We start from the raw sequence: 288,358 nt of genomic DNA, 5'->3' as shown, positions 1-288,358 counted from the left end.
GTTGGAGGCGGTTCCGCGTCCTGTCAGTGACACTTCCTCCAGAGTGTCACTCTCAGACTAACCTTCCTACTCTCTCAGCCTGACTCCTCCCGCCTTGGAGAGTTCAGGTCTTCGGAAGGAATCTGTGTAGTACTCCTTACTACACTGAGGCCTAGTCCTCTAAGTATTACTGTTACACCAAACACTACACTCCACTCAGGTGAACAGAGGTTAGCTGGTATATCCAATTAGCGGTGATACTGCAGATCACTTATAATCTGGTATATTTCTGTATTCCCGGTGATACTGCAGATCACCGGTAATCAGATCCTCTCTGTGCTTCACCGATCGTTACACAATGAAGGGGGGGGGGGGGGGGGGTGAGCAGGTTCAAGCTAATTATAATAGGAGAGTTTTAAATGCATAAAATCACAATGCTTTAGAATCTATATGATACAGGTTGAATTTATAATATACAAAATACTGTATCTTCCATTTGTTTACAAGCTGCTGCAGAGAAAGTAATTGACTTTGTGATTTCTTAGCACAATCAACACAAAAAAGAAGATATTTGAATTAAAAATGCATATAATACTTTATAATAACTACGGTACTCATTTCTAAAAACAGTAATCTCTCCAAAATATACATATCTATCTTTCACACACCGCATACACACATCACCACCATACTATTCACTTCATACATAAGAAAAACTGACCCCGCCCCAAGCTTGTACCACCTCCCTTGTGTAGAGATGGGAAGTTCAGATCTTTTCAATGATCCGGATGATTCGAATCGGATCATTGAAAAGATCCGGATCTTTGATCCGAATCTCGGATCATTTTACTAGGGAAGCATTCAGGGGTGAAATGACTAGCAGGACAGGAGAAGGGGAGGGGGATGGACACACAGAGAAGAGGAGAAGATGTACAGAGGGCAGGGAGTGGACAGAGAAGGGAGGAGGGACGAGCAGAGAGCAGAAATGTTTGTTTGCACACAATACCCACATGCTGCAATCATATACTTTACATATATTTCACCTATATGTTCATCTGTATGCTTTGAATGTAAAGTAGCACAGTGAAACAAAGCATTCCCCAAAGCATTCCCAGAAGTGAAGTGCAGCTGTTTAGAGCAGTGCAGGAGGATCATATTGCCCTGCAATCACAGTGCCTGCCCTGTCCTAGCCCAGCACGCTGCCTGTAACGTTACTGAGCTGAGCCAAAAGTTTCCAATGTGTTCACTGTGCACAACTACGGAACAGACAGCCTATAATGAGCAACACATGATAGCCAGTATGTGTGCTCTACACATATCTGGCAGTGGCACCCATGTCCCCTCTGTCTCATCTACCTGTCCCTGCAAGGCTGGCTCCCCTCCAACAGAGCGATCCATCTCTGCTCTGCTTCCAGGACCCCGCTGCCCGCTGAGAGGGGGCGTGTCACTCATGGCCCCGCCCCTTTTGCGATCCGAATCACTCATTTTGATGATTCGGATGATTTGACTCTCAAAAGAGATTCGGCTCAAATATCCAAATCGTTCATGATCCGGACAACACTACCCTTGTGTGCCGAACTAAACCCTCAATGAGCAATCTGCTAAGCTCAGATGATGACCAGGTGGTTGAAGTCCACTGGAGAACACAGTTCCTCTGGGGATAATTGCTACAAAATGAATGCAAAGGGTCATACAAAAAGTCTTGCAACATAATCTAATGCTGGACCCAATTGCAGTCCAATATCTGTATAAATCCATTCCAGTCCACTGTTGTGTGCGGTATCTTGGTGTATACAGAGTCTATAGGCAAGTGAAACCCACCATTGGTGGTCCCGCACTAGTCTCTCTTACTGCCCAGTGCTAGAGACACTCTCACTGTGCCACATGTAGCCTCATCCATTACACTGACAAGCCCACCATGTATCCCATTGTATCAACAAGCCATGCGCATATATGTTGCATAAAACTGGTTTGAAAGTTCATCACATTGAAGAGATCTCAACCATCGATATACGAAGTCAGACACAGATTATCAAGATGGTTGCTCAGTGCAGCCGGGTAGGCCAGGTGGCCAGCTTTGTAGTGGGGTGGGTCTGCAGGCAGCCAACTAGTTTTGCTGACCCTCTGGCGTCATTCAGCGATTTCTTGCCTGCATCCACAACCCCATGCCCATAGCTCCCAACTGTCCCTCTTTTGGAGGAGCTGTCCGTCTTTGGGAGCCCTGTCCCACTGTCCCTATTTCCTCCTCATGTGTCCCTCTTTCAGGACTTTGTCCCTCTTTCTATGTAAATATATATATTTCTCAACTAAAAAATGTTTGATTGACTCTAAACTTTATTCCCGTCCTTTAAATTGATATATTACTAATTTTAAAATGTTAATATGAACGAAAAGGAATCAGTATAGAAAAGACCAGTGTGGTTTAAATTATAAAACTACACATGAAATCTTTATGGTATGCGTTACTAGAGGTGTGACGGGGGCGTGATAAAGGGGGGGTGTCAGGGCCTTGTAAGTGTTCCTCTTTCTCATCTCAAAAAGTTGGGAGGTACGCCCATGCCCTGGTAACACTAGAGATAGTAATTGAGCTGCTAATACTTGTGACACACATACCTATTTAATGCAGATTGAATGCAGCTTGGAATACAGCCAATCAAATGCACTTCCTGCTGTCTCTGGTTGGCCAAGTTTCAAGCTGTCTATGAACAACAATACATTTACCTGTAAATCAGAATTATTTTCATCTTATTTACATTAACTACTTCCCTACCACAGGTTATTTTCCTTTATTTAAAAACCACAGCAATTTTCACACATCACACTCCTCCCATTCATTCACCAATAATGTTATTACTACTTATCACATCAACATTATCTATATATTGTTTTTTTGTTGGACAAACTGGCTGGATGATTACTTGCAGCTTGGTCCCCAGCTTTGTCAGTTTATCTCTTCTCCTTTCCTTGCTATACGTCTTGTTGTTTCTGCAGACAGTTTAGGACTAAGTGAATTGCTCTAGTGTTTTTTCTATTTGTCCATTTAGTTTAATAACCCTTCATTAAGGGATTCGACTCAAACAGCTCATGCACCATATCATATTATGCAATATTTCTTATCAGCGATGATTGGAATGATTGCTACTTGTCTTTGTGAGGATCCGCTCGGCTGCCTGCGCAGGCAGGCAGCTTTTTGACCACTGTTCAGGTCTGCATTCTGCAGGTCTCTGGAAGAGAGACCTTTTGTCAGTTTTGCAGCTTGCTGCTGAGGAATTTGCATACGTTTGTCATGCAGATTGCCTAGCCACATCTTTTGTAGGCTTGCTCTATAAATACCATGTGATATCACAGACCTGGGCTGGTCATAAGGGTTAGTCCTGTGAAACACTCCTGGAGTGTCAGCCTTGCTCATTGTTTAAAGATTAGCTTAGAGTTATTCTTGGGACTGCACTAGGCAGGTTCCCTAGTGCAGTTAGGATTGCATATCTGTTTATTTGTCTGTTACGATTGTCCTGTCCCAGCGGTGGTCGGTCGGTTGGTGCTAACCGGAACAGCGGTTGTTACTGGTAGCTCCTTCTAATCTGTCTTGCCTGGATCGCACTCGCCTGGCGCCAGTGCTGTGGATCCGTCTGATCTCCATCTCTCTTGCTGTACTTGGATCGCACCTGCTCTGGCGGAATGAGCAGTGGATCCAGCTCGCTCTGTTTCTATACTTGGATCGCACTCGCTCTGGCGGAAAGAGCAGTGGATCGTATCTCTCACTTATTCCTGTTTTCGTGTATCTGTCTTGTCTGCTACGAACGCTTGCTGGAGGCTCGGTGAGGTAACCGTTAAGCAAGCGCTCGCGTCCTCTGTTTCATGTTTGTCTGTCGGTGGTTAGTTAGGCGTGCTTGTCTCTGTTGTGCTTAACACGCGGAGACCGCGCATAAACGCGTGCACTGTTGCGAATGAGTGCGGTGTTCGCGTTTAGTTAGCGTTTGTTATTTTCCTTATCTTCTCATTGTATGATTTGCTGTGCCTTTGCTACTCTCGTGCTTTGCCTTGCTGTAGCCTTGTGTCACCTCTGGCTATCGCCTCTCTCGCGATTGCATTCCTACTTCATATCTGCTGTGGTATGTGCACTGTTGCGGGTTGGCGACTAGATTGGGGCACATACATACATTCTGTCTCTGTGCTCATTCTCTTCCGCAATCGCGTCTCTTGCGATTGCGTTCTCACTTGGTTTCTTCTGTTGTGTGTCCACCGTCGCAGGTTGGCGGCTAGATTGGTGGACATACATACATTCCTCATCTGTGCTTATTCGGTCTTGTGTCGCTTTTAGCAATCGCCATCTCTGGCGATTGCCTTCTCACGTTATCTTCATGGTTGTGTGTTCATCGTCGCAGGGTGGCGACTAGATTGGTGGACACACATACCCTCTGTCGCTTTGATCTCTCTCTTTCAGGGCTATCTTGTCCTGCGTTTCTTCCCTTCATACAATTCCTGTCTGGCGTCTGTGGCAGGGCAGAGGAGCTGTTCCTCTGCACTCCACAGCTCCACCTGTCGACAGGAATTTCCCTCTACAGGTGCATTGCACCTTTTGCTGGGTTCCCTCTAATTATACGCTTGTGGAGGATTTCTGCAGTGTCAGCGCACGTCTTGTGCGCTGATCACGGAGAGAATTCCACAATCGTTACAGTCTTCCAACAGAAGCAAGTGTCAAAATGTCCATTTAGTGTGACATTATTGAAATTAGTTATCTATTTCATAATCACAATGCAATGATCTTTAATTGAGCATAAACTGGTGTGTAGTGCAGACAATATTTGAGACAGATACCAGTCTTTAAATCTGCAGGCAACATAGTGGGTTGTACCCTTAACATAGTACACTTTAGTGGCTGGATAGTGTAATGGTTAAGGGCTCTGCCACTGACACAGGAGACCTGGGTTCGAATCTTGGCTCTGCCTGTTCAGTAAGCCAGCACCTATTCAGTAGGAGACCTTAGACAAGTCTCCCTAACACTGCTACTGCCTATAGAGAGCGTCCTAGTGGCTGCAGCTCTGCCGCTTTGAGTCCGCCAGGAGTAAAGCGCGATATAAATGTTCTGTGTTTGTTGTTGGTTTGTTGTTTAGAGACTGCAATTCTAGAACATTCTGTACTTTAATAAATGTATGAATACAGGGAAGAAGCAGGGAGAAGCCATTTAAACTGTACACACAGTAATCCGCTGCTGGATTGGCCAAGACACAAAGTCTGGGAACTTGGCCTGGAGTTATTAAACTTTGTTCCTGTATTTACAACTTACACTTATTATGGTTTTTGTTATTTGTGGTGATGGTCACCTGTTTGTGTTTTTGAGCACCGATTGACTGCAGGAATTGCATGAACTGAATGATTTGTGCATAGGAGCCCAGACTGAAATCTCATTACCATTACTGTAAGCACCAAGTTTTTTTTTTTTACCAGCATACTGTTACCTATTGTGGAGTAGGATATATCTGGCTGCAGCATAACTATCTATACATTACCTGGATTAGGAGCACTTGTATTGTTCTTTTGTGAATTCTATTTACTCCTCTGCAATAATGTATGACAGCACTAGATGTCACTAAAGCGACAAAGAAAATATATAGGAGCAAAAAAAGTGAAAACGTTCAGTGTTTTTACAAATTACATAACAACCACATTAAAAAAAAAAAAAAAAGTAGACAGAAAATAAAATATCCAAAGCTTATTTGACAGTTTATGCTTACAATGAATATTTAAAATGTGATAAATAAGCAGCTAGTCCTGCTCTTCTGAGGAGCTACAAGTACATAGCTACTCGGAATTGAAATTTAAAGTGACTCTGAGCTCAGAGTAAAAATAAAATTTGAACTTACCCGGGGCTTTCTCCATCCCAGCCCTGGTCGGGACGTCCCACGCCGGCCTCCTGGCTCTTCTCCCGGCGGCTGTCCGCATAGTGCGGACAGGCCGGTCCCCCGGGCAACACTGGCGAGTATCGGGCCTTCTCCTTCCGTATACGTCACGAATGACATCACACAACGGCCGCCGTGCGTCATGACGGCGGCCGGCGTGACAGCACGGCGCATGCGCGGTTTAATCGCACATGCGCCGTGCTGTCACGCCGGCCGCCGTCATGACGCGCGGCGGCCGGCGTGTGACGTCATTCGTGACGTATACGGAAGGAGAAGGCCCGACACTCGCCAGTGTCGCCCGGGGGACCGGCCTGTCCGCGCTATGCGGACAGCCGCCGAGAGAAGAGCCAGGAGGCCGGTGTGGGACGTCCCGACCAGGGCTGGGATGGAGAAAGCCCCGGGTAAGTTCAAATTTTATTTTTACTCTGAGCTCGGAGTCCCTTTAAATGATACAGCTGTGACTGCGGGAGATGGGGGAGTTAACTTACTTATGTGTCCTATACATCCCATTCGCATCGCAAGTCGCGTTCTATGACACCCCCAGCTTCGTCCTTCAAGGAGGAAGGAGGAAGTGTGGGAGTGACATGGAATGCGGTGTGTGATGCGAATGGGACACATGGGTACGTTAATTTCCCCATCTCCCTCGGTCACAGCTGTATCATTTAGATTCCGAGTAGCTATTTACTCATAGCTACTCGAAAGAGCAGCACTATAAGCAGCACATATAGGGCCTGATCCATTCCACGTTCTCTCCTAAGTTTTCTCTTAGGAGATATTTTCACATTGTATCAGTAATGTGTCTTTTAAGCCACCAGCAAGCAATAAAAAACTCAGAATAATTTTGACTGCACTTTTCACCTACTTTTTTGGTACTTTTTCAATTGCAGAGTGCTGATAACTTATTTAAAAAAAAAAAAGATGTAAAATTATTACTTAGGAGAAAAAGTGAATTGGATCGGGCGCATCATCTCATACATTCCAAAACTCTCTTTAAATAGACTGTGTATTTAAAAAAAAGTTCCCGCTGGGGGGTACTCAACTCGGGAGGGGGAAGCCTCTGGATCTTCTCAAAGCTTCCCCCTTCCTCCTCCATCCCACGGTGGTCTTGCTCTGGCCCACGGAATGCACAGCCAACAATTTGCCAGGCTGTGCAATATTTACCTTTCCCTGTTCCGGCGGGTGGTGCTGTTGTGGCTCTCGGCTCGGAAATAGGCAGAAATAGCCAATCTCAGTGGGGTCCGCTCTACTGCGCAGGAGACTTGCGCCTGTGCAATAGAGCGGACCCCGACTGGGATCAGCTATTTCTGCCTATTTCCAAGCCGAATGCCGCCACTGCGCCTGCGCTGGAGCCTGAAAGGTAAATGTTTACATTCCCGCTGTTCGGGGAGCTCTATCGCTGCCGCCGTGGGACGGAGGAGGACGGGGGAAGCCTCGATGGGATCCAGAGGCATCCCCCTCCCGAGGTGAGTACCCCCCAGGGACATTTTTTTAGATACAGATCTTCTTTAAAGGACACCTGAAGTGAAAAGATGTGAAGGCTGCCATACTGATTTATTTTTCAACAATACCAGTTGCCTGGCTATCCTGCTGATTTTCAAGCATTAGAAGTGCTGAATCACACACCTGAAACAAGCATGGGGCCAATCCAGTTAAACAACTGATCTGCACGCTTGTTCAGGGTCTATGACTAAAAGCATTGCTTGAAAGGAAATACATATGACAGCGTCAGCCTCCATATCCCTCCCAGGTGTCCTTTAAACTGGATACATTGTAAACTGTTTCAGGAGTGCAAAAAAATAAATAAAATAAATAATAATAATAATAATAACAACACAAACACAACTAGTTTTGTTCAATTTCCCCTCAATTCAGTACAGCGGCTTTTTTTCAGCCAAATAGGATTCAAAATTCTGGACTTGGCAAATTTTTAATTTCACTAAATAATTTGATTGGGGGGGGGGAGGGGGTGTTAGTTGGGGGCTTGACAATGACGTGATGCAGTTGATGCTTGTAGACTAGATCAAGTCGTTACTGATGTGTATTACTGTAGCAACTGTGGCACTAGTTGAGCACTGCGAGTAGCACTAATAGTGTGACTCGCAGTACTGCAGACGGAAGTAAGGGTAATATTGCCATGCACTATGTGTGCACGGCATTATTACCGCTGTGTAAGAGGGCCATTTGCGCACTGGGGTTCGGCTACAACATGCACCACAATAGACCAACCCTAAGGCCATGGTGCACTTGCTGCTTTATTTGGGCACTGGGACTCGACTGGCTAGTGGTGGCAGGGAGTGGTTAGTGCTGTGGGGTTTGGCTATCAGTAGTCAAACTCTGGACATTGGCGGCAGCGAGCAGGGTGGGGGGTGGGGGCTTCCGATATCAGTGTTGGGCTCCTTTATGTACAGGGTTAGTGTTGGGGGATAGGTTGGAGCAGAAAAGGATAAAGATGAAATGGGGCCCTAGGCAAGATGGCAGTTTTTGCCCACCACTGATGATCACCTGTTTTTTTTTAAGATTTGGTGGGGGCCAGCATCCACCAGGCCCCCAGACTCTCTCCAGGCTCTAGGCAGCTGCCTAGGCCTGCCCTGTGGGTGATCCGACTCTGGGTTAGAAGTAGGTTAGAGTTGATAGGGAGAAGAGGTTAGTGTTAGGCCGGTTCCACACTGCATATTGGTGGTAGCGGTGCAGTCCAGGGACTGCAACGTCAAAAACAGGCCTTCGGCGATTACCATGTAATCCCCGTCTGTCAGCAGGCTATACAGGAAGTGAGGCTCTTTAGCGCTCAGTTCTGCTGGCCGAATCGATGATGCATGCAGGAGGGTATTGACAAAATATGTTTATGTTCGATGCATAAAACTTGCGGCGGTCATTTAAAATCGTGCGCGTGGCCATAGACTTACATGACTTCCAGTCTGCCACAGGAGTTGCATGGTAACATAGGTATGTGATCCCGTTACATAGAGTACTTCCGGCACAGCGCACAGCATGCAATGTGAACTACCCCATAGACTTGCATTGCCCTTGCGTTCGGCTGCGGCATTTTGCACTGCCCCAGTGTGAAAGACTCTTAAGACTTTACTAGGGGAGTTAGTATTGGACATAGAATATCAATAAAAGCAGGGAACACCAAGAGCCCCAATAGTGTAATTCGTACTGGACAAGGTGGCAATAAGTTTGTATTGCTAAATACTCATAAGTCAGGGTCACCAGCAGGCAACCACTGTAAAGGCAGGTGGGGAGATTGTCCTGACCCCACTCAGGATTAAGAAGTCGCTCTCTGTAGACAGAGAGAAAGGGTAGCAACCCTCCACCAAGGGTGGACTCAAAATTGTATACAATGAACAGAGGCGCCAAAAGTATAAGATTAGATTAAATGAGCTTAAAAACCAACTTAAATGGCAAAATTGAAGGAGGGAGTGGTGGTCTTACCTCCCTCAAGCAGACACGACAACGACTGCGATTCAGACAGTCAAACACATTTATTAGGAACTCCAAAAAGAAATGCAACGCGTTTCGCAGGTTCAACCCTGCTTCATCAGGCAATTCAAATTAAGGCGCTTAATTTGAATCCTTGTGCAGATTGTTTGATACTCCTCCCTATATTGCCTGATGAAGCAGGGTTGAACCTGCGAAACGCGTTGCATTTCTTTTTTGAGTTCCTAATAAATGTGTTTGACTGTCTGAATCGCAGTCGTTGTCGTTTTGGCGCCTCTGTTCATTGTATACAATAGAATATCAATACTTCAATATTACCGATATTCTAATCAATCAGCATCATCTGATCATCATCCAGCACCCGAAATAGGACGAGGCAACTTCATTGGATGGGCTTTATAACAGTGCCCGTACATGGTACAATATTTTCATCCAATCTTACCATTTCTATGTAATATAAGGGAACTGCCTAAATTATCCTTTCAATATATTCACTTAATTTACCCTATACTACATAGAAATGGTAAGATTAGATGAAAAAAATTGTACCTTGTATGGGCATTATTAGAAATTTAGCAGGGGTTTGACCAAACTGACCTACTACCCAAAACATGTCATTACATTTAGTATCACTGCTTACTAAGAAAATAACCACTGTCATAGCCTTGAGCTTTGTAAAGACTCTCCCTTAGAAGTGGAGAATGAGACTGTGGCTGTTTATGGAGCAGCCTTGGTAAGGAAGGTTTAATCTGTGGAATTTGGGAAATTAGCAGCATATAGCGTCAGGGATGGTCGTAGTCAGCCAACTTCGCTACGCTGGAAATACGCGTAGTTTTACGCAATTACGCTTCGCCAAACTATGGCTTTGAAAACAAATATTCGCTTCGTATGCATTTCGTAGAATACGCGTTAAAATACGCAATTACGCGTAGTTGGAAGCGTAGTGTATGCGGATACTTATGCCAGTATGCAGAAAATTGTACGCATTAATTTCTTAATAAATGCATAAACTGGGAACCCTTCTATGCGTACATTCCCCTTTCCAATGCGTAAATTTGTATGCATACAATCGCATGCGGAAAATTAGACGCGAGTAACGCATTCGTAGTTCACTACGCCAATACATAAGTTAAATACGCATAGTGGGCGTAAGCTACGCGTAGCGGTACTTCGCTACGCGTAAATTCGTAAGCGTAGGTTTGAAACTTCGCCTATGAACTACGATGCGTAGATGCGAACTACGATGCGTAAATTCGCACTGGCGTAGTTTCTGCTCATCCCTGTATAGCGTGCCATTTCTGTCAGTCAGGGACAGGGCTGAAATGGCTAAGTAATGAGGAGTATCAAAATAATATGGTCCATTTTGAAAAGTGCTGTTAACTGTGATTGGTGATTATTAATACATATCATGTATAAGCAAACTCAACTGCATTATAGCTACAAAATCAAATCTCATCCTTGTCTCCAACAACTCATTAATCAGAATGTTCTCAGAGTGATCTTTTCAATATGCACATGTCTTTAATACTAAATCTAACCAGAAAGCAGGGCCAGGCCGAGGCAGAGGCAAGAGAGGCTCCAGCCTCAGGGAGCAGTGTAGGAAGGGACGCACAACTCACTCAGCTATTATTCCCCTATTGTGTTTGAAGCAGAGATAAATAAGAAAAGGGGATACATGGCAGTAACTGCAAGACAGATAACTACAGATGGTGTTGGGGGCCTTGGGGCACCTCTTAGTCTAATAGCAATCGGTGTGTGACAGCTGGGGTGGGAGGGATGGACACTTTGGTGTCTCAGCCTCTGGTGCCGGAGGACCTTGTCCCGGTTCTGGCAGAAAGGGGTGAGTGAGACATGTGTGCGCTTTTTTGACACACTGGAGTGCTGTAAAGCGGATATCCAGCCAAAAAAATAGATTTCTGTGGTCCTCCTGTAATTACCTAAGGTGTCTTTTCCCCTAAAGCTGTCTTCAAAGCCCCTGAATCAGCCACCTTCCGGTGCATAGGCCCACCCCCGAAGAAAACCATTAGGTTTTCTTTATTGACTAGAGACAGAGAAAACGGAATGTTAGTTTTCTTCAGTGGCGGGCCTATGCATTGACCGGAAGCTGGCTGATTCAGGGGCTTTAGGGACCACTCCGGGGGATGGGGGTGTAAAGACTCTGCAGGTACGGTAATTATAACTTTCCCTAATGCTGGGAGTACACAATAAGTTTTTTCGGCAGTTTTACTGACCAATTGATTTTCCGATCAATTCCCCGAATGATCTTCTGATCGTTCTTCTAATTGATTTCCATTCACTTCTGTGAGAAAATTAATCAGAAAACGATCCAAATCGTAATGGACCTGTGGGAAATGATCTATCGAGCCATCTATCTGCCACAAAAAACTCATGGTGTATTTCCAGCATTACAGGAGGACTGCTGAAATCTATGTTTTTGGCTAGATATCCTTTAATTTCTTCACTCCACACATGGCATACATCTAAAAAGGGCACCTAGTAAAATGAGCATGAGGAAATGCTGATAGTAAAATGTCAATAATTTTACTGATATTCTACTATCCCGCTCCCCAATAGTAGAATATTGGTATACATCAAATTTCTACTATCCCCCACTGTAACCTAATTCTGACACTTATGGTGGCCACTAATGGTCCAATTTCTAGCGAAAAATTGTTCGAGCGATCAGAAATTCTGATCGGAAGAAAAATCGTTCACTACACCATCAACGAACCAATCTTTGCTTCCTATCTATCACAACCAATCAAAAAAATCCAAATTTTATTTTGACAAAAATCCAGTCGGACGATTTTTAAAAAAATAATCGTTCATAATCGATTGTGCCCATCAACTGAGATTATTTTCATCCAATCAGATCAGATTTTCTGATCTCTCTAACGATTTTTCGCTAGAAATTGGACTGTTAGTGGCCACCTTTACTCTCTACCATCTATGCCTAAAGGTGACCACTAATGATCCAATCTTTTTCATCCAATTTTACCAAATCTATGTAGTATAGGGTAAATTGAGTGAATACATTGAATGGATAATTTAAGCAGTCCCTTATATTACATAGAAATAGTAAGATGAAAAAGATTGGATCATTAGTAGCCACCATAAATGTGGCCACTAATGGCCCAATTTCTAGTAAAAAATTGTTTGAGCGATCAGAAATTCTGATCGGAAGAAAAATCGTTCACTAAACCATCAACAAACTAATCTTTCCTTCCTATCTATCACAATCAATCAAAAAAATCCAGATTTTAGTTTGACAAAAATCCAGTCGGATGATTTTTTTTTAATAATCGTTCATAATCGATTGTGCCCATCAACTGAGATTATTTTCAACCAATCAAATCAGAATTTCAGATTGCGCTAACGATTTTTCGTTAGAAATTGGACTGTTAGTGGCCACCTTTTACCTAACTTACTCCCACCTACTACTAACACTAAAGGTGGCCACTAACGATCCAATTTCTAGCGAAAAATCGTTCGAGCTATTAGAAATTCTGATCGGATTGGTTGTAAATAATCTCGGTTGATGGGCACAGTTGATTCTGAATGATTATAAAAATAGTCATCCGATTTGATTTTTGTTGAACTAAAATTTGGATTTTCTTGTTGGTTGTGATAGATAAGAAGCAAAGATTGGTTCGTTGATGGTGTAGTGAATGATTTTTCTTCCGATCCGAATTTCTGATCGCTCAAACGATTTTTCGCTATAAATTGGACGGTTAGTGGCCACCTCTAGGCCCCATCTACACTTAATTAGTTGGTACGTTTTTTTTTCTTCTCCATAGCAGTGCATTATGAAAAATCTTTCAGCTAAAACGCATGTAGTGTGAACTGAGCCATTGGAAAACATGGACATTACTTCGAAAATCAGTTGTCCTTTCAGTTATAACTGAGAGCAACTGATTAAGTTTAAATGGGGCCTAACCCTCCCTCTATATATGTCTAATTCTAACACCCCCCCCCCCATCCATACCCAAGGGGCTATAAAGATGCAATTTACCTGGGCAGCTGTAAATCCAATAAGTACAGTGGCTTAATTGGCTGTAAAACTGCTGATTACACCCAAATTCCCAGGTGTAGCTTTTACCGGTTTTGCCCACACGGTCCCTTCTGCTCCCAAATAATCTACCTAATCTAGGGCCACATTCACTAAACTTCAGAAAGATTGCAGTGCGCAGATAGTACACGGCAATTTTACTGTCACATAAACTATATAGTGCTATGAAAGTAGCATGGTGTGCATTATCCAGGTAATACGGGCTGTGCTAATTGCGAAGCATATGGTAGGTAGTCTGCATAAGTAATGGTAAAATTGCCAAGCCCTGCCTGCGCACAGCAATCTTACTGTAGTCAAGTAAATTTGGCCCCTAGTCACAGGAAGCAGGAAGCTGAGAAGACCAGATGAGATCCTGGTATGCAAGGAGCAATGGTAAGATTAAATGACAGCCCGCTCCGCTGCACACTTCACTCTGCAGGCGGGGGGGGGCACACATTGGGGGCACATTATTAGGAAGGGAGGGAGAAATGTAATGGCGGTCATCCATCCCGCATACCGCATCCCCGGGGCTGGTGCCTAGATCAGTTCTTTCCCCCTCTCTGCCCAGCTGGCTGGGACACAAGGGATAGCGGGAGGGCCCCCCCAAATCGGGACAGTCCCGCAGGTTTCGGCAAAGTTGGGGGATATGTTCACACTCCACTCGGGACTCTGCATAGGGAAGGAGGAAGGGAGGCACTAGAGGAGCAGAGGGAGCCAACTTTCATCATCAGGCGCCTGTAGGCACGTGTCGTATGGTAAATCCAGCCCTGTATGCAAGGTAATGTTTTACGCATCTTAGTACAGTGCATCAAGTGTTTATCCATATGCGTTATACTTAACGTGAGTTAAGGGACGTGAGTCTCACGTTTGTGGCTGCTGCTGCTGCTGCTACAGCTAAAACAGAAAGGACCGGCACCGCTGTCTTGTATCAAAGCTCTTTTAATAGCACCAAAGTGGCAGCAGTACTGCCACTTTGGTGCTATTAAAAGAGCTTTGATACAAGACAGCGGTGCCGGTCCTTTCTGTTTTATCTGGACTGCACTTCCCAGGAGGCACTGGGGAGAGACCTTGGGCACGCTGCATACTCTTTTTTGGAAACGGTGCTCCCTCTCTTTTGTTTATGAGCTGCTGCTACAGCCGCAGGGATGCAAGATTCACGTCCCTGCACTTAGCAATGGTGACAGGGGGGATTGGTGGCAGGGGACAGAAGTCCCCTGAGACAATCCATGCATGTACAGCGAGAATGATCACTGTTTTTGTTAAAAAACAGTGATCACTCTCAGATGTAAGGGTGATTGTGCTGCCACGCTCCCTCCCACTCGCTTGCTCCCGACATTGATCATTAGATTAATGAATGGGAACTTCATTTCCATTCATTCATCTCCCCTCAGCCAGGTCCCAGTGATCGCCAAAGCCACGCATTACAGCCTATTTGCGTACTTAGAGTACACTAATGGAAAATAATGCATGAGGACATCTTGTGGCCAGATAGTAAAATTACACCTTTATACATTAGGGACTGATTTTTTTTTTAACATGTATGTCAAGAGAGTATATTATTGTTAAATTATGGGCTTGTAAATAGTGATGGACGTAAAACTGAAAAAATGCACCTTTATTTCCCAAAAATGTATTGTTACCATACATTGTACTAGTGATATAATTTCAAGGTTACAATAACGGGGACAAATGGGCAAATAAAATGTGTGGCTTTTATCCACAATAGAACATTTTATTTTAAAACTATAATCAGGGCCAGATTTGTATTTTTTACCGCCCAAGGCCACTGTAACCAGCCCCCCCCCCTTTGGTATAGGTAGCAAGATGACCCCTCCCCTTCCCTCTAGTATAGGTAGCCTGATGACCCCCCCAGTATAGGTAGTCAGATGACCCCTGCACCTTTCCCTCTAGTAGAGGTAGCCTGATGACCCCCCCCCCCAGTATAGGTGGCCTGACGACCCCCCCCCCAGTATAGGTAGCCAGATGACCCCTCCACCTTTTCCTCTAGTATAGGTAGCCTGATGACCCCCCTCCCCCAGTATAGGTAGCCAGATGACCCCTCCATCTTTCCCTCCAATATAGGTAGCCAGATGATTCCCTTAATCCCTCCCCCCCCCTTCAGTATAGGTAGCCAGCTCACCTTCACACTGCAGCAGCCATCAGTGTCACTTATTTCTTCACTCGTCTCCAGTGTAGAAGATTCCTTTTCCTTTCCGTCTCCAATGCTGCCTAAGTTCATAGCTACCGGCCACAATGCAAACGTGCACAGAGAGCAAGGTAGTCGCTGCACAGATGGCTAGAGATGGCCCGAACGGTTCGCCGGTGAACGGTTCCCGGCGAACTTCCGTGGTTCGCGATCGCGCAAACCTGGAACTTTTTCCAGAACTTCGGTTCGCCTCCATAGTGCATCATGAGGGTCAACTTTGACCCTCTACATCACAGTCAGCAGGCACATTGTAGCCAATTAGGCTACACTCCCTCCTGGAGCCCCACCCCTCCTTATAAAAGGCAGGCAGCGTCAGGCAGTGGACTCACTCACTTACTGTGCCTGCAGTAATTAGTGAAGGGATAGCTGCTGCAGACTTTTATAGGGAAAGCTTAGTTAGGCTCTTGTAGGCTTGTTAGCTTGTTCCGGGCTGATTGTTATTGCTAAAAAAGCACCCCCCTCAATAGCTCTTTTGAGAGCTAATCTTGTTCTTGTGATCTATTTTTTTGTGGCCCACTTGCATTATATACAGCCCTGTCAGTCAGTGTCACTGCGCCTGTCTGTGTGTGACAGGTGCACATGTAATACCCATCACTGCATATACCCACTACCTGTTGTGTTCACTTCAGTGCACCCACCTACCTACGTGAGCTCACGCAGCGTCACTGTGCCTATCCGGTACCTTTCTGTGTGTGACAGGTGCACATGTAATACCCATCCCTGCATATACCTACTACCTGTTGTTCACTTCAGTGCATCCACCTACCTACGTGAGCGCATGCAGTGTCACTGTGCCTATCTGGTACCTGTTTTGTGTGTGACAGGTGCACATGTAATACCCATCCCTGCATATACCTACTACCTGTTGTTCACTTCAGTGCACTCACCTACCTACGTGAGCGCACGCAGTGTGATATACCACTCGTGCATACCTGTTAACTGCACCTCTGTGACTGACTGCACATTGTATTAGTCAAGTCAGTGCATACCTTTCACTTCATCCCCCCCCCCCAATATGGACAAAACAAAAGCAGAGGCAGGCCACCTGGCAGGTCTGTTCGAGGTCGCGCTGTGGTGATTTCGTGTGGCCTGCGACTATATTACAGTGTTCAGAAGAAGGCACGTGCTATCGACCCCCAATATTGTCAGGACGTAGTTCATTATTTAACACAGAACACCTCATCTTTCTCAGCTTCTGCACGGAAGCGTGACATATCTTCCTCCTCCTGCTCTGATTCTGGCACCCTACTTAACCCTCAGTCGGCCGCCACCACCAAAGTGCCATCAGCGGTGTAGAATTTTTTTTGTGTGTCTGCCTCAGATGGGAGCAATGCCATCTGTACTCTCTGCCACCAAAAATTGAGCCGTGGAAAGACCAAGACCCGCGTAGGGACAACTACCTTACGAAGGCACATGATTACAAAGCACAAACTGCAATAGGATGACCACCTGAGGTAAAGCAGCACACAAAAATAAAATCCACACACCGCAGTGGAAGATATGCAATTATTTCTCAAAAAAGGCGATACCTAAACTGTACCGTGATGTTTAAAGGCAAGTGGTGTCATCTCTGGCACACAGTGTTGGGTCAAGGGACCATCTGACCTCGTGGTCTGCAAAGCACGGTAAGGCCTGCCCGAAGACTAAGTCAGTCCCCACACACAGCATCTCTGCCTACACGCCGTGTGACTGCCTGCCCCAAGACTAAGTCGCTCCCCACACAGCATTTCTGCCTGCATGCCGCTTGACCGCCTTCTCCACCACCACCAACAGGGTCCAGGACTCCAGGCGGATTCCTGAATTTTTAAGGCCGCTGTTAGCAGCAGCCGCTATAATAATTTTTCTGGTGCATGTACACGCCTGCCTAATTTTTCTGGCTGCACTGCGGCTGCAACAACAAAACAAAAGGCATGTACATGTGCCAATTCCCCTTCGTGATCATTACCTTGCCGCGGTGAAGGGGCTTGCATATCAGCTGGACAGTCACTGTTCTGTCATTCAGCTACCTCAGCCCGGTGAGCATATGGGATTGAAAACCGCCATGACTGGCACTCTGGCCCTGGTGTGCACCAGTCCAGCACGGCCGTCACTACACAAACACAAAGAGCTGTTTGCGGTGCGTTACACGGTGCGTTTGGTGTGTCAGTGTGAAGCAGTACTCTAATTACACTCCCTGATTAATGTATACACATGCAAGATGTTTTAAAGCACTTTAGTCCTGCAATTTAGCATTCAGTGTGATTTCAGCCCTTAAAACGCTGCTTTGTGTCAAATCCAGATTTTTTTCCCTGGGACTTTTGGCGTCTATCCCACTCCGCCATTCCCCCCTTCAGTTGTTAGACTCCTTGAAACATCGTTTCCATCACTTTTGTGGCCAGCATAAAGTTTTCTAGTTTTCCAAGTTCGCCTCCCCATTGAAGTCCATTGCAGTTCAAGAAAGTTCGATCCAAGCTTTCGTGGGAGGTTCGCGAACCAAAAATCGGAGGTTCGGGCCATATCTACAGATGGCTAGCAGCAGAATACTGCTCTCAGGCACTCACCTGATCTCGCTGCATTGCAACATTTGCAAGACTGCAAATGCTGCATTAGTTTAGCTTGCTGCTTTGGTGCCCTTGCTCCTGTGGAGCTCTAGACCGTGGCCTAGGTGGCTTTGACCTAAATCCGGCCCTGACTATAATGGCCGAAAACTGAGAAATAATGACATTTTTTCATTGTTTTCTTATTATTCCTAGTGAAATACATTTAGAATAAAATAAAACTTAGCATAATGTACCACCTAAAGAAAGCCTAATTGGTGGCCAAAAAATCAAGGTATAGATCATTTTGTTGTGATAAGTAATTATAAAGTTATTGGGGAATGAATGGGATAAGCGCTGAAATGTGAAAATGTCTCTCGTCCATAAGGTGAAAACAACCTGTGGGCTGAAGTGGTTAAATGCAGTGTAGTGAATACATGCCATAGTATGGGAGAGTGCTGGAGGGTTGTGGGGCAGTATTGAGGAAGCAGTGGAGGGAAGCAGTAGTGTTTTGGTTGGTGTAAGTCTGAGTAGGGGGACAGCAATGAAGGATCTACAGTGAAAAGTTTACAGTGGTAGGTTTGTAGTTTTCCATTTACAAACATCTCATGCAGCATTTCTTATAAGCAATGGTTAGCAGGATTGCAACACAACATCTGGCAGGAGAAGCACGTGTATAAATTTCCATTTCCTGGGTAACGCATCACTCTTTGAAGCTGCAGGCAATGTCGTAGGTTTTACCTTTAACATACCGCACTTTAAATATTGGAAATATAGGACATTCTGTACCTTAAAGACTGTGAATATAGGGATTAAGCAGGGAGGAACCAATTAATTAAGCTGTATATGGTACACAGTAATTCCGCTGCAGAATTGGGCAATAAAGCGCAATAGGAACGTTCACTAGAGTTCATTACGGACAGCAGGAATTGGTAAACAAATATCATTAAGATCATTTAGTCTTGATCAGAAATCAGATTTTATTAATGGGACTCCGAGCACCTCTCATAGGCATGCCTTTAAAACTCCGACCAGTACTGCAAAGTACTTAAAGATGTATACCTTTCTGCAGCTTGTGCTCTCCTTTTTCATTTGATGAATCACCGTTCTACACCAAATAGTTTTTGTTCGATTTCAATTTAAAAATCTTGGCTAAGTTATAACTTTCGGGTCACCCCTATCTTTTTTGTTAGAGAAGTGTATCACTGAATGAAGCAGGAAGAGGAAGTGACACGCACGGCCATTGCAAGAGGCTCCTCCAGAGGGGTCATAGCATGACTTTGTTGGAAGTCGTCTGGCTTAAAGGCATGCCCATGAGAGGTGCTCGGAGTCCCTTTAAGAAGGTATAAAATAAAATTCTATGTAAAGCTCCCTGTTGTCTGTACATGTGGGGCTGCCACCAAAAGTTTCTGGGTACCATAAAAGGTAAACTTAGAGCCCCTTCCCCTTCACACAGAAAAAAATATAGTTCTGAAGGTAGTTCTTAATGACTTTGACTGTATATTTGGAGTCGTGGTCCTGCTGCAGAATAAATGTGGGGCTAATCATACGCCTCCCTGATGGTATTGCATAATGGATAAGTATCTGCCTGTGCTTCTCAGCATTGAGAATACCGTTAATCCTGACCAAATCCCCAATCCAGACCCAAACATTCAAGGAACCTCCACCATGTTTCACTGTTGCCTGCACACACTCATTATTGTGCTGCTCTCCATCAGCCCTTCAACGTACAAACTGCCTTCTGCTACAGCCAAATATTTAAAATTTTGAGTCATCAGCCCACAGCATCTGCTTTTATTTTTCTGCACCCCAGTTCCTATGTTTTCCTGCATACTTGAGGTACTTGGCTTTGTTTCCATGTTGGAACTAGTATAGCTTTTTGGCTGCAACTCTTCCATGAAGACCACTTCTGACCAGACTTCTCCAGAGAGTAGATGGGTCTACCTGGGCCCCACTGGTTTCTGACATTTCTGAGCTGATGGCACTGCTGGACATCTTCCGATTTCAAAGGGTAATAAGCTTGATGTGTCTTTCATCTGCTGTACTAAGTTTCCTTGACTGACCACTGCTTCTACGATCCTCAACATTGCCTGTGTCTTCTTTAAAAGAGCTTGAACAGCTCATCTTAAAACCCCAGTCTGCTTTGAAGTCTTTGTCTGGAACAGACCTTGCTCATGCAATATTAATTTGATTTTTATTTCAACTTTTGTTAGCTAACTTTGCATTTTTTAAATTGATAACAATAAACAATCATTTTTTATATTTCGGAAAACATTCTTTGTTTACAGTATTTTTTCACACCTGCCTGAAACTTTTGCACAGTATGGGTTTGATTCACTAAACTGTGATAAATCATAGCACGGCCGCGCTAGCGTTTTTGCGCACGCAATCGCAAATTTTCACGCGCAATTGCGAATTGAAAATGTGCAATTGCGCGCGAAAATGCTAGCGTGGCCGTGCTATGATTTATCACAGTTTAGTGAATCAAGCTCCATATGTGTGCATGTGCATATAGTGGCAGGGTTCTCTCACCCTTTTGTGTCTTGGAATTTGTTATACATTTTATTCATCATGCTACTTTTTTTTCACTGTAATTACCAATTCTGTATTTTGTACTAATTCTGTATTTTGTATATCGGTGTACACCATTGTCTGTATTATTATGTACTCCATGTTTGTTTCTTACTTTGTACAGCACCACGGAATATGTTGGCACTTTTTAAATCAATTTATAAATCATATATATATATATATATATATATATATATATATATATATATATATATATATATATATATATATATATATATATATATATATATATATACTCTGTAAATCAATATCTATATCTATATATATATATATATATATATATATATATACAGTATATTTGCAAAATATCAAAATATATCTATCTATCTATCTATCTATATAGATATATCTATCTATATCTATCTATATATATATCTATCTACTGTATATCTATATCTATCTATATCTATATCTATCTATATCCATCTCTATATATATCTATATATATCTATATATATCCACAGTGGGATGCAAAAGTTTGGGCAACCTTGTTAACCTTCATGATTTTCCTGTATAAATCGTTGGTTGTTACGATAAAAAATGTCAGTTAAATATATCATATAGGAGACACACACAGTGATGTTTGAGAAGTGAAATGAAGTTTATTGGATTTAAAGAAAGTGTGCACTAATTGTTTAAACCAAATTGGGCAGGTGCATACATTTGGCCACTGTTGTCATTTTATTGATTCCAAAACCCTTAGAACTAATTATTGGAACTCAAATTGGCTTGGTAAGCGCAGCGACCCCTGGACTACATACACAGGTTAATCCAATTATGAGAAAGAGTATTTAAGTGGGTCAATTGTAAGTTTCCCTCCTCTTTTAATTTTCTCTGAAAAGTAGCAACATGGGAGTCTCAAAACAACTCTCAAATGACCTGAAGACAAAGATTGTTCAGCATCATGATTTAGGGGAAGGATACAGAAAGCTGTCTCAGAGATTTCAGCTGTCTGTTTCCACAGTTAGGAACATATTGAGAAAATGGAAGACCACAGGCTCAGTTCAAGTTAAGGATCAAAGTGGCAGACCAAGAAAAATCTCGGATAGACAGAAGTGACGAATGGTGAACCAGCACCCAAAGACCTACAACATCATCTTGCTGCAGATGGAGTCACTGTGCATCATTCAACCACTCGGCGCACTTTACACAAGGAGATGCTGTATGCGAGAGTAATGCATAGGAAGCCTTTTCTCTGCCCACAGCACAAACAGAGCTGCTTGAGGTATGCTAAAGCTCATTTGGACAAGTCAGCTTCATTTTGGAATAAGATGCTGTGGACTGATGAACCTAAAATTGAGTTATTAGGGCACAACAAGGGGTGTTATGCATGGAGGAAAAACAACACAGCATTGCTAGAAAAACACCTGCTACCTAGTGTTGGGCGAACACCTAGATGTTCGGGTTCACGAACGTTCGCCGAACATCGCCGCGATGTTCGGGTGTTCGCGCCGAACTCCGAACATAATGGAAGTCAATGGGGACCCGAACTTTTGTGCTTTGTAAAGCTTCCTTACATGCTACATACCCCAAATTTACAGGGTATGTGCACATTGGGAGTGGGTACAAAAGGAAAAAAAAATTAGCAAAAAGAGCTTATAGTTTTTGAGAAAATCGATTTTAAAGTTTCAAAGGGAAAACTGTCTTTTAAATGCGGGAAATGTCTGTTTTCTTTGCACAGGTAACATGCTTTTTGTCGGCAAGCAGTCATAAATGTAATACATATAAGAGGTTCCAGGAAAAGGGACCGGTAACGCTAACCCAGCAGCAGCACACGTGATGGAACAGGAGGAGGGTGGCGCAGGAGGAGAAGGCCACGCTTTGAGACACAACAACCCAGGCCTTGCATGAGGACAAGAAGCGTGCGGATAGCAATTTGCATTTTGTCGCCATGCAGTCATAAATGTAATACAGATGAGAGGTTCAATAAACAGGGACCGGAAACGCTAACCCATCACAGATGTTCATTGTTCATGTTACTTGGTTGGGGTCCGGGAGTGTTGCATAGTCGTTTCCAATCTATGTTCCCCCTAAGGGTCCCTACAATGCTAGAAAATTTGCCACTGCTGAGCAATTGCCCTTTGAAAAGATGTGAGATTTTGGAAAGTAAAATAGGGAGGCAATGAAAGCCTATGGGGGATTTTACCAATTTTGGACCCCTGTAACTCTGGTTTGCAGAGATGTAGGGACCCCATCTTTGGAATCCAAGTCTAACAATATGTCTTCTACCTGCATGAGACATTTCGTGAAATTCAGACGTTGCTAACGGCCATGGCTGAGATTTATGTACGTCAGCATCACTACCATTGAAATTGCCCAAATAAACAGGTTTTTGTGACCCTAGGCTATGACCTCTTCGGCCTAGGGGCCCGAAACTCACCAGTCATGTTCCCCCTAAGGGCCCCTACAATGCTAGAAAATTTGCCACTGCTGAGCAACTGCCCTTTGAAAAGATGTGCGATTTTGGAAAGTGAAATAGGGAGGCAATAAAAACCTATGGGGGATTTTACCAATTTTGTACCCCTGTAACTCTGGTTTGCAGAGATGTAGGGACCCCATCTTTGGAATCCAAGTCCAACAATATCTCTTCTACCTGCATGAGACATTTCGTGAAATTCAGACGTTGCTAACGGCCATGGCTGAGATTTATGTACGTCAGCATCACTACCATTGAAATTGCCCAAATAAACAGGTTTTTGTGACCCTAGGCTATGACCTCTTCGGCCTAGGACTGCATTGAACGTGACCCACGCATTGTGCGCATTCTGGACAACACCAATTACTGGGTTTATACCCTTCTGGATCCACGGTACAAACACAATGTTCCAAAACTGCTTGAAGAAAGTGTCAGACAGGTCAAAATGGAAGAATACCAGCAGGCCCTTGTGGAGACTTTAGAGAGGAGATTGACATCCTCCCCCTCCTCTAGCCAGTTGTACGCCGACAGACTGACTTCTGCAAACCCAGGACGACCAGGAGGGCAGCAAACAACACAAGCCACAGCTAGTGCCCAAAAGGGAATGGTATCGGCAGTGTCCTTGGAGTGGGAAAATTTTCTGACACCCATGCAGCAGCACACAGAACAGCAAGCGTGCAGATCCACCTCCAACACCGATCGCCTGGAGAAGATGGTCAAGGACTACATGTCAGATGGCATAGCTGTGTTGAACAATCCATCTGCACCCTTCAACTATTGGGTATCGAAGCTAGACACCTGGCACAAACTGGCAATGTACGCAATAGAGGTGCTGGCTTGCCCGGCAGCCAGCGTTATGTCGGAACGCTGTTTCAGTGCTGCCGGAGGCATTGTCACAGATCGGCGTATCCGCCTCTCCACAGAAAATGCAGACCGTCTGACTCAAATTAAAATGAATCAATCCTGGATTGGAAACGACTACGCAACACTCCCGGACCCCAACCAAGTAACATGAACAATGAACATCTGTGATGGGTTAGCGTTTCCGGTCCCTGTTTATTGAACCTCTCATCTGTATTACATTTATGACTGCATGGCGACAAAATGCAAATTGCTATCCGCATGCTTCTTGTCCTCATGCAAGGCCTGGGTTGTTGTGTCTCAAAGCGTGGCCTTCTCCTCCTGCGCCGCCCTCCTCCTGTTCCATCACGTGTGCTGCTGCTGGGTTAGCGTTACCGGTCCCTTTTCCTGGAACCTCTCATCTGTATTACATTTATGACTGCATGCCGACAAAATGCAAATTGCTATCCGCACGCTTTTTGTCCTCATGCAAGGCCTGGGTTGTTGTGTCTCAAAGCGTGGCCTTCTCCTCCTGCGCCGCCCTCCTCCTGTTCCATCACGTGTGCTGCTGCTGGGTTAGCGTTACCGGTCCCTTTTCCTGGAACCTCTTATATGTATTACATTTATGACTGCTTGCCGACAAAAAGCATGTTACCTGTGCAAAGAAAACAGACATTTCCCGCATTTAAAAGACAGTTTTCCCTTTGAAACTTTAAAATCGATTTTCTCAAAAACTATAAGCTCTTTTTGCTAAAAATTTTTTCCCTCTTGTACCCACTCCCAAGGTGCACATACCCTGTAAATTTGGGGTATGTAGCATGTAAGGAAGCTTTACAAAGCACAAAAGTTCGGGTCCCCATTGACTTCCATTATGTTCGCTGTTTGGCTCGAACACCCGAACATCGCGGCCATGTTCAGCCCGAACCCGAACATCTAGATGTTCGCCCAACACTACACGTGACCCGTTCGGCCAATCACAGCGCTAGCCGAACGTTCGGGTAACGTTCGGCCATGCGCTCTTAGTTCGGCCGAACACCATCAGGTGTTCGGCCGAACTCGAACATCACCCGAACAGGGTGATGTTCTGCAGAACCCGAACAGTGGCGAACACTGTTCGCCCAACACTACTGCTACCTACGGAAAAATATGGTGGGGGTCTCATCATGTTGTGGGGCTGTGTGGCCAGTGCAAGGACTGGGAATTTTGTCAAAGTTGAGGAACGCATGGATTCCACTCAGTATCAGCAGATTCTGGAGACCAATGTCTAGGAATCAGTGACAAAGCAGAAGCTGTGCCGGGGCTAGATCTTTCAACAAGACAACAACCCTAAACACTGCTCAAAATCCACTAAGGCATTCATGGAGAGGAACAAGTACAACATTCTGGAATGGCCATCTTAGTCCCCAGAGATAAATATAATTGAAAATCGGTGGTGTGAGTTAAAGAGGGCTGTCCATGCTCGGAAGCCATCAAACCGGAATTAACTAGAGATGTTTTGTAAAGAGGAATGGTCCGAAATACCTTCAACCAGAATCCAGACTCTCATTGGTACCTACAGAAAGAGTTTAGAGGCTGTAATTTTTGCAAAAGGAGGATCTACTAATTATTTCTTTTTTGTGGTGCCCAAATTTATGCACCTGCCTAATTTTGTTTAAACAATTATTGCGCACTTTCTGTAAATCCAATAAACTTCATTTTACTTCTTAAATATCACTGTGTGTGTCTCTTATATGATATATTTAACTGACATTTTTTATCATAACAACCAACAATTTATACAGGAAAATCATGACATTAACAAGGTTGCCCAAACTTTGGCATCCCACTGTATATACAGTGGGTTGCAAAAGTATTCGGCCCCCTTGCCGGTTTCCACATTTTGTCATATTACTGCCACAAACATGAATCAATTTTATTGGAATTCCACATGAAAGACCAACACAAAGTGGTGTACACATGAGAAGTGGAACGAAAATCATACATGATTCCAAACATTTTTTACAAATAAATAACTGCAAAGTGGTGTGTGCATAATTATTTGGCCCCCTTTGATCTGAGTGCAGTCAGTTGCCTATAGGCATTGCCTGATGAGTGCTAATGACTAAATAGAGTGCACCTGTGTGCAATCTAATGTCAGTACAAATACAGCTGCTCTGTGAGGGCCTCAGAGGTTGTCTAAGAGAATATTGGGAGCAACAACACCATAAAGTCCAAAGAACACACAAGACAGGTCAGGGATCAAGTTATTCAGAATCAGAATCAGAATCAGAATCAGAATCGTTTATTTCGCCAAGTACAACGGGGGTTGTACCCGGAATTGTTTTTGGCTCATACAGGGTCGGTGATGGTACAACACATACATGCGATCCTACAACATACAATCAGGTACAGTAAGTACAAAGTAAGCATTACCTATATATACATACAGCACATAACTATAGTGAAGGACGCGTGGGGAAGTCTGGAATGCTATGTGAGGGGAGCAGCCTGCCGACTACCGACGGCGCTCGCACAGCTCCGTAGCAATTCCAGATGCCCTGCAGTGTGTCCTGGAAAGGAGTGGATAGAGAAAGAGAGAGAGAGAGAGAGAGAGAGAGAGAGAGAGAGAGAGAGAGAGAGAGAGAGAGGATAGCTAAGAGAGTAAAAGGAAGAAAGAGAGAGAGAGATAAAATAATGCAAGAGGAGACAGAGGCAGAGAGTCCCATTAGGGCTGCAGGTTGAAGCACCAGGGTACAGTCCGATAACCCGTCCGAGACCATGTGCTCCCAGACGAACTGAGGGTATCCCTGAGGGGGAGACCGCGCTTAAGCAAAAGCCCTTGTTGCTGTCCAGTCTGATGTTGGCAGGGCCAGAGGGGGCCCCGTGCTCCTTGGAGCAGAAAGTACACCGTATGGAGATCCAGGCCTGCTGTGTAGGCTGGTCTGAGTGGCCTAGTTGTGGAGAACACAGGGTACTCCAGGGCTGTACTGTGCTGCTGGTGACTGCAGGGCTCGGTGGTGGGGAGCAGGGCCTGGCTTGTGTGGAGCAGGAGGGTGATCGGGGTGAGCGGAGGCGCACATACCCCAAAGTGGTGGAGCAGCCGCGGCCCTGATTTTCAGTGGTCATGAGGGAGCAGGGGAGAGCGGTGGTACACATACCCCTCGTCGATGGAGCTGCCTGCCTTTGTCTGTGATGGCATCTCCGGGCAGCGGCGGTGTAGTGGCTCTGGGCAGCGGCGTGTGGATCAGGCAGCTTCCGGGTCTCGGATCGTGGCAGGGGAGCCGCATGTCCGGCGACTTTTTACCCTGGCAGCGGAGTTGTAGCTGGCTGCAGCAGTGTGGGATACGCAGTCTCTGGGTCGGAGCGGCTGCATTTCTGGACGGGCGTCTGGTTGCCCCGGCAGCAGAGCTGTGATCCACATGGAATCCACCGCGGGTCTCTGTCCCTCCCATCGTGGCCATCTGGAAGCGATGTGGCAGCCATAGAGATGGCTCCTCTTGTGCGGTGAGTGGGGCTGGTTTGCGGAGAGTCGGGCAGTGATGGAGGTGCCGTGAGCACAAGGGTCCGAACAGCTGATCAGCTGTCGGCAAACAGCCCGCATCTGAACCTGGCGCCCCGGGACAGCAGAGGTCTCAGTGTGTCTCCCTATGCCTTCTCCTGTGTCCCCGCATCCTCCCCTGCAGATCAGGGGGGACTAGGGAGAGAAGGGAGATAGAAAAGAGGAGAAGAGGCCGGAGCCCTGTGGCCGTGGCTACCGGTGCGGCGCCATCTTGGTGTATTGAGAAATTTAAAGCAGGCTTAGGCTACAAAAATATTTCCAAAGCCTTGAACATCCCACGGAGCACTGTTCAAGCGATCATTCAGAAATGGAAGGAGTATGGCACAACTGTAAACCTACCAAGACAAGGCCATCCACCTAAACTCACAGGCTGAACAAGGATAGCGCTGATCAGAAATGCAGTCAAGAGGCCCATGGTGACTCTAGACGAGCTGCAGAGATATACAGCTCAGGTGGCAGACTCTATCCATAGGACAACTATTAGTCATGCACTGCACAAAGTTGGCCTTTATGGAAGAGCGGCAAGAAGTAAGGCATTGTTAACAGAAAGCATAAGAAGTCCCGTTTGCAGTTTGCCACAAGCCATGTGGGGACACAGCAACCATGTGGAAGAAGATGCTCTGGTCAGGTGAGACCAAAATGGAATTTTTTGGCCAAAATGCAAAACGCTATGTGTGGCGGAAAACTAACACTGCACATCACTCTGAACACACCATCCCCACTGTCAAATATGGTGGTGGCAGGCAGCATCATGCTCGGGGGGTGCATCTCTTCAGCAGGGACAGGGAAGCTGGTTAGAGTTGATGGGAAGATGAATGGAGCCAAATACAGGGAAGACTTGGAAGAAAACCTCTTGGAGACTGCAAAAGACTTGAGACTATGGCGGAGGTTCTCCTTCCAGCAGGACAATGACCCTAAACATAAAGACAGGGCAACAATGGAATGGTTTAAAACAAAACATATCTATGTGTTAGAATGGCCCTGTCAAAGTCCAGAACTAAATCCAATCGATAATCTGTGGCAAGATTAGTGTTGGGCGAACAGTGTTCGCCACTGTTCGGGTTCTGCAGAACATCACCCTGTTCGGGTGATGTTCGAGTTCGGCCGAACACCTGATGGTGCTCGGCCAAACTGTTCGGCCATATGGCCGAACTAAGAGCGCATGGCCGAACGTTCCCCGAACGTTCGGCTAGCGCTGTGATTGGCCGAACGGGTCACGTGGTTCGGACCCGAACGCGCTCTGATTGGCCGAACGGTCACGTGGTTCGGGTAAATAAATACCCGAACCATCTCCGCCATTTCTCTGTGGGTTTAGCTTTGGGTAGGCGGGCAGGGTAGTTCGCTCTCCAGCCACGCTAGCCAGGCTCCCCCCCAGTCATTGTGTGTCGCTGCTGGGAACAGTAGTACACCGCTTGCTCAGCCACACTATATATAGCATTGTTTACTGCCACTGTGTACCTCGCTCAGCCACACTATATATAGCATTGTTTACTGCCACTCTGTGTACACGGCTCAGCCAGACTATATAGCATTGTGTGTACTGCCACTGTGTACCTCGCTCAGCCAGACTATATAGCATTGTTTACTGCCACTCTGTGTACACCGCTCAGCCAGACTATATAGCATTGTGTGTACTGCCACTGTGTACCTCGCTCAGCCAGACTATATAGCATTGTTTACTGCCACTCTGTGTACACCGCTCAGCCAGACTATATAGCATTGTTTACTGCCACTCTGTGTACACAGCTCAGCCAGACTATATAGCATTGTGTGTACTGCCACTCTGTGTACACCGCTCAGCCAGACTATATAGCATTGTGTGTGTACTGCCACTCTGTGTACACCGCTCAGCCAGACTATATAGCATTGTTTACTGCCACTCTGTGTACACCGCTCAGCCAGACTATATAGCATTGTTTACTGCCACTCTGTGTACACGGCTCAGCCACACTATATAGCATTGTTTACTGCCACTCTGTGTACACCGCTCAGCCAGACTATATAGCATTGTGTGTACTGCCACTCTGTGTACACCGCTCAGCCAGACTATATAGCATTGTGTGTACTGCCACTCTGTGTACACCGCTCAGCCAGACTATATAGCATTGTTTGTCCGGTCCCTGTTTATTGAACCTCTCATCTGTATTACATTTATGACTGCATAGCGGCAAAAAGCATTGCTGCTATATCCGCACGCTTTTTGTCCTCATGCAAGGCCTGGGTTGTTGTGTCTCAAAAAGCATGGCCTTCTCCTCCTGTGCCTGCTCCTGTTCCATCACGTGTGCTGCTGCTGCTGGGTTAGCGTTGCCGGTCCCTGTTTATGGAACCTCTTATCTTTATTACATTTATGACTGCATGGCGGTACAAAGCATGCTATCCGCACGCTTTTTGTCCTCATGCAAGGCCTGAGTTGTTGTGTCTCACAAAGCGTGGCCTTCTCCTCCTGCGCCTGCTCCTGTTCCATCACATCTGCTGCTGCTGGGTTAGCGTTGCCGCGTGGTCCCTGTTTATTGAACCACTTATCTTTATTACATTTATGACTGCATGGCGGTACAAAGCATGCTATCCGCACGCTTCTTGTCCTCATGCAAGGCCTGGGTTGTTGTGTCTCACAAAGCGTGGCCTTCTCCTCCTGCGCCTCCTCCTGTTCCATCACGTCTGCTGCTGCTGGGTTAGCGTTGCCGCGTGGTCCCTGTTTATTGAACCACTTATCTTTATTACATTTATGACTGCATGGCGGTACAAAGCATGCTATCCGCGCGCTTCTTGTCCTCATGCAAGGCCTGGGTTGTTGTGTCTCAAAGCGTGGCCTTCTCCTCCTGCGCCTCCTCCTGTTCCATCACGTGTGCTGCTGCTGGTGCTGGGTTAGCGTTACCGGTCCCTTTTCCTGGAACCTCTTCTCTGTATTACATTTATGACTGCATGGCGATAAAAAGCATGTTACCTGTGCAAAGAAACATGACATTTTCCACATTTAAAAGACAGTTTTTCCTTTGAAACTTTACAATCAATTTTCTCAAAAACTATAAGCTCTTTTTCAAATATTTTTTTTCCTCTTGTACCCACTCCCAAGGTGCACATACCCTGCAAATTTGGTGTATGTAGCATGTAAGGAAGCTTTACAAAGCACGAAAGTTCGGGTCTCCATTGACTTCCATTATGTTCGGAGTTCGGCGCGAACACCCGAACATCGCGGCGATGTTCGGCGAACGTTCGCGAACCCGAACATCTAGGTGTTCGCCCAACACTAGGCAAGATCTGAAAACTGCTGTTCACAAACGCTGTCCATCTAATCTGACTGAGCTGGAGCTGTTTTGCAAAGAAGAATGGGCAAGGATTTCAGTCTCTAGATGTGCAAAGCTGGTAGAGACATACCCTAAAAGACTGGTAGCTGTAATTGCAGTAAAAGGTGGTTCTACAAAGTATTGACTCAGGGGGCCGAATAATTACGCACACCCCACTTTGCAGTTATTTATTTGTAAAAAAAATGTTTGGAATGTGTCAAGAACCGGCCCGCGGCACGCCTGCGTATACGGTTCCCGACTGCGGGTTTGACCAGATTAAGCGGGGAACAGCCTTATTTAAGCTACAAACAAGGCTGGAACCCCTCAAAACACCTCTCACTGCCACCACTAGCGTTGCTAGACACTTCCACTCTGCTGTCGAGTCCTCAGCGCGCACTCCGCGTTTTCGTATTTGGGTCAGCTTTGCGCTTAGGCCAAATACGGGAACGCCACGCACCCACACACACACACAGTTGCAATCTTACACTGTCGTGAAGCAAAGACCCACTAACAGTCGTTCCGAACGATACTGTTAGCTACTCGCACTGGCGTTGTTCGTACGTTGGGTCAGCTGCGCGCTTAGGCCAACGTATGACAAACGCCCCCACACACAATGCAATTACAATTTCCTACGGTAGTGTTGCTCAAGCGTACAATTAGGCATGAACTTATACACGGTTACACTTCAGTCTCTTCTAGGCTATGAGTGTTAGTTTAGTACGGCAGAAGTCAAACTTATTAAATAATAATTTAATATTTCAGAAAAAACATAGAACAGTGCCGAACTGAATATATACAAAAAGATTACAAAAAAACAAAGTAAAAATAGTTACAAGATAAAATGTACAAAGATAACACACAAAGCGATTTTGCTTACCAAAATAAACGGGAAATAAACGTACCAGCGTATCGATCTGGTGTTGTTGCGGGCGGTACGCACTTCTGGTCAGGAACCAGGTTAGTTCTAGCCGTGTGAGCTACCTCCAAGAACTACAAGTTGTGGCTATCCTAGCTGCGGTTTTATACTATGAAATACGCCTGGAGGCTGTAAGCCTGTGTGGACGGGGGGAAGCTAGATTTAATAACATCCTCAGACATAATTTGATTTCCCAGAGATCTGACATCCACATGTGAACAGTGTCCTATACAACAAAAGACTTTGTTAACCTCCAATCTCCCCAGGTTACAGGTGACAATTGATTAAGGCTTTCACATTGCAGCAGGATGTCCTGTGTGATCTGCTTCAAAGCAACTGTCTGATTAAGTGTTTCCTAATTACCTGTTTTCTGGCTGTCCAGAGGAACTGTATGCTAATGTCCCAGCCCCCTGCTTCCAGAGAGATTCAATGCAAATGTAGTACAGCCAGATAACCATCCCTTCAAAGCAGAATACACATGTGAGATATAGCAGACAGAAAATGACAGAGATATGTTCCTGTATTTCCTAATATCATCAGCACCTCAATATATTCCTGACACGCCCCCTCTTCCAGACGGCGCCGGCAGATGATTCTAACGAATCGTCCTGCCAAAGCCGACACTGACGGCCGGGCCTGGGGGGGTAACTCCTTAGCTCCAAGCTACAGGAATGGAAAAGTTGGTCAGGTTGCTGCAATGTGTCGTTGCCCTTGGCAACCTGACGTAACCAACCAGGGGAATGCGAGTCAGTGACAACCGTGAATTTGCGACCATAGAGACAGTGCTGCAGCTGGGGGAGGGTTCCAACCGTCGCTACACGCACTTCCTCTAAAGTGGCAGGAGCTATCTCTCGGTCCCTTTGGGGAACGATTATCTGCCGGTCTGCCTCCTCCACTTCGGACAGCTCAGAGGGAATAACTCCCCAGGACCCTCTCAGCCCGCCCCTCCCAGCTGGTGACCTGCTGGCTAGCCCCCTGAGCTCTTCCAGGCTGCTGTCCAATCGAACAGCCCCAGAGAGCTCAGTGCTGCCTGTCACACATTCCAGGAAGGCTGCAGACGGAGAGGCTCCTGGGCCCTCCGGGCCAGGTTCCGGATTGGATGTGGCTGACCCAGCAACATTTGCCACTTCGGTGGACAGTCCCTGTGCTGTAGACCCACTAGCGCTGCGGGTTACCACTGCAGCTGAGGGAGCGTCCACATTATCTGTATCATTACACACATTGCTACTCAGCACTTTACAAGTAGCCTCAACAGTTCCTGCATCGATCACCTCGATAGTCCGTGTGTCATGAATGACATCATCAGTTTCTGCATTCTCCATATCAACATGTCCCACTCCAGGCCTAGGCACTGGAGAATCACTAGGGCTGGCTCCTAGCACACAGTCCATAGCCCCTGGGGCCTCACCAGCACTCCCCACTTGCACTGCGTTATCAAATAGTACCTTGCAAGAGTCCTGAACTTCTGCTGGGGATGCAGGCTCCACGGGGGTTGGATTAGGCTCATACCGGGCTACTAACCGTCCCAGGTCAGTACCCAGCAAAACGTTGGTGGGGATTTTGTCAGTTACCCCAACTTCTTTCAGTCCACTGCCGGCCCCCCAATCCAGGTGGACCAAGGCGGTGGGTATGGCTGGGGTGACACCCCCAATTCCTCTGACAGCAATCATTTTCCCAGGTATGTACTGCTCTGGGTTCACAAGCTGGGGATGTATGAGAGTCACTTCTGCTCCAGTGTCTCTCAGCCCAGTGGCAACTGTACCCCCAACCGTGACAAGCTGCAGATTCTCTGCATAGCCAGTAGCATTCCTGGTAGCACACAAAGCCGTTGGGACTTCACTGGGGTTTGAGGCCTCACTGGATTTTGGGGCCTCCCTCTTCCTCTCTGGGCAAGTCGTGCTGATATGACCCACCCTGTCACATACAAAGCATTTCCGAGTGTCAGGTTGCTTGAATCCAGGAGACAGCGGTGCTTGCCTCCTCTGGGTGCTGGGTGAAACAGGTTTAGCAATCTGTTCTCCTCTCCAGCTGGGCGTAGTAGTCCTCCGGGACTCAGGTGCTCTATGGGCGGTGTAGGAATCGGCCATTTCCGCAGCCTCATCCACTGTCTTTGGTTCTCGATCCAGCACAAACAGCCGGACCTCAACAGGACAGGTGTGGAGGAACTGGTCTTTTATCATCAGTTCCTGCAGGGCATCTAAAGTTTCCACTGACAGTCCTTTTACCCACTGCTGGAAGGCAGTGCGCAGGTTGCAAGCATGATCCAGGTAGCTGTCATTAGGACCTCGCTGCACTGTCCTGAAACGTTTGCGATACACTTCTGGCGTGAGGTGGTATCGCGCAATAATGGCTTTCTTAATTGCCTCAAAGTCTGTTTCTTCCTCCTGGGGGAGACTCACAAACGCCTCCAGGGCCTTGCCTCTCAGCCCTGGTGTGAGGTATCTTGCCCACTGCTCACGGGGCACCCCATACTGCCGACAAGTCCTTTCAAACCCCTGTAGGAAAGTGTCTATGTCAGAGTCCTTGTCCATAGCGGGGAACTTATCCAGGGGGATTCTGTGGACTCGCTCACCTTCGCGTTCTGCGGGTCCAGCAGACCGGTTCTGCTGCTGAAGTTTAGCCAGCTCCAGCTGGTGTTGCCGTTCAGCTCTTCCCTCCTCTGCCCGGAGTCTGTCCCTCTCGGCCTGGAGTCGCTGGGCAGCTTGTTCCCTCTCTGCTTGTCGTATTTCCCTCTCTGCTTGCCGATGTTCCAGAATCAGCTTTAGGCGCAGTTCGGGCTCAGCCGAACCTAGTAGCTGTAGGTCGGCTTCCAGAGATGTCATCTCCGTGTTAGGTGGATCATCCAGGACATCGTCTCCACTCGCATCCTGTGGCGGGAGCGATTCCTCCTCTGGCGTGTCGTGAGCTGCACCTGCTGACGTTGAAGCACGGGCTCGTTCTGCCTCATCATGCTCCTCGAGCGCACGAACTAACTGCTCCTTAGTCTGGCCGCTCACCGTCTCGATGCCTTTGTGCTCACACAGGTTGAGTAGTATCTCTTTGTTTTGCCTTGCATAGCTGGATGCTTTCTGAGCCATCGTGTTGCACAAAATAAAAAGAAAAAAAAAAAAGGGGGGGAGGGAAAGCAAACACCAAGTGTGTATCTTTGAACAAAAAAAAAACGTATATAGATTCTGCACTGAGTAGACTTCTGTAGGCTAGTTGCTTCTAGCAAGCTTCCAGCCTTTAGTACTCAGAATAGCGAGCTAAACTGCGTACTAATGTACTAAACGATCCCACCACTGCCACCAATTATGTCAAGAACCGGCCCGCGGCACGCCTGCGTATACGGTTCCCGACTGCGGGTTTGACCAGATTAAGCGGGGAACAGCCTTATTTAAGCTACAAACAAGGCTGGAACCCCTCAAAACACCTCTCACTGCCACCACTAGCGTTGCTAGACACTTCCACTCTGCTGTCGAGTCCTCAGCGCGCACTCCGCGTTTTCGTATTTGGGTCAGCTTTGCGCTTAGGCCAAATACGGGAACGCCACGCACCCACACACACACACAGTTGCAATCTTACACTGTCGTGAAGCAAAGACCCACTAACAGTCGTTCCGAACGATACTGTTAGCTACTCGCACTGGCGTTGTTCGTACGTTGGGTCAGCTGCGCGCTTAGGCCAACGTATGACAAACGCCCCCACACACAATGCAATTACAATTTCCTACGGTAGTGTTGCTCAAGCGTACAATTAGGCATGAACTTATACACGGTTACACTTCAGTCTCTTCTAGGCTATGAGTGTTAGTTTAGTACGGCAGAAGTCAAACTTATTAAATAATAATTTAATATTTCAGAAAAAACATAGAACAGTGCCGAACTGAATATATACAAAAAGATTACAAAAAAACAAAGTAAAAATAGTTACAAGATAAAATGTACAAAGATAACACACAAAGCGATTTTGCTTACCAAAATAAACGGGAAATAAACGTACCAGCGTATCGATCTGGTGTTGTTGCGGGCGGTACGCACTTCTGGTCAGGAACCAGGTTAGTTCTAGCCGTGTGAGCTACCTCCAAGAACTACAAGTTGTGGCTATCCTAGCTGCGGTTTTATACTATGAAATACGCCTGGAGGCTGTAAGCCTGTGTGGACGGGGGGAAGCTAGATTTAATAACATCCTCAGACATAATTTGATTTCCCAGAGATCTGACATCCACATGTGAACAGTGTCCTATACAACAAAAGACTTTGTTAACCTCCAATCTCCCCAGGTTACAGGTGACAATTGATTAAGGCTTTCACATTGCAGCAGGATGTCCTGTGTGATCTGCTTCAAAGCAACTGTCTGATTAAGTGTTTCCTAATTACCTGTTTTCTGGCTGTCCAGAGGAACTGTATGCTAATGTCCCAGCCCCCTGCTTCCAGAGAGATTCAATGCAAATGTAGTACAGCCAGATAACCATCCCTTCAAAGCAGAATACACATGTGAGATATAGCAGACAGAAAATGACAGAGATATGTTCCTGTATTTCCTAATATCATCAGCACCTCAATATATTCCTGACAGAATGATGTATGATTTTCGATCCACTTCTCACATGTACACCACTTTTTTTGTTGGTCTTTCATGTGGAATTCCAATAAAATTGATGCATGTTTGTGGCAGTAATGTGACAAAATGTGGAAAACTTCAAGGGGGCCTAATACTTTTGCAAGCCACTGTATATATATATATATATATATATATATATATATATATATATATATATATATATATATATATATATATATATATATATATATATATATATATATATATATATATATATATATATACACACACTTTGTTAAGTGCTGCAGAAGATGTTAGTGCTATATAAATACCCATATATTCCGGCGTATAAGACGACCCCCCAACTTTTCCAGTTAAAATATAGAGTTTGGGATATACTCGCCATATAAGACTACCCCTCTTCCAACGCACACCAAATTGAAAATCATATACTGGTGCTGTGTATGAACAGATACTGGTGCTGTACTGTATGCGTTACCCAGTATATATATCAGTATATAGTCAATTGACTTGTTGCATTGGTCAACTCTCCTTAAGCAGTTTGGTCAGCTCTCCTTGTCTACCTGTTTATAAGAGCGGTATGGGAGAATAGATTGCGCTCCCTCAGCAGGGAGATCTGAGAGGCGGTAACAGGATAGGGCGTATCACCTTGCATCAAATGACACCCGGCGTATAAGAAGACCCCCAACTTTTCAGAAGTTAAAAAGTAGTCTTATATGCAGGAATATACAGTACTTAATCTTGGTAGTGCTATGAATTTATCTATGGTGGCTGCTGTATATGGTTTCATTCATTCATTCATTCATTTCATTTTGGTGGAACCCCTCTCTAATTTTAAATTGTTTTTAAATATGTTTACGGTTGGGGTATGCACTATGGAGTTCTGCTCTGTACAATTCTCAGTGCAGCCTCAGCAGGATAGATTCTTTTGTTATAATCTGTATATTGTAAGTTTGTCTATCTAGCTAACAAGGGTGGGCAGTGCGGTCCCTATAATGTTAGTTGCTTAAACCTGAATGCAAACAACAATACTGATAGCGTGTGCAGCTTCTGGTGCAGATAATGCTGGTCCCCGTGTGGCTGGCTCAGCTGGCAGAGCACGTGGAGCAGCAAGAGACAAGCTCGCTGGCACTCGTTTGCTTCATGCTAAGGCTAGGTCAGTGAGCGTAAGAACTCTCCTGCCAAGAACCATAATGGTGTGAAGTCAGCAGAAAGCCTCTTCATGTGTATTTATAAGCGTGTGTTGTGTGCACATAGTACCCCTTTGTCTATTTAGATAAATGCATGTACTGCAGCCAAAGATAATTTGTTTGTACCAAGATGTTTATCAGACTGTCAGGAAAATGGAAAAAGCGATTCATCTGAATTTTAAGGGTTCATTCACACTCGGCACTTTGCCCGCAATCCCGTTTGGCTCCGCAATCAGCACGAGTTGCGCTCGTGATTCGCTTTCAATAGAACGGAAATCACAGAGATATCATCCCCAAAACGCTGCATGCAGCAGGTTTGCGATTGATTGAAATCGCAATCGCCGCAGTGTGAATGTATCCATAGGGATACATTGTAGCAGCGCTTTGCTGATCGCCGGTTGGTCAGCAAATCGCTGAAGAATGGCCCCATAGAGAACCAGCCCTAAGGCTCTTCAGGTGTCCTTCTAATAACAAACTTTCCAGACTGGTCTTCCCTTCACATGTTTTTTAGTTAAGATCTGGCTTAGCATTAGAGGATGCAGAGGTTGCACTGGGGCACCTGGACCAGGGGAGCCCATTAGGGGCCGTCCTTCATCCGTCTTATAAGTATTTAATTGGTGCTATGCTGGTAATGAACACCTCTATACATGCATTTAATTGTAGTAATACTTAACTTTACGCCACTGATCAGGGGTGTCCAAACATTTCAGGCCAAGGGCCATATCATCATTCTTGAAGATGCTAGAAGGCCAAACTAGCAAAATTAACTACTTAGTGCACCATATGTAAAAGAGAGAACCGAGAGCCCAATATGGTGTAGTAAGTACTGAGGAATCCCCCTCCACCAGGGGTGGATATGAAATATAACGTAGTGAAGAACAGAGGCGCCAAAAGGATAAAATCAACTATTAAAAAGTTTAAAAAATGCTTAGGAGGCAGTGGTGGACTTACCTCCTCAAGCAGACACAAGAAGCTGTGCATTCAAAACAAGTTAATTTTATTGGTACACTCCAAGGGGATATTCGCAACGTGTTTCGCAGGCCTAGACCCGCTTCATCAGGCAATAGATTGTTGAAGTACACAACAGCATTCGGTCAGGGTAATGCAGTATAATCACGCCCTGGGAAACTTCATTTGCAGTCCCAGGGCTGTGAAAGTTAGTCAATGGGAGCAGGCAGCTGCCGCTTGCTCCTGCATGTGCAGTGGCGTGCGCTGCCGTTATCGCCAGTTACCGGGGACATGAATGAATGGGAACGCAGTTCCCATTCATAAATCCGAGGCCCCGAGTCAATGAACGCCTTATGTACGTGAATCGGAAATAAGTCAATCCTTATGTACGTGAATCGGAAATAATGACTGTTGACATCTTGTGGCCGAATAGTAAAACTACATCACAACATATTTTATTTAAGAAAAATACCTACACTTATAATTAAAGTTAACTATTTCTCTCCCACACTCCCCCATAGTACCCAAACATTTTCAAGAACAATTTTATTAAAAAAATACATAAATAGTTGCTTAGGGACTGAACTTTTTTAATATTTATGTCAAGGAGGTATATAACTGTTTTTTAATTTGTGGGCTTGTAAATAGTGATGGACGCAAAACTGAAAAAATGCACCTTTATTTCCAAATAAAATACTGGCGCCATACATTGTACTAGGGAAAAATTTTAAACGTTGCAATAACCGGGACAAACTGCCAAATAAAATGTGTGGGTTTTATCAACAGTAGGACATTTTATTTTAACACTATAATGGCCTAAAACTGAGAAATAATATTTTTTTTCCATTTTTTCTTATTATTCAAATTAAAATGTGTTTAGAATAAAATAATTCTTAGCATAATGTACCTCCTAAAGAAAGCCTAATTGGTGGCAAAATAAACAAGATATAGATCATGTCGTTGTGATTAGTTGTGTTTAAGTTATTGGTGAAAGAATGGGAGGAGCACTGACAGATGAAAATTGCTCTAGTCCTAAAGGGGAAAAACCCCTCAGTGGTCAAGTGGTTAAACACAATGGCTATCATTCATAAACTTGCTGGTGGTAAGGAGAACCCGTGCGGGAGAATACCGCCGTCGGTAGTTTAGCCTTCTGGGTGGTCATTCATAAAAATTGTGCCTGGTGCGATAGCAGTGCGGAGGTTTTCTGGAGAATGGTGTCGGTAGGCGGGCGGTAGGCATGCGGAAACAGAAAAGCTGCCCGATTCCCTCCGTGCGCTGCTCTCTCTTCTGCTGCTTGGAAGGTCCGTCCCATTCACTTACAAGGACTCCGCAAGCTTCCCGCTACATCCAGGGGATCGGTAATCCCCTTCCGCATACCGCTATGCGGAAATATTTATGAATGCACATTCTGCTACTTTTTCTGGATAACTGCGTATCAACACCGCACAAGGTGGTAAGTTATCACTCTGCACGGGAATGTCAGCTCCGCATGCGGAAAGAGCCTTTATGAATTGACATTTTGCAATGTGGTCGGTAAAGTCAGCGGTATTAAGCATTTCCGCATGCGGGAATGCTTTATGAATGATAGCCAATGTTGTTTTATATGTTGATTAAACTGAGATATGCCAGTGACATTTTGTCAAATAAAACATTTCCATGGAAAATTATCCATATAACGTGTGCAGTTAGCAATGTGGCAGCTGCTAATCAGTGGCTGTTTCTGCTGCAGTCATAGTGGCAGCTGCTAATCAGTGGCTGCTACTGCTATAGTGGTGGGCCTACAAGTGAGCAAATGGGGAGGCAGAGAGGCGACAAAACGTGGCCCTTGCATGCGGCAAGGCAGCTACAGACGCATTTGGCCCCTAAAGTCCCCTACTTGGCCGGACTTTTGGACATTTCTGGTTTAGATCCATGTGTAATATAGTGTTCGTTTTGTTTTTATTTCTTAAAATGTTTCTCTAAAGCAAACCTGTCACCATTGTAAGCTAATTAATGGAAATCTGTAGTTAGAAGGATATGGAGGTAGATATTTTAAATGCTCTTTGCATGTTTTTATGGTGATGTCCTTCCTGTAATATTTTCTTGATCACTGACCCAGAATGAGTCCCCTGATCAGCTGTGCTAACCTAAGTCTGACTGCAGTGTCTGCATGCTTGGTGAAGGTGTGTGACATTGTGTGATAGATGGATGTACCTGCGTACAGCAGCCCCGGATCCACCAACCTTCCCTTTATTGAAAAGAAAAGTGAGCTTTCAGTATAAAGTAATATCTTCTTCAGACCCACAACCTGTGTACTCATCCTTTGTCAATTCACAGGATAAGACTATAAAGAAGTTATTATTACTATACTGTATACTGCAAAAATACTCTTTGAATCTTAACCTTTGAGTGCTCCTTTTACACTTGCATTGCAAACCTGCATTGTGTTACCTTTTTTTACTGCAGGGTGCTGCAAAAGCAATGCAAGCGTATGGGGCCTTTCACTTAATGCGTTGCAGTGCGGTGCGCCAGAAGCTTCCAATCAGACGCAAGCTGCAGCACATTACCCCAGGGCCAGGCACCTCGCTTGATGCACAGAGCCTGCTGTAATGAAAATCTATGGATGACGAAGGTAGTGTAAACGATGGAGCATGATGTGGCGTGGCACGCATGCGCGGACTGACAGGAATCCCAATTACATACTTCCTGTTCAGCAGGGAGGACGTCATTTAGTGGGGAAGGCGTGCAATGCGGCGAGAGCATTGCACCACAATGCAAAAAGCAAATGTAAAACAGGACTTAAAGTTAGCCAATAAATTGCATCATCTTAGTTCCACCTCAGCTGATAGCTAACATGCTAATTTTTTTTTTTTAAATACAGGTGAATTTTCCTCAAACGTATTGTGGTCTTCTCAAGCCACTTGCGTGCATTTATCTACTGCAGCTGCTTTTCAAAGACCCACCAGATTTTTTTCTTCCCATTGAGTGTAACCTCCCTGGCGGTAAGCCCGCGCTGAGCAGGAGGATTTCTCAGCCCTGCTGGGACGATTTGCATAATTTTTTTTAGTACACGCAGCTAGCACCTTGCTAGCTGCGTGTACTTCCCGATCGCCGCCGCTCTGCCCTGATTCACCGCTGCTCGCCGGGCCGCCCCCTCCCCCCCAGATCCCTTGCGCAGCCTGGTCTATAAGCGCTAGGCAGCACTGAGGGGTGGATCGGGACTCCCGATGACGTCCATGACGATCGTCGCCATGGCAACGGGGGAAGCCAAACAGGAAATCCCGTTCTGAACGGGATTTCCTGTTTGCGCTGATCACCGGAGGCGATCGGAGGGGGTGGGGGGATGCCGCTGCACAACGGCTATCGTGTAGCTAGCGCTAGGCTAGCTGCATGTTAAAAAAGCTAAGCTAACACACTAGAAGAACGTGACAGCAGCTCTTCAGTTCAGCTCTTATAAATGGACTGACGCAAAAGATGTACCTTCTCCAGGACTCACTCCATATCAACTTACAGGAGGTATTGTGGATGGGACAATACCTACACCTTCATTCTTACTTCTCGGTTATACTGTATAGATTAATAGTGATATACAGCCTACTGTTTCTTATGGAACTGTTAAGTAGGAGAATAAAGGCCTCGATTCATCATTCTCTTTGAGATAACTTTTTCCAGTTTGTTAAATTACCGAATTCGAAGTTTAGCGATTTCTAGTTGTATTCATCAAGGTTTTTCCTCATTCGGTGTGAATTCGATAACAATTCGATAACCATTCGGTAACGTGTCGATATTTCCATTTTACAGTGGTACTTTAACACAAGGCCATAAGATTCCCATGGAATTGTGGGTAAAAGGCAGTCCTTTGAGCACTACGTAGCAACATTCTGAATAGGGCTTAACACCTGGACCAGGATTCTGAAAGTGGTTGGGACAATCCCACAATTTGATAGGAGCCTTTTCTAAAAAAATATAGTGCAGCTAGCAAATTAGTTAACCCTGACACTGCCTGTGTTCTCTTACAAGATAATTCAAGAGAAATGCAGATGTCGTGTTATAGCAAATAAATCTATTCTCTTACAAATTTATATGGTTGCAGACCTTATTCTTGCCCTTCTGCGCCTTTGAATCACTCTCAGCTGATACATAACCACTTCAAATGGCTCCATCTTCTCTGTCAGCAATGATCTGACAGGAATAACGACAGAGCAGTGAAGGAGATAACTAATCCTAAATGTAACGCTAAACCACGCCCACTTTCTTTTTCATGAATTGCACTTTATTCCGTTTTAGCGAATCGTTACCGAATCGTTACCGAATGTTCGCTAACAGCTGTAGATAACTGATGAATCCTGAAATGAAGTTAACAAATTCGGTATTTTACCAAACTGTTGTTAACAAATTTGCTAAGTGTTGATGAATCGAGGCCAAAGTTTACTTACTTGGGGGGCTTCTTCCAGCTCCCTGTAGTGTCTGTGCATGCGCTGAACACTCCCCAGAACACTACATGTTCACAATGCTGTGCACAGCTGTTATGAACTGTGCAGGCGCAAGTTTCGACCTGGCCTGCGCTTCAGCTTGGAAGCAGTTTTAGTTCAGATCCGCTTTACGGACCAGAGCCTTTTTCTCTATTTTAACTCTTTGATCACTGTGATTGGTTCACAGTGATCACAGGGTCAGGATCCAATGAAATTGGCTCCTGTCAGGTGCAAGTAACTCATGGAGTAGAGCATTATGAATCCACAGTTATGAAATAGGATTATGAAACAACAAAGTATGTGTAACATCCGCCGAAGCTGCGGCTGCGGGCACGCAAGGTGTCTCCGCAGCAGCCTTGCCTTCCTGCTCGGGGATATACGAGAACAGAGGCGCCAACAGGATAAAAACACTGTTTAAAAACTTTAAAATTGCTTAGGAGGCAGTGGTGGACTTACCCCCTACAAGCAGGCACAACGACTGTGTATTCAAAACAGGTTAAATTTATTGGTACACTCCAGGGTTAGCTTGCAACGCGTTTCGCAGGTCAAGCCCGCTTCATCAGGCAAATACAGGAAGGAGTACACAGCAGTATGTCCGGGTAGAACCTGGCGCCTTACTTAGGCGCCAGGTTCTACCCGGACATACTGCTGTGTACTCCTTCCTGTATTTGCCTGATGAAGCGGGCTTGACCTGCGAAACACGTTGCAAGCTAACCCTGGAGTGTACCAATAAATTTAACCTGTTTTGAATACACAGTCGTTGTGCCTGCTTGTAGGGGGTAAGTCCACCACTGCCTTCTAAGCAATTTTAAAGTTTTTAAACAGTGTTTTTATCCTGTTGGCGCCTCTGTTCTCGTATATCATACGTCTAACATCCACCCTTGGTGGAGGGGGATACCCCATCTTCTTCATACCTACAGAGAGCGACTTCTTAATCCTGAGTGGGGACAGGCTAATTTCCTCACCTGCTTATACAGTGGTTGCCTGGAGGTAACCCTGGTTTGTGAGTATTGCATTTATACTCGTTTCAATTACCCCTTTTGCCTGAACATACTACACCATATTGGGCTCTCGGTTCTTCTTTCTTTCTCATTCCTGCTCAGGGAGTTTGCCCGCTCCTCTGGCGTCTAGTACGCCGAGGATGGGATTGTCATTTGCACATAGGGTGGCTGTATCGCGTGGGCGCGCGCGTAGACAGGACCTTTATGCTGGGAGGAGGTACGTCAGCTGACCTGCTGGTCGACTGACGTCAGAGGAGACTCACTGCGCTCCGGATTGGCTGATTGGAGTGGGCGCGGCTGTGGGGTCTCCTCTGCTTCAAAAGCCTTCGGTCTTCACTCGCAACCTGTCTGCTGTTGCGAATACTTATGTGTTAGCGCTCAGGGCCGGATTTGTACTTCCAAGTGCCCTAGGCCAGCTGACACCAACAGCCCCTCCCCCCCCCCCCATCAAATTCTCTCCAACCCTCTGAGTAGCAATAACTGGTTTGAATGAGCTCCCCTCCATTTTGCTGCTCTGCCCCTCATTTGGCAAAGAAGCAGTGCATGCCCAAGCCCAAAGCATTCCCGGCCTCGGCTGCTGTGCACATCTGAGTGCTAAATTGCAAGGAGCACGAGTAGCCAGAGCATGTGCTGCTTCTTTGTCCTCTGTGTGACTGGCTACAGACAGTCAGAGCCACAAACAGGTGACAGGGCAGCACTATTGAAAGAAGCTTATCCAAAACAGAGAACATGTGAGTAGAAGATCTAAAACTACACATGCTGACATAGATGTGCTTTAAACAGTGACAATATAGTACTTAGGGCAAGGCAAGGAAGGACAGATGAGTCAGTAGGAAGTTTTGAAGTTATTAAAACAGAATGATAACATTTATTAGCTAACTGTAAATAAAAAAGTGAGCCTTTGGCTTCTTCAGACTTTGTATATGTTTGTAGACTTTATACTAACAAGATGTTAAAGCACACAACTATATATACATTCAGCATCAGAAGGAGATGTATAGTTTGTTTTGCAAATATAAATAAATGTAATACAATTGCCATCCTGTTTCACTGATAGCTAGCAAAGTACAATGCTCTTCTAAAATGAGTCAGGAAAGAGTTAAGCTGTAGTAAAGAGAATGCTGTGGTCATTCCCTAGGAAAAAACAAACAAACCATAAATTCAACAGGTCACAGGTCTTTAAGAGCTGACCAGACCAGTAATAAATCTGACAGAGCAGAGAGAGAAGATTCCTGTTTGTGATTCTGAATTTGTGCATGAAAAAAAACTTACAGAACTCAAGAGTTCTGCTACTAAACCTAGACTGGCACTTCTCACAGCAGCTTGTATGTCCCCACCATCATACATACAACATAATCATCCGGTGACAACACATACTGACTGTCCTCAAACACACTCTACACAAGTGAGAGAGATGCAGGGATCTCCGGAATTCAGGCAGACCAGAGCAAAGCAGGGGAGATGATTTACTTTGACATGTGACCTCTTATCTCTCAAAGTCCAGCGCCCTGCTAATTTTTAGCGCCCTAGGCCTTGACCTTGGTGGCCTTCCCAGAAATCCGGCCCTGTTAGCGCTCAGACCTTAGACAGTATCCGGTGTGCTTGGATCTGGGAGGAAACCAGGGATTTCACACAAGACTAGGATTATTGTACTATTGTTATATTTGATATTCTGTGTATGACTCTGGCTTATCTCTGACCTTGCTCTTGCTAATCGATTCTGTACCTCTGCCCATCTGACTCTGTTGCTGAACTCTGCCTGAAATATCACTACTCTTTTGCCTGCCGACTTTGTACTGTTCCTGTCTATCTGTTACCGATCCTAGCCTGTCCGACCACTCTACTCACCAGTGAGCCCTTGTCACTGATGAGGTGCTCACTGATAGTACCCACCAGCTCCTCTGGTGAGGTCTAGTTAAACTATTCAGTTACTGTTGCACCAAGCACTATATACTTGTCATTCTGCTAGCTATACTTGCATTATTGGTGATTCTGCAGATCACCACATAATCAGGTATAGCATCTGTATTATCGGTGATACTGCAGATCACACATAATCAGACGTCTGTGTTGCTACAGCAATCGTTACAGAACAGCAGACCCAAAATATTAATGGAGACACTGTGCAATCGGGTTGAACTTTTGACCACGACCGTTAACGATCTCATCAAGACGGTTAACATACAGCAGACTCAGATTGACCAGCTGGCTGAGACAGTTAACCGTCTTAAAGGTCCTAATGCACAAGTGTCCTCCCCTCCATTTAATGAGCCCAGGATGCCCCCTCCCGAATTATTCTCGTGGGCATCGGTCTGATTTTCGAAATTTTAAGCATCGTTGCTTATCATATTTTGAGTTACGGCCAATGACTTCAAGTACAGAGAGTCACATTAATAAAGACTTTATTATCTGGTGATTCGCAATCTTGGGCCTACAGTCTCCCTGAGGGTCATGAGGCTTTGGCCTCTGTTCAAGATTTTTTTAAAGCGATGGCAGTTATATATGATGATCCCGATTTGGCTACGACATCAGAGAGGAAACTTAAGACCCTCAGACAAGGGCATAGCTCTGTCGAAACTTACGCTGCTGAGTTTAGAAGGTGGGCGGTGTCAGTCAGATGGAGGCAGTATGCTCTTCTAGATTGTTTTTTATCAGGATTATCTGATGCGGTAGCCGATTTGATGTTGGGTCACCCTGAACCTAAGTCTTTGGATGAGGCGATATCCTTAGCAATCAAAATTGATCAGCGAGTTCGCTATCAAAAGCAGACTCGGGGTAAAGTCCCAGGGAGACTTGCTCCTGATATTTTCTCGCCTCCTGTTCCTTCCCCTCCTCCTCTGGATGAGCCGATACAAATTGGACAGTCCAAGCTCACCGAAGTTCAAAAGAACAGGAGACGTCAGGAGAAACTCTGCCTTTACTGCGCAGAAAAGGGGCATATAGTGATGAATTGTACCAAGAAGGCGGAAAACTCTATCGCCTAGAAGTAGCTGGAGGTACTACCCTAGGCCATCCGGTCTTACCTCTAAAAACAATCGCTTACTTCTCCCATGTTCTATTGCCTGGGAGGGTCAAGTTCTTTCCACCCAGGCCTTTATAGACTCGGGGTCCGCAGTTAATGTTATGGCTTATGATTTTGCTGTTAAGTTTGGTTTTTCCCTCCTGTCTGTGGGATGTCAGGTTCCCCTGCAATGGATGATTCACCATTGCAGGGGAAACAGCCACTTACTCAGACTCGTGTATTGTTGAATCGGCTAGGAGTATTGCATAAAGAACAAATACAGTTCCTGGTGTTCAAAATGTCCACCTCCACTGTAATTCTTGGTATGCCGTGGCTAAAGAAACACTCCCCTCAGATCGACTGGAGTTCCAGACAGTTGTTAAGCTGGTCCTCCTATTGCCATCATCATTGTTTGGAGAAAGTCACAATAGGCGCTACCAAGATTCAAGTGGAGGGGATGTTTGACACCTCTGATATTGAGGCCTGGAAGGATTGGGCATCTATTTTGAGCCCATTTCAGCAGGAAGTTCCAGAAGGGAAACCAGATAGGGTTCTGTTTGTACCACTTCAATTCAGATGTAAAATTCTTCATGTATTTCATGCCCATAAAAATGCAGGTCACCCAGGTGTTGCCCGCACGCAGAAGTTACTGGACAGATGTGTCTGGTGGCCCTCGATTGTTTCTGACTGTGAGGACTTTGTTGGAAACTGTTCTGTCTGTGCCAGGAGTAAGTCATCCAGATGGGCTCCTGTGGTTACACTACAGTCATTGCCGGTAGCTGAGCAACCTTGGGTCCAAAGGAATCTAAAGAAGGCCTTTGTGACCCAGAAAAAACGGGAGGATGGAGTGGGAGTGGGAGTTTGCACCGAGTGACATGGTGTGGGTGTCGACTCGACATCTGGCTTTAGAACAGCCCTCTGCTAAACTGGGTTCTAGATGTATAGGTCCGTACCCTGTATCCAAGAGGATAAATAGTGTCACATATATCGTTTCGCTTCCGTCCAGTGTGAGAGGTGTTGGATCGTTCCATGTGTCCCTGTTGAGGCCTGCGGTGCATGTGGATTCCTCTTTCCCCTCCCCTGTGATGATTGATGGAGAACCCAAGTGTGAGACAGTACAGCCTTCCACCCCGGTAGGCATCCTTCCCAGGAAAGTGGTTCTGGCTACTGCTGAAATTCGTGAGGATCGGGCTTCTGCTTTAGGCCCATTTCAGCAGAACGATAGGAGATGGTCTGAAGTTTGGGAGGTGGTACCTGGTGACATAGTGTGGGCTCTGCCCTCCAGAATAAGAGGGGTTAGATCTTCCCAGGAATCTTTGTTTAGGTCTGTTGTGCAGGGGGATTCCACTCCCTCCCCCCCTGTGATGTTTGATGCGGAAGAACCTAAGGAAAAGGTTCATGACAGACCAGGTGGATCATGTCCGGAGTCCACGCCTCAAGGGGGTGGTACCTTAACATCCGCCGAAGCTGCGGCTGCGGGCACAAAAGGTGTCTCCGCAGCAGCCTCGCCTTCCTGCTCGGGGAATTTGCCCGCTCCTCTGGGGTCTAGTACGCCGAGGACGGGATTGTCATTTGCCCATAGGGTGGCTGTATCGCGTGGGCGCGTGCGTAGACAGGACCTTTATGCTGGGAGTAGGTGCGTCAGCTGACCTGCTGGTCGGCTGATGTCAGAAGAGACTCACTGTGCTCCGAATTGGCTGATTGGAGTGGGCGCGGCTGTGGGGTCTCCTCTGCTTCAAAAGCCTTCAGTCTTCACTCGCAACCTGTCTGCTGTTGCGAATACTTATGTGTTAGCGCTCAGACCTTAGACAGTATCCGGTGTGCTTGGATCTGGGAGGAAACCAGGGATTTCACACAAGACTAGGATTATTGTACTATTGTTATATTTGATATTCTGTGTATGACTCTGGCTTATCTCTGACCTTGCTCTTGCTAATCGATTCTGTACCTCTGCCCATCTGACTCTGTTGCTGAACTCTGCCTGAAATATCACTACTCTTTTGCCTGCCGACTTTGTACTGTTCCTGTCTATCTGTTACCGATCCTAGCCTGTCCGACCACTCTACTCACCAGTGAGCCCTTGTCACTGATGAGGTGCTCACTGATAGTACCCACCAGCTCCTCTGGTGAGGTCTAGTTAAACTATTCAGTTACTGTTGCACCAAGCACTATATACTTGTCATTCTGCTAGCTATACTTGCATTATTGGTGATTCTGCAGATCACCACATAATCAGGTATAGCATCTGTATTATCGGTGATACTGCAGATCACACATAATCAGACGTCTGTGTTGCTACAGCAATCGTTACAGAACAGCAGACCCAAAATATTAATGGAGACACTGTGCAATCGGGTTGAACTTTTGACCACGACCGTTAACGATCTCATCAAGACGGTTAACATACAGCAGACTCAGATTGACCAGCTGGCTGAGACAGTTAACCGTCTTAAAGGTCCTAATGCACAAGTGTCCTCCCCTCCATTTAATGAGCCCAGGATGCCCCCTCCCGAATTATTCTCGTGGGCATCGGTCTGATTTTCGAAATTTTAAGCATCGTTGCTTATCATATTTTGAGTTACGGCCAATGACTTCAAGTACAGAGAGTCACATTAATAAAGACTTTATTATCTGGTGATTCGCAATCTTGGGCCTACAGTCTCCCTGAGGGTCATGAGGCTTTGGCCTCTGTTCAAGATTTTTTTAAAGCGATGGCAGTTATATATGATGATCCCGATTTGGCTACGACATCAGAGAGGAAACTTAAGACCCTCAGACAAGGGCATAGCTCTGTCGAAACTTACGCTGCTGAGTTTAGAAGGTGGGCGGTGTCAGTCAGATGGAGGCAGTATGCTCTTCTAGATTGTTTTTTATCAGGATTATCTGATGCGGTAGCCGATTTGATGTTGGGTCACCCTGAACCTAAGTCTTTGGATGAGGCGATATCCTTAGCAATCAAAATTGATCAGCGAGTTCGCTATCAAAAGCAGACTCGGGGTAAAGTCCCAGGGAGACTTGCTCCTGATATTTTCTCGCCTCCTGTTCCTTCCCCTCCTCCTCTGGATGAGCCGATACAAATTGGACAGTCCAAGCTCACCGAAGTTCAAAAGAACAGGAGACGTCAGGAGAAACTCTGCCTTTACTGCGCAGAAAAGGGGCATATAGTGATGAATTGTACCAAGAAGGCGGAAAACTCTATCGCCTAGAAGTAGCTGGAGGTACTACCCTAGGCCATCCGGTCTTACCTCTAAAAACAATCGCTTACTTCTCCCATGTTCTATTGCCTGGGAGGGTCAAGTTCTTTCCACCCAGGCCTTTATAGACTCGGGGTCCGCAGTTAATGTTATGGCTTATGATTTTGCTGTTAAGTTTGGTTTTTCCCTCCTGTCTGTGGGATGTCAGGTTCCCCTGCAATGGATGATTCACCATTGCAGGGGAAACAGCCACTTACTCAGACTCGTGTATTGTTGAATCGGCTAGGAGTATTGCATAAAGAACAAATACAGTTCCTGGTGCTCAAAATGTCCACCTCCACTGTAATTCTTGGTATGCCATGGCTAAAGAAACACTCCCCTCAGATCGACTGGAGTTCCAGACAGTTGTTAAGCTGGTCCTCCTATTGCCATCATCATTGTTTGGAGAAAGTCACAATAGGCGCTACCAAGATTCAAGTGGAGGGGATGTTTGACACCTCTGATATTGAGGCCTGGAAGGATTGGGCATCTATTTTGAGCCCATTTCAGCAGGAAGTTCCAGAAGGGAAACCAGATAGGGTTCTGTTTGTACCACTTCAATTCAGATGTAAAATTCTTCATGTATTTCATGCCCATAAAAATGCAGGTCACCCAGGTGTTGCCCGCACGCAGAAGTTACTGGACAGATGTGTCTGGTGGCCCTCGATTGTTTCTGACTGTGAGGACTTTGTTGGAAACTGTTCTGTCTGTGCCAGGAGTAAGTCATCCAGATGGGCTCCTGTGGTTACACTACAGTCATTGCCAGGGCTGTATTTAGGGTTTGGGCTCCCCTAGGCACCCCAAACCTACGACGCCCCCCTCCCCCCCCCGCGCCCAGGAGGACGTTGGCGGCGCGCGAAGCGCGCCGCGGCAAAGAATGGGCGTGGCCACAGAATGCAGTGGGCGTGTCTATAACACAGTGGGTGTGGTCAATTAAAATTTCCTAGTAAGAGTGCAGCCCAAAGCCGTAAAGTGACCCTAAAAAAGCAAGTAGGAAAAGTCCCCCCCCCCCCCCCCAAAAAAAACCCCACACATTAGCCAGTGTTCTCTCCCACAAAATAGTGGTAGGTATTAGATTGTGAGCTCCCCTGAGAAAAGTCAGGAACATGGCTGTTCTCTGCAAAGTGCTGCAGAAGATGCCAGTGCTATATAAATACAAATATGGTAGGACATTAGACTATGGCAGAATTAGATTGTAAGCTCCTCAGAGGATAGTCAGTGACATGACTACGTACTCTGTGAAGTACTGCTGAAGATGGCAGTACAATACAGTATAGTAGTATGGCAGCACGGTGGCGTAGTGGTTAGCACTCTCGCCTTGCAGCGCTGGGTTCCAGGTTCAAATCCCATCCAGGTCAACATCTGCAAGGAGTTTGTATGTTCTCCCTGTGTCTGTGTGGGTTTCCTTAGGACACTCTGGTTTCCTCCCACATCCCAACAACATACAATACAGATAAGTTAATTGGCTTCCCCTAAAAATTGGCCCTAGACTATGATACTTACATGCACATGACTATGGTAGGGATTAGATTGTGAGCCCCACTGTGACAAGACAATACATACTCTGTACAGCACTGCGTAATATGTTGGCGCTATATAAATAATTAGTATAAGTACAGTCAGTGGTGGCTCCAGGGTTTTTTGGGGGGGGGTGCTATGCAGGTGCTGGACCAATTTTTGTGGCTATAACCACACTGCGGCAAAAATGGGCGTGGCCATGCCCGGATGAGGGTAAAGCTAACTAATTTAAAGTGAACCCGAGGTGAGAGTGATATGGAGGCTGCCATATTTATTTCCTTTTAAAGGGACACTTAAGCCAAATAAAAAATAGTTTTACTCACCTGGGGCCTCTACCAGCCCCCTGAAGCTGTCCGGTGCCCACGTAGACTCGCTCCGATGCTCCTGGCCCTGCTTCCGGTTCTGGCGACAGGAGCCGACAGGCCGGGAACGCGAGTGATTCTTCGCGTTCCTGGCCGTAATAGCGCCCTCTATGCTGATATAGCATATATCATATAACAGCATAGAAGGCGCTATTACGTCCAGGAATGCGAAGAATCACTCGCGTTCCCGGCCTGTCTGCTCCTGTCGCCGAAACCTTAAGTGGCTGCTGGCAGGGCCAGGAGCATCAGAGCGAGTCTACATGGGCACCGGACAGCTTCATGGGGCTGGTAGAAGCTCCAGGTGAGTAAAACTCATTTTTTTTTATTTGGCTTAAGTGACCCTTTAAACAATACTAGTTGCCTGGCAGCCCTGCTGATCTATTTGGCTGCAGTAGTGAACTGAATTACGCCAGAAACAAGCATGGAGCTAATCTGGTCAGTTCGGACAATATTGTCAGAAACCCCTGACCTGCTGCATGCTTGTTCAGGGTCTGTGGTTGAAAGAATTAGAGGCAGAGGATCAGCACGGCAGCCAGGCAACTGGTATTGCTTAAAATATTACTCTCACCTCGGGTTCCCTTTAAAAGTGCAACGCAAAGACAGTGGGCCCAAGTGTTGGTGACCCTTTCCCCAGAAAATTCACATAATTGTGCAGGTTTTCTCAAGAAAATACACGTAATGTGAGCAGATTTGCCCAGAAAATATATTCAATCATGTCGGCATATCTGCCCAATCATGTCAGCAGATTTGATCAGAAATACGTGCAATAACGTCAGCAGATTTGATCAGAAATACGAGCAATAACGTCAGCAGATTTGATCAGAAATACGAGCAATAACGTCAGCAGATTTGATCAGAAATACGTGCAGTAACGACAGCAGATTTGATGAGAAATACGTGCAGTAACGACAGCAGATCTGATGAGAAATACGAGCAATAACGACAGCAGATTTGATGAGAAATACGAGCAATAATGTCAGCAGATTTGATGAGAAATACGAGCAATAATGTCAGCAGATTTGATGAGAAATACGAGCAATAATGTCAGCAGATTTGATGAGAAATACGAGCAATAACAACAGCAGATTTGATGAGAAATACGAGCAATAACAACAGCAGATTTGATGAGAAATACGAGCAATAACGACAGCAGATTTGATGAGAAATACGAGCAATAACGACAGCAGATTTGATGAGAAATACGAGCAATAACGACAGCAGATTTGATGAGAAATACGAGCAATAATGTCAGCAGATTTGATGAGAAATACGAGCAATAATGTCAGCAGATTTGATGAGAAATACGAGCAATAATGTCAGCAGATTTGATGAGAAATACGAGCAATAATGTCAGCAGATTTGATGAGAAATACGAGCAATAACAACAGCAGATTTGATGAGAAATACGAGCAATAACAACAGCAGATTTGATGAGAAATACGAGCAATAACGACAGCAGATTTGATGAGAAATACGAGCAATAACGACAGCAGATTTGATGAGAAATACGAGCAATAACAACAGCAGATTTGATGAGAAATACGAGCAATAACAACAGCAGATTTGATGAGAAATACGAGCAATAACGACAGCAGATTTGATGAGAAATACGAGCAATAACGACAGCAGATTTGATGAGAAATACGAGCAATAACGACAGCAGATTTGATGAGAAATACGAGCAATAATGTCAGCAGATTTGATGAGAAATACGAGCAATAATGTCAGCAGATTTGATGAGAAATACGAGCAATAATGTCAGCAGATTTGATGAGAAATACGAGCAATAATGTCAGCAGATTTGATGAGAAATACGAGCAATAACAACAGCAGATTTGATGAGAAATACGAGCAATAACAACAGCAGATTTGATGAGAAATACGAGCAATAACGACAGCAGATTTGATGAGAAATACGAGCAATAACGACAGCAGATTTGATGAGAAATACGAGCAATAACGACAGCAGATTTGATGAGAAATACGAGCAATAACGACAGCAGATTTGATGAGAAATACGAGCAATAACGACAGCAGATTTGATGAGAAATACGAGCAATAACGACAGCAGATTTGATGAGAAATACGAGCAATAACGACAGCAGATTTGATGAGAAATACGAGCAATAACGACAGCAGATTTGATGAGAAATACGAGCAATAACGACAGCAGATTTGATGAGAAATACGAGCAATAATGACAGCAGATTTGATCAGAAATACGAGCAATAATGACAGCAGATTTGATCAGAAATACGAGCAATAATGACAGCAGATTTGAGCAATAATGTCAGCAGATTTGATCAGAAATACGTGCAATAATGTCAGCAGATTTGATCAGAAATACGAGCAATAATGACAGCAGATTTGATCAGAAATACGAGCAATAATGACAGCAGATTTGATCAGAAATACGAGCAATAATGACAGCAGATTTGAGCAATAATGACAGCAGATTTGATCAGAAATACGTGCAATAATGTCAGCAGATTTGTCCAGGAACTTGACTACAACAAATATCTTACCTAGTCCGGTGCGCGAGGGAAACTCTGCATGTCACCGCCTGGTCTGGTGGTGGCCTGCTGTGCTGCCTGGGCAGCTGGGGCCTGCGAGTGACCCTGGGCTGGGGTAGCTGGTGGTGGCCTGCTGTGCTGCCTGGGCGGCTGGGGCCTGCAAGTGACCCTGGGCTGGGGTAGCTGGTGGTGGCCTGCTGTGCTGCCTGGGCGGCTGGGGCCTGCTGCCTGTGACCCTGGGCTGGGCGAGGGTGACCTGTCTGCCTAGCTGGCTGGCTGGGCTGGGTAGCTGGGGGCTGGGCTGCAGCAGCTGCTTCACATGGCTCCCGATCGAGTGACTGCCGACCCGACCATCTCATGTGTTGCTGTCCTCCTCCTGCGTGATGTAAAATGGAGCTGAGGAGGAGTCACTTTACCCGGGCTCGGCTAGTTGGCTGGGGGGGGCGGAGCATCGGAAGCCAATGTACTTTATAGCCTGCCCTGCTGTCTCAGCCTCAATGTCAAGCCACGCCCCCTCCCTGTATGTGCAAGTGGCTCCACCTGCTCTGGCTGGCTCATTACTGTGCGATGAGAGTCAGTCAGAGCGCACAGAGAACGTGACCAGAGGAAACCATTGTGGATGGTGGCGGCAGGGGGGGAGCGCTTGCAAACAGTAAGAACTGTAACTTCTGGCTGCTGCAGCGGCGCTCCCCCCCCCAAAAAAAAAAATGTTAATGATAGAAAAAAAAATGTCATAAGGGGAAAAAAAAATAAAAAAAAGTATTATTATTTGAACCAGTGGCCACCCGCCCCCCCCGAGGACCCGCCCATGGCACCGGCCCACGGGTGCCTCTTAATAGATACGGCCCTGGTCATTGCCGGTAGCTGAGCAACCTTGGGTCCAAAGGTATCTAAAGAAGGCCTTTGTGACCCAGAAAAAACGGGAGGATGGAGTGGGAGTGGGAGTTTGCACCGAGTGACATGGTGTGGGTGTCGACTCGACATCTGGCTTTAGAACAGCCCTCTGCTAAACTGGGTTCTAGATGTATAGGTCCGTACCCTGTATCCAAGAGGATAAATAGTGTCACATATATCGTTTCGCTTCCGTCCAGTGTGAGAGGTGTTGGATCGTTCCATGTGTCCCTGTTGAGGCCTGCGGTGCATGTGGATTCCTCTTTCCCCTCCCCTGTGATGATTGATGGAGAACCCGAGTGTGAGACAGTACAGCCTTCCACCCCGGTAGGCATCCTTCCCAGGAAAGTGGTTCTGGCTACTGCTGAAATTCGTGAGGATCGGGCTTCTGCTTTAGGCCCATTTCAGCAGAACGATAGGAGATGGTCTGAAGTTTGGGAGGTGGTACCTGGTGACATAGTGTGGGCTCTGCCCTCCAGAATAAGAGGGGTTAGATCTTCCCAGGAATCTTTGTTTAGGTCTGTTGTGCAGGGGGATTCCACTCCCTCCCCCCCTGTGATGTTTGATGCGGAAGAACCTAAGGAAAAGGTTCATGACAGACCAGGTGGATCATGTCCGGAGTCCACGCCTCAAGGGGGTGGTACCTTAACATCCGCCGAAGCTGCGGCTGCGGGCACAAAAGGTGTCTCCGCAGCAGCCTCGCCTTCCTGCTCGGGGAATTTGCCCGCTCCTCTGGGGTCTAGTACGCCGAGGACGGGATTGTCATTTGCCCATAGGGTGGCTGTATCGCGTGGGCGCGTGCGTAGACAGGACCTTTATGCTGGGAGTAGGTGCGTCAGCTGACCTGCTGGTCGGCTGATGTCAGAAGAGACTCACTGTGCTCCGAATTGGCTGATTGGAGTGGGCGCGGCTGTGGGGTCTCCTCTGCTTCAAAAGCCTTCAGTCTTCACTCGCAACCTGTCTGCTGTTGCGAATACTTATGTGTTAGCGCTCAGACCTTAGACAGTATCCGGTGTGCTTGGATCTGGGAGGAAACCAGGGATTTCACACAAGACTAGGATTATTGTACTATTGTTATATTTGATATTCTGTGTATGACTCTGGCTTATCTCTGACCTTGCTCTTGCTAATCGATTCTGTACCTCTGCCCATCTGACTCTGTTGCTGAACTCTGCCTGAAATATCACTACTCTTTTGCCTGCCGACTTTGTACTGTTCCTGTCTATCTGTTACCGATCCTAGCCTGTCCGACCACTCTACTCGCCAGTGAGCCCTAGTCACTGGTGAGGTGCTCACTGATAGTACCCACCAGCTCTTCTGGTGAGGTCTAGTTAAACTATTCAGTTACTGATGCACCAAGCACTATATACTTGTCATTCTGCTAGCTATACTTGCATTATTGGTGATTCTGCAGATCACTACATAATCAGGTATAGCGTCTGTATTATCGGTGATACTGCAGATCACACATAATCAGATGTCTGTGTTGCTACACCAATTGTTACAGTATGCTTGAGAACCTTTATATCTCAGGGTGTGGATGTCCGATTTGCCTGGGAAATTACTGAAATGGGCGTCAGAATAACCTTAATAACTTCTAAAAAGATTGTTCTGCTAGCACTTTTCTAAAGGCTAGAGATCCATTAAATATGGAGAAAATATATGTGCGGAAGTAGATAGGAATCTTTTTGAACTTCAGTAGAGTTTCTAGAGGTGTTAGCACCCCTGGTGTTTCGGAGCCTTTCAGACTGGTAGAGGTCTGCCTTAACAATTTCTGTTATAGCCAATTTTAGATTTTATGGCTACTCAACCTGGCAGGGGGTGCTTATACAGCCAGGAAGAATCCTTTAACAAGAACTTGCTAATTTTATCTCTGTTCTGTGAGCTAAAACTAGAAAGGTTAATTAACTGCTGTGTTGGAAATTTAAAAAGTGTAACTCTTTGTCCGAATGAGTGGACCCTGCGACTTGAAATATGACTTTTGAGGTTGTGATGCATTTGGTATGTAATATATAGAAGGTGTCACAGTGCCCAGTTTACAACTGTTCATTTATTGATTAGAGTTTAACAGATTTAATGGTTTAAGTTGGTTATAGCAATATTTTCCATTACAAGTTAGTGTTATGTTTTGTTTAAAAGGCAAAGTTAGTGGAAGTGCAGCTTCTCCTCCACATGTTACACCATTATACATGGTCTCCCCTTCTTTCATGTAGTGCTCCCTTGATTAGCAGCTCCCCTCCTCCACTTGCTGCTCCCCATTTGCAATCTCCCTCTTCCATTTGCAGCCTTCTCCTCCATTTGTACACCCCCCCCCCCCCACCCCAATACACACACACATGCACAGATACTTTCCATCTCTAAATTCCCCCTTGGACAGCAGCTCAGCTGCACAATACCTGGGCCTTTGTGGACCATCCAGTAATTTAGCCATGACTGTATCGGAGTTATTTTTTATTATATTGTGACTTCTGCTAAAGAGTTGTTCAGTATTTCCTGCAAAGTGCTGTGAAAAAATGGCATGGCTATATAAGTGCATGAAAATAATGATAACAATACACTTCGCTTTTCGGCGACCTATTTCCCCACATCCAGATTGAATAGACTCCTGTGAGGTTGGTTTCACAAGCCTTCATTGGTGGCAACTGCTGAAAAAAATCAGGAATTCCACTTCACAAGCTTATAACATAAATTATGTACGCTGTGCATGCAAACCTTAGCAATGACAATGATTTAGCAATGAACAACTCTTTATTCAAAGAGCAGATGAGAAGTGCAGGATGCCTGGGTATTTCAACATATGGAGATTTCTAGCTCTCGATGGAGACAATGAAAGGGGCCGCCCAGATGGTCAGCTTAAGAGACAAGTTTATTTGAAGCATGTTTAACTGCGCTTAAAGAAAATGTACTCGCAGATGTTGTCTCCTGTCTGGAACGAATCTTACATTGACGCAACAGACTTCAGTTTTCTAGGTTAGCACAAGGGGAAAAAAGGATAAAACTTGAAATTAAAATGGTAAGCTCTGAGCTTGTTCCTGTGGATACCACTGAATGTGTAAGAAAGCCTGTGTGGAACTCTCGCATCCAGTGAGCGGAGAGCTCAGGGAACACGTGGCAATGGCTGAACTAGCTTAAGTTCCCGTCGCATCTGGTCCTTATTTACGGGATTTGTCTCGGTGCAGAATGGTATATTTAATACCGGTCTGAACTCGTTCCCCAGTTCCCAGTCAGAGGAACAGAGATGTCATACATGTGAGCTGAAACACAGAACATATGAAGCCACACTAGACTATACATGACAGTTCATGTCTAAGCGGCAGTGCCTCTGCTTAAAGGAAACCAGAGCTCAATCAAATAAAAAAGATTTATACATACCTGGAGCTTCCTCCAGCCCCATAAGCTGGTATCGCTCACGCCGCCGTCCTCCGCTCTCTGCAGCTCTGGTACTGGGTCCTGTAGCTTCAGCCAGTCTGACGTAAGGGAAGTGCGTTCTTTGCGTATCTCTCCAGCAGTCGCCGGAGAGATACAGAGAGGTTGCACTTCTGCGTAGACTGGCCCCAATTGGCTGAAGTGATGAGACCCGGTACCAAAGCTGTGGGCAGCGGAGGACGGCGGCGTGGGAGCAATCCGAGCTTATGAGGCTCCAGGTATGTATAAATCTTTTTATTTGAATGAGCTCTGGTACACTTTAAAGCTCATCTTCAGTGACAGCTCTAATTATAGGAAGAACACCTAAATGTGGCTTTTTTGTGGCTTAAAGTGTACCTGAGATAAACATAACACAAGGATGTATAATTACCTGGGTCTTCCCCCGCCCTCTGTAGTCCGTGGGCCCCTTCATTGTCCATTTGGTCCTGTACATTCTGCCCCGGCAACCCCAGTAAAGTGGGGACTACTGCATGCAGGGGCGTACCTAGAAATCCCCGGGCCCCCCTGCAAAATAAAAACCAGGCCCCCACCCCCCTAGGGTCTGCTCAGGGACTTTTGTGGGGCAGGAGGGGTCGCAGCATAAGAGGAGAGTGTGGCCGCAGATCGGTATGGAGGGGGGACATTGCCCCCCTCTCCCTCACCTCGGGCTCTCCTCTCAGCGCTCCCCTCCTGCAATCATTGGGGGCTGCGGCGGCAGGCTGAGCACATACCTCCTTCTCGCCGGAGGTCTTCAGATCACTAAGTGCTTCATGTAACTTCCTGTGTAAACAGGAAGTTACATGCAGCTCTTAGAGATCGGAAGACCGTCGGCGAGAAGGAGGTAATGTGTTCAGCCTGCCGCTGCTGCCAGCACGCTGCCACCAACGATTGCAGGAGGGGAGTGCTGAGAGGAGAGCCCGAGGTGAGGGAGGGGGGAGAATGTCCCCCCTCCCCACCGATCTGCGGCCACGCTCTTCTCTTATGCTGCAACCCCTCCTGCCCTACAAAAGTCCCTCAGCGGGCCCTAGGGGGGCCCCGGGCCCCCCCCCCCCCCCCCCCGCGATGGCAGGGGTCGCATCCCCTATTGTTACGCCAGTGACTGCATGTGAGATTCCATCATGGTCTCGCGCCCATTGCCAGGAGTGTCCTGCCCCCGCACAGTTACAAGCCTTAAATAACTGCGCAGGGGCAGAACATCACCAAGGAGGTGCAGTCAGGGCTCGTCAGATAAATGCTGAGAGTAGGGTGAGTAACCTCTCATTTACACTCTCATCAGGACTCTGCATAGGGAAGAAGGGATAATTCCGACCCTGCTTCCTGTTTAGGAAAACAGAAAGGACTTCAGGCGATTCCCTAGTAGAACAAGTACTATATGTGCCTACTGTATGTTTCCCATCATGTCACATTTCAATCCAAGTACGCTTTAAAGGGGCACCGTAGTGACATATTGTAGAAAGTAGAAAATTATACTGGATAGCTACTTTTACATTAATTTTCCTGGTTTCATCATCAGAAATGCTTTCTATATTTATACATTGCTGTATATTGGTATGTATCCCTGCCCTCTCAGTGATGGCACAGCCTAGGCTGTTTAGGTATGCAGAATTTTCCTCCCAGAGCATTCTGGGAGACCAGGTATTATTGTCACTTGCTTCGGAACTCTCAGTAAACAAACATTCCGCAGGGATGCACATGGCTTTACTAAAGATGTCGCCAGCTGTGATAAATTTCAGAATGTAAAGTAAGGTGAGGAAAGGGTGATGAAAGGTTTTACAATGTGTAGGCACTGACTACATAATTTAAAAATAATTGTAAAAAAATAAACAATTGTACTGATTATGTATTAATAATGAAGGAATTTTATGTATTAATAACAAAGGAATGTTCTGTCTCAGAGTTGCAAGGATTGGCGGCAATGGCGGGTGTCAGCAACAGTTACTCACCTGCTCACCCATAAACCTTTAGAGGCCTGAAACGCCATTCCTCTCCATTGGCGAGACTACTGTGGCCATTTTTATCCAAAGTGTTCCGGAACTCTGTGACCAATGCCACTTGGGGCCTGCCCACTTCTTGGCAGCCCCTTACAGGCTGGGATGGCCACAGCTTCTGAACACTTCAGACAAAAAAAATGCCATGCCTGTTTAAAGCTCTCTATTCTCATTTTTTGTGTGTATATTACAAGGGTAATCGAAGTAGACGGTGGGGAGAGGCACACCTTACCGTAGTGCGGGTGCATAACCATGGATGTTAGCAGCATCCAGAAAACAGTCCAAAGGTAGTAAGGATTGGTTAGCACTCCAGCTTCTCAAATGAGCAAATATTTATTCTTCAATCATGTGTCAACACAAGGTTAACAATTGTTTCGGGGCCAGCATGGGTCCCCTTCATCAGAACAGTGCAGACAAACCATGTTACAAATAATTACCTTCTTAAATATACTAACAAACAACAGTACCTCCCACATTGAGAGGGAGTACCTCCCCTTCAATTATGGACATCAACAATCAGTTTCTCAAAATCAATGCACAATCCATAAGTACTGCATATTGCATCATGACTATACAAACTGTCAAAAGTCATGTGGATACACTGCTCGCAGAGCAATGTATTTAGATTGCCAAAGAATTCCTACAAGAGTTCACACATACCCCTGTCACTCAGCTCACCTTTGAATTGATTGGAGCTCTAACTCGCGCCGTAGCAGCGGTAACACCCGCTCTAGCCGTTGCTCCGGTCTCCCGAGTATGGTCACCATGGCGACCACTCACCCAGAGGGCCAAGCGCGGACAGCCTCCAATCAGCGCTCGCCGGACTGGGACAGAGACCTCCTACGTCAGTGTGGGCGGGCAAGTCGCCCAGCAACCCAAGGACGCTAGATGCGGCCCGCCCACACGTCAAGCCGCACACCGCAGATCAGAGCGCCCTCCTCCGCCGTCACTGACGTCGACCAGAGCGTCCTGGTTGCCATAGGAGCCACCACGTTCGCTCTAGTACATCCGTCCAAACAGCCTAAATGGGAACTCTGCAGATAGGGAGCCTCTCCACATACGCAAACAGGTCTGCAGGGAAGCTCACGCATACATATATCTGCAGGGAAATTACCACCACGTACGCTCTAGTGCATCTGTCTCCGTCCAGACAAATGCACCTAAGGGGGAACTCTGCAAAGAAGAAGTTTCTCCACACACACAACGGTCTGCGGGGAAACTTGCCATATCAGAAATACACGGATCCCTGTAAGGTCCCATGGACTCTCCCCAGGTGCATATTATGCATCCCGCAGTAAGATCCATATGTTTCACTGCAGTAGGCTCCATCCAATCCAGGTCATGCTGAAAAATAAGGTGACAAGGACAAAGTGAACTCAGCCTAGTAAAACCTACAAATACCATTGCAGATACGATATTGTCCATAACCATAGGAGGGAGGAAGGAGTAGTGGGATGGGGAAGGGTAGGGAAAGAAAAAAGGAAAAGCAGTGGGAGGACATATTCAATAAAAACATGCAGTTGCAAAATTACGTGTACTGACAATGCTATGGCTAATTAATCTATGTTGCATGGTGATTATCTCTCCTCCAAATAACAAACAAAAGAGTTATATTGGTTCAATCCCCTGGGATTTACTGTGTCCAGAGTATGTATCCAAAATGTTTCTTTCTGTAATAACAGTTTATCCCAATTGCCACCTCTTCTAGGTCTCTTGACCTGGTCTATAACAAGTCCTCTCAATTCACTAACTCGGTGACCCTGTTGTACATAATGTACTGCTACAGGCTTAGAAAGATCTGGTGGTTTACCCTCCTTTTGTGCTTCAATTGCTAGTTTCACATCACTCCTGTGTTTCTGAAATCTCACTTTGAATGGTCCCGTGGTCTTCCCCACGTAGCCAAGCCCACACGGGCACTTCAATAGGTACACACAGTGTTCTGTATTACAATTATAGTAATCTCGTAAGGGATACTTCCTACCAGTCCTTGGGTGAGTAAAATGAGTACCTGTAATCAGAGAATTGCAAACATTACAGTTGTGACACTTGTAACAGCCTTTCCTCTCAGAAAAAACAAACGGCTGCTTCGCATACTTCTGATAAGGGTCGGCCTGTACCAAGATATCTCTCAGATTCCTACTTGACCTATAAGCAAATAATGGTTTCTCCTTAAGCTGTGGGTTCAGATTTCTGTCTGATTGGAGTATGGACAAATTTTTCTCAACTGAGTCTTTAACCAGTTTAGACATGGAGTTATGATCCTGCACAAATGGGATACTGTTTTTGCTTCGTCTTGTTACAGTGCCATTAAAGATAGATTGTGCCTTTAGGATAGCTTCCTGCAGTATGTTCTCAGGGTACCCTCTTTCCAGGAATCTATTGGTCATGATTGTAATTTCATTTTCTGCCTCCCTGGGATCAGTACAGATCCTCAATACTCTAAGATACTGTGATATTGGTAGTCCATTCACTAGGTGCGTTGGATGAGCACTGCTATATATTACCAGTGTATTTCGATCCGTGGGTTTTCTATATAGATTGGTGCACAATCCTCCCACTGTGTTTTTAACCATTACATCTAGAAACGGGACTGATACCTCTGAAATTTCTGCATTGAAGACTATACCCTCAAATAGTGTGTTCAAAAAATCAACAAAGTTCAACAGGACTTCTCTGCTTCCTCTCCAAATGACAAAGATATCGTCAATGAACCTAGTCCATAGCTTGACATGGCCAAGGAACAGTGATGATCTATATACAAATTTCTCCTCCAAGTACCCAACAAAAAGATTAGCATAGGCAGGGGCTGCCGAACTGCCCATTGCAGTCCCCCTGCATTGTCTATACCATACTTGTTCGAATCGAAAACAATTGCAAGTCAAAATAAGTTCCATGCCTGCCAATAAGAACTCAATGGGTAACATTTTGTCCTGTTGTTTCAGTAAAAAGTGTCTTACCGCATTCAGGCCCTCTTCATTGGGAATCGAGGTATAAAGCGATCCTATGTCCATCGTGCATAGGATTAATCCCTCAGTTGTATCTTCAAACTCATGTAGTCTGGTCAAGAAGTGCTGTGTGTCTTTCAAGTACGCCGGCAATGTTTGTACTATGGGTTGGAGAAAGAAATCAATGAATTGAGCCATTGGCTGAGTCACCGAGTCAGTGCCGGAAATAATAGGACGATATTTCAGTGGCGATGTTCCTTTATGTATCTTCGGGAGTCCGTAGATCACAGGCTTCTGTGGATGTTCTGGTAGCAAAAAATCTTTTTCCCTTTCAGTAATCCAATTATTTGACAAAGCCAATAATAGAAGTTCTCTCAATTTTCCATAAATGGTGGGGGTCGGATCACATTGTATTTCACAATAACTTGTCTGAACTTGTCTGATCATTCAGCATATCTTTGATCCCCTTACTGTAATCTTGGTAATTGAGGACGACTATTGCTCCGCCTTTATCAGCCGGTTTGATTATTATATCTTTATTCTCCTGTTGATGTCCATAATTGAAGGGGAGGTACTCCCTCTCAATGTGGGAGGTACTGTTGTTTGTTAGTATATTTAAGAAGGTGTATTATTTGTAACATGGTTTGTCTGCACTGTTCTGATGAAGGGGACCCTTGCTGGCCCCGAAACAATTGTTAACCTTGTGTTGACACATGATTGAAGAATAAATATTTGCTCATTTGAGAAGCTGGAGTGCTAACCAATCCCTATTACAAGGGTAAATCGCAGCTCTCCTGAACTAGAAGTTAAAACACTTGTATCTGGCTAAGAAATGTTTCTCTGTTTGGCAGCTGAATGAACCAGATTTTACATCACACTGACATTGCCAGTATTTACAACTCAGAATTAAAATTTCAGCTCCTAAAGTGTACCTTAGATGAGGCAAGAGAAAAAAATTATACATACCTGGGGCTTCCTCCAACACCCTCCATGCTGATCTCTCTCTTGTCATCCTCTGCCACTGCCTAGATTCTCCAAATTTAGTCGCAAAGAGTCCTTCAGTCTTAGCCAGTCGGCACGTGGCCGGGAGCGTTTTGCCCCTGCACAGTAGTACTGCGTAGGTGCAGAAAGATTCCGGCGATTAGAGCACGATGGGGGCACACGTGTAACCAGGCCGTGCATGTCCCAGACCAGAGGACTTTCTGGAGTGAATTACGGAAGATCCAGGCAGCGCAGGAGGACAGCGAGGGAGTGATAAACCTGGAGGAGATTGGAGAAGGCCCCAGGTATGTATAATTTTTTTCCTCTGCCTCATCTCAGGTACACTTTAACTTTAAGACCAGAACTAGACCAGATGGTGAAAGTACTACAAATAGAGTGTTTTGCCCATCACAATGTTCTTCTGTTTAATTAGATGTGTACCGGTATTTTTTTTAATATGTCCCTACAGTTCCAGGGTTGCTTAATCTCCTGGCATAAAGAAATAGCTCATTAAAATGGGTGTGGATAATTACAAAGGTGTGCATAAAGCATGCTAGTCTCACCTTCCAAAATGATCACATTTTCCAGAATGGTATTCATGAATAGCATTTTGTTCCCAATCTTATTTGCATAAGTTTTGCCTGTCATGTTTGTTTTTGCCACCCTGCCAAGTGAAATGAATGATTTCATTCACCTTGTATAATCTGCATTATAGATTGTCGTCACACTCACGTATTGCAGGCTCACACTGCTAGCCAGCAACGAGCTAGATCGCACTAATTTAAAAAAATCTTGAGTATGGGACAGGAAGCCTTAAATTAAAATGAGTAAAAAATAAAAAAACAAAAACAAATATGTAAATGCTTAACATATTTTTGTAACACAACTTTTTTTATTAAAGTATTTTTATTCCGATTTATGTAGATTACAACTATCCCTTTTTAGGAGGAACAGTTCTTAAACTGTATTAACCACTTAACATCTCAGTCGTTTTCAGCTTATGCATCCGAGCAATGTTCACCTCCCATTCATTAGCCTATAACTTTATCACTACTTATCACAATGAACTGATCTATATCTTGTTTTTTCCGCCACCAATTAGGCTTTCTTTGGGGAGTACATTTTGCTAAGAGCCACTTTACTGTAAATGCATTTTAACAGGAAGAATAAGAAAAAAAATGAAAAAATTCATTATTTGTCAGTTTTCGGCCATTATAGTTTTAAAATAATACATGCCTCCATAATTAAAACCCACGTATTGTTATTGCCCATTTGTCACGGTTATTTCACCATTTAAATTATGTCTCTATCACAATGTATCGCGACAATATTTTATTTGGAAATAAAAGAGCATTTTTTCGGTTTTGCATACATCACTATTTACAAGCTTATAAAAAAAAAATAGAGAGAAATATTTCATCTTTACATAGATATTTAAAAAGTTTAGACCCTTAGGTAAATATTTGTGTTTTTTTTTTTTATAGTAATGTTTTTTTGTTTTTTTTTATTAAACATTTTATGTGGGCATTTTTGGGAGGGTGGGATATAAAAGTGTTTTATTTGGGGAAATATTGGTGTATTGTAATGTTTTTGGGCATTTACTTGTAGTTTTACTTCTTGGCCACAAGATGGCAATCTCGATTTTTTTTACATGACGTCACTCTAAGCGTACAATGTACGCTTAGAGGGACACAGCTTCAGAAAGAGCGAAGCTTCCGAGAGAAGCTGTCGCTTTTTCAGCGGGGGAGAGGAATCAATTATCGGGCTCCATAGCCCGATACATTGATTCCGTGGCTACCGACTCCGCGGCCGGGAGTGCGCGTGCACGCGCGCGATCGGCCGCGGGAGCGCGCCTGTCCTCCTTGACGTTTTTATACGTCAAGGAGGACAAAGTGGTTAAACATGCTTATGTAAAAATTAGCTGAAAAAATCCAGTCTATGTTTGCTGGCTCGCTTATGTTCTACCTCCTGTCTAGGTGTGCTGGATTGCTTTTGATCTTCATCCTGTCTAGGTTTGCTGGATTGCATATGTTCTTCATTCTGTCTAGGCTTGCTGGAACACTTATGTTCTTCTTCCTGTCTAGGTTTGCTGTATCGCTTTGATCTTCATCCTGTCTAGGTTTGCTGAAACGCTTATGTTCTACCTCCTGTCTAGGTGTTCTGGACCACTTTTGCTCTTCATTCTGTGTGGGTTTGCTGGATCGCTTTTGATCTTCATCCTATCTAGGTTTGCTGCCGGTTAACTTTGGTTCTTCCTCCTGTCTAGGTTTGCTGGATTACATATGTTCTTCATCCTGTGTAGGCTTGCTGGAACGCTTATGTTCTTCCTCCTGTCTAGGTTTGCTGGATCGCTTTGATCTTCAATCTGTCTAGGTTTGCTGAAACGCTTATGTTCTACCTCCTGTCTAGGTGTTCTGGACCACTTTTGATCTTCATCCTGTCTGGGTTTGCTGGATCGCTTTTGATCTTCATCCTATCTAGGTTTGCTGCCGGATCACTTTTGTTCTTCCTCCTGTCTAGGTTTGCTGGATTGCATATGTGTTCTCCATCCTGTCTAGGTTTTCTGGATTGCACATGTTCTCCATCTTGTCTTGACTTGCTGAAACACATATGTTCTTCATCCAGACTCTGCTTGCTGAATGATGTATGTTCTTCATCCAGTTTTAGTTTGCTGGATCACGTATGTTCCTCGTCCAGTCTACAGTACATTTGCTTGATCACTTATGTTCTTCATGTGAAATGCTTCACCTGAAAATGTGAAAATGTTCACCACAAACTAGCAAGCTTTATAAATGCACTAAAGTTGGCAATAGATAACTTAAGGATGGCCTGATGTAGTTCTTGATTCACATTCTTGTATCCCTATGCTAATAAAGTAGTATCAGAAAATGCACTGCCAGACAGTATAGGTTTTGGTCAGATTTATAAAAGGAGTCTGATAAGAACGTACTATATCCTCTGCTCCATTGGCAGTGTACTTCCTGATGCACTATTAAACCACAACTCACCTGATTATATATATATAAATCAGGCTGTTCAGAAGACTGTTTTACTTGGTTTTCCCCTAAATTAAACAAATGAATTTGATTGTTTGATTATGATGTTGGGTATGCAGTTCATTGTGAATAGATTCTAGCAATATAAACACTGACTGGGTCTATGGCCACTCTAACTCTAATTTCCTCCATGGAGCCATTTGTTTTTGAGCCTCCCAGTGTGTCTCTTACATCAGTGATTTCAGGCAGATGATTAATACATGTAGCTGGAAAAGGGTATTAACGTGTGTCAAGTTTAGTTGCAGTTATTTAAGCTGTAGAAGGGGATTCCAGCCATCCAGATGTCGCACTTCTTGTTGGCTAAACGTTGCAGTATTTGTATCAGATACAACGTAACAGCCAAGAATATGTAATCCTCGGGCTGCAGGATAATCTTGGAGCAGACATGGCAGATGCCACAGTATTATTACAAAGTACCATTTTTCTCAAACTAATTCCAAGATGCACGAGTGAATAAAAAAGCAAGTTGATTTTGTGGTCTCTCTTTTATGAATCATATTTAACTTTTTAACACTTATACTTTGGCAGTCTGGTAGGGATGTCGGTTTAAGGATATCTATGTGATGACTTTTTCACCTGGGATGCAGTCACACAGGTGGTGGGGGTGGTTGCCCTCTGGGTTCTCCTGATGTGTTGTCTGCAAGTTGCAACTAAAGGCTAACTCAGCTAAATAGCAGACAAGCAGTGGACTTAATGCCAATCATTTGATTGGGTAGGATTCACAAGCAGCTGGAAGTGACTGTGGTCTGGCACATCATCAATGCTGTGCCCAATTCAGCAATACGCTTCCAGCAACCTCCCACCAGTCGTTGGCCATATGGATGACCCAGTTCACTTCCATATACTTTTTTTTAACAAATCATTTTATTGTTCTAAGTCAACAGAGTAATAAACTTACAACCAGAGGAAACATAACTCTCTGGTGAAGAGGGGCCCACATATGTGTTCAACTGGTCAATAGTAAATCATCAAACATAAATTCAAATGGACTGGAGGGTAAGTATATAAACTTACCTCATAGAAGAAATAATCATAAATGAAGGTGCCACAAGCGGCATGTTCTTGGTTTAAATATTTTGGCAGTAAAAGGTGTCTTTCTTTTTCATTTTAACCACTCGAGGACCGCATTGTTAAACCCCCCTAAAGACCAGGCCATTTTTGTTAAATTGGCCACTGCAGCTTTAAGGCCTAACTGTAGGGCCACACAACTCAGCACACAAGTGATCCCCCCCCCCCCCACCTTTCCTCCCCATCAACAGAGCTTTCTGTTGGTGGGGTCTGATCGCTTTTTACAGATATTTATGTTACTTTTTTTTTTTTTTTTTTTTTTGAAATTCTGCTATTTATTTATTTTTTCTCTAACCCCTCCCCCCAGTCAGCCAATGACAGCGATCGGCTGTCATAGGCTTCAGCCTATGAGAGACGATCTCTCTCCTGTGTCCCAGGGGGACAGCCATGTCACACAGCTGTCCCCAGTACAGCGCTGCCTTAGATCGCAGTGCTGTATAGCCTAATTAGACGGTGATCGGTGCTGGGAGACTGAAGGCGGAGCAGAGCCTTCTAAGCGGAGATGCAAGCGCATCAGCACACGATGTCCTGCTAGCCCCATAGAAGGCCATTAACGCCAATCGGCATGGAGCGGCCCTGGGGCTGCTGCCACATTCACGCCACTTGCCATGGAGTGGTCGGCTAGTGGTTAAAAAGTAGAGAGGTATGGGATAGAACCACTGTAATGAAAAATATTGCAACCTATAATATCTGGCAACTTCAATGGACTGTACTTAATTGTGCATGCCCCGCCTTCTTTCACATTTCCCGGCTATCATTATTTGCAACTGTCTGTGTTTAGTTCTCTCCAGGCGGGTTATTTGTTGCCCACCAAGGTGGGGGGGGAGGGTATTACTTTCTTCCTGGGGGGTTATTAGTTGCCCTACAGGGGGTTTCTTTATTCCATCCGGGGAGGGGGGGGGGGTGTTATTAGTTGCCCAGTAGAGGAGGGTTCTGTGTGAGAATAGGATTAGGTTGGGTTGCATTTTCTGATACAAACACATTGAAATTAATGGTTGGGTTGCACTTTCTGATAGCTATAAGTATAAATTATTCCAACCAGTTGCAAAATATTGTAAAGTTGCAAAATTTTTCACCACACCACCTCATCATGAGCTGCACTTAGGTGTTTATGGAAAGTGGTCTGCAGGAGGGTGGAGTCTGCTTTGCTTCAGACCAATGTGCAGTCAATAGGAAAAGTATAGGAGGCCCTAGATTTGCTTTTTTAGATTATGTATTTATGTAAACCCTTGTACCTTCTAGGAGATCTTTCTCAACTGCCTCTTTGCCAGATACACTGACCCACAGTAAGGGACAATTACAAAGACTGAGGAGCAAACAGATTTGCGGGCTTTCTTAGTTACTACCTACAGTGGGATGCGAAAGTTTGGGCAACGTTGTTAACCGTCATGATTTTCCTGCATAAATCGTTGGTTGTTACGATAAAAAATGTCAGTTAAATATATCATATAGGAGACACACACAGTGAGATTTGAGAAGTTAAATGAGGTTTATTGAATTTTCAGAAAGTGTGCAATAATTGTTTAAATAAAATTAGGCAGGTGCATAAATTTGGGCACTGATGTCATTTTATTCATTCCAAAAGCTTTAGAATTAATTATTGGAACTCAAATTGGCTTGGTAAGCTCAGTGACCCCTGACTTACACACACAGGTGAATCCAATTATAAGAAAGAGTATTTAAAGGGGTCAATTGTATGTTTCCCTCCTCTTTAAAATTTCTCTGAAGAGTAGCAACACGGGGGTCTCAAAACAACTCTCAAACGACCTGAAGACAAAGATTGTTCCCCATCATGATTTAGGGGAAGGATTCAGAAAGTTTTCTCAGAGATTTCAGCTGTCTGTTTCCACAGTTAGAAACATATTGAAGAAATGGAAGACAACAGGCTCAGTTCAAGTTAAAGCTCGAAAGTAGCAGACCAAGAAAAATCTCAGAAGCGACGAATAGTGAGAACAGTCAGAGTCAACCCACAGACCAGCACCAAAGACTTACAACATCATCTTGCTGCAGATGGAGTCACTGTGCATCGTTCAACCATTCAGCGCACTTTACACAAGGAGATGCTGTATGCAGAGGAAGCCTTTTCTCCGCCCACAGCACAAACAGAGCTGCTTGAGGTGTGCTAAAGCACATTTGGACAAGCCAGCTTCATTTACGAATAAGGTGCTGTGAACTGGTGAAACTAAAATTGGGTTAGTTCAGCATAACAAGGGGCATTATGCATGGAGGAAAAACAACACAGCATTTCAAGAAAAACACCTGCTACCTACAGTAAAATATGGTGGTGGTTCCATCGTGCTGTGGGGCTGTGTGGCCAGTGGAGAGACTGGGAATCTTGTCAAAGTTTAGGGATGCATGAATTCCACTCAGTATCAGCAGATTCTGGAGACCAATGTCTAGTAATCAGTGACAAAGCTGAAGCAGCGCCGGGGCTGGATCTTTCAACAAGACAATGACCCTAAACACTGCTCGAAATCCCAGAGGCAGAGGAACAAGTACAATGTTCTGGAATGGCCATCTCAGTCCCCAGACCTGAATATAATTAAAAATCTGTGTTGTAAGTTAAAGAGAGCTGTCCATGCCCGGAAGCCATCAAACCTGAATGAATTAGAGATGTTTTGTAAAGAGGAATGGTCCAAAATACCTTCAACCAGAATCCAGACTCTCATTGGAACCTACAGGAAGCATTTAGAGACTGTCATTTCTGCAAAAGGAGGATCTACTAAATATTGATTTCTTTTCTTCTTGTTTTTGGTGCCCAAATCTATGCACCTGCCTAATTTTGTTTAAACAATTATTGCACATTTTCTGTAAATCCAATAAACTTCATTTCACTTTTCAAATATCATTGTGTGTGTCTCCTATATGATATATTTAACTGACATTTTTTATCTTAACAACCAACAATTTATACAGGAAAATTATGATGATTAACAACTTTGCCCAAACGTTTGCATCCCACTGTAGTTACAACTTAGTTGACATGTGGAGGTTCAGGTGTTCACGGGGGAAAGCAGGGCTGTAGTAATAGAGCAGGCAAGTGTTGGTATACAGAAACAAAGCTTCTTCTGTGCAGCCTAATCCTTGCAAAACAATGGAAGGTGCCGTAATTTCATATCCAGTTGCAAAAGTAGAACAGTTCTATGGTGTATTTGTATTATCAACCCATTAGCATTAGCTTCAATAGCGTTACCTCCTTTAAGATAAGTGCACTGTTTATTACCTCAGTCAACAGAAGTCGTGCTGTAAATTCTTGTTTTTAAGTAGAGCTGTTCCTTTCCTCGCCATGTATAAATGTAAGTAACTTTGGTCAGCTGCTCCCATTTAATAGCATTGCTTACTGATGTTCATGCAGAGCTTCTGTTTGGTTTCAAGGTGCGTTTGTAGTTTTCTTGGGGGGGCTCAGCGCACCTCTGATTGGTGGCCATTCGGAGGTGGCCTGGTGATGCGCTGATCCACCTTTGCGCAATTTTGAATTTTTACTTGGTAGCGCACCCAGGCTATGCATATGCATAATTTAGGATTAGTTAGTGTTAGGTCCCCTCCCATGGGGGATGACTTCGCAGTGGGAGGGACGAGTACTTAATAAGTTGCATGCAAGCTATTACGGAAACCAATATCCTCCAGTGGTAGACAGGTGCATTTTATTTGAATGCTGGGTGTGTATTTTATCCCACTAGTGGGGCTTGCACTCTCAAGCAGGTAGTCATAAGGATGCAATCTGTTTTTAAGTATCGCTGTTCCTTTCCTCGCCATGTAGAAATTCTTGGAATGCTTTGATGTCTTTCTGCTAGCATGAGGATATAGAAACTGAAAGCAGATATCCTCTGTTACTGTCTCACACTGCCCCTTAGTGAAAAGGGGCCATAAATACACATTACAGCAGCACTAATTAGAAGCAGGGAAATGTAACAAATTAGAAATAAAAAAAATGTGCTAACATAAATTGGCCTGGAGAACTTGCAAGCCTCTAAATAAATTGGCTGCTAAAGGGTTAATATGGATGGGATTTTGACATAAAAACGCAGTAATGTCTTTTGCCATTGCAGTTATGCCCTAAATTAGTACAGATGACGTATAAACTATAAAGACTTGTTTTGCTCAACTGTCATTCAACCTAGAAAACAAAACACGTTAACAATAGAGACTTCAACTTTAACTATAATATTATGTATTTATTTTACAGAGAACGAGGCCAGCACCACATGGTTCCCCTCTGGTTCACCTTAGGGGTGCCTGAACCCCACACCTCAGTGGAAAAGAATTTGACAAGTAAACAATGTTGGAGAGGCGGGGGCTGTGAGAAAAACACCAGGATCTGAGGAGCCTCTGTTCTGACTTGGCTCCTACTACCGAAAAGGTTTGAGGTGGTACAATGAAGGAGAATGAGGGGAGATGCTGCTCAAATGCTCTGAATTTTCCCACACTGGATATCCTGTGAAAAAAAAAAGGATGTAATGTGCTGGATTGTATGTTGCTGAGAGCATGAGACATTGCCAAGCCTTAATCGTCTCTCATTAGCAAGAAACAAGAAGAGAGCTTACAGTGCCTCTCAGATCCTCTCAGGCCATTTTATTTTGTCTGTGCCAACTACTCACTAAACTTCAGTCATTTTAGCGGAGCTCTCATTTCACAAAACACAGTGATGGGATTACAATCCTGTCGGGGTCTATAAATTCTGATATAATGGCAGGGGTCCTTTTCACTGCTCAACTCAAGTCAAGGCAAAATAACAGTAATAGCCATTAGCAACCACACACTGATATTCCAAACCCAAATACGAAAAACATGCTCTTGAATATATGAATTTTAAATCCAGAGTTGTACTCCTCTTCTCTACACCACCACCAGGTAAATGACGGACTGTACCATTGGACTTGGCAAGCGGTGCGTCTCAGACTGATACAACTGTTGCTAGGTAAGAAAAGATACAGTACAAGGACCTCCACCTCCGAAGACATAACAACTAAAGTTGTTTAGGTGATACCTTTATCCACTTTACAACTAAGGGGGTTTTACCCCTTGAGCACCAGAGCAATTTTCACTTTTCAGCGTTCCTTCCATTTATTCGCCAATAATCACTGCTTATCACAATGAAATGAACTATATCTTGTTTTTCACCACCAATTAGGTTTCTTTGGGTGGTACATTATGCCAAGAATTATTTTATTCTAAATGTTTTTAATGGGAAAATAAGAATTTTTCAGTCTTCGGCAATTATAGTTTTTAAAGAATGCATGCTACCGTAATTAAAATACACGTCATTTATTTGCCCATTTGTACCAGTTATTAGACCATTTAAATTATGTCCCTATCACAATGTCTGGTGCTAATATTTTATTTGGAAATAAAGGTGCATTTTTTTTCAGTTTTGCGTCCATCACTTTTTACAAGCCCATAATAAAAAAAATAACAGTAATATACGCTCTTTACATACACATTAAAGAAAACCTATAACAAAAAAACCCCTCCCCTGGGGGGTACTCACCTCAGGTGGGGGAAGCCTCCGGATCCTATTGAGGCTTCCCCCGTCCTCCTTGGTCCCACGGTGGCGGCGTGGGACCGAGCAGCTAGGATGTAAATATTTACCTTCCCGGCTCCAGCGCAGGAGCAGTATCGGCTCTCCGTTCGAAGATAGGTGGAAATAGCCGATCACTGTCGGCCCGCTCTACTGCGCAGGCGCAAGACTCCTGCGCAGTAGAGCGGACACGACAGAGATCGGCCATTTTCCCCTATCTCCGTGCGGAGAGCCGCAACAGCGCCCCCGCTGGAGCCAGGAAAGGCTTGTGACTCTCATTAGAGCTGTCCTGATTGGGTGGTGATCCACTAGTGTGCCTGCATGCGGTGCATCACAGCATTGTTTTGCTTGTGGAGCCCAATGACTACTGCGCGAGACGCCGAGGTCCTGGCACTGAAAAAAATTGACAAACTGGGAAGGGGAAGCCTCTTCAGGATCCAGAGGTTTTCCCCTCATGAGATAAGTACCCTTTAAACCTAGTGATAAAAAGCCGAACGGAGGCTCGTTGAGGAGCGGTGCGGGACAGGACGGCTGCTGGGGGCTTGGGGAAGCCCCAGGTAAGTGAAACAATGTGTTTATTTTAGATCTACAGTTCCGCTTTAAGCCCCTCGTAGAGCTTTTAGATGGAATCCAGAGTGCTCACAATGTCTGCGTTAACAATAAATGTTATAGAACAGTGCTTGTTTTTCACATACTGTTCAGCAGTGTGCAGTGGCAGGCACTCTCTCTGGAAGATTATTGTTCTGCTGTCCAGCTTCAATTTCATTTAATTAGGTTTACTATGTGAACCATTTGCGCTGTGGCATTCAATGTACTCAAAAGATTGTGTTGAATAGGTTAACATTCAATTACTAGAGCAGTATTTTAATATAGAAAGCACAAGCAGCAGTGAGAGTGTGCTAGTTCTCCCATTCTGTTTCCAAGGTAACTGTAAAATGTTAAAAAAAAGGAATGAAATCTGCTAGATAATGTCTATAGAAGCAGAAACATGCTGCTTTTGCTTCAGATGCCCGAGCATAGACCCTGCTATGTAATTTTCAGGAGAGCTGCTTTAACTGCTCTAGTTTTGCTCTCTGTGTGTGAATGCATGATTGCATGTGCTTGTTTGTGCCGTGAGCGATACACACGTGTCAAGATCAGGCTTCATATTCATCTATCATAGTTGTTCTCGGAATACTTTGTGCAAGGCTAAATACACCATAGTTGCAGTACCTGGAAGGACCACTAAGGGAGCTATTGTACTGTCTGATTTCAGAATGTAAAGCAGTAAACATTGAAATCAGAGATAACCATTACTGTAGCTGCTCTGTACTTTGCTGTTTTATCTATACTGGTACAAGCTAAGTCTGAATTCCAACTGCTTTCTAGGTGTAGCTGGCATATGAAGTATTGTATGTTAAAAATGCAATTAATTAAAAAAAGTGCATGAAAAAAACAATATATATATATACACACACACAGTGGGATGCAAAAGCTTGGACAACGTTGTTAATCATTAGAGTTGGGCCGAACTTCCGATTTTAGGTTCGCGAACCGGGTTCGCGAACTTCCGCGGAAGGTTCGGTTCGCGTTAAAGTTCGCGAACCGCAATAGACTTCAATGGGGATGCGAACTTTGAAAAAAAAAAAAATTTATGCTGCCCACAAAAGTGATGGAAAAGATGTTTCAAGGGGTCTAACACCTGGAGGGGGGCATGGCGGAGTGGGATACACGCCAAAAGTCCCCGGGAAAAGCAGCGTTTTAAGGGCAGAAATCATATTGAATGCTAAATGACAGGCCTAAAGTGCTTTAAAACATCTTGCATGTGTATACATCAATCAGGTAGTGTAATTAAGGTACTGCTTCACACTGACACACCAAACTGTTCACTGAACAGAACAGGTATGCAGTGGCGGGTTCACTGAACAGAACAGGTATGCAGTGGCGGGTTCACTGAACAGAACAGGTATGCAGTGGCGGGTTCACTGAACAGAACAGGTATGCAGTGGCGGGTTCACTGAACAGAACAGGTATACAGTGGCGGGTTCACTGAACAGAACAGGTATGCAGTGGTGGGTTCACTGAACAGAACAGGTATGCAGTGGCGGGTTCACTGAACAGAACAGGTATACAGTGGCGGGTTCACTGAACAGAACAGGTATACAGTGGCGGGTTCACTGAACAGAACAGGTATGCAGTGGCGGGTTCACTGAACAGAACAGGTATACAGTGGCGGGTTCACTGAACAGAACAGGTATGCAGTGGCGGGTTCACTGAACAGAACAGGTATACAGTGGCGGGTTCACTGAACAGAACAGGTATGCAGTGGTGGGTTCACTGAACAGGTATGCAGTGGTGGGTTCACAGTACAGGTATGCAGTGGTGGGTTCACAGTACAGGTATGCAGTGGTGGGTTCACAGAACAGGTATGCAGTGGTGGGTTCACAGAACAGGTATGCAGTGGTGGGTTCACAGTACAGGTATGCAGTGGTGGGTTCACAGAACAGGTATGCAGTGGTGGGTTCACAGAACAGGTATGCAGTGGTGGGTTCACAGAACAGGTATGCAGTGGTGGGTTCACAGAACAGGTATGCAGCCAGGAACAAGCTAAGCCTAACTAATCTTTCCCTATGAGAGAGAGTGTGCAGCAGCTCGCCCTACTCTCACTAATGCAGGCAGGCAGTGGCACACGAGTGACCGTAATGGTCGCCGCTGCCTGCCTTTTAGTAGGGGGGAGTGGCTCCAGGGGCTAGTGTAGCCTAATTGGCTACACTGTGCCTGCTGACTGTGATGTAGAGGGTCAAAGTTGACCCTCCATGGTGCATTATGGGGCGAACCGAACTTCCGCAAAGGTTCGCCTGCGGGACGCGAACGCGAACCACGGAAGTTCTCATGGAACCGTTCGCAGGCGAACCGTTCGGCCCAACTCTATTAATCATCATGATTTTCCTGTATAAATTGTTGGTTGTTACGATAAGCAACAGTTAAATATATCATATAGGAGACAAACACAGCGATATTTGAGAAGTGAAATGAAGTTTATTGGATTTACAGAAAGTGTGCAATAATTGTTTAAACAAAATTAGGCAGGTGCATACATTTGGGCACTGTTGTCATTTTATTGTTTCCAAAACCTTTAGAACTAATTATTGGAACTTAAATTGGCTTGGTAAACTCAGTGACTCCTGGCCTACATACCCAGGTTAATCCAACTATGAGAAAAAATATTTAAGGGGCTCAATTGTAAGTTTCCCTCCTATTTTAACTAGTAGCAACATGGGGGTCTCAAAACAACTCTCAAAGGACCTGAAGACAAAGATTGTTCACTATCATGGTTTAGGGGAAGGATACAGAAAGCGGTCTCAGAGATTTCAGCTGTCTGTTTCCAGAAACTAGAAACATATTGAGAAAATGGAAGACCACAGGCTCAGTTTAAGTTAAAACTCAAAGTGGCAGACCAAGAAAAATCTCGGATAGACGAAGCGATGAATGGTGAGAACAGTCAGATTCAACCCTCAGACCAGCACCAAAGACCTACAACATCATCTTGCTGCAGATGGAGTCACTGTACATCATTCAACCATTTGACACACTTTACACAAGGAGATGCTGTATGCAAGAGTAATGCAGAGGAAGCTTGCATGTACTGTAGAAAAGAGAGAAATCGAGAGCCCAATATGGTGTAGTATGTCAGAGATACGAAGGGAAATGAATAAGTGAGATGGTTATACTCACAAACATGGGTTACCGCTCAGGCAACCACTGTATAGGCAGGTGAGGAGATTAGACCTGTCCTCACTCAGGATTAAGAAGTCGCTCTCTGTAGATCAGAAAAAATGGGGTAGGATCACCCCTCCACCTGGGGTGGACTCAAGTATACTGGTAGGTGATCAGAGGCGCCAGCAGAATAAAATTGATATAAAATTGTTAAAAATTGCCGAGAGGGAAAGTGGTGGACTTCCCCTCAATAATTAGACACCAAGGTCTGTCATCAAATCAAACGAATATATTTATTCAATAGTACCCCAAAATCTGCAACGCGTTTCGTGGGAACAGACCCACTTCTTCAGGCAATAAAACGGGGACAACAAACACTGTGAACAAAGGACAGAGGGTATTGCTATAAGATTGCCGCAAATAACAAACATACAAAAAAATAAAAATCACAAAACGATGATATAGCAATAATCATATATCAAAAATCAGGATAATGGTTATGTAACAAAAGTAGGGACTAAATCCATAGGTGGCACATGAGCTGAGTGGAGTATCCAGACGTATACATAGGGGTATCAATATATGTACAGACAATAAAAGTTGATGAAATTATAATAACAACAATAACTATATATACTAAGTTCATACGTTTGCTAGATCAAAAGCCATAACAATGTAAAACAGGATGATAATATATCAATGAAAGAACAAATAGAAAATAAAAAAATACAATTAAAAAAATTGGTAATTAAATTTGTACAGATGATAAAAAGGATGAAAAAATAGGGATAATATTTATGTGTTAAATACTTGAGGCAAAAAAAAAAAATTAAATATATATATACATATACATACACATACACACATACATTATATATATACATATATATATATATATATATATATATATATATATATATATATATATATATATATATATATATATACATATATACACATACATATACATATATAAAAACACACACATATACACATACACACACATATACATATACACACATACATACATACATACATACATACACACATACACATACATACACACACACACACATCGCTGTAGGAGTGTCCCAATATAGGGTGGAAACATGTGAAGGTCATGATTGACCCTATTTTTCCCGTCCTTATAACGTGAAGGGACGGGAAAAAAAGAGTACTAGGTATGTGCTTAGTGTCAAAGAACCCGTTTTTTTGCTAGTAAGAGATGGCCATGGTGTATAAGGTTTTGCATTAGAGATACCACCATTAAAGACAAGGCTATAGGAGTGGAGGATACAGAAAAGTATGAACATATGGGGAAAGATAAAAATAATAATAATAACACCACCTGGGACAGCGGTTACATGGTGCTAGAGTCATATTAATTAGTGACATGTTTAGGTGAACATATTGGGGCAAAACAAGGGGGGTTAAAAATAGGCAAAAAGAAGAGCATAAACAGCATAAATAACAGATGCAAACTTACCAGCAATCAATGTGCAGTGAATTTAGCACCTCTGTACTGGTCTGAGGATGCTGGCTGGTTTAAATGTGAAAGCAGAATGTCATCTAGCCAATGGGAAGGCTCGTTTGATGTGGGAGGGGGGTGTGGATGGTCATGGTGATATTGATCTAACGAATCAGACTGCGGTGAGCCGCTGAGTCTGATTGGGCTGCTCTTTTTGGTGGGAAAGTGTCATCAGTGATGCGTACTGTCATGGGCGGAGGGGAAGAAAGAAAAAAAAAATCTATCTGGACAGTTTCCCCTCTTTTTCTCTTCTCCTCCCCTTCCCTTTCTCTTATCCCCACCCCTCCTCCTTTTCCCCTCTATCCTTTCTCCTTCTCTCTCCCCCCCCCCCCCTTTTCATCTCTTTATTTCTTTCTTTCTTTTTTTTTCCTTTTCTCCTCCCCCTCCCTCCCTCCCCTTCCTTTCCCTCCCCTTCCTTTCCCTTCCTTCCTTCCCTAATCGCGCATGACACAGAACATCCTGATATGCAACACTGGTGGCAAGTTGTTCAAAACGATATAGAGCAAAGAAATGCAAAAGACAGGGACAATTGGAGACAAAAAAGACAGGGACAATTTCTAAAAGTGCATGATATACAACATCCTGATATGCAATACCAGTGGCAAGTTATTCAAAAAATATGTATATATATATATATATATATATATATATATATATATATCAAAGAAATGCAAAAGACAGGGACCATAGGAGATAAAAAAGACAGGGACAATTGAAAATAAAAACGTAAAAATGCGTTAAACAGATCCATGTTAAAATACACGATACATAAATAATAACAGATTGTAAGGTATAAAATAGTAAAACAAAATGGCCATTAGAAGGGAGTGACTAAGATAAAAGAAAAAATGTCAGAATGTATAATTAATGTATGTTTTCTAAAATTTCATTGAGGCCCTCCGGAACTAAAGTTTTTAATGTTTGAATCCAAAACATTTCTCGTTTTTTGAGGTGCTCAAATGCATTTTGCTTACTTGGATCCACTGAGTCAATCAGTGTGATATTGAATAGTGATGGGTTGCTGTCGTGGTGGGTGCTGAAGTGGCGTGAAACACTGTGCAGTGGAAAATTCTTGATAATATTTATTTTGTGCTGTCCTATTCTGCTGCGTGCTAATTGTGTGGTTCTACCCACGTACTGAAGTCGGCATGGACAAGAGATCAAATAGATCACGAATTTACAGTCGCAAGTGAGATGTTTATTTATGGAGAAGTGGCAGTTGGTACTCGTGGAGGTGAATGATGTATCTGTACGGATAAACTGGCATGCTAGGCAACGCATCCTGTTGCATGGGGAGCAGCCGGGTACAAGCGGTGCGGAGCGATTTGGAGCATCCTGTTGGAGTGGGCGCAATTTGCTTGGTGCTAGGATGCTCCGAAGGTTGGGTGCTCTTCTGGAGGTGATTGGTGGGGTTTTGGTAAGATTGGCCGTAGGTAGGGGTCCTGTAGCAGGATTTCCCATCTGTTATTAAGTATATTTCGGATCTTTGAGTGTTGCGCATTATATTGGGTGATGAATCTAGGAGGGCCTGTCTTACCTATTACTAAGACAGGCCCTCCTAGATTCATCACCCAATATAATGCGCAACACTCAAACACCCAATATAATGCGCAACACTCAAAGATCCGCTCACAGTGCCAAAACCACTGGTAAATGGTTTACTGACCATGGTATTACTGTGCTCAGTTGGCATGCCAACTCTCCTGACCTGAACCCCATAGAGAATCTGTGGGATATTGTGAAGAGAAAGTTGAGAGACGCAAGACCCAACACTCTGGATGAGCTTAAGGCCGCTATCAAAGCATCCTGGGCCTCCATAACACCTGAGCAGTGCCACAGGCTGATTGCCTCCATGCCACGCCGCATTGAAGCAAAAGGATTCCCGACCAAGTATTGAGTGCATAACTGAACATAACTATTTGAAGGTTGACTTTTTTTGTTTTAAAAACACTTTCTTTTATTGGTCGGATGAAATATGCTAATTTTTTGAGATAGGAATTTGGGGTTTTCATGAGCTGTATGCCAAAATCATCAATATTAAAACAATAAAAGGCTTGAACTACTTCAGTTGTGTGTATTTGAATCTAAAATATATGAAAGTCTAATGTTTATTAGTACATTACAGAAAATAATGAACTTAATCACAATATGCTAATTTTTTGAGAAGATCCTGTAAATCTACTTTTGAGACTACAGCTATAAATTTAACAGACATAGCAACATCTTAAAAAAACAAAAACTGAATGATACAAAATAACAAGAGGTGATGACTGAGTGACAACAGACAGACAGCTCAATTAGAATCACACAGAAACTGTTTCATGTCTAGAGATGGCCCGAATGATTAGACCGCGAACTTATTCGCACAAACGTCGGTGGTTCGCGTTCGCTGTGAACCTTGAACTATATGCGAATTCGACCCGCCCCCTATACTACATCATTAGGGTCAACTTTGACCCTCTACATCACAGTCAGCAGACACAGGGTAGCCAATCAAGCTACACTCCCTCCTGGAGCCCCCCCCCCCCCCTTATAAAACGCAGGCAGCATCAGCCTTTTCACTCACTCGTGTGGCTGCAGTAATTAGAGAAGGGAGAGTACCTACTGACATAGGGAAAGCTTAGTTAGGCTCTTGTGTTAGGCTTGTTAGGTTGCTCCTTCTTGCTGATACATATTGCTAAAAATCACTCCTCATACTCAACAGCTTTTTTGAGAGCTAATGTTGTTCTTGTGATCTATTTTTTGTGTGTGTGTGTGTGTTTGTCCCACAGACACTTGTGTTGCATATACAGCCCTGTCAGTCAATCGCAGCTGCTGGACCTTGGCCCCTTGATAATTCCTTCTGTGCCACTGCCAGGCCCAGCACACTCAGTGACTACCTGTGTGTGACAGCTGCACATGTGTAATACCAATCACTGCATACCCACCTGTTCAGTGCACCTACCTACCTAAGTGAGCGCACGCAGTGTTATATACCACTAGAGATGAGCGTAATGACCTAATTACGATTTCGCAAAATTTCGCGTAATTAGTGTAATTACGATTATGGCCGTAAGTACATAATCGTAATGAAGAAGGATTTCGCGAAATTTCGCGTAAGCGTAATTTTCGCATTCGTATCATGCCGTAATTTCGCATTAAACGCTACCATAATTTCGCGTTAAACCGTAAATCAGAAGGAACCCCATTGGTCTGCTAAGGACCAATGGGGCTCCTTGGAGCCCAAATACAAAGATGCTTAGAGAGCTCTGAGCTATAGCTCAGAGCTCTGTCGGGTCCTGCAGCACAGACGCGGTGGCGGCGGCGGCGGTGAGTGACGTCGGGTGCGGCGTAGTTACAATGTAACAAAGTTGTTACATTGTAATAACTTTGTTACATTGTAACTGATAGAACATTTCCGAGGATATTGCGAGGGATCATTTATTTAAAGGGACAGGTAAGTATTAATGGTTAATTAAGAATATTAAAGGACTTTTTTCGTGGTTATGTTTTTTGTTCAATTAAAATACTTTTTCTAAGTGTTTGTGTGTTTATTTACTTTTAACTCTTAAAGGAAATGGGTAAGGGGTACAAGTACCTCTATACTCATTTCTCCTGGGAGGGGGGGTGGGCATCTGGGGGACCCCTTTTTAAAGGGGACTCCCAGATTCCACCATGAACCCCCCACCCAGGAAATCGCGGCCTCCACCTCCACCGCCCATCGGAGGTGGAGAAGAGCCCCTTGTCCTTGGATTGGACAAGGGCTCGGAGGGGGAGGGGAAAGCTTGGCTGCCCCTCCCCTTCCGAGACCCCCCAATCCATGGACCATGCGGGCTGGTATAGTCAGGGTGCGGAGCCCCACGCGGCCGGTGCTCCGCATTCTGGCTATCCCAGCCTGCATGGGGGACAAGGGGTTAAAGAGGTCTGGGAGGGGGGACCCCACGTCGTTTTTTTTTTATATTTCCCACACTCAGAATGAAGTAAGTAAAACTCTTCCCACTTGGGGGAATCTATGAAAATAATACACTATTGTTACCTGTGCAAAAAAAACTGACATTTTCTGCATTTAAAAGACATTTTCGCCCTTGAAACTTAAAAATTGATTTTTTCAAAAACTATAAGGTCTTTTTGAAAAAAAAATTTTCCCTCTTATTCCCACTGATCCCCTTAATATACCCTGGGAATTTGGTGTTCCTAAACTTTAAGCAGGCTTTGCTATTAACCGTTAAAGTCGGCGGGTTTTTAAATGTTTACATTTTTCCTTTGAAACTTTAACATCGATTTTCTCAAAAACTATAAAGTCTTTTTGAAAAAAATTTTTTTCCTCTTATTCCTCCTGATCTCCTTAATATATTCTCCAAATTTGAGGCTCTTAGCATTTAAGGGGGCTTTGCTATTAACCCTTAAAGTCAGCGGCTTTTTTATATTATACGGAGTGTTACGGTTTAACGCGAAATTACGGTAGCGTTTAATGCGAAATTACGGCATGAACGAAACGCGAAATTACGCGTTGAAAATTACGCTTACGGTATTTTCAATTATGATTTTAATGGCAATTACGCTACCGTAATTTCACATCGTAATCGCAAATTTTGCATGCGTAATTTTAGTAATGCGAAATTACGAAAATTTCGGCTCAACTCTATATACCACCAGTTATGGCACCTGTTGTTGGTAACTGTGCTGCTGCTGCTAGTGGCTTCCCCCCCCACATCCTCTCCCTGTGATCCGGTACCCGCGAATACTCTTCGTCCCCACTTCCCTGACCTGGCCCCAGTCCTCACCTCCTTGTTCAATCTCTCCCTTTCCACAGGCATCTTTCCCAAAGCATTCAAACAGGCCACTGTGCTTCCCCTGCTGAAAAAACCCTCACTCGACCCATCCCTACCCTCAAACTACCGCCCAATCTCCCTCCTTCCCTATGCTTCTAAACTCCTCGAACGCCTAGTCCACCAGCGCATTACCCAATACATCAACACCAATACCCTACTTGACCCCCTACAGTCTGGATTCCGACCTGCGCACTCAACTGAAACAGCCCTCGCCAAGGTGGTCAACGACCTTACCCTTGCCAAGGCCAAAGGCAGTTATTCCATCCTGCTCCTCCTTGACCTCTCTGCAGCATTTGACACTGTTGACCACTCCCTCCTCCTCCAATCACTACAGTCCATGGGCATCCATGGGCTTGCCTTGGCCTGGATCTCTTCCTACCTATCCAATCGCTCCTTCACCACTTCCTTCAATGGCTCCTCCTCAACTCCTGCCCCCCTTTCAGTTGGGGTCCCCCAGGGCTCTGTTCTAGGCCCCCTTCTTTTCTCCATATACACTTCCTCAATTGGCAAGCTTATCTCCTCCCTGGGCTTCAATTACCACCTTTATGCAGATGACACTCAGATTTACCTCCATACCCCCGATCTCTCAGCCACCACCATAAACAAGGTCTCCTCGTGTCTCTCAGCAATTTCCTCCTGGATGTCAGCTAGGTTCCTAAAGCTTAACCTAGACAAAACTGAGCTCCTGATCTTTCCACCCCATGCTGCTGCACCCATCCCAGGTTTTCACCTCACAATCGACAACACAACCATTCTCCCTACCTCCCAGGCCCGCTGCCTGGGTGTCACCTTGGACTCTGACCTCTCCTTCATCCCACACATCCAAAACATTACAAGAGCCTGCAATTTTCACTTCCGTAATATCTCCAAGATCCGCCCATTCTTAACCCCGGACACGACCAAACTGCTCATCCATGCCCTCATCATCTCCCGCCTTGATTACTGTAACTCACTCCTTTCTGGCCTCCCCCTGAAACGCACTGCCCCCCTTCAATCAGTGATGAATGCGGCTGCAAGACTCATCCATTCTTCGCACCGCTCTGCATCCACATCTCCCCTTTGTGAATCCCTGCACTGGCTCCCTATCCGTCTCAGGATAAGTTTCAAGATTCTATGCCTGGCGTATAAATCTGTGCACAAAACATGCCCTACCTACATCTCGGAGCTTGTTCACAAGTATACACCAGGTCGCCCCCTCCGTTCCTCCAACGACCTTCGCCTCACCACCCCGCGCATTTCACACTCCCATGCCCGCCTGCAGGATTTCTCAAGAGCTGCCCCCACCCTCTGGAATGCCCTTCCACCACCCATCAGACTTGCTCCCTCTTTCAACACATTCAAGCAAGCCCTCAAAACCCACCTCTTTATGATGGCCTACCCACCTCCTACCACACAGTAACTCTCTAAGGAATATTTAACAGCCCCCCCTAGTGTTTCCACCCCTCCCTTTAGATTGTAAGCCTCTGGCAGGGTCCTCCACTCCCTAGTGTAATCTACAGGATCATGTGCTCCTGTCCTATGACAGCCTGTACTTGTATTACTGGGCCTACCTAACCAGCCCATATTGCATGATCATGTATTTTGTACAATTTGTATGTATAACTTTGTTCTATGTGTATAACCCTATGTATGTCATCCTTGTATCATTGTATATATTTATTGTCCAGCGCTGCGTAATATGTTGGCGCTTTATAAATACAATAAATAATAATAATAATAATAACTGTGTGTGTGACAGCTGCACATTTGTAATACCAATCCCTGCATACCCCCCTTTTCAGTGCACCTACCTACCTACGTGAGTGCATGCAGCATTATATACCAGTCAGTCGCTGCACCTGTTCACGGTACCTGTGTGTGTGATAGCTGCACATTTGTAATACCAATTATTGCATACCCACCTGTTCAGTGCACCTACCTAACTACGTGAGCGCACGCAGTGTTATATACCAGTCAGTCGCTGCACCTGTTCATGGTACCTGTGTGTTTGACAGCTGCACATTTGTAATACCAATCCCTGCATACCCACCTGTTCAGTGCACCTACCTACCTACGTGAGTGCACGCAGTGTTATATACCACCAGTCACTGCACCTGTTCACGGTACCTGTGTGTGTGACAGCTGAAAATTTGTAATACTAGTCATTGCATAATTGTTCACAGTGTGACCACACGCTGTGTAATATACCAGTCCGTGCATACCTGTTAACTACACCTGTGTGACAGCTGCACATTGTATTGTAATACCAGTCACTGCATACCTTTCACTGCACCTGTGTGACTGCACATTGTATTAGTCAAGTCAGTACATACCTTTCACTTCACCTTACCCCCACCCCACCCCCGATATGGACAAAACAACAGGCAGAGGCAGAGCGAGAGGCAGACCTAGAGGCAGGCCACCCGGCAGGTCTGTTCGAGGTCGTGCTGACGTGATTTCGTGCGGCCCTGGCCCAAAGTATAGTGCTCAGAAGAAGGCACGTCCCATCAACTCCCAAGGTTGTCAGGACGTGGTTGACTATTTAACACAGAACACCTCATCTTCCACAGCCACCAGCGCTACTACAAGCATCACATCCGCAGCATTTGACACTTCGCATGAGTTATTTGGTGGGGAATTCACTGGTTCACAGTCATTATTGTTACAACAAGATGAAGGCGCTAAGCAAGTTACACCACCTCATATGTCTGAGTTAGACGACACTATGGATGTAAGGTGTGAGGAGGATGATGATGAAGTACCTGCTGTTGGTGCAGTTTATGAGGTGTCTGAGGCAAGCAAAGCTGGGGAGGATGATAATGATTATACGAAAGCCACGTGGGATCGTAATAGACAAGCTGACTAAGGGGACAGCTCAGAGGGGGAGTCAGAAAGGAGTAGGAGGAGACGAGTTCCTGAAAGAAGCAGGGGGAGCTCGTCATCAGAAACAGCTAGTGGCAGTGTCCAGCGCCATTTATCGCCACCTATGGACAGCCAGCCAACATGCCCTTTAACGTCAGCTGCTGATGCCACCATAGTGCCATCACCCCAGGGGGGCTCAGCGGTTTGGACATTTTTGTGTGTGTCTGCCTCAGATCAGAGCAATGCCATCTGTTCTCTCTGCCACCAAAACAGCCGCGTAGGGACAACTGCCTTACGAAGGCACATGGAGAAAAGGCACAAACTGCAATGGAAAGACCACCTGAGGAAAAGCAGCACACAAAAGAAAAGCCACCCTCCTTCTCCTCCTTCAGGTGCATCATCTTCAGCCGCTTTCTCCCTTGCACCTTCACAATCACAGCCACCCTCCTCCACTCCGCCTCTCACCTTGAGCAGTTCCTGCTCCTCTGCACACAGCAGCAGCCAGGTTTCTGTGAGGGAAATCTTTGAGTGGAAGAAGCCAATGTCTGCCAGTCACCCCCTTGCCGGGCGTCTGCAAGCTGGCTTGGTGGAACTGTTAGATTGCCAGCTGTTACCATATCAGCTGGTGGACTCTGAGGCCTTCTAAAAATTTGTGGCCATTGGGACACCGCAGTGGAAGATACCAGTCTGCAATTATTTCTCAAAACCTCTGGCACACAGCGTTGGGTCAAGGGTCTATCTTACTACGGATACCTGGTCTGCCAAGCACGGTCAGGGCAGGTACATTACTTACACAGCCTATTGGGTCAACCTGGTGACCGATGGCAAGCAGGGAGTACGTGGCTGTGCAGCGGACCTAGTTGTAACACCTCCACGGCTTGTATGCAGGCTTGCTGCCACCTCCTCTCCTCCTGCTACATCCTCTTCGCTGTCGTCCTTCTCCTCCTCCTTGGTTGAGTGGCAGTTCAACTCTACTGGTGCTGCGATCTCCGCCCCAGTTTCCCAGGGCCTATGCTGCATGCCAGGTACGACGGTGTCACGCCATCTTAGACATGTCTTGCCTCAAAGTGGAGAGTCACACTGGAGCAGCTCTCCTAGCTGCTCTGAACAAACAGGTGGATCAGTGGCCGACCTCACACCAACTGGAGATCGGCAACGTGGTGTGTGACAACGGCAGCAATATCATTTCGGCTTTGAATTTGGGAAGGTTGACACATGTGCCCTGCATGGCACATGTGCTCATAATTCAGAGATTTGTGTCTAAGTACCCAGGCTTACAGGATGTCCTGAAGCAGTCCAGGAAGGTGTTTGGGCATTTCAGGCGGTCTTACACGGCCATGGCACGCTTTGTCGATATTCAGCAGAGAAACAAATTGCCGGTGAGGCGCTTGATATGCGATAGCCCGACTCACTGGAATTCAATGCTCCTGATGTTCAACCGCCTGCTACAACAGGAGAAAGCTGTCAAACAGTATCTCTACAACTACAGTCAAAGGACATGCTCTGGGGAGATGGGGATGTTCTGGCCGAAGTACTGGACACTCATGCGAAATGCCTGCAGGCTCATGCGGCCTTTTGAGGAGGTGACAAACCTGGTGAGTCACAGTGAAGGCGCCATCAGTGACTTGATCCGATATGCTTTCTTCCTGGAGCGTGCCATGCGTAGAGTGGTGGATCAAGCTGTGGAGGAGCGGGAACAGGAACAGGAACAGGAAGAGGAGGAAGAGTTGTGGGATCAATTCTCAGCAGAAGCAGATGATCCCTCAACACCTGTGGCAGCACAGAGGGGGGAGAAGGAGGAAGATTCGTGTGGGGAAGAGGAATCAGATGATGAGGAAGGTGGGGGGTTTTTTGTAGGAGGAGGAGAACCCATTCCCGGGGTATTGTTCGTGGCTGGGGGAAGGAGGAGAACTTACATGACATCACTGAGGAAGAGCAAGAGGAGATGGATAGTACATCTGCATCCAAATTTGTGCAGATGGCGTCTTTCATGCTGTCCAGCCTGTTGAGTGTCCCCCGTATAAAAAAACTCAAGGGGAATGAGCTGTACTGGGTGGCCACGCTACTAGACCCTCGGAATAGGCACAATGTGGCGGAGATGTTTCCAAATCACCAGAAGGCAGAAAGGATGCAGCACTTGCAAAACGAGCTGGCAACTATGCTTTACAGTGCATTTAAGGGTGATGTCACAGCACAATGGTATAAAGGTGCCACTGACAGTAATCCCATGTCCACGCAGGCAAGGACAGGATGCTCTAGCGATCTCATGGTGATGTCGGACATGCGTACATTCTTTAGTCCAACACCTCGCCTTAGCCCTTCCGGATCCACCCTCCACCAATGCCTGGACCGCCTGGTAGCCGAATACCAGGCCTTAAGTGTGGATGTAGACACTGTGAGCAGTGATGAACCCCTGGACTACTGAGTGCGCAGGCTTGACCTGTGGCCAGAGCTGTCACAATTTGCCATCCAACTTCTGTCTTGCCCTGCCTCAAGCGTCCTGTCAGAAAGGGCCTTCAGCGCAGCTGAAGGCATTGTCGCTGAGAAGAGAAGTCGCCTAGGTCACAAAACTGTTCAGTACCTCACCTTTATCAAAATTAATGAGGCATGGATCCTGGAGGGCTACTGTCCGCCCGAAGACTAAGTCAGTCCCCACACACAGCATCTCTGCCTGCATGCCGTGTGACTGCCTGCCCCATGACTAAGTCGGTCCCCACACAGCATCTCTGCCTGCAGGCCGCTTGACTGCCTTCTCTGCCACCACCAACAGGGTCCAGGACCCCAGGCGGATTCCTGAATTTTTAAGGCCGCTGCTAGTAGCGGCCGCTATAATAATTTTCCTGGTGGGTGTACATGCCTGCCTGATTTTTCTGGCTGCACATCAAAAGAAAAGGCATGTACATGTGTCAATTCCCCTTCGTGATCGTTACCTTGCCGTGGTGAAGGGGCTTGTGTATCACAATAAAGCAATGACCGACGGCATTATGAGTGTCTCAGGAAGGGCACACCCAAGATAATAAGGCTGTTGCTTCATTGTGGACAGACCAAATTCGATCAGCTGGACAGTTACTGTTGTCATTGAGCTACCTCAGCCCGGCGACCATTTGGGCTGGAAAGCCGCCATCATCTGCACTCTCGTCATGGTGCGCACCAGTCCAGCACGGCCGTCACTACACAAGCGGCTGTTTGCAGTCACTGCATACCTTTCACTGCATCTGTGACTGCACATTGTATTATACCTGGCAGTCAGTGCATACCTTTTATTTGAATGGATGGCAGACTTGCCCTCCATAACAGATTCTAGTTAAAGGATTTAAAGTTGATTCGTCTCATATACAGCAGGGCCTCGAAAGTCCTCCTGTATTGTTATTTTTCGTCACTACCTCCCTAAGTCGGGACTTACTGTACATGCCATGCCTGCTGCCTTCCTTGGATGTGTGGTGGTAGCCGTTCCTGCTCCTTTGCCCACAGCGTGCCTGCTGCCTTCCTTGGATGTGTGGTGGTAGCCGTTTCTCAGGTTCCTACTCCGGACCGGAAACGAACCCTGATTCCCCGACCATTACCCATGGTCACCATGGTACTGAGAAAGTAATATGGAAACTTGTTTATCAGACACACAGTTGAATGAATGGCAGACTTGCCCTCCATAACAGATTCTCGTTAAAGGCAAGTGGTGTCATCTCTGGCACACAGCGTTGGATCAAGGGTCCATGTGACCACAGATGCCTGGTCTGCAAAGCACGGTCAGGGCAGGTACATTACTTATACAGCAGAATGGGTCCTTCCTTGGATGTGTGGTGGTAGCCGTTTTTCAGGCTCCCACTCTGGACCGGAATCGAACCCTGATTCCCCGGCCATTACCCATGGTCACCATGGTACTGAGAAAGTACCATCGAAAGTTTCACACAGTTGAATGAATGGCAGACTTGCCCTCCATAACATATTCTCGTTAAAGGTACTGAACAGCCAGCAGAAAAAGTAATTTAACCTCCTTGCTGGTTATCCTGAGCTCAGCTTGGGGTAACCTGCGTAGGAGAATTTCTCAGGCCCCGCTGGGCCGATTTTCCAAAAAAAAAATGTTCCCTACACGCAGCTAGCACTTTGCTAGCTGTGTGTGGTACGCGATCGCCGCTGCTACCCGCCGATTCGCCGCTACCCGCCGTGCCAAGCCGCCCCCCCCAGACCCCTGCGCAGCCTGGCCAATCAGTGCCAGGCAGCGCTGAGGGGTGGATCGAGATTCCCTCTGACATCCCGACGTCCATGACGTCGGTGACGTCATCCCGCCCCATCGCCATGGTGACCGGGGAAGCCTAGCAGGAAATCCAGTTCTGTACGGGATTTCCTGCTTACTCTGATCGCCTGAGGCGATCGGAGTGGGTGAAAGGATGCCGCTGCTCAGCAGCTATCATGTAGCGAGCCCTGGGCTCGCTACATGATTGAAATTTTTTTGCTCTGTTGCCCCCTTGCCGCAGGAATTGGACCGGCAAGGGGGTTAAAAAAATAGATGTTAGCTTTAACAACGGTAGAGAAAGAACCATCGAAGGTTGATAAGGCAGTCAGACATTACCTGATATCACTGAGAAAGAGCAATCTCACCATGGTCCACCAGTCCAGCACAGCCGTCACTACACAAACAGCTGTTTGCGGTGCGTTACACAGTGAGTTTGGTCTGTCACTGTGAACCAGTACACTAATTACACTCCCTGATTAATGTATACACATGCAAGATGTTTTAAAGCACTTTAGGCCTCCAATTTAGCATGCAATGTGATTTCTGCCCTTAAAACGCTGCTGTGCGTCAAATCCAGATTTTTCCCACGGGACTTTTGGCATGTATCCCACTCCGCCATGCAAAAACTCAGATGTTAGACCCCTTGAAACATCTTTTCCATCACTCTTGTGGCCAGCATAAATGTTTCTAGTTTTCGAAGTTCACCTCCCCATTGAAGTCTATTGCGGTTCGAAAAGCTTGGGTGAATCAAACTTTTTGCGGAGGTTCGCGTTCGAGGTTCGCAAACCAAAAAGCGGACGTTTGAGCCATCTCTATTCATGTCTTGCAGTAGCAGCTTCTAGTCTGAGGTAGAGGCCTGCATTGGGTCGGGTACTAATGAATACCTGCAGGTTAGCTGAAATGCTGGTCGGGTATCCTTTTTCATTTTGGGTCGCGTGCGGGTCGGGTTGCGGGAAGAGAGGGCGGCAGGGAGCTGTTATAGTTACCTGTCCAGACGGCTGGATTGGCTTCTCCTCTTCCTCCTCCATCCGTGGCGGTGCTGCACTCCCGGCATCCTCTTCTGGCTTCTGAACACATAATATGACGTGATCGTAACCCAGAGAATGGTGTCAGCATTGCAGAGCCACCCGGTGGTGAGAGAGGAGTGATGGAAGACAGCTAAAAAGCAGGTTGCGGGTCGGCTTGGATCTGGTGCAGTTCGCGGTTTCCTCAAAAAGCGTGTTGCAGGTCAGGTGCAGGTAGCAGGGCTGCAGATGTGGGTATAAAAAAAGTAAACCCTTGCAGGCCTCTAGTCTGAGCTACCTGAACCCAGCAATACTACAAAACATGCGCTTCTTTAGACCCACTGTCAGGCCTAGTAAACCTGCAGCTACAGTCATAAAGTAACATTGCCCTTTCATCTTAATACAGATAAAACAAGGTCTGAGAAAAAAAAAAAAGAAAAATACTTACCTCCAGCCCCTGGCAACCGACCTGTGCCCTTGCAGCAGCTCCGTTCCCGGTCCTCTCCGGTGCAGAGGCTGACCTCACCAGGTCAACATCTTCCTAAATCTTGCTGCATTTCACTGTGACTGTGGGGCTCACTGAGCTGTTCTACGCAGGCATCCGGGCTGTTCTTCGCAGGCGCAGAACTACTGAGCCTGTGCAGTAAAATCCGGATGACATCAGGATGACTCTGACAGCTGCTCGCACAGGAGCAGTTGGCGTCTTGCGCCAGAGGGGACCCCGGACCACCAGCATGGAGCGGAGCTGTTGCATGGGCTCAGGACAGCTGGCAGGGGCTGCAGGAAGCCCCAGGTAAGTGGATTCTTTTATTTTTGCAGTCCTTGGATGTGTCCTTTAAAGGAAAACTACCGCAAAAAATGTTTAATTTAAAATGCAAGCATATAAACTGTACATTTCTTCCAAAGTAAAGTACCCAATAAATTACTTTTTTTTCTACGTTACTGTCACTTACAGTAGGTAGTAAAAATCGGACAGGTTTTGGATTAGTCCATCTCCTCATGGGAGATTCTCAGTATTTCCTTTATTCTTTACAAAAGCATTCCCTGGAAAGAATCTATACAAAGATGTCAGCCAGCTTTGCTATACATTGGCACACTATTTTAGGAGATGGGCTGAGCAACTGCTGTTCAGTGAGGGCCCATTTCCACTTGTGCGGTGAGAATTAGTCGCGGAAAACGTGAAAACGAATTTGCATGCGGATGCGAATTTTACTGCGAATTCGCGGGCGTTTTCGCATATGTTAGTAAGTATGCGAATTTAACCATGTCAGTGCCTGTGTGCTTTTACATTGATTTTATGCGAAAAACACCCACAAACGCATGCGAATTTCCTATTAAATACATTGTATGCGAATCACACACCGCAAGGCGGTGTGCAAATTCTGATGGCTCTGCCATGCAAATTTTTTCTGCACAGAAAAACACAAAGGAATCGTAACAAGTGGAAACAGTCCCATTCACTTGTATTGCTATGCGAATTTGCATGCAAAAAACACATGCGAATTCGCGATAGTGGAAATGGGCCCTAACTGTCTCTAATCACTGACAGCCTATGAATAGGGATGCTCACAGCGTTCCGCAGAATTAATTTTTCCGCGATTCCGGACGGAATTTGGTGGTTCCGTTCCGTCGCATCGGAACGAAATTGCCATAATAACAACCAATCAATCCTATGTTAGCAACCAGCTCCCTAGCTATCTCACCTATCCCAACCATTTTGTATAGGTCCCATAGCCTACATGACACCTCCTGCAGTGCCAAAACCACCGCCATGGGACCACTGCCAGGTCCCAAAGCTTACGCGACACCTTCTGCGGCGCCAAAACCACCGCCATGGGACCTTGCGGTGGTCCCATGGTGGTGGTTTTGGCACCGCAGGAGTTGTCGCTTACACCATGGGACCTTGCGGTGGTCCCATGGCGGTGGTTTTGGCGCCGCAGGAGGTGTCGCGTAAGCTTTCGGACCTGGCGGTGGTCCCATGGCTTAAGCGACACCTCCTGCGGTACAAAACGACCGCCATGGGACCACCGCTAGGTCCCATGGCTTAAGCGACACCTCCTGCATTGGCAAAACAACCGCCATGAGACCACCTCCAGGACCCAAAGCTTACGCAACATCTCCTGCAGCGCCAAAACCACCGTCATGGGACCACCGCAAGGTCCCATGGCTTAAAGGGATACTTAAGTCTGGCCAAAAAAATGAGTTTAACTCACCTGGGGCGTCCTTCAGCCCCCTGCAGCTGATCGGTGCCCTCTCAGCTCCGCTCCGATGCTCCTGGACCCGCCGGTGACGACTTCCGGTTTCGCCGTCATCGGCCGACAGGCATGGGAACGCGAGTGATTGTTTGCGTTCCCAGCCACAATAGCACCCCCTATGCGACTATTGAAACAAGAAGGCCGCAATAGTCGCATAGGGGGTGCTGTTGTGGCTGGGAACGCAAACAATCACTCGCGTTCCCATGCGCGTTCCCATGCCTGTCGGCCGGTGACGGCGAAACCGTAAGTCGGCGCCGGCGGATCCAGGAGCATCGAAGCGGAGCTGCGAGGGCACCGATCAGCTGCAGAGGGCTGAGGGACGCCCCAGGTGAGTTAAACTCATTTTTTTAGCCAGACTTAAGTATCCCTTTAAGTAACACCTCCTGCGGTGCCAAAACGAACGCCATGGGACCACCGCTAGGTCCCATGGCGTAAAGCGACACCTCCTGCTGCTGCTGCAAAAAAAAAAATCAAAAGGAAAAAAAAATAAATAAACAAATTAAAAAAATGACCGGTGGAACAGCCACTAGGTCCCATGGGCTACCATTTAGCAAAAACGAGGTTTCATTTGCGATTACTTTAATTTTTCCGCCGGAATGCAGTATTCCGCAAAATTCTGCGGAAATGTAATGGCGACGGAATTTACCGCTGGCGGAATTCCGCAATTCCGGCGGAACGGAATTTGCTCTTTCCGATCATCCCTACCTATGAAGTGTCCCAGAGTTAGAAAAAGGTCAATAGTTCATGTATTTTATCTCTCCTTGCCCTCAGAAGTTTTATTCTGCCAGGAAAACTTTTATGGCTGTAATTTGCTTATCAGTGATGTTTTCTATATTCCTGACAAGGTACCGACAAGACAGAAGCTGTCACTTCCATGCCTAGAAATGAACTTTTTCAGACAGAAAAATAAAGCAAGTAAAACAGCCTGGTTATTAATATGTTTTGTACTGTACACATTTATCTCATCATGTCTCATATCACCTCAGGTACACTTGAAGTAAATATTTGGGTTTCTCTAAGCTTGAAAACCTGTCTTGCAGACTGCTTCTTTTTCTTGTGTGCTTGTTTTGTACTTCCTTTGTTGTATTACTTTTGTGTATGTTTTTCATGGTCACTATTGACAGATACACTTTTTACAGGTTGGTTACATCATTTGGAGTCCATCCCTCTGCTGTGTGTGGGAAATGGCAAAGCTTTCCGTCACTGTCTGTACAAAGACATGATCTTTCTCAATGGTGAACACCCAGCTTCAGCTGGATTTGACTCGGAATGCTGCATTTCTACTTATGTACCCAAATCGGCTTTTTCAGCACATTTACATCCAGTTAAGACTCATGTAATTTTAATGAATTAGCCTGATACCTCTTTTGTTCTGGAAAAACAAATAATGGCGTTACATAATCTATTTGATGCCAGTTGGATAGCTTAATTTCTTAGCAAGCTCTGTAGATCTCCTGCTGTTTCAAAATAATTGCTCACTTTGACTTCTCCTAAGTCACTGCTAAGTGTTAGTGACCTTGTCCGATTTGATTATCGTGTGCTTCTGAGCATTATTCCGAGCAGAAAAGGCTGTCAGCCAATGGGATGTCCAGATTGAGGATCACACCCCCTTCTTATCTGACCAGGTACTCTTTTCTCACACAAATATATATTTTTATGTATTCTACATGACCTCTGGAAAATAGGATCTTGTGTCTCATATCATGATTAGAGATTACAAATGTGAGAGTATATGGGTGACCTCCTGCTCTTGTTTAATGACTTCCAAGGGTACAGGACACATTTTCAGCCTCTATTACTTATCGTAATTTCACTGGTTTCTTAATTTAGCCAAGCATTTCTACATTCTGAACTTCAAGGCTGAAAATTATCAAATCAACCTCCATAGAGATGCAAATTGCATCTAAAATTTAATAAACTCACTTCTAGTGTCACAAAAACGCTGTAAATCGGACTCTGCCATAACAGTTCTCTAGATTGGTGTTGCCTAAAACTAACTGCCGTCTAGGTGGTACCTAACCCTAACCACTCCCCCTAGTGGTGCCTAACCCTACCCACTCCCTCTGCAGAAACACCCTTTTACATATATTAACGATAATCAACAACAACAACAACAAATAACATTTGTAGAGCGCTTTTCTCCCATAGGACTCAAAGCGCATAAGCATGGCTCAGACCATCGTGGTACAGAGAAAGAATTTTATAAGTCCGGAAATGCCAGGCTAAACAGGTGGCTTTTCAGTCTGGATTTGAATAGCTTCAGGGATGGTGCTGTCTTTACTGGGTGTGGCAGGGAGTTCCAAAGAGTAGGGGCAGCATGACAGAAGGCTCTATCTCCATATTTTTTTGAGGTGCACTCTGGGAGTGACCAAGTTTATAGAACTAACTGATCTGAGGTTGTGAGAGGTGTGGTGCAGCATCAGCAGGTCCTTCATGTATCCAGGGCCCAGATTGTGCAGGGATTTGAATGTCAGCAGTCCAATCTTGAAGAGTATTCTCCATTCTACTGGTAGCCAGTGCAGTGAGCGAAGGATCGGTATAATGTGACAGTGGCGAGGCTGGTTTGTTAGCAATCTGGCAGCAGCATTCTGCACTAATTGCAGGCGACGCAGGTCCTTTTTGGGGGAGGCCAGCATAACGGGCATTGCAGTAGTCCAGCCGTGATGTGATGAAGGCGTGGACTAGGGTTGGAAGATCCTCTGGGGGAATCAGATGTTTAATCTTTGCAATGTTCTTCAGATGAAAGTAGGAAGATTTAACTGCAGATGAAATTTGGTTTCTGAAAAGATAATACCTTTGAAGACGTAAAATCTGTACTTATTAACGAAATAATATGACAAAAACTATAACCTTGTAAACTTCTAAAACAATAACTACCTCAAAAACGATAATGTTCTAATGTTATTAAAAATTTTCGTTAATAGGTGCCCTTTTCCTTCACCCTCAGCCGGTGCCCTTTTTTCCTGCTACCAGGGTATGGCAGACAAGCAGCCAGTCAGGAACACGTGTGAGGAGGGAGTTACAGTCTGGGGCCGAGGTACAGTTGTGTATCATCCGCATATACTGTAAGTGGTGTTGACACCCAAATAAGTTGATTAAGTTGCCAAGACTATGCATATAGATGAAAAAGAGGAGGGGGCCAAGGACAGAGCCTTGAGGTACCCCCACAGACAAAGGATGGGGAGATGAGAACTGAGACTGTGAAAGGCCTTCCAGAGAGATAGGAAGATATTCAGGAGAAAGCAAGGCCCTTTATACCTATAGATGAAAGTATCTGTAGGAGTAAGGCTACTAGGTCCACACTTGTCCATTCCAGACCACTCCTGTGGAAATCACAAGCACAATCATGTTAGAATCAGGGCAAAAATGTCACCAGTATCAAACAGCCCTTTGAAGAACAACAGTTTTTTAGAGGTATAAATTATAAATATGGGACTATGTACAGGTAATTGCCGGTTAACGAATGCGATATGGACTGTAGGTTTAAGTTAAAACACTGTGCCATCTCTGTCCCCTGTACCTCCTCTAAGCTCCCTTGTGCCTCCAGTGTCCCCTTCTATGTTACATCTCTTCCCCTTGTACCTACAGTGTACCCCTCTGCACTACCATTGCCCACCCACTGTGGCATTTCCATCCCTCTGTGCCCTTATTGTACCCCAGCAAAATGTAATTTTACCAGTTTAAAATCGATTTTCTCAAAAACGATGAGGTATTTTTTTAAAATGTTTTTTTAAGCTTTCCCTACAAAATCAAATTTCTAATTTTTGGACTGTTCGTATAGGCGGGTCATTCGTAAGTCGGATGTTCATAAGTCAAGCACTACCCGTAAATTACATCTCTATGAAACTTTATAGTTACACCTTAATTAATCTGTGTTAATGACAGCTTTGCAGTAGCAGAGTGTGTGGGCCAGCCTAACTTTTGCCTTGCCAGATCACTGAATCTCTATCTTCACTGGGAAATGGGAATTACAAAGTGCAAAACATTCCCAGAACAGAATGACGTTCCAATTGCTGGTGATTTATACAAGTACGCCATGCAACAGGACATGCATGGAACATCTTCAGTGAACCTCTCAGAATTGGCCTGCATTCTTTTCTTAGACTGCATTTTTCCCTCACTGTAACTGTTGGGTGTGTATGTTTGCAGAATTATACTGAGCTCTTATCTGCTTCATACTCACTAATCTACTGAATGTTTCATAACAGGTTATTACCTTGAATAATAGCTCTTGGATAGATTTTCAGGAACAGTGATGGTAAAGAAGACTCACCCATAATCCTTGCTGTTTGCAGGAAACTCTGGTGCCTCTTGCTTGGCGTATTCCCATACTGCCTTGTAAGTGGTCACAGTTGGCTGCTTCTTTCATTGACATTAGCTTTATGTTATCTAGACTTGCAACCAAAAATCACTTGGAAATGCATAGCTTATTCAGACTAATAGTTTCAAGCAAAATTAAAGCTCAAGGTAATCCAGTTATATTTTTCTTAAAACATCCCATGCACAATTTAAGTCCAACTCCAGATCCAGATATGAATATGAAATCTGATAGATTAATAAGCACAACACATAAATATTGAGAACATATCAGTACGCCATTGGTGAGTTGGGCGCAGGGCGAGACGAATGACAGCTCTCCCTGCTATCGTTCACTCCCTCACGATGTTAAATACTATTCCCCCTCCGAGTCGTTGCAAATCGGAGGGAGGTGTATTCTGGCATTCGCCGATCGCCGGAGTCCAGAATTACTGTTACTGTCAGCACAGGGCGCCAATACCAGGCGCCCCATAGCAGCAATGTTATGCTGCTATGGGGCGCCTGGTATTGGCGCCCTGTGCTGATCGTCATGCGTCAAAACCACCTGCTTCGATAAATATTACCTTTTTGTGTCAAATGAGACATCTGCAGCTAAAATCTAATCACGTTCCTTTAAGGATCCGTGCTATAGCAGTTAACAGCTGGTTCTACCGGTATGAACACAGCTACTTCCTGAATTAGCATCATTATTCTGCTCAGATAGTAAGGGGGTGGGGCAAAGAAACAACTCTCTGAGGGAATTGCAGGTTACTGCTGTGGAAGTAAATGTTATAGGAACTTGCTAATGAGGTCGCTACCAAACTGTTCCTTTCAGTTTATACAAACATGAAAGCACTCTCATTCCCTGGATGCAAACCAGAACAAGGAAGATATTTATACTGACGTTTTAATTACATGAATCAAACCTTAAAGTGTACCTGAGGGGTTGCGCATGTGCAGAAGACCGACTGGCACGACTGAGCAGGATTGTCTGGACTGATTGCGGCTGAACGGAGGCACCCAGGAGGATGGCGAGGGGCGCATCTGTGCTCATGGGGCTGGAGGAAGCCCCAGGTGAGTATAAAATATCTTTATCCTGAGATCTCAGGTTTCCTTTAAGGCTACCAAATACTCACAGGCATTTTTAAAGGATAACTGAGGTAAAAAAAAACCACACAAAAATCAGTAAATACTTACAACCAGAATGGTGTCCACTCCTGTTCTGTGTTATTCACTTCCCCCCACGAGCCTCTGTTCATCTACCCTCTCTCCTGTACTAGGCCCCGGCTAGTAGTGGTCAAGACCTTTGAACCAGATGTTATATGACTCGGCCATGCGCAGTTGGCTCCTCGTGGCCACTCTGTCTATACTCCGTCTGTGATTCCGCAATGCTGAGAATGCTGTGAGTGCTCATGCTGCAATAAGGAAGCTGCCGGAAGAATGGACCGAGTATCCACAAGGAGCCAACATGCGCAAGTCACATAACATCTGGTTCAAAGGTCTTGACCACTACTTGTCAGTGCCTTTCAATTCAATAAAGCAAAATATTCCATTCAATAAAACAGGGAGTTAAACAACAATCTTAGGGCCTTTCTCTGCAAATAAAAAAAAGACATATGACTGGTTACAGGCTTACACACTTAGCCATGATTAGGTGATAATTTTGAAAAGTTACAGATTGTTCAGAAAGGACAGATCAGATAGAAAAGGTGTATTGTGTTTGTTAAAACTTTATTTCCTGTTATCAATCAAGACTGAACACTATGATGATATGGAGTTTGTATGAGCAAATATTCATTGGTGGAAGGATACTGGTGTAGACTGAAACAACTGCAAACAAAAATGGGTTCATAGTTATTAGTGATTATAATTATTCAACTGGAATATTTAAAGAGAAACCGAGGTGGGTTTGTGACATCAATATTAGGACACAGAGGCACATTCTGCATACAATGCCCAGCCTCTGTGTCCTTACAGTGTGCCCCCAGTCTCCCCCCGTGCTCTGCTGTCCCCCATTATAAAAACCGTCAGGCTAGCGACACACAGATTGTCGCTAGTCGGCTGTTTACCTTTTGGCTGCCACTCACCGCCGCTCGGCTTACAGGGTAAGGACACCAAAAGTAAAAGACAAGCTTTCAAGTAGATTCTTAATTCATGTTGCAGTGTGTTCTGTGCATCCCTTGTGAGTTAGATTTCTAGCTATAAAAAGGCCAGTATGGCTAAATACAAAATGTCTTAAAGATGATTAAGTGTAAAAAGATATTAAAGTCTGGTGGACAGGTCTTAATCACTTCCTCTTCAGTGTAGCCACCAAGCAGCCAATCACCTAGAGGCTTGGCAGGAGCCACTAGGTGATTTGCTTCAGAGCCAGATCATCAACAAGGCAATTCTAGGCAGTTGCCTAGGGCAAAGGAGAGAGTCTAGGGGCCTAGTGGATACTAGCCCCCCCACCAATTCTTACATAAAAAAAAATAGATGACCATCAGCGTGGGGTCAAAAACTGCTATCTTGCCTAGAACCCCATTTCATCTTAATCCATTTCTGATTTGGCTGCACAGAAGAGGCAGTGAGAGGAAGGGAAGAGGAGTCGCGGGGCTGTTATCACACCCCTGTAGACAGGAATTCTGTACAGTCTCATTCCAGCCAGATCAGACCAAGTTTGGAAAAGGTTTGGTGTGAAGTCAGAGTCACTGTAACTTAAGCAGGAAAATGCCGTGACTTACTGTAGAGGCCAATGCCAAACTATAAATCTGTCCATCCTTGGTAGCTACATAAATGTGATTCATGTTACTTCTTACATCACCTGTGTAATAAGCGATACCAAGTCTCCATAAATTGTGTTCAATTATAGTTAAGGCTGGAGATCTAGAACATAGATAAGGACTTAGCCATTATGATGTTTTATCATTTATTTTGTACATTTTTACCAGCCTTAAAACATACATTATAATGATGTGCCTCCCATGCTCTAAGCAATGGCACATCCTCTATGCCAACTGCCCCCTTTCTCATCAGTTCCTCACTGTTTCCTTCTGAAAGTGATTCATTGCAATTCATTCTTTGAATGGTCTTTTTTTCTGTAGTCTTCATTTTGAAAAAAAGAAAAACACATTAAAAGATAACGACATTTTTGTTAAAAAAAAAAAAAAAAGATATAAGACATGATCATTTTGAAAGTAAATGTCTAATGTTTATGGCTGCATTTGTTTTTATCAATTTTGTTTAGCACTAAAATATTTTTTTAAAATGTAATTGTATCATTGTACTTATGTTCACTATTAAGATAATAATAATAATAATAATCCAAACATTTGTAAAGCGCTTTTCTCCTGTTGGACTCAAAGCGCTCAAGAGCTGCAGCCACTAAGAGGCCAACCTGCAGTGTTAGGAAGTCTTGCCCAAGATCTTCTTACTGAATAGGTACTGACCCCAGCTAGGAACTCCCATGTATAGCCCTTAACCAGAACACTATCCAGCCACTTGTGCCCATTTGACTACAGCTATGGTGTCAGAGGAGGGATAGTGGAGTGGTGCATTGCCAGGTGGCTTCTGCCAGGTGGGATAAGGAGGGGAACAAAGAATCAGAATGAAAATCAATTTATTTGGCCAAGTAAGTTTGCACTTACAAGGAATTTGACTTGGCAGTTGTTTAACCATTTATGCTGCCTGGACGTGATCCTCACGGCCGGACAGTTGCTGCACTGATGATGCGCGCTTCTGCATGCTCCCACAAGCGATCCCGTGCCGCCCCCCCCCCCCCCCCCCGGTAGCCGGGCGATCAATGAATGGAAACATGTTTCCCGTTCATCGATCTATGTCCCCCGCAGAAAAACCGATGGCCTCTTACCAGAAGGACCAAAAAAAAGAAATACTCAATGTGGCCATCTTGTGGCCAAATAGTAAAACTACAACTACATACTGTCAGGATCTCTCCTGTAGCATGTTCTGTCGGTTGCAGTGGAACTGCAACCGTGCAGTTCTGACTTATCTGCTTACATTCGGTTGCGCATTCGCAGTAAGTCTTATTGTCATTTGCAATCACTCTGCAGTTCAGAGCAGCTCAGGATGCTGTCATGATTCCTCCTATTGCTTGCTGCAGTTGAACTGTAGCCAGATAGCCCTGGATTTCCTACATGCATGTTGTTGCATAATATTGCATGTATTTGTTATGAGAGTCCTTTTTCACAGTCAGCTAGCAGCTTGTAATCAAGCTAGCTCAGGATTGAGTAAATACCATTCAGCTGTGTGGGAATTTGCATGCCTGCATCCATTGGCTGATGTCCACATGAAAGTCTGCCTCCCATTTCAGCCTCCGCCCGACATAGAGTACAGCTACTATAGTTGTCGTTGGGTCCATGCTGTGAAAGTTGTTATTGTAAAATTGTATATTGCCTTGCTTTGTATTTTCCTGCCTGATGGACGTTTTCTGCACCCGTGGGGGAAAGTGAAGTCCACTATCCTGATAGCTTGGATTCTGCCATCACCATGTTGGTGACTGGTTGTATTCCTGCTAGTCTTGTTTCTGGGGACGTGACTATAGGCTGCTATTAGTTATGCTCCTTCCTGTTTGTCTTGTTTGTGCCAGTGTGGATGCTTGCTGGGGCAGCAATTAGTCTTGCAAGCATTCTTTCTGTCTTTCTGTTGTCTGTCTTGTTACTTAGCCAGAGGCTCAGGCGGCAGCCAGTCAGTCTGTCTGTCCGTTGTTTGTCTTGTTACTCAGATCATAGGCAGTGCGGCATCGCACTGCGCAACCATTGTGTGTTATTTGTGGCAGTATCGGAAGCCCAGAGCTGCAGTTGCTCTGGGCAATCTTGCTCCCTTGTTCATTACTCCTGTGGCAACTTGTGTAGCCTCTTCCATTACCCAGCTACATAGTCTCGTTGCTCTTGGTGGTAGGTCTACTTTCTGCATCAGCTTGTATGCTTGCTCGCCTAAGTCCTATTAGGGTCGGCTAGTGGTGTGCCAGGCAGGGTCAGCAGGTGAAGAGCGAGCCCTCCAGTCTTGAGCATGCACGCTGACTCAGAAAGTATACCCCCCCAAGCATTACACATACATTTTTCAATACATACAACACATTTTATTACATTTAAAATTAACTGTTTATTTCCCACACCAAAAATTACCCCCAAAAATGTTTTCATGGAAAAAAAAAATTACAATTAAAAAAAAAATAGTTACCTAAGGGTCTGAACTTTTTAAATATGCACGTGAAGAAGGCATATTACGAACATTTTTTAAATTATAAGCTTGTAAATAGTAATGGACGCAAAACTGAAAAAATGCACCTTTATTTCCAAATAAAATATTGGCGCCATACATTGTGATATGGACAAAATTTAAATGGTGTAATATCCGGGACAAATGGGCAAATAAAATACATAGGTTTTAATTATGATAGCATGTTTTATTTTAAAGCTATAACGGCTGAAAACTGAGAAATAATGAATTTTTTCCATTTTTTTCTTAATATTCCTGAAAATGCATTTAGAAAAAAATATTTCTTAGTAAAATGTACCAGCCAAAGAAAGCCTAATTAGTGGCGGAAAAAACAAGATATAGATCAATTCATTGTGATAATTAGTGATAAAGTTATTAGGGAGGTGAAAATTGCTCTGTTGCATAAGGTGAAAAATTCCTGCGGGCTGAAATGGTTAACAGACACAAACAAAAATAATACAAGGACAGACAGTATACATATATTACAAGTCAAGGACAGTGTATAAGTATAGTGGCAGTAAGCAAGGCTAGAATTGTTCATTTGCTGTATGCTTTCTAATTCTAGGTGATCTAGCGTGGTTCTGCATTAAGTATGGCTACCTCGGGGCAGATGATGAGCACCTTCCCTCTCTCTTTCTGGTGCTTTATTATCTGTGGTGAGGCTCCATTACAGTCCCCAATCCTCCCCAGGGTTGCCTTATCTCATGGTGATTATAATCGCCGTTTTAAAAATCCAGCATCTTCGCAGGTTTACAGCCCTGTCCTCCTCCCGTCTTCTCTCCCAGCGCTGTCGTCTACATCATGCAGCCATGCCCACATGACTAATTTCAGAGCATTGTGGCCGCGCCTCCTAAGCTGAGACGAGACGCGCTGAGTGAGGAAGGACGTTGCCTGCGTGCATCTTGCCTCTGCTGAGGGGGCGTGTCTCACATGCTCTGCAATTAGTCATGTGGGCGCGCCAGCATGACGTAGATGACTGGTGCTGGGAGAGAGGACGGGAGGCGGAAATGGCTGTAAACCTGGCGCAGCCGCTGGACTTTTAAAGCGGCGCTTATAACCACCTTGACATAAGGCGGCCCTGGGAAGGGTTGGGGACTGTAATGGAGCCTGGCTACAGATAATAAAGCACCAGAAAGACAGAGTGAAGGTGCTGATAGTCTGCCCTGAGGTCTGCAATTACAATGAGGTACATACTTTTTTTTGTTTGTTATTCGCATCGTAAGTCCTTTAACAAATGGATCTGTGGAGATGCAGCCATTGGTGTAAAGTGAGTAGAGCAGTGGTAAGAGCACTCAGCCCTGGGGTGCACCAGTACTGACTGACTGTCACAAAGCTTGATGAGTGTCTAACCTGCTGTCTCCTGTCAGCTAAGAAATTGGTTATCCAATTGCAGATGGATTCAGGTATGTGTAGCTGGGAGAGCTTGCAGTGTAGCAGCAATGAAATTATGGTATGAAAAATCTATGATTAAAATCCTAGTGTAGGTTCCCGGGGTGTCTAGATGCTCTCTATTACATAATGCATACACATGTTTACGGCATCGTTTGAGGATCTAGCTGTCCTCCGCTGTCTGCAGCTCTGGTACCGGGTCCTGTCACTTCAGCCTGTAGCGGCAAGTCTGTGCAATAGAAGTGCACCCTCTACGTATCTCTCCGGCGGCTGCTGGAGAGATACGTAAAAAGCTCTTATGTCATTCTGGCCGCGACGTCTGTCATGTGCGGTTGCATAACGTCGCATGTACCCACCATCAGGAAAATGGATCAGGGAACACTTGACCCCGAGGGACGTCTCTGGGATCCATCTTCCTGAGTCGTCTGGTGAGTATTCAGCTTAAAGAGAAACTCCAACCAAGAATTGAACTTTTTCCCAATCAGTAGCTGATACCCCATTTTACATGAGAAAGACAATGATTTTCACAAACAGACCATCAGGGGGCGCTGTGTGACTGATTTTGTGCTGAAATCCCTCCCACAAGAACCTCTGAAGACCGCGGTACTCCTGGCAAACAGCCACAATGTAACAATGTTCAGAGACAGGAAACAGCTGTTATTAGCTGTCTAACAGCCAGAGCAGCTAGAAACAGCTAAATAACCTGCCCACAGTAACAATGTCTCCATGTAATAAATGTCAGAATGTGAATCTGGGAGAGGAAAGATTTTACAATGAGCAAACACTGACTAAATCATTTATACATAATTATGGTAAAAAATGAAGCACTTTTTTTACTACATTATTTTCACTGGAGTTCCTCTTTAAAGTAGTTATCAGGCAAATATTAATAAAACAAGCGCTACTTACCCAGGGCTCAGCCCCAAGCTCCCTGCATGTCCCTCGCCGCAACTCTGCATGCAGCCGTTCGCCGCAGTTCCGTCCCGGTCCCCAGCGATGACGTTAGGCTGACCTCGAGGTCGGCCTGTACTGTGCCTGCGCGAGAGGTGCTGTCAATCACCACCGCTTGGACCGGAGTGGACTGCGCAGGCGCAGTAGATCTGCACCTGCGCAGTCCGCTCTGGTCCACGTGGCGGTGATTGACAGCAACCTAGAGGTCGGCCTGACGTCATCACCGGGGACCGGGACAGAGCTGTGGCAAACGGCAGCGTGCAGAGCTGCGGAGAGGGACATGCTGGGAGCTTGGGGCTGGAGGAAGCCCCGGGTAAGTAGCACTTGTTTATTCATTTTTGCCTGATAACTCCTTTAAAGAGAACCCGAGGTGTGTTTAAAGAATGTTATCTGCATACAGAGGCTGGATCTGCCTATACAGCCCAGCCTCTGTTGCTATCCCAAACCCCACTAAGGTCCCCCTGCACTCTGCAATCCCTCATAAATCACAGCCGTGCTGTGAGACTGTGTTTACATCTGTAGTGTCAGTCTCAGCTGCTCCCCCGCCTCCTGCATAGCTCCGGTCCCTGCCCCCGTCCCTTCCCTCCAATCAGCAGGGAGGGAAGGGATGCAGGCGGGGACTGGAGTTCTGCAGGAGGCGGGGAGAGCAGCAGACTGACACTATAGAGATAAACACAGCCATCTCTGACAAGCTGTTTGTCAGCAGCGTGGCTGTGATTTATGAGGGATTGCAGAGTGCAGGGGGACCTTAGGGGGGTTTGGGATAGCAACAGAGGTTGGGCTGTATAGGCAGATCCAGCCTCTGTATGCAGATAATATTCTTCAAACCCAGGAGAAGGTGAAGCGCTCAACAACACCCACACAGTGACACAAAACTTCTTGCAAGGACAGAAATTAAATCCCAGCAAAACGATAGGTACTGTTAGCACAGCATTAATCTAGTAGATATCACAATATTAATTAAGCATCATTCCATAAATCATACAGTGGGGCATACAATGGAAAAGTCCGCCTATGAAAAAGGATTAATCAATAATTCTCTAAACCACTGGCTTCCAACTAGATACACAATCCACTTGAATTGGATCCAGGAAAAGTTCCACAGCACAAATAAAGTTCACAGTACTTGACTTTGAAATCCCCCTAATTGCAACGATCCATATACTTGACTTTGAAATCCCCCTAATTGTAACGATCCATATAGGTAGGCTGAAGTACTCTTACCATCAACAGTGGCTGATTATTTTACAGATCAGCAGACAAGGCATGCATGTATGTGTAGTTCCTTGGCCTGGACTCCCCTTCTTCCTAAGTGAAGCTCAAACAAAAGGACAACATAGCGTAATCCTATTTCAACGTCAGATCAAAACCACCACCAGTGCTCACAGCGTGTCTCCTTTAGATCTAACACCACAGTGAACAATGGGAAGAATGCACGCTCACCTATTACACTGGCTGATCCTGTGCTGACCAGCTATGCACGCTTTCTAATTGGAAGGTTCTTCAAACTGTATCCAGACCTTTAAAACTCAGAAGACAGTGCTCCCATAGCATAATTCCGTTTAATAAGTAAAAAGATTACAAAATATTGCACTCACATGTGTTAAAAAGATCTATGCGCATATAAAACATTAGGACGTCCTCACCGCCGCCTCCTTCATTGAGCGTCTCCACACACCGCAGCTGAGACCCCGCCCTACCGGTTTCGTCATACGACTCATCAGGGGCATGTCCTCAGTCGGGTGTGGGGACGCTATATGCACGCTCTATGTAAATTACTTCCTGGCTTCGCGGCTCACATGACTCTGTTTACTGGACTCCGGCATCATGGCGTCCTAGTACGGACGTCTTATCAATTCATTTGTATACATCTCTGCCTTTCCATATGAGCTCCTCACAGAGCCCATCAGCAGTGGCAAGTCTATATAACTATTATTCCGTAATCCATACGGAACTTGCATAAGGTATAATGGCTAACACAATCATCTGCCGGATCCAGGAACCCTAATACAAAACCATACATACTCCAATACATTAACTAAAATTAGCTAATACACATTAATAAAAGAATTAAAATTACGATCACAGACATTGCTAAAGTGCTTCAACTACAATATAACCTATATACCCTCACTTAACCTAAATTGACTAAATCCAACAGCACCCCCTAACTGTACTATGTCTTAACATCGATTCATTCCACATATCATATGTTTACAGTAGAATTGCATCCATACATATATAGCAATCCAATAATACCCAATTTTCAATATCAACAGTGAAATTGGCCAGAGTGACACACATTGCCCACGTGTCACACCCCAGATTCCATGTTAGTCATTATAGCACCCCCCAATCCGTTACTACCCCAAATATCCACTATTAAAACCAAATTCAGGGCCCGGGTGTCACCCTCACCAATCCCATATCTATCTAAGTGCACCATTGGTGTGTCCATATCAATAACCAAATAGTCAATTAACAATCAATTATCTAACGAGCTTAAGAATACAATCAAATATCGCGCCGTATACTAGATCAACGCAATTAATAAAGAACCCACTCTACCCCCTAATACCCCTAACCTCCTACCCACCTAAACAAAAAGTGTTAATTACCGACACTACTCCATTAGTGACCTCTCATCCTAGTCCTATCAATACTTCTCTGTGTCCCATTAATCATCTGCTATAAAACAATTGAGATCCAGTTCTATGTTGAGCCCACTAGGCCTCATAGTTTTCATTTGGAAGATCCATTTAGTCTCTAATTTAGAGATTTCACGTATCTTGTGGCATCCCCGCCACCTGTCGGTTAATTTCTGAATTGCACTGAAGTGCATATGTGCTGGGTTTGACCCATGTACCTCTGCAAAGTGTCTTGAAACACTATGACTCAGCAGGCCTTTTTCAATATTTTTAACGTGTTCATTTATTCTTGTTTTAAGCATCCTCTTTGTCCGTCCGATATATTGGAGCCCACATGGGCACCAAATCAGGTATACAACATGAGTGCTCCCGCAAGTGATGAACTCTCTAATCGGGAAACTATCGCCAGTGGTGGTAGATATGTTTCGCTGTGACCTGTTGGACTGAGCAACCAGGCATGGATTGCACTGTTTGCATGGATAGAAGCCTTTCTGGCCCCAAATTCCTATCTGATTCTTAATCTTTGGCTCATCAATACATGTCTTCACAAGACTTCTTTGAAGATTCCCTGCCCTTCTGTAAATGAACTTCGGGCTCTTGGGAATTCTTTTCCCCAAAATTGGGTCATTGCAAAGTAAGCCCCAATATCTTTTTATTATCCGTTCAACTTCCCTATGCTGTGCATTATATTCAAAAAACACAGCAAATTCGAATTGATCACCTGTTGATTTTTTGGGGTGATCCATTAACATGTTATTCCTATCACAGTCTCTGATCTTCTCAACTTCCTGTCTCAGTGGAGCCTCTTGATAGCCTTTATCAACAAACCGTTGCATTAACATCCCAGCTTGCTCCTCATAGTCTGTCAACTCCGTGCAGTTCCTTCTAATTCTGGTGAACTGGCTTCTAGGTATACTTTATTGTTTTTTGAATATAATGCACAGCATAGGGAAGTTGAACGGATAATAAAAAGATATTGGGGCTTACTTTGCAATGACCCAATTTTGGGGAAAAGAATTCCCAAGAGCCCGAAGTTCATTTACAGAAGGGCAGGGAATCTTCAAAGAAGTCTTGTGAAGACATGTATTGATGAGCCAAAGATTAAGAATCAGATAGGAATTTGGGGCCAGAAAGGCTTCTATCCATGCAAACAGTGCAATCCATGCCTGGTTGCTCAGTCCAACAGGTCACAGCGAAACATATCTACCACCACTGGCGATAGTTTCCCGATTAGAGAGTTCATCACTTGCGGGAGCACTCATGTTGTATACCTGATTTGGTGCCCATGTGGGCTCCAATATATCGGACGGACAAAGAGGATGCTTAAAACAAGAATAAATGAACACGTTAAAAATATTGAAAAAGGCCTGCTGAGTCATAGTGTTTCAAGACACTTTGCAGAGGTACATGGGTCAAACCCAGCACATATGCACTTCAGTGCAATTCAGAAATTAACCGACAGGTGGCGGGGATGCCACAAGATACGTGAAATCTCTAAATTAGAGACTAAATGGATCTTCCAAATGAAAACTATGAGGCCTAGTGGGCTCAACATAGAACTGGATCTCAATTGTTTTATAGCAGATGATTAATGGGACACAGAGAAGTATTGATAGGACTAGGATGAGAGGTCACTAATGGAGTAGTGTCGGTAATTAACACTTTTTGTTTAGGTGGGTAGGAGGTTAGGGGTATTAGGGGGTAGAGTGGGTTCTTTATTAATTGCGTTGATCTAGTATACGGCGCGATATTTGATTGTATTCTTAAGCTCGTTAGATAATTGATTGTTAATTGACTATTTGGTTATTGATATGGACACACCAATGGTGCACTTAGATAGATATGGGATTGGTGAGGGTGACACCCGGGCCCTGAATTTGGTTTTAATAGTGGATATTTGGGGTAGTAACGGATTGGGGGGTGCTATAATGACTAACATGGAATCTGGGGTGTGACACGTGGGCAATGTGTGTCACTCTGGCCAATTTCACTGTTGATATTGAAAATTGGGTATTATTGGATTGCTATATATGTATGGATGCAATTCTACTGTAAACATATGATATGTGGAATGAATCGATGTTAAGACATAGTACAGTTAGGGGGTGCTGTTGGATTTAGTCAATTTAGGTTAAGTGAGGGTATATAGGTTATATTGTAGTTGAAGCACTTTAGCAATGTCTGTGATCGTAATTTTAATTCTTTTATTAATGTGTATTAGCTAATTTTAGTTAATGTATTGGAGTATGTATGGTTTTGTATTAGGGTTCCTGGATCCGGCAGATGATTGTGTTAGCCATTATACCTTATGCAAGTTCCGTATGGATTACGGAATAATAGTTATATAGACTTGCCACTGCTGATGGGCTCTGTGAGGAGCTCATATGGAAAGGCAGAGATGTATACAAATGAATTGATAAGACGTCCGTACTAGGACGCCATGATGCCGGAGTCCAGTAAACAGAGTCATGTGAGCCGCGAAGCCAGGAAGTAATTTACATAGAGCGTGCATATAGCGTCCCCACACCCGACTGAGGACATGCCCCTGATGAGTCGTATGACGAAACCGGTAGGGCGGGGTCTCAGCTGCGGTGTGTGGAGACGCTCAATGAAGGAGGCGGCGGTGAGGACGTCCTAATGTTTTATATGCGCATAGATCTTTTTAACACATGTGAGTGCAATATTTTGTAATCTTTTTACTTATTAAACGGAATTATGCTATGGGAGCACTGTCTTCTGAGTTTTAAAGGTCTGGATACAGTTTGAAGAACCTTCCAATTAGAAAGCGTGCATAGCTGGTCAGCACAGGATCAGCCAGTGTAATAGGTGAGCGTGCATTCTTCCCATTGTTCACTGTGGTGTTAGATCTAAAGGAGACACGCTGTGAGCACTGGTGGTGGTTTTGATCTGACGTTGAAATAGGATTACGCTATGTTGTCCTTTTGTTTGAGCTTCACTTAGGAAGAAGGGGAGTCCAGGCCAAGGAACTACACATACATGCATGCCTTGTCTGCTGATCTGTAAAATAATCAGCCACTGTTGATGGTAAGAGTACTTCAGCCTACCTATATGGATCGTTACAATTAGGGGGATTTCAAAGTCAAGTATATGGATCGTTGCAATTAGGGGGATTTCAAAGTCAAGTACTGTGAACTTTATTTGTGCTGTGGAACTTTTCCTGGATCCAATTCAAGTGGATTGTGTATCTAGTTGGAAGCCAGTGGTTTAGAGAATTATTGATTAATCCTTTTTCATAGGCGGACTTTTCCATTGTATGCCCCACTGTATGATTTATGGAATGATGCTTAATTAATATTGTGATATCTACTAGATTAATGCTGTGCTAACAGTACCTATCGTTTTGCTGGGATTTAATTTCTGTCCTTGCAAGAAGTTTTGTGTCACTGTGTGGGTGTTGTTGAGCGCTTCACCTTTTACTTTTCTATTGTTTAGGGTGGTTGACACCCCCCAAGGTGTAGCGATCCAGCACTTCACACACAATATAGCACTGAGTTGGCGTTGGGGGTTGCAGTAATCCGCGTTGTGTTAGTGAGGAGAGATAGTTTGGAGGAGCGCACAAGCCACTCATTTAAATCTATTCTTCAAACCCACCTCGGGTTCTCTTTAAGAAAGGTTTATGAAAAGTCTTTATCGCAATAGCCCCTACCTCATAAATAATGGGCTACAAGAAATGTTACAAATCATGCTGCCTGTCAGTATTTCATAACAATATTTAATTGAATATTAACACCTGCATACTTGAAAGATATTTGCAAAATATTTGCTTCAGGTTATAAGTCAGATATAAAAGGTTGCTCCCTTTCTGGGGAAGTAGCTACATAATTCTGACTTATTGATGCAGAACACATTTTTAAATAGTCAAATATTTATAGCGAGAACATACATTAAAGCTTTGTATGAGAACCATTACTGGAAGCTCTAAGAATTAAAACCAGTTCAGTCACTTCTATTTGCTTTCTATTTGCTACATAGACTTTGCATTTTATTCCTTCCACAAGACCATAATGAAGGTGTTATATAATTCTTCAAATCTCAGCATCGCCTTTTACTTCAAAAGAGCCCCAATCACTGGCACACCACAACCAACAAAGCAGACTCACCTGGTATGTCTCCTACTTTTATATATGATGTATTGTGTATGAGATTGAGAACACACAGCAAGATTTAAAATAAAGCAGTTTTATTTTTGCAAAAGGATTTGTGCCGGACATCACTTTCTACATACGGTAAGTATAAGATTAAAAATATCACCTAGGAGAAAACTCAGGAGAAAAAGTAAATTGCATATGGGCCCTCATGTTTGAGCACAGATTGTTTTACTTTTGAACATAATGAAGGTGAAGCAGGGGAGATTATTTGCAACAAACACCATTGCACTAAAGCATGGGGTAGGGAACCTATGGCTCAGGAGCCAGATGTGGCTCTTTTGATGGCTACATCTGGCTCACAGTTAGGGGTTGGTTCATTAAGCTACACTGCTCAAGCAGTGCAGCTCAGTGTGACAGTGCAAGTAAAATTTTCAAAGTAGGCACGCTACTGCTGTAGCATACACTACTTACTCGTGCCCCCCCAAAACCGCTCCAATTGTCCCACCCTGGACCTTGTTAGGTCCAGTAACTTTGTAGGACGAGATCCCCACACTTTGATTGGCACAATAGGCTGTCACTTGGCGGAGATCTCATCCTACAAAGTGAATCAACCCCCAAGTCAGCTAGCTATAGCTAATTGTACAAGCTGATAGGGCCAGTGTACACCAAAAACCTCTAGCAGATCTGCAAAACGCTAGAGGTTTTTGAAGCAGATTTTCAGAGCGATTCTAGGCATGTTTATAGAGGTTTTCTAAACATGCCTAGCACTTTTTGGAGCGTTTTTATGTAGCAGATTTTATATCTTGTTACAGTATAGCTGTTACTGAACAACTTCTGTAACAAAAACGCTCTGATCTATCGTTTTCAGAGCGGTTTTCCACTTTCCTGAAATAATGATTTTTTTTCCATTTCTTTCTTAATCTTCCTGTTAAAATGGGTTTAGAATAAAATAATCATTATGAAAATGTACCACCCAAAGAAAGCCTAAATGGTGGCGGAAAAAAACAAGGTATAGATCATTTCAGTGTGATAAGTAGGGATAAAGTTATTGGCGAATTAATGGGAGGTGAAAGTTGCTCGGATGCATAAGGTGAAACAACACTGTAGGCTGAAGTGGTTAAAGGACACGTCCAAGCTAAAAAAAATAACAAGATCTACTTACCTGGGGCTTCCTCCAGCCCCTGGTAGGCTATCTGTCCGTCGCGCAGCTCCAGGGTCTCCTTTGTTGCAGATGCCGACCTCACCAGGCCTGCACCTCCATGCTTCAATGCAAACAGAAAACGATTGTAATTCTACACGAACTGTACGCTGGTGAACATGTTCGTGCATCACTAATATGGACTTGTGTACATCGCATCTGATAGTGTGCTGTTCCAAAATACACAGAAAACCTGCGGAGTCTCCTTCTAACATAAGAATATTTTCTCATGACCTAATAATTAACTAAAGTCCTACAACAAACCTTCTAATGTGAACATGAATCTATCCAGTTGTGCACACCCTGCACCTTGGGAGAACCATGTGGACAGGCAGTCTTTACAGAGACAGGTTATACTGTTTTCCTAGTGACAGCTAGGATCCAATCCTCAGCTTTTATTAAATTGAGTCAGGCAGCGTTATCTAGGCAAAATGCCAAGGCCCAGATAATCTTCATGACCTCTCCCCTCAATTATTGATTCCAAAAAGTATGACAGAAAAAAATAATATGATTAAAAAACAAATCATAGAACGAAAGTAAATTAGATCAAATTCTGTTTTATTGGAGCTGTTAAAAAAAGACATTTTTGAGGTCTTTCAAGGCCCTTAAGGCACATAAACCCCTAGGCTTAAATTCACACCTGTCAAATATTATTGCTACATTGGCTTCTAAAATTATTGTAGTAAGATGTTATTTTTTATTTCTTGATTTTGCAGTTAAAAAAGTTCTCACCTCCAACTGGCCTGAAGGAAATAGCATGCATGCACACTGTCACCTGAAGTTTATGACGCCTGATTTAGAGTAGATGCGGAGGCGTCCACTGACGTCAGTCTGTGAAGATGGGGCCACTGAAAGTGACTTTAGAGAGGACAAAGCATAGCCACTTAGCGTGGTGTTAAAGCCCTGATATAAGCAATAGTTACATCCATGAGAGATCTGTTAGACTTTCTACAAATAAAAAATGAACATACAGTAGGTTGTTTAGTATTATTATGCCATAGTCTTATATGTGACATGCATTTAACTGAATTTGCTGTGGCTGGATAGTGTACTGTTTAAGGAGACACAGAAGATCAGGGTTCAAAACTCGGCTCTTCCTGTTCAGTAAGCCAACACCTATTCAGTAGAAGACATTGGGCAAGACTCCATAACACTACTACTGCCTACTGAGAGTGCGCTTTGAGTACGCCAGGAGAAAAGCGCAGTATATGGTAAAATGTTTTGTGTCTAGTCTTGTTTACAAACTCTCCCTTAACGCCTTCTGGCCATACAGGACTCAGCTTACTATTTCGAATAGCTATGGCTTCCAAAATAATCTAATGGAGAGGCTGTATACAAATGTAGTACTGGAGCCAGAAAGAGCAAATAGAGTGCCTGTAAATAGGCCATGCTCTAACTGCTAGTAGCACCTGGGGCACACAAACTTGGCAGCAAAATTTGCTTCTACCAGGTTACAGCAGGGTCAGACTGGCCGGCAGGAGCTTGGGATTTTCCCCGGTAGGCCTTTTAATTAAACTGATGTCACGTGATTACAGGCTACAAGGGACACCTATAGACCTGGCTAACTAAACGGGGGACACCTATAGATCTGGCTAACTAAACTGGGGACACCTATAAACCTGGCTACCTAAACTGGGGACACCTGTAGACCTGGCTACCTATACTGAGGACTCCTATAGACCTGGCTAACTAAACTGGGGATACCTATATACCTGGGCTGGCTACCTAAACTGGGGTGGGACACCAACCTGGCTACCTTTACTAGAGACACCTATAGACCTGGCTACCTAATCTGGGGTCACCTATAGACCTGGCTAAGTCACCTCCAATATAGCTTCCCTGGTGGTCTAGAGTGGGCCAAACATGATGCAAAGTAGGGAAACCACTTGCGGGCCAAATTTGATGGTTCTGCAGGCCAGATTTGACTGCCAAGCCAGAGTTTGACATGTATACTCTACAATGATGTATCTTATACAATTCTCATACTAATCTTCCCTGCATCTATGCCTAGCACTAACCAACCCCCCTACCTATGACTAATACTAACCTTCCACCATTATGCCTAACACTAACCTACCCCTACTTATGCCTTACACTGACCTACCCCCTACCTCTGTCTAACTCTAACCTCCCACCATTTATGCCTAACACAACTTATATCCCCTGCCTACACCTAACACTAATCTTCCTGAAACCGTAAAACTTTTGTGGAGGCCAATATTGTTGTAACTGTATATACAGTATAATCGTTATAGTATATATAACCATTAAATTATAACAATAACCTCCTCCTATCTATAACTAACACTAATCTGCCTAAAATAATTTAACTGTTATGGCTGCCAATATTGTTGCAACGGTGTATATAACCATTATGGTATATAACCGTTAAATTAAGTTGTTGTTTCCTGATTTTAAAGGCTGCACCTATGATATTGTGTAACCGGTAAATTTACATGGCCCTTCTATTAACTGCTTTGCTCCTAACCACTGTGAAATCCAGACAAGCTGGAACATTAGGAGGAAATACAGAGCAATAATGTGCAGTTACTGGGTGTGGCAGCCGAAAGCCAATAGCAGCGATGATAAAGGCCACGCTATCAATGGCGTTACATTTTAAGAGTTGAGTAATAAAATAATCAGATCAGTGTGTTATGGATCAAATAACACACTAGGAATTTCTACACAAGAAAGATGATATAAAAGAAGCAAAACGTCTATTCTGCAAGTTTGTCCAACAACTAAATAAACCCCTTCATCCTTTATATTACTTTTCAACACCATGTTTCAGTGCTGTAATTTTTTGGGTGCACAAAATTACATTTCATGTGACCCTATTTTCACTGTTTTCAGCCATTATAGTTTTAAAATAATACATTCTACCATACTTAAAACCCACACATTTTGCCCATTTGTCCCAGTTATTGCAACATTTAAAATATTTCAGTACACTGTATGGAGCCAATATTTTATTTTGAAATAAAGGTGTATTTTTTCAGTTTTGCGTCCATCACTAATTACAAGTCCATATTTTCAAAATTAATTTTAATATTCCCTCTTGCCATACAGTCCCTAAGGTAACTATTAATGTATTTTTTTTATTGTCATGTTTTTTTTTCTTATGCAAAAGTGTTATTTAGGCAATTATGGGAGAGTGTGGGAGGTAAGGGGTTAATTTTATATGTATAGATGGGTCTTTTTATTAAAATAAATGTATGCAGGTGTAAACTTACTAATAGTACGCAAACAGGAAGTAATGCACGGATATGTTACTTCCTTAGTAACTATGACCGCAGGCATCTCATTGATATCATTGACACTGGGACAGTCGTTCCCATTCATTCATCTCTCCTCTAACGGGCATCAACGAGTACCAGCAACAGCCATATAACCACATAAGTGGTTAAAGGACCTAGTGGATGCAGTAGTGAGCAATGTTGCTATTTTTGCAGATGATACAAAATTGTGCAGAATCATCAACTCTCAGGAAGATAGTGTCATATTGCAACAGGATCTGGATAGGATGGCTATATGGGCACATACATGGCAGATGAAGTTCAATGTTGACAAATGTAAAGTCATGCATTTTGGTCGTACCAATGGTCTAGCACCATACAAAATAAATGGGATACAGTTGGGGACATCAAACTTGGAGAAGGACTTAGGAGTACTCATCGACAACAAGTTAAATAATCGTACTCAATGCCAAGCCGCTGCAGTTAAAGTGAACAAAATTTTGGGATGCATTAAAAGGGAAATAAAAACTCGAGATGCTAGCATAATATTGCCCCTGTTTAACTCTCTAGTAAGGCCACATCTGGAATATGGAATTCAGTTCTGGGCACCACATTACAAAAAAGATATTGCAGTTTTAGAGCAGGTGCAGAGACGAGCTACAAAATTGATACGTGGGATGGAAGGTCTCGCTCACCAAGAAAGGTTGGATAAACTGGGTTTATTTAGTCTAGAGAAAAGACGCCTTAGAGGAGATCTAATTAACATGTATAAATACATCAGAGGGCAATATAATAGCTTGGCGGATGAGCTTTTTGTCCCTAGGCCTTCTCAAAGGACTAGAGGACATAATCTGCGCATGGAGGAAAAACGTTTTAGCCATTTATTTAGGAAAGGGTTCTTTACAGTAAGAGTGATTAAGATGTGGAATGCATTGCTACAGGAAGTCGTTATGGCAAACTCTATACCTGCATTTAAAGGGGGCTTAGATGCTTTCCTTGCGTTGAAAGACATCCATGGATACAATTACTAGGTTATGCCTAATGATGTTGATCCAGGGATTTTATCTGATTGCCATCTGGCGTCAGGAAGGAATTTTTCCCTTTTGGAGCTAATTGGACCATGCCTTGTGGGTTTTTTTTCGCCTTCCTCTGGATCAACAGGGGTATGTGGGGGACGGGCTGGAGTTGTACTTTGTACTGGTTGAACTCGATGGACGTATGTCTTTTTTCAACCAAAATAACTATGTAACTATGTAAGGAACTTGGATGCTTTCCTTACTTTAAGGCATCCGCGATTGTGATAGCTAAAAGAGTGAAAGGTGATGCCTTTATACAGTCAGAGTGATAGTCATAGTACCACCCTTGTGGCTCTTTTTTTGAAGTGAAGTACATGAGTCCTAAAGGGGGACAAATGAGGAAGAAAGAGGGTCTGGGTTCCCAAAGAGGTACTGTACCTCCAAAAGAGGGACAGTTGGAAGTTATGGCTAACCACGCATGTTAATAATAAAATTGAAGCATATTTTTCATTGACTGTATGCTTCACTGTACCCAACACAATGCGGGCATACTGTGCGGTACCGCTGTCCCAATCCATTGTGTTATGGGTCACAAAAGTGTAAACATGTATAAATATATGAACAAGGGTACATGGGGAGGTGTTCTCTTGTGCACTTTTGACTGTCACCCTTGTCTTCTATTCCGGATCATTTCCTTGCACTGCACTTTGGTTCTTATTATCTCCTTGTGGAGTCTGTCTGGCATTTGCACTTTCCTTCTTACTGTGTGGCTCATACTTTTTTCCTTAATCATATATTTATACATGTTTACACTTTTGTCATTGTTTACCATTATCAGTTGCATATGATTCATTATGTAGAATCTTATATAGTAGAGATGGCCTGAACGGTTCGCCCGCGAACGGATTCTCGGCGAATTTCTGGGGGTTCGCGATCACGGAGAACTGTGAAATTTACCGGAAGTTCGGTTCACCCCCATAATGCACCATTAGGGTCAACTTTGACCCTCTATATCACAGTCAGCAGGCACATTATAGCGTGCACTCCCTTCCAGAGCCCCACGAGTGAGTAAAATGGCCGGCGCTGCCTGCCTTTTATAAGGGGGTTATAAAAGGCAGGCAGCGCCGGCCACTTTACTCACTCGTCAGCCTGCAGTAAATAGAGAAGGGACAGCTGCCTCTGCAGACTCTCATAGGGAAAGATTAGTTAGGCTCTTGTAGGCTTGTTAGCTTGCTCCTTGCTGATTCTTATTGCTAAAATAGCACTCCACAACAGCTCTTTTGAGAGCTAATCGTGTTCTTGTAATCTATGTTTTTTTTTTCTGTGTGTCCCACTTACACTTGTGTGGCATAGACAGCCTTGATAATTCATACTGTGTGTGCCACTGCCAGGCCCAGCACATTCAGTGACTACCTGTGTGTTACATAGTTACATAGTTACATAGTTACTTTGGTTGAAAAAAGACATACGTCCATCGAGTTCAACCAGTACAAAGTACAACTCCAGCCTGCTCCCTCACATATCCCTGTTGATCATAAAATCCCTGGATTAACATCATTGGCATTACCTAGTAATTGTAGCCATGGATGTCATTCAACGCAAGGAAAGCATCTAAGCCCCCTTTAAATGCAGGTATAGAGTTTGCCATAACGACTTCCTGTGGCAATGCATTCCACATCTTAATCACTCTTACTGTAAAGAACCCTTTCCTAAATAAATGGCTAAAACGTTTTTCCTCCATGCGCAGATCATGTCCTCTAGTCCTTTGAGAAGGCCTAGGGACAAAAAGCTCATCCGCCAAGCTATTATATTGCCCTCTGATGTATTTATACATGTTAATTAGATCTCCTCTAAGGCGTCTTTTCTCTAGACTAAATAAACCCAGTTTATCTAACCTTTCTTGGTAAGTGAGACCTTCCATCCCACGTATCAATTTTGTTGCTCGTCTCTGCACCTGCTCTAGAACTGCAATATCTTTTTTGTAATGTGGTGCCCAGAACTGAATTCCATATTCCAGATGTGGCCTTACTAGAGAGTTAAACAGGGGCAATATTATGCTAGCATCTCGAGTTTTTATTTCCCTTTTAATGCATCCCAAAATTTTGTTAGCTTTAGCTGCAGCGGCTTGGCATTGAGTACGATTATTTAACTTGTTGTCGATGAGTACTCCTAAGTCCTTCTCCAAGTTTGATGTCCCCAACTGTATCCCATTTATTTTGTATGGTGTTAGACCATTGGTACGACCAAAATGCATGACTTTACATTTGTCAACATTGAATTTCATCTGCCATGTATGTGCCCATATAGCCATCCTATCCAGATCCTGTTGCAATATAACACTATCTTCCTTAGAGTTGATGATTCTGCACAATTTTGTATCATCTGCAAAAATAGCAACATTGCTCACTACTGTATCCACTAGGTCATTAATAAATAAATTGAAGAGCACTGGACCCAGTACAGACCCCTGTGGGACCCCACTGCTAACAGTCTCCCATTTTGAGTATGATCCATTGACCACAACTCTTTGTTTTCTGTCCATTAGCCAGTTCCCTATCCAAGCACACAGACTCTTCCCCAGTCCTTGCATCCTCATCTTTTGCACCAGACTTTTGTGGGGAACAGTGTCGAATGCCTTAGCAAAGTCTAAGTATATCACATCTACAGCATTCCCAATATCCATATTAGCATTCACTACCTCATAAAAGCTGAGCATGTTAGTCAAACAGGACCTGTCTTTAGTAAACCCATGTTGATGCTGAGAAATAAGATTATTTTCTACTATGAAGTCATGTATAGTATCTCTTAGTAACCCCTCAAATAGTTTGCATACAACTGATGTTAAGCTTACAGGTCTATAATTTCCTGGATCTGATTTTTTGCCCTTCTTAAATAATGGGAAAACGTGGGCTGTACGCCAATCCACTGGGACTCTGCCAGTTGCAAGAGAGTCACAAAAGATAAGATAAAGGGGTTTATCTATAACTGAACTTAATTCCCTTAGGACCCGAGGATGCATGCCATCCGGGCCAGGTGCCTTGTCTATTTTTAATTTATTTAGTCTTGCCTTTACTTCTTCCTGCGTTAAGTATTTAATATTACAGTTAGAAGATTGAGACTCTTCCGCCTCTGTAATTTGCAACAGTGCTGTTTCCTTTGTAAAGACAGAAGCAAAGAAAGCATTTAATAACTCTGCCTTACCTTGGTCATCCACCATTGAGTTCCCACCCTCATCCTTTAGGAGTCCTATACAGTCAACCTTTCTTTTTTTAGAGTTGATGTACTTGTAAAACTTTTTTGGGTTAGATTTGATATCCCTAGCGATTTGATTTTCAGCTTCGATCTTTGCCAGCCTAATTTCTTTTTTACAATTTTTATTGCACTCCTTATAATTGCTTAGTGCAGCCTCGGTCCCCTCCTGTTTTAGGACCTTATAGGCATTCTTTTTCCTCTTCATTTTATCTTTAACCTTTCTATTCATCCATAGAGGCCTTTTTTTATTCCTAGACATTTTGTTTCCATATGGGATATACATACTACAATATTGATTGAGAATACGTTTAAAAGCTTGCCATTTCCCTTCAGTGTCCTCCCCTTGTAGTATATTATCCCAGTTCACCAAACTTAGTGCCTGCCTGATTTGATTGAACTTTGCTTTTCTAAAATTCATAGTTTTAGTGGTCCCGCTGCCCCGTGGCCTATCAGTCACCAGATCAAACGTTATCATGTTGTGATCACTATTTCCCAAATGTTCTTGAACCTGCACATTTGATACATTATCTGGTCTATTCGAAATGATCAGATCCAGTAACGCATTCCCCCTAGTTGGTTCCGTTACCATTTGAGTCAAGTAATTGTCCTGTAGTGCTGCCAGGAATCTGCTGCTTTTACCAGAATGGGTAGCCTCAATACCCCAGTCAATGTCTGGAAAGTTGAAGTCGCCCATAACTATGACCTCATTTTTACTTGCCGCTTTTTCAATTTGCTGTAGTAATTGCAGTTCTGCAGCTTCATTAATATGAGGTGGTCTGTAGCATACCCCAATAAGCAATTGGCAACTTTTATTTCCACCATGAATATTTACCCAAACGGACTCCACATCTTCGCAATCTTCCTCCATCTCATCGTTGAGGACAGCTGTAAAAGAATTCTTAACAAAGAGACAAACCCCTCCACCTTTTTTCCCTGTTCTATCCCTCCTGAACACATTGTATCCTTTTAAATTGGCTATCCAGTCATGACTTTCATCCATCCATGTCTCGGTTATTCCCACAATGTCATAGCCTTTGTCATTCAGAATGAACTCTAGTTCATCTATTTTATTTGCAAGGCTCCGAGCATTGGTTATCATGCACTTTATATTTTTACCACCACATTTACCAATTTTGTTTACCTGAAATGGGCTACTTGAAGTTTTACCAACCTCCTTAATCTTTACACTGTCCCCACCCCCCTCTCCACCCCCCATAATGTTAGGCTCCCACTGTCTTTTTACCTTATCTTGTCTATATGTTGAGACTTTATCCTCCCGCCTCCCCCCAGATCCTAGTTTAAAATCTCCTCCAACCGTTTAGCCATCTTCTCCCCCAATGCAGCTGCACCCTCCCCATTAAGGTGCAGCCCGTCCCTGCTGTAGAACCTGTAGCCGACTGCAAAGTCTGCCCAGTTCTCCAGGAACCCAAACCCTTCCTTCCTACACCAATTTCTCAGCCACTTATTTAACTCCCTAAGCTCCCTCTGTCTCTCAGATGTAGCACGTGGCACTGGCAGTATTTCAGAGAACACCACCTTGGAGGTCCTTGCTTTAAGTTTATCTCCAAGTACCTGAAAATCATTTTTGAGGACCTTCCATCTCCCACTAACTTTGTCATTGGTGCCAATGTGTACCATGACAGCCGGGTTTTCCCCAGCCCCACCCAATAATCTGTCAATTCTTTCCGCTATATGTGTGTGTGACAGGTGCACATTGTAATACCCAGTACTGCATAGATCTACCTACCTGTTGTTCACAGTGCACCCACCTACCTGCGTGAGTTGAGTGCACACAGAATCACTGTGCCTGTCCGCTACCTGTCTGTGTGTGACAGGTGCACGTTGTAATACCAATCACTGCATATACCTACCTGTTATGTTCAGTGCACCCACCTCATCACTGAATATACCTACCTGTAGTGTTCAGTGCACCCACCTACCTACGTGAGTGCACGCAGTGTGATATACACCTCCATGCATACCTGTTAACTGCACCTGTGTGACTGCACATTGTTTTAGTCAAGTCAGTGCATACCTTTCACTTCATCCCCCCCAATATGGACAAAACAAAAGGCAGAGGCAGGCCACCTGGCAGGTCTGTTCGAGGTCGCGCTGTTGTGGTATTGTGCGGCCCTCGACCAAAGTACAGTGTTCAGAAGAAGGCACGTGCCATCAACCCCCAATATTGTCAGGACGTAGTTGACTTTTTAACACAGAACACCTCATCTTTCTCAGCTTCCGCACGGAAGCGTGACATATCTTCCTCCTCCTGCTTTGATTCTGGCACCCCACTTAACACTCAGTCCACCGCCACCACCAAAGTGCCATCACCCCAGGGCTCAGTGGTGTAGAAATTTTTTGTGTGTCTGCCTCAGATGAGAGCAATGCCATCTGTACTCTCTGCCACAGAAAATTGAGCCGTGGAAAGACCAAGACCCACGTAGGGACAACTACCTTACGAAGGCACATGATTACAAAGCACAAACTGCAATGGGATGACCACCTGAGGAAAAACAGCACACAAAAGCAAAGCCACACACCGCAATGGAAGATACCTGAACTGTACCGTGATGGTGAAAGGCAAGTGGTGACATCTCTGGCACACAGCATTGGGTCAAGGGTCCATCTGACCACGGATGCCTGATCTGCAAAGCACACTCAGGCCTGCCCGAAGACTAAGTCAGTCCCCACACACAGCATCTCTGCCTGCACGCCGTGTGACTGCCTGCCCCAAGACTAAGTTGCTCCCCACACAGCATGTCTGCCCGCAGGCCGCTTGACTGCCATCTCCGCCACCACCAACAGGGTCCAGGACTCCAGGCGGATTCCTGAATTTTTAAGGCCACTGCTAGCAGCGGCGCTATAATAATTTTTCTGGTGCGTGTACATGCCTGCCTATTTTTTCTGGCTGGAGTGCAGCTGCAACAACAAAACAAAAGGCATGTACATGTGCCCATTCCTCTTTGTGACCATTACCTTGCCGCGGAGAAGGGGCTTGCGTATTACAATGAAGCAATGACCGCCGGCTATATGAGTGTCCCGGGGGTTGGCACACCAAAGATAATAAGGTTGTTGCTTCATTGGGGACAGACCAAATTTGATCAGCTGGACAGTCACTGTTGTTCTATCATTGAGCTACCACAGCCCGGCGACCATATGGGCTTGATAACCGCCACGGCCTGCACTCTGGCCATGGTGCACACCAGTCCAGCACGGCCGTCACTACGCAAACAGCTATTTGCGGTGCGTTACACAGTGAGTTTGGTGTGTCAGTGTGAAGCAGTACTCCAATTACACTCCCTGATTGGTGTATACACATGCAAGCACTTTAGGCCTGCAATTTAGCATTCAATGTGATTTCTGCCCTTAAAACGCTGCTTTATGTCCAATCCGGATTTTTCCCCGGGACGTTTGGCATGTATCCCACTCCGCCATGCTCCCCTCCAGATGTTAGACCCCCTGAAACATCTTTTCCATAAATTTTGTGGCCAGCATAAATTTTTCTAGTTTTCAAAGTTTGCCTCCCCATTGAAGTCTATTGCGGTTCAGGCCATCTCTAGTCACTAGTAGCAGTTTATATATCCCTCTAAGGCTCAACACACACCATACAATCTTGGTTGTTCAACCTTACCGCTTTCATGTAGTATAAGAGCTTATCCAATCAATCATTCAAGGTATTTTCAATCTGTTGGCCCTTATACTACATAGATTTGGTAAATCTGTACAAAGAAGATTGTATGGTGTGTGTTGAGCTTAAGGATCCCCTGTTAATGTGATTTTATTGGCTGATATTTTTTGTATTTATATTCTCTACCTCTTGAATATTTCTGATTTTTAACCCCATTGTTCAATAAAGATGATTGTTATTTTGCCTATATCAGTTTGGTGCGGTATTTTGGAGGTATCCTTTCCCTGGTTGTTCTCTTGTGCATTTTATACTGTTCTGCGCATTCTGGTGTGATTTTAGGCAGTATATTACTTGTATATTGTTTGAGCGTTCTACTTATTTTTTTTAGATGATGGTGCTGCTGTCCCAATTTTTGTTTGATACTTCACAATAGGAGTGGTTAAGATGTGAGATATCTTACTTCAGAAAGTAGTTATGGCAAGTTCTAGCAAATTCTATAGTTGCATTTTAACCACTTCTTTACTGAGGGATTTTTACCCTTCTGTACAAGAGCAATTTTCACCTTTCAGCGCTCTTTCCATCAATTTGCCTATAACGTCATTACCATTTACCACAACATAACAATCTATATCGGGGGGGGGGGGGGGGAATCGCCACCAATTAGGCTTTCCTTGGATGGTGCATTTTGCTAAGAATTTTTCTATATTAAAAACATTTTAACGGGAAAAATACAATAATACATTCTACCATGCTTAAAAGTCACACATTTTATTTTCCCATTTACCCCAGTTATTGCAATGTTTAAAATATTTCCCTAGTACAATGTGTGGAGCCAATATTTTATCTGGAAATAGAGGTTTATCAGTTTGGTGGGCTAATTGATGCCCTAGGATGTATATGTAAATGTTATTCAGGTCACGTCTAAGTTGTTTCTTTTCCAAGCTAAATAAGCCCAGTTTGCCTAAACTGTCTTGGTAAGTAAGACCTTCTATCCCTCTGATTTAGCGGACCATTTTTGTGCCTGTTCTTAAAGCAAACCTGTGGAAAAAAAGGGATTCAAGTTAGATACTTACTGTAGCTCAGTAGAGATAAGCCTCTAGAATCTAGCCTCTAGAATCTTCCCCAACCCTGTCCTCAGGACCCACCAACAGTGCATGTTTTGTGGAAATCCAGGTAGTTAATCAGCTCTGCTGAGACACTAATTACTCTACTTGTGAATGTTTGTGGTTTTCTGCAAAACATGCACTGTTGGTGGGCCTTGAGGACAGGGTTGGGGAACTCAGCTCTAGATGATGCGCCGCTCATGCACAGAGGAAAAGTCTATCTTACAGATGCAGGCGCGGGACATACTTGCTCCTGCATAGTGTGACTGCACTCAAACACAGGTGGATGTGCTTGCTGCAAGAACATATTCAACAAGCCCTTGTCGAATGTTCGGACAGTTCCAGCTTTGGATTGATGTGGTTGAGGACAAAGGGAGAAGCCTCTGGACTATCCAGAGGCTTCCCACTACTGTGATGAACAAGGTCAGGGCTTCCACTGGAGCAAAGGAGCAACTGACCCAGGGCCCTGACCACTCCAGGATCCCCCACGCCACTAGACCCCCCAGGTGATCTCTAGTTGACCGCTCCAGTGACCTTGCATGTTCTGTAGCTCAGCCTGAGCTGCCTTGTAACAACTCAACTATCCCAATGGCTGCTGCTTCTTTCCAATCTGCGTCTTCTGCATGCCCGGCTCATGTTATGTGTAAATAACATGCGCCAGGCATACAGTCGCAGGCAGCATGGCTGAAGACGGAGATCGGAATGGAGCAGCAGCTGTCGAGACAGGTGAGTTGTTACAAAGCAGCTCAAGCTCAGCTACAGAACATGTGGGACCAGGTGCCACAGGAGCAGTGAGTCAGTGGGAGACCACCTGGGGGGTTTGGTGGCGGGGGGGCTTTTTGCTTGCTTGGGGGGACGGTGGCCCCCAAACTACTTTTGTTCTGGGGCCTTCACGTGGTTTACACCAACCCTGGTGATAAGTATTCACTTTTAACACAGATACACATTAAAACAAACCTGAAGTGAAAATAAACTTAGAAATAAGTAATTGTATGCATACTTTTTTAAAGAGTTGCTATACTGTAAAACAGAAAGGGACATTAGACAATTTCTTAGGACTTGTACGATATGTACCTATGTTTATTTCATCATGTACCCAGGGCCGGATTACCGACCAAGCAACAAAAGCAGTTGCTTGGGGCCCCATTCAGAGTCAAAGGGGCCCCATCAGCACATAAACCAGCCCTCGCCATCCTGTCAGCGGTGGCTGGATGGTATAATGGTTAAAGAGACTCTGAGCAGTGCAGTAACTATGGAAAGATGCATATTAATTTAAAGCTCTCTTTCTCCTCTTTCCAATGATATATAAACCGCCGCCCTATGCCTTTTAGTTTTCGCTATTTTCGCGATCGAAATCGAGGCCACAACAATTTCGCGAAAATAGTGAAAACTAAAAGGCGTAGGGTGGCAGTTTATCTATCATTGGAAGAGGAGAACGAGAGCTTCAAAATGATATGCATCTTTCCATAGTTACATTATATTACACAGGATGACTTTTCTCCAAATTTGGCAGCTCGATTCAGCACAATACAATGAAATATAAGGAACCCAGGGGGATATAATTACAAACATCATGCTGGTAGGTGTGAGGATGTAATTAATTAGTTGTGGGTATGCTTAAAGGCATACCCACAGGTACTGCTCGGAGTCCCTTTAAGGGCTCTGCCTCTGACACAGGAGACCAGGGTTCGAATCTCGGCTCTGCCTGTTCAGTAATCCAGCACCTATTCAGTAGGAGACCTTAGGCAAGTCTCTCTAACACTGCTACTGCCTATAGGGCGCGTCCTAGTGGCTGCAGCTCTGGCGCTTTGAGTCCGCCAGGAGAAAAGCGAGATATAAATGTTATTTGTCTTGTCTTGTCAAATGATGCCGTGCGCTGCTGATTGTCTTCAGAGCCAGGCTCTCCTCCTAGGTCCCCCTCCTGCTACTGTGCGCTCTGCCGCTGCCCACTCCTCTCTCCCTTCCCACAGAGAACCACAGCTGCAGCAAGAATGATAGCAGCAGATGGAAAACGCCCACTCACCTATCCATGATCCAAGCGATAGAGATCCCGTCATCTGAAACCCATCTGTCTCTTCTACAGTGCAGCCACTCGCTCTGAACTTCCTGATTCTCAGATCAGACAGGAAGTAGGAAGTAGTAATAGTAGTAGTAACAGAGCGGCAGCACTCTAGAGGAGACAGATGGGCTCCGGATGACAGGACCTCTATTGCTTGGATCGCAATAGGTGAATGTGAGTCATCTGGTGCTGTCATTCCCCCCCCCCCCACTGCAGCTGCCTTCTCTGCTGGACTATCGTATTCACTGGGATGGAGGCTGCATGGTGGCTGTCTATTTTGGGAGGAAATCGGTTGTTCGGTGGTGGGGGTGGTTATGTAATTCTGTCTGGGGAACGGCTTCCGGTTTGGCAGTGTCCAGAGCTTTCTGCTATTGCCAGGCTGGAGATGCAGGGGGAAAGTGCTGCTGCTGTGATATTTGGCGCCCTCTTCACAGGGGTGCCCCAGCCCCTGAGTGCAAATGTCCCAGCCATTCATCTCTCACTCTGCATTTTGCCGCTGCTATTCCCTGCATTGTGCACCCACAGAGGAAAGCAGGCTATTGCCCATAGCAACCAATAGCTCGGCTGCCCCGGTGTGTGCAGCATGTTGCTGTGTAGCTGCATCTTCTGATTCTATTACGACATGATGGGGGGCCCCAAATCAGTTACTTTGCTTAGGGCCCCATTTAGCCTTAATCCGGCTCTGCATGTAGCATATCAGTTCAGGTATGCTTTTAATGTTCTTAGTGTGGTACTCCAGTACTGTATCCTATACACTAGATATGGATTCACAATTAATTTATGCAGAGAAGGTAGAATATTGGCATCTCATGTTTTATGTCTCATTTTATGTATTCCACATTTTATCTGCTTTAGCTGCTTCTCTATTCCATCCCATCATTGATCCCGATTAAGCTCTACCCCCTTTATTTTGGCTGATTTTATGACATTGGCATGGACAAGACGCTTGACCTTAAAAGGAACATAAAGTGAGAGGAATGTGGAGGCTGCCATCTTCACTCAGCTTTTAAACAATGCCAGTCACATGGCTGTCATGCTGAGCTGTAGACTTTAGTTGTTTGAGTCAATCACCTGCAACAAGCATGCAGCCAGTGGAGTCAGACCAGAGTCAGATTATCTGCTCTGTGTGCTCATTCTGTGCCAGTGACTTACTGTATATTATTAGAGGCATAACGTCAGCACACAAGTCAAGCGAATGGCGTTGTTTATTATAGAAAATGGCAGCTTTCGTATTCCTCTCTCTCACGATTCCCTTTAAATTTATCAACATTAAATGTAATCTGTCATATGCCTGCTTATGTAGCCATGCTTTCAGGATTCTTCTCCCTGAAGGAAATAAGAATGTTGTCCAGTAAGTGCCTATTCAGCTGGAGAAAGTGCTGAGATGCTGCAGTAGCATCATCATGGAGTAAGTTAGAATAGAGGATCTCATCATCACTTTTGCCTGGCACAGGTAGGATACGGAAATATCACTGGTACCCACACCAGTTATGAAGCGCATATTGGGCAAGTAGCACAAGTTGCATTACCTGGGTAACATGGGTTGTAGTATTTGTGCAACACACATTACATACTGATAAAATTGCTGTCCACTGTCATAACGCAGCAATTATATTAGCGATACATGTATTAACTCCCTTGTTTCTTATTAGACCTCCTCCTTAGTACAATTAAAGAAAGCATTGTGTAATGTACATATTACAAACATACAGCCCATTTCATCAGACTGTGTATATACTGTAATTGTTCACCTAATCCCAACTAACTCCAATGAGTTCTGGGTCACCATGAGCTTGCTGGTTAGTCTGTACCTCTCGGTGTTACAAGCCCTACTGCATAGAGCCAAATTAATCCATGCCATGCACTGATGAGGATCAAACAATCCGAAACAGTCTGTATGCATGTTGGATTATTATGGCTCTGTACAAATTGACAAGCTGACACATCATTGCATTCCAGCGGTTCTGGAGATGTGTTTAACTTCTAAGGGTACAATGGTTCATTTGCATATATTCAGCAGTGATGCTCTGGGAGACATCTCAAGCTCACTCCAACCTGAATTATCACAAATTCTTTCTGTTTTAAGAAAGCAAACTTTTCTTCAACTAACATTGCTAAAGGTTCCATTCCTCCAGACTTCCCTCATACTCACCTACAGGTGTCCTTATTTCTTGGGGATAACATGACCTCCCCACACTCACCAAGTGTTTGAGCTGCTTGTCCCTCAAACTCCTCTTTATGGTATCCCCTTCTTCACAACCCACTGTGGAACATCCAGAAACCTCCACATCAATCTCTCAATGCTGGCTCCCTGTAGCCATATCTACTGTCAGAACACAGATGGGATGTGGTCATGTTCGGGTCAGAGAAAAAAGGTGCACAGTGCCGATGTTTAAAAATGGCGCCACATTGAAAACATAGCCTTAACGTTATTTAGCAATATCAATGTTTAATTATGGCGCACAGACAAAAAACGAATTGAAAGGTTAAATTGTTAAGTGGCATATTGCTAATAATCATTTTACTGTCTTTAACGTTAATTAACCCACCTTGGGGAGGGTTGCTTCAGCTGCTGGCTCATTCACTGACACCATTTACTTGTATGTGGCAGCTTCTTAAGTTTCAAAACAAGCAGCAGGAGGGAAGAGAGAGGAGTGGATGGGTGGAGAGCGGACACCCTAGCCCTGTCACCTCTGCCGTCTAGGAAAAGCAGATATCGGGGTGAGGATAGTTGACACAGCGTGGGGATGATGCTGGCAGGAGAAGAGTACAGCAGCCGGAATGCTACGCAGGCAGCAGTGTGCTGGGTCATACACAGGATCAGCTGCCTGACCACTTCCAGCACCACTAGACAGCGGGCACTGCCAGCCAGCGACTCGCCTGGAGCATCATGCACAGGGTAAGAAAGTACTTTCAGCGGCAGTGGCAGAGGCCTGGCATTTATATTTGTAGTGTAATGGATAGTGGAGATGCCGCCATGGCGGTAAGCGGCATGGCGGCTGCTTCCGCGTCTCAGCCTCCACTGCGCAGTTACATGTTGGAGTTTTGCCTGGTCCCTCAGCAGAGCTGGGACAAGGTCCTCCAGCACTCAAGGCTGAGACACCAAAGTGCGCCCCTCCATCCCTGCCACCCCAGCTATCACACACTGATTGCTATTAGACTAAGAAGCGCCACAGGGTCCCCAACATCCCCAACACCTTAATATCTAGTTATCTGGCATGCAGTCACTGCCATGTATCCCCTTTTCTTATTTCTCTCTGCTTCAAACACAATTAGGAATGACAGCTGAATTGTGCGCCCCCTCCTACACTGCGCCCTGAGGCTGGAGCCTCTCCAGCCTATGCCTCGGCCCGGCCCTGTCCCTCAGTTGCACATAGACTGAGGGCTACGCGCGCGTGCGCCAGGCGACAGGACCTTTATGCGAGTAGAAGGGGAGTCAGCTGATCAGCCGGTCAGCTGACTCCGGCAGCGCTCCGGATTGGCTGAGTGACTGGGGCGGCACTGTGGAGCGCTCGTTGTATATATAGGATCTGCCTGTCAGTAGCTCCTCGTCTGCTGTTGCGAATGCTACGTGTTATCACTCAGACCTTAGTCAGCTCCCAAAGTGTGCTAGAACCAGCAGGAGCTGGGGATCCACACTTAGTCAGACTCTGTTGATACCTTAAAGTACTAATTGAATTGTATTATTTGTTATGACCTTCTGCTAGCCTTGACTACTCTTCTGCTTACTGATTCTTTGCCTTTGCATATCTGATCCTGTTGCCGACTCTGCCTGAAATACTACTCTGATTCAGCCTTCTGTCTTTGAACCGTATCTTCCCGTCTGTTACCGAATCTGCCTGTCTGACTATCCTGTCCTTACCAGTGAACCTAGTCACTGGTGAGGGATTCTCTGTTTAGGAGTCACCTGCTCCTCAGGTGATTGATACTGCAGTACAGTCTGACTCACCTGCTCCTCAGGTGACCAGTAGTTGCAGCATCACCTTTATCTCCTGCTCCTCAGGAGATCAGTAACTGCAGTACAGTCTGAATCACCTGCTCCTCAGGTGACCAGTAGTTGCAGCATCACATTTATCTCCTGCTCCTCAGGAGATCAGGAACTGCAGTACAGTCTGAATCACCTGCTCCTCAGGTGATCCATAGCTGCAGTACAGTCTTAATCACCTGCTCCTCGGATGAACTGACTATTATTGTTGTCTACATCTCCAGCCAGCTGGAGGTTGTATTCCTGTGTTCAATAAAGATACCTCTCTATACCAGCTCCTCTGGGGTAGTGAGTATCACTATACATTACTGTTGCACCGAACACCTATCTTACATCCGGTTGTCTTGTATCTAGCTATTCTTGCATTATTGGTGATTCTGCAGATCACCTTATAATCAGGTATAGCATCTGTATTATTGGTGATTCTGCAGATCACCAATAGTCAGAAAATCTGTGCTTGCTGACACCAATCATTACATGTAGCCTCTGTCATCTGGCTGATAATGTTTTACAGCTAAACATTGCATAACATTTAATAACGTTTATAGCTTATTATTAAATAACGATAAGCTGCAAAAAAAAAAGCGGCATCACTGTGCGCCATTTTTCATATGCGCCATTTTTGACTGGACCCAGTCATGTTGGCGTAAACGACAGTAGCACACACGCCTCCATCCAATTAGAGGAGAAGGTAGAGGCAGAGTGGCATGGGTGTCTTGCCCCTGGAAGTGACTCTGGGAGGATGGGCCATTGCTATGATGTAACAGCACTCCGAAAGACAGCAGGGCTCAAGGCAGCCCAAATGTAACATCACCACTGGAGCTTCAAGTTCCAAAACATCTGTGGAGAATTTAAAGTGGTGGAGGGTTCTTCATAGTGTTAGGAGCAGGGGCAGGAGGGAAAAAACTGTTGCACGTGTCCTTTTTTACTCACAGAAGGAGAGTACTTCGCTAAAAGCTTGCAGTATTAAATGTAATATTTTACTTAGCAAAGGGAGGTATTATTGTTTAAAACGAAAACTTTTTTTGTATTTTTTTCTACCTTTCTTTTTCTCCTGGCTAGGGCAATACAAATCAATTTTCTCTGCTTTAACTATCTGTCTTCAGCCCCATTGTTTTATAATGCAAACCTGACTAGTTTGAATTATGTTTTTACATTTCCCTACCGCTTCAATGTCTTCCTTTTGTGTGTTTTATTATTAGAATGCCTTTGTTGCATTTCCTAACTTTTAAACTGCTTTCAGCTTTTGCCTGTATAAATATACATAATTAGAGAAAAATACATGTAAATGTGTTAGCACAATACACCTAAAGCAGATAAAATGCAAAAATGAACACTTCCAGGAAGAAAACTAAACTTATTTGTTTACAGCAAGATTCACCTCCAACAATTTTACCTTTGTAATGTAGATGCCATTTGTATTGAACTGCAAAGAACTTTACTCCAAAGATGGCTGTGGTTTTAGAAAACAGAATGCTAAGAGCATAGCGGGAACTGCTGGCCAGTAGTGCTTGTCAGTCTAGATATTATTATATTTTGTAGGGCTGTTAAGTGCTTAAAGTTAAGTCTCATACCACATCTTGGGATGTATTCACAAAACATTGGTAAAGTTACCATGTATAGAGGGCGCATGGCAATTTTTTCTGGTACTTCTGACAGTAAGATAGTGTGCATTGCACAATTAGGGCAACCTGTATTACCTAGGTATCACGCATGGTGATGGGGTAACACACGCTGTGCTATTTGTGTGATGCTGGCAATGTACCTGGTAACGTACATCTCACTGATTGCTCAATGAGTGCTACTTACCTGTCAAAAGTACTGTTATAATTGCTGCGCACAGCAATTTACTGCTGCATAGTGAATACATCTGTCTGCTTGAGGGGCTTACCAGAATATGGTTGCTATAAACTTTATTCAGTAAGTAAAACCAAAAAAGTAGCCACATTTTTCATTGGGAAGAAACTAAAAAACATGAACAGTGTTATTGTATACTGAATATAGACCAGTAAAATGAGCACACAAGCACCAGGGAAATAATAAGCAAAATATTAAAAGTGACAAACCTATCTCTGCTACACACAACAATTACAATGCCATCATCAGCAATAATATGCACATGTACAACTATCCTTAATTGGCCCTAGACTACAATGGACATATGACTATGGTATGGATTAGATTATGAGCCCCTGTGATGAACAGTTGGTGACAAGACTATATATATATACTTTGTAAAGTGTTGCTGACGATGTCAGCATGCTATAAATACTATATAATAATAATGTACAGCAAAGGGAGCTTACAGTTCATAAGCATCAGTGCAAGATCATGGTCAGGACAGAGCATGGACTAATGATAGGTTAATGCTAACAATGCCCCACTGTTCACAGTTGACTAATGATATTAACCCCTTAAGACTATCTGGATGAGTATTTTTGTCCAGATAGGCACCGCTAAAGGCAAACTGGACTTTGCAAGCAGTGGTGTGCCTGCACACGCAGGGCCACAGACCTGCATACCCAGGTGGTTTTCCATCTCGGCAATTGGGGAGGGGAAGCAAGGCCTCCCCAAACCAATCACAGTGCCTGTAATGAATGGACATGACCCCGATCAGGGGCCATGTCCATTCATAAGAATGAACGTGAATGAACGCCAATGGAAGTGAAAAAAACAAACAAATGAAACACATCCTGGTAAAAAAATGTTTTTTAACAATTAATATAATTAAATCACTTCTGAAGCCCCTCCCCCACCCCAGTTACCAAGCAATCAAATTGAAAAGAAAAGTAACAAAAAAATCCATAAATAGTTGCCTTAGGGACTTTTTTTAAAAAAAAATCTGTATGTCATGAGGGTGTATTACTGTTATTTTAGTACATATGGGCTTGCAATTGGTGGGACAAACCTCCCAGAAAAAAATTCATCTTAATTTCCACATAATCTATTGACACCATACATTGTGCTAGGAACATAATTTAAATGTTGTGATAGCCAGGACTAATGGGCAAATAAAATGTGTGGATTGTATTTATAGAAGCATTGCTTAGTTTAAAACTGTAGGGGATGGAATTGGAGAAATAGTGTATTTTTTCTTTTCTTTTCTTTTGTGAATTTGCCTATAAAATGCATAGAAAATAAAGTAATTACTGAAAAGAATTATCACTCACAAAAAACTCAATTTGTGGTGAAAAAAACAAGATATAGATCATTTATGTATGATGATGTAAGAAGGCGGGGAAGAGCCGCCGCCATGAGCCAGCGGTCGGCGGCTCTTCCCGCATTCAGTAGCCGCACACACGGGGAGGCAGCCGCCTCCTCCCAGCGCGAGGCGGCTGTCCCCGTGGAGAGGCGGGCGAGAGGTACACAGGTCCCCGCTGCGGAGACACCGCAGAGCGGGGCTGCTGGGACTCATAGTCCCTCAGTGTTCAGAGTGACGCGCGCGCGCGCACTCAGGGGAAATTTATGACAGTACTAAGGGAGTCAGCTGACCAGGCTGGTCAGCTGACCCGAACTCTGCTTCCCATTGGTCCAGCACTTGGGAGGTGCTGGAGAGGCAGGTGTGTATATATACTGCCGGGTCTTCACTTGCTCTTTGTCTGGCGTTGCGTTCACATACGTGGGAGCACCCAGATCCGTTAGTCAGATCCGTTAGTGTGCCGGGACCAGCTGGAGCTGTAATCCTACACTAAGTTAGATTCTGTTGATAGCTTAAAGTACTAGTTTGATTGTGATTATTTGTTATGACTCTTGCCTGCCTTGACTATCCTCCTGAACTCTGACCTTGTACCTCGTTATTTCTGATACTCTGTTGCCGACCCCGGCTCGCTCCTTGACTCTGCTTCTGCCTCCTGATTTTGTACCCCGATATCTCTGATACCTCGTTACTGAACCCTGCCTGTACCTTGACTCCGCCTTTGCCTACTGATTTTGTACCCCGATATCTCTGATACCTCGTTACTGAACCCTGCCTGTACCTTGACTCCGCCTTTGCCTACTGATTTTGTACTTTATCTGTCCGTGTGTATACGACCTGGCTTGTCCGACCTCGAGAACCGACCTCACAATTGGAGGCGGTTCCCCCGTCCTGTTAGTGACACTCCCGCCTGAGTGCCACTTTCGGACTTTCCTTCCCACTGTCAGTCTGACTCCTCCCGTCTTGGAGAGCTCAGACCTGCGGGAGGAATCTGTGCAGTTCTCCTTGCTGCACTGAGGCTTGTCCTCTGTATTACTGTTGCACCAATCACAACACTCTACCCTGGTGACCAGAGGTTAGCTAGTATATTGGATTATCGGTGATACTGCAGATCACATATAATCTGGTATACGTCTGTATTTCCCGTGATACTGCAGATCACCGGTAATCAGACCTCTCTGTGCTTCACCGAGCGTTACAGAACGCCAGACCATAAAACAGATGGAACGCGCTGATCCTCTGACTGTGCTTGCCACTTCGGTGGATAGCATTCATCAAGCACTAGGCCAGCACAAAGCCTTAATTGATGCCTTATCAGGCTCTGTGAAAACCCTCCAGACATCAGTCGATTCAGTGCGATCCCCTCCTAGTGATGACATACGTATGCCTGTATTAGAGAAGTTTTCCGGCCACAAGTCTGACTTCCGGAATTTCAGGAATAGAGTGTTGTCATATTTCGAGTTAAGACCCCGATCCTCGGGGACTGAGGCCCAACGGGTCATTTTTATTAAAACTTTATTGACTGGAGACTCCCAGTCTTGGGCCTACAATTTGCCTTCCACCGATATTGCCCTGACCTCGGTGGAGGAGTTCTTTAAAGCCATGGCCATAATCTACGACGACCCTGACCTTGCTGCGACCTCAGAGCGGAAGCTCAAACTTTTGCGGCAAGGCAGAGGTTCGGTCGAGGATTATGCGGCGGAGTTCCGTAGATGGTCCGTCACCTCTAGATTTGGTAATTTTGCCCTCATGGATTACTTCTTGTCTGGGTTGTCGGAGGAGGTCTCCGACCTAATGTTAACCGTGCCCGAGCCCAAGACAATTGACGAGGCGATATCATCGGCCATTCGCGTAGATGGCAGGCTACGCCATCAGAGACAGGCTAGGAGTAGTCACCGGGTCAGGGTGACGTCGTACGCAGTACCGGCTGCTGCATCTTCAGTAACAGCATCTCCGTCCGTCTCGCCTTCTCCGGCCTTGCCTCCACCAGAGCCAATGCAAATTGGTCGATCAAAACTGACCCAGGTGGAGCGGAGGCGGAGAATGACGGAACAACTGTGCCTATACTGTGCAGAGGCAGGGCATAGGGTACGAAACTGCCCTAACAGGTCGGGAAACGGGTCTGCCTAGGAGTAGTGGGGGGTGACACCCTAGGCACACATTCCTCACCCCTTAAAGAAAGAAAATTAATTCTCCCTTGTACTGTTACATGGGAGGATAAGTCCCTAGCCGCTGAAGCTTTTCTTGACTCCGGCTCAGCGGCTAATTTTATGAATTTTGAGTTTGCTCAGGAGTTGGGTCTACCACTCACTCCCGTGACACCCCCCATTCAGGTCACGGCAGTAGATGATTCCCCTTTGCAACGGAATCGTCCCCTGTCACAGACTCCGCTTGTGAAGCTCACCATTGGGGTATTGCACGGGGAACAGTTGCAATTTTTTGTTTTGCATATGTCAACCTCCACTATTATCCTAGGCATGCCTTGGTTGCAGGTTCATTCTCCGCAAATTGACTGGGCCACAGGGCAGTTGACAGCATGGTCACCTCATCGTTTTCAGCAGTGTTTGGGGAGGCTGACATTAGGTCAGACCAAGGTGCAGGTGGAAGGCGTACCGGAACAGTACTCGGATTATGCCGATGTCTTTTGCCCCAAGGCTGCAGATAGATTGCCCCCACATCGCCCGTTTGATTGTCCCATTGACCTCCGTTCAGGTTGTATGCCTCCTCGAGGCCATTTATATAATTTATCTGGCCCCGAAAAACTAGCCATGCAGGAGTATATCCGTGAGAACTTGGCCAAGGGCTTCATTCAGCCGTCCCGGTCACCCGCTGGGGCAGGCTTCTTTTTTGTTAAGAAAAAAGATGGGGGGTTACGGCCTTGCATCGATTACCGTGGCCTCAATAAAATCACAGTGAAGAATCGCTACCCGCTGCCACTCATAGACGATTTGTTCACACAGGTCACAGAGGCTAGGATATTTTCAAAACTGGATTTACGGGGGGCATACAATTTGGTGCGTATAAGAAGGGGCGACGAATGGAAGACGGCCTTCAATACCCCTGATGGGCATTACGAGTACAGGGTGATGCCCTTCGGGTTATGTAATGCCCCGGCCGTCTTCCAGGAACTAATCAATGAGGTTTTTCGAGAGGTGTTAGGGAAGTTCGTTCTGGTCTATTTGGACGACATTCTCATTTTCTCTAACAACCTCTCGGAACACAGAACCCATGTCAGGATTGTATTAGACAAACTGAGGCAGAATTTGTTATACGCCAAACTCGAGAAATGTATTTTTGAGGTCACGTCGGTTGCCTTTCTGGGGTATATAATCTCCACCTCAGGTCTGTCTATGGACCCTGCCAAAGTCTCCGCGGTCCTGGAGTGGCCGCAGCCGGTGGGGTTAAAATCGCTACAACGGTTCTTGGGGTTTGCGAACTATTATAGAAGGTTTATAAAGGGGTACTCCACGGTGGTCGCCCCTCTCACTAGCCTTACTAAAAAAGGGGCAAACACCACTCATTGGCCTCCTGAGGCCTTACAGGCATTTTCCAAGTTAAAAGGGTTGTTCTGCTCAGCACCTATACTCAGACATGTGGACACTTCCTTTCCGTTTATTGTTGAGGTAGACGCCTCGGAGGTCGGGGTGGGAGCTGTGCTGTCCCAGCGTTCCGGTCTCCAGGGTAGATTACACCCATGTGCCTATTTTTCCTGGAGATTCTCTCCAGCAGAAAGAAACTACGATATAGGCAATAGGGAGCTCCTAGCCATCAAATTGGCCTTCGAGGAGTGGCGTCATTGGCTAGAGGGAGCTGAGCACACCATCACGGTTTATACCGACCACAAGAACCTGGAATACATCGAGGGGGCTAAAAGGTTAAGCCCAAGGCAGGCTCGATGGTCGCTATTTTTCTCGAGGTTTTCATTTTTGATCACATATACGCCAGGTAGTAAGAATACCAAGGCAGACGCACTCTCTAGGTGTTTCGAACCGGAGACAGCACAGCCCGCTGTCCCCGAGACCATTGTCCCACGAAGAGTGGTGTTGGCCGCTACCGAGACTTGGGTGGACTGGAAAGAGACTTTGAGTCCCTTCCAGCAGGATATCCCGGAAGGAAAACCTGATGGGGTGTTATTCGTCCCGTTACCGTTCCGTCTCCAGATCTTGGAGATGGTCCACTCTCACAAAAATGCGGGACATCCTGGAGCGTCTAGAACGCAAGATCTCGTGGCCAGATGTGCATGGTGGCCTTCGTTAGCCGCTGATTGCAAGGAGTTTGTTAGGGAATGTACAGTGTGCGCAAAAAGCAAGCCCTCCCGCCTGGCATCTGTAGGTACATTGCAGCCTTTGCCCACCCCGAGTGAGCCATGGACCCACCTGTCCATGGATTTCGTGGGAGAGCTTCCGAGATCTGAGGGCATGTCAGTCATCTGGGTGGTGGTCGACCGTTTTAGTAAAATGGCCCACTTCGTGCCCCTGAAAGGACTCCCCTCGGCCCAAGAACTGGCCGATTTGTTTGTCAACCATGTCTTTAGACTACATGGCATTCCAGAAGACATTGTATCCGATCGGGGAGTCCAGTTTGTTTCGAAATTTTGGAGGGCATTTTGTCACCAGATGGGCATGAAATTGTCATTTTCTTCGGGTTACCACCCACAGACAAATGGCCAGACGGAGAGGGTCAACCAATCATTGGAGCAGTTTTTGAGATGTTACGTTGCCGAGGCGCAGAATGATTGGGTCAAATATTTACCTTATGCAGAATTTGCCCACAACAACCTAAAGAGCTCTTCCTCAGGGTTCTGTCCATTTCAGATTGTGACAGGGAAACTGCCGAAATTCTCTCCACTGCCAGTTGCGTCCACTCCGTTCCCAGCCTTGGAGGCTTGGCAAAGGTCATTTAAAGACATGTGGTGGACCATCAAGAATAATCTCATAAAAGCATTTCAGAGTCAGAAGGGTCAGGCTGACAAGAGACGCTCCTTGGAATGGAGATTCCAACCAGGAGATTTGGTTTGGGTGTCTACCCGTCACCTGTCACTAAAGCAGCCTTCTGACAAACTTGGTCCCAGGTTCGTGGGTCCATTCCCAGTGACTAGGAAGATCAACGATGTCACATATACCGTTGATCTTCCCACCAGCATGCGGGGAGTGAGATCTTTCCACGTGTCACTTCTCAAACCCGCAGTCCAGATGGGTCCCACTCCTCCTCCTCCTGTTTTGGTCGATGCCCAACCCGAGTATGAGGTAGAGAAAATCATAGATTCACGTACTGTACAGAATTCAGTGCAGTATCTCGTACATTGGAAGGGATACGGCATTGAGGAGAGGCAATGGGTACCTGGGAACCGCATGCATGCGGACGAGTTAGTGAGGGAGTTTCATACTGTGCATCCAGAGAAGCCTGGAGGGAGTTGTCCGGAGTCCACTCCTCGGAGGGGGGGTACTGTAAGAAGGCGGGGAAGAGCCGCCGCCATGAGCCAGCGGTCGGCGGCTCTTCCCGCATTCAGTAGCCGCACACACGGGGAGGCAGCCGCCTCCTCCCAGCGCGAGGCGGCTGTCCCCGTGGAGAGGAGGGCGAGAGGCACTGAAGCCGCCGCGTTGGCTGGTACACAGGTCCCCGCTGCGGAGACACCGCAGAGCGGGGCTGCTGGGACTCATAGTCCCTCAGTGTTCAGAGTGACGCGCGCGCGCGCACTCAGGGGAAATTTATGACAGTACTAAGGGAGTCAGCTGACCAGGCTGGTCAGCTGACCCGAACTCTGCTTCCCATTGGTCCAGCACTTGGGAGGTGCTGGAGAGGCAGGTGTGTATATATACTGCCGGGTCTTCACTTGCTCTTTGTCTGGCGTTGCGTTCACATACGTGGGAGCACCCAGATCCGTTAGTCAGATCCGTTAGTGTGCCGGGACCAGCTGGAGCTGTAATCCTACACTAAGTTAGATTCTGTTGATAGCTTAAAGTACTAGTTTGATTGTGATTATTTGTTATGACTCTTGCCTGCCTTGACTATCCTCCTGAACTCTGACCTTGTACCTCGTTATTTCTGATACTCTGTTGCCGACCCCGGCTCGCTCCTTGACTCTGCTTCTGCCTCCTGATTTTGTACCCCGATATCTCTGATACCTCGTTACTGAACCCTGCCTGTACCTTGACTCCGCCTTTGCCTACTGATTTTGTACCCCGATATCTCTGATACCTCGTTACTGAACCCTGCCTGTACCTTGACTCCGCCTTTGCCTACTGATTTTGTACTTTATCTGTCCGTGTGTATACGACCTGGCTTGTCCGACCTCGAGAACCAACCTCACGATTGGAGGCGGTTCCCCCGTCCTGTTAGTGACACTCCCGCCTGAGTGCCACTTTCGGACTTTCCTTCCCACTGTCAGTCTGACTCCTCCCGTCTTGGAGAGCTCAGACCTGCGGGAGGAATCTGTGCAGTTCTCCTTGCTGCACTGAGGCTTGTCCTCTGTATTACTGTTGCACCAATCACAACACTCTACCCTGGTGACCAGAGGTTAGCTAGTATATTGGATTATCGGTGATACTGCAGATCACATATAATCTGGTATACGTCTGTATTTCCCGTGATACTGCAGATCACCGGTAATCAGACCTCTCTGTGCTTCACCGAGCGTTACAGATGAGTAATTATAAAGTTATTGGCGAATGAATGGGAGGAGCGCTGACAGGGGAAAATTGCTTCCATCCTGAAGGTCTGCAGGCTGAAGTAGTTAAGCAACCCAAAAGCAAAATAAAAGTATTAAAGTAAGAAGAGAAAATAAATATGAAAGATAAGTTCATCAAGAAGAACTGATTTCCCGTGATTTTCTGTTTGTGCTAAAAGTTTTTCTTATAGATAAGGTGAGAAATAAGTAAAAATAGACATTGTGAGATAAATCAGGCCAGGTAGTGGAGCTGTATATATGAAATTTGATAATGTAATGTTTCCTATTTCCCTGAATAAAAATAGAATTTACGTTAAGAAAAAATGTTGTACTAAACCTAATATAAATAAATGCAAATATGAAAAAATAGAGAAAAACAAACAAACATAAAAACAGCATACAGACAATCTTAATGGAATGGAGTGGATAACAGCATTATAAAAGCCATATACTGTATGTAAAAGGCAAAGTGAGCAACAGTAAACAATGCTGATGTATCTATTTTAATATTTTTCCAGTATATTGTATGACTTCCCATGTGCTTAAATAACTTGTAATTAATGCATGTATCACAAACAAACAAAAACCCCCACAAAATACATTTTAATTTTAACAAACATGAGTGATAAACATTGCTAGTTTCAGTTTGCATTCTAATAGTAAACATAGTAATCTGGGCCTCAGGTAAAATATTGTTCCAGAGTTTTCTGGCTGCCCAGATCTCTAGTTACTGTCTGGTATGTACATTGGTTGCCAGGGTTATTTTTGAACACACTTTACAGTAACAGAGACTCATCACCTATTTAAAGGATGTCAGCAAATGTGTGATAAACATTATGATAGAGTCAAGCAAGAATACTAAATAGATAGAGATCAAACACTTAATTTTCGTTCCTACAACATTTTAAAGAAACACTATCGATTAACATGTTTTTTTTTTAATTGCGATAGTTTGAGAAGTGAATATGGGTGTATACATTTCAATGCTTATCTCTTTGTTTACTGTTATCAAATTTCTTTCACACTTCAGTGTCGCCAAATCAGACGGGCAAGTGAACCATCAGAGGAGAGGGATTCCCTCACACTACATCTGTTAATCCTGTGTGTGAGAAAACTCTCAGCAGCTTCCTGTCTCTGACTGAACTGTCTGCAGAAAGCAGAGGAAATGTATCTTATATGCAACATAAACATTTGTAATAGTGTGTGAAACCTGATACTAAAGGCATTTCATATAACTCTGCTTCAATATTACACTGTTCTTAGCATGTCAGACTGCAGAAATTCACCTTTGCAAATGAGCCATTCCAACCAAACTAAAATCTACACACAATGAATTACAGCTTTTGCCTCCGATATCTAACATGAAAAGTAGGAAAATGTTTACACAGTTACTTAGACATTATTTGTACACTGTAATTTTAGAACACTTGATTTGATAGTTTTCCTTTAACCACCTTAGCGGTATGGATGAGCTCAGCTCGTCCATTACCGCCGCAGTGGATTGCTCAGCCCCTGGTGTATCTTTTTTTACATTTTTTTTTAAAAAACACGCAGCTAGCACTTTGCTAGCTGCGTGTTTAATTTAAGCGCCACTCGCCGCTGATCCGCCTCTACGCACCGCGAAAGAGGGCCCCCCCAGACCCTCAGCGCAGCCTGGCCAATCACCGCCAGGCTGCGCTATGGGGTGGATCAGGACTCCCCCTGACGTCATGATGTCATTCCGATCCTCCCCATGGCGACGAGGGAAGCCCTATCAGGAAATCCCAGAGCGGGATTTCCTGTTGGGTATGATCGCCGGCAGCGATCAGAGGAGGATGGCGCAGGGAGGAGGGGAATCATGTAGCTAGCACTAGGCTAACTACATGATTAAAAAAATAGGTTAAAAAAACAATAACAATAACTCCAAGGGTCTAGGAGGTGGTGCTGTTGTCAGCAGTGCAAACCATTATTACACTGTGGAACCTTTGTTCTACCTAGGTTCTTACAAGCTACTTATGATGGAACGGGCATCGCCACCATCTCGTATCCACATTGCAGAAACCAGTGTCAGCAGTGAGTGCTAACCATTATAACACCAGGCAACCTCTGTATGGCATTAATATCCCCTTTTTCTACCACTACCTTCATTTCAACAGGCGTCTATATGTGGTTTTTGGAAGACCAAGCCCTAAGAGCCTTCTGCTACCATCTCATATCCATGCTTGAACAAACCAGTGTTAACAATGATAATCGTTATTACTCCATAAAATCTCTTTTTTTCCTTTAATGTGGCACAGAGATGGTCATTATTGGTGATGGTCAGTGGCGTAGCAATAGGTTGCAGAGGTTGTGACCGCACTGGGGGCCCTTGGGCCAGAGGGGCCGAGGGTTTCTCCCTCAAACGCAGTATTAGCTCTTTTAGTCCTGCGCTGGTAGTAATCACTTCTATAGATGGTTTGTAGTAGTAGTAGTAATCATTACCAAACTGCCCTCCTCCCTTCTTGCACCTCTGACACTGTGGTTGTCCTTTGCAGGCTTTGGTGTGCTGTATCAATTGCTACATGTAGAGTGCTTGGGGGCCCCGATATAAAACTTGCACCAGGGCCATAGCTCCTTAGCTACGCCACTGGTGATGGTATAGGAGTCCGTTCACAGTTTGGGGAAGACCTCTCCAAAGGCTTCTGTCTCTACTCAGGTCTGCTAAATTTTTTGTTGGGAAGATTCATGCAAAGGCTCTCACTTGTGGCTCATACTGAAAATAAATCAAAAACTTTTAAAAGACCACTATCATGAAAAAATGTACAATTTTAAATTAATTTAAACACCTACAAATAAGAAGTATCTTCCAGAGTAAGATGAGAAATAAATTACTCTTATCCTATGTTTCTGTCTCCTATGTTTCTGGTAGTAGAAATCTGACAGAACGGACAGGATTTTGATTAATCCATCTCTTCATGGGGGATTCTCAGTATTTAATTTATAAAAATTTACAAAAGCACTCCCTGTCAAGGTTCTATAAAAAGATGCAGGCCATCCCCCTAACGATTTGCACACTATTCTGCCAGTTGGACTGAGAAACTGGCGTTCACTAAGTGCTTTTGGAAATAAAGAAAACCCGGAGAATCCCCCATGAGGAAATGGGCTAGTCCAACACCTGGATCTAAGTGACAGCAACATAGGAGAAAAGTTATTTATAGCTCATTTTACTCTGGGAGAAATGAACTTTGTATTTCTGTGTTTTTGAGTATTTTAAATTTTTCACGTTAGTGGTCCTAATTGAGTGATATTTCTTAAAAAAATGGTTTTGGGGTGCTGCCAATGGTATGTACAAACCAATGTTAAAGGAAAAAACAATAGAGTCTGCAATCAAGGGCCCCCACTCTTGCCCCCCCCCCCAAGTGAGCATGCCCCTTTCATGCATCACAACTTTCACCCATCGGTATCCACTGCTCACATTGCAGCTGTAGAGCATTATATTTACGGTACCAGTGCTGATTTCCTCTGCTCTTCCCTGCAGCTGCATGCTCTATGTTGCATAAATGTCTCAGGGTTCCAACCCATGTGGGCCCCCACAGTCCCCCCACCACACCTGTCCCCCCAAACCTTCCCCCCGCCCCCCAGCCCTGCATGAGCAGGTGAATATAATGCTCCGCTGTGCCACTCTGTGAAAGGGGGAAGGAAAGTAGGCCCCCCACAGACACCAGGGTGTCTCCACAGCACGGACTGATGATTTCACCTTGGAGCCCACTGTGTGGTGACAGCATTGAGTATGGCCACAAGGGTGCTGAACGGACATACTGCGCAAGTGTGGCGCAGTATGGCCCGGTAATAGTTTACCAGAGTTGCCTGGGTCATCCATCAGAACGGGGCTTGCTACAGGACAACGGCAAGTGACGGAGGGGAATGGAAGGTGCGGTAAGTATCTACTAATAACACCCTACACATGACATGCCCATTTCACCTCCTTCAGTTTTGTTACCTTTCATCCTTTAACCGCTTTTTCCTCCAGTACAGTAGATCTACGTCCTCTGTGACTCAAGCCACAAGGACGTAGATATACGATTTTTAGCAAAAGCAGTGCTGTAGACCAGAGTTCCCCAACCCTGTCCTCAAGGCCCACCATCAGTACATGTTTTGCAGAAAACCACCAACATGCACAGGTGAGGTAATTAGTGTCTCAGCAGAGCTAATTAACTACCTCTCTGGATTTCCACAAAACATGCACTGTTGGTGGGCCTTGAGGACAGGGTTGGGGAACACTGCGTAGACAATCAGGCATGCTCCCGGGCGTGCTCCCGTCACAGCCTGCTTCTGCACTAATTGGTCTAAGGGAACCAGAGTTCCTTTAACCAATTAGCAGACCGCCGACGGAGGAATGATCAATGCTGTGCCCATTAGCATTCATAATCATTCCTCCCTCCTCCGTGCCCCAATCATTAAATAAAGACCTGTAAGTAAACGCAGGACTCGCCTCCCTGGATCAAGTGGCAATCGTGCTGCAGGATCTTCTGCTTACAGCTCCACAGTCAGCCCCACACTGCCGTGTACACCGAGTCCTGGATTGATGATGTCATGACTGTGGAGCAGTTCCTGCAGCACAATCGCCGCTAGATGCAGGGAGGTGAGTCTTGCTTTTATTTACAGGTTTTTATTTAATGATCAGGACATGGGGTCTGCCTAACATGAGGGGGGCTGCCTAACATGAGGTGGGCTGCCCAACACGAGGGGGGCTTCCTAATAAGAGAGGGGGCTGCCTAATAGTAGGGGCACACTGGGGAGGGAGCTGGCATATACTGGAGGCACATCTGGTGTGTGGGGGGGGACTTAATACTGGGGACACATCTGGTTATACTAGGGGGGGGGGGTACCTGATGATCTAGCTATCTATATTGGGGAGGTAGTACTGGTGGCACATCTGGCTATCTATATGGGGGGGACACCTAAAACTGAGGGCACAGCTGACTGTCTATACTGGGGGGGGGGGGCTAATATTGGAAGCACATATAGCTGCCTGTAGGGGGGCTAATGTTGGGGGGCACATCTGGCTACCTAAAGTGGGGGCCTTATACTGTTGGCACATCTGACCATACTGGGGGCACATCTAGCTATTTATAGTGGGGGACTGATACTGGGGGCACATCTGGTTACCTGTACGGGGGGGGGGGGGGGAGCACATCTGGTTATCTATACTGGGGGAACCTAATACTGGGTGCACACCTGGCTACCTACAGGGGGGTTAATACTGGGGCACATCTGGCCGCATACTGGGGGGGGGGGGATAATTTTTACCATTTAAAATATTTTTAATGTTTTCTGAATTCTAAGTGAAAAGTACACACTGTAGCAAATGCCACCTTTATTTCAGAAACAAATAAGAGAAATATAGTAGCCATATAATTTTTTTTTCTATACAGTAGCACTTTTTACTTTTAAACTGGGATTGCTAAAAATAAGATGAGAAATCATGTGTTTTTCCATTTTTTTTCCTGATAAGATGCATGGAAAACAAAATTGTTCTTGGGAAGAAAAATAACGCCAAATAAAAGCCTGGTTTCTCTTGAAAAAAACAAACAAAAACAATATATGTATCATTTAGGTGTCATAAGTAGGGATATGTGAGAATCCGCTCAGCTGCCTGCGCAGGCAGGCAGCCTTTTGACCATTGTTTAGGTTTGCTTGCTGCAGGACTCTGGAAAGGAGACCTTCTGTCAGTTGTGCAGCTTGTGTTGCTGAGGGATTTGCATACATTAGTCATGCAAATCCCTTACCTGCCTTCTTTTGATGACTGGCACTATAAAAGCATTCTGCTCCCAGAATGCTTTGCTGGACATTTCCCTTCCATGGTCTGTTCCTGATGGACACTGCTGGAGTGTCAGCCGTTGCTATGTAGTATACACTCCTAGTGAGTGTCAGCCATGCTACTTCTCGTTGAAGATTAGTTTAGAGTTATTCGTGGGACTGCGCTAGGCAGATTCCCTAGTCTAGTTAGGATTGTATTATTTGTATTGCCTGTTCTGTCTGTCTGTGGGGTGCTAACCAGAGCATCGGTTGCTACTGGTAGGCCCTTCTGTTCTGTTATTATCTTCTCTGGATCGCACTAGTCTCTTTGCGCTAGTGCTGTGGATCCTTCTGTTCTGTCTTCTGGGATCGCGCTAGCCACTTTTCGCTAGCGCTGGGGATCCTTCTGTTCTGTCTTCTGGGATCGCGCTAGCCACTTTTCGCTAGCGCTGGGGATCCTTCTGTTCTGCTACTCTGTACCTGGATCGCGCTAGCCACTTTTCACTAGTGCTGTGGATCCTTCTGATCTGTCTTCCTGAATCGCACTAACCGCTAGCGGTAGCGGCTGTGGATCGTTCTGATCTGTGTTTCTGCTTGGATCACACTTGCTCTGACGGAAGAGCGGTGGATCCTTTCTGCCTAGTTCCTGTTTCACGTTTGTCTGTCTTGTCTGATTCGAAACGCTTGCTGTAGGCTCGGTGAGGTAACCGTTAAGCAAGCGCTCGCGTTCTCTGTTTCGTGTTTGTCTGTCTTTGGTTAGTTAGGCGTGCTTGTCTCTGTTGTGCGTAACACGCGGAGACCGCGCACGAACGCGTGCACTGTTGTGAATGAGTGCGGTGTTCGCGTTCAGCTAGCGTTTGTTATTTTCTTTCTCTTTCTCTTTGTATGATTTGCTGTGCCTTTGCTACCCTTGTGCTCTGTCCTGCTCAGTCTTGTGTCGCTATTGGCAATCGCCATTCTTGCGATTGCGTTTCCTACTTCGTTTCCGCCGTTGTGTGTTCGCCGTCGCTGGGTGGCGACTAATTTGGTGGGCACACATTGGTTCTGTCCCTTTGCTCTGTTCCCTGTGGGCTATACAGCCCTGCCTGATTGTACCTTGTCCCGGATCTGTACAATTCCCACTTGGCATCTGTGGCTGTGCAGCGGCTGTGTTCGCCTGCACTCCACAGCCCCATCTGCCGGTGGGAATTGCCCTCTGCGGGTGCATAGCATCTAGCCTGGGTGTCCGCAATAATACGCTTGTGGAGGAATTACGCCGCGTCAGCGCACGTCTGATGCGCTGACCACGGAGACGATTCCACAATCATTACAGGATAAAGTTATTGCCGATTAAATAGGGACTTAGCTTAAAGGGACTCCGAGCAGTGCAGAAACTATGGAAAGATGCATATCATTTTAAAGCTCTCTTTCTCCTCTTTCCAATGATATATAAACCGCCGCCCTACGCCTTTTAGTTTTCGCTATTTTCGCAATTGAAATTGCCGCAGCCGCGATTTCAATCGCGAAAATAGAGAAAACTAAAAGGCGTAGGGCGGCGGTTTATCGCCAGAAAGAGGAGAAAGAGAGCTTTAAAATGATATCCATCTTTCCATAGTTACTTGTATTACACAGGACGACACTTTCCCCAGTGTCAGCAGCTCCATTCAGCAGAATAGAGCTGCTGACTTTAGGAAAAAGTCGCCCTGTGTAATACAAGTAACTATGGAAAGATGGATATCATTTTAAAGCTCTCTTTCTCCTCTTTCTGGCGACACCTAAATCGTTGCCCTACGCCTTTTAGTTTTCTCTATATTCGCGATTGAAATTGCAGCCGTGGCAATTTCAATCGCAAAAATAGCGAAAACTAAAAGGCATAGGGCGGCAGTTTATATATCATTGGAAAGAGGAGAAAGAGAGCTTTAAAATGATATGCATCTTTCCATAGTTTCTGCACTGCTCGGAGTCCCTTTAAACATCAAAACTGCTCTGGTCCATAGGGGGGAAACGAGGTCTGGATGTGAAGTGGTTAATTATAGGCGCTCTCTGAAATGATGTGCTTTTTGTGCATAAGAATATAAATGAAATATACAGTGCGGATTGATTCACATCTGTCTGTATAATTTGCCTAATAGGAAGGATGGCAGTTATAAAGACTTTGTAATAAACAGATTGGGTAATGCGGCCGTGAACTGTATAGTGTTTCGCTGTAGTCCGATCTTCCTTAGAAAGTTTTTGTATAATCACTTCTAGGAACAGAGTAGAGCAGCTCTTCTCAGCTGTGTTCCTCATGCTTGAAAACATCACTCCCTTTGGCCTTGTGGTTATTTAGCCCTCCCCAGTTTTCTTTCATATCTCAGTATACACACACATACTGTACATAGCAGGTCTGCCCAGTAACAAGGACCAGCCCAGTACTGCTCATAATAATAAGATCAAGTTCTCAGCAAAACATGTTTTCTTTCCCTGTTCTTTAAACAAAGTAAGGTTATGCAAACTGGGTCATTTGTTAACTCCTTAGCAGGAAATAGCTAGACTTGCTGCAGATCAGAGGTGTGATGATGGAAAGCCTTACACATGGGTGACACACCTTGTTGTTAGTTGTCATGGTGATTCTGTAGTAAGCTTCAATAAAACTGATCTCACTTTAAAGAGGAACTCCAGTGAAAATAATGAAATTAAAAAGTGCTTCATGTTTACAATAATTATGTATAAATGATTTAGTCAGTGTTTGCCCATTCTAAAAACTTTTAAATCCCTGATTTACATTCTGACATTTATTACATGGTGACATTTTTACTGTTGGCAGGTGATGTAGTTGCTGCATGCTTTTTCGGCAGTTGGAAACAGCTGTAAACAGCTATTTCCCACAATGCAATAAGGTTCACAGACAGGAAACTGCCAGGAGTACCACGGTCCTCAGAGTTTCTTGTGGGAGGGGTTTCACCTTAATATCAGTTATACAGCGCCCCCTGATGGTTGGTGTGTGAAAAGGAATAGATTTCTCATGTAAAAGGGGTATCAGCTACTGATTGGGATAAAGTTCAATTTTTGGTCGGAGTTTCTCTTTAACCACGTAAGGACCGCCCCCAGCCGATGGGCGGTGGCAAAGACCAGGCCTAAACGACCGCAATACGCCCATCGGCGGGGGCGGCTGCGGGCGTGGTTATGCGGCGATCGCGTCATTTGTGACGCGATCAGCCGCCGGCGACAGGCTTCGCCCCCCCTCACGCTGTAACCCGCCGGCCATTCGGAAGCGCCGGCGGGTTACTACACAATAACAATAACAATAATATTTATATAGCGCTTTTCTCCCTGGGGACTCAAAACGCTGTGACCCTGCATTATGCAGTCTCAAAGGCTAGGGAAAAGAGGTGAGTTTTTAGCCTTTTATTAAAGCTGTCCAGAGAGGGAGCCTCTCATACTGATTGTGGAAGTGAGTTCCATAGAGTAGGGGCTGCGTAGGAAAAGGCCCGAACACCAAAATCAGCTTCATCTTGTTGGCAGAGCGGAGGGTGCGTGGAGGGGCATAAAGTTCCAATAGATCCGCTATGTATTTGGGTCCCATGTGGTGTAGAGCCTTGAATGTCAGCAGGCAGATCTTAAAATTGATTCTCCATTTTACTGGTAACCAGTGAAGAGTTTGCAGTACTGGGGTGATGTGTGAGCTGCGGGGGGCATTGGCTAGGAGTCTGGCTGCAGCATTCTGTACTAGCTGTAAGGGGCGCAGAACCTTTTCTGTAGATCTGATGAACAGGGCGTTGCAGTAGTCTAGGCGGGAGGATACAAATGCATGAACCAGGGCAGGTAGGTCTTCAGCTGGGATAAGGTGTTTGATTTTCGCTATATTTCTTAGATGGGAGAAGGAAGACTTGACGACAGCTGATATCTGCTGTTTGAGTTTTACATTTCCATCCAGGATCACCCCAAGGTTTCGCACAGAGTCTTTATACTGTACAGTATCTCCCCCAATTGCTAGTTTGAGGTAGTGAGCGTTTTGAACTTTATCCATCATGTGTGGACCACCTACCACCAACACCTCTGTTTTGTCAGAGTTCAGCCTCAGCCAGCTGGTGTTCATCCAATTTTGTAAATCCACTAGACACGCATTTATGGATGCTGATGGGTCTTGGGTGCCAGGCTTGAAGGACAGATACAGTTGTGTGTCATCTGCATAACAATGGTATACTAGCACCCGGATCGGCGCTGCCCCTATGTATAATAGGCTTTGTAATGTATACAAAGCCTATTATACAGGCTGCCTCCTGCCCTGGTGGTCCCAGTGTCCGAGGGACCACCAGGGCAGGCTGCAGCCACCCTAGTCTGCACCCAAGCACACTGATCTCCCCCCCCCCTGCCCCCTGATCGCCCACAGCACCCCTCAGACCCCCCCTGCCCACCTCCCAGACCCATGTTTACACCCAATCACTCCCCTAATCACCCATCAATCACTCCCTGTCACTATCTGTTAACGCTATTTTTCTTTTAACCCTAAACTGCCCCCTGCTCCCTCCTGATCACCCCCCCACCCCTCAGATTCTCCCCAGACCCCCCCCCCCCCCCCTGTGTACTGTATGCCTATATCCCCCCTGTAATAACCCACTGATCACCTGTCAATCACCTATCAATCACCCATCAATCACCCCCTGTCACTGCCACCCATCAATCACCCCCTGTCACTGCCACCCATCAATCAGCCCCTAACCTGCCCCTTGCGGGCAATCTGATCACCCACCCACACCAATAGATCGCCCGCAGATCCGACATCAGATCACATCCAAAGTGCAGTGTTTACATCTGTTCTCTCCTCTAAACACCCACTAATTACCCATCAATCACCCATCAATCACCCCCTATCACCACTTGTCACTGTTACCCATCAGATTAGACCCTAATCTGCCCCTAGGGCACCCAATCACCCGCCCACACCCTCAGAACGCCCTCAGACCCCAGCCCTGATCACCTCGTAAGTGCATTGCTTGCATCTATTTCCCCCCTCTAATCACACCTTGAGACACCCATCAATCACCTCTTGTCACCACCTGTCACCCCCTAGCACACCTACCCATCAGATCAGGCCCTAATTTGCCCCGTGTGGGCTCCTGATCCCCCCTCAGACCCCCTTCCAATCACCTCCCCAGTGCATTGATTGCATCTATTTTCCCCTCTAACCACCCCCTGAGACACCCATCAATCACCTCCTGTCACCCCCCTAGCACTCCTACCCATCAGATCAGGCCCAATACAACCTGTCATCTAAGAGGCCACCCTGCTTATGACTGGTTCCACAAAATTTGCCCCCTCATAGACCACCTGTCATCAAAATTTGCAGATGCTCATACCCCTGAACAGTCATTTTGAGAAATTTGGTTTCCAGACTACTCACGGTTTTGGGCCCGTAAAATGCCAGGGCAGTATAGGAACACCACAAGTGACCCCATTTTAGAAAAAAGACACCCCAAGGTATTCTGTTAGGTGTATGACGAGTTCATAGAAGATTTTATTTTTTGTCAAAAGTTAGCGGAAATTGATTTTTATTGTTTTTTTCACAAAGTGTCATTTTTCACTAACTTTTGACAAAAAATAAAATCTTCTATGAACTCACCATACACCTAACAGAATACCTTGGGATGTCTTCTTTCTAAAATGGGGTCACTTGTGGGGTTCCTATACTGCCCTGGCATTTTAGGGGCCCTAAACCGTGAGGAGTAGTCTAGAAAACAAATGCCTCAAAATGACCTGTGAATAGGACGTTGGGCCCCTTAGCGCACCTAGGCTGCAAAAAAGTGTTACACATGTGGGATCACCGTACTCAGGAGAAGTAGTATAATGTGTTTTGTGGTGTATTATTTATGCATACCCATACCCTGGGTGGGAGAAATCTCTCTGTAAATGGACAATTGTGTGTAAAAAAAAATCACAAATGTGTCATTTACAGAGATATTTCTCCCATCCAGCATGGTTATATGTAAAAATACACCACAAAACACATTATACTACTTCTCCTGAGCACGGCGATACCACATGTGTGACACTTTTTTGCAGCCTAACTGTGCTAAGGGGCCCAAAGTCCAATGAGTACCTTTAGGATTTCACAGGTCATTTTGAGGCATTTGGATTCTAGACTACTCATCACGGTTTAGGGCCCCTAAAATGCCAGGGCAGTATAGGAACCCCACAAGTGACCCCATTTTAGAAAGAAGACACCCAAGGTATTCTGTTAGGAGTATGGTGAGTTCATAGAAGATTTTTTTTTGTCACAAGTTAGCGGAAATTGATTTTAATTGTTTTTTTTTTCCACAAAGTGTCATTTTCTGCTAACTTGTGACAAAAAAAAAATCTTCTATGAACTCACCATACTCCTAACAGAATACCTCGGGGTGTCTTCTTTCTAAAATGGGGTCACTTGTGGGGTTCCTATACTGCCCTGGCATTTTAGGGGCCCTAAACCGTGATGAGTAGTCTAGAATTCAAATGCCTCAAAATGACCTGTGAATAGGACGTTAGGCCCCTTAGCTAGAGTGACCATATTTTTGTGGGTCCAACCTGGGACGGGGGGGGGGCGTGGGGGGGGGGGGGCGGCGCGCGGCGAAAAGTGGGAAGGAGTGAGGAGCACGCAGCGGCGAAGACTGGGGGAGGGGGGCTGCGGCACGCGCAGCACGCCGCGCCGAAAAAATGGGCGTGGCCATGACATTGTATGGGCGGAGCTAACGTAATGATGTAACAGCGAGGCATAAGAAAGCAGTGTTTACGCCATGATGTGGACAAACGAGACTTTGTATCATGGGTGTGCAGAAACTGTGTGATGCTAATAGTATACCGTAACCACAAAGCAGCAAACATAGCCATCTATGACCATTAAATAATAAATGCAGTAACAGTTACCCCGGACACCAGAAAATAAACGCAATAGGCAACATGTCAGTATAAAATAAATGCAATGCGGGCAAACATGTCAGTACAAAATAAACGCAATGCGGGCAACATGTCAGTACAAAATAAACGCACTGCGGGCAAACATTTCACCAGAAAAGAAACGCACTGCGGCCAAACATTTCACCAGAAAAGAAACGCACTGCGGGCAAACATTTCACCAGAAAAGAAACGCACTGCGGCCAAACATTTCACCAGAAAAGAAACGCAATGCGGGCAAACATTTCGCCAGAAAAGAAACGCACTGCGGGCAAACATTTCGCCAGAAAAGAAACGCACTGCGGGCAAACATTTCGCCAGAAAAGAAACGCACTGCGGGCAAACATTTTGCCAGAAAAGAAACGCACTGCGGCCAAACATTTCACCAGAAAAGAAACGCAATGCGGCAAACATTTCGCCAGAAAAGAAACGCACTGCGGGCAAACATTTCGCCAGAAAAGAAACGCACTGCAGGCAAACATTTCGCCAGAAAAGAAACAATGCGGGCAAACAATAACATTTCACTAGAAAAAAAACAATGCGGGCAAACATTTCACCAGAAAAGAAACAATGCGGGCAAACATTTCACCAGAAAAGAAACAATGCGGGCAAACATTTCACCTGGAAAAGAAACAATGCGGGCAAACATTTCACCAGAAAAGAAACAATGCGGGCAAACATTTCACCTGGAAAAGAAACAATGCGGGCAAACATTTCACCAGAAAAGAAACAATGCGGGCAAACATTTCACCTGGAAAAGAAACAATGCGGGCAAACATTTCACCTGGAAAAGAAACAATGCGGGCAAACATTTCACCTGGAAAAGAAACAATGCGGGCAAACATTTCACCTGGAAAAGAAACAATGCGGGCAAACATTTCACCTGGAAAAGAAACAATGCGGGCAAACATTTCACCTGGAAAAGAAACAATGCGGGCAAACATTTCACCTGGAAAAGAAACAATGCGGGCAAACATTTCACCTGGAAAAGAAACAATGCGGGCAAACATTTCACCTGGAAAAGAAAGCATTTACTCACCTGGCAGAAGTGTCCGGCCTCTGGCGCGCTGCTCCGTCCCGGGACCGTCTTCCTCCTCCTGCTCTTCTCTCCCGCGCTGACAGGGCTACGGCAAGATGGCGCCCGAAGCCCTGTACTAGTGACACAAATAGGTCTCCAGTACAGGGCTTCGGCAGCCATCTTGCCGTAGCCCTGCTCGCCTGCCGGTGTCGGAAACAGACACCGGAAGAGGAGGCTGGAGCGGGGCTGCGGGCAATGAACTGGCACGGCGTCTATAGACGCCGCTGCCAGTTCATTGAGGAGAGAGTGGCCAGAGTCCCGAGGTCGGGACGTCCCGCTGCTGAAAGCGGGACGTTTCCCGGGACCTCATTAAGCCTGGGACAGCGGACCCCGAATCCGGGACGTGTCCCGGGCAATCCGGGACGTCTGGTCACTCTACCTTAGCGCACCTAGGTTGCAAAAAAGTGTCACACATGTGGTATCGCCATACTCAGAAGAAGTAGTATAATGTGTTTTGGGGTGTATTTTTATACATACCCATGCTGGGTGGGAGAAATATCTCTGTAAATGGACAATTGTGTGTAAAAAAAAATAAAATAATTGTCATTTACAGAGATATTTCTCCCACCCAGCATCTGTATGTGTAAAAATACACCACAAAACACATTATACTACTTCTCCTGAGTACGGCAATACCACATGTGTGGCACTTTTTTGCACCCTAAGTGCGCTAAGGGGCCCAAAGTCCAATGAGTACCTTTAGGATTTCACAGGTCATTTTGCGACATTTGGTTTCAAGACTACTCCTCACGGTTTAGGGCCCCTAAAATGCAAGGGCAGTATAGGAACCCCACAAATGACCCCATTTTAGAAAGAAGACACCCCAAGGTATTCTGTTAGGAGTATGGTGAGTTAATAGAAGATTTTATTTTTTGCCACAAGTTAGCGGAAAATGACACTTTGTGAAAAAAAAAACAATTAAAATCAATTTCCGCTAACTTGTGACAAAAAAAAAATAATCTTCTATGAACTCACCATACTCCTAACGGAATACCTTGGGGTGTCTTCTTTGTAAAATGGGGTCATTTGTGGGGTTCCTATACTGCCCTGGCATTTTAGGGGCCCTAAACCGTGAGAAGTAGTCTTGAAACCAAATGTCGCAAAATGACCTGTGAAATCCTAAAGCTACTCATTGGACTTTGGGCCCCTTAGCGCAGTTAGGGCGCAAAAAAGTGCCACACATGTGGTATCGCCGTACTCAGGAGAAGTAGTATAATGTGTTTTGGGGTGTATTTTTACACATACCCATGCTGAGTGGGAGAAATATCTCTGTAAATAGACAATTGTGTGTAAAAAATAAAAATATTGTCATTTATGGAGATATTTCTCCCACCCAACAAAGGTATGTGTAAAAATACACCCCAAAACACATTATACTACTTCTCCTGAGTACCGCAATACCACGTGTGGCACTTTTTTGCAGCCTAACTGTGCGAAGGGGCCGAAAGTCCAATGAGCATCTTTAGGCTTTACAGGGGTGCTTACAATTGGGCACCCCCCAAAATGCCAGGGCAGTGAACACACCCCACAAATGACCCCATTTTGGAAAGTAGACACTTCAAGGTATTCAGAGAGGAGCATAGTGAGTCCGTGGCAGATTTCATTTTTTTTTTGTCGCAAGTTAGAAGAAATAGAAATTCTTTTTTTTTTTTGTCACAAAGTGTCATTTTCCGCTAACTTGTGACAAAAAATAAAATCTTCTATGAACTCACCATGCCTCTCACTGAATACTTTGGGCAAGAAGTTTTAAATCAGGATGATACCATTTATTGGCTAACTACAAATGAATAAGAATAAACAAGCTTTCGGCCTTGCAGCCTTCGTCAGGTTTACATCCTGTTAGTTTGCAAGCTGGTGGTACAGACAGCTTATATACATGCAACATCAAAAGGGAAAACAGATATTTTTTTCAAGCATAAATACATCATTAAGATGCCTTAATACAAACAGACCATCTAAATGGGGTAAGATAAGGATCCTTGTTTATTTTATTGCTCACAGACCTGGTATTAGGATTGACCCAGAGGTATCGTAAATTCTTAGTTCACAAGTTCAGCTAGGGTGGCTGAGACAGTTCATATATCATCAATCTCATACCAATATAGAAAGTTGTTGTCCTTATTCAGACCCTTCTGCACAGCTTTGAAACAATTTATAAATTTTGTTTCTGCTATTAATCGGTCATTTGACGTTTTGAAGCCGCCCTTCAGGGCAGTGACACGAAGATCATCCATGCTGTGTCCGTTGGACCGAAAGTGTGTAGCAACTGGGAGTCCAGATTTGAATACTTTGGGATGTCTTCTTTCCAAAATGGGGTAATTTGGGGGGTATTTATACTATCCTGGAATTTTAGCACCTCATGAAACATGACAGGTGGTCACAAAGTCAGAGATGCTTCAAAATGGGAAAATTCCCTTTTTGCACCATAGTTTGTAAACGCTATAACTTTTACTCAAACCAATAAATATACACTGAATGTTTTTTTTTATCAAAGACATGTAGTAGAATAACTTTCGTGCTCAAATGTATAGATAATTTTACTTTATTTGAAAAATGTCAGCACAGAAAGTTAAAAAAGTCATTTTTTTGACAAAATTCATGTCTTTGATGAATATAATAAAAACTAAAACTCGCAGCAGCAATCAAATAGCACCAAAAGAAAGCTGTATTAGTGACAAGAAAAGGAGGTAAAATTCATTTAGGTGGTAGGTTGTATGACCGAGCAATAAACCGTGAAAGCTGCAGTGGTCTGAATGGAGAAAAAGGCTCTGGTCCTTAAAGAGGAGCTGTTAGGTATAAGGTCTCAGAGAAAATAAACACATATATCAGTAGCTAAAGATTGGCTGTACTTACATTACATATGCATTTCACTGTCCACGTTTGGATTTCACAGAATTTGTACATAGTATATGCAGAGATAGATGCTCCTGACAGCTCATGGCAGGCTCCATGTTTTTCTGTCAAATGTGTCGTCATGTCCTGCCTGCTTCCTGATCACAGATAAGCTGGTACTTGAACAACACAGTGTGCAGTGACTATTAATGAGCCATGTGGCTAGGAACAATAGCTGACTCCTGCAGTGTACTCTGCCCTGAGATTTATCAGTGCTACGCGCTGGACTGATTAGAAGCTGCTGTAACGTCTCATTAGCAGCTGAGGGGAGGGCCCCAGAATGCTTTGCAGTTTAGTATGCGGCTTGCGTCCTTATGGGTCTATAACAGCCTTTAAGATAAGCACACATCAAATGTAACTGAGATTTTTATCTTCACTAATGGCTTTTGGGCTTTCTTCTAAACTGTTTAACACAGGAGAATAGAGGTTTAAATTAGCTTCTGCAGCCTGACAGTTACTCTTTAAGGGGCGAAAAGACTGTGGTCCTCAAGTGGTTAAAGTGAACCTAAAGCCAGTTAAAAAAAATTAGATTAACTCACCTGGGGCTTCCCTCAGCCCCCTGCAGCCGATCGGTGCCCTTGCAGCACCGCTCCGATGCCTCTGGACCCGCCGGCGACGACTTCCGGTTTCGCCGTCACCGGCCGACAGGCATGGGAATGCGAGTGATTGTTCGCGTTCCCAGCCTGTATATCGCCCCTTATGCTGCTATTGCGGCCAGGAGGTCGCAATAGCAGCATAGGGGGCGATATACAGGCTGGGAACGTGAACAATCACTCGCGTTCCCATGCCTGTCGGCCGGTGACGGCCAAACCGGAAGTGTTCGCCGGCGGGTCCAGAGGCATCGTAGCGGAGCTGCGAGGGCACCAATCGGCTGCAGAGGGCTGAGGGAAGCCCCAGGTGAGTTAATCTCATTTTTTTTAACTGGCTTTAGGTTCACTTTAAAGTGAACCTGACCCAATGTGATACCCTATGGAAGTGTGTCCGAAGCTTGGGTGTACTCATTGATGGGGAATTAAACTTCAGAAATAAAATCTGGGCTGTTGTGAAACATTCCTTTTTTCACCTAAGGACCATTAAAAAATGAAGCACCTCATACCTCCGGCAGATCTTCAAACCCTAGTTTTTGCCTTTATCATATCCCGGCTCGACTACTGCAGTGTTCTCTATACAGGCCTTCCATATATGTTAAATAAAGGCACCTGGAATTTTACTATGGTCAGACCTAACCCCCAATCTCACACAGAACCTTCTCCACTGACACCTAAGCCTAAATCCCCCCCCCACACACACACTACCTGTCTGATCCCTAAACCTAACCCCTCCCTCCCCCCCCCCCCTCGCACACACTACCTACCTGATGCCTAATGCCTAAACCTAAACAGCATTTGGGTGCCCACAGTGCCTGATATATAGCGGGCGCCCGAATTTCTGCTCTGGTGCCCAAATCCCGATATTTAACATTGACGCCTATGGCAGCACGCAAATAGTCCTTTTTTACTGGCAAGGGCCTTCCAAGCAAAGATCAGCACCCCCTGCAATTAGTATGGGAGAAGACGACAAGCTAATATCCTTATTGCCACAAAACACTGACCCTTCACTCACTCCACTGGCTACCCATAACATGGAGAATTCTATTTAAGTTTGGCTTATTGACATTGGTGAACCAAGTGAAGTGGTGTCCGGTGTTAATTGAGGAGCAGAAATGCAGACATCAAACCAACAAACGTCGATTCCGGTGATACCTTTAATGACTAACTGTATTGACATTCAAATCTTTGCCCAATTTGGGCTCGGGATACCTAAAAGGATTTGTTGCAACTGTATCACCACACACACACACACACAATCTTATATCAAAAAGATCTAATAACTTGGTCACCCCCAAGACCATCTCAAAACATTTACAGCCAGAGCTGTCTGTCATGCTGCTCCTATATTTTAGTATTTTCCTTCTCAGACTGCACTCCTCACATGCCTCAGGTCTTCGTGCTCGGTCAAGCCTGCGTGGCTATAGCAGACTTGTACAATCAAAAAGGAGATGTGACCAGCACTGAAGGATAAAATAAATAGATAAATAAATAGATAAATAATTAGATGATTTATTCACATCCCAGCAGTGAATAACAGCAGCCAAGACATCCAATGCAAACAACAGGATGTAACTATAGCTATTATGCCTGGTACACACAATGAGATTTTCTGGCAGATTTACTGCCAGATCGATCATTTCCAACATGTCTAATCTGATTTCCGATTGATTTTCCATAGAAGTGCATGGAAAATGGATCGGAAATCAGATCGGTAATGTTGGAAATAATCGATCTGGTGGTAAATCTGCCCAAAAATCTCATTGTGTGTACCAGGCGTTAGAGTAGATATAGCTCTTGCTATAGCAAGAAGGTAACACAGGTAAACTCCAGGTATAGACTGTGTCTACATTGCAGCTAGGATAGGATCACAACGGACAGTTACTGTTTCAAACGGAACAGCATTTTTGTCAATTGAAAGCAGACACCTATGAATCCAAACTATGCCTTACCTGAACACCAATCATACTGTACATTAGGAGGACCTATGCATCCAGGACCGCACCTCCCCCAAGTGAAAAAATCAACTTTCGTATCCAATACGGACATGTGATCAAACAACACCATCTGACTTCTGTAGCACGCCACCATGCGTGCCCCCCTCCCCTCCCTTTGGGGACCCTGTCCCTCTTTCTTCCTCATGTGTCCCTCTTTCAGGACTGATATATAAAACTAAGTAAATATATGTATTGTTCTACTGGAAAATGCGTTTAATTGACTCTAAACGTCCGTTTTAACCTTTAAAATGATATATTTCTTATTGTCAAGTATCAATATGAAGGACAATTAACCAAAATAGAAAGGACCAGTCTGGTTTGATTTATAAAATAACATATTTTCCTTATGAAATCTTTATGGTATGCATGACTAAGGATAAGTCAGGGGAGTGATTAGGGGTGTGTTGGGGGTGTGGCTTAAGTGTCCCTCTTTTTTATTTCAAAAAGTTGGGAGGTATGATTAATGGCTACTTCCAATTGCCAATCAAGCAAAATCTTCCCCTGTGCAGGTATAAATTTTGAGCCTATTGTTGGTGCTGTCTTTTTTTTTTCTTGTCTGCCAGCAATAAAAATGAAGACCAGCTGGCTCACAGTTCATCAAACAACAATAACGAATTGTTCATTTCTTGATCTTAAAGGGACACTTAAGCCAGGAATAAAAAAATCAGTTTTACTTGCAGCCGTCCCGTGCCCTTGGAGTCACTCACAGAGCCTCCAGTCCCCCGCTGCCAGCTAGTTTTGTTTTCGCTGACAGGCCCTGACAGGGAGTCGGCGGGCTTTCTGCGCCTGCACAGGCCAGGCCACGCGAATCCTACTTCATGTTCCCGTCCTCAATAGAGTCCTGCACAGACGCAGGACGCTATTGCGGATGGGAACGCAAAGAAAAATACACGTGGTCAGGCTTGTTGGGCCTGTCAGCAAAAACGAAGCTAGCTGGCAGGGGGACCATAGGCTTCTTGAGTGACTGCGAAGGCACGGGATGGCTGCAGGGGGCTGGTAGAAGCCCCAGGAAAGTAAAACTGATTTTTTTTTATTCCTGGCTTAAAGCGGACCCAAACCAAACATTTTTTTAATTCAAAATATTTAGTTGCAGCACTCTGACACATACAAATATAAATAAACACTCCTTCAAGCCTATGAGCATTTCAGTGCCTGCTTTTCACCCTCCTCTTTGCATAACTAGGGTTATACAGGTGGAACCATTAGCAATTCCTCCTTTGCTGGATGCCATCTACTCCACCAGTTTGCCGGATTATTTGCCGGCAATATGAAAACAAGGGAGGGTTTTCTCCAATAAATGTAAAATATTTTATGATTATCATCATGCAGCTGAAAAAAGGCTGCTATTTATTATTATAATAATTTAGAAAATAGATTTTATTTCTGAAATCTTGTATTTTTAGTTTGGGTCCACTTTAAGTGTCTCTTTAACTTCTATTTTTTGACTTCTCACTTCTCCCCCACTACTATCTTTCGGTAAAGCTCCTCTATAAACCCAATCTTGCTAAAATGCAGCATTCGGTGCACCTGTGTATTGTTGAAAACACAATGCATGGAAGGGAAATAAATCCAAGGTTTTCTATGAGCACAATCCATGCATTCAGGAAACACTCCATTGAGCGTCTCGTGGGTTTCAGTTCTGAGCAGATCCAGTCCAGGTTTGCAGAGTCACTTGTTTTCCAGTATTTTGTAGCCCAGAGTCAGAGAACTGAAGCAAATCAGCATTCCCATCACCGGCAGTGAGGCGTTATGAAACTCAGGCACGTCAGATCTTGTGATATGTGTCACTTGAGCTCAGGGAGAAAGTTAACAGGGATTCTTACAGTGAAGGCCTCTTTATTAGTTCCAACAGCCTGTAGGAGATTATGAATGGGGGAAGGAGGGGGGAGAGGGCAGAAGCACACTGTGTTACAATGCATCTGGAAGCACAACTGACGTGGTATAGGGACGACCATCCCATGTGATTCTGGGAAGAAGGGGGTTAATGTGAGATGGGCTGGCACTGACTGGTTCTGTCTAGTTTCTCTCCACATCTGAGAGTTGTTTTTGAGCGGATATGACACCCTACTGCTGAGAGCTGATCAGCACCTTTTGTTGGGCAGCGAATGAAAACCTTTCACCCGCTTTCTCATGCTATAGGCAACTGAATATAAAGTCAAGTTCAGGGGACATACACCCTCTCAGGCCTCCACTGCATTGTCTCTTTAACCCTCTGACTGAAAAATGCTTTGTGTGAACTCTAGCAGTAAACAAGTAAAGAAAAAGGTCTGTTAACTGGGAAATGCCTAGAATCTATGAGGCTTATAATATATAGCTACCAAACGTCATCCTTTGCTTGACTCGTGTTTTTCATTTGTTTATGTTGCAATTCAGGAGTGGCGGTTTGAGTGGTTTTTGGAAGCCTTTTTTTGCTGAGTCATTCTATTAGTCGCAGGCATGTGAAGTGATGTCTGCATATGTCACCCGTCTGATTCTGTAACTCAAGTCGTTATTGTGTTTAACCCTGTCATGAGCACAGAGGAGCAAGTTACGCAAGACTTTAGATTTTAAATCTGTGAGCTTTAAAAGAAAACTGTGAGGAACGAAATGTTAAAGGTAGATTGTTACAAAAGTAGTGGTAATCGTATACCCTTGCCTACGCCTGTCACTAACGCTCCCTACTGACGCCACCCAACACTCACCCCGTACCTTTGTTTATTTCTAATCTCTCCCATACCTACGCTTAACAGTAAAGGTGCCAATACATCTATTGACTTGGCATCGACCATCCGATTCGATAATTATTATTGCATCTGATGAAAATCAGTACCGCCAAGTGCTTGCCCAATCGATGATGTAACAAATTTCAGGCCAAGCATGTCAAGCATGCTCCAAGATGTCAGGCTTTTGTGGTTGATCAGGTGTGCAGGGGTAATGGCTACTGATATCGGAACGAGCCAAGAATGCTTCGAAACCTCCAATGCTTTCCCCCATAATGTCTAATGTGCCCCCTCTGTCCCCAGTGCAGTATAGATTACCTGTTTGTGTCGCGCGAGCAGACCTGCACAGGTAATGTATACTGCACTGGGCACGGGGGGGGAGGGACACATTGGACATTAGCGGCTTCCATCGTGGCACACATACAGAAAGTACTTCCTGTATATGTGCCCTTACAAGAGGAACCACTCTCTTCCCTTTACTGCAGCACTAGGGGTAGCCGCAGATCTGAGGTCTAGTAGTAGTGAGGGGGACCGGGACTGCCATACGATGAACTTGGTCTAGACACATTGGAAAGGCCGTTTCTTGGGCAGTGCTGGAAGGTCAACCTCCCTGGGCGCAGACTGGCAAGTAGAAAAGGGGGGGTGCAGGCAGAAGGACATAACCACTAGGGAGCTGGTGACGCGCAGTACAGCCAAATGGAAGAAGATTACCAGCGCCATCACCTTCCTTGACTCCTCCTAGGCTGCCTGCGTCCGACGTCAAGTCATCATCACATCACCACTGCGTGGTGACACCTGATGTCCTGTAGCGGTACTGCAGGCTGTCAGTGCGCGGCTCCAATGGAGGAGTCGGCTTTCTGGGCTCTCTTCACCTGTGTGTTTTCCTGGTCCCTTCTTCCTCCTGGATGAGCAGCTGGTCACCAGTAAGTAGGCAGATCTGCTTGTGACCTGTGGCTCTGTGACTGTCCCTAAAGAGTAAGGGTTCACAAGTCCACGAGGGAGGGGGGAAGGGGCACAATTTTTACACCCTCGCCCGGGGTGCAATTAAGTCTAGCAACTGCACTGCACATTGGGAATGCCATACTCACACTAGCTTCTCAGCAGAGATGCCCTTGGCTGAAAACATCCTATCATGTGGCCTTTAGGGTAGTGTCAGGTTTGGCAATAGATATAATCTTTAGGATTTCAGGGTAATAGCTGTAACCTGTATATCCGGGTTCCCCCAATCTCTTAAGCACCAGGACAGTGTGACATGTACACCTACCTTGCACCCTTTGCTGAAAAGTCAGTGGACATTGGGGCATATTACTAACTAACAGTAAAATTGCAGTGCACTGCAATTTTACCATTACTTATGCCATTAATGTAGTGTGCACTGCAACACAGACAGCATTAGCTAGGTAATGTGTGTAGTGCAAAGGTGACATGCGCTATGCTACTTGCACAGGGGGCATTACACTAGCAACACATGTATTACCCAGGAAACACTAGTTGCGCTAACTGCGCAACACATGCTAAATAAAGGGCGTAAGTAACCGTACGTTAATTAATATGCACCGTTACACAGTTCATACTTCTAACAATGTCCTATTATGGATTGTCAGTTATCCTATAGTTCATTAGCACTTCCTGTTAATTATTTGAGTAATCAACCAATACCAAAAACAATAGCCAAACATTTTGGCTACTCATGTAAACATTCTTTCTTTTCACAACTTTTGTGAGTTGACAGTGGAAATTATTGGTAAATGAACCTTTAGGAATAATTAAAAGCCAGAAAACAGCCCTGATGTAAGGGCCTCTAAAAACCTGGCAAGCTATCTTCAATTCATTAAAATGTTTTCTAAATTGTAAATTAAAAAGTGGTCATTAATTTATTGGCAGTAAAAAGTTCTTCTACGGTTGTGTCATAACATTTCAATTAGTTATGGGCTTGACCCATTTGTTGTATTTGTTCCATCACGTTACTCCCTACCCTTGGGAAAAGAAATAAGGTAAAGTGTCAAGAAACAAGTGAGGAGTTAAAGTGGACTTGAACTCTTGCACAGGACAAAAGGAAAACATAGAGAAATGCACCTTGTATGCATTTAAAGAGTTTAGCCGGTCTAATTCCCCCTCATTTGTGACTAATCAACACTGTAATTTCATCTTTCAGCTGTGTTAGCTGGCTGCTTTGGCAGAGCAGCTAATTTGTAAACACAGGATGTTAACCCTCTGCCTGCTTCCATGAAAGCAGGAAGTTGACACACTGCAGATTTATTGCAGGATTTGTATCTGTTTTAGCAAATAAATATTTTTCTCTAAAGGTTATTATGCTGTTGTTTATCTTTTAGAGCAGAGAGGAAGTTCTGAGTTCAGGTCTGCTTTAAGGTTAATGTTACAGGTCATGGGTTAAGATTAGGGATCGTCAATGAGATTCAAATCAATTTGAGGAACGCAAATCATGCACAGGAATGAGTGTATTGATGATGTTTTTAAACTACAAAGTAGGGCCATTCCTCTTGGCTCCTGGAAATATTTTATCAGGGTGGCTCTCCTGCAGTGACTGTAATTAATATCTTATCAGCAGCACAATTAAGAGATAACAGCCTCTTTCTATATTGCTGCCACAGGCAAGAACTAACCAGTGTGAAAGGTAATGCTGGGAATACACGGTTCGTTTCTGCCATGCGTTTCTCCTCTCAATCGTTTTTGCCGCTTTATTCTGCAGTCGATTCTCTTATCTTCCGCTAGTTTTTCTTATCTTTTTCCATTCACTTCTGTCAGAAATCGAGCTGCGAAAGGATCAGGGCCGGATTTTTCCTCTTTACCGCCCAAGGCCACTGTCACCAGCCACCCCCCTTCCATATAGGTAGCGAGATGACCACTTCCCCTTCTCTCCAGTATAGGTAGCCAGATGCCCCTCCCCCTTTCCTCTAGTTTAGGTAGCTTGATGACCCCCTAGTATAGGTAGCCAGATGACTGCTCCCCCCTTTCCCTCCAGTATAGGTATCCAGTATTAGGTTTCAGATAAGCAGCAGACAGGGAAATAAAGGGAAGAGGAGGAATATATTATAGATAAAAAGAACCCCCAGCATGCAATTCTTTAGCACTGACTACTAAAGAGCCAGTGCTCCTAAGGTATATGATAACTCCAAATCATAACAGCAGAAAACATTTTAAAAGTTTTGAATGCAGGATTAGCATCTTTATCACTTAATACACTCAGACCAGTTGCTGTTGAAATTTGATTTTTATGGTGACGATACCGCTTTAAGTGCTTTGCCAGCTCCTCTGGTAAAGGCCTTTTGTTACTTGTACATAGCAAGGAAATGAGCAGCGCTACTTTAAAACAGACTAGTGCCTACCTGCAAAAGAGTGCAAGCCCCACTTGTGGGGTCGAATACACACCGAGCATACACATGACCTGTCTACCACTAGAGGAGGATGTTGGTTTCCATTAACAGCTTGCATGCAACCTATTAAGTACTCGTCCCTCCCACTGCGAAGAAGTCAATCCTCCATGGGAGGGGCCTAACACTAACTAAATCCTAACCTATGTATATGCATAGCCTGGGTGCGGCTAATCAAATAAAATCGAAAATTGAAAATTGCGCAAAAGGTGGATCAGCGCAACACCAGGCCGCTTCCGAATGGCCTCCATCAGAGATGCGCTGAGCCCCCCCCAGGAACTACAAACGGCACCTTGAACCCAAACAGAAGCTCTGCATATACACCAAAAGCATGGCTTTGGAAGTCAATCCATGGAGGATTGACTTCTTCGCAGTGGGAGGGACGAGTACTTAATAGGTTGCATGCAAGCTGTTAATGGAAACCAACATCCTCCTCTAGTGGTAGACAGGTCATGTGTATGCTCGGTGTGTATTCGACCCCACAAGTGGGGCTTGCACTCTTTTGCAGGTAGGCACTAGTCTGTTTTTAAGTAGCGCTGCTCATTTCCTTGCTATGTACTAATGTAATTCGTTTTTGGTCAGCTGCTCCCACTTAACAGCCATGCTTTTGGTGTATATGCAGAGCTTCTGTTTGAGTTCAAGGTGCCATTTGTAGTTCCTGGGGGGGGCTCAGCGCATCTCTGATGGAGGCCATTCGGAGGCGGCCTGGTGTTGCGCTGATCCACCTTTTGCGCAATTTTCAATTTTCGATTTTATTTGATTAGCCGCACCCAGGCTATGCATATACATAGGTTAGGATTTAGTTAGTGTTAGGCCCCTCCCATGGAGGATTGACTTCTTCGCAGTGGGAGGGACGAGTACTTAAAGAGACACTGAAGCGAGACTAAATCTCGCTTCAGGTCTTATATATAGCAGGGGCACGTGTGCCCCTGCTAAAACGGCGCTATCCCGCGGCTAAACGGGGGTCCCTTCACCCCCAACCCACCCCCCGCAAAAGATGGTCGGCAAGTTGGTCGTGGGGATTGTCTTCCTGGAGGCAGGGCTAACGGCTGCAGCCCTGCCTCCAGTCGCGTCTATCAGACGTGCATCGCCGCCTCTCCCCCGCCCCTCTCAGTGAAGGAAGACTGAGAGGGGCGGGGGAGAGGCGGAGATACGCGTCTGACAGACGCGCATGGGGCAGGGCTGCGGCGGTTAGCCCTGCCCCAACCAGGAAGCGCTCCCCCGCTGCATGGAGGGGGTTTGGGGGGACAGGGACCCCCGTTAAGCCGCGCTATAGCGGCGTTTTAGCAGGGGCACGCATGCCCCTGCTAGCTATGAGGTCTGAAGCGAGATCTATTCTCGCTTCAGACTCTCTTTAATAGGTTGCATGCAAGCTGTTAATGGAAACCAACATCCTCCTCTAGTGGTAGACAGGTCATGTGTATGCTCGGTGTGTATTCGACCCCACAAGTGGGGCTTGCACTCTTTTGCAGGTAGGCACTAGTCTGTTTTTAAGTAGCGCTGCTCATTTCCTTGCTATGTACTAATGTAATTCGTTTTTGGTCAGCTGCTCCCACTTAACAGCCATGCTTTTGGTGTATATGCAGAGCTTCTGTTTGGGTTCAAGGTGCCGTTTGTAGTTCCTGGGGGGGGGGCTCAGCGCATCTCTGATGGAGGCCATTCGGAGGCGGCCTGGTGTTGCGCTGATCCACCTTTTGCGCAATTTTCAATTTTCGATTTTATTTGATTAGCCGCACCCAGGCTATGCATATACATAGGTTAGGATTTAGTTAGTGTTAGGCCCCTCCCATGGAGGATTGACTTCTTCGCAGTGGGAGGGACGAGTACTTAATAGGTTGCATGCAAGCTGTTAATGGAAACCAACATCCTCCTCTAGTGGTAGACTGGTCATGTGTATGCTCGGTGTGTATTCGACCCCACAAGTGGGGCTTGCACTCTTTTGCAGGTAGGCACTAGTCTGTTTTTAAGTAGCGCTGCTCATTTCCTTGCTATGTACTAATGTAATTCGTTTTTGGTCAGCTGCTCCCACTTAACAGCCATGCTTTTGGTGTATATGCAGATCTTCTGTTTGGGTTCAAGGTGCCGTTTGTAGTTCCTGGGGGGGGGCTCAGCGCATCTCTGATGGAGGCCATTCGGAGGCGGCCTGGTGTTGCGCTGATCCACCTTTTGCGCTTTTGTTACTTGTGTTGGTAGACCCTCCAGCTCCTCTGGAGAAGTCTATACTGTTGCATCAAACACCACACCTTACTCTCTGCTAGCTATACTGGTATAATTGGTGATACTGCAGATCACCACATAATCAGGTATAGCATCTGTATTATTGGTGATTCTGCAGATCACAAATAATCAGACGTCTGAGTTGCAGCACCCAATTGTTACAGCACCATTGCTATTCCCATATTTATACACCCTGATGAAGCCTGTGATTGACAGGTGCAACGCGTAGGTGGGCGTGGCCTCATCTGTCATGAAGGATCCCTCCACATTGCCTGCCTGAACAGCATCGCCGAATCCAGCGTGCACGCTGCCCCGTACGATACAACTTACAGCTCTGTCACTGACTGCAAGGATGGATGATTATGTCACAGACGCCTGGCATTAAACATGGATCCAAGTGGATAATCATTGTAGGTGCACTACAAGGACTGCAGCTCATTGGTATCTGTGAACGGAGGTCACATGAGTCTATCCTGGACTTTGATGCCTGTTTTATGCAAATGGATATTGCCTGTGGTTTATCCCAGCGTCTTTCCCACTCCATAAAGGCTTGCCATTGTGTGTAACAGGGGTGTTTCTAGGGTCCCTGGAGATCGGGGGCACCTGTGGGCACCAGGTGGGGAGGCAAAAAATGGGCATGGCCATGCGGTGAGTGGGCGTGGCCATGGGTGGGGCCAAATGTACATGAACTTAGCAGCGGTGTAAGCTACGGATAACGGGCCTGCCCATCGAAATATTGGACGGAGACCCCTGTCCTTTATTTAGATAATTTACAATCAGTATAGGCATAGATCAAAGATGTATACAATACATACAATTTTGATTGGTCAATCACTGACCCCCAATTTTCCCACCCCCGTGCAGTAAGTGGGCCAACAGACAATGAATTTTATGAACAGAGCTAAAATTGGCTAATCAAAATTGTATGTGTGTACCAGGCTTTACAGCTAATACTGTACATACTGAAAGTAGCAGGGATCAGCATACAATACAGCTGGTTTACAATCAAAGGCACAGAGTAACACCTTACACTGTACACACTGGAGCTAAATCAGCACACAGTGCAGGCACTAGAGAACAGCGTATACTGTACATACTGTAGGCAGCAGAATTCAGCACACTGCAGCTAGCGTGCCAAAAATATGAGGATCACGTTGTGCGGCGTGCTTATCGCGCCGCACCAAAAAATGGGTGGGCCATGGACCAGAATATAGGTGTGGTAACGGGTTGAGACAAATTTACATGAACCTAGCAATGGTGGGACATCAGATTAGGACAGTGGTGGCGAACCTCTTGGAGGCCGAGTGCCCAAACTGCAAGCCAAAAGTCACTTATCTATCGCAAAGTGGCAACAGCAATTTAAACTAAATACTGTACAAACGTTTTAACTCATACATGAACATTATGGAAAATCCAAGTTGAAAAAAAAAAATTTCATCCATCCTACTCCTGAAAAATGTATTCAATTTTTAGAACCTCCCAGTTTTATTTTCTGTTTTAAAACGCTAAAAAAGTAGGTTTAATGCTATTGTCTCATATGATAAGGATTCAGCTTTTCCCATAATCTCGCAGTTAGCAATTAGTGTTGGGCGAACATCTAGATGTTCGGGTTCGGGCCGAACAGGCCGAACATGGCCGCGATGTTCGGGTGTTCGAGCCGAACTCCGAACATAATGGAAGTCAATGGGGACCCGAACTTTCGTGCTTTGTAAAGCCTCCTTACATGCTACATACCCCAAATTTACAGGGTATGTGCACCTTGGGAGTGGGTACAAGAGGAAAAAAAAACTTTAGCAAAAAGAGCTTATAGTTTTTGAGAAAATCGATTTTAAAGTTTCAAAGGGAAAACTGTCTTTTAAATGCGGAAATGTCTGTTTTCTTTGCACAGGTAACATGCTTTTTGTCGGCATGCAGTCATAAATGTAATACAGATAAGAGGTTCCAGGAAAAGGGACCGGTAACGCTAACCCAGCAGCAGCACACGTGATGGAACAGGAGAAGGGGGCCAAAGGAGGAGAAGGCCACGCTTTGAGACACAACAACCCAGGCCTTGCATGAGGACAAGAAGCGTGCGGATAGCAATTTGCATTTTGTCGCCATGCAGTCATAAATGTAATACAGATGAGAGGTTCAATAAACAATAAACAGTAATTGGTGTTGTCCAGAATGTGCACAATGCGTGGGTCGCGTTCAATGCAGTCCTAGGCCGAAGAGGTCATAGCCTAGGGTCACAAAAACCTGTTTATTTGGGCAATTTCAATGGTGGCGAGTCTGACGTACATAAATCGCAGCAATGGCCGTTAGCAACGTCTGAATCTCACGAAATGTCTCATGCAGGTAGAAGACATATTGTTAGACTTGGGCTCCAAAGATGGGTTCCCTACATCTCTGCAAACCAGAGTTACAGGGCTCCAAATTTGGTAAAATCCCCCATAGGCTTTCATTGGGCCTCCTATTTACAGTTCCAAAATCTCACATCTTTTCAAAGGGCAATTGCTCAGCAGTGGCACATTTTCTAGCATTGTAGGGACCCTTAGGGGGAACATGACTGGTGAGTTTCGGGCCCCTAGGCCAAAGAGGTCATAGCCTAGGGTCACAAAAACCTGTTTATTTGGGCAATTTCAATGGTAGTTATGCTGACGTACATAAATCTCAGCCATGGCCGTTAGCAACGTCTGAATTTCACGAAATGTCTCATGCAGGTAGAAGACATATTGTTAGACTTGGATTCCAAAGATGGGATCCCTACATCTCTGCAAACCAGAGTTACAGGGGTGCAAAATTGGTAAAATCCCCCATAGGCTTTCATTGCCTACCTATTTCACTTTCCAAAATCTCACATCTTTTCAAAGGGCAATGGCTCAGCAGTACCAAATTTTCTAGCATTGTAGAGACTCTTAGGGGGATCATGACTGGTGAGTTTTGCCACTGCTGAGCCATTGCCCTTTGAAATGGTGTGAGATTTTGGAACGGTAAATAGTAGGCCCAATGAAAGCCTATGGGGGATTTTACCAATTTTGGACCCCTGTAACTCTGGTTTGCAGAGATGTAGGGACCCCATCTTTGGAATCCAAGTCTAACAATATGTTTTCTACCTGCATGAGACATTTCGTGAAATTCAGACGTTGCTAACGGCCATGGCTGAGATTTATGTACGTCAGCATAACTACCATTGAAATTGCCCAAATAAACAGGTTTTTGTGACCCTAGGCTATGACCTCTTTGGCCTAGGGGCCCGAAACTCACCAGTCATGTTCCCCCTAAGGGTTCCTACAATGCTAGAAAATTTGCCACTGCTGAGTAGTGTTGGGCGAACAGTGTTCGCCACTGTTCGGGTTCTGCAGAACATCACCCTGTTCGGGTGATGTTCGAGTTCGGCCGAACACCTGACGGTGCTCGGCCAAACCGTTCGGCCACATGGCCGAACTAAGAGCGCATGGCCGAACGTTCCCCGAACGTTCGGCTAGCGCTGTGATTGGCCGAACGGGTCACGTGGTTCGGGCCCGAACGCGCTCTGATTGGCCGAACGGTCACGTGGTTCGGGTAAATAAATACCCGAACCACGTCATATCTCCGCCATTTGTCTGTGGGTTTAGCTTTGGGTAGGCAGGCAGGGTAGTTCGCTCTCCAGCCACGCTAGCCAGGGTCCCCCCCAGTCATTGTGTGTCGCTGCTGGGAACAGTAGTACACCGCTCGCTCAGCCACACTATATATAGCATTGTTTACTGCCACTGTGTACCTCGCTCAGCCACGCTATATATATAGCATTGTGTTTTCTGACACTCTGTGTACACGGCTTAGCCTGACTAATATAGCATTGTGTGTACTGCCACTGTGCACCTCGCTCAGCCACGCTATATATAGCATTGTGTGTACTGCCACTGTGCACCTCGCTCAGCCACGCTATATATAGCATTGTGTGTACTGCCACTGTGCACCTCGCTTAGCCACGCTATATATATAGCATTGTGTTTTCTGACACTCTGTGTACACGGCTTAGCCTGACTAATATAGCATTGTGTGTACTGCCACTGTGCACCTCGCTCAGCCACGCTATATATAGCATTGTGTGTACTGCCACTGTGCACCTCGCTCAGCCACGCTATATATAGCATTGTGTGTACTGCCACTGTGCACCTCGCTCAGCCACGCTATATATAGCATTGTGTGTACTGCCACTGTGCACCTCGCTCAGCCACGCTATATATATAGCATTGTGTTTTCTGACACTCTGTGTACACGGCTTAGCCTGACTAATATAGCATTGTGTGTACTGCCACTGTGCACCTCGCTCAGCCACGCTATATATAGCATTGTGTGTACTGCCACTGTGCACCTCGCTCAGCCACGCTATATATAGCATTGTGTGTACTGCCACTGTGCACCTCGCTCAGCCACGCTATATATAGCATTGTGTGTACTGCCACTGTGCACCTCGCTCAGCCACGCTATATATATAGCATTGTGTTTTCTGACACTCTGTGTACACGGCTTAGCCTGACTAATATAGCATTGTGTGTACTGCCACTGTGCACCTCGCTCAGCCACGCTATATATAGCATTGTGTGTACTGCCACGGTGCACCTCGCTCAGCCACGCTATATATAGCATTGTGTGTACTGCCACTGTGCACCTCGCTCAGCCACGCTATATATATAGCATTGTGTGTACTGCCACTGTGCACCTCGCTCAGCCACGCTATATATATAGCATTGTGTTTTCTGACACTCTGTGTACACGGCTTAGCCTGACTAATAAAGCATTGTGTGTACTGCCACTGTGCACCTCGCTCAGCCACGCTATATATAGCATTGTGTGTACTGCCACTGTGCACCTCGCTCAGCCACGCTGTATATAGCATTGTGTGTACTGCCACTGTGCACCTCGCTCAGCCACACTATATATAGCATTGTGTTTTCTGACACTCTGTGTACACGGCTTAGCCTGACTAATATAGCATTGTGTGTACTGCCACTGTGCACCTCGCTCAGCCACGCTATATATAGCATTGTGTGTACTGCCACGGTGCACCTCGCTCAGCCACGCTATATATAGCATTGTGTGTACTGCCACTGTGCACCTCGCTCAGCCACGCTATATATAGCATTGTGTTTACTGCCACTCTGTGTACACCGCTCAGCCAGACTATATACCGTTGTTTACTGACACTCTGTGTACACCGCTCAGCCAGACTATATACCATTGTTTACTGACACTCTGTGTACACGGCTCAGCCTGACTATAAAGCATTGTGTGTACTGCCACTGTGCACCTCGCTCAGCCACGCTATATATAGCATTGTGTTTTCTGACACTCTGTGTACACGGCTTAGCCTGACTATATAGCATTGTGTGTACTGCCACTGTGCACCTCGCTCAGCCACGCTATATATAGCATTGTGTTTACTGCCACTCTGTGTACACCGCTCAGCCAGACTATATACCGTTGTTTACTGACACTCTGTGTACACCGCTCAGCCAGACTATATACCATTGTTTACTGACACTCTGTGTACACGGCTCAGCCTGACTATAAAGCATTGTGTGTACTGCCACTGTGCACCTCGCTCAGCCACGCTATATATAGCATTGTGTTTTCTGACACTCTGTGTACACGGCTTAGCCTGACTATATAGCATTGTGTGTACTGCCACTGTGCACCTCGCTCAGCCACGCTATATATAGCATTGTGCTTTCTGACACTCTGTGTACATGGCTTAGCCTGACTAATATAGCATTGTGTGTACTGCCACTGTGCACCTCGCTCAGCCACGCTATATATAGCATTGTGTTTTCTGACACTCTGTGTACACGGCTTAGCCAGACTATATAGCATTGTGTGTACTGCCACTCTGTGTACACCGCTCAGCCAGACTATATAGCATTGTGTTTACTTCCACTCTGTGTCTGCTGGGCCTGGGAACAGTAGTACACCGCTCACCCGCCACTGTATAGCATTGTGCTCTGTGTTGCTGCTGGGAATAGTGGTACTGTATAGCATTTCTGTACTGCCACTGTACTGCTGCCAGTCAGCGTGTACTGTAAGGATAAGTGAAATGAGGAAGAAATCCGGTGAAAGAGGAAGGGGCAAGGGAAGAGGTGTTTCCCCTGACGGTTCACGTACAGGCCACAGGGGAGCACCCAAGAAAACCCACTCAATACCGCCCATGTTGTCCAGGACAACAACCCTCACAAATCCAAAAGAACAGGACCAGATAATTACTTGGATGACCTCTCAAGCGTCCAGCAGTGGGTTAAGCAGCACCAGCACATCACGCACGAGGTCCGAGTCCTCAGCCAGTTACAAGGAGCCAGTGGGCACAAAGCTGACACAACCGGCAGCGACACCACGCACACAACTGCCAGATAACCAGTCCTATGAATTACCTCAGGACACAATGGGGTATTCGCAGGAGCTATTCCCAGCCCAACAAACTTCCACCTATGAAAGGTCAATGGAGGAACAGCCAGAAATGTTGTGCCCGGATTCACAACCATTAACTGTGGGAAATGCACCGCGCACTGAAATACAAGGCGAGTCCGAGGAGGACTCGGAAACCCAAATCCCAGAGCAAGTTGGGCAGGAGGGGTTGCAATTGCAGGAGGTCGGCCGACAAGATCTGGAAGACGACGTTGGAGTGAGCTGTGCAGAGGTTGTTCTGGGGAGCTCTACTCCACGGCGGCGGCCCCCGACAATGACATATGACGAGTTTGAGGAGATGGAAGAGGAGGGTATGGACAATGTGGACAGAGACCCAGATTTTATTTGTGAACGAGAACATCGCCGTCGTAGCAGCAGCACAGATGAGTCTGTTGAAGAACCCACTGCTGCACGAGTTCGCCTTGTGCCACAAGGTAGGCGGCGCGCAATTTCAGGCACCACAAGTGTGGAAGTTAGAGTGAGAGGCAAAAGAGGAGGAAACAGAAATCGCCAGCAAGGAGGCAGGTGCTCCAAAGTCTGGGCTTTCTTTGAAGACTGCACTGAGGATGTTACCATGGCGATTTGCAAGGTGTGCAAGACTCGCCTGAGCAGGGGGAAAAGTATTAACAACCTCTCCACCACCAGCATGAGCCGCCACATGCTATCCAAACATCCCACTCTGTGGGCAAACGCGGCAGGTCAGGGTACCAGCAACACTGCCTCCCTTGGGTTCACCAGACTCACCACCAGACCCGCCTCAGCAGCAGCAGTAGCCCAGCCATTGCGTGGTTCACAACATTCACAAACATCAGACGACGCTGACACTGTCACTTTCTGGAGTAGTGCTCTTGAGGTCTCCCAGTGTTCATCAAACACAACAACCAACAGCCCTTCCGTGTGCAGCGCTACGGTTCAGTTGTCTGTGTCGGAGATGTTTGAGCGCAAGAGGAAATTGCCAGCAAATGACCCCCGGGCCGTGGCAGTAACAGCCAGCATAGCCAAGCTTCTGGCCTGCGAAATGCTGCCATATCGAGTGGTGGAGACAAACAGCTTCAAGGGCATGATGTCAGTGGCCATCCCACGTTACGTGGTTCCCAGCCGCTACCACTTTGCGCGCTCTGCAGTGCCTGAGTTGCATGAGCACGTGGTCAGCAAAATAACCCGAAGCTTGAAGAATGCCGTTGCCTGCAAGGTTCACCTCACCACTGACACCTGGACGAGTGCGTTCGGCCAGGGTCGATACATCTCCCTTACCGCGCACTGGGTGAACCTTGTGGAGCCTGGCAGCGATTCCTCACCTGCTACGGCGCGGGTGTTGCCCACGCCGCAAACAGCTGCACCGCCGTCCCTCCCACTGGATAACAACAGCAGCACCTACCTCTCTGACTCCTTCTCCTCCAACGCATCTCAAAGCTGTACCTCATCCGGAAACGCTAACCCAGCAGCAGTAGGATCGTGGAAGCAGTGCAGCACAGCTGTTGGCATGCGTCAGCAAGCGTTGCTGAAGCTGATCTGCCTTGGGGATAAGCAGCACACAGGGGAGGAAATTTGGAGGGGAATAAAGGAACAGACGGATTTGTGGCTGGCACCGCTGGACCTGAAACCGGGCATGGTTGTGTGTGATAATGGGAGTAATCTCATTCGCGCTTTAAGGTTGGCTAAGCTGACACACATCCCTTGCCTGGCGCACGTGATAAACCTAGTAGTTCAGCGGTTCCTGAGGACATACCCAGGCGTGGCCGATCTTCTGTTGAAGGTGCGTCGAGTGGCCAAACATTGTAGAAATTCCAGTACTGCTTCGGGGGCACTCGCCAAGATGCAGGAGCGCTTCAATCTCCCCCACCATCGCTTGCTGTGTGATGTCCCTACGCGCTGGAATTCTACGCTGCACATGCTAGCACGCTTTTGTGAGCAGAAGAGTGCAGTGGTCCAGTACATGACGGCGCAGTACCGAGGCGCATCCGGACAGCTGCCAAGCTTCTGTGGATCCGATTGGGCCAACATGTTGGACCTCTGCCAAGTCCTCCAAAATTTTGAGCAATCCACGTTGCTTGTGAGCAGTGACAACTCTTCAGTCAGCATTACCATACCACTGCTGTGTTTACTGAAGAGGTCGATGTTAAAAATCAAGGAAACAGCTGTCATGATGCAACTGGGGGAATCTGAAGGAGAAAACGATCAGCGTGATGGTACCAACATCAGGCCATCCGCCTCAGGGAACGCTGGCCCCAGCAGCTATGACGAAGAAGAGGAGGAGGAACAGCTGGAGTTGGAGCAGGAATTTCATGCCACCACTGACGAGGGCCAGAGCGGTGCACGTTGGACTTCCACAATTCAACGCGAATGGTCAGCAGAAGCAGACCAGGAGGAAGGTGACGACTATGATGCATCACAACAACTATCACAACGCTCACAAGAGGATGATGAGGATTCTGGTAGGACTCTGGCACACATGGCTCAATTCATGCTAGACTGCATTGAACGTGACCCACGCATTGTGCGCATTCTGGACAACACCAATTACTGGGTTTATACCCTTCTGGATCCACGGTACAAACACAATGTTCCAAAACTGCTTGAAGAAAGAGTCAGACAGGTCAAAATGGAAGAATACCAGCAGGCCCTTGTGGAGACTTTAGAGAGGAGATTGACATCCTCCCCCTCCTCTAGCCAGTTGTACGCAGACAGACTGACTTCCGCAAACCCAGGACGACCAGGAGGGCAGCAAACAACGCAAGCCGCAGCTAGTACCCAAAAGGGAACGGTATCAGCAGTGTCCTTGGAGTGGGAAAATTTTCTGACACCCATGCAGCAGCAGCCCACTGAACAGCAAGCGTGCAGATCCACCTCCAACACCGATCGCCTGGAGAAGATGGTCAAGGACTACATGTCAGATGACGTAGCTGTGTCGAACAATCCATCTGCACCCTTCAACTATTGGGTATCGAAGCTAGACACCTGGCACGAACTGGCAATGTACGCAATAGAGGTGCTGGCTTGCCCGGCAGCCAGCGTTATGTCGGAACGCTGTTTCAGTGCTGCCGGAGGCATCGTCACAGATCGGCGTATCCGCCTCTCTACAGAAAATGCAGACCGTCTGACTCAAATTAAAATGAATCAATCCTGGATTGGAAATGACTACGCAACACTCCAGGACCCCAACCAAGTAACATGACCAATGAACATCTGGGATGGTGTAGCGTTTCCGGTCCCTGTTTATTGAACCTCTCATCTGTATTACATTTATGACTGCATGGCGGCAAAAAGCATTGCTGCTATATCCGCACGCTTTTTGTCCTCATGCAAGGCCTGGGTTGTTGTGTCTCAAAAACCGTGGCCTTCTCCTCCTGCGCCTGCTCCTGTTCCATCACGTCTGCTGCTGCTGGGTTAGCGTTGCCGCGTGGTCCCTGTTTATTGAACCACTTATCTTTATTACATTTATGACTGCATGGCGGTACAAAGCATGCTATCCGCACGCTTCTTGCCCTCATGCAAGGCCTGGGTTGTTGTGTCTCACAAAGCGTGGCCTTCTCCTCCTGCGCCTCCTCCTGTTCCATCACGTCTGCTGCTGCTGGGTTAGCGTTGCCGCGTGGTCCCTGTTTATTGAACCACTTATCTTTATTACATTTATGACTGCATGGCGGTACAAAGCATGCTATCCGCACGCTTCTTGCCCTCATGCAAGGCCTGGGTTGTTGTGTCTCACAAAGCGTGGCCTTCTCCTCCTGCGCCTCCTCCTGTTCCATCACGTGTGCTGCTGCTGGGTTAGCGTTGCCGCGTGGTCCCTGTTTATTGAACCACTTATCTTTATTACATTTATGACTGCATGGCGGTACAAAGCATGCTATCCGCACGCTTCTTGCCCTCATGCAAGGCCTGGGTTGTTGTGTCTCACAAAGCGTGGCCTTCTCCTCCTGCGCCTCCTCCTGTTCCATCACGTGTGCTGCTGCTGGGTTAGCGTTGCCGCGTGGTCCCTGTTTATTGAACCACTTATCTTTATTACATTTATGACTGCATGGCGGTACAAAGCATGCTATCCGCACGCTTCTTGCCCTCATGCAAGGCCTGGGTTGTTGTGTCTCACAAAGCGTGGCCTTCTCCTCCTGCGCCTCCTCCTGTTCCATCACGTGTGCTGCTGCTGGGTTAGCGTTGCCGCGTGGTCCCTGTTTATTGAACCACTTATCTTTATTACATTTATGACTGCATGGCGGTACAAAGCATGCTATCCGCACGCTTCTTGCCCTCATGCAAGGCCTGGGTTGTTGTGTCTCACAAAGCGTGGCCTTCTCCTCCTGCGCCTCCTCCTGTTCCATCACGTGTGTTGCTGCTGGGTTAGCGTTACCGGTCCCTTTTCCTGGAACCTCTTATATGTATTACATTTATGACTGCATGCCGACAAAAAACATGTTACCTGTGCAAAGAAAACAGACATTTCCCGCATTTAAAAGACAGTTTTCCCTTTGAAACTTTAAAATCGATTTTCTCAAAAACTATAAGCTCTTTTTGCTAAATTTTTTTCCCTCTTGTACCCACTCCCAAGGTGCACATACCCTGTAAATTTGGGGTATGTAGCATGTAAGGAGGCTTTACAAACCACAAAAGTTCGGGTCCCCATTGACTTCCATTATGTTCGGAGTTCGGGTCGAACACCCGAACATCGCGGCCATGTTCGGCCTGTTCGGCCCGAACCCGAACATCTAGATGTTCGCCCAACACTACTGCTGAGCAATTGCCCTTTGAAAAGATGTGAGATTTTGGAAAGTGAAATAGGGAGGCAATGAAAGCCTATGGGGGATTTTACCAATTTTGGACCCCTGTAACTCTGGTTTGCAGAGATGTAGGGACCCCATCTTTGGAATCCAAGTCTAACAATATGTCTTCTACCTGCATGAGACATTTCGTGAAATTCAGACGTTGCTAACGGCCATGGCTGAGATTTATGTACGTCAGCATAACTACCATTGAAATTGCCCAAATAAACAGGTTTTTGTGACCCTAGGCTATGACCTCTTTGGCCTAGGGGCCCGAAACTCACCAGTCACGTTCCCCCTAAGGGTCCCTACAATGCTAGAAAATTTGCCACTGCTGAGCAATTGCCCTTTAAAAAGATGTGAGATTTTGGAAAGTGAAATAGGGAGGCAATGAAAGCCTATGGGGGATTTTACCAATTTTGGACCCCTGTAACTCTGGTTTGCAGAGATGTAGGGACCCCATCTTTGGAATCCAAGTCTAACAATATGTCTTCTACCTGCATGAGACATTTCGTGAAATTCAGACGTTGCTAACGGCCATGGCTGAGATTTATGTACGTCAGCATAACTACCATTGAAATTGCCCAAATAAACAGGTTTTTGTGACCCTAGGCTATGACCTCTTTGGCCTAGGGGCCCGAAACTCACCAGTCATGTTCCCCCTAAGGGTCCCTACAATGCTAGAAAATGTGCCACTGCTGAGCAATTGCCCTTTGAAAAGATGTGAGATTTTGGAACTGTAAATAGGAGGCCCAATGAAAGCCTATGGGGGATTTTACCAAATTTGGAGCCCTGTAACTCTGGTTTGCAGAGATGTAGGGAACCCATCTTTGGAGCCCAAGTCTAACAATATGTCTTCTACCTGCATGAGACATTTCGTGAGATTCAGACGTTGCTAACGGCCATTGCTGCGATTTATGTACGTCAGACTCGCCACCATTGAAATTGCCCAAATAAACAGGTTTTTGTGACCCTAGGCTATGACCTCTTCGGCCTAGGACTGCATTGAACGCGACCCACGCATTGTGCGCATTCTGGACAACACCAATTACTGTTTATTGTTTATTGAACCTCTCATCTGTATTACATTTATGACTGCATGGCGACAAAATGCAAATTGCTATCCGCACGCTTCTTGTCCTCATGCAAGGCCTGGGTTGTTGTGTCTCAAAGCGTGGCCTTCTCCTCCTGCGCCGCCCTCCTCCTGTTCCATCACGTGTGCTGCTGCTGGGTTAGCGTTACCGGTCCCTTTTCCTGGAACCTCTTATCTGTATTACATTTATGACTGCATGCCGACAAAAAGCATGTTACCTGTGCAAAGAAAACAGACATTTCCCGCATTTAAAAGACAGTTTTCCCTTTGAAACTTTAAAATCGATTTTCTCAAAAACTATAAGCTCTTTTTGCTAATTTTTTTTTCCTCTTGTACCCACTCCCAAGGTGCACATACCCTGTAAATTTGGGGTATGTAGCATGTAAGGAGGCTTTACAAAGCACGAAAGTTCGGGTCCCCATTGACTTCCATTATGTTCGGAGTTCGGCTCAAACACCCGAACATCGCGACCATGTTCGGCCCGAACCCGAACATCTAGATGTTCGCCCAACACTACACGTGACCTGTTCGGCCAATCACAGCGCTAGCCGAACGTTCGGGGAACGTTCGGCCATGCGCTCTTAGTTTGGCCATATGGCCGAACAGTTTGGCTGAACACCATCAGATGTTCGGCCGAACTCGAACATCACCCGAACAGGGTGATGTTCTGCAGAACCCGAACAGTGGCGAACACTGTTCGCCCAACACTATTAGCAATCATGTGACCCTCAACAAGACATATTCAGCAATCATGAGGCCCCCAACAAATCATGAGGCCCCCAACAAGACAAATTCAGCAATCATGAGGCCCCCAACAAATCATGAGGCCCCCAACAATACAAATTCAGCAATCATGAGGCCCCCAACAAATCATGAGGCCCCCAACAAGACAAATTCAGCAATCATGAGGCCTCCAACAAATCATGAGGCCCCCAACAAGACAAATTCAGCAATCTTGAGGCCCCCAAATAATCATAAGGCTCCCAACAAGACAAATTCAGCAGTCATGAGGCACATAAATAGACAGCATTTCACATAAATAGGCAGAATGCCCCCTTAATATGGTAGCCCCCCCAAGTTAGCTAGTGAGTGACAGGGACCCCCAGGTTAGCTAGTGAGTGACAGGCGCCTCCAGTTAGGTAGTGAGTGACAGGGAGCCTGATAGTGAGTGACAGGGAGCCCCTTTAGGAAGTGAGTAAGTGACAGGGAGCCCCTTTAGGCAGTGAGTGAGTGACAGGGAGCCCCTTTAGGCAGTGAGTGAGTGACAGGGAGCCCCTTTAGGCAGTGAGTGAGTGACAGGGAGCCCCTTTAGGCAGTGAGTGAGTGACAGGGAAGCCCTTTAGGCAGTTTGTGAGTGCCAGGGAGGCCCTTTAGGCAATGAGTGAGTGCCAGGGAGGCCCTTTAGGCAGTGAGTGAGTGCCAGGGAGGCCCTTTAGGCAGTGAGTGAGTGCCAGTGAGGCCCTTTAGGCAGTGAGTGAGTGCCAGGGAGGCCCTTTAGGCAGTGAGTGAGTGCCAGGGAGGTCCTTTAGGCAGTGAGTGAGTGACAGGGAGCCCCTTTAGGCAGTGAGTGAGTGACAGGGAGCCCCTTTAGGCAGTGAGTGAGTGCCAGGGAGCCCCTTTAGGCAGTGAGTGAGTGACAGGGAGGCCCTTTAGGCAGTGAGTGAGTGACAGGGAGGCCCTTTAGGCAGTGAGTGACAGGGAGGCCCTTTAGGCAGTGAGTGACAGGGAGGCCCTTTAGGCAGTGAGTGAGTGACAGGGAGGCCCTTTAGGCAGTGAGTGAGTGCCAGGGAGCCCCTTTAGGCAGTGAGTGAGTGCCAGGGAGGCCCTTTAGGCAGTGAGTGAGTGCCAGGGAGGCCCTTTAGGCAGTGAGTGAGTGCCAGGGAGCCCCTTTAGGCAGTGAGTGAGTGACAGGGAGCCCCTTTAGGCAGTGAGTGAGTGACAGGGAGCCCCTTTAGGCAGTGAGTGAGTGACAGGGAGGCCCTTTAGGCAGTGAGTGAGTGCCAGGGAGCCCCTTTAGGCAGTGAGTGAGTGCCAGGGAGGCCCTTTAGGCAGTGAGTGAGTGCCAGGGAGGCCCTTTAGGCAGTGAGTGAGTGCCAGGGAGGCCCTTTAGGCAGTGAGTGAGTGCCAGGGAGGCCCTTTAGGCAGTGAGTGAGTGCCAGGGAGGCCCTTTAGGCAGTGAGTGAGTGCCAAGGAGCCCCTTTAGGCAGTGAGTGAGTGCCAGGGAGCCCCTTTAGGCAGTGAGTGAGTGCCAGGGAGCCCCTTTAGGCAGTGAGTGAGTGCCAGGGAGCCCCTTTAGGAAGTGAGTGAGTGCCAGGGAGCCCCTTTAGGGAGTGAGTGAGTGCCAGGGAGCCCCTTTAGGTAGTGAGGGAGTGACAGGGAGGCCCTTTAGGGAGTGAGTGAGTGACAGGGAGGCCCTTTAGGGAGTGAGTGAGTGACAGGGAGCCCCTTTAGGGAGTGAGTGCCAGGGAGCCCCTTTAGGGAGTGAGTGACAGGGAGCCCCTTTAGGGAGTGAGTGCGTGCCAGGGAGCCCCTTTAGGGAGTGAGTGCATGCCAGGGAGCCCCTTTAGGGAGTGAGTGAGTGAGTGACAAGGAGGCCCTTTAGGGAGTGAGTGAGTGACAGGGAGCCCCTTTAGGGAGTGAGTGCCAGGGAGCCCCTTTAGGGAGTGAGTGAGTGAGTGAGTGAGTGAGTGAGTGACAGGGAGCCCCTTTAGGGAGTGAGTGAGTGAGTGAGTGAGTGACAGGGAGCCCCTTTAGGGAGTGAGTGCGTGCTAGAGGGCCCCTTTAGGGAGTGAGTGAGTGACAGGGAGTCCCTTTCGTGAGTGAGTGCCAGGGAGCCCCTTTAGGGAGTGAGTGAGTGACAGGGAGCTCCTTTAGGGAGTGAGTGCGTGCCAAGGAGCCCCTTTAGGGAGTGAGTGAGTGACAGGGAGGCCCTTTAGGGAGTGAGTGACAGGGAGGCCCTTGAGTGAGTGACAGGGAGGCCCGCCGCTCCCCCCCCTACCTCTCAGCAGACCTCAGGATCAGCGGCGACCCAACCAGTTGTACAAGCGGGCGCTGGACGCACCCGCTCTATATGCGGAAGTGATGTCACTTCCGCATATCAGTGCGGGCGCTGGGTCCTAGCGCCCGCACGATTGGTCGCCGGCTCGCCGCCTGATCCTGAGGTCTGAGACTGTCAGTGACGCGGCGGCTGGATGGAGCCGCTGAGTGTGACAGAGGGGGCGGCCAGGCGGAGATCCGTGGCACCCCAGGACAGATTGGGGGCACGTGCCCCCCCCCCAAAACAGGGCTAGCGACGCCCCTGGTGTGTAAGTACCGGTGCCTGTGTGAGTGTGACTGCAGTGAGACTGACTGGGTAGAATTAGCCTAGGCATAGTGGAGTGGACCTATTTTAACTGATTTTAGTATTCTTGGTGGTTGTTTATATACACTCACCTAAAGGATTATTAGGAACACCTGTTCAATTTCTCAATAATACAATTATCAAATCAACCAATCACATGACAGTTGCTTCAATGCATTTAGGGGTGTGGTCCTGGTCAAGACAATCTCCTGAACTCCAAACTGAATGTCAGAATGGGAAAGAAAGGTGATATAAGCAATTTTGAGCTTGGCATGGTTGTTGGTGCCAGACGGGCCGGTCTGAGTATTTCACAATCTGCTCAGTTACTGGGATTTCCACGCACAACCATTTCTAGGGTTTTTCGTGCGAATTTTCGCATTGCGCAAAATCGATAACTGTTTCGCACGAAAATGCACGTTTGCGCGCGAAAACGTTATTGTTTAGCATGAAAATTCGCGAGCGCGCGCGATGCAAAAATTCGCGCGAAAACGGCCGTGCTAACAGTTAGCACTCTTTTGTGAATCAAGCCCATAGAATTTATTTGTTTCGTATTGGCTGTTTTTCAAGTTCAGTGGCTCCTGCAGGTTTCTGCAGTATTAACCACTTGCCGACCAGGGCTTTCTGCACTGATCGGTGCTGCGTGGGCTCTCCAGCCCGCAGCACCGATCAGGACAGGAGTGAGCCAGGGCGATCAGACTACCCCCCCTTTTTTCCCCACTAGGGGGATGTCCTGCTGGGGGGGTCTGATCGCCGCCGGCTGCAGTTGCTTAGCGGGGGGGACTCTTCAAAGCCCCCCTCCGCAGCGTTCTCCGCCGTCTCTCCCGCTCCCTCCCTCTCCCTCCCCCTGTGAGCTGCGCAGGACGGATTTCCGTCCTGCGCATTGAAGGATAGGCTTCAGCCTATCATATGCTGGCGATCCCCGGCCAAGCAGCAGCGCCGTATGATGTAAACAGCTGGGATTTCTTCCCCGCCTGTTTACATTTTGCCGGCGAGCCGCGATTGGCGGCTCTCCGGCTGTTTACGGAGACACCCTCCGTGAACTGACATTTTCCATGGTAACCTGCAGACGACCAGTTTACGCCAATCGGCGTTAGTTGGTCGTCAAGAGGTTAAGGTGCAATACACGCGAGATAGAGACAGGGAGGGTTTTTTTTATTAAAGGACCACTATCGCGAAAAATTGTAAAATTTAAAATACACTTAAACAGATACAATTAAGAAGTACGTTTCTTTCACATTAAAATGAGCCATAAATTACTTTTTTTTTCATCTTGCTGTAACTTACAGTAGGTAGTAGACATTTGACCGAACTGACAGGTTCTCGACTAGTCCATCTCTCATGGGGGATTCTCAGCATGACCTTTATACTTTATAAAGACACTCCTTGAATAGGATTTATATAAAGATGCTGGCTAGCCTCCCTTCTCACTGCACACTTTTTTTTAGCAGTTGGACAGAGCAATTGCCATTCACTACATGCTTTTGAAATTAAAGAAAACCCTGAGAAACCTCCATGAGGAGATGGGCTAGTCCAAAACCTGTTGGTTCTTCTACTACCTACTGAAAGTGACAGCAAGATAGGAGAAAAGTAATGTATGGCTAATTTTACTCTGGAATAAACGTATTTCTTCTTTGTATGTGTTTAAATGTATTTTACAATTTTACAATTTTCGCTATAGTGGTCCTTGAAGACAGCATTGCAATTCCACATTAAGACATTACTGGTCAGGCAGGTGACGGTGCTGATTCAAGAAATAGTTTTTCCATCTCACTCTTGGTAGAAATAACGTGACCCGTCCATTGTGTGGATGTGTTTGCACTAGGATAAGGAACACTGTGTCCCTTGGCACTGACTGATCCAGAGGGCAGAACTTACTATGAGAAAGTGAAGGAGCCTAGCCAGGCTCTGCTTCCACAGTCACTAAAGGAGAAAGTACACCATGTCTGCTTCAATCAACTGTACTTTAAGTAATGATTTTACATTCCCATAGATAATCCCTTCAATCAGCACTTTTTTTTATTTCCTTTCACAATTCACTTTCAAGGTAACTTGGCAGATCTGCTAATGGCTGGAGACCCACATAGAGCTGTTTTGCAGGCATTTACAGGGCAGTTGTCAGCAGTGGCGTAACTATAGACCTCTGCCCCCTCCCCCCTGCTAGTTGTTCCCCTTCCACCCCAGTATGGTTGCTAGATTTCCTTTCTTCCATACATAAAATAAGGGCACCAAGAAAAATGGGTGAGGGTGTGCCCGAAATTTTAAGATATTGTCTATAACAGTGATGCCTAACCTTGGCACTCCAGCTGTGGTGGAACTACAAGTCCCATGAGGAATTGCAATACTCTGACTGCTCTAAGCATAACTCAGGGAGGCAGAGGCATGATGGGATTTGTAGTTTTGTCACAGCTGAAGTGCCAAGGTTAGCCATCACTGGTCCATAACAATATTTTTATTGTTTCTTCTTGAAAGAACAGTAATAAAATTGTAAAATATTATCTTACTCTATAACAATAATTATGAAAATATATGTTCCATCATAATATGCATAGTAAAACATTTGTAAATATTACCGATATTTTACTACAACTAAACCTAATCCTCACACAGAACCCTCCCTATACCGATGCCTAACCCTAAGACCCCCAAGGCTAAAATAGTCTTCGGCATTAAAATTATCATTGAGGACAGCAGATCAAGTCACAGGATAAAAATTATTAACGTCTTCTAAGAACTCTTATTGCTAAACCTCTGCACTTGACTTCCCAAGCTTAGTCAACCTGCTGAAAGGACCACTATCCCTTCACAATCACAAAACCCTTCATTATTAAGTACCCCCTGTAAGAATCTATACGTTGGTTGCTATTGGCAACAACACTACACCTTCGTTCGGCACCATATCACAGGAAGTGGGATAATAACTTGACTCTCATCACAGCATATAGCATAGGAGATAGGACTTCGTAGACGTCGTCAAAGTTCAAGAGTTTATTTGTAAAACAAATATACAGATATGTTCAGTAGCACTATCTAACCTCGGCAAAGCAAACCGTCTGTAGAATCTTATGAGTTCCTTGCATCACTTGATCTATCCCTAATAGATAGATCAGGCCTTTCTTAGTTACATGTATGCTAGGCATATATATACAGCATACAGATCATGTAGAATGAAAGTAGGAAAAGGAGTGAATAAAGTCCTTAGTCAGAAGTAGCCCCCTTGGGAGCCCACGTTGGATCCTTTACTGAGTTCTAAAGAGTTAAATGTGATATCATCTGAGCAGGGACGGATCAATAACTCATCGGCTGCTATTGGCTGATAAGAACATGTGATATCATGACAAGCACAGTCTTTACTGCGCATGCCCTGGAAAATTCCATGTTCCAGTGACCTGTCCCATAATCTGAGAAGAACAGTTGTTTACCTTTAGGAAATATGAAAACACTCGATATTTAAAGAAAAAGACTGCCTCTATGTCTGTACATCGGAGGACAGATAAAATCTCTGGCCTTGTATAAGCAGAAACACGCTGCAGTGATCCTTGAGCTTCTGATGAGTCAATTATGATGAAACATGTAAGGCAGGGTGAGACACGGAAGTAACAGAGTAGACACGTGGTGACCCGAGCGGTGTCCGGAACTGTATGGGAAGTGGAGGTGCACGCCATTCCGACTGCAGGAGAGGGACTACAGGTGCCAGCCCAGGGCCCAACTAAATGGGGAAGAGCCCGTATCTAAAATACTCTATGCTGATACTGAAAGAGAGGAACTTGTGAGTGCATTTTTATGCCTTTTTACAATAAATGTCGCTGGTTTTATGCTATGTGAGGCGTTTGTTTTGAGGTAATACTCATGTGAAGTGGAAAACCATTCTGCAAGGAATAAGGAGTGTCTGGTATCCAGTGGCGGCTATCATCAGTTCGGTGTGGTGGGGGGCGGCCCGAAGTGTCCCAAAGCGCTGATAGACCTAAGTGAAGGTCTTAACATTTGGTTAGTGCCTGTTCACCTGGGTGCTGGTGGAGGTGATAGGAAGACTAGAAGTTGTTATCAACATGATTCGTTGGCAGATGTGGACTTGTTTTATTGGACTTTTTAACTTATGGAATGTCATATATTATAAGTTGTGTTGAGCCGAGCGCCACCTTCTGGGACTGACCATTGGATATAAATAGAAGGGGCTGCTCCAACTTAGTGAGGTTAATAAGTACCCACTACCTTTGGGTGCAGCGCTTTGCTCCTTGTATATGATATATGTGAAAACACTTGATGTTTACAGAAAAAGACGGCCTCTATGTCTGTACATCGGAGGACAGATAAAACCCTCTGGCCTTGTATAAGCAGAAACACACTGTCACTGCAGTGATCCTAGAAATCCTCCTTAAAGGGAGATTCTGCACATCAAGGGCTTGATTCACAAAGCGGTGCTAACTGTTAGCACGCCTGTGAAAACCCCCTTAGCACGTCTAAACAAGCTTTTTGCGCATAAAACTTTACGCGCGCAAAACTTTATGCGCGTAAAACTTTACGCGCATACTGCACAGAGCGCAGGGCACTCCGCGCGAAGTTCCCATTAAAGCCTATGGGACATAGCGCGCGTAAAACTTTGCGCGCGTAAAACTTTGCGCGCGCAAAGTTAGCGCGCGATCTGATTCAGAAATCCGGTGATAACCTACTTAGCACTCTGGTTAGCGCGTCTAAAGACTTTAGACGTGCTAAGTAGGTTAGCACCGCTTTGTGAATCAAGCCCCAAGTCTTTTAACTAAACTCAGTTGAAGTAACTGAGGCCCACAAATTCAAGCATATAATACTTAAATTCTAACACCCCTATAGTAGTAGTTACTGCATGTATGCTGGGATACAAGGCTGCAATGTAACGCTTAGGCCCGGTTCACATTAGCGGTGGCTATCCGGAATAGCCGTGCCGGAGCCGCACCGCATGCTGGCCGGACGAAACGGACGCACGGCATAGCAATGTAAGTCTATGCCAGGGTTCACATGTGTCCGTTTCGTCCGGACCGGAGCCGGACCGGATCCGGACTCCGGTGTCCGTTCCAACATGCGCTATTTTTTGGTCCGGCTCCTCCGGCAGCCGTATCCGGGGCGGAGCCGGACTGCACCATCCGGCCAATGGAAACCAATGAGAACCGGAGAGCGCACAACACACTGGCAAAAAATCCGGATGTTCTACCCCACTTCCTATGAGGATTGTTGCGGCGATATTGTATCGGGGACACATGGGCAACCATTTTGGAGTGGAGCAGCACGAGCTGGAGATGTTGGCAGCATGTTGGAGGTGGAGGTGAGTGCTAAACAGCGGAGGGCCTGATTCCACAGGTCCCCCTTCTGCTGACCTCCCAGACCCCAACATTTTTTTTTGTTTTTATACAGGTTGTTATCTCTTTAAGAATCCGGATCCGGACCGCAACCGTGTTCATACCGCACGGAAACCGTATGCAACCGGACCGGATCCGGACAGGAACCGTACGGTTCAGGTCCGATCCGGCTCCGGTGCGGTCCGGACATCCGGTGCGGTTTTTGCAAAACCGCAAGTGTGAACCGGGCCTTAGTGGAACGTAGAGTCCGAACTTGGCACATTTTCCCGGACTGGACTGGAAAATGTATGTCATGAAAGCCTCTGAAAGTCTCTGAGAACAGATACTGTCCCTTCTCACTAGGCTAGTTGCCGCGTCCGCTTTGCCATGAAATAATACTTGCGTGTTCCGCCGCTCTCCTCTTCCCCTCGCTCCAGTCCTGCAGCTTCACACGCAATCCTCTTCTCCAGTAGTTTTTGTACACAGTAGCCGCCTGCTGCTATACAACTTTGGTCCTCCGTTCTTCCTGGGTGGCTCTTCTTCCTGATTAATGGTTCTCTGTGTGACCTCGGCGGCGCACGTGCACTGGGGTCACACCACTTGAGAAATGCAGGGAACCAATAATCAGCATTGTGTCCTGTGCTGGGGAAGGGAAGGATGAGAACAGCAAGAACAAGCTGCCAGTGCCAGCAGTTATACATGACAATAGCGAGTGGGTACGAATTTCTAGCATGTTCAGGTGTTAAAGAGACTCTGTAACATTAAAAATCTCCCCTGGGGGGTACTCACCTCGGGTGGGGGAAGCCTCCGGATCCTAATGAGGCTTCCCACGCCGTCCTCTGTCCCACGGGGGTCTCGCCGCAGCCCTCCGAACAGCCGGCGACTGTGCCGACTGTCAGTTCAATATTTACCTTTGCTGGCTCCAGCGGGGGCGCTGTGGCGACTTTCTGCACGGAAATAGACGGAAATACCCGATCTCCGTCGGGTCCGCTCTACTGCGCAGGCGCCGGAAACTTGCGCCTGCGCAGTAGAGCAGACCCGACGGTGATCGGGTATTTCCGCCTACTTCGGTGCCGAGAGGCATCAGAGCGCCTGCGAAGGAGCCAGGAAGGTAAATATTGCGTCACAGCTGTACGGAGGGCTACAGCGAGACCCCCGAGGGACGCAGGACGGCGTGGGAAGCCTCATTAGGATCCTGAGGCTTCCCCCACCCGAGGTGAGTACCCCCCAGGGGCCGTTTTGTCGTTACAGTTCCTCTTTAAAATGTTCTCAGTGGACAGTAGTGTTGGGCGAACAGTGTTCGCCACTGTTCGGGTTCTGCAGAACATCACCCTGTTCGGGTGATGTTCGAGTAGTTCGGGTTCGCCCAAACTGCTCAATGCCTGGCCGAACAGGGCCGAACAGGGCCCCTGTTCGGCCGAACAGGGCCCTGTTCGCCCGAATATGGCCCCCCTATGGGGTCACAGGCATAAGGGGGGAGCATGCCCCGATCGCGGGGGGGGGGGTTGGAAATTCCCCCCACCCCCTCCGCTAGCGCTTCCCCCTCTGCCCGCTTCCCCATAAAAAAGTTTGCGTAAAGTTAAATAGTACCGGTGGTGGCTGCTGCAGTGGCTGGCTGGCAGTGGTGTGAGTGAGGAGGAAGATTCCGAGTAGGACGCGTTGAGGCCGGGCAGCGGGCGGTTCAGCGGTAGTACCCTTGTGGTACTTCCGCCCTTTCTCTGACCTCACGTCCTCTACGTGATGACGCATACGAGGGTACGCGTCACGTGTACCCTCATATGCGTCATCACGTAGAGGACGTGAGGTCAGAGAAAGGGCGGAAGTACCACAAGGGTACTACCGCTGAACCGCCCGCTGCCCGGCCTCAACGCGTCCTACTCGGACTCCTCCTCCTCACTCACACCACTGCCAGGCCAGCCAGCCACTGCAGCAGCCACCACCGGTACTATTTAACTTTACGCAAACTTTTTTATGGGGAAGCGGGCAGAGGGGGGAGCGCTAGCAGAGGGGGTGGGGGGAATTTCCGACCCCCCCCGCGTTCGGGGCATGCTCCCCCCTTATGCCTGCGACCCCATAGGGGGGCCGTATTGCGGCATGTTCGGGTCCCCATTGACTTGCATTGAGTTCGGGGTTCGGGCCGAACATGCCGAACATCTGGCCCATGTTCGGCCTGTTCGGCCCGAACCCGAACATCCAGGTGTTCGCCCAAAACTAGCGGACATCAGGGGACAGCTGTACACACTTGAGGAGGCGACTAAAACAGTCTGGATCTACAGTTTCTGTTTATCGCTAATCAATTCTGCAATTTGCTTTTCTACAAACCCCCGGTGCCTGGTTAGGAGAGGGGCTAGGGTTAGGTACCACTGGGGGGATGGTTAGGGTTAGGCACCACCAGGGGGGGTCTTAAGGTTAGTCACTAGGGAAGGTCTTAGGCCTCGTTCACATCATTTAGCGCAGATGGATGTGCGATCAGAACGCAACGCGTCCGATCGCATACGCCATCTGCGCTACTATGCGCTGCGCTGCAGATCCCATTCATTACAATGAATGGGATCTGCGCTGCGATTACCAAAAATGCGTGCAGCACGCGATAGCGCAATCGCGCTGCCATGCAGCGCATATGATGGGAAAGGTAGAAGGGCTGTCTATGCCCTTCTACCGTTCTTGCGCGTCGCACACTATACGCGCTGCCAAAATGTGCACGGCAGCGTGTATAGTCTGATCAAGGCCTTAGGGTTAAGCACCAACTGGGGGGATCTTAGGGTTAGGCACCACCGGGGGGATCTTAGAGTTAAGCACCACCAGGGGGGATCTTAGGGTTAGGCACCACCAGGGGGGATCTTAGGGTTAGGCACCACCGGGGGGTGTCTTAAGGTTAGGCACCACCAGGGGAGGGTTCTGTGTGACAGTAGGGTTAAGTTTAGCTATCCATCAGTAGAATATGGCTAATTGTAGCAATATTTTACTAGTGGCAATCCCCTGCACCCTTTTATTCAGGCGCCTTTATTTTTAAGTATGCCAGCTTGCTACCTGAATTATTATTATTATTATTATTATTGATGTATAAAGCACCAACATATTCCGTGGCGCTGTACAAAGTAAGAAACAAACATGGTGTAACGATTGGTGTCAGCACGCAGAGAGAATCTGATTATTGGTGATCTGCAGTATCACCAAGAATACAGATATATACCTGATTATTGATGATCTGCAGAATCACCGATAATACAGATATATTGCTAACCTCTGGACACCTGAAGCGTGTGAGTGTTTGGTGTAACTGTAGAAATTGGACCACCGGGGTAGCAGGTGGTCCAATAAGTAGAGACAGACTCTACTGCAGTCAAGGACTCCAGGAGAAGGAGACCTTGACTGGTTAGCAGCAGTGCCCCTTCTGAGAAGCAGGGGGCCCCTGCAGGGAAGCTGAGCACCCAAGGGGTGGGTGACAGCCAGAAAGGTCGGGCAGGCCGGGTCGGCAACACACTGACAGATAAAGTACAAAAACAGTAAGCTGATTCGGTATCCAAGGCAAGCAGGGTTTGGCAACGGAATATCAGAAGTGCAAGGTACCGAATCAGAGATCAGAGGAGTGGTCAGGAAAGCAATACGTCATAACAGATATCAAACAATGCCTAGTCTGGGTGTGAGGTCCATGATCTCTACACCCTGGAACTAGTCTGAAGTATATCAGAATGATAACACAAGTTCCCTAGTCTGGGTGTGAGGTCCGTGGTCTCTACACCGTGGAACTGGTCTAAGGAATAACACAGATGATACACAGTATTTCTAGTCTGGGGTGTGAGGTCCTTGGTCTCTACACCCTGGAACTGGTCTAATGAATAACACAGATGATACACAGTATTCCTAGTCTGGGATGTGAGGTCCTTGGTCTCTACACCCTGGAACTGGTCTAATGAATAACACAGATAATACACAGTAAACTGGCTAAGTGTGGATTCCCAGGTCCTCCTGGTTCCACCACACTGAAAGATCTGACTAGGTCTGAGTGCTAACACATAGGTATTCGCAACGCCAGACAACCAGCAACTGAACAGCAAGAGATATATATAGTGGAGCGCTCTCCAGCGCCACCCAGCTCCCATCAACCAATCAACAACTGAGCTGGGATCAGCTGACCCTTCTCCTATTGGTATAAAGAGCCCGTCTTGCGGCGCGCGCGCGCGCGTAGCTCTCCATCTGTGTGCACTACTGGGTCCAGCCAAACCAGACGCATGTTGCTGCGGGGAAACCGTCGCTCTGTGCGCGGCCGCGGACACCGCTGCCTCACTGTCAGAAGGCGCAGCGGTTTCTCCGCAATCCGTCACACATGGGGTACATAATACATTAATATGCAAGATACATAATTAGTGACAAAATACAAAAGTGATACAACATACAGAATACAAAATATAGAATTGGTAATGACAGTGATAAAAGTAACATGATGAATAAAATGTATAATGAATTCCAAGACACAAAAGGGGGAGAGAGCCCTGCCCTTGCGAGCTTACAATCTAAAGAGAATGAATAAACTTAATGACCAGGTTATTCCATTAGATACTTTTTTCTTCCCTGATAGCACGGCATATTCCAAGATGACAGTGCCAGGAATCATTGGGCTGAAATTATGAAAGAGTGATTAAGGGAGCATGAGATATTATTTTCACACAGGGATTCCAAACCTTAACCCCACTGAGAATCTGCGCTGGAGAAGAATCTGACCAGTGGTCTGACTCTCCCATCATCCCAACAAGAATGGGAATTTTTAAATATTGCGGAACGCAAGCGGAACGTAGAGTCCAAACGTGTCGCATTTTCCTGGACCGGACAGAAAAATGTCATGAAAGCCTATGAGAATGGATACTGTCCGTTCTCACTTGGCTAGTTGCGTGTCCGCTTCACCTGTTTCGATCACCACTGTGACATAATATGTATCCCGCCACCGATCAGTCTCTCATACACAGCCCGGCAGCTGGAATAAGCATGGGGATCTCCATTGGGCTGCAAAACACCAATGGGAATCCTCAGCAACAGGGAGAATTCTGATTGATTCAAGGTGGACCAATTAAAATTTTCCGTGTTGCTAGGAAGAATTGACCTTATACAGCCTATGATGAGCCCCATGCTCCTACTGGCTTTCGGGCTGAATATAGGCAGATCAAACGGGAAATAAAAGGAGTCAGTAGTCATTATGTTTGCGTTTTTGAAACATTATCACTTTCGAGGCATGTTGGAACTTAGGCCCCATTGAGCACCTTTATTTCATATTCTGGTACAGCTAAGAGCCCTTTGGTTAATCATATTGGCCAAAAATGCAATTCTATGAATAAAGAAATAATCCCATCCAGCATACCTGTTATATAGCTTTTCCCGTTCAACCAATAAGCAATTCTGTTTTTCTGTTATCCCCAATTCACACAAAAAAAAATGCCCAGCTGTTTAAAGGTTGCCTAGTTTTTCCCAAATAAGCAAGAAAACAGCTGTATGCAGAAGAAAGTAATCTCAATAGAATGGAGCATGTAGACATGAGATAACAGTCGCCCAATCCAACTTCGCCCACCTGCTTGCCACAAATACAAATTGCTGCACCAACGGGACACCAGGCTCAGCATACCTCAAACACCACAGGGCAAATGGAGCAGCCAAAGACAACGCCACCGTCCAGCTACCACTTGCACCCTCACAGACCAGCTGGAGGAACACACCAGCACTCTGCTAGCCCTCTCAAACCACCACCGACAAATCAGTGCAGAGGACCCTCCTCCTGCCATGCGGGCAGCAGTGTGCACTGACCAGCTGCCTCCTTAGTCCTCACACCCACCGCAGTTGCAAGGCTGCTCTCCCAGGACCACAGGCACAGCACACCTCCTCCGATAGCACCCAACAGAATGGTGCTAAGAACGGCTGAGGACACACACACACAGCACAGGTCAGCTACTGCTTGCCCCTTTATACTGTAGCCTGCTGATCCTCACTGTTTTCTACCGAAAGCCTCCTTACACTGGAGGCAGAGCGGCATGGTTTTTATGTAAATATGTCCATCAAATGACATGGGGATACTGGACACAGACACAGGGGGACATTGGACACAGATACAGGGGGACATTGGACACAGGGATATACTGGACACAGACACAGGGGGACATTGGACACAGGGATATGCTAGACCCAAGGGACACAGGGGGACAGGGGACACAGACACTGGGCACAGAGAGACACTGGACACAAGGGACACAGACACAGGGAGATAGTGGACATAAGGGACAGAGACACAGGGGGACAGGGGACATAGAAACTGGACACAAGTAGATACTGGACTCAGGGGAAACAGACACTGGACCCAGGGAGAAGACAGAGGAAGGCACAGAAGGTACAAATAAGGCACAAGTGGGACATAATAATTGGGTGGAGAAGGTCTATAAGACGCCCCTGCACCATGGATGCACCAGGTTTTTTTCCCTTGGTTTTTGTCCTCTAAACCTAGGTGCGTCTTATAGTCCTGAGTGTCTTATAGTCCAAAAAATACGGTATATGTAATTTATCAAATTGCATTGAGTTGGGGTGAGCCTTGCACTAAGCAATCTTGGACCATTTTGGTGACCTAACAACCAATCAGAAACAAATCTGGCTAGGTGTGTCTGGCATTACCCAATTTGATAATTTAGTCATGCATGTTTTACCAAAAGACCATAAGCCTGCCCACCAGTGACAAGGTAGGCTCTCATGGGGCAGGACCTACTCTACACTATCACTAACCTTTACTAACCAATGCTAGTCATCATCATCTCCTATGCTTTAGTGTGTGTGTGTGTGTGTGTGTGTGTGTCCCTATCTACTCTCTAAACTACTGCCCTATCTGTGAACAGAATCTAACTTTCCCTATATCTACACAGTCAGTGGGGCTCATTTACCAGGAAAGAAAGGAAAACTGGAGAAAAAGTAAAGCAGGTAGCCTGAGCAGCCATTCAGAGCCTTTCCTGCACTTAACTGAAAGCTGATTGGTTCCTCCCGTATTTTTTTCACCCGTCTTGATGAATCAGCCCCTATGAATGTTGGTCTGTATGAGTCAAGCTAAATCTGCCAGTGTTTGTCAGTCAGTGAATGACCAAAGGGATAATTTATCAACACTGCAGTAAAGAATATTGGAGCAGTTAAACATTTTATCCAATCATGGTTCATCTGCTGGATGAAACACGCAATCTAATTGGTTGCCCCAAGCAGCTGAATCTCTGTTTCTCCAGTTTTTCTGCAACTGTGTTAGTAAATCAGCTCCTGTGTGTCTGTGTCTTGTGGTGAATGTCAGACAGTGTTGGTGTATACCGGTCAAGGAGCACAAGTCACAAAAAATGGGAGTTAGATGAAATGATAACAGCGTTATTCTATCTCCAGCAGGGGACTGGAGATAAAATACCAAACAAATGTTTGTTGAAGAACTTCTAAGATAGCTGAGAAGAACTCCTGTTCTTTATGAACTGAGCCCAGTGTGTGTTTCTCAGATGTCTGTCACAAGAAGAAATGGACTTATCACAATGTCCTCTTCTGATGGAAGATGCCTCTGTCCGCCTTCAGGTCCCTCATCTGTCACCTCTGGTCTCTGGGTCCATCACCTTCTCGTCTTCTTCTGCAAAGAGGTCTTCTATGGAAGAAATACCAGTAATATGGTGTTAGCAAGAAATATAATTGATTTAAAGATATGATAAATCAAGATGTATTCAGTTGACTTCAGCTTTGAACTACGTAGATGTTGGTACATCTTGTTAATCTAACATTAAATCCAGGAACAAAATATGCCTATGTGCACTTGCATTAGCTAAAGTTTTGAAGATACCATTTTCAGGCCAACATTTATAGCCAAAAGGCCATGGGCAATATGCAATTATGTTACAAAACAAACCATGCACCTGGTGCTCCGGAGACTGAAATGTAGAGAGCAGCTACTTTTGCAACTCACCACCTAGGAACCCTGAAGTATGAACAGGGTCACTGAGAAGCAAGGGGCAGAAGCGCTAACAAGACAAGCGGCGTGACGACCAGGCGTGTGACCAGAATGGTGTTGCAGCACTTCCACAAGCTGAGTATGGTGGTGCAAGAACTCAGTGACCATTGAAAAGGGAGGTTTCCGGTTAGGAAAATCCACGTTATCCAGTAATGAAGAAGTCTTGATACAGTTCCTAGGTTTGGCAATGTAGCGGGTTCTTGTACTAGCAAAGTTCGTCAACAGAGCAGGTAGTCATCCAGAGCAAAAGTCGGCAGCAAATCAGGAAGTCGTACAGGCCAAGGTCAGCAACAAGTTGGGCAAACATACAGGCAAGTAGCAAGGCAAACAAAAGTCACGTCACGGGAGAACTAACAACAAGCTGCAATACAACAGCACTGAGCAATGTTTTCTGCAGACTGATATAGGCCATTTGGACGCATAACGCGTAATGACGTACACATGTGCGCGCATGCGCAATTGTTTATGCAGCATCATGTACACTCGCGCATCACTCCGCAACGCGAATGTGCAACACGCAAACACCTATGCTTTCTGGCTCCAAGGTCTACGCAAATGAGCATGACACGCATGGACACACACCGCCAAGCCCGCTCGTTTAAGGTGACGATGACATGCGTACGTGCCAGCCGCCGTGTCCGCACAAGTAACTGACCGTGATCCTGAGATTTCTCCTAGGAAATAATTTTTCATCTTCAATTTAGAATAACTTTTCAGGACATTGAAATGGATACCAACAAGTAATTGTCAAAGTACTATCAAAATTATTTTGAGAATTTTTTTGTGCTTCCTGGTGGTTTAAAGGACCTCTATCGCGAAAAAAGTAGGCAGTTAAAAAATGTGACAGATGACAGGTTTTGAGCCAGTCCATCTTTTTAAGGGGGATTCTCAGGGCTTTCTTTGTTTTTAACAGCATTTCCTGAACAGCAGTTTAACTGCCAAAATAGCAAGATACCAGCCGGCCACCCTAATCACTTGCACACTATTTTGTCAGTTAGATTTTGCAACTGTTGTTCAGGAAATGCTGTTGAAAACAAAGAAAGCCCTGAGAATGCCCGTTAAAAAGATGGACTGGCCCAAAACCTGTCATCTGTCACATTTTTTAACTGCCTACTTTTTTCGCGATAGTGGTCCTTTAAAAGCCATTTTCTTGACAAGTTTGAAAATCTCAACTCAGGAGAAAAAGTGAATTGCATATCGCCCCATAAGTCTACTCATCATAACAGTATAGACTCTCTTAAGGTGGCCATATATTTAGCAATTTTGCTGCCCAACCGACTATCCAACTCGATAATGTTATCCAATCTGATGAAAATCGAATGCTGCGGCAAGCTTGCCTGATCGACTATATCGACCGATTTTGAGTCAAAATCAGTCAAATCTATTGAACAGACTGGGAAATCTCTGCCCGATATGGTCGATCGGGTGCGTGGAGGTAACGGCGTACGATATCAGGACAAGCGACCAGTTGAAATGAAATCTGATTGGTTAGTACAAGTGAATGCTCCACTAATGCTTATTTGTCATGCATCTTGATAAATGAGTCCCCGTGAACGTTGGACTAGATGCATTTTTCTGAAGGTACATACACACATTAGATAAAGATATCTTCAGTCAGCGATCGTTCGCTTTTTCTGATGTACGTATAGCATACTCCTGATGTCACTTCCGTATTGATTATATTGGATCCTAACCAGGTGCGTAGCATTAGGGGTTGCAGAGGTAGCGACTGCATTGGGGCCTTTCCTCAACCAAAGTATTAGCTGCTTATTGGTCCTGTAGTGGTAATAATCACTTCTATAGATGCTTTGAATAGTGGAAATCATTAACAAACTGTTCCCCATCCCCTTCTTGCACCTCTGACACTGTAGTCGCCATTGGCAGGTTTTGGTGCATCATATCAATTGTTATGTATAGAGTGCATGGGGGGCCCCAATTTAAAACTTGCATCAGGGCCCACAGCTCCTTAGCTACGCCACTGATCCTAACTGACACCTGGGCATGCCCAATCACAATGTTATTTTTCACTGCATGTGTGTATTTATTTCAAATCTGTCACTCCTTGCCAGCTAGGGAATGTCCGTGGGGCTAACTTATCAACACAGCTGCAAAGAATACAGGAGCACTTATCCAGGGCAATCAATCACGGCTGAAAAGAGTTCTCTAATTGGCTATTCTGGGTAGCAGCTCCGCTTTTGGTCCACTATTCTTTGCATCTGTGTAAGTAAATCAGCCCCGAGTGTCTGTGTCTTGTAGTGAAAGTCAGTGGTAGTGGTCACCTTTCAAAGGATCAGTTCACAAATACTGCAAGTTTTCTGAAATTATAACAGCTTCCCTCAGTATTTTATTTCCAGCATGGAACTGGAGATAGCATAGCTTTATCAAAGGGGTGCATGATATGTTAACATACAGGGCTGAATTTACCATAAGGCACTGTAGGCACGTGCCTACAGGCAGTGGCGTATCTAGGTAAAATAGTGCCCATGGCAAACACTGAAATTGCACCCCCACCCCCCTCTGATTTTTGAACCATTTTTGGACCCTTTTTTGTATTTGTGATTCTGCATTTTGTGATTTTTCTTTGTTTATCTTTCTTGCACTGTTAATGGCACAAGCCTCAAACCTGGTACAGTTGGTCATTGGGTGACTGGGGTTCAAATTCTGAAAGGCAGCAAATTAAAGGATACCTGAGGTGACATGTGACATGATGAGATAGACATGTATATGTGTACAGTGCCTAGCACACAAATAACTATGCTGTGTTCCTTTTTTTCTTTCTCTGCCTGAAAGAGTTAAACATCAGGTATGTAAGTGGCAGTTCCTGTTTGAGTCAGGACTGAGTCAGCCTACAGTGTGACCCTCCTTGATAAGATGTTACAACTACAAAACACTTTCCTAGCAGAACATGGCTTCTCAGGGCAGGAAAGAGATAAAGCGGGTCAATAGTTCATAGATTTTAGCTCTGGCATACTTCAATGAATGTGTCATTGAGCACAAACAATAAAACGGTAAAAACTTAAAAAGTAGATTTAAATATAAAATAAAACTGTGGAATATCCTAAAAAGTCATTTTTAGGAGACAGGGGATAGATACAATTGTTTATTTCATTTGTTTATTTTCACCTCTGGTGTACTTTAAATGGGGTTGACGGCACCGGAACAAGGGGTACAAGAGAGGACAGGGAAGGATTTATAGGATCCAGAGCCTTCCCTGTCCATAGGTAAGTATCTATTTTTTTTTTTTGACTTTACACTCATTTTAAATATTGTGGCAGGAGGAAGGTTAAAGGCATTAAACGTATTCCAGAACAAATAAGCAGGCTTATTAGGAAGAGGGAAACGATCCAAGCTCTGGCTTTAAAGAGACCCAGAGATCAATAAAAAACACTGTTTTTTACTTACCCGGGGCTTCCTCCAGCCCTATAAGCATGGATGCGTTCCTCACCATCATCACGTGTGCCTCCCACGGTCCGCCCGGAATCCTTCGTGTAGCTGCACGAAACCCCGGTAGACGGCTCCGTCGGGATTAGTCTGACTGAGTGATGTCAGGCGGGGCCAACTGCATGAAGGTCCGAAGGTCCGCACATGCGCAGAAGGCCACTTGCTGACATCACACAGCCACTTACCGGAGCAAATTGCAGCTTAACGGAACGGCGAGGGACGCATCTGTGCTTATGGGGCTGGAGGACAGTCTTTTTACTCATCTCTGGGTCACTTTAAGTAACAAAAAAAAAAAAGCTCCAATATTCATATTAATACAACAGTCCGTTTGCTTAGCTCATCCTATTGACCTGCAGTTCTGTCATTAAGAGTAACCACGTCAACTTTTTTAAATGTTATGTTCAGTTTCTGCTGCATAGCTTTCTTCTGTATTAATAAAGCAAGCGCAGTTGCTGCCGGCGCTGTGAACATTCCTGTGCTTCAGCTGCCACATCATGACAAAATCTGTTTCCAAGCCAAATCCAGATGACATCTGATGACATACCGTAGTTGTGTCATGTCTGTTGGATGCACACTTACAGATCATTTCATAATGCCATACTGCTGACTTCTCACAATTTTCTTCACAATTTTCTTCACATACATAATTGCCTAATGAGAAGCTATCATCGGTCTTCTGGTGAAGTATGATCGGGTGTAAGTCGTGGAGCAGATATGCTGACATTTAACCAACAAATGTTGCTTCTGGTATTTTATTACCCTTTTAGTACTAATGTTTGTTGGTTTGATGTCAGTATAGGTCTTCCTAATGACTGGCTATTGAAAAAAAATCCATGGTGCTCTTGAGAAGAGATTAAGGCACAGTAAAAAAAAAAGTCTCCTTTTATTAGCGTAGCAATTTAAATGTCCAGGCTATTTGTTAGATTTAACACTGTTTTCCTACATGGACTGCCCCTTATAGAAATATAGGGTAGTAAGTTGTGCTAAAAGCTGGAGGAATACCAGGATATTCCAGAGAGGCAATCTGGACAGAAAGAAGAGATATCCTGCTTCAGTAGTGAGACAGCAGGCCCAACATGGCATGGGAGGTGGTTGAGAAAGAGAGAGTAAAGGTAATGCTGTTGGTGAGCATGACTGTTTATCCTCCCAAGAGAACAAAAAGCAACAAAACAGGAGAAGCGCTCCGTAGTGTGATACCTTTTAATTCAATAAAAACTGTGGAAATACAAGAATACACTTACTAGATGTATGCAAGTGGCAGGCATTCAATAAGGCATATAGCCCAAAAGAGAACCGTCCCCTCATGGAAGAAGAACCTGGGGCTGCAGTGGCCAGCGGCAGCAAGGGTCCAGATGGTGGATGGACATCAGGTGCCTCTTCGAGGTGACTGTTTGCAGGTACTGTCCAGTTAACTGACGAAGGCGTGGATACACCGAAACGCGTCTTGACGCTGGTTACATCGACCATTTTCCTGCAGTAGCGCAAGATTTCACATCTCTTTTCTGTTTAATCTCCCCCTCACCACCTCTGCCACCTTGGGCAAATGAGTCAAACCGAGAAAAGGGGGTGTACAAACTGATATGGAAATCACCTATCCAGCCTCACTCTTTGACCTTAGATATAGGGGTGGTCATAAAAGCTACCTCAGGTTGGTCTTACAAAGGACAGAGGAATGGAAAGACTCTGTAGAAGAAAGGTTGAATGCCATCACAGACCCCCTGGACCAAGACATTAGCAGGATAGAGAGTCTGGGAAGCAATATAACTGATCTTAAACAGGGTCTGGAGGACAGTGAGAACAGAGGGAGAAGAGTTCACTTCCTATTCCTAGTATGTGACATCTCTGGACTCACATTTGTATGTTTCAGATAAACTCATAGACTTTGATAGGATTCACAGATGCTGAGGCAAAGCTAAATGCCCTGAGCAGTCAGTGTGTGTAATACTAAAGCTATACATACTATACAGAAACTAAGATTAAGATACTGAGAGTAGAAACATCACTGGGGCAGGCAGGAATTGGTGACCATTAATCATTAATTTTCAAAAACTCATTACAAATCGCTTTGAATAAAAGGATAGACCTGAAACCCTTCACCATTCTAATGCAAAATAATAATATCAATCACATATAAACCAAAAGAAAAACCAGTGCAAACCTTGCATGAAGCCATAAGGGCTTTACCTGGACACAGGCTGATAGATCTGTGTACGAACCATCAACAGAACAACCACAGACAGAGGGGCAAGAAGTACTTCATCTTTTATCGGGAAAAGCAAGAAATAAACTGGAATTACCATCGAAAATGCCAATGCTCCACAATAATTACTTAGTTGCCTTATTTAAGTTAACTTATCGACCAAGCTCCAGATTTAAACTGATTATCTCTGTTGATATCTGAATTACTGGTTCTTATTACCATGACTTGCTGTGTCCTAATTGTCCAACAACCCCTCAGGTGACTAACCCCTTCTGAAATATTGAAATCTAAAGCTAAAGTTAAACAGATACAAGAAGACCTACTGAGGCCCATTTGTGTCAGCCACTAGGGCACACCCAGTAGGCAGTAGCAGTGTTAGGGAGTCTTGCCCAAAGTCTCCTTATTGAATAGCTGCTGGCTTATTGAACAAACAGAACCGAGAATTAAATCCTGGTCTCCTTTAACAGAGGCAGAGCCCTTAACCAGTACATTATCCCGCCACATGCTATAGATCACATGCTATAGATAGAAACATGCTATTCATGTGCACTGCAAATGATTTATAGCAATTTTGGTTATTCTTTCTGAGGAGGTAAGTACATATACTTAAAGAGGAACTCAGGATTGAACTTCATCCCAATCAGTTTCCCACAAGAAATCTTTACCTTCATCAGGTACCTCTGTATGGCTGATATTGTGGTGAAACCCCTCCCACAGTGTGATGTCAGGACCACAATCCTGACAGTTTACTGTGTAACCTTGTTGCATTGTGGGAAATAACAACTGTTTTCAACTGCCAAGCAAACCATACATTTCTCTGAGTTCTATGACAGAGATCACTTGACAGGACTAAAGATCTCCCCACCTGTTATAAATTTCAGAATGTATATCGAGGTGAGGAAAGATTTTACACTGGGAAAGCACTGACTAAATAATTAATAAATGAATATTGTACCAAAAATAGACAATTTTATTCATTAGGTTATTTTCACTACAGTTCATCTTTAACTACTTTAGCCTTTTGGACGTATCTGATACGTCCAAAAGGCTGCAGCCGTGCTGCTGCGCGATCGGGGCCGATCGCGCGTGTGCCCCTGCGGACGATTGCGCAAGTGCCCGCACGCTCCTGTGCCACTGCCCATTAGCCTGGAGATCAATGAATGGGAACCCATTGAGTTAAATGGGCTAGAATTACACCATGCCCCCAGTTACACATATACATACAAATGTTCCAGAAAGTGTTACTTTACCTCTGTACTGTTGTGAACTTTGGGATGCCCATCAAGACCAGATTGAATTCTATTTGCCCCTCAAGTTCTTCCATGACAGGGGTAATGTTATTTTGGTAGTTAAAGTGTAAATCTATCCCCAGCACCTTAAAGGGACTCCAAGCTGTAAATAGAATCAAAATCTGAATTTACCTGGGGCTTTCTCCAGCCCACCGTAGTTTGGGAGGTCCCTCGGCGTCCCTCTGGCTCTTCTCCCAGGCCCTGCTCAGAAATGGCTCCCAGTGACGCCAAGGGACCTCCCAAACTATGGTGGGCTGGAGATAAGTTCAGATTTTGATTCTGTTTACAGCTCGGAGTCCCTTTAAAGGGATCTTAGCAGCTACTAGTTTCAAATAGCTGAAAGGGCTGCCATGTTTGAGAATTAACCGCCCCTATTCCTTTTTCACTGCGGTTATCCAGGCCAGGGTCCATATGCAATTAACTTTTTCTCCTGACTTTTCTCCTATGTGATATTTTCACAACCTGACAATTAAATGCTTTTTAAGCCCCCGGCAAGCAAAAGAATACACAAAATAATTTTAATAACATTATTTCACCTTCTTTTTAGTGCGTTTTCAACTGCAAATAGTTGAAAAATTATTTTAAAGAGAAGATGAAAAAGTATCTCCTAGGAGAAAACTCAGGTGAAAAAGTGAATTGCATATGGCCCTAGGTGTGAAATTCATCAAGTGTGACTAATGTTAGCTGATTGAACCATAGTTGGGAAGACTCATCCTCCTCCCTAATGCTTAATGGGTTTGTTTGATCGAAGCTTGTGGGTAATAAGGTGAATTCTTATCTGCCTTCCATCTTCTGTTGCTTGAGAAAGTTGGACGGACAGAGGACATAGAAGGATTCTCCCTGTAATTAATCCTTAAATGTAAAAAAAAATGAGATGAAAGTTTTTTAAATAATAAACCACATTTTTTGCATGCATTTTTAATTTGCTATTGAACTTCCCCTGGGAGTTAAAATGACGCTTGGTTACCTTTAAATTGAATTTCTTATTTATGCCTTATTTGTTTTGAGGTGTCAATCAGTACTGCTAAAGGTCCCCCAAGTAGAGGACATCACAGGGAGGAAGGGCTTGGTAAGAAAAGTAGAATGTGATCTGTCTTTTACAGTAAAGAAATAATATTATTTTGGGCAACACTTTGCCCTCACACATGTGAATCATTAGCCTCCATGTTCAGATCTTTAAACAGCTGATTTAAAAGAGCCAAGACCTTTAAGTCATACAAAAACAAATGCCCTGCCGTTCTGTTTTAACAAGAAACTCATTTTACAGCGAAGTCTAACATTTCTAAATAAGAAGTTCCCAAGGTTTTATTCATCTAACAATAGAGTCTCTAAATGTAATTAAGGGATAATCCCAAAGCATAGAAATCCACGCTTTATATTAAAATACTTTCCTGAGGAAACACAGGACGCATATTTTGTCTTGTTGGGAGGAAATAGAGTTAATGCGTTTACTTTTCTAATTCCATACGTTCTCTTCTCACATCCCGTGAGCTTTGTTAGGGCGGTAGAGATTCATGAACAAAAATAGAAAGAGGGCTTTGATATTGGTAGGAGACTTCAGTTTAGTTTTTAACAACTGAGAGAAGGACCATAATGGCCTCTCAGGACAAAACAGAAGACCCCCCCTGTTACAAAAGGTAAACATTAGGGGTGGTAGATGTCTGGAGAGAAGCTTATCTGGATAATTGTAAATTTATGTTTTTAATAGAGATGGTGCAAACTTTCGTGAACCGCAATAGACTTCAATGGGGAGGCGAACTTCGAAAGCTAGAAATATAATGAATTTTAACTATTGAGGTACACTGTACAAGAGAGACATTGTTAAAACTGGCCACAGAGATGCCAGCAGGATAATGGTTAAAGACTAAAGCTGGCCATACACTAGGCCGATTCCCTGCCGATCGACAGCAGATTCGTTCACTGGGATCGAATCTGCTGTCACATCGTTCACGCTACACGCTAAATTTCGATCTATTTCGTCCCGAAATAGATCGATCCCGTCGATCGCTCCGTGCGGGAAATTACCGTCGGTAGCCCGCGGGTAGGGAGCGCGTCACTAGCGGCGTTCGAGTGCCCAACGACCGACGCAATAGAGTGGCAATACATTACCTGCTCCGCCGGCGCGACTCACCCCGGTCACCGCTGCTCCGTCTCCGCTCTGGTCTGGTCTCCGGGTCCGGCATGCTTCACTTCTTCTAGCTCGGCAGGAAGTTTAAACAGTAGAGGGCGCTCTACTGTTTAAACTTCCTGCCGGGCAGGAAGAAGTGAAGCATGTCGAACCCAGAGACCAGACCAGAGCGGAGAAGACAGCGGAGACCTGGGGACTGGAGTCGCGCCGGACGGAGCAAGTAATGTATGCGGGCATGCTGGCGGGGGGAGCGGCGGCAGCACCACCACCACCACAGATTGTGAATGGTTTCAGGCTGAAATCGGTTCACAATCTGTTTGCAGTAAAGGCAGCCATACGATCCCTCTCTGATCAGATTCGATCAGAGAGGGATCTATCTGTTGGTCGAATCTGATGGCAAATCGACCAGTGTATGGTTACCTTTAAAGTGCAGAGAGTGTCATAAATAAAAGTAAGTAAACAGCACACTGAGATAAAGCTGAGGAATGTGTGAATGCCAGAGAGGAGAATTAATAGGAGACCTTGTAACCTTCAGACCTGGAGCATCTGCCACTATCTCACTATCTAGATCTGCATCTGATAATATGGCAGGCCACTAGATTATGGTAAGGATTAAATTGTGAGCGTCTCAGATGACAGTCAGTGACATAACAATGCAAGGCTGGCATTTCATGTGACCGAAAGCAAGTCACATAACGGCGTATCTATTAAACAGCCACTGGGAGATTTGGGTGCAGGGTAAAGCCGATAACGGCTTACCATCCTCCTGCACAAGTCCCAGTGGCATTAGTTACTATTCCCCCTCTAGAATGCCATGAATAGTGGGGGAAAGATGTAATTTGGCTTCCAGCTATTGCTGGCGGCCGAATTACACTGTTTCTGTAGTAATTTGTGCTTCGTCTTTTTATGGTGCCCAAATTACTCACTGAGCACCACTATAGCCGTAATTCCTACTACGACTTATGGTGGCGCCGGCTGCACCCAAATTTCCTGCACTATTTTTACAGCGTACAGACATAACATGCCAGGGTCTGTACATGGACACAGGGGAGCCACTGGAAGCTGCAGAAGTGTAAAAGACGGCGCCCAGAGGACTGGTAAGTTGCTTCTGCTGCACAAAACCTCTGCACATAACAAAAGTACAGTTTCCATTGTCCACCTCAAGCATGCCAGTTAGTTGAGACTTCTGGGTGCCTGAGTTCCCGATAAAGGGGACTTCGCTGTACTTTTTTATTTAAAGGGCTCAAAAAATACTTTATAAATGTATATTGTGTCACCACTACAAGGGTAGCGCCACATCAATTATTGGCAGCTTTTATTACCTCCAAATTGATTAGCTTGCTCAGGCTGTCTCAAGAACAATGAAATATAGTACTGGCACTGCCAAGTTGGATTTATTATTACAATCAACAAAGTGCAAATTGTGTTGTTTCAACTGTATAAAAGTGCAATTTTGTGCATAAAAGGCATTTTACCATAATAGCACAGAAAGTGCCCTGCTGCACCCACCATCACTTTCTCTGCTGGTCCTCTATCATGGTAACATGCCTCTTATGCACAACTGAAATGGCAACTTGCACTTTGTTGATTATAATGTTACAACTTAATAGTCCCAGCATAAGTTGCCTCTGAATTTGCTTATACCACGTGTAATAACACAACACATGAGCCAATATAATAACATTGCCTAGGATGCATACAAAAGCACTATACACAAAGAAGAGAAAGCCATCCATACGGCAAAAAATCAGTCAAATATTTTCTCCAAAATATCAACAAATCTTTATTAATTGGGTAACGTATCAAAGATAAAAACAATTAAAAACTACAATACAGCAGGACATGAAGTCTGAGATATCAATAAATCTTATAATGATACAATTCTGAATGGAATGTGTTTAATATATAGTACAAACATGTAATGTTATCCCTTTTTCTGCCACAAGTGTCCGTTTACTTTAGCAGCGATTGTAGATAGGACGTGATTGGGCCAGCATGTCACGTGATGACGCGCTGCGCCGACACGTCAGCATGACGTGGCCACGTCATAAAGGTTTTTGGAGAAAATATTTCTTTATTTTTGCCGTATGGATGACTTTCTCTTCTTTGTGTATTTTGCTTATACCACATTTCTTTTTCAGCCTGCTTTTTGCACCTTAATTTTAATCACCGCAATGACCTCATTCCCAACCTCCTGCTGGCTGCTAGTCAGTTGCTAACTTGACTAGTGTGCAGAAACAGTCACTCTCCTTTAGCAGGCAGTTATGCTGTCTGTGTGCTTCCTTCTGTCTTCTTGACTGAATTGATCAATTAAAAAAGGTCTGCACACCTCAAACAATGTACAAGGCAATTGTAACATCATTGGGTGCTGAAGTCTATAAACCGGCCCCACAAAGGTCCTGTGTCACTAGAAAAACAAAAAATGACCAGCACGCCATGTAATATGCAAAGAAGTAATATATTGTAACAAAAGACTCTAAATCAACAGTCATATACTAATATGCCTAAGAGGACAACTCCTTGACCCTTTGATAAAGGTATACGAAACAGCGCTGTTGTTCCTGTGACCATTGTATTAGTTATACATATTTGTTGTACCATATGCTACTGTGCTACATGCTCTTGTTATGGCCTATATATTGTTCAGCACTTATCTTATTGGTATATGACTGCTGATATAGAGTCTTTTGTTACAATATATTACTTCTTTGCATATTACATGGTGTGCTGGTCATTTTTTGTTTTTTTCTTGACTGAGTTTATCCAGTTCCACCCTCCAATCCCTGGGCCTTGCTGTAGCATCCAGGCCTTGCTCTTTCTCCAGTCTTTTAAATGATCATCATCCTTGTGGCATGTGCTCAGCTCTTCTTATAGATGATAGACACTCAGACTGCGACGTTATCATGCAGTGACATAAGCGCATGGCGCACTCAGTAGGGATGCAGTGGCTGCAGACAGTTTGCCAATCAACTCTAGCATGGCATAATGGATGGGCGGAGTTACGTACAGCCGCACCTGCTGCTGCAACATCACTGCGGGTGGGCCAATCAGGTGCTGGGTATGAACACTGGAGGGAAGGGGCATAATAATAAACTTGTTCAGAGTCTTGGAAGTTGGATGTCATATGGAATTTAAATTTTGTGCCTACAGAAGGGCTCACCGGTGGTTTCCCCATCGCCCTGGTGGCCCAGTCCGGCCCTGACTTCAGACCTGCTCCTGCACGAACACACTCTCTCACGCACATTCTCTTGCCACAGGGAGGCATCTGTCATAATAATTTTCTATATAGAGAGACTTAATAATAATCCTAACATTTGTCCAGTGCCCATGTGGACTTAAATATATTGGAAAAACTATCAGACCCCTAAAGGAGAGAATTTTGAGACACTTTAGGGATATTGAAGGAGGAGAGGCTAATACATCCGTGGCGAATCATTACAGGGAGGTCCATGATAATAAACTAAGGGGGACTCGGGTTAAGGGTATCTATAGGCTTGGCCACTCGGGACGCAGGGGAGATTTTGATGATATATTATATTGCAAGGAAGCAATGTGGATCTATAAGCTAAATACTGTGGCCCCGAGTGGCCTTAATGCCGAATTGGATCTGTCGCCGTTCCTGAGATGCCAGGTCTATGGTACCTGACCTGATTCGATTACCCCCTGCGTTCGTGCCCACTTTTGATATTAGTTGGGATACTCTTTAGGTGTTACTAGGTTTCTTTGTGCAATCAAGTTTGTTAAAATCAATGGCTGCTATAGGTATGCCTGCTAGCAAGAATGATGTGCTGTATGTTTGGCATAAATTTGCTAAATAATACTGTATATTGTGAGGCCTTATATAAAGCTTGTGAACAATGGAGGATGTTCGCTGATCTAGATATTGAGGTGACAAGTAAAAACAGTTCCAACTTGGGATGAGTAATCCATACGTGAGGCTGACCTGTTGATCTTTCTCTTTTTGACCTCTGACATCTGGGTGCTTTGTCTCGAAGAGCTGTGCAAATCACGGAGGAATGGTGAGGTAGGCTTAGGGCCGCCCCCAGGGACAATTTAAAAGCAAGGTTTTGACGCTACTAAGTAAGCCACACCCTGAAGAAACGTCTGCCCTTGACGTGAAACACGTAGGGGGGCGTGGCCTATGTGCTGTCATGGCTGCTAACCGTCCATAGCCCGCATGGAAAGCTGTTCCTGGCATTCCGAACCTCTGACCGGTCAGGCTGGATCTCTCAAACTGCATGTTACCGTCTGATACACCACGGGATCTCTTTTGGCATGACGTGCATTCCACACTGCATGAAGCGTAACGGACAGTGACATCTGGGAACATTCGTGATTGGAAGAAGCGTGGGTGAGAGCTTTCCTGCCTTGCATTTGTCTGCAATATATGCCGCCTGCTTGCCTAGCTGAATTGGCCTCCCCCGCTCCCTAGCATTGTCCTTGTACACAACAAGTCTTGCATGCTCTACTAATGGCTAGCTAGTCTGCTTGAGAGCTTGGGAACAAATGTGCTTTACTAACCGGATCATGATTACCGGAGATAATGTTTTGTTTGACAAATTTCATGCAGATAATTGACTTCCTATAGGAGAGCAAAGGAATCATATAAGATAGACATTTAGTCTTTCTACCTCCGTTATTTTGACTCTTATTATTTTTTTTGCCGGCATAGGTGATCTGGGTGAAGTATGTATGTACAGGATGGTCTGTGTGTGTACAGTGGCCACTGTATCTTACTATAGCAGCCGTGTACTTAATGACAGCAGTGATAGGCTGAGGCTTTTTTAATATTGTTTTATTGTATTTTGTACCAATTTGCATGCATAGAGATTATTTATCTCACCAACTTTTCCAATTTAATAAAGTGATTGATTATAAACAGTGCTCTAAACCAATATTTCCTCATATGCGCCAGCACGGTTGCACTGCCCTTTATTTTAAGGGACATAACTTGGTCAAATTCTTAAACAGAGTTGACAGTTGGAAGATTTAGGAGGTATTATCTTGTTTTTTATTTATAACATTTGTCTCCTGTTGGACTCAAAGCATTTAAGAGCTGCAGCTACTAAGGGGGCCACCCTGCAGTGTTAGGTAGTCTTGCCCAAGGACTTCTTATAGAATATGTACTTAACATAGCCAATATTCGAACCCTGGTCTCCCGCATCAAAGGCAGAGCTCCAGTACACTATCCAGCCACTTCCAAAGTCCCCCACAGCAGAGGATTAAATATGGAGCTGCCGCTGCTGCTATGAGAGGACCAAAAGAGGAACGGGAAGGCTCTATAGGACACAGAGCCTTCCATCTCCTTAGGTAAGTATCTGGCTGATTTTTTTATATTTTTTTTTAAGTTCCCATTTACTTTAACAGTGAAAAAAGACATGCTTTTGCATTACAAGTTAAATATGTCAGTGGTCCAGCAGAGACACAGTCTGTGCATTTTGACCAATTCAACTCCAACTCCAGGTATCCAAAAATTCCTTTCTTCTCTGACTCCTTAGCTGTGGCTGGCACTAGACAAATTAACAATAATAATAATTATACTACAGCACAGCAATGTCGTGCAATAAAGTTGACATCTAATGATCTTCTTACTTTGGGTGTCACATGGTCACTCCTGAGTCCTGATCAACCTGTAAACCAACTAAATCCCGAGAGGAGAAATAATAAGCTGCAGCCAAGCACTTCTGACCTATAAAACAGGTATTCCTTCAACCACCTTGCTTGTCTAATTACACCCGATTAATCTGCCAAACGGCTCAATCTAGATAGAAGAGGAATAAGCTGTAGTGCCTTTTGCCAAGTGATTTTGGCACATGAAGCAGGTATTCTTATTCTGCTTTCTCACTCCCGTACGTTGTTTGTGTTCACTTCGACATTGTCCTGAAAGTTTCCTTTGTTCCGTCTTGGGTTTAGTTACACTTTTTAGCTTAGATCAAGAGATTTAGAGGATAACCAAAAGGATGTATTAAAATATACCCCTAGTTATATCAATTATTGCAATTAATCTATTAAAACTGTTTTCTCCTTATTCATCATATGCTTTGAATGACTGCTGAAGCCGTTCGTGGATTTACTAAAGTAGGACAAGACTTGGTATATGAGTAGCTCACAAAAGAGCTGCTGTGTTTGCCAGTAACTAGCTGGTGATGCTGCATGGTGAATATGGATTCTGTTGAGGAACATGTTTAAAAAACAGCTCCAAACACATGCTTCAAGGGAAATTAGAGAAAGAGTCAAGTCACTTAAGGATCCAACGTGTTGGACCATTAATGACCGCATGCCCGAGCCTGCCCTATCACAATGTAGTTGTTGCTCCTCCTTCCCCCCTGTTGTACCCTGAATGTCAGCCCTCTGTCCCCTCCATAGCAACAGAACACATTACTAACCTGAAGGCTAGAGATGTGCTTGCACAGCATTGGTTCCTGATTTGCTGCCCAAGGGATTGTTTCCAATTCCCAATCCTCGATGGGCGACAATAATCGCAAGCATGTATATACCCTCTTTCCCTGAAAATAAGACCTACCCTGAAAATAAGCCCTAGCTGGAATTTTGTGCATGCTTCAAATTTAAGCCCTACCCCGAAAATAAGCCCTAGCGGAAGTTAAAGAGGAAAAAGAGGCAGCCAGTAAGTGGGGACACAGAGGTGCAGTGGCAATCGGGCACTGAACCTGTCATCCCAGCATACAGCAAGGTTATCAGCTGTGTGCAGGGAAGACAGGACAGGTGCCTGATCAATACAGTAGCATACTTTCAAATCCATGAACATCACAGCATAAAGGAACAGGAAATGTTTTACTAAGAGACCCTTCCTAATAGAAATATGAGACATCCCCTGAAAATAAGCCCTAGCACATCTGTTAGAGCAAAAATTTATATAAGACACTGTCTTATTTTCGGGGAAAGACGGTAGCTATACTGCAGTTTGCTCTGTCCAGCAAAGCACTGATATTCAACAAGATTTTAGCAGAAATTGTGTCTAGTAATCGATCACAGTATCACACTCCTTGAACTGTATGCAGAACCTTGAACATGCAGTGCTGCTGCAATGCCTACGGACACCCTGTACTCCCAGCAGCTCAAGGTGGATAGAGTGCACAAAGATCCAGCATGTCTGATCTGTATTCTATATTCTGGATGAGGAATAGCACACATACATATTTACAGTATATATATGTATACATATGTACACTATAATGTGTGTGTGTATATATATATATATATATATATATATATATATATATATATATATATATATATATCTCATTTGCAGTTTCCATAAAGAAGTAGAACTTGCGGAATCTCCAAGTGGGATGACAAGGTAGATGGTGCAACTTCAGAGAACAGCACCCAGGGAACTGCATCTCGAAACACATTCACGTAAAAAAGGCGCCTAGTAAAAACAGGGCGGGGTTAAAATGTATTTCCATGAGAGCCATACAATATGTTTCAAACTGGGACAGTGCGCATGCGCAGCAGAGGACTGTCCCTGTTGCCATGGTGATGTGTATACAGTTGATCTGCCAGGCAGCAGAAGTGTCAGACACGTCTTCAGCTTCTCTTGGGTTCAGCAACATCAGCAATTTCCCCGAGAGCCAGACAGGAGAAGTACCGACTAACAGCTTGTACAATTAGCTAGCCGACTTGGGGGTTGATTCACTTTGTAGGACGAGATCCCTACACTTTGGCCCAATAGGCTGCCTGTCAAGTGACAGGCAGCCTATTGGGCCAATCACAGTGCAGGCATCTCGTACTCAGGGGCATAGAGATAGGTATAGCAGGCATAGCAATGCTATGAGGCCCTTGGCCACTAGGGGGCCCCATCCTGACAGCAGGCAACTTCTTTACATAACAGAAATTTACATATACAGAAATTTTAAAAACCAAATACTCGCTGTGCCCCCAACTCCCCCCCCCCCCAAACATAGTCCTCCATTGCAAGTTTGCAGAAGCAGCAGGCAGGCGAGAGGGGACTATTTTCTCAGCCTGTTTCCTGCTGGCGCATGAACACTCCCTGGCCATCCCGACAATTAATCCTTAGTTGCAGCCAGGGAGGAAGAGCTCCAGGTGGCGCTGCTGAGCAGAGCAGGGAGTATCAGAATCTCAGTGACGTGAGAACTCCACTGCTCTGCATTTGAGAAGAGGGAAAAGCTGCTGGCTGCTGCTCAGACTTCCGGCTCCTGGTAAGCATGTGGTGGTGGAGGGGGTCCGCTGCTAATCCTTCAGCTCCCAAGCAGGCATCAGGGAAAATAAGCCACGCCCAGCACTGTGGTAAGCCACGCCCACCACCGCGGTAAGCTCCACCTCCCAGTACACTATGGACACTTTGCAGTGGACAGGAAGCTCCCTTCAGCAGCACCAACACTGATCTCTACCTCCCCAGCACCCACACTGACCTCTCCATCCCCCCCTGCAACCCACACTGACCTCTCCATCCCCCCTGCAACCCACACTGACCTCTCTATCCCCCCCCCGCAACCCACACTAACCTCTCCATTCCCCCTTCCCCCACACTGACCTCTCTTCGGACCTGTACCCTTTCCCCCATAGCAACCACCCAGTGCCCCTACCCACATGACACCCACTACCTGCTCCCTGTCCCAATATGGCACCCTATACACCTGCACACAAACTTATTTCAATCCTCTAAAGTGATGTATTTCTTATTCCCACTGTTAAAGTGGAGCTGAACACTTGCACAGGACAGAAGGAAAACGTATAGTAATGTGCCCTGTATGTATTTAGAGAGTTTAGCCTGTCTAATTCCCCCCTCACCTGTGTCTAATCACAAGTTGTAATTTGATGTCTCCCCTCTGTCAGCTGACTGCCATGGCAGATAAGCTCATTTGAAAGTACAGGATGTTAACAATATGTCTGCTTCCCCCGAAAGCAGGAAGTAGACACACTGCAGATTTATTGCCAGATTTGCATCAGCTGTAACAAAAAATGTTTTTATTTAAAGGTGATTATACTGTTGTGTATTTTTTATATCAGAAAGGAAGTTCTGAGTTTAGGTCCGCTTTATTATAAAGAAAAAGCAGAAAGAGTCAGTGTGGTTAAAATGATTAAATGATGCCTTTTGTTGATAAATTCTTTGTGGTATGAGTGACTAGGGGTGTGAGGTGTATCTTAAAGTGTACCGGTGATGCAAAAAAGGATTTATACTTACCTGGCTCTTCTTCCAGCCCCCTGTTGTCAGTGGGCTCCCTCGGTATCTGTCTGGTCCCATCTGTTCTGCCACTGTCAGTCCCCGTGAAGTCTCCGACTGCTCCAGTGGCTGGGAGTGTTCTGCGACAGAGCAGTTACAGGCTTTAACTAACTGCGCAGGGAACACAGGAGCCTGACTAGGGAGGCACGCAGCCAAGTCTATGCATGCTCAGTAGACCTCCAACTGCCAGGGCTGACAGCAGCAGAACAGATGGACACCGAAGGGAGCCCATGGATTTTAGGGAGCCGGAGGAAGCTCCAGGTAAGTATAAATCCTTGAGTTGTTTTCTTAAGGTTTACTTTAAGGATGTCCATCTTTTTATGTCAAAAGGTTGGGAGGTATGTACTACAGCCGCCAAATAGGGGTACCACTAGGTTACCATTACCAGAGCAGCGCCAGGTAGAAAGCTAAAGGGCACAAGTAAACCACTGGCAGGGAGGGGCTCATTTGGGAAAGAGGAGCGTGGGGGGGGGGGGGGGAGGGGTGAGAGCCAAAAAGTTTGCTATGGGGCCCAGTGAGTTGTAGCTACGCCCCTGCTTGAACTACAAAGTTGCTGGACCTGACAGGGTCCAGAGTGGGACAATTGAAGCAGCCGCTAGTTTTGGGGTAGTGAGAGTAAGTTAGTAGTGCACGCTACAGCAGTAGCGTGCCTACTTTGAAAATGTTACTTGAATGCCACACTAAGCTGCGCTGCTTGAGCAGTGTAGCTTAGTGAATCAACCCCTACTGATTTGTCTGTGAGCCAGATGTAGCCATCAAAAGAGCCACATCTGGTTCCCTAGCCATAGGTTCCCTACCCCTGGTCTATAGTCTCTCAGCTCCTCTTAAATCCTGACCTATAATGCAGGATTGCGGGTTTTAGCTTTTATTTTAGTAAAATTCAGCAAGTCACAGTGAACCTTTTCTCTTTTTTCCAATGGATTTTAATAGTCATTTCCTTAGTTGAGCAATGCTTTTGCATTTGAACTAATTAAAAATATCATTCGGAGCTCTTGAACCAATTACAGAATAAACAAATGACGCTGAAAGTGTGAGTTGTGTAACCTATTACACAACATGCCCGGTGTCAGGATACTGCCAGGCAAAGAGTGCTGGGGCACAATGAGATGTTCACAGCTGTGTGTCACAAGGTGTGTCGTATTTGGTTCATAACTGCCAAGGGAGTAGGAGACAATACGCCGGAGGGGATAATTAACACATTAGAACCGGCATTAGCAAAAAAGCCATTTGAGGACAGTGTTTTCCTTCTTAATCATCCATGGAATACATTTATTATCTAGGGATTTTATTTTTGCCAACAGAGGCTTAAAGGGGTATGAAACCCAGCATTTCTCTTTGCTCTAAAAGATTATCTACATCATAAAACCTACTACCACAAAAAAATGGTAGCAGAACAGCATTCAAACAGTTAGCACAGCACTTACTTTATCAATGGGCAGCTTCTGGCCGCATCCGAAGATGTGATATCTTCAGGGACGCAGCAATAGGGGTTGCAGAGGTAGCCACCGCATCGGGGTCCTTGGTCCATTATTAGCTCTCTATTGGTCCTGTGCTCATATTAATCACTTCTATAGATACTATGAATAGTGGTAATCATTAACAAGCTATTTCCCATCCCTTTCTTGCACCTCTGACACTGTAGTTGCCATTGGCAGGTTTTGGTGTGACGTATCAATTGTTATGTATAGATTGCTTGGGGGGGGGCCCATGTAAAACTTGCACCGGGGCCCATAGCTCCTTAGCTACGCCACTGGATATCTTTTATTTTGTTTACTAATTGTTGCTCACAAAGGATTGTAAACATGAGCAGCTTGCTGGAACTGAGCTGCCACAAATAGTAAAAGCAGAGACACCTGAGAAATGATCACTAGATAGATTGCAATGTATAAATACAGCAGTTATGCAATAAAATGCAATGGCAGCTTTCAGAGCAGATAAATTGCACTTTGGGATCTTGTCATTTGTAAACAGACAATAATACTTGTGCAAAAAAGCAAAGACTAATAACTTTATGGGCATACAAAGTAGGAAAACACATGTTTATTGAATGTTATGGCAGAGTTTTATCTCACTTTAAAACCTTGGTGAAATAAACTAATAGTTGGTGAACATTCTGTATTTTCTGGTTGTTTAGAGAGCACACACTGATGGCCTCTGCTGTTTTATCTCAGCTGATTTAATAATCTAGGTTTAGAAAATGGTCTTGGTACCCAGCATGTGACTTGAGTTGCTACCTACTAACCCTTACCACAATTTTTTTAAGGCAAACCTGAACTGAACACAAACTGATAAGAGAAAAAGATGTACAATAATTATACTCCTTTCGACTTTCCTAGAATCCCACAGTTCAATTTTGTGTTTCAAAGCTAAACACGCATGTTTGACATTTCTATGTTTTGTTTTTCATGTTGCACCACTCCCATCTTTAAAGGGAACCAGAGACGAAGCACCCTTGTGTATTTTGCCATATATATCAGTAAGAACATTAGAGAAAACACTTACCATGCTCTCTGTTTCATCCTCACTGCTAAAAGTGTCTGTTACAGCTGTGATAAGAATCCCGGACTGAGCATTCAGTCTGGCTTTGCAGGGAATAATTATAGCTGAGTCATTATAGCAGAGCCACAAGGAGGCAGGCTTGGGCTTGAAAAGACACCAGAGAAGACAGATTCAGCTATAATCTTTCCGTAGCAAAGCTAGACTGAGTGCTCAGTCGGGGATTCTTATTAGAGGTGATAACAGTCAGATTAAACAGAGAACAATGAAACAAAGAGCAGATTAGGTGTTTACTGTCATGTTCCCACTGATTTATAAGGTAAAATACAAGAGGGTGCTTCATCTCTGGTTCTCTTTAACTACTGATCATTTCTATCTATTCTCTTTACTTAGAAATGTTCCTCTGCTATGCAATAGTTTTATGGCTTTTAATTAAATCAGTTTTCAGTGAGAGTTTGGGTACCCGTGTCCCACTGAAGGGTAAGTATAATTTGCTTACCTGTATCTTTAACCCTTACAGTGAAAACATACTCATGTGTATCTCATCATGGGGTACATTCGCAAAACATCTGTAAAACAAATGTGTGCACATACCACATGTAAGTTTTACTTGGCATTACTTAAACACAACAACACGCACATGTTTTATTTTATTTTTTTTAATTATTATTTTTAATGATTTATAAATCGCCAAATATATTCCATGGTGCTGTAGAAAGAAGAAACATGGGACTAAGAAACAAACATGGGGCACATAATAATACAGACAATGGTATACACCAATAAACAAAATACAGAATTGGTACAAAATACAGAATCCATACAATAATAATAATAATAATAATAATACAGACAATGGTATACACCAATAAACAAAATACAGACTTGGTAATTACAGTGACAAACGTAACATGATGAATAAAATGCATAACAAATTCCAAGACACAAAAGGGTGAGAGAGCCCTGCCCTTGCGAGCTTACAATCTAAAGGAATAGGAGGGAAACAAGAGGTGGGGTAGTATACAATAATCATACCTAGAGGCAGTGTGTTTTTGTGATATCTATTAGAGAGCACAACATGGCCTTAGTTAGGTCAAAGGGGAATGGCCTAAGGTAGAGTGTATGCTTGTCAGAAAAAGACAGATGTGTTGCCTAGTGTCACATAACTTCAGGAACCCTTTAAAGTCAATGGAAACTGCTTAAAAATGAAGCAGATACTTACCTAAGGAGAGGGAAGGTTCTGGGTCCTATAGAGCCTTCCCGCTCTTCTCTCAGTCCCCTTTCCAGCGCTAGCTCCTTGGTAGCAGTATTCAACCAATTTGGCCAAATACTGCTTTCTCTCTGCCGCGAAGGAGGCATTGGGCCGCTGCACACTGCGCATGCACAAGCACCCTCTGCGCTGTATGGAGCCGCCTGTATTCAGGAGGATGCAGCTCCCGGAGACTTCCGAAGTCCCCCACGATGGGGGATTCAAACAGAGGAGTCAGCACTTAATGGAGGAGACCGGGAGAGGAGCCTCGATAGGAGCCAGAGCCTTCCCTCTCGTTAGGTAAGTATCTGCTTAATTTTTTTTTAAGCGATTCCCAATTACTTTAAATTACGGCTGTCCAACTCCAGTCTTCGAGGACCAGTGTAGCACATTAATGGCAATCACAGAACTACAACAGGCTGGGCCACATAAATAGTGGTTTCATTACTGAGCTAAGCACATACGCATGCACAATAATTGAGACACCCTCCCTCAGGCCAAAGTTCAGGACCCGTGCACTGTTTAAAAGCCACGCCCTGCTATAGCAGAGGAGTGCAACTGTTGTTATGGTGCAGGAGTTATGTGTAGCATATGATGGAGCAGCTTTCCGCAAGAAGGGATCCGTTGAAAAGGGCTCCTGAGCTGCCTGTATGAAAAGGGCTCCTCCATAGACATCAATGTTATTTCTGCAAATATGGGCTACAAGGTGGTGAAAAGGGCTCCCGAGTTTTGATATAGGCTACAAGCGGGCACCCTTTTGTAGCCCTTTTTTTTCGGCTACAGTAGGGCACCCTTTTGTAGCCCATATTTTTTTTTTTCGGCTACAAGGTTTTTCGGCTACAGTAGGGCACCCTTTTGTAGCCCATATTTTTTATTCGGCTGCAAGGTTTTCGGCTACAAAAGGGCACCCCTTTGTAGCCCATATTTGTATTCGGCTACAAGGTCTTTGGCTACAAAAGGGCACCTCTTTGTAGCCCATATTTTTTATTCGGCTACAAGGTTTTTTTTGCTACAAAAGGGCACCTCTTTGTAGCCCATATTTTTATGCGGCTACAAGGTTTTCGACAACAGTAGGGCGCCCCCATTGTGGACCATATTTTTTATTCAGCTACAAGGTTTTAGGCTACAAGGTTTTTGATTCTGCTACAAAAGGGCACCCTTTTATAGCCGAGATTTTTGATTCGAGGATGCAGGGGAGGTTAGGATTAGGCATCACAAGCGGGAGGGGGGGTCTTAGGGTTAGGCTCCACCTAGGGGATTAGGGTTAGGCACCATCAGGGTAGGGTTCTGTGTGAGAGTAGGGAGCAGTTAGGTCATAATAATCACTTTTCTTAGCTATATCTAGAGCCCTTTTATAACCCAACAAATTTTGCCTATAACAGCATCCTTTTAAATAAACTAAAACTAGCTTTTTCGGCTACACCAGGTGCCCTTTGTAGCCGAATTTGGCATATATGGGCTACACCATGTGCCCTTTGTAGCCGAAGTTGGCGTATGGGCTACACCAGGCGCTCTTTGTAGCCGAAGTTGGCATATATGGGCTACACCATGTGACCTTTGTAGCCGAAGTTAGCATATGGGCTACACCATGTGACCTTTGTAGCCGAAGTTGGCATATGGGCTACACCAGGCGCCCTTTTTGTAGCCGAATTTGGTATATATGGGCTACACCAGGAGCCCTTTTTTCCAGGAGCCCTTTTTAAATAGACCCAGATTAATGTACTTGGTCACCAATTGTTGCTTAGTGATCCAACATACTGGATCAGTAAGTTACCTCCATTCTGCTCCTTGCAAACTCCACACTGTTGTCCATTTGTATATTTGTATATTATACTACCTACAGTATACTCGCATATCTGTGATCTGTAGTCAGGTCTGATCAATGTTCTATGCATGCTCTCTGCATATCCCTTGCTGTTCCTGTCTGTTCAGCATTCACATGAGGAGAAGGGATAGAATTGAGCAGCATCAGATCCATAACCTATGAACACACTGCTGCAAAGAGAAAGGAAGGAAACAATAGGGCGTATATCAAAAAAGGGCGCCTGGAAAAAAGGGCGCGGGGTGTAGCCGAAATTATAAGTTTGAATGCAAAGCCGTATTTTTCGTTTAAGAGGTTATAAACGATAATTTAATGCTAAATACGTTAAATAAACGGAAATGAAATGGCAAAATACCGTCTATAAGAGTAAACGAATTCTGAAATAAAACGTCAAATAGCGTCTATAGCAAAAACGATATTTACACTTGTATTAAGCATAGTACTAGAATGGTAGGTTTTACAGGTATTTTACTACAATTATACCTAAGTTTAGGGTCACAGATATCTCTCCTTATCCCTATCCCTCACACCTAGACCCCCCTTTGTGTAAATACACATAATGTAATAAATTGTATATATTACATATATTGTACTATAACTATACCTAACCTTACTCTCATACAGAGCCCTCCCTGTACCTATCCCTAACCCCTAGACCCCCCTGGTGGTGCCTAAACCTAAGACTCCCCTGGTGGTGCCTAAACCTAAGACCTCCCTGTTGGTGCCTAAACCTAAGACTCCCCTGGTGGTGCCTAAACCTAAGACCCCCCTGTTGGTGCCTAAACCTAAGACTCCCCTGGTGGTGCCTAAACCTAAGACCCCCCTGTTGGTGCCTAAACCTAAGACTCCCCTGGTGGTGCCTAAACCTAAGACCCCCCTGGTGGTGCCTAAACCTAAGACCCCCTGGTGGTGCCTAAACCTAAGACTCCCCTGGTGGTGCCTAAAACTAACCCCCCCCCTGGTGGTGTATATTGCACTGTATGTATACCTAACCCTCCCTGTACCTATCCCTAACCCCTAGACCCCCCTAGTGGTGCCTAAACCTAAGACCCCCCTGGTGGTGCCTAAACCTAAGACTCCCCTGGTGGTGCCTAAACCTAAGACCCCCCTTCTGGTGCCTAAACCTAAGACCCCCCTGGTGGTGCCTAAAGCTAACCACCACCCTGGTCCTAACCCTCCCTGTACCTATCCCTAACCCCTAGACCCCCTAGTAATGCCTAAACCTAACCATCCCCACTGCACAAAACACGCTAAACACATATAAACAATAATATATTTAATCCTTAAAATACTTCACTCCAAATAACATGAATAAAATAATTTATATATTTGTAATAGAATAACTAGCCTTAAAATCACGTAGAAATCTTAAAATAACAGTAATTTGTAATAGAATAACTAGCCTTAAAATCACGTAGAAATCTTAAAATAACAGTAATATTTAAAGCGATATTTTAGTAACTATAATCAACGCATTAGAAGTGTAAAAACAAAGTTAATACCATAAGCGATGTATTTCTAATACAATCAGCTTTAGAAACGTTATTCAAGCATTATACATATGAAAACGAATTTTAAATGATAAAAGAAGTGTAAACGAAATTTTAGTTGTTATAGTTTTATAAGCGCATTTTTAAAACGAAAAAACTAGTTAATACCCATATAAGCGAAATTTACAAACGGAAAAATAAGTATAATACAAAGTCTAAACGAACTTGTAAACGATATTTGTTATAAACTTTATCCTGTAAACGAAAACCTTTGTTAACACGATCCCTGTAAACGCTATTTCTCGTGCGCCCTTTTTTCCTGTCGGGCGCCGAATAGCCGATATTTTGCATTGCAGTCTATGGCGGCGCCCTTTTTGTCCACTATCCCTGTGCGCCCTTTTTTACTAGTTCCAACAATAGGTAGTCATATCACTATTTCTCATACTTAGGGACATCTTCAAAGAAGTCAAACTAACTCTGAACTACCCATTTGTTTTTTTGGTTTCCTCGTTTGTGGCCAATTAGCCCTGTCTCTCTTTACTTATCCCCTTACACTGGCGAACTGAGGGGGCTATTCCGGGTGTCTGGAACCTCCCCCCTGCACTGAGCTGTGTATTCAGCCAGGGAAGCCCGCATAATATAAACAGCCTCATTCTCCCTCCCTTCTTACTTCTGGTGCTTCCCTCCAGCTAATAGAATGAGAGAGGCAGCCCAGCTTCCCTCACAAGAAGATGCAGCCTGCTGTGAGATAATGTTGATTATGGAGTCCTGGACTCTCCACAGCACAGAAGTGTCAGACATGATGAAATTAGAGTGCAGGCAAGCTGGTAAATATGCACAGCATGATGCAGAGCTTGCCTGGACTCAGGGTCCGTGGGCAAACATCTGTCTGGTCTCTCCCCATTGTTATAATGACTGCATGTGTGGGTAAGGTGTTTAACAAGCTGAAAAGTGTTTGACAGTCCCTAGACTCCAGGAGGGCTTCTTTCTGACTTGTGTGAGAGACTGACAGGGACAGGAGTCCGATTACAGGCAAGTAGCCTGTCTGATGTGGGACTGCAATACAGATAAGTTCTCTGCTCCATCTCAGGCTATTCTCAATTTCTCCACTCCTCTCTCTGGGCTAGTGCACGCCAAAATGACAATAGCAATCGCTAGCAATTTGTGAGTGTGATTTTGTGAAGTGATTTTCAGAGCGATTTTTGAATGAATTGCTCAAAAACATGCTACATGCAGTATACCTGCGATTTTGAAAAAATCACAACGCTGCTGTGGGAACACCCACATAGGGTAACATTAGCCAAGCGCTTTTCAAATCATTGTTGATTTGAAAAACGCTCAGAAGCACTCTTGGTGTGCACCAGCCTCCTTCATTCACCTTTGTTTCCCTCTTCCCCTAGAGCTGGCTGTGTGTTCTTGTCATACAGGAAAGCTAAATAAAAGTGCAATCCTGGTGAGGCAAAATATTATTATTTAGTATTTATATAGCGCCGCCATCTTCCGCAGATGCATATATCCCTGCATCATATGGGTATCGCTTGCGCTATGTGACACTATGTGGCATATTCCACTGAATTGTCCAAACTAAGTCTATCTCCTGTTCCTCTCTTGGGGAGTTGTTCCAGCGCTGTCCCCCGTTCACATTTGCTGCTACAAGAAGCCCTCAGAAACACTTGTGTCCTTGAGTACTTCCAAAGATAGGCAGCTCCGTAATACGCCAGCGCACTTTTGTGCATGGGCAGTATGGAGCCACCTGTATTCGGAAGCACTCGGGGACATACGTGCTTCTGGACCTTTCAGGGACCCCCCCCCCCCCTAAAAATCCTGCGTTTGCCCCTGCCTTAACAGGTCACAGCAAAGCGATGTTCACAAAACCGTAAAAACATTATGTCCTTTTACTTTGTAAAACCAAAATGTTTTTCTGATATCCTACTTTTGCTAATGGAGATCATTGTTAAATGAATAGCAATCTGCAATTTCCCATAAAATAAATACTGTAATTGATTAATAGCTGGAGGTGTATCAGTGGTGTATCCTTCGCTAAAATAGTTTTGAATTTGAAAGTGTGTGTCTTTCTGTCCCAAAATACTGACTCTTATGATTGTATAGTAATTATTGACCAGGGAGTAGTTTGAAGTTAGGAATGTAGTGAGTACATCCAAATGATAGACTGTGGGGAAAGTGGTGATACTGAATGACCGTAATCTGCTAATTAGAATTACGCAAACATTTTCGCAACTACAGCCATGCTTAATTAAGAATTGGACATTCAATTGATTTTGTGTAATTCATTAGTAACTTTCAAATCATTTTTGTGTAATTGTGTGCCGATTTTAGCAGTTAATACCAAACCACATGCTATCATCAGCAAATTGCTAGGCATGTTAAGGGAAATAGTAAGAATAATTTTAAAAATTACAAAAAGACCATGTAGTTTTTGAGAAAAATGATTTTAAAAATGCAAAGGAATTTTTTTTTTTTAAAATCAGCAGGGCCGGATTTTACCGCGTGCCTACAGGTGCCTGATGATGAAAAGTTGGTTCGCTACCCTCCCCTAGTGCATCCCTCCCTCATTCCCTATGCAGAGAGCCGAGCAGAGCGTAAATGCGACGCATTCCACTGACAAGATCTTACTTCAGTTAGGGGCACCACTAGCTACTTAACCTCTTGAGGACTGCAGGGCTAAACCCCCCTAGTGACCAGGCCATTTTTAGTAAAATTGGCCACTGCAGCTTTAAGGCGAAGCTGCAGGGCCACACAACACAGCACACAGGTGACCCCCCCCCCCCCCCTTTTCTCCTCACCAACAGAGCTCTCTGTTGGTGGGGTCTGATTGCTCCCCCCATGTTTATTTTTTTTTACAAATATTATTGTTGGTGCTTTTAAAAAAAAACAAAAAAAAACTAATTCTATAATTACCTTCCCTCCCTCCCTCCCTCCCTCCCCACAGCCAGCCAATTACTGCAATCGGCTGTCATAGGCTTCTGCCTATGAGAGCCAATCTCTCTCTTGTCCCCCAGGGGGACAGCCATGTGACACGGCTGTCCCCAGTACAGCGCTGCTGCCGATCGCAGCGCTGTACATAGTAATAGGCGGCGATCACGCCGTCTAAAAGTCTCCCGAGCGGCAATAGCCGCTCGGAGACTGAAGGCGGGGTGGAGCTCCGCCCCCCAAGCAGGAGATGCGCGTGCAACCTGCGCGCGATCTCCTGCAAAACAGAGCCCCAAGACTTTACGCCAATCGGCGTTAGGTGGTCCTGGGGCTGCCGCCGCAGCCACGCCCATCGGCGTGACGCGGTCGGAAACTGGTTAATAGTGAGGGTACCTCTGGCTACCTAATGCTAAGGAACACCTGTAGCTACCTATGACAGGCAAGGGAAGTAAGGAAGAAGTGACAATGGGGCCAGCCATCATGCTTGTGGTTCGGTTCAGTGGGGGTTTGAAAGTTCATGGAGGGCGAAGTCTCGAGTGCCACCACATCTGTGCCTATAGGCTCCTGAAATGAAAATCTAGGCCTGAAACTCAGAAAAATGACAGTTTCAAAAACATTTTTCCTTTACATTTTTAAAATCCACTTTTTCAAAAACTACAAGGTTTGTTTCAATTATTCTCCCAACATACAGTGTCTTGCAAAAGTATTCGGCCCCCTTGAAGTTTTCCACATTTTGTCACATTACTGCCACAAACATGAAGCAATTTTATTGGAATTCCATGTGAAAGACCAATACAAAGTAGTGTACACGTGAGAAGTGGAACGAAAATTATACATGATGCAAACATTTTTTACAAATAAATAACTGCAAAGTGGGGTGTGCATAATTATTCAGCCCCCTTTGGTCTGAGTGCAGTCAGTTGCCAGTAGACATTGCCTAATGAGTGCTAATGGCTAAATAGAGTGGACCTGTGTGTAATCTAACGTCAGTACAAATACAGCTGCTCTGTGACGACCTCAGAGGTTGACTAAGAGAATATTGGGAGCAACAACACCATGAAGTCCAAATAACATGCAAGACAGGTCAGGGATAAAGTTATTGAGAAATTTTAAGCAAACTTAGGCTACAAAAAGATTTCCAAAGCCTTGAACATCCCACGGAGCACTGTTCAAGCGATCATTCAGAAATGGAAAGAGTATGGCACAACTGTAAACCTACCAAGACAATGCCGTCTACCTTAGCTCACAGGCCGAACAAGGAGAGCTCTGATCAGAAATGCAGTCAAGAGGCCCATGGTGACTCTGGACGAGCTGCAGAGATCTACAGCTCAGGTGGGAGACTCTGTCCATAGGACAAATATTAGTTGTGCACTGCACAAAGTTGACCTATATGGAAGAGTGGCAAGAAGAAAGCCATTGCTAACAGAAAAGCAGAAGTCCTGTTTGCAGTTTGCCACAAGCTATGTGGGGGACACAGCAAGCATGTGGAAGAAGGTGCTCTGGTCAGATGAGACCAAAATGGAACTTTTTGGCCAAAATGCAAAACACTATGTGTGGCGGAAAACTAACACTGCACATCACTCTGAACACGCCATCCCCACTGTCAAATATGGTGGTGGCAGCATCATGCTCTGAGGGTGCTACTCTTCAGCAGGGACAGGGAAGCTGGTCAGAGTTGATGGGAAGATGGATGGAGCCAAATACAGGGCAAACTTGGAAGAAAACCTCTTGGAGTCTGCAAAAGACTTGAGACTGGGGCGGAGGTTCACCTTCCAGCCGGACAACGACCCTAAATATAAAGCCAGGGCAACAATGGAGTGGATTAAAACAAAACATATTCATGTGTTAGAAGAGCCCAGTCAAAGTCCAGATCTAAATCCAATCGAGAATCTGTAGCAAGTTCTGAAAACTGCTGTTCTCAAATGCTGTCCATCTAATCTGACTGAGCTGGATCTGTTTTGCAAAGAAGAATGGGCAAGGATTTCAGTCTCTAGATGTGCAAAGCTGGTAGAGCCATAAACTAAAAGACTGGCAGCTGTAATTGCAGAAAAAGGTGGTTCTACAAAGTGTTGCCTCAGGGGGCTGAATAATTACGCACACCCCACTTTGCAGTTATTGATATGTAAAAAATGTTTGGAATCCTGTATGATTTTCGTTCCACTTCTCACGTGTACACCACTTTGTATTGGTCTTTCACATGGAATTCCAATAAAATTGATTCATGTTTGTGGCAGTAATATGACAAAATGTAGAAAACTTCAAGGGGGCTGAATACTTTTGCAAGCCACTGTACCTATTAATTTTGGTGATGATGTATGGAGGCGTTGTTAATAACCGCTAGTTGGCACAAAATTGTGTGAAAATTGCAAAATTATGATTCTTGATTATGTTTACATGAGAAATGAATAATGAAATTTCACATTACAATTTTGATTCATAATTACAAATTACGATGCAAAATTATGATTATGCAAAGTTTGTGCTCAACACTAGGGGAAATTCAGTGACTGCAATAGCTGTGACCCTCCAATCAGCAGCAACAGGAGGGCATTAGTGGTGCAGGAGAGAAGGTTGCTGTAGTGTCCTCTCAAAGATGAAAGAGATTTAGACATCCCAGTGGGACAGCTTTGTTAGAACTGGGAGTACATAGGAGTAGTTTTGGGGAGAAGAGGGAGGATGAAAGTGGATTAAGAGTTGCAATAGGCCTTAAAGCATACCTGAAGTGAAAAATAAAAAAAAAATTTAAATAAAAAAACTGGATACTTACCTCTTGCGCTGGGACCCTTTAAAAATATTTGACAATAATGTGGTCCTGGCAAGAAGCCCAATCCCATAATAGGGATTGGAAAAGCCTCTGGAGCATCCAGGTACTGTGGTAAGTACAGTAGAGTTCCAGTTATCCTGAATTCAAGCAACCAGAAATCTAAACTAGCCAGCATGCCTGGCCACTAAATACTCACAGAACCTCCACCAATTCTCCAGTGATGTCCTGCATCAACTCGCGGGTTCCTAGAGGCGTTCAGCATCTGTGCACGCAATTGGGCGTGTCAGCATTAGAGTTGGGCTGAACGGTTCGCCTGCGAACGGTTCCATGCGAACTTCAGTGGTTCGCGTTCGCGTCCCGCAGGCGAAGTTTTGCGGAAGTTCGGTTCACCCCATAATGCACCATGAGGGTCAACTTTGACCCTCTACATCACAGTCAGCAGGCCCAGTGTAGCCAGTTAGGCTACACTAGCCCCTGGAGCCACTCCCCCCCCTAATAAAAGGCAGGCAGCGGCGGCCATTACGCTCACCCGTGTGCCTGCATTAGTGAGAGTAGGGCGAGCTGCTGCAGACTGTCTCTCATAGGGAAAGATTAGTTAGGCTTAGCTTGTTCCTTCCTGGCTGCATACCTGTTCTGTTCAGTGAGCCCACCATAACTGTTCTGTTCAGTGAGCCCACTGCATACCTGTTCAGTGAACCTGCCACTGCATACCTGTTCTGTGAACCCACCACTGCATACCTGTACTGTGAACCCACCACTGCATACCTGTTCAGTGAACCCACCACTGCATACCTGTTCAGTGAACCCACCACTGCATACCTGTTCAGTGAACCTGCCACTGCATACCTGTTCTGTGAACTCACCACTGCATACCTGTTCAGTGAACCCACCACTGCATACTGGTTCAGCGAACCCACCACTGCATACCTGTTCAGTGAACCTGCCACTGCATACCTGTTCAGTGAACCTGCCACTGCATACCTGTACTGTTCTGTGAACCCGCCACTGCATACCTGTTCTGTTCAGTGAACCCGCCACTGTATTCCTGTTCAGTGAACCTGCCACTGCATACCTGTTCTGTGAACCCGCCACTGTATACCTGTTCTGTTCAGTGAACCCGCCACTGTATACCTGTTCTGTTCAGTGAACCTGCCACTGTATACCTGTTCTGTTCAGTGAACCCGCCACTGCATACCTGTTCTGTGAACCCGCCACTGTATACCTGTTCTGTTCAGTGAACCCGCCACTGTATACCTGTTCTGTTCAGTGAACCCGCCACTGTATACCTGTTCAGTGAACCTGCCACTGCATACCTGTTCTGAAAACCCACCACTGCATACCTGTTGTGTTCAGTGAACCCGCCACTGTATACCTGTTCTGTTCAGTGAACCTGCCACTGTATACCTGTTCAGTTAACCCGCCACTGCATACCTGTTGTGTTCAGTGAACCCGCCACTGTATACCTGTTCTGTTCAGTGAACCTGCCACTGTATACCTGTTCAGTGAACCCGCCACTGCATACCTGTTGTGTTCAGTGAACCCGCCACTGTATACCTGTTCTGTTCAGTGAACCCGCCACTGCATACCTGTTCTGTGAACCCGCCACTGTATACCTGTTCTGTTCAGTGAACCCGCCACTGTATACCTGTTCAGTGAACCTGCCACTGCATACCTGTTCTGAAAACCCACCACTGCATACCTGTTGTGTTCAGTGAACCCGCCACTGTATACCTGTTCTGTTCAGTGAACCTGCCACTGTATACCTGTTCAGTTAACCCGCCACTGCATACCTGTTGTGTTCAGTGAACCCGCCACTGTATACCTGTTCTGTTCAGTGAACCTGCCACTGTATACCTGTTCAGTGAACCCGCCACTGCATACCTGTTGTGTTCAGTGAACCCGCCACTGTATACCTGTTCAGTTCAGTGAACCCGCCACTGTATACCTGTTCTGTTCAGTGAACCCGCCACTGTATACCTGTTCAGTGAACCTGCCACTGCATACCTGTTCTGTGAACCCACCACTGCATACCTGTTGTGTTCAGTGAACCCGCCACTGTATACCTGTTCTGTTCAGTGAACCTGCCACTGTATACCTGTTCTGTTCAGTGAACCCGCCACTGTATACCTGTTAAGTGAACCTGCCACTGCATACCTGTTCTGTGAACCCACCACTGCATACCTGTTGTGTTCAGTGAACCCGTCACTGTATACCTGTTCTGTTCAGTGAACCCGCCACTGTATACCTGTTCTGTTCAGTGAACCTGCCACTGTATACCTGTTCTGTTCAGTGAACCTGCCACTGTATACCTGTTCTGTTTAGTGAACCTGCCACTGTATACCTGTTTTGTTCAGTGAACCCACCGCATCAGTGCGCATACCTGTGCAGTTAAGTGAACCCACCTACCGACGTGAGTGCACGCAGTGTGATATACCACTCCGTGCATACCCGATATGGACAAAACAGGTAGAGGAAGAGGTAGTGCCAGAGCCAGAGGAAGGCCACCCGGCAGGTCTGTGCGAGGTCGTGTAAATGTATTCTCGTGTGGACCTGGCCCACAGTACAGTGCTCGGAAGAAGGCACGTCCCATCACCTCCCAAGATTGTCAGAACGTGGTTGAGTATTTAGCGACACAGAACACCTCATCTTGCTCAGCCACCAGCGCTACTACTAGCACCACTTCCGCTGCATTTGACACTTCGCAAGAATTATTTAGTGGTGAAATCACTGATGCACAGCCATTGTTGTTACAGCCAGATGAATTTTCACCAGCTCTGAGTTACGCGGCAACACTATGGATGTAACGTGTAAGGAGGATGAAGGACCTACTGATGGTGCATGTTTGGATTTTTCTGAGGCAAGCGAAGCTGGGCAGGATGATTACGATGATGACGATGATAGGGATCCTCTGTATGTTCCCAATAGAGGAGATGAAGAGGGGGACAGTTCAGAGGGGGAGTCAGAGAGTAGTAGGAGGAGAGAAGTTGCTGAAAGAAGCTGGGGCAGCTCTTCGTCAGAAACAGCTGGTGGCAGTGTCCGGCACCATGTATCGCCACCTATGTACAGCCAGCCAACTTGCCCTTCAGCATCAGCTGCTGAGGTCCCCATAGTGCCCACATCCCAGGGTGGCTCAGCGGTGTGGAAATTTTTTAATGTGTGTGCCTCAGATCGGAGCAAAGCCATCTGTTCGCTCTGCCAACAAAAATTGAGCCGTGGAAAGGCCAACACTCACGTAGGGACAAGTGCCTTACGAAGGCACCTGGAGAAAAAGCACAAACAGCAATGGGATGGCCACCTGAGCAAAAGCAGCAGCAGCACACAAAAGAAAAGTCACCCTACTTCTCCTCTTCCTCCTTCAGGTGCATCATCTGCTTCTGCCGCTTTCTCCCTTGCACCTTCACAGGCACCCTCCTCCACTCCGCCTCTGCCCTTGAGCGCTTCCTGCTCCTCTGCCCACAGCAGCAGTCAGGTGTCCGTGAAGGAAATGTTTGAGCGGAAGAAGCCAATTTCGGCCAGTCACCCCCTTGCCCGGCGTCTGACAGCTGGCGTGGTGGAACTGTTAGCTCGCCAGCTGTTACCATACCGGCTGGTGGACTCTGAGGCCTTCCGTAAATTTGTGGCCATCGGAACACCGCAGTGGAAGATGCCAGGCCGCACTTATTTTTCTAGAAAGGCCATACCCCAACTGCACCGTGAAGTTGAGAGGCAAGTGGTGTCATCTCTTGCGAAGAGCGTTGGGTCAAGGGTACACCTGACCACGGATGCCTGGTCTGCCAAGCACGGGCAGGGCCGCTACATTACGTACACAGCCCATTGGGTCAACCTGGTGGTGAATGATGGCAAGCAGGGCGCAGCGGACCAAATTGTGACACCTCCACGGCTTGCAGGCAGGCCTCCTGCCACCTCCTCTCCTCCTGCTACATGCTCTTCGCTGTCCTCCTCCTCCTTTGCTGAGTGGCAGTTCTCCTCTCCAGCTACACAGCCCCAGCTCCGCAGGGCCTATGTTGCATGCCAGGTACGACGGTGTCACGCCATCTTAGACATGTCTTGTCTCAAAGCGGAGAGTCACACTGGAGCAGCTCTCCTGGCTGCTCTTAAGAAACAGGTGGATGAGTGGCTGACCCCGCACCACCTGGAGAAAGGCAACGTGGTGTGCGACAACGGCAGCAATCTGCTTGCCGCTTTGCATATGGGGAAGCTGACACACATACCCTGCATGGCACATGTCATGAATCTAGTTGTTCAAAGATTTGTGTCAAAGTACCCTGGCTTAGCGGATGTCCTGAAGCAGGCCAGGAAGTTCTGTGGGCATTTGAGGCGGTCTTACACAGCCATGGCACGCTTTGCGGAAATTCAGCGGAAAAACAACTTGCCGGTGAGACGCCTGATTTGCGATAGCCCGACTCGCTGGAATTCAACCCTGCTCATGTTCTCCCGCCTGCTAGAACAGAAGAAAGCCGTCACCCAGTACCTCTACAACTACAGTAGAATGAAACTGGGAAGATACGGATGTTCTGGCCCGACAACTGGACACTGATGAAAAATGCATGCAGGCTCATGCGGCCGTTTGAGGAGGTGACCAACCTGGTGAGCCGCAGTGAAGGCACCATCAGCGACTTAATTCCCTACGCTTACTTCTTGGAGCGTGCTGTGCGTAGAGTGGCGGATGAAGCTGCGAATGAGCGTGACCAGGAACCGTTACGGCAGGAACAGGCATGGGACCAATTTTCATCAGACCCAGCTGTTTCCTCAACACCTGCGGCAGCACAGAGGGGGCGGGGGGGAGGAGGAAGAAGAGAAGTCGTGTGCAGAAGACGAGTCAGACTCAGAGGATGATGAGCAAGGTGTTTCTTTGGGGATGGAGGAGGAGGGGACGGTGGCAGGAGAACAACCGCAGCAGGCGTCGCAGGGGGCTTGTGCTGCTCAACCTTCCCGTGGTATTGTTCGCGGCTGGGGGGAGGAGGTTGACTTACGTGACGTCACTGAGGAAGAGCAAGAGAAGATGGATGGTACATCTGCATCCGACTTTGTGCAGATGTCATCTTTTATGCTGTCCTGCCTGTTGAGGGACCCCCGTATAAAAAACCTCAAGGGGAATGAGCTGTACTGGGTGGCCACACTACTAGACCCTCGGTACAGGCACAAAGTGGCGGACCTGTTACCAACTCACCTGAAGGTGGAAAGAATGCAGCACATGCAGAACAAGCTGTCAACTATGCTTTACAATGCCTTTAAGGGTGATGTGACAGCACAACGCCAGCAAGGTACCACTGCCACTAATCCTCCTCCCGTGTCCACGCAGTCAAAGACAGGACGCTCCAGCGATCTCATGGTGATGTCAGACATGCGGACGTTCTTTAGTCCAACGCCTCGCCGTAGCCCTTCCGGATCCACCCTCCACCAACGCCTGGAACGGCAGGTAGCCGACTACCTGGCCTTAAGTGTGGATGTAGACACTGCTGTGAACAGCGATGAGGAACCCTTGAACTACTGGGTGCGCAGGCTTGACCTGTGGCCAGAGCTGTCCCAATTTGCCATCCAACTTCTCTCCTGCCCTGCCGCAAGCGTCCTGTCAGAAAGGACCTTCAGCGCAGCTGGAGGCATTGTCACTGAGAAGAGAAGTCGCCTAAGTCACAAAACTGTTAAGTACCTCACCTTTATCAAAATGAATGAGGCATGGATCCCGGAGGGCTGCTGCCCGCCCCAAGACTAAGTCAGTCCCCGCACACACAGCATCTCTGCCTGCACGCCGTGTGACTGGCTGCCTGGCCTGCCCCAAGAAGACTAAGTCGCTCCCAGTCCCTCCACACAGCATGTCTGCCTGCAGGCCGCTTGACTACCTTCTCCGCCACCACCAACAGGGTCCGGGACTCCAGGCGGATTGCTGAATTGTTTAGGCCGCTGCTAGCAGCGGCCGCTGTAATAATTTTTCTGGTGCGTGTACATGACTGCCTAATTTTTCTGGCTGCACTGCGGGCAGCTGCAACAACAAAAGAAAAGGCATGTACATGCGCCCATTCCCCTTCGTGATCATTACCTTGCGTATCACAATGAAGCAATGACCGGAGCCTAGATGAGTGTCTCGGGGGGCACACAAAAGATAATAAGGTCGTTGCTTCATTGTGGTCAGACCAAATTTGATCAGCTGGACAGTCACTGTTCTGTCATTCAGCTACATCAGCCAGGCGACCATATGGCCTGTAAAGCCACCAAAACCTGCACTCTCGCCATGGTGCGCACCAGTCCAGCACGGCCGTCACTACACAAACAGCTGTTTGCGGTGCGTTACACGGTGAGTTTGGTGTGTCAGTGTGAAGCAGTACCTTAATTACACTACCTGATTGATGTATACACATGCAAGATGTTTTAAAGCACTTTAGGCCTGTCATTTAGCATTCAATGTGATTTCTGCCCTTAAAACGCTGCTTTGCGTCAAATCCAGATTTTTCCCGGGGACTTTTGGCGTTTATCCCACTCCGCCATGCCCCCCTCCAGGTGTTAGACCCCTTGAAACATCTTTTCCATCACTTTTGTGGCCAGCATAATTTTTTTTTTTCAATGTTCGCATCCCCATTGAAGTCTATTGCGGTTCGCGAACTTTACCGCGAACCGAACCTTCCGCGGAAGTTCGCGAACCCGGTTCGCGAACCTAAAATCAGAGGTTCGGCCCAACTCTAGTCAGCATGACCCGATGCAGGTCAGCTGGACACTCCGGCTTCCATGCAGTGGGGAAGCCACTGGGAGCATACAAGGTGATGAAGGATGCCGCTGGAGGATTGGTGGATGCTTGGTCAGTATTTTGCTTGCACCTGGGGGGAGATTAGTGATTTTTGGCCAGTTTCTCAAGCAACCAGCAAGCACAGGTATCCGTCATCATGTGATCTGCTGCCGCAGGATACTGGGGACTGTGCTGTATATATGGATTTTTATGTGGCTTCCGACTTGCTTGAATAAAGCATTTTTCCAAGAGTGATTAATCACATATACAAACAAACAAACAAACACAGAACACTTATATCGCGCTTTTCTCCTGGCGGACTCAAAGCGCCAGAGCTGCAGCCACTGGGACGCGCTCTATAGGCAGTAGCAGTGTTAGGGAGACTTGCCTAAGGTCTCCTACTGAATAGGTGTTGGCTTACTGAACAGGCAGAGCCGAGATTCGAACCCTGGTCTCCTGTGTCAGAGGCAGAGCCCTTAACCATTACTCCTTTCAGCCACAGCTGAATATCAGTGAAATAATAAACGATTGTCTACAATAAAGGAGTTAGAAAGACTGCATTCATCAGCTATGCAAAATGTTACTCAGAAGCAAAGCCAGGCCAGTGATTTTCTTCATAGAACATGTATTTTTAGCAGCCAAGTTTGCACAATAAATGTATTTTTAAAACCAAAGAGTAGGATGGAGCTGTGTTCCTGCCCAAGCAGGATGTTACTGTGGCAGTCATACATATATGACATAACAGCTGATGACTTGCTCTTCCCGCTCCTGCACTTTAAGAGTTTTAGCTATATGACTGCATAATTGACACACATAAAAAATAATAACTGTCTCATGGTGGGGTGCACAGTTGTATTTGACTTAAAGAGAACCTGAACTGAAAATGAAATGTCAAAATAACCATACACAGGTCATACTTACCTCCCATGTAGTCTGCTCATCAATCTCTTTCTCCTCTCCTGCGTGCTGTTAGTTCACTGTGATCAATGGAATTCTCTGTCCTCCATTTTGAAAATGGTAATTACCCTATAACAGCTTTTCGGGCAGCACACTGTTAAACTGTTATATCGCCCAATTGAGCCATAGGGAAACATGGACATTACCTTGCACATTCAGTTGTAACTGACAGCAACTGGTATATTTCGGTTCTGACAAAATCTTGTCAGAACTGGAAGGGATCACTGTAAGAATAAAATGGTGAGCTTCTGAGAGGAACTGATGGTGAGGTAAGTATGTAATATTCATTTGCAGGTACAGAATGTGTTTATTTTGAATAATTTTACTCAGTTCAGGTTCCCTTTAAAGAGGAACTGTAGTAAAAATAACATAATGAATAAAATTGCTTATTTTGTTTATTAATTTATAGATTATTTAGTCAGTGTTTGCCCTTTGTAATTGAATCAGTGCAGGTCACAAGTAGGTATATGATACAATTCCACCATGCGTCACATCTGAGATATCAGGCCAATAAAAGTGAGTCTCAGCACCCAAAAGGAAAAAGGCTTAGCAGCCAATAACAACCCACGTTACCCAGGTTGTGTACATAGCAAGAGGCTCCGAGTGGTCACAGAACTGTTCCAATCTTTAACTGCATAAAGTGGTCCTCCAGATAGCATTGGTATAAGATCGATGATATATCATAAAATGATATTGTAGACCGCTTTATTGAGGATAAATGAACCATAAAATCATAAAAGACATTAAAAAAGTACTCACATATGGGGCCCAAAGTGATGGGTGACTCAAATTAAAATATCGTGTGTATACTGGCCAGTGGTAGGAACAAGAATATGTGGTGTCACTCGTCTCCTTCCAGACCGGTTTTGCCAACTTGCGTCATCATCGGGTATTTATTTGGCTGTATTTGGCTACTTTTTCTAACCCTAACACACAATTACTCAATTTTTCAATGACCAAGTTTGTGAGCTTTGCGGTCTTTGACATCATTAATTTGCATTGAAATTAAACAAATCTTATTGGCTGTTTGTGGCTCCACCCCCTTTTCTGAATTTGAACCCCCAGTCATCTAATGATACACTGTACCAGATTTGAGGCTTGTGCTGTTAACAGTGCAAGAATAGCAGCAATTAAATATTCCCCTTGAAAATCAATAGGTGAATTTTGATTGGCTTTTGTAAGCTCCACCCACTTTTCTGTATATTAATCCCAGTCACCCAGTGACCAACTGTGCATTGGTTGAGAACCCTACCATCAACAGTGTAAGAATGGCTGCAGCTTACATTTTTCCAGTGAAATTTGTATATGTCTCTGCCCACTTTTTGTTTCTAGGGATAATAAGTATCCTATTGTGAGAAAACGCGGAAAAGCCGCCGCAAGTACTCAGAATAAGGCGGCTGATTCCGCGTTCAACATGGCAGCTTGCAGGCAGGGACCTGCATTCACTGGCCTGACGGAACGCGGAGAAACCGCCGCATGCCCAGAGAACAGGGCGGCGGATTCCGCGTCCGACGCGGCGGTTTGCACACATAGGCCTCCCGCTGTCAGTACTGCTGAATGCGGAGAAAACGCTGCACGCTCGGATAACGGTGCGGCGGATTCCGCATTCAAAACAGCAGAGGCATTACAACACATGTCTGGTGTGGCTGCGCGCGCGGAGAGGCAGAGCATTTATGACAGCCAGAGGGGTGTCTGACGATTCTTTCAGTTCTCATTGGTCCAGCACTTAGGGGAGGCGCAGGAGAGAGCTGGTGTATATATACTGGGTGCTGGTCATTCCTCTGGTGTCTGGCGTTGCGATCACTACGTGGTAGCACTCAGACCCTGTCAGTATCTGTGTTATATTAGACCAGTTTCCTAAGTGTTGATGATCAAGGAGCTCACACCTTAGTCTAGGAATTCTGTATCATTTGTGTTATAATCTAGACCAGTTTCAAAGGTGTTGATGATCAAGGAACCCACACCTTAGTCTAGGAAAATCTGTTATCATTTGTGTTATTATCTAGACCAGTTTCCAAGGTGTTGATGACCAAGGAACTCACACCTTAGTCTAGGAATTGTTGATTATTTGTTATGACCGTCTGCTTTCCTGACCATTCCTCTGATCTATGATTTTGTACCTTTGTCATTCTGATACTCTGTTGCTGAACTCGGCTAGTCTCAAGATTCTGCATCTGTCTCCTGTCTCTGTACTTTATCTGTCCGTGTGTTTACGACCTGGCCTGCCCGACCTCAAGAACTATCTCTCCCGTTGAGAGATAGTTCACAGATCTGTCAGTGACACTCCCTCTTTGGTGTCACTCACGTTCTGTCCTTCCCACTCTCGGCCTGACTCCTCCCTGCGGAGAGTTCAGACCAACAGAAGGAACTTTCTACAGAGCAATACTCCTTATTGCTCTAGCACCTGTTATCCAGGTGCAGTCCTCAAAGTATTACTGTTGCACCAAAACACTCTCCTCACTCAGGTGTCCAGAGGTTAGAGATATATCTGATTATCGGTGATACTGCAGATCATCAATAATCGGGTATATATCTGCATTCTCGGTGATACTGCAGATCACCGGTAATCAGATCCTCTCTGTGTTACACCGATCGTTACAGAACGCCAAACCAAAAGTACAAATAGATGCACACACTGACCGTTTGGGCGCACTTACCACTTCGGTGGATACCATCAACCAAGTGCTGGGTAACCACAAGGCGATGATTGACGCTTTGTCCGGTTCTTTACGAACCCTTCAGACGGCTGTGGATGAGGTGCGATCCCCTCCTAGCACAGACATACGTATGCCTGTACCTGAAAAATTTTCTGGTCACAGATATGACTTTTGAAATTTTAGGAGTAGAGTGTTGTCATACTTTGAGTTGAGACCTATATCTTCAGGAACCATGACCCAAAGGGTCACATTTATTAAGACTTTGTTGTCAGGCGATTCTCAGACCTGGGCATACAGTCTGCCCACCGGAGATTTAGCTTTAACCTCCGTAGATGAATTTTTTAAGGCTATGGCAGTAATTTACGACGATCCAGACATTGCCTCGACTTCTGAGCGGAAGCTCAAGTTGTTGCGTCAAGGCAAGAGTCCGGTCGAGGAGTATGCTGCCGAATTTAGGAGGTGGTTGTTATAAACTGTTCTTATATCACCTTGCTTCGACACCACCGTCTCACAGACTGTGAGATCACTTGACTCTCCACACAGCAAACAGGAGATAGACTTTCTCAGGCTTCTTCAATGTTTACGTTATTTATTCAGGAAACAGGAATACAGATAGATATCCTAGCCATGCCAATCTTCATGTTGCGTTACAAGCTCGTGATTAGACTCCCTGCAGAAGTCAATCAGGTACCTTCTTCCTAACTACGTTACACTAAACTACCTATGTACAGCATACATTATATCAGATTACAGAAAGGAAGAACATGCTTAGAGGTCCCAGTCGGCCTTGCGAGCTAGTGCAGAAGGAAGAAGCAGAATGCTCTCTCCATCGCTCACTCCGGGTTTAATACCGACTAGGAAAGAGTTAAATATGACATCATCTTCGCCACCCCCTAGATCAGATTATTGGTGGACCCACTCGTGGTGTCATCATACCCACCTACTTGATTAATAATCAATGAGGCATTTGACCTAAATGCAGGAACGTGGATGTTTAGTAAATATGGCCGATGTTTACTGTTCCTGTGGTGTACGTGGAGGTCAGAGTAGGCCGATGGCCTTCTTTTAGGAACATGTTCTCAGTATCTGCGTGTATCCTCTGCTACACGCAGACCCTGAGATGCCTCTGCCTGCATCACAAAACCTCTATTGATTTTAAAGGCATACACTGCGGACAAGCCTTTTACATAAAACTCAGGCCAAGTAACTGAGGCCTACTTAAATTATAACAGTGGTCAGTTTCAGCCAGATGGGACACCTATGCCCTTTTAGACTGTTTTTTATCAGGATTATCAGATGAGGTCTCAGACCTTATGTTAAGTCAACCTGAACCTAAAACCATCGATGAGGCCATTTCATCTGCCATCAGGATTGATCGCAGATTACGCTATCAAAGGCAGACCCGGGGTAGGAACAGTGTGAAAATGGTGTCCTACGCTGCGCCTCCTGTGACTCCATCTCCTCCCGTTTCACCTCCACCCGAGCCAGTGCAGATTGGTCGGTTAAGACTGTCTCAAGTGGAGCGGAGACGTAGGATTTCTGAGCAATTGTGTCTTTATTGTGCAGAGGGGGGTCATAGAGTACGAAATTGCCCTAAGAAGTCGGGAAACGCTATTGCCTAGGAGTAGTTGGGGGTAATACCCTAGGCGTATAGCTTTTACCCCTAGAGGATAAGCGGTTACTTCTTCCTTGTATGATTACATGGGAGGATAAATCTGAAGTCTCTGAGGCCTTCATTGATTCAGGCTCAGCGGCTAATTTTATGGATTACGAATTTGCAAAGAAATTGGGTATTCCGCTCACCCCGGTAAAACCACCCCTCCAGGTTACGGCAGTGGATGATTCACCCCTGCAGCATAACCGTCCTCTGTCCCAGACACCAGAGGTGGAAGTCACTATAGGGGTACTGCATAGAGAGAAATTGTAGTTTTTTGTGTTGCGCATGACAACCTCCACAGTCATCCTTGGCATGCCGTGGTTATAACTTCACTCCCCTCAGATAAATTGGGCCACTGGTCAGCTAACGAGCTGGTCAGCCCACTGTTTTCGTCATTGTTTAGTGAAGGTGACCTTAGGCCAGACCAGGATTCATGTGGAGGGAGTTCCGGAACAATATGCTGAGTCTTCGGACGTGTTTTGTCCCAAAGCTGCCGATAAACTACCTCCACATCGCCCTTTCGATTGCCCCATTGATCGGGTTGTATGCCCCCTAGAGGTCATCTCTACAATTTGTCTGGGCCAGAAAAGGTGGCCATGCAAGAATACATCCGTGAAAACTTAGCTAAGGGATTCATTCGCCCTTCCCGGTCGCCTGCCGGAGCAGGTTTCTTTTTTGTAAAAAAGAAAGACGGAGGCCTTCGGCCATGCATTGATTACCGGGGACTGAATAAGATCACAGTTAAAAATCGTTATCCGTTACCTTTGATAGACGATTTATTCACCCAAGTCACCAATGCTAAGATTTTTTCAAAATTGGATTTGAGGGGTGCATACAACCTGGTGCGGATCAGAGAGGGCGATGAATGGAAGACGGCCTTTAACACACCCGACGGGCATTACGAGTACCTGGTGATGCCCTTCGGGTTGTGTAACGCCCCGGCCGTCTTTCAGGAACTCATCAATGAAGTTTTCAGGGAGGTGTTGGGTAGATTTGTCTTAATATACCTGGATGATATACCGTATTTTTCGGACTATAAGACGCTCCGGACTATAAGACGCACCTAGGTTTAAAGGGCAAAAACCAGGGGGAAAAAAAAAACTAAACCTGGGTGCATCAATGGTCCAGAAGTGTCTTATGGACCTTTCCTCCCCCCAAGATGTCTAAGTTACACTGCTAGGCTACACTAACAACTCCTGCTGCCCCCACAAACTATACTAAACTACACTGCACTAACCCTTGCTGCCCCCCCCCCAGCTACACTGCACTACACTACACAAACCCCTGCTTACCTCCACCCGCCCAGCTACACTGCACTACACAACACAACACTACCTAACACTACAGTACACAACCCCACACTACACAACCCCCACCCCAGCTACAATAACCAACCAATACAATAGCATTAAATGAGATCTCACCAGCCGGGGTGGCAATTGCTGGGTCCGGTCTGGGTGTCCATGATGTCCTAATGAGGTGGTGGCATCAGCAGCAGCGTGATTCACAGCGTTCCTAAACAGCATAGGAGCTGCCTTTGATCTGTAATCTCACCCAGAGTGTCTAGCATTGCGATCCCCATTGTTTCTAAGCGGCATTGGAGCAGCCGCTGTAATCCTCACAATGCCTGTCCTTTGATCTTCCGTCTGCCTCAACGTTCCCCGCAGCGCGATCCACAATGTCTCTAAATGGATTAAAAAAAGCAGCTGTAATCCTCCACAATGATTACTCTTTGATGTTGCCCAGCAGCCCCGCAGCAGCGCGATCCATGCTGACATAGCACATCTTCAGCCGCTATAGCGGCAGAGTCAACAGCGGCTTCCGTACTGTCTTGCGTACTTGCATCATCACATGACCCCGGCGCACGTGCGCCGGGGTCATGTGATGATGCAAGTACGCAAGACAGTACGGAAGCCGCTGTTGACTCTGCCGCTATAGCGGCTGAAGATGTGCTATGTCAGCATGGATCGCGCTGCTGCGGGGCTGCTGGGCAACATCAAAGAGTAATCATTGTGGAGGATTACAGCTGCTTTTTTTAATCCATTTAGAGACATTGTGGATCGCGCTGCGGGGAACGTTGAGGCAGACGGAAGATCAAAGGACAGGCATTGTGAGGATTACAGCGGCTGCTCCAATGCCGCTTAGAAACAATGGGGATCGCACTGCTAGGTGAGATTACAGATCAAAGGGCCAGCAGGGGGATTGAGAATAGCATATTTTTATATGCAGCTCAGAATGTATTGCACTGCTGACACCCCACTGCGGACCAAGGAAACAAGTACCTGAATGTTACATTCGGACTATAAGACGCAGTAACTTTTCCTTCCCACTTTTGGGGGAGAAAAAGTGCGTCTTATAGTCCGAAAAATACGGTACTAATCTTTTCAGACAACCTCTCTGAGCACAGGTCTCATGTCAAATTCGTGCTGCACAGGCTTAGACAAAACAGACTTTATGCCAAATTGGAGAAATGCATTTTTGAGGTGACATCTGTCGCTTTTCTGGGATATATAATTTCCACCTTGGGTCTTTCTATGGATCCCGCCAAAGTCTCTGCTGTCCTGGAATGGCCTCAGCCAGTAGGACTCAAATCCCTCCAGAGGTTTTTAGGATTTGCTAATTACTACAGAAGGTTCATAAAGGGGTACTCCACAGTTGTAGCACCCCTCACCAGTCTCACTAAGAAAGGGGCAGATACCAACCACTGGTCCCCCGAAGCCCTGGCTGCTTTCTCCACTTTGATGGAACTGTTTTGCTCTGCACCCATTTTGAGACACGTAGACACCTCCTATCCATTTATTGTAGAGGTTGACGCCTCTGAAGTCGGGGTAGGGGCTGTGCTGTCTCAACGCTCTGGGCTGCAGGGAAGGTTACACCCGTGTGCCTATTTTTCTCGGAGGTTTTCACCGGCAGAGAAAAACTACAATATATGCAACAGGGAGCTCCTGGCCATTAAATTGGCCTTTGAGGAATGGCGTCATTGGCTAGAAGGAGCAGAGCATACGATTACCGTTTACACTGACCACAAAAATTTGGAATACATTGAGGGGTCTAAGTGATTGAGTCCCCGACAGGCTCAGTGGTCACTGTTTTTCTCGAGATTTAGATTTGTAATTACGTATAGTCCAGGGAGTAAAAACATTAAGGCGGATGCCTTGTCCAGATGTTTTGAGCCGGAGACAGCACAGCCCTCAGACCCAGAGACCATTGTCCCACAGAGAGTAGTGCTGGGAGTCACAGAAACCTGGAAAGACTGGACAGAGACTTTAAGTCCATTCCAGCAGGATGTCCCTGAGGTTAAGCCTGAAGGGGTTATGTTTATACCACTGCCATTTCGCCTCCAGATTTTGCAATTGTTCCACTTGCACAAGAATGCTGGGCATCCGGGGGCTTCCAGAACTCAAGACTTGGTTGCTAGGTGTGCTTGGTGGCCTTCTCTGGCAACAGACTACAAGGAGTATGTTAGAGGGTGTGCAGTGTGTGCTAAAAGCAAACTCTCCCGTCTGGCACCTGTGGGAACGTTGCAGCCTTTGCCCACCCCGAGCGAACCGTGGACTCATTTGTCCATGGATTTTGTGGGTGAGCTTCCGAGGTCTGAAGGCATGTCGGTCATTTGGGTGGTAGTCGACCGTTTCAGTAAAATGGCCCATTTTGTGCCCTTGAAAGGACTCCCCTCGGCCCAGAAGTTGGCCGATCTTTTCATCATCCACGTTTTCCGACTGCATGGCATTCCGGAAAACATAGGGCCTGATTCACAAAGCGGTGATAATACAGTTATCACACCTAAAAGACTTTAGGCGTGATAAGCTTTGCACCACTGAGTTAGCACCGTTTTGTGCTCTTTATCGCGCCCAAAGTCCCGCAATCGCGCAATTCTACGCGCAGCACCCATAGGGTTTAATGGGCGCATTGCGCGCACTGCACCGTGTGCCACGCGATTGCACGCACAAAACTTTGCGCGCGGGATTTCGCGCGAGTTTCATTTTATCACGCTTAAACTGAGTTTAGGCGTGATAAAGGGCTTTTCACAGGCGTGCAAACACTTTGCACCGCTTTGTGAATCAGGCCCATAGTGTCAGATCGGAGAGTCCAATTTGTTTCTAGATTTTGGAGGGCATTTTGTCATCAAATGGGCATGGAACTGTCATTTTCGTCGGGCTACCACCCACAGACAAATGGTCAGACGGAGAGGGTTAATCAGTCTTTGGAACAGTTTTTGAGGTGTTATGTTGCGGATGCGCAGGATGATTGGGTCAAGTTATTGCCATATGCAGAGTTTGCGCATAATAATTTGAAAAGCTCTTCCTCTGGATTTTCTCCGTTTCAGGTGGTAACTGGAAAGTTGCCCAAGTTCTCCCCTTTGCCAGTAGCTTCCACTCCGTTTCCAGCTCTGGAGGCTTGGCAAAAATCATTTAAAGCCATTTGGGGAATCGTGAAAAATAATTTGGAGAAGGCTTTTCAAAGTCAGAAAGGTCAAGCTGACAAGAAACGATCCTTGGAGTGGAAGTTCCGACCAGGAGATCTGGTCTGGGTCTCCACACGTCATTTGACCCTGAAACGACCCTCGCCCAAGTTAGGTCCCAGGTTTGTGGGCCCTTTTTCTGTAACCAGGAAGATCAACAATGTTACTTATGCCATTGATCTTCCTGCCAGCATGCGTGGTGTGAGATCTTTTCATGTGTCCCTGCTTAAACCAGCAGTCCATGTGGGTGCCACTCCTCCTCCTCCTGTGATGGTAGACGACCAACCTGAGTACGAAGTAGAAAAGATTTTAGACTCACGGGTAGTGCAGAACTTAGTACAGTATCTACTGCACTGGAAGGGGTATAGTATTGAAAAGAGAACATGGGTACCTGAGTGTCGAATGCATGCGGACAAATTAAGAAGGGAGTTCCACGCTCGATATCCTGAGAAACTGGGTAGGAGCTGTCCGGAGTCCACTCCTCAGGGGGGGGGGGGGGGGGGGGTACTGTGAGAAAACGCAGAAAAGCCAGCGGCAAGTACTCAGAATAAGGCGGCTGATTCCGCGTTCAACATGGCAGCTTGCGCGCAGGGACCTGCATTCACTGGCCTGACGGAACGCGGAGAAACCGCCGCATGCCCAGAGAACAGGGCGGCGGATTCCGCATCCGACGCGGCGGTTTGCACGCATAGGCCTACCGCTGTCAGTACTGCTGAATGCGGAGAAAACGCCGCACGCTCGGATTACGGTGCGGAGAATTCCGCATTCAAAACAGCAGAGGCATTACAACACATGTCTGGTGTGGCTGGGACTGATAGTCCACACTGGTTCAGAAGGACGCGTGCGCGCATGGAGAGGCAGAGCATTTATGACAGCGAGATGGGTGTCAGCTGACCAGGCCGGTCAGCTGACAATTCTTTCAGTTCTCATTGGTCCAGCACTTAGGGGAGGCGCAGGAGAGCGCTGGTGTATATATACTGGGTGCTGGTCATTCCTCTGGTGTCTGGCGTTGCGATCACTACGTGGTAGCACTCAGACCCTGTCAGTATCTGTGTTATATTAGACCAGTTTCCTAGGTGTTGATGATTAAGGAGCTCACACCTTAGTCTAGGAATTCTGTATCATTTGTGTTATTATCTAGACCAGTTTCTAAGGTGTTGATGATCAAGGAACTCACACCTTAGTCTAGGAAAATCTGTTATCATTTGTGTTATTATCTAGACCAGTTTCGTTATTTGTTATGACCTTCTGCTTTCCTGACCAATCCTCTGATCTCTGATTTTGTACCTTTGTCATTCTGATACTCTGTTGCTGAACTCGGCTAGTCTCAAGATTCTGCATCTGTCTCCTGTCTCTGTACTTTATCTGTCCGTGTGTTTACGACCAGGCCTGCCCGACCTCGAGAACTATCTCTCCCGTTGAGAGATAGTTCACAGATCTGTCAGTGACACTCCCTCTTTGGTGTCACTCACGTTCTGTCCTTCCCACTCTCGGCCTGACTCCTCCCTGCGGAGAGTTCAGACCAACGGAAGGAACTTTCTACAGAGCAATACTCCTTATTGCTCTAGCACCTGTTATCCAGGTGCGGTCCTCAAAGTATTACTGTTGCACCAAAACAATCTCCTCACTCAGGTGTCCAGAGGTTAGAGATATATCTGATTATCGGTGATACTGCAGATCATCAATAATCTGGTATATATCTGCATTCTCGGTGATACTGCAGATCACCGGTAATCAGATCCTCTCTGTGTTACACCGATCGTTACACCTATATGTTATTCCAGGTAATGTACTATGTGTGTGCCAAATTTCATTCAAATCCGATCAGCCATTGTAGCGTGGTTGAGTAACAAACATCCAAGCATCCAAACGTTCACATTTATAATTAGTAAGATAAGATCATTGATCTTATACCGATGCTATCTGCAGGATGACTTTACGCAGTTAAAGATTGGAACAGTTCTTTGACCACTGGGAGCCTCATGCTATGTACACAACTTTATAACATGGGTTGTTATAGACTGGTGAGCCTTTTTCTTTTTGGGTGCTGGGACTCACTTTTATTGGCCTGACACCTCAGATGTGAAGCATGGTGGAATTGTATCACATACCTACTTGTGGCTTGCGTTGATTCAATTACATTATTGCTTGCACATTGGACACTGTTTTTTCTCAGCTGCGGTCTTTAGATGATAAACATTGACGCTCTTCCTCTTTCTCTTTTTAGTGTTTGCGCTTTATAAAATTTTTCCTCTCCCTGATTTACATTCTGAAATGTATCACTAGTAGTGACATCTTGATCTGTATGGAATGTTCGTTACAGAAGGAGAATTGCTTTCTTGGCAGTTGGAAAAAAGCTGTTATTTCCCATAGGCTGCAAACTTTCAGGACCATGGTCATGACATCACATTGTGGGAGGGGTTACACCACAATATCAGCCATACCCATGTCCTGATGATCTTTTTGATATAAGGTAAACATTTCTTGTGGGAAAGATCGTATCAGCTACTGATTGGAGTGAAGTTCAATCCTTGGTTAAAGTTCCTCTGTAACTCAGCAGGGGGGAGATTGGGCGCCGGCGGTGTCCGGTAAATAGCTATTTGCCTTAGGTAATTTAGCACCTTTAGGCTACTTTCACACTATATACCCTGCATTGCACATCTTGAAAAAAAAGGATTGCAACGCAATGGTGTTGTGAAGTCATATGACAACTTACCACAGCAATGGCCTTGAAAGCTTTTGCCTAAAAATGGTCCTGATGGCCACAGAACTTGTATTTAATAAATAAAGCGAGCAACCTACCAAAGATGCAATGTCATGCCTGTTGATGATCAAGAAAGCATGCATGCGTGTGCACTGATCTCTATTTACGTCACTGGAAGCCATACAAGTTCCTGATGTGCAGAGAGTCCCAAGAAACCATGGTTCTGTGCATATAACAGCCACATTGCTGCTGGGGTGGGCAGGGTAATGTGGCATCCTGCCCTGCAGTCTTATTCACTCTTATTCACTGGCCAGCATTTTAAAATCAGTTATAAGATACAGGTGAAACTTAAAAAATTAGAATATCGTGCAAAAGTACATTTATGTCAGTAATTCAACTTAAAAGCTGAAACAAATATATTAAATAGACTCAACACATGCAAAGCGAGATATTTCAAAAATCTCAGACCATTCGACTATTGTGAAAATGTTCAATATTCTGGGCTCAAAGTGTCAGAATCTAATCAGCTAATTAATCCAAAACACCTGCAAAGGTTCCCAATTTCATATACTAATTTTACCTTTGAAGTTAACAGCACGATACCATGGCGACGCAGTAGCGGCAGAATGCATGCAAGTCAATGGGCGTTAAAGAAAATTTAAATACGTTGGTGGCAGTGAGGCACACATGCAAAGAAAAATGGTATTATGGCAGGAAAGCAGGGTATCCCAGTGATGTACTTCTTGTCCAGTAGGGAGTATGTCATGTGGTAGAGGCGGCGAGGGGCACGTGGGGGTGGCAGTGAATGGCGTTCACTAGGCGGTGAAGGGGGGCGCTATGCATATGACCCTGAAACCGCCCCGCCAAAAACACCTTCAGGGATTACCACGTTAGTATGTGGTAATCCATCTGACAGCTGGCCAAGCAGGAAGCGATGCCCACATCCTGTTGGCCAATCAATGACGTGCGCGGAAGGGTATTTCTAAAAAATGGCCCCCCGTGCATGTGCGACGCATAAAACTGCAGCGGGTCATTTAAAAACACACGCGTCACCATAGACTTACATGATTTCCGGTCTACCGCATGTAGCCAGTGCCACAGGTCGCTGCATGGTAACGTAAGTATGCACTCACATTAGATAGGTTACTTCCAGTGCACCGCACCGCAGGCGTTGTGGTTTCACCCATTGGGCTTGATTCACTAAGACAAATAGCATTCCTTATCCAAATTAACATGCCTTATCCGAGTTAACACTCCTTATCAGTGATAATGTGCCTTATCAAAGATAGCACGCCTTATCAGAGTAGCATAGCGAGTGCTATGAACCCGCAGGGGCTCAGGGCAGGATGAGTGGAGCTCTCGTCACTGCCAATTAGCAGTCGTAAGTTCGTAGCGCGTGCTGTGATACTCTGATAAGGCGTGTTAACTTTGATAAGGCGTGTTATCTCTGATAAGGAGTGTTAACTCAGATAAGGCGTGTTATCTCTGATAACGCGTGTTAACTTGGATAAGGCATGCTATTTGTCTAAATGAATCAAGCCCATAGACTTTCATTGCCCTAGTGTGAAAGATGCCTAACGATTAATTGCAATTACTGTACTGATAAAACTAGGTGGATATATTAACGTAAATCTTCTCGTTATTCTTTGAAGTTTTGACAAGTATTTGCCTACATAAAATGATGATGTCAGTGTGCCATTCTCTTTTGTTTATTTTACCAGTCTTTATTCCAGATGCACTGGCGCACGAAAGGGGGTGTCCTGGGTGTCTGGAACCACCCCCTCGCACCCAGACCGGAAGTGCCTCCGGAATCTGAGCAGCGGCAGCCACTGAATGTTATAGTGCAGCTGCCGCCTGCTCATGTGTGTGCGCAGCAGGGGGGCCCGCCAGCCGTGTGGGGGGGAGCACTGTCGCCCTCCCGATTGCGGGACCCCCCAGCCAGGTGTACAACTTCTTCCCCGCAGCCCCGCAGTCTCCCGGAGGCAGAGCAGGGCTACGGCAAGATGGCTGCCGAAGCCCTGCTCTGGAGACTATTTGTGTCTCCAGTACAGGGCTTCGGGAGCCATCTTGTCATAGCCCTGCACTCTGCCTGTCAGCGCGGGAGATGTGCTGCAGGAGGATCGTCGGGGAGCTGGTGCCAGATGCCAGGAGAGGAGAAGACTTCTGTCAGGTAAGTGAATTGTTTTTTTTTCACAAATGCATTTTTTTTCTAGTTTCTGCTGCCCACATTATGATTTTCAGGTGTCTGTTGCCCACATTACGATTTTTAGGTGTCTGCTGCCCACCTTATGATTTTCAGGTGTCTGCTGCCCACATTATGATTCAGGTGTCTGCTGCCCACATTATGATTCAGGTGTCTGCTGCCCACATTACGATTTTATGGTCATAGCTGCCCACATTGAGATTTTCTGGTCACTGCTGCCCACATTACGATTTTCAGGTGTCTTCTGCCCACATTACGATTTTCAGGTGTCTGCTGCCCACATTACGATTTTCTGGTCACTGCTGCCCACATTGCGATTTTCTGGTCACTGCTGCCCACATTGCGATTTTCAGGTGTCTGCTGCCCACATTACGATTTTCAGGTGTTTGCAGCCCACATTGCGATTTTCAGGTGTCTAATGCCCACATTGCGATTTTCAGGTGTCTGCTGCCCACATTGCGATTTTCTGGTAACTGCTGCCCACATTGTGATTTTCAGGTGTCTGCTGCCCACATTACGATTTTCTGGTGTCTGCTGCCCACATTACAATTTTCTGGTGTCTGCTGCCCACATTGCGATTTTCTGGTGCCTGCTGCCCACATTGCGATTTTCTGGTGCCTGCTGCCCACATTACGATTTTCTGGTGCCTGCTGCCCACATTGCGATTTTCTGGTGCCTGCTGCCTACACTGTGATTTTCTGGTGACTGCTGCCCACTTTACGATTATTTTCTGGTGACTCCTGCCCACATTACGATTATTTTCTGATGACTGCTGGTTGCTGCCCACATTACGATTATTTTCTGATGGCTGCTGCTCACATTACGATTATTTTCTGATGACTGCGCATGCGCGGTAGTGTGCGGCTTGCCAAAAGAGACCTATCAGGAATCCCCCCCTTGAAAATCCTGGATTTGCCCCTGAGATGGCATACAATAGAACAGATACAAATCTGGTCATATTGTAGTATTCAGCCAGAGCACTGCCTCTTACACTTTGTACAAACTTCACTGGCGCACGAAAGGGGGTTTTCCGGGTGTCTGGAGCCACCCCCTCGCACCTAGACCGGAAGTGCCTCCGGAATCTGAGCAGCGGCAGCCACTGAATGTTATATAGAGATGGGAAGTTCGGATCTTTTCAATGATCCGGATGATTCGAATCGGATTATTGAAAAGATCCGGATCTTTGATCCGAATCTCGGATCATTTTACTACCGAAGCATTCGGGGGTGAAATGAATAGCAGGACAGGTCTTTCCCTGCTATGGACAGGAGAAGGGGAGGGGGTGGACACACAGAGAAGAGGAGAAGATGGACAGAGGGCAGGGAGTGGACATAGAAGGGAGGAGGGACGAGCAGAGAGCAGAAATGTTTGTTTGCACACAATACCCACATGCTGCAATCATATGCTTTACATGTATTTCACCTATATGCTCATATGTGTACTGTGAAAGCAAACGTCGCACAGTGAAAGAAAGCATTCCTCAAAGCATTCCCAAAGTAAAGTGCAGCTGTTTAGGAGGATTATATTGCGCTGCAATCACAGTGCCTGCAAAGTTGCTGTGCTGAGCTGAGCCAAAAGCTTCCAATGTGTTCACTGTGCACAACTACGGAACAGACAGCCTGTAATGAGCAGCACGTTATAGCCAGTATGTGTGCTCTACCATACCTCCCAACATTTTAAGTGTCGAAAGCGGGACACTTAGGCCACGCACCTGGCCACGCCCCATCCCCCTAGCCACGCCCACTAATTTATTATTATTATTTTTTAAAATTTATTTTTTATTAAAAATTTTTAATTAATTAGTCCCGAAAGGGAGGGTGCCAGTGGGAGGGGGAGGAGGGTGGTGAGGGTGGCCGAGGGGGGGGAAAGAAAACCCGATCGAGGCACCAGCCCGGGGATGCGGATGCGGCATGGATGCCGCATGGACGCTATTAAGCTTCTCCCTCCCTCCTAATGTGCCCCCAGTGTCCCCTTATGTGATTAATTAGGGGGGTTGTCAGTGGAGGGGGGGAGAATGCCCGTCACCGTGGGTGGGGAGGAGGGTGCCACTTTTAGGGGGGGGGGGGGGCGCCTGGGCAGAGAATGGAGGCGGAAAAACTGATCGAGGCTCCAGCCGCGGTACTGAGGGATGCGGGAGCCGGCTTCATTACTTCCTCCCTCCCTCCCTCTGTGAATGCCCCCAAATGTATGTCCGTGTGCCCCCCTCTCCTCCCCTCCCTATAGGCAGAGTGAGCGCAGCGGAGCGGGCAGTCGGGTCCTCTTACCGCTGGCTGATGCACGCGTACTGTCTCTGGCATCCGACCTCCATGTGCTTCCTGTGACGTCATAGTAAACAGGAAGCACATGGAGGCCGGATGCCAGAGACAGTACGCGTGCATCAGCCAGCGGTAAGAGGACCCGACTGCCCGCTCCGCTGCGCTCACTCTGCCTATAGGGAGGGGAGGAGAGGGGGGCACACGGACATACATTTGGGGGCATTCACAGAGGGAGGGAGGGAGGAAGTATTAAAGCCGGGCTCCCGCATCCCTCAGTACCGCGGCTGGAGCCTCGATCAGTTTTTCCGCCTCTATTCCCTGCCAGCCGTCGGGATTCGAGAGGGGGGGCCCGGGATAGCGGGAGGGCCCCCCCAAATCGGGAGAATCCCGACGAAAACGGGACGGTTGGGGGGTATGGGCTCTACACATATCTGGCAGTGGCACCCATGCCCCCTCTCTCTCATCTACCTGTCTCCCTGCAAGGCTGGCTCCCATCCAACTGAGCGATCCATCTCAGCTCTGCTTCCAGGACCCCGCTGCCCGCCGAGAGGGGTCGTGTTGCTCCTAGCCCCGCCCCTTTTGCGATCCGAATCACTCATTTTGATGATTCGGATGATTCGACTCACAAAATAGATTCGGATCAAAGATCCGAATCGTTCATGATCCGGACAACACTAACATGTGCAGCTGCCGCCTGCTCATGTGTGTGCGCAGCAGGGGGGCCTGGGGCCCGCCAGCCGTGTGGGGGGGAGCGCTGTCGCCCTCCCGATTTCGGGACCCCCCAGCCAGGTATACAACTTCTTCCCCGCAGCCCCGCAGTCTCCCGGAGGCAGAGCAGGGCTACGGCAAGATGGCTGCCGAAGCCCTGCTCTGGAGACTATTTGTGTCTCCAGTACAGGGCTTCGGGAGCCATCTTTTTTTTTTTAGTAAAATTTTTATTGAGAAAAATTATCAAAGTGACAAACATATTAAAACAGTGTTAACACAGTTCAGATAACATTACTGTTTGCAATGGGGTTTCTCTCTGGGTAGATACATATAATTGTCTCGATTTCGGGAAAAGTATATCGTAACTTTATGACTGTGCACCTTAGGCATGAGATGCTTTAGTTAGCATTTAAGATCAGTCAATCTTTCTGCCATTTTTCCAATTATTTCCCCGATTTGTTTTTTGTTGTTGGGCTATGAATTGGAATCTGTCCTGCGATTCCTTAGATGGTTTTCTCATTTTCCCCTTTTTCTCCCCTTTTCCCTTATCCCTCCCTTTTTCCCACCCCTATCGATTCTCCCCCCTTTATTCCTTTCCTTCGTTTAATTTGGCTATGGATAAAATTTTGAGGCTTTATCAAGAATCGGGAGCCATCTTGTCATAGCCCTGCACTCTGCCTGTCAGCGCGAGAGATGTGCTGCAGGAGGATCGTCGGGGAGCTGCACGCTTTATGCCAGGAGAGGAGAAGACTTCTGTCAGGTAAGTGAATTGTTTTTTTTCACAAATGCATTATTTTTTCTAGTTTCTGCTGCCCACATTATGATTTTCAGGTGTCTGTTGCCCACATTATGATTTTCAGGTGTCTGCTGCCCACCTTATGATTTTCAGGTGTCTGCTGCCCACATTATGATTCAGGTGTCTGCTGCCCACATTATGATTCAGGTGTCTGCTGCCCACATTATGATTCAGGTGTCTGCTGCCCACATTACGATTTTCAGGTGTCTTCTGCCCACATTACGATTTTCAGGTGTCTGCTGCCCACATTACGATTTTCTGGTCACTGCTGCCCACATTGCGATTTTCTGGTCACTGCTGCCCACATTGCGATTTTCAGGTGTCTGCTGCCCACATTACGATTTTCAGGTGTCTGCTGCCCACATTGCGATTTTCAGGTGTCTGCTGCCCACATTACGATTTTCAGGTGTCTGCTGCCCACATTACAATTTTCTGGTCACTGCTGCCCACATTGCGATTTTCAGGTGTCTGCTGCCCACATTACGATTTTCAGGTGTCTGCTGCCCACATTACGATTTTCTGGTCACTGCTGCCCACATTGCGATTTTCAGGTGTCTGCTGCCCACATTACAATTTTCTGGTCACTGCTGCCCACATTGCGATTTTCAGGTGTCTGCTGCCCACATTACGATTTTCAGGTGTCTGCTGCCCACATTACGATTTTCTGGTCACTGCTGCCCACATTGCGATTTTCAGGTGTCTGCTGCCCACATTGCGATTTTCTGGTGCCTGCTGCCCACATTGCGATTTTCTGGTAACTGCTGCCCACATTGTGATTTTAAGGTGTCTGCTGCCCACATTACGATTTTCTGGTCACTGCTGCCCACATTGTGATTTTCAGGTGTCTGCTGCCCACATTACGATTTTCTGGTGTCTGCTGCCCACATTACGATTTTCTGGTGTCTGCTGCCCACATTACAATTTTCTGGTGTCTGCTGCCCACATTGCGATTTTCTGGTGCCTGCTGCCCACGTTGCGATTTTCTGGTGCCTGCTGCCCACATTGCGATTTTCTGGTGCCTGCTGCCCATATTACAATTTTCTGGTGAATGCTGCCCACATTGCGATTTTCTGGTGCCTGCTGTTCACATTACGATTTTCTGGTGTCTGCTGCGCACATTACGATTTTCTGGTGTCTGCTGCCCACATTGCGATTTTCTGGTGACTGCTGCCCACATTGCGATTTTCTGGTGACTGCTGCCCACATTGCAATTTTCTGGTAACTGCTGCCCACATTGCGATTTTCTGGTAACTGCTGCCCACATTACGATTTTCTGGTGACTGCTGCCCACATTGCGATTTTCTGGTGCCTGCTGCCCACATTGTTATTTTCTGGTGACTGCTGCCCACTTTACGATTCTTTTCTGGTGACTCCTGCCCACATTACGATTATTTTCTGATGACTGCTGGCTGCTGCCCACATTACGATTATTTTCTGATGGCTGCTGCCCACATTACGATTATTTTCTGATGACTGCGCATGCGCGGTAGTGTGCGGCTTGCCAAAAGAGACCTATCAGGAATCCCCCCCTTGAAAATCCTGGATTTGCCCCTGACAACCTGTAATCTGCCTTCACTTCATGTCTGCCTTAACTTTTTCTGTGGTAGCAAATTGAGGCAGGGTTCACACTTAGGCTACATTTCCATTGTTACGATTCCTGTCTGATTCCCCACACATGAATTTGGATGCAATTTTTCCGAATTCACATGCAGGAAAGAAACAGGCGGCATGCAGCATGCGTCACGTATCCGGATTCCATAACCGTTCATGGCATGGCTAGTGGAATTCGGATGCGATTTTGCATCACAGTAGAAAAAAAAACGGAACTTTTTTTGCATTAATTTCTTCGCTTTAGGGTGTTTTTTTTTCTTACTGCATGCGAAAAGGAAAACGTAATTCTGTGAATTTAAGCAGAAGTGTGATTCTCCACTGACTTTTATTAGATGCCCAGCAATCGCATTTTCGCACATTCACAATTCACGTGTGAAATTTAATAAGCACAAACCCTGCATGACACACTAGATTGAGAATAAAGCAAAGGATCTAGTGTGTATACAGGTGTCCCCCGACATCACTTAAAAATGCAGTGTGCTAAATCTTTAGCGACAACGACACCTGATTGCATTGTTCCACTCCTCACCCCCAGGGCAAGTTTCTAGGCTGAATTACTGCCAGGGCAAGGGTGTAAAAATTGCACCCCCTCCCCCGAGCTCAATAACATTATTTGCAATGCAGTATTTAGCCCCCCAATATAGGTATCCAGGTATAGGTGCCCCCAATATAGGTAACCAGCTATGGCTGCCCCAGTATAGGTAACCAGGCATGGGTGCCCCTCGTTTAGGTAGCCAGTCATAGGTGCCCTCAGTATAGGTAACCATCTAGAGGTGCCACAGTATAGGTAGCCAGGCATAGGTACCCCCAGTATAGGTAACCAGCTATAGGTGCACCAGTATAGGTAGCCAGCTATAGATAACCGAGTATAGGTATCCAGGAATAGGTGCCCCAAATATAAGTTACCAGCTATGGATGCCCCCAGTATAGGTAGCCAGCCACAGACTGTCACAGACTTCAGCCTATGAGGGCCGATCGCTCTCCTGTGTGCCAGGGGGACAGCAATGTCACACGGCTGTCCCCAGTACAGCGCTGCTGCAGATCGCAGCACTGTACTATGCTAATAGATGGCGGTTTCGCCGTCTAACAGTCTTTGAGCAGCAATCGCCTGCAAAATCCAGCCTCAGGACTTGACGCTAATTGGCGTAAGGCGGTCCTGGGGCTGCCCCGGCAGTCACACCCATTGGCGTGACATGGTCTTTAGGTAGTTAAGTACCCACTGGGTAGAGTGACCAGATTTTTGTGGGTCCAACGTGGGGGTGGGGGGGGGGGGGGGGGGGGGGCGGCGCGCATCGAAAAGTGGGGAGGACTGAGGAGCGCGCAGCGACGAAGACTGGGGAGGGGGTGGCGAAAAATGGGCATGGTCATGCCATTGTGTGGGCGGAGCTAACGTAATGATGTAACAGCGAGGCATAAGAAAGCAGTGTTTACGCCATGATGTGGACAAACGAGACTTTGCATTATGGGTGTGCAGAAACTGTGTGATGCTAATAGTATACCGTAACCACAAAGCAGCAAACATAGCCACCTATGACCATTAAATAATAAATGCAGTACCCCGGACACCAGAAAATAAACGCAATGGCCAACATGTCAGCACAACATAAACGCAATGTGGGCAACATGTCAGTACAAAATAAACGCAATGCGGGCAAACATGTCAGTACAAAATAAATGCAATGCGGGCAAACATTTCACCAGAAAATTAACGCAATGCGGGCAAACATTTCACCAGAAAAGAAACGCAATGCGGGCAAACATTTCACCAGAAAAGAAACGCGATGCGGGCAAACATTTCACCAGAAAAGAAACGCAATGCGGGCAAACATTTCACCAGCAAAGAAACGCAATGCGGGCAAACATTTCACCTGGAAAAAAAACGCAATTCGGGCAAACATTTCACCAGAAAAGAAACGCAATGCGGGCAAACATTTCACCTGGAAAAGAAACGCAATGCGGGCAAACATTTCACCTGGAAAAAAACCGCAATGCGGGCAAACATTTCACCTGAAAAAGAAACGCAATGCGGGCAAACATTTCACCTGGAAAAGAAACGCAATGCGGGCAAACATTTCACCTGGAAAAAAAAACGCAATGCGGGCAAACATTTCACCAGAAAAGAAACGTAATGCGGGCAAACATTTCACCAGAAAAGAAACGCAATGCGGGCAAACATTTCACCAGAAAATTAACGCAATGCGGGCAAACATTTCACCAGAAATAATAACGCAATGCGGGCAAACATTTTACCAGAAAAGAAACACAATGCGGGCAAACATTTCACCAGAAAAGAAACGCAATGCAGGCAAACATTTCACCAGAAAAGAAACGCAATGTGGGCAAACATTTCACCAGAAAAGAAACGCAATGCGGGCAAACATTTCACCAGAAAAGAAACGCAATGCGGGCAAACATTTCACCTGGAAAAAAAAACGCAATGCGGGCAAACATTTCACCAGAAAAGAAACGCAATGCGGGCAAACATTTCACCTGAAAAAAAAAATGCAATGCGGGCAAACATTTCACCTGGAAAAGAAAAGCAATGCGGGCAAACATTTCACCTGAAAAAAACCGCAATGCGGGCAAACATTTCACCTGAAAAAGAAACGCAATGCGGGCAAACATTTCACCTGGAAAAGAAACGCAATGCGGGTAAACATTTCACCTGGAAAAGAAACGCAATGCGGGCAAACATTTCACCTGGAAAAGAAACGCAATGCGGGCAAACATTTCACCTGGAAAAGAAAGCATTTACTCACCTGGCAGAAGTCTCCGGCCTCTGGCGCGCTGCTCCCGGGACCACCTTCCTCCTGAAGTCTCCCGCGCTGACAGCCTGGCAGAGCAGGGCTACGGCAAGATGGCGCCCGAAGCCCTGTACTGGAGACAAATAGTCTCCAGTACAGGGCTTCGGCAGCCATCTTGCTGTAGCCCTGCTCGCCTGCCGGTGTCGGAACAGACACCGGAAGAGGAGGCTGGAGCGGGGCAGCGGGCAAAGAACTGGCACGGCATCTATAGACGCCGCTGCCAGTTCATAAGGATAGAGTGGCCAGAGTCCCGAGTTTCCCGGGACCTCATGCAGCCTGGGACAGCGGACCCCGAATCCGGGACGTGTCCCGGGCAATCCGGGACGTCTGGTCACTCTACCACTGGGCCCCCTCTGCTCCAGGACCCCATAGTAGCTATTACGATTGCTATGGCTATTGCTATGCCCCAGCAGCTGGGACTGCTCCTTTTGCAGTTTTGATAACAGACAATGGTGGAAATGATAGCTCACAGAAGCTTGATCTTTCTCTAGCGCAATCCACTGTGCTGTGTCATATATTTAGATTTGTATGCCAGATTACAAAGCAAAATCTGTTTTTTATTGTTTGCACTGTTGGGAATGGATGATTAATGAGTCACTTCTTTGATTATTTATTTTTCCATATCAATGTACTTCCAGTGCATTGCTTTATTATATTGCTGATTGCTGGCACTCCGGAGTGAGTGGCTAAAAATATGAAACGTACTGTAGCTGAAGGAGCTCTGTGCATGGCACGATGCCCGGACTCCAAGCCGAGATGCTTTGTCTGAAATCTGAAGACTGTGGCGTACAGGCCTCGTGTTTTACTGGATTTAACACCAAAGTGAATAAAATGTAATAAAAAGCAGCTTAACTCTTCTGACATTGGCAAATTAGGATTACAAATATACTCACCCTAGAATAAATATATTATGGTTGATTTACTAAGGCAGTGACTTAAGGTGCCCACTAATGATACAATCAGGGGTCTTGTCCTGGGAAAAGAGGTAAGTGGACTCACCCCAACCTTTGAACCCCCCCCCCCCCCCCCGCCACGAAAAAAAAAGATGTACTGTATAGCTAAGTATCAGACAGGCTGCACCTACTAGGGTGGACGACGTCTACCATCTAAAAAAATGCGTTCACGCAGGACTCGATCCCTGGATACAATGGTTTTGCACGATACTATCACTTTTAGCTAATATGAGGGACGGGACAGATAAAAATGGTACACAGCACCAAGGGTGTAAAAATGGCACCGCATTGACTTACAATATATAATGCTATTTAGCATTGCAAGGATTAAACTCACTCAGTAACCCATCCAAAGTTTTGCAGGGGGGCCCAGTGATGTCTAGTTACGCCCCTGTATTAAACATTAATGTATTTCCATTAAAATGGTAAATAGCGTTGTATGATACATTTATCAAGGGAACGGTGCGCCAGTTTTTAACCTGCGCCATTTTTAAGTGTACGCATATGAGAGACTACCTAAAGTATCAATTCAAAATTACTGCTGTGCTGTCTGTATTTTTGACGGAATTGTTATCCTTTTTTTTTTAATAAAGGCTGATTTAAAAAAGTATAATCACTCAGTAACCCTTCTACTACATAGATTTGGTAAGATTGTACAAAAAAAGATTCCGAACAAATAACAACAAAAGTTATTTAGGTAATACCTGTAATGACTAAGGCCCGGTTCACAATAGCGTTAAAAAATGTTTTCGTTCCCAGATTGGAAGGGAACGGATCAGAACAGATACGAATGGTCCAATCCAATGTTAATGTTCACATGCGTCCGTTCAAACAGATCCGTTACGCAAGATCCGCTGAACGGACCGCAAGTTTCCTCCTGCAGCAATTTTTCCGGACTGCTGAGCCTGGTGGAATGGAAAGGGGGGAGGGGGGGGGTGGGGTGAAAACAGATCCGATCAACCAGTAATCAGATCCTTTTTCACAGATCTGTTTGCCACTAAATTGCCAGTGTGAACTGGGCTTAACGCTACAAGATTTATTTGCAAGGAAATCTTGTATAGTTAGTCATTACAGGCATCACCTAAACAATTTTTATTGATATGTCTTTTGGACTCTCTCCATGACTACTATTGGACCACACACAACCGACAAAAAAGAGTGTATCATTATTGGGCACCTTAAAGGGGATTAAAACACCAAGAAAAGTGCAAAGTGCAATAACTGTGTGTATTGACGGAGAAAAAAAAATCACCAACCAGAGTTACTGCCCTTTTCCACTAGCAATCACAATCACAAATCACAAACGCCAGTGATTGCGATTGCGATTTTTCATTAATTCTGTTATGCGATTGCGATTTTCATTTGCATTGCATTATCATTGTAAAAATCGCTCCAGCAAGCGATTGCGATTTGCGATTAGCGATTTCCAAATCTAATCACTGTAGTGGAAAATACTTGTCGTGATTTCTATGATAAAGTAACAACCCTAGCGATTTAAAAATCACTAGCGATTTGTGATTTTGCAATTCAGCAATCGCAATCGCTCTAGTGGAAAAGGGCCCTAAAGTTTCTGATTGCGGAAAAATAATAGCTATGCTATTGGGTTGCTATTGGTTTTCAATATAATAGTGGCTAGCTCATCGGCTGTCATGCCCATCCTCTAGTTGAATTACTCAAAGTGCATTGTCACACTGTGCATTGTATAATGTCACCCATGAAAAATTATGATGTAATTAGAAGGATATACATAACAACCAAAAATAGGTCTCTAAATAGTGTGGGCTGGGTTGAAAAAAGTATAATTAATCACCTTCGGAGGCTGCTTTCTAGCCCCCTGTCTATATGCGGGCCTACGTTTTGCCTGTCCCACCTACAGATGCTGTAATTTGAATTGCCTGCGGTGATATCCTACAGGAGATGCCTGGCCGTATTTCAGGAATGGCCACAAAGGCCCAAGCTTTGGGCGGCTGTAGCCCAAAGGGGCACCTGGACATGAAATAGGGGTTAGTGCATATGAAATAGAAAGCTGCAAATGGGAAACAACACATGAAAATGATAACTGATGTCCAAGGGTGCTGTACATTGATGTCACACATGGAAGAGGGGGCTGCACACTGAATGAGAGGGGAACTGATGTACATGGAAAGGGAGTCCCAGCAAACTTGGCCTAGGAGCGGAAAAAGTATCTATCTGGCCTTATAGAGACGTAGTCACATTAATGTACTACAGCTACCAGCTTACATTGCAGTGGTCAGGTTGCACAACATCATCGCGGGCACATCGATCTGTATCTTCTGTAACTGGCACAAGCAAATGAAGGCCGAATACAGATGAGGGCTAGGTAGTAGCTCCTAAAGGAAATTAAATGCTTGCCTTCCCCTTCCTCCAACAGCCCACATCATTTACAAACCTTCCTTAGGGGGAGGTTTGTTTGAATTATTTTTTTAGCCGATGTGAACTCAGATGCTCAGCTTACTTATTACAAATGACTTGTCCAGTTCGGTGTGCAGCCATGGTGACAGGCCATTGTTTGAGGACATATTCAGTACAAGCATTCATTTCTACATTCTAATCTCCCTGTACAGTCAGTGCTTCATTCATGCAGGTCAGTCTGCTCACAGCTGCAATTCATTTATCATGCACAATAAGTACTCACCCCGCATTTGCAGACGCACCTGATTTAGTTTCAGCTGGGTAAGCTGAAGTAATGAAGCTAGCTAAGTAATGATTAGAAATGCTTCATTAAATCTTTGCTATGCTTAAATCCTCTCAGAAGTAATATTTTGCCAGGTGTATCTGAGCCAGTGATGGAGGATGGGACTGTGGCCAAAAATGGGGCTACAGGTGACCAACATAGAGTGCCAGAGTTTAATTGCCAATAGCAGAAGATTTCCAGTGCTCTCCATACTGTGTTACAGCTTTCTAGTACATCCCCATACCGTGCCCATTTTCCATTAGCTCCATATTGGCAAATCTTTTTAGTGCTGCCTAAAGTGTTAGTCCTCCTTCACAGGAGTGTGTGACACATGTGTAGGACTCTTTGTGGTGTTCCCTACTTTACTTGCTAACAAAAGACTGGGAGTTCTAATGACTGCTGACAATTTGGGGAGGACTGGTTAAGGGCGTACCTATTAAAAAGTCGCCTGGAGATTTGGAGGATAGAGCCGGAATATGGCTAACCCTGCTCCGCACAACTCCCGGCGACGTTAAATACTATTCCCCCCCCCCCCCCCCCAGGTCGACGTGGATGGTTGGGAAATATATAATTCGGCTTCCAGCGATTGCTAACAGCCGAATTACAGTGTTTTAAAAGTAACTTCAGTTCCGTCTTCTGACGCCGCCGAAGTTACTCAGTGTGCCTCGCTATAGCCGTAATTCCTATTACGGGCTATGGTGGCGCCAAATGCACCCAAACCTCCTGTGCTGGATTCCTAGTGTTCGTGGTTAAGGAGTCTGCCACTGACACAGATGACCTGTCACCTGGCTCATCCTGTTCAGTAAGCCAGCACCTATTCAGTAAGGAGTCCTTGGGCTAGACTCCCTAACACCGCTACTGTCTACTTAGCAAGCCGTAGAGGCTGTTGATTAACCCATTCGCGTTCCGTCGTTTTCACTTGAGAAATGTTCACCTCCCATTCATTCGCCTATAACTTTATCACTACTTATCACAATGAACTGATCTATATCTTGTTTTTTCCGCAACCAATTAGGCTTTCTTTGGGGAGTACATTTTGCTAAGAGCCACTTTACTGTAAATGCATTTTAACAGGAAGAATAAGAAAAAAACTGAAAAAATCATTATTTCTCAGTTTTCAGCCATTATAGTTTTAAAATAATACATGCCTCCATAATTAAAACTCACGTATTGTATTTGCCCATATGTCCCGGTTATTACACCGTTAAAATTATGTCCCTATCACAATGTATGGCGACAATATTTTATTTGGAAATAAAGGTGCATTTTTTCCGTTTTGCATCTATCACTATTTACAAGTTTAAAATAAAAAAATATAGAAATATTTCATCTTTACATTGATATTTAAAAAGTTTAGACCCTTGGGTAAATATTTACATGTTTTTTTTTATTGTAATGTTTTTTTTTTTTTTTTATATTAAACATTTTATTTGGGTATTTTTGGGAGGGTGGGATGTAAACTATAGTTTTATAATGTAATTGTGTATTGTTTTTATTTTTTTTACTTTTAGCTGTAGTTTTACTTTTTGGCCACAAGATGGCGGCCATGAGTTTGTTTACATGACGTCACTCTAAGCGTAACACACGCTTAGAGTGACGCAGGGGGGAGGAAACGGCCAGAAAAAGCACAGCTTCCGACAGAAGCTGTTGCTTTTTCAGCGGGGGAGAATCAGTTAACGGGCACCATAGCCCGATACATTGATTCCGTGGCTACCGAATCCGCGGCCGGGAGTGCGCGTGCACGCGCGCGATCGGCCACGGGAGCGCGCGGTAGCGCGCATGGTTCCTGGACGTAGTTTCTACGTCCAGGAACCAAAATAGGTTAAGCGCTTTGATTCCGCCAGGAAAAAAAAAGTGCAATATAAATGTTATTTGTCAGTGTCAGGAACATGTTATGCACAGCACACGTGTTTTACCTTCAGGTTGATTTGTGGTAGTGCAGCTAATTCGCACTGAAACTGAACCCCCCAGCCATCTATGCCGCCTGTCACAATGGGTGCATGAAGTCGCGTTTTGCACGTGTTAGCTATTGTGAAAGATCCCTGATAGCAGGAAAGACAGCTGCCCAATCATATAACAGGTGGCTTTGGCCATTTATCTGACAACACACACAGGTGGTACAATTTGTAATGAAAGGCGGCAGCCTGGAGAGCAATTGTCTTCTTCCCCCTGGCCTCTGCAGAAAGAGCGTATTTCCACAAAGGCATGCTATCCAAGTAAATCTGGAAGAGGGATAGTAGGGTGGTTTCAAGGCGTATGTGAATTTTGGGCGCCAAAGAAAATCGGGCGCAGGTACAGTTCAAATAGTAGAATATCGGTAAATTTACTTTCTGCTCTACCCATTAAAGTGTTTATTTTTGTCATTAAAACATCAGTAATTGTTACCAATATTTTACTATATCTAAACCTAACCCTACTCTTACACAGAACAGAACCCTCCCTCTGTGCCTAACCCTAATTCCCCCTGGTGGCGCCTAACCCTAAGACCCCCCTGGTAGGGCCTAACCCTGAGAACCCCCCCCCCAGTGGTGCCTAACCCCAAGAACCCCCCCACCCCCCGTGGTGCACAAAATGAAAAAAGCAAAAAATGATACTTCCTGGTTGCTGCCTGGTTCCCACATTTCCCCTTTGTTGCTGGCTAAAAAACAGAGAAAAAAGACGCAAAACGATAATTATAGGGTGTTGCCTGGCACCCAAATTTCCCTTTTGGTGCCGCCTTGCCGATATTTTTAATTAAAGTCTATGGTGACGCCCAATTTGTCCAGAAGCCGCAGGTGCCTGATTTACCTGATACCGTTTTCCAGACAAGCTATCCGGTGTCTACAAAAGCTGCAGTATTGTTTCAAAGAAAACACCATAAACCTGTCAGAAGTACTTTTTATTACAGGATCAAGTTAAATGAAATGCATGTCAGAATAGGGTGTTGAATTGTATCCTGATGGTACAGAAAGATTCCACTGAGGCCTGGAACCCAATAGGGCGTTTTTGGCAGCGTTTTTGAGATCGCCGATAATCGCCAAAAATGCTTTGCCAATGAATGTAAGCGAGAGGTAACCCATTAGTGCGATTGCGATTAGGGGTAATCGCTGGACATGCAGCATTTTGAGTGCGTTAGCACTCAATGCAAAGTATATAAGCTTATCAAATCGATTATGCAGCGCTTTTGGGGGGCCGAGCGATCGCAAATTAAATAAAACTTTAAATATTTACCCAGTATCTTGATTTCCTTTTTCTGTCTGTAACTCCTCCCCCTAAAGAAAGAGGTCACAGGCGCTTCTCCGATTGGTCCTAGTCTCTTCCTTTAGGGGGCAGGGCAAAAGAAGGACGCCGGGTAAGTATAATAAAGTTTTATTTAAAAAACTAATTGCAAATCGGAAGCACTGTACAGTTTACAGCGCAATTGCCCTAGGAATCGTTGTATACTGCGCTGCAGCGATTTTAAAGCACTGCAGCGATTCCTAGTGGGTTCCAGGCCTAAGAGCGCTTTTCTGAGCGCTTTGTGATTTGAAAAGCTCTTGCTAATGTAAGGCTATAAGTGTGATCCCACGTGATCAATGTGATTTTATAAAAATCCCCATAGCATTAGCACAGTGGTTCCCAACCTTTTTGGAGTCGTGACACATCAAACTAAACGTTCAGATCTCCGTGACATGTAGACTAAATGCATGTAATGAGAGACAGCGTTTCCCAACTAAATGCACATAAGAGACAGCGTTTCACCAGTAAATGCAGGTAATGACAGACAGCCTTTCACCAGTAAATGCACATAATAAGAGACTTCTTTTCACCAGTAAATGCACATAATAAGAGACCTCTTTACACCAGTAAATGCACATAAGAGTCAGCTTATCACCGGTAAATGTACATAAGAGACAGCCTTTCACCAGTGAATGCACATAATAAGAGACCTCTTTTCACCAGTAATAAGAGACCTCTTTTCACCAGTAAATGCACATAATAAGAGACCTCTTTTCACCAGTAAATGCACATAATAAAAGACAGCTTTTCACCAGTAAATGTACATAATGACAAACAGCCAGTTGTCCCCAGTATATGTAGCCAGGGATATATGTGCCCAGTATATGTAGCCAGAGGTATATGTCCCCAGTATATGTAGGCAGGTGTATATGTGGCCAGTACATGTAGGCAGGTGTATATGTGCCCAGTATATGTAGCCAGCGGTATATGTGCCCAGTATATGTAGCCAGAGGTATATGTGCCCAGTATATGTAGCCAGGGGCATATGTGCCCAGTATATGTAGCCAGGGGTATATGTACCCAGTATATGTAGCCAGGGGTATATGTACCCAGTATATGTAGCCAGGGGTATATGTGCCCAGTATATGTAGCCAGGGGTATATGTGCCCAGTGTATGTAGCCAGGGGTATATGTGCCCAGTATATGTAGCCAGCGGTATATGTGCCCAGTATATGTAGCCAGTGGTATGTGTGCCCAGTATATGTAGTCAGGTGTATATGTGCCCAGTATATGTAGCCAGAGGTATATGTCCCCAGTATATGTAGCCAGGGGTATATGTGCCCAGTATATGTAGTCAGGTGTATATGTGCCCAGTATATGTAGCCAGAGGTATATGTGCCCAGTATATGTAGTCAGGTGTATATGTGCCCAGTATATGTAGCCAGGTGCCCCCACCCCAGGAGGAGAGAGCGAGGGAAGGAGAGCGGCACCTCAGGGTGCTCTCCCTCCCTCGCTCTCTCCTCCGGAACGAAGTGCGGTGGCTGGCAGAGTGGCGGAACTTACCTTCCGTGTCTCCGTCTGGTCTCGTCGCAGGCGCGGGATGATTTGCCACTACTCTGGTCTGATCCAGACCAGAGCAGCGGCTGCGGCACCAGAACTTCCGGCGCTTGGAGCGACACGGAAGGTAAGTCCCGCCCGCTGCAAACGCCTGACCGCAGTTAGTTCCGGAGGAGAGAGCGAGGGAGGGAGAGCACTCTAAGGTGAGGGAAGGGGGGGAGATGGCCCCCTTCTCCGCCGCTGCCCACAGCTCTCCCTCCACTGCGCTGCTTTCCTCCGAGAGCTGACACTGCGACACATACCCGAAGCTACCGCGACACATGTATGTGTCACAGCACATGGGTTGGGAACCACTGCATTAGCAAGAACTATTTCAAGTCACTAGCACTTAGAAAAGGCTGCTAGTGGGTTCCAGGCCTGAGTGTCACTTGCCCCGGCAATGTCAGCTTGTCCCTCTTAGAATTCTGCAGCTAGAGTCTAAACTCTACTAAGAGAAAGACGGCAGAATGTGGGGATGAAAGTGTTACACCGGCTATCCTTCTCAGTTATTTGTATACATTAGAATGGCCTTGACCTGAATGGGGTTTTTATGTCCCTTGAAAAGCCTGAGCTGAATGATAAATACTTGGGCTTTCAGATGAGAGCCAAGCCATGCACTTCACAGCAAGCTCTTCCTCCAACAAACAGATTCCAACCACGAACACTCTCTCTGTTTTCTCTGGGAATCCCACAGTGAACCAATAAACGCTGGGCCCAGGCAGGGTGCTCCAATGCTGGGGTCAGAGAACAGGGCTGGAAATACGTCATGAGAGGTAACAGGGTGAGTTTATTAAAATAACAAAACAAAACAAAAACACTGAATAAAAGACAAAACTTGTTAAGCACAGAGTGGCCCCGTAATCCTGAATTAAACAATTTTACTTCACTATCTCTCCACCATTCCCAATTTCACACTACTAGAGGCAAGTGCTGTCAGTGATGGGGAGAAATACCAAACTCAGACTCTCATCTTTTCCATTATGAAGATAAATATGATGAGAAGGGTGGAAAAAGTGGTAATCTGATAAAAATTAACCCTCACTTCCTAACTGTGGCCAAGGCAGCTGTTTTTAAACCGTTACAATACAACTTTGCAATCATACAAGTAATGCCCCCCCCAGCATTTACTTTTTTCTGCTGGGGGACGGGGGGGGGGGCGGGGGAAGGGGGTTATGGGTGATCATTCAATTGCTGAAGAGGAGAGCCGAAGGGTCTTTACCTTATTGCATTAGAGCGAGAAAGCATCAGCGGGGAGCGGGGCCGGCTCCGGCTTGCACACTGTAGCTCTGTAGCTCTCAAATTGGGAGCTGGGAAAAAAGGGCGCAGGCAGCTAGTGGACAAAAAGGGCGCCGCCATTCACTCCCATAATAAATAACGTTTAATGGGCGCAGAGCAGGAAAAAAGGGCGCCGGAGCTAAATAAAGTTTACAAACGGCGCCCGGAGCTGTTTAATGATTTATAACTGAGCTTGTGTTCATTTACGTTTATAAAATGCACCCGTGCCGAATAACGTTTATGAAAATACTAAATATATTTATCTTATTTAAATAATTAAAACATTATTTAAAGTTTTATCCCTTACTGTTTTTAAAACATTATTCACAAAACAAAGCGATCAGTACGTAATGTAAATTGGAATATATTTTTTTATTTAAAGTTTTATCCCTTACTGTTTTTAGAACATTATTCACAAAATAAAGCGATCAGTACGTAATGTAAATTGGAATATATTTTTTGCATCCATAATTAGTAAAACATTATTATCCACATAATAAAGGGGAGTCTTAGGTTTAGGCACCACCAGGGGGGTCTTAGGTTTAGGCACCACCAGGGGGGTCTTAGGTTTAGGCACCAACAGGGGGGTCTTAGGTTTAGGCACTAACAGGGGGGTCCTAGGTTTAGGCACCAACAGGGGGGGTCTTAGGTTTAGGCACCAACAGGGGGGTCTTAGGTTTAGGCACTAACAGGGGGGTCTTAGGTTTAGGCACCACCAGGGGGGTCTTAGGTTTAGGCACCAACAGGGGGGTCTTAGGTTTAGGCACCAACAGGGGGGTCTTAGGTTTAGGCACCAACAGGGGGGTCTTAGGTTTAGGCACCAACAGGGGGGTCTAGGGGTTAGGGGTAGGTACAGGGAGGGCTACTTAGGCACCAACAGGGGGGGTCTTAGGTTTAGGCACCAACAGGGGGGTCTTAGGTTTAGGCACCAACAGGGGGGGTCTTAGGTTTAGGCACCAACAGGGGGGTCTTAGGTTTAGGCACCAACAGGGGGGTCTAGGGGTTAGGGATAGGTACAGGGAGGGTTCTGTGTAAGAGTAGGCTTAGGTATAGTTTTAGTAAAATTTTAGTAATAATTACTAATGTTTTACAACACTTATTACGAACGTACTTATATTTATATCATCGTTATAAAGAATATTTTCAGATTTTATTATAAGAACAAACCATAAATGAAGGTTATTCACAATAATATACAATTATAACAATTAAACATATATTATTGTTTTTTTAATAAAAGTAATTATAAGTTTAACTTTAGAAATAGGGAAGATTAACGTTTTCACAATTTCCGATTTTATAAACATTATTTAATGATTTATAATTTTGTTAAACTTTATTTGTAAACAAAATATAGCACACTATTTTTATAAACCCTATTAATGATTAATTATTATTTAGAGTTTACACCCCGCGCCCTTTTTGTCCAGGCGCCCTTTTTGTACGTACGCCTCAAATTGTTGCACTGCTACCACAGCCTAATGTAACCCTATGGGGAAGTTCATACTCCCCACGGTAGGGTATGCTGCGCCGGAAGTCTCTAATCTAACGCTAGCGTAGAACTACATTACCGTGCAGGATTTGCTGCGACCTGCGTCAGCCCGGAAGTCATGTTAGTCACTTCCTGCTTGGCTGGGGGCTGGACAGGGAAACCCAGGTACTAACACGGTGTTCCCTGAAGGCTTGTTTTTGGCAGTGCAATGCAGTGCGGTGGGCGTGTAACCGGCCTTAAGCTTTGGGTACAATGATGTCAAAAGTCAATTCTCAAAAGCAATGCAAATCTTAATAACAAGTGTGTTAGAGACTGCAGCATGAAATGGGCCTGTGTAAGTCTAACCCACTTGAATTTTCATATATTACACCATAACCGCCAAGTAACATAATAAATTCTGTGACTTCATTTGTGACCCCCAAAAGAATGTTCAAATAAAAATTAGGCAGCATGACCCCTTAATGACATAATAAGGCAGCATGACTCTCAAGTAACGATTAAAGAGACTCCGTAACAAAAATTGCATCCTGTTTTTTATCATCCTACAAGTTTAAAAAGCTATTCTAATGTGTTCTGGCTTACTGCAGCACTTTATACTATCACTGTCTCTGTAATAAATCAATGTATCTTTCCCCTGTCAGACTTGTCGGCCTGTGTCTGGAAGGCTGCCAAGTTCTTCAGTGTTGTGGTTCTGCTATGAACTCCCCCTTCCAGGCCCCTCTATGCACACTGTCTGTGTGTTATTTAGGATTAGAGCAGCTTCTCTCTTATCTTTTACAAGCTGGATAAATCGTCCTCTGAGCTGGCTGGGCTTTCACATACTGAGGAATTACAGACAAGGGCAAAGCTGTTTGCAGGAAGAAACGAGCATCCTGAAACTTCAGTGCATGAGAACAGGGGGAAAGCAACACACAAATGATCTCTTGAGATTCAAAAGGAAGGCTGTATACAGCCTGCTTGTGTATGGATGTATTTTCTATGTGTGGACATACTGTACATCAACCTACTTCCTGTTTTGGTGGCCATTTTATTTGTTTATAAACAAACTTTTTAAAACTGTTTTTAACCACTTTTAATGCAGCGGGAGCGGCGAAATTGTGTCAGAGGGTAATAGGAGATGTCCCCTAACGCACTGGTATGTTTACTTTTGTGCGATTTTAACTATACAGATTCTCTTTAAGCACTATGAACTCCATGTAACTCCCTAACTTCACACATCTTATACTGTATATCAGAAATTTACCATATTTTTCCTGACCATAAAACGCACCTAGGTTTAGAGGACCAAAAACAGGAGAAAAAATATATACTAAACCTTGGTGAAAGGGCCTATTGAGGATTATGCCCCCTTTGTACCTCATGCCCCCTTGAACCTCTTGTGTCTCCCTGTGTCCTCCTCTGTCCCCCTTGTGTCCTCCTGTGTCCCCCATGTGTTCACCTCTGTCCTCCTGTGTCCACATGTGTCCGCCTCTATGCCCCTTTGTGTCCTCCTGTGTCCCCATGTGTCCGCTTCTGTCCTCCTGTGTCCGCATCTGTCCTCCTGTATCCCCATGTGTCCTCCTCTATGCCCCTTTGTGTCCTCCTCTGTCCCCCTTGTGTACGCTTCTGTCCTCCTGTGTCCGCATCTGTTCTCCTGTGTCCTCTTGTGTCCTCCTCTATGCCCCTTTGTGTCTCCCTTGTGTCCCCCTTTATGCCCCTTTGTGTCCCCCTTGTGTACTCTATGCCCCTTTGTGTCCTCCTCTATGCCCCTTTGTGTCCCCCTATGTCCCCCATGTGTCTGCCTCTGTCCTCCTTGTGTACTCCTCTATGTCCCTTTTGTGTCCCCATTGGGCTTGATTCACAAAGCGGTGCTAACCTTCTTAGCAAGTCTAAAGTCTTTAGACGCGCTAACGAGGGTGCTAAGTAGGTAAGCACCGGATTTCTCAATCAGATCGCGCACTAACTTTGCGTGCGCAAAGTTTTACGCGCGCTAAGTCCCATAGGCTTTAACCACTTGAGGACCGTGGGCTTTACCCCCCTTAAGGACCAGGCACTTTTTTCCATTCAGACCACTGCAGCTTTTACGGTTTATTGCTCGCTCATACAACCTACCACCTAAATGAGTTTTGGCTCCTTTTCTTGTAACTAATAAAGCTTTCTTTTGGTGCTATTTGATTGCTGCTGCGATTTTTACTTTTTATTATATTCATCAAAAAAGACATGAATTTTGTCAAAAAAATGATTTTTTTTTACTTTCTGTGCTGACATTTTTCAAATAAAGTAAAATTTCTGTATACATGCAGCACGAAAAATGTGGACAAACATGTTTTTGATTAAAAAAAAACCCATTCAGCCTATATTTATTGGTTTGGGTAAAAGTTATAGCATTTACAAACTATGGTGCAAAAAGTGAATTTTCCCATTTTCCAGAATCTCTGACTTTTCTGAGCACCTGACATGTTTCATGAGGGGCTAGAATTCCAGGATAGTATAAATACCCCCCAAATGACCCCATTTTGGAAAGAAGACATCCCAAAGTATTCACTGAGAGGCATAGTGAGTTCATAGAAGATATTATTTTTTGTCACAAGTAAGCGGAAAATGACACTTTGTGATAAAAAAAAAAAAAAAGTTTTCATTTCTTCTAACTTGCGACAAAAAAAATGAAATCTGCCACGGACTCACCATGCCCCTCTCTGAATACCTTGAAGTGTCTACTTGGTGTCATTTGTGGGGTGTGTTCACTGTCCTGACATTTTGGGGGGTGCTAAATTGTAAGCACCCCTGTAAAGCCTAAAGGTACTCATTGGACTTTGGGCCCCTTAGCGTACTTAAGGTGTAAAAAAGTGCCACACGTGGTACCGCCGTACTCAGGAGAAGTAGTATAATGTGTTTTGGGGTGTATTTTTACACATACCCAGCATGGGTATGTGTAAAAATACACCCCAAAACACATTATACTACTTTTCCTGAGTACGGCGGTACCACATGTGTGACACTTTTTTGCAGCCTAGGTGCGCTAAGGGGCCCAACGTCCTATTCACAGGTCATTTTGAGGCATTTGTTTTCTAGACTACTCCTCACGGTTTAGGGCCCCTAAAATGCCAGGGCAGTATAGGAACCCCACAAGTGACCCCATTTTAGAAAGAAGACACCCCAAGGTATTCCGTTAGGTGTATGGCGAGTTCATAGAAGATTTTATTTTTTGTCACAAGTTAGTGAAAAATGACACTTTGTGAAAAAAAAAAACAATAAAAATCAATTTCCGCTAACTTTTGACAAATAATAAAATCTTCTATGAACTCATCATACACCTAACAGAATACCTTGGGGTGTCTTTTTTCTAAAATGGGGTCACTTGTGGGGTTCCTATATCGCCCTGGCATTTTACGGGCCCCAAACCGTGAGTAGTCTGGAAACCAAATGTCTCAAAATTACTGTTCAGGGGTATAAGCATCTGCAAATTTTGATGACAGGTGGTCTATGAGGGGGCGAATTTTGTGGAAACGGTCATAAGCAGGGTGGCCTTTTAGATGACAGGTTGTATTGGGCCTGATCTGATGGATAGGAGTGCTAGGGGGGGTGACAGGAGGTGATTGATGGGTGTCTCAGGGGGTGGTTAGAGGGGAAAACAGATGCAATCAATGCACTGGGGAGGTGATCGGAAGGGAGTCTGAGGGGGATCTGAGGGTTTTACCAGGTGATCAGGAGCTCACACGGGGCAAATTAGGGCCTGATCTGATGGGTAGGTGTGCTAGGGGGTTACAGGAGGTGATTGATGGGTGTCTCAAGGTGTGATCAGGTCTGGGGTCTGAGGGCGTTCTGAGGGTGTGGGCGGGTGATTGAGTGCCTTAGGGGCAGATAGGGGTCTAATCTGATAGGTAGCAGTGACAGGGGGTGATTGATGGGTAATTAGTGGGTGTTTAGGGTAGAGAACAGATGTAAACAATGCACTTGGGAGGTGATCTGACGTCGGATCTGCGGGCGATCTGTTGGTGTGGGTGGGTGATCAGATTGCCCGCACGGGGCATGTTAGGGGCTGATTGATGGGTGGCAGTGACAGGGGGTGATTGATGGGTGGCAGTGACAGGGGGTGATTGATGGGTGATTGACAGGTGATTGACAGGTGATCAGAGGGTTATTACAGGTAAGAACAGATGTAAATATTGCGCTGGCGAATTGATAAAGGGGGGTCTGAGGGCAATCTGAGCGTGTAGGCGGGTGATTGGGTGCCCGCAAGGGGCAGATTAGGGTCTAATCTGATGGGTAACAGTGACAGGTGGTGATAGGGGGTGATTGATGGGTGACTGATGGGTAATTAGTGGGTGTTTAGGGTAGAGAACAGACGTAAACACTGCACTTGGGAGGTGATCTGACGTCGGATCTGCGGGCAATCTATTGGTGTGGGTGGGTGATCAGATTGCCCGCAAGGGGCAGGTTAGAAGGTTAGGGGCTGATTGATGGGTGGCAGTGACAGGGGGTGATTGATGGGTTGATTGATAAGTGATTGACAGGTGATTGACAGGTGATCAGGGGGATAGATGCATACAGTACATGGAGGGGGGGGGGTGTCTGAGGGGTGGGGGGGTGATCAGGAGGGAGCAGGGGGCAGTTTAGGGCATAAAAAAAATAGCGTTGACAGATAGTGACAGGGAGTGATTGATGGGTGATTAGGGGAGTGATTGGGTGCAAACAGGGGTCTGGGGGGTGGGCAGGGGGGGGGGGGGGGGTCTGAGGGGTGCTGTGGGCGATCAGGGGGCAGGGGGGGGGGAAATCAGTGTGCTTGGGTGCAGACTAGAGTGGCTGAAGCCTGCCCTGGTGGTCCCTCGGACACTGGGACCACCAGGGCAGGAGGCAGCCTGTATAATACACTTTGTATACATTACAAAGTGTATTATACACTTTGTATGCGGCGATCCGGGTGCTAGTAACCCGCCGGCGCTTCCGAACAGCCGGCAGGTTACAGCGCGAGGGGGGCGGAGCCAGTCATCGGCGGCTGATCGCGTCACGAATGACGCGATCGCGCCGCCCATGCCCGTAAAAGGACCGCCGCCATTTGTCTATACGGCGGTCCTTGTGGGGTCCACTTCCCGGCCGCCAATTGTATATGCGGCAGTCGGGAAGTGGTTAATGGGCACTTCGCGCGGAGCGCCCTGCGCTCTGTGCAGTACGCGCGTAAAGTTTTACGCGCATAAAGTTTTGCGCGCGTAAAGTTTTATGCGCGAAAAGCTTGTTTAGACGTGCTAAGGGGGTTTTCACAGGCGTGCTAACAGTTAGCACCGCTTTGTGAATCAAGCCCATTGTGTCCTCCTCTAAGCCCCTTTGTGTCCTCCATTTGTATTCTTGTGTCCCCCTTTGCATGGGCACAGTACAGGGAGTCCCCGACATTGTGGTGGGTTGAAGGTACGTATTGGCAGGTGTTCACAAGTCAGGAACTCCCTGCATTTGGACTACAAGACGCAGTGACTTTTCCCCCCACTATTGGGGGAGAAAAAGTGAGTCTTATACTCCAGAAAATACAGTACATGATTATGTTGTAGTAATTCATCCAGACTGACAATAGGAAAGACTGATAGTAACAAACAAAGGATTTTACATTCAGGCTTTTAAAGCAAACCTAAAGCGACCATGAGCACAGTACGGTCTGCCCATCTTTGGAAGTGCTTGAGGACTTTCGAAGGCTGCCTGAGGAGGACCAAAGAGAGTTATTAGACCTGCTGGTTGAATAACTTCCCAGAGAGTACAGTGGTGAAAGGGGGGGATGGAGAGATGACCGGGAAATATCTATGGGATCCAGAGCCTTCCCTCTTCTTAGGTGAATATATAAGACTTTATTTTTTAAGGTTGCTTCAGGTTCACTTTCAGATAGATGCAGTGGTGTACCAATAGGGGATGCAGAGGTTGCGACCTCTCCGAGCCCCTAGACCAGAAGAGCCCACTATGGGCCCTCCTTCATCCATCTTATTAGCTTTTCATTGGTGCTTAGCTGGTAATGAACACCTTCTATATGTGTATTGAATAGTGGTATCATTAACAATGGATTCTCTCTTCTGATTGCACCTCCTACACTGAAGATGTCCTTGGAAGGTTTTGATTCTTCATACCAATAAAGTGATGGGGGGCCCCATCTAAAACATGCATTGGGGCCCCTGGCCCCTTAATTATCACATATTTTATACACACTTTTTTGCAAGATTAGAGCAATGCACTTTAATAACAAATGTTAATGATGTCACAGCCGGCTTCCTTTATCCACACTCTGTAATAAGGGTGCTATACTACATAAACCCATAGAATGAAGAATGAAATACCACATGTATCCTTAATATAAGGAATGAATCCCTAACATAAAATGTCACCTGTGAAAAACCAATGCACACCTAATAGCACATTCTTTTGTGAATTCAGCTGACTGTTGCTGTGTTACAGAATACAATGAGAAAACAAGTGGTTTGAAGGAAGATTTATGTCTATCCATCAGGCATGTGACACAGAGCCTGCAATTTACAGGACAGTCTAAGTGGCAGAGGAGTGGCTTCTGGTAGTAGTCAGGAAAAAGAGAACTCACTGTTGTCAGTTGTGAATTTAATGAAATAAAACAGATTATAAACAAAAATCTTTCTATTCTTGCTGTAAATTAGTAGTATAATGGTAATGGGGGAATTATGCGTGTAGAGATAAAAACCCCTGTTTTAGCCTGAGCCCTGTTTCCAAGCATATTTAGAAGTGATGAGAATAAACAGTCTCATTGGCTGAAACCAGTGGCACGTGCCCCGGATCTATTCTGGGGTGCCCTGAATGTCCCCCAGGCAGAGTCAGCTGTGGTGCCTCAATGGCGGGCATGCTGGGAGCTGTGGTGCCTCAATGGTGGGCATGCTGGGAGCTGTGGTGCCTCAATGGTGGGCATGCTGGGAGCTGTGGTGCCTCAATGGCAGGCATACTGAGAGCTGTGGTGCCTCAATGGCGGGCATGCTGAGAGCTGTGGTGCCTCAATGGCGGGCATGCTGGGAGATGTGGTGCCTCAATGGCGGGCATGCTGAGAGCTGTGGTGCCTCAATGGCGGGCATACTGAGAGCTGTGGTGCCTCAATGGCGGGCATGCTGAGAGCTGTGGTGCCTCAATGGCGGGCATGCTGGGAGCTGTGGTGCCTCAATGGCGGGCATGCTGGGAGCTGTGGTGCCTCAATGGTGAGCATGCTGGGAGCTGTGGTGCTTTAATGGTGGGCATGCTGAGCAGTGGCGTAGCTAAAGAGCTGTGGGCCCCCATGCAAGTTTTACAATGGGGCCCCCCAAGCACTCTATACATATGAATTTTAACGGCGCACCAAAACTTGCCAATGGCAACCACAGTGTCAGAGGTGCAAGAAGGAGATGGGGAACAGTGTGTTAATGATTACCACTATTTAAAGCATCTATAGAAGTGATTATTAAGAGCACAGGGCCAATAGAGAGCTAATACTGTAGCTGAGGGAGGGCCCTTTGGGGCCCCTCTGGCCCAAGGGCCCCGATGCGGTCGCTACCTCTGCACCCCCTATTGCTACGCCCCTGATGCTGAGAGCTGTGGTGCTTTCATGGTGGGCATGCTGAGAGCTGTGGTGCTTTAATGGCGGGCATGCTGAGAGCTGTGGTGCCTCAATGGCAGGCATGCTGAGAGCTGTGGTGCCTCAATGGGAGGCATACTGAGAGCTGTGGTGCCTCAATGGCGGGCATGCTGAGAGCTGTGGTGCCTCAATGGCGGGCATGCTGAGAGCTGTGGTGCCTCAATGGCGGGCATGCTGTGAGCTGTGGTGCCTCAATGGCAGGCATGCTGGGAGCTGTGATGCCTCAATGGTGGGCATGCTGGGAGCTCTGGTGCTTTAATGGTGGGCATGCTGAGAGCTGTGGTGCTTTAATGGTGGGCATGCTGAGAGCTGTGGTGCCTCAATGGCAGGCATGCTGAGAGCTGTGGTGCCTCAATGGCAGGCATACTGAGAGCTGTGGTGCTTTAATGGTGGGCATGCTGGGAGCTGTGGTGCCTCAATGGCGGGCATGCTGGGAGCTGTGGTGCCTCAATGGCAGGCATGCTGGGAGCTGTGGTGCCTCAATGGTGGGCATGCTGGGAGCTGTGGTGCTTTAATGGTGGGCATGCTGGGAGCTGTGGTGCTTTAATGGTGGGCATGCTGGGAGCTGTGGTGCTTTAATGGCGGGCATGCTGGGAGCTGTGGTGCATCAATCGGCAGTATGCTGGGTGCTGTGGTGCCTCTATGTGGGCATACTGGGTGCAATGATTCCTTTATGGGGGCATGCAGGGAGCTGTGGTTCTTCTATGGGGGCATGCTGGGAGTTGTGGTGCCTCAATAGCAAGCCCGTGGTAACATGGGAGGGGGTCCATTAGACATCCGGGGAATGCTATGGGGGAACTGCCAGATAACCTGGCAATAGGCCAGCCCTCCCAGCAGAATTTCAGGCCAGGCAGCACAGAAGCCAGGTAACTCTGCCTAGTTATGTCTAAGGGTGGCCACTAATGATCCAATCTTTTTCATCCAATCTTACCAAATCTATGTAGTAGAAGGGTAAATTGAGTGAATATATTGAATGGATATTTAGATAGTTCCCTTATATTAGATAGAAATGGTGAGATTGGATGAAAAAGATTGGATCATTAGTGGCCACCTTAAGTGACACTGCCTATTTATGTGTGATGCTGCATTTTTTTATTGTATTAATGCAGAGGGGTGTCATCCAACATTTTGCTGGGCAGACCTACTTAGACTGCTGTTAAGTTCATGTAAATTTTCCTCCACCCATGACCACACCCACTTTCCGTCTGGCGTGCCCAAAAGTGCCCCGGATCTCTTTAGGATCCTAGCAACGCCCCTGTCTGAAACATTCAGGTTCTGTTAAATGAGGAGTCAGACGATGTTTTAGTTATTTATACATAATAATAATAATAATTTTATAGCGGTTTTCTCACTGGGGACTCAAAGCGTTGTGACCTTGCATACTGCAGTCTTAGGCCTCTTGCTACATGCGATTCCGATTTTTTATACAATCCGATTTTTGATTCTAATTAAAAAACGCAGCAGCATGCAGTACTTTTTTTTCGGAATAAAAAATTGGAGCGTATAAAAAATCGGAATCGCATGTAGTGTGCAAGAGACCTTAAATGGAAACTTAAAAAGTCATTGAAGCGGAAAAAAAATTATGATATTATGATTTGTATGTGTAGTACAGGTAAGAAATAAAACATTAAGATCAGATACATCAGTCTAATTGTTTCCAGTACAGGAAGAGTTAAGAAACTCCAGTTGTTATCTCTATACAAAAAAGCCATTAAACTCTACGACTTTCAAAGTCCTGGAGAGGGCTGTTTTCTGACTTTTATTATCTCAAGTGTTAGTTAACTATTTACTTTTTCTCTGCCAGAGGAGAGGTCATTAGTTCACAGACTGTTCTGAAAGAATCATTTTAAATGCTGAGTGTTGTATAATCTGCACATATTAGAGAATGATGCAATGTTAGAAAAAACACTATATACCTGAAAATAAAAATATGAGAATATTTTCTTTGCTGCTAATCTTCTAGTAATTATTCATAGTACACAACCAATTCATTATATCATATATTTTTTTTCGCTTCAGTGTCTCTTTAAGTCACAGTAAAAAAGCCAGTTTTACTTACCTGGGGCTTCTACCGGCCCCCTGCAGTCGCCCTGTGCCCACGCTGGTACACAACGATCCTCCGGTCCCCCACTGCGGCTCAGTTTCGCAGTAGAGATCTCTACTGCAGTTGCGCAGGACGCTCTGGTAGACGGGGGCGCAGATCAGGACATGTGCCGCCTGGTCCACGCAGGCGCAGTGAGTGGCGACAGGCTGCGGCGGGGACCGGAGGATCCTAGAGTACCGGCACAGGCACAGGGCGAGTATTATGTATTGACTAAACTAAACCTGTCAACACCTACTGACCAAGTTTCACCTTCTGACCGAGTTTCACCTACTGACCGAGTTTTACTCTCCCACCATTCATTTCCATCTGACCTACTTTTCAAGATAATACCTGAACCACCACTTCTAAATCAAATTATAGCTTAGTCAGCAAAACGTCTTAGTAGCTACATGTCTTCCCAAATTTCATCACCACTGGTGTATTTTCTCAAATATCAAATGGGCACAGTTAAAGCGGAGGGTGTGGTTGGCACAATTATAGTCAACCCAAGGCAGAGTTTTAGCAAATTGGTGCTGAAATGTAGCACGTATAACAGATTTTGATTGATATCACAGTAAATATAGGTTAATGTATTTTGAAATTCGTATTCTAGCACGTTCAAAGACAGTTTACATCAACGGGCGTATTATTCATCCAGGCAAATATGTAATTCGCTCCTGTTGGGAAATTGACCCACATCTACTGTAAAATGTTTCACATCATATCTTTCATTAGAATTCCTGGAAGTACCAAATAAATGTATCCCCCACATTACATACATTATTGCAAATCATTGTCAACACATTTTTCCTTTGTTTATAATACCCTTTCAAATAACACTTTTAAAGCAGCAGATGCAGCCATACTATCCCAGGAAAAAAAGCAAATATAAGTAGATAACTACTTGTTCTACTTAAATAACAGATGTATTGTACTGTCCATGTTTTGATTTAAGTGAATTCTATACAGTAAATAAAGAGAATTCTGTTCCTGGTATTTTCCATCTTGATTCCCTGTGACTGTCATTTCCTCCCTTACTTTTTTTTTTTCTCCTAGAAACTGCACTGTCATACTTAGCTTGCTTTGTAAACATGTGAGCACAAAATATATTGGATTTCAGCAGCTCGCTAAACTGCCCTCAGCCAATCAGCAGTAAACATCTGTATAGACAGATTGTTCTCTCCCTTGTTCTCCTTTCCAACACTCCGCACACTTTACATTAATCCACCCTCACATCGGGAGGACTACAAGTACAATGCAGCCCGGCCAGCCTGTCTAGGAGGACTAGCACAGAGCTACCTGTGCAGATCACTAAGCATCCTGTGGACCTAAGGAGACACTCTGCAGAGAAAGATTACATCCACATCCTGTGTCCCCAGCTGTTAGAGGGATGAAAGACTTATCACTGACCAACCCATACGGGCGAGTCAGCCACTTTTAGAGGTGAGAACACTCCACGGAGAGGCCTTTTTATTATGTCGTATTGAAATTGAGTGCGCTCTCCCCCTTTTGTCTTTTCCCCTCCCTGTTCCCGTCTATACAGAGGTTCATATAACCTCAGTGAGGGGCCACTACAGAGCAGCACCATGCATCCATCCTTGAACCCCTTTATACCGGATTTACAGCACCAAATCCAGATCGCTCCTCCTTTAATAATAGGAGTAAATATATACCCTTCGGTATATAGGATCATTTTCCTCAAAACAGCCAATCAGTGAGGGGCAGGAATGTGGGAGGGGTGATGACAAGCTTCCTTCTCGTCGGCAATGCCAAAAATAGAACCAGGCTGACTGAGATAAGATTTATTACAGCAGAAACATTTCTGAATAGATTGGAGTACTTGCAACGCAGGGTTAGGTTGCAGGCTGCATATTAAACACAGAGCAGTGGGTAAATGGAATTTGATTTTCTGGCTGACAATCTCTCTTTGAAGCCCGTGTTCAAACAGTGATTCCTTTGTAAGTTTTCAATAGAACATGATTTTAGATTATTTAGTCATAAAAACTTTAACAAAAAAATGTAGTTCATGTAAAATGAAAAAGCGTAAAAGCTGTTGCACCCATTTAGAGCCCTTTTCCACTAGAGGTGATTGCTGAATCGCAAAATCGCAAATCACTAGCGATTTTAAAATCGCTAAGGTTTGCTAAATAACATAGAAATCGCAGTAGGTAATTTCCACTACCGCGATTCGATTTTTACAAAAGCGCGATCGCACCATGGAGCGATTATTGCCGGGATTTTGCTATGCCATGCAGTGCATAGCAAAATTGCAATCGCCCGGAAACAAAAGGACTTTGCTGAATCGCAATCGCTAGCGTTTAGCGCAAACGCTAACGATTGCTAGTGGAAAAGGGCCCTTATACGTACGCTGCAATCTACAGGTGCCGGTCCACAATCAGTCAGCTTGAAAAGCTCCCGTTTAGTCATATACACATGGAGGACGAGAGTGAATGATCATTCAGCTGATGACTCACAGCCAGTAGGTAAAGTTTCACATCATTTAGGTAAAGGAAGAATCAACAGGCATCTGGAGGTTGGTGAGTATTTTTAAGCTGGTCTGAACTTGGGCCTCATTCACGCTGGAGCTTTTTACTAGCGCTTTCAGCAGTTTTTTCAATCGCAGGTGAATGCTAGCATTTTGAAAAGGGCTACTGCAATGTAATGCTCACACTTAGCGATCGCCAGCGCTGCATGCAGTATTTTTTTGCGGTTTTGGAGTGATTGTGATTTTGAAGTGATTGTGTTTTTATTGTGTTTTTATGTTATAGAATCGCAAAATGCAGTCTCTCCAAAATCGCTTTCCTGTACAGTGAAAAATCGCTTTGCAAAACGCTAGCGATTTTGCTAGCGTTTCACGATTCCCAGTTTGAAGGAAGTCTTATTGTCCCTATTTCTTTTCTAAAAACGGCAAATATGTTTCATACAAAATAATGTTTTGCTACATGCAACAAAACCCCTCATGGTCTCTCAGCAGAGTCTATTGCTCCCCAAGGTGACTATTATCTTTGGATCTGTAACTCTAGCTCGAACAGGGGGTAGGAGGCTCACAGATAAATACAATTTTTAAAGTCGAAGTTTAGAAGTAGCTTATCTCAATACCTCTATATTTCATCATTTTTTAAAACTATTTTTAGGTTTTAAACATTAACATTTTTGTCTGCTAGCCGTTCATTACACCATCGGGGCTCCCAGTGTTTCTGTGTTTACTTTCTAAAGGTATATCCTTGTCCAGTCTAAAGTCTACTCGCAAGTTGTAACTCAAGCCGTTTGTCTAATTAAATTTGATGAAAAAAGCTTGCAATGAGGATGATATACCAGTTATTGACTAGCTAAATTGGTCACAAGCTTTCTATATAATATTTCTCTTCTTTACACATTTCCCTTCTGAGTACTACTCACCTTAAAAGAATAACTTGCATACATGTGGAGGTCCAAAAGAGGCATAGACCGTGGTGTAGCTAGAGATCATGGGGCCCCATAGCAAAATGGCACCCTCAGATGGGGGCAATGCCACCTGCCCCTACCCTATGGATATGAGTTAATTTGGCAATTTACAGTCTTATGCGCTTAACACTCAGTGTCGTAGCAATAGGGGGTGCAGAGGTTGCGACCGCATCAGGGCCCTTGGGCTAGAGGGGCCAACCCCTTAAACACAGTATTAGCTCTTTATTGTTCCTGTGCTGATAATATCCACTTCTATAGTTGATTTGAATAGTAGTGATCATTAACAAGCTGTTCCCTATCCCCTTCTTTTGGTGTGTTCTATCAATTGTTATCTATAGCATGCTTGGGGGGCCCAATGCTAAACTTGCACTGGGGCCCACGGCTTCCTAGCTACACCACTGTTAACACTGCACATAATTAATGGGCAAAGAGGCAAAGACAGAGGGAGGAGAAAGACAAGCAGTTAATGATGAATACATTAAGTACCCACTGGGTCCCATATGTTCTAGTGCCCCATAGCAGCTGCTATGGCTGCTATGACTATTGCTACGCCTCTGGGCACAGAAATAGTTTTGCTAATATTGTTCAACTAATTATGAAGCCCCTTGAATAACGGGCAATAGAGAATAGGCATGCTCTTCCTAGTAGCTACCTACTCATAATTGAAGTTATTTACAGCACCTGTGGGGGCGGGTGAGGGAGGGTTAAATTACCCATGCTGCCATCTGTTCGAAAGCGATCAAATCGCATCCCACGTTGCGTTTCAAGGTGCATTCCACTTCACTACCTCGCTTTCTTCTTCCGGGTTGAAGAAGGAAGCGTGGGAGTGACTGGAACACGACTTGGAAGGCAACGTGAGATGCGATTGGAGTGCTTTCGCACAGACGGCAGCATGGGGAATTTAACCCTCCCTCACCCGCCCCCACGGGTGCTCCAATTAACTTTTCGATTCTGTGTAGCTATGAGTAGGTAGCTACTCGGAAGAGCATGCCTACTTGTCAGACTGTCATAAATAACATCTAAATGACATGCTACCTAATAAAGTGCCTGGCTGGTATCTGCATCCAGCATCTGCACCCGTTTCAGCTGTAATGTGCATGCATGGAGCCATGACCGTGCCTGTGAGCGTTGCGGGGCATGACCACAGCCCTGCACAGGGCCATGGTCGTGACCTACAAGCTCACAGGCACGGCCATGGCTCCATGCATGCACATTACAGCTGAAACGGGTGCAGATGCTGGATGCAGATACCAGCCAGGCACTTTATTAGTTAGCGTGTCATTAAGATGTTAAGTAACAGTATTTATGACGGTCTGACAAGTTCTTTTAAGAAACTCTTACATACCTTTGAATTCCTGGTATGAAAGCATGCATTCATGACTCACTCAGCTAAGTGGAACAGACACATTATTATGTATGCATCAAATACATTCAGTCAGAGATATACAAGCCTAAAAATCTGCAGTCTCTAGTCAAATATATGTCTATAGTTGTGAACCATTGTATACATTTTGTTTCTCGTATCACTCTTTCCATCTATGATTTCACCCAACCATAAGTACATACAATACCCCGAGAGTCACTTAAAGGGGAACTTCAGCATAAATAAACATACTGTCATCAAGTTACATTAGTTATGTTAATTAAAATAGATAGGTATTATAATCTCTTACCCACAGTGGTGCTCATCTGAGCTAGGATATCCGAGGTACTCGGATATCCTAGCTCTTTTTTCACTATTCGAGCTCGAATACCGAGCTCGAATAGTATTAGCTATCCGGACTGTGCTATCCGAGCGCACTCGGATAGAAATCAGCTATCCGGAGATATCCTAGCTATCCGAGCTCGGATAGCGTCACGAGCTCGGATAGCGTCACCTCGAGTCCTCACAAGCGAATCAGAGGGCTCCCAGCCCTCTGACTGCAGCCAATCACAGAGGGGGAGCCTGGCCAAGACCGGACGCCATCTTGCCTCACTCGTCCTGCTTGCGACTTACTGACTGATAGTACTGAGAGACTGCTCCAGTGCTTTTTGTCTGTGTGCAAGTCCATTTCTATTGTTATAAACCAGGGGTCTCAAACTCAATTTACCTGGGGGGTCGCAGGAGGCAAAGTCAGGATGAGGCTGGGCCGCATAAGGAATTTCACAATCGCGGTGCATCGCCACCTCTGCCCACCCCTCTCACTCTTCCTTCACAGAGAGGGGCGGGGAGAGGCGGCGATTGACGTCAGGAGGGGCAGAGCTGAAGCTGAAAGCTCTGCCCCTTCCAGGAAATGCCGGCGGATTGCCCTCGGGCGATTTGGGGGCTCTGCAGCCCTCGTTTAGCGGCAGGGATGCGGCGGATTACTTGGGAACACTGAAGCCAACTATAAGGAAGCTTTTGCCGGCTAGGGCCACAAAATATTGTATCGAGGGCCGCAAATGGCCCGCGGGCCGCGAGTTTGAGACCCCTGTTCTAAACCAAGCGTTTTTACACTCCAACACTTGATATTCAACTGTATTGCTTTGGATTGTAGATAGATTGTATTTTAGGCAGTTTAGTTTGTGTGATTACTAGGGACTAGGGAGGGAGACAGTCTGTCACTGGTGCTGCTGCAGCCAGCAGCTAGGCCCTGTGCCTAGGCAAGGCATCCTGCCCTGCTCTGTGCTCTAGTCTCTAGTTACCTGTGCTCTCACCTGTCCTACTCTACTCCTGTACTACTACTTCTGTGCTAGATAGATTATTGTACTTTTTTGTAGTTAGCAAGGCCCAGCTTTACTGCTATACCTGTCATGTATCTGCTCTCTGTAATCTAGTCACACCTGTTCTATTATTTATTTAGCTAGATTCTTCTATTGTTTAGTTAGTAGTACTGTAGTGTACTGTACTCTAGTCTGTGTATAGGGACCGTCCGTCACCGCGTTACCTAGGGTCTTTGTGTGCGCAGTGCACAGCTACGCTGTCCGCACCCTCTCGTTAGTGCTACACCCGTCCTATTGCTTATATATTACTTCTATTGTGTATTCGCTGAATTGTACTGTAGTCTGTGTATAGGGACACCGTCAGTCAGCGTCAGCTAGGGTCTTTGTGTGCGCAGTGCACATCTGCGCTGTCCGCACCCTCTCGTTAGTGCTACACCCGTCCTATTGTTTATATATTACTTCTATTGTGTATTCGCTGAATTGTACTGTATTCTGTGTATAGGGACACCGTCAGTCAGGGTCTTTGTGTGTGCAGTGCGCACTCTCTCGTTTGCGCTACACCGATCTCTGCTGTAGAGTACACCTGTCCGTCACCTCACACACCTACCACCACTAGTCCCACCCCATTAAAGTACCCCACTTGTCCCACCTGCCTTTACATACATAAGTTTTTTTTTTCATTTGTATAATATTAAAAATATACGATGTCTGGCACTAGCAGCCGTGGTTTGGGCAGGGGCAGCAAGGGCAGCAAGGGCATCGCCAAGAGAGGAGGTTGTGGGCGTGGCAACTGCGCCACCACCACCATGCGCAGTTCTGCGTCTGCACCAGTGGCTATTCCGCCATTAGCCACTGGCCGTGGACGCCTTGGCCACTCAACAGCTGGGAGTCACGCTGCAGAGACACAGCAGCAGCAGCAGCGTGTGGCCCAGATGTTCCTCCCACCGCCAGGTCGTAGCCATCCTATTGAGGAGAAGGACGCAGACTCTGTGGTGGAACTGATGGTGGATGAGCAGGCCACCATTAGCTCTGGAACCGAGTCCTCCACCCCCGCCACCACTCCTGTTCGCAAGAGCAGCAGCAGCCGACCAGCACTGCCTGGGGAGAAGGAGGAGTGCAGGTCTCCAGCCCCAGCGTGCGACACCAGCACCCTGTCACTCAGCACCTTCTTATCCCCAAGCGCAGTGGGGTTATGGAGTGTTGTTGCGGCAGAATTGGCAGAGGAAGGAATGCTCATGGACACTTTGGGGGATGATGCATTGGGCAGTCAGACAGTGGTGATTGTCCATCCGCCCATGCATGCAGAAGGGGAGTTTGTGGGATCCCAGCAGGACATGTTTGCGGAGGGGGAGGATGATGATGACAGGGTGAAGGACAGAGACTGGGTGCCAGGTCCTAGGAGTGGGGATGTCATCAGCTCTGAGGAGGAGGAGGAGGATGCGTCTGTGGGCCTTGCTAGAAGGATCAGCATCGCAGGCATGGGCAGGATCACAAGTGGGCGTGGTATGCAGGCCACACAGCGTGCTGATCCGGAGACGAGTTCTGCCAGTGCCGCCACCAGCCGCACCAAGAAACCCCCCCCCCCCCCCCCCCAACCACCACAGGGAGACCAGCGGCAGCAGCACCTTCCAGCCGAAGGGGCAACTTTACCTCCCCAATATGGAATTTCTTCACCCTAACATATGTGGAGTGCAAGTATGCCACCTGCAACCAGTGCCGCAAGCAGCTCAGCAGAGGGAAGGAGCCCTCTGCGTTTGGCACCACCTCTCTGGTCAACCATCTT

The sequence above is a fragment of the Hyperolius riggenbachi genome, chromosome 6, assembly GCF_040937935.1.
Source record: "Hyperolius riggenbachi isolate aHypRig1 chromosome 6, aHypRig1.pri, whole genome shotgun sequence".
Taxonomy (NCBI): domain Eukaryota; kingdom Metazoa; phylum Chordata; class Amphibia; order Anura; family Hyperoliidae; genus Hyperolius; species Hyperolius riggenbachi.
Note: the sequence above shows the minus strand (reverse complement) of the source record.